This window comes from Crinia signifera, chromosome 4, assembly GCF_055691185.1.
Source record: "Crinia signifera chromosome 4, ASM5569118v1, whole genome shotgun sequence".
NCBI classification, from domain to species: domain Eukaryota; kingdom Metazoa; phylum Chordata; class Amphibia; order Anura; family Myobatrachidae; genus Crinia; species Crinia signifera.
The window spans coordinates 221,950,701-222,239,058 of NC_139220.1; the positions used below are offsets into that span (position 1 = coordinate 221,950,701).

Genomic DNA, 288,358 nt, shown 5'->3' on the forward strand with positions numbered 1-288,358 from the left:
TTAGGTATTCCAGAGAATTCTGGCACTGTAGTACAAACAGCAGAAACATAGAGGCTTTATTTATGAAGATCTTCATGGTGGGTTGGATGCGAAATGTATAGCATGCCAGGCTGTTTTTAATATTCACTTCCAACCAACCAGGAAGTGGTGGCTTGCTTCATAAATACAGCCCATAGGCTCTGATGAGCAAAAGAGGCATGTTACTTCTTTGCATCTGGACAAACCACATTGCAATACATTGGGGGTATATACATTTATTGTATTTGCATGTAGGCTAAATATCGGTACAGTGTATAGTCAAATTCTAGACATTAAGAATTAGGACACTGTATTGGCAGATGGTTTTGAATGCTGACATTTAGAATGATGACAACTTTATTCATAATAATAATAATAATAACATGGTGGTAATGTCGACATTCAACATGTTGATGTATTTAAAAGGGGCACCTTATAGATACCTTAACCATCCAAAGCATTTCTAAGAGAGCACAGCACAACTATAACGTGTGGTCATGCCATTACATAGACTTGCCTACACTCCCAAAGTCCATTTGATGTTCTTTGGACAAACCAAATGATTCCATCAGCTATATGTGGGCAGTCAGTTTACTTTAAATGTGACACAGGTATTAAGCCTATTTTCAAAAGACCTAGGGACTGAATCAGATTTATACGCAATGCCAATGGTCAAGCAGCTTAACATTTATCGCCTGCAATGAGCAGCAAATCGATATTTATTATTTATTTATTACCAGTTTCTTATATAGCGCACACAGATTCCGCAGCGCTTTACAGAGAATATTTGAACATTCACATCAGTCCATGCCCCAGTGGAGCTTACAATCTATATACCCTACCACATGTACGCGCACACACACACACATTCTAGGGTTAATTATGTTGGGAGCCAATTAGCCTACCAGTATATTTTTGGATTGTGGGAGGATACCGGAGTACCCGGAGGAAACCCACGCAAGTACGGTGAGAATATACAAACTCTGCACACTTAGGACCATGGTGGGAATCGAACCCATGACCTCAGTGCTGTGAAGCAGTAATGCTAACCATTACACCATCCGTACTGACATTACACAATCCTTACTGAAAAATATATAGTCCTGTGGATTTTTAGAGGAGGCTCCCAAACTGGTATCTTGCCTAGGGCCCCATGAGGTCTTTATCTACCTCTGATTTGAATGCACCTCTTTCAAAAGAGTTGGACTGGCACACAGGTGCAGAGGGGAATGCATGGTGGGCTTCACTGCCTGAGACACTCAGCCTCTGAGGTTCAGGTGCATGGTGTCTGTAAATACACTGTTGTATCACTGTCTCTCTTTGTAAAGTGCAATGGAATATGCTGCGCTGTATAAGAAACTGTTAATAAATAAATCAATTATACATTTCTACATTACCCACTTGATTACTCAAAAATAAAGAAAGGGATAATAAAATGGGGTAAGAATTTCCCACAGAGGAATTGATGAATAACGTAGTGCCTGCAATAGGCATGTAGTGGGTTAAACATCCCAGGCTGTGTGTTTACCATGGAAAGCATGTGACTCGGGGATCCAATTAGGAATAAGGGAATGGCAAGGTTAGCTGGGGATATAGTGACAGGAAAGGGAGGAGTCTTTCTCTTTTTCCTGTGGAATTTCCCACCCTCCCTCCCCTTGGGTAGTGATTGTTGGGTGGGTGTTTAAGCGCGTTGGATGATAGGGGAGGGGAAAGAACGGCAGGTTAATGGATTTATTCCTTCTTGGAATGATCATGCAACGTAGATGGTTTGTTGTCGGTGCGTTCGCCTCTCATTGACTTAGGCCTTCGCTGGAACACCTGCTCGGGGACAGTGACCCCCACCCGGAGGGCTGGGGTAGTTGATGTAGTAGGTTGGACAGATACCGCTTGACAGGGTAGGATTTATTACGTATGCAGCTGGTGGGTGGAGCCTAGCTAAGTAGCCGTTCTTTCTTGGCCACCATTAATTAATTAATATTAATCAAATAATCTAGCTTAACCTTTTAAATAAATCAGCTAACAATTTTTGCCAAACCTATGTCTCCGAGTCGTTATTTCAGGTTTATTATATAAGTAAGAAATGTGAATTTATGCATGTTAGAGGTCACACGTAAGATGCTAGGATGTTTAAGACAATTGAGAAGTTATTAAAAACTCTGGAATAAACAGTTAGAATTTTTCCAGCAATAACTTACACAGAAATGTTTTATAACATATTCCACCAGACATACTTAGCACCTAAAAGAAGGTTTAACATGGAAGCGTCAAGTGAACACAAATGTTTAAAATGTTACAAGCCAATGGCAAATCTGTTTCACTGCATGTGGCAGTGCGCTTATATAAAGAAGTTTTGGGTGGAAGTATGGCATTATGCAATTAACTCACTAGTCAATCCTTTCCTAATAACTCCAGAATGGGCTATTTTGGGGATGTTGCCAGAAGACGTTATAGGAAAAATATTTTATATATTTTGGATGGAATGGGTCGAGACAATGCTGCAGAAAGAAAAGTGAGTAAAAAAGCTTTTCGAAACATGGGAAAGCTTTCTTGAATCCAACCCATAACAACCAAAATACAACTCAGAAAGTGTTTTCAAACAACAAAATGGTACAAAACTAAAGTTAATGCTACAAGAGGTATTTGAATAGTAAGGGGTAGTGATTTAGGGTATTCGACCACACATGCAAACACGCAAATAAGAATAACAATAAGACTGAATGGGTGAGATTTAATAGGATGAGAGATTCAAAAAGTGAGAGATTTGGGAAGAAATCTCCAGTTTTTATAAAGTGGCAATCATTTACACTGCAAAATCAAACTGGTTTTGCCGTGTAAATGATTGCCGCTTTAAAAAAAATGGAGATTTCTTCCCAAATCTCTCACTTTCTGATTCTCTCATCCTATTAAATCTCACCCTAAATGTCAACTGTATTAGGGATGAAAATTACACTATGTACAATGGAAATGTATTTTATGTCATGTACAATAGATAAAAGAATGAAACACATCTAAAATAAATTGCTTCTAAATGGAAAATAAAGATATGAGAAAAAAAAAGAGTGTGAGATCTGTGCCATCCCATAGGGCAGAGAGCCCTGTGGGCAGCACCATGGCAGATCCTCAGCCACTGCATCTTGTTAGCAGGGTGCCTAGAATGTCACAATGTAGATTGTTGCTACAGTCAGTACCTTATTACTCCATTAATGGTGAGGCCACCCACCCCCAGGGCATCATTTTTCGAATAGATACTGTATCCAAGCACAGGGCACACTGAAGCCAGGCAGAGCCAGATTAAGGTCTAAATGGGCCTGGAACTGAAAATGATCAAGGGCCTATTATGCGCAATAATAGGGGTTGCGGCCAGCACCTAATAATGTGGGTGGCGTGACCAGTGTTCTGTTTGGGTGGTCTGCTCATGGGTGTGTCTCTATTTGTGTAAATACTTTCAACTAATTATATATGCCTGGAAAAGGCAGGGGGATGGCATAAGAAAAATGCAGGGAGATATATTGGCGGGTGCACTCCAAAGGTGCACCCGCAGGACGCCGATGTCCTAAGATACTTGCGGGGTGAGGCGGCACTCCAGTCATAAAAAAAATACTGAAAATCGAAACTTGGTAGACAATATGTCAGCACCTTTTATGTGGTCACCTAAGTTTACCACACCATATACCCCTTATACAAATCATGCAACACAATAGTAACCCCTTATACTGTACTTGCTTCTTACACATTATGCCACATGGAATGAGACAAAATTCACACCAATTGAGCAAAAATTCACACTATGGCACACAGATTGAGTCAAAATTCACGTTATGCCACACAGATTAAGGCAAAATTCACATTTTGCCACATGGATTGAGCCAAAATACACACTATACCAGGCATGTCCAAAAAGTGGCCCTCCAGCTGTTGTGAAACTACACGTCCCAGCAAGCCTTGACATAGTTTTAGCATTCCCTAATGGCAAAACTGTGGCAATGCATGATGGGACTTGTAGTTTCACAGCTGGAGGGCCATAGTTTGGACATGCCTGCACTATACCAAACAGAATGAGCAATAATGCACAATATGCTTCATAAATAGGGGCATTGCGCGCCAAAGGCACACATTAAAAATGTACATTATAATGCCCATTACATGTTAAGCCTCACACCATAATCTCCATTACATATTATGCCAAACACCATAATGCCTATTAAAAATTATGCTACATAAGTGTTGCTTAACTGCATGTTCATTGCCAGGGGTTCCATGTTCATTGCCAGGGGTTCCATGCTCGTTGCCATGTGGGATTACATGCTCATTGCCAAGGGGGAATACATGCTCGCGGTAACTGGGGGACAGTCGCCACCGGGCAGAAATGACAGCCATTAACAGCTGGGCAGAGAGCAGGGGGCTGCCCGGCTGCATGTCCCGGCTATTTGAAATAATACCCCATTCATACCAGAAAATGCAGGGAATATGGTCCCAGGATCATGCAGGGACATTCTCGGACTGGCCCCTTTTACACCAGCCTTGTCCCTGCATTTTCTGGTGTGAGGGGGAGAGAAAACCACCCCCGCCCCCATTTAAACAACCAGCTATATCTTCAGAACCAACTGACCCATTTACATGTAGCCTTCAAATGATTTTGGTCCCGTGAAACTGGGCCGTTTGGTTCCAGAGAAATCTGTCCTCAAACAACTTGAACAGCCATGAAATTACATTTCAGAAATGAAAAAAAAAAAAAATAGTTTTACCTGCAATATCTCTAGAACCAATGAACCCATATGGACCAGGTATCAGATTGAAGGCCCAGCGATTTGGGTTCGACTGAGATCAACCTCGAGTTTCTGTGATGCTGTAGGGGAACTGGCAGCCGTTGGAACCGGGTGGAGGTTGGAATTAGCGGGTCCCATGTTATCCTATGGGGAAAACGTTCCAGGTTTGCCTGGCAGTATCTCCGGTTCCCGGGGGGCTAGCGACGCAGGGCTGGTCTCATTGGAAAGCCCTGACCCTCAACTACAAAATGGGCCTATTTGGAGAGTGGGCCTGGAGCTATAGCTCCATCAGGCCCATTGTTAATCCGGCTCTGAAGCCAGGTCATAGGGCTGCTATTTTCCCAATTTTATAATTGTATAAATAATATGTCAGTAATGAAATGTTGACTGCCAGTACTCTTCTATAAAAAATAATAAAATAATAATAATAATAATAATAATAATAATAATAATAATAATAATAATAATAATACACTGGCTATTGATATGTTGTAGTGCCTGCAATGGCATCTGAAAGCATCTTTTTGGTTTCTTTAGAATATCATATCTCAGGATTAGAAGGAAAGCCACTAAATTCCAGTGGACAAGTAACAAATTGTGTATCTTTTCAACAGGCCAGAACCTGACATGGTGTGGTTGGCTGTCAGCCACATGTTAATAGCCAGCTACAAAATCCTTAAACCGTAACACCATAGTATTCTGGGACCTCCAAGATTATATGTCCATGTGGTTATACATAGGAAGGCCCCAATTTAATATAACAAAAGTTAACTAAAAAAGTTAACAACATAGAGTACTCATTTAATGTGGATAGTAGAGCCAAGTTCTTTTTTTTTCTTCTTCACTTCTAACGTGCCTACATCAGTAAAATCTCAAATTGATGTTATAAGGGAGCTGTGGGTTATTGGCTGGCAACCATTAAATAGTAACTCATTAGGTGCCAGAAAGAACCTTCTAAATGTAACAAAATAATTGATAACAAGTGTCTAAGAAGCAGATCTTTTTCCTATTTTTCTTCCAAACTAAAAAGTTTTAGATATTTTTTTTATATGAAAAAAAAAAATTGGCGATGTTTTTTCTAACATCAACTTGATAACTTTTTGTCTCATTTGCAACAAGGACAAAAGGAGTGTCACCTCACACAGAGCATTCATTTTGCTGCCCTTTTTGTGACTCACACAAATCCTAATTCAATAATTCATACACAGTTTAATTAAATATCTCCTTTTGTTCTGCTGAATGGGTTAATGCCAACATGAGGTAGTGTAATTGATGTTGCCAATACACAAAACAAAAGGCCTTCTTTCCAACCATAGCCTCCCAAAACCACAATTACCGCACAAAGTATATCTTAAGTAATGCATCTTAAAATTTGCAGGCAATGTTATAAACACAGCTGTGCAAAGGTTAGCGTATAAAAAAAGAATTCTATCCAATTAGCACGCTCCTAGCTGTTTAAAAGCCCCTTTGGCACTTTTACTGTTGTTTTGGTCAGGAACGTTTAAATGTTTTTTTTATTTCTTTTCTGTTTTAAATTTTATGCTTTTATGAAAAATGAATTTTCCGTAACATGAATGGGTTTCATTTCCATTTCAATTGACATTTTACTATTTTTCCACTCAAATGCCCAAGATGTTCTTACATAATTATATTTCACGTGAGCGATTGCCACAGGTGCCAAATGAAATACTGTAAATAATTAGTATCATGGTTATGACTGTTGCTGCTAGTAGAAAGAGCCCTGGTAAACACTACAAAGTAATTTACCATCCAGAATGTCTTATAGCAACCTATTTCACTTGGTGCAAAAAGCTCTGCTCCTGTTTTTTCGACTTATTTTGCAATTAATTAATTAACAGTAACATCTACATAATGGTAATCATTAAGGTCAGCTAAGCACTTTGCACAAAAGTAAAATAAGTAGGAAAAGCAGATGCAACTTAAAAATAAGTCACATTAGAAGGATTGTTAATTTTTATGGCATTACCTATCGATATAAAACTATGGGCGGGATGATTGATGCATTGCGCCACACAGGGTCGGCGCTATCCACTCAGCAGCTCCTGCGGTGCAGGGAGGCGCCGGGCTGAAGAGCTCCCTGCACTACCATTCACTCTGCTTCTGCCGGGTGCCTCCTGTACTGTGCCTGTCATCAGGGGTGCCGAGAGAGGGGGGGAGCAGGTACAGTTTACCCGGGCCCGGGCCTGTTAGGGGGGCCCTGGTCTGGACACAGTTTTTTTTCTTTTTATTTGGTGGCGAGTGCGCCGGGTCTGAGTGCGCTGGAGTCAGCTGTTCAGCAGCGGCATTGGGAGTGTGGATGTGGGCGGACGTGGGGGCAGCAGCATCACAGAGGTCCTTCTGAGTATCGTTCCATTCTCCAACTCCAGGGCATAACTCGGGTGTTTACCGTGGCTCGGCGACAGGAGGATACTTAGGGTAGGTAGTTCCTGGGTGCCGGGAGGAACTGGGTCAGAGATAGGCCACCTCCCGCGGGAGTACCACCGACTGTGCAGAATCCAGCCCACCCCACTCACCACATTCCCATCCCAGCCGCCATCAGCAGCAGCAGGTGCCATATCTCCAGCCCAGCAGGCCCAGACCTGGTTCCCCACCCATGGCCAGGTCACAGTGTTCCAAGGTGGAAGGTCGGTGGCTGGTTGCTCTGTGTCTGCTGCCTCCCTGAATGCTGCTGGGGCTGAGATCCAACTCTGGAAGTCAGCATCTAACCCCTGGCAGAGCATGTACTGTATCTCCATGAATACGAGCAGGTTAACCCCTGGTAAAACATGTAACTCATGTCAGAGCATGTAAATCCATGGCAACGAGCATGTTAACCCCTGGCAAAGCATGTAACTCCTGGCAGAGCATGTTAATCCCATGGCAATGAGCATGTTAATCCACTAATTTGCAATAAGCATTACGGTTCGTGGAATAACGTGTAATCAGAGCCGGCCCTAGCCTAAATGACGCCCTAGGCAAGATTTTGGCTGGTGCCCCCTAGCACCGCCACTAGTTCCGCCTCTGACTCTGCTCCCCTTTCCCAGCACCACCAACCCTCATCATAGCAGTCATCATTTTGGTGCTCCTACCCGCAAAATATTTTAAATAGAAACAGCGCACACATTCGGTGCGCAGCACAAACAGGGGTGTGTTCTTGCTGGGAAGGTGCATGGCCACACAATAGTACCCCCAATTCAAATTATGCCACACAGTAGTACAACTTTATTCACATTATATCATGCGATGGTGTCCCTTATTCACGTTACATCACACAGTAGTACCACTTTACCTTATGTACATTACTCCTCACATTATTCACATTATACCCTTAGGAAAAAATCCTGAGAAAATATTGTATTTTAAGCAGCTCTATGGCCACACTGCAACCCAGCACAAAGCAGTGTGTGCAAGGCAGAGGAGAAGAGCTGCAGCTGCTGCTGTCACTTAAGGGGAGGGGGACCGGGGCCCCCACTGGGCCCTTCCATCAGACTTTGGCCTGGGTAATTTGTACCCCCTACCAATGTTCCCTCTAATTTTATGAAGGCTGTGTGCGGCAAAAGATTTTGGCTGTGCAACTTTGGAAGGAAATTTATATTTTTGTGCGTCACTTATATATAACTGGAAAATGACGTTCAGCATTTGTGTTAACTTTACTTCAAAAGGATATTAAACATTCAAAACATTTAAACATTCAAAACACAGCACATGATGTAGTTAATGGGTGAAACACACGTTAATTGAGTCCACAACTGCAAAAAGTTGACCACTGCTGCTTTGTGCGCTCTGTTGTAATGTCTGTGCGCATGCTCGGCGAGTTGTGTGCACGCGCACACGCGCACAGCTTAGAGGGAACACTGCCCCCTACCCCTTTCTCTCGGCACCCCTGATAATATCACACAGTATTGCCCCTTACACATGACACACATTATTAATGTCCTTATAACCATAATGCCCTACACATTATGCCAACCTTTATTAATGCCCTTCATACATATAATGACACACATAATGCCCCTTACACATATGCCAAACACTATCGCACAACCAACCCACCCGCAGACCGCACTCGCACAGCCACTAACACTGTGACCTCTGCCTCGGCTTGGATACAGATGTTTCCACATACATCTTGCCTCAATAGGCCATGCAGCTCCTGGCCAGTTCTGCTAACGTTGGGTGCCTTTTTTGCTGAAAATTCATCTTCTTTGCATTGTTATGTGACCAGGACACACAAGGAGCTTCCATGATTAAAATGATATGTGGCATGGTTATATTCTGTGCGCGACTGTGGCTGGTACAGGAATGCTATGTTACAGTGATTTCCATGAATACACTATTTCATATGCAGATACAGCCTCATTCACACACAGAATATAGGCATGTTGCATATCATTTTAATCAGCAGAAGCTGCTGGTGCCCCTAGGCATTCCAAATGCCCTAGGCAACTGCCTAGTTTGCCTATGCCTAAGGCCGGCTCTGCGTGTAATGGGCATTATGGCATGTGGTAAAATATGTAGTAGGTATTATGGTGTATGGCGTTATGTGTACTTCCCACTACGATGTGTGGCATAATATGTAATGAGCATTATGGCATGGGGTATAATAAGTAATGGGTGCAGTGGCGTAACGGGTGCCGGACGGGCTCCCGACAGTCATTTACCCGACATCGGGATCCCTACTGTCAAAATGCCGACAGCCGGGTGCCCGACGCCCACCCGCTATTTTCCCTCGTGGGGGTCCACGACCCCTATAGAGGGAGTATAGAATAGGTTGCTCGCGTAGCGAGCCACCGTGCCCGCAGCTTGGCGAGCGCAGCGAGCCCGCAAGGGGCTTTTTTGCGCTCGACATGCTGTCTGACTCCGGCCAGTCGGGATCATGTCGGAGTCACATACCACACCCTGGCGTAACAATGGGTCCGCAGAGTGTGCGGGGAGCTAGGTCCGTGGGGGCCCCAGGAAGTTGTTGTACCGGGGCCCAGGATTTCTCTTGGCGGCCCTGCCTGTCATACAGACAGCAATGCCGGAAGTAACAATGCAGAGCTGACTCTACCGCATCGGCTATTGCTTAATCAAGTCTTCCCCATCGCGACTCTGTCCAGTTTTCAGGATTGTCAGCAATAGCCTGGACACTGCTGGGGCAGCTGCGTTGTTGCTGTGCTTTGTGCTGCCTATGTGACATGCACAGCAAACACCTGGAGCTGCAGCAACAGCATGGACCAGCCCTGCTTTCTCTTCACTGCCTAAGGTAGGTGTACTGGGCTCGCTGCCACCAACCCCAAAACTGCTGGGAAAGGGGGGAGGGGGAGGCTGTGTGGTAATAAACACTTGCTGAGTGCTTTCACCCTAGACCACCAAGGAAAGCAATAGATAAACTGCTTATTTTAAAAGCAATTGAATATGTTTATCTAAAGCCACACAAATTAAATGTAATGAAACCCCTAGCAAGGAGCATGTAACCCCTGTATTTGAGCAATAAACCCCTGGCAACAAGCAGGTAACTCATGGCAATGAGCACATAGGTAAGCGCCACTTATGTGGCATAATATGTAATAGGCATTACGGTTATGGCATAATGTGTAATAGGCATTACAGTGGGTTATAACATGTAATAGGAATTATGGTGTGTGACAATCTTTTATGGGCACTACGGTGTGTGCCATAATGTGTAATAGGCTTTACGGTGTAAATTTTGCCACACGCTGGTTTTGGTATGTATGTGTGTGTATGGGAGGGGGATGTGGGGAACATGGGCACCAATTTCTTTTCTGGCACAGAGCACCAAAATGTCTAGATATGGTATTGCTGCTACTAAGCATATTATGTGTTTTTTTCATAGTGCGCCTTCAGCAAGCAATGAGGGTGCAAATTTTTAGTTAGCAGGGGGGCGCCAAACACCCTAGCACCAGCCCTGGCGCCACATATCGCAAGCAGAGTGGTTAGTGCTGGGGCAGCAGATGATGCGGGTGAAGAGGAGGCAGAAAACTGGCTTTGCTGTTTTATATATGATGTGCGCCAGCAGCAAAAGCTAGCATTACCCTCCTCGCCAAAGCCCAGCATTGTTGGGCTTAGTACATACAGATGTGTCCTCTTGTTTTGTTGCCATCAATGAGTTTGCATCTCAAGCTATATAACGTGGTGTGGCATACTTGTGGGAGTTCGGTGCTTTCGGGACTGTAGGCTGGCAAAGGAAGTGGGAGTGTCACTCCTGCTTAGGGATAGCTATCGGTGCAGTCACCATTGATGGTTGCCATTGATGGCGATTCTGCAACCAGCCATCGATAGTCATAAACTATTTGATGGATAACCATCAATAGAATTAGCTATCGATGGTTATCCATTAACTTTGACTGAATGGCCGTGGGCCAATCAGAATGTGGGAGCGGGGTTTTTTTAGGTGTCAGAGGTGGAGTTATACTCCATGTCCCAGCACCTTGAAAAAAAGGAGACAATGGTTCTCCTTTTCCGTCGATGCAAGGAAAACATCTGCTTCTCCCACATCGATGACAAAAGTATTCAACATTGACCATAAACTATCAATGATTTCAAATCATCGATGGTTGATGGCCATCCCTACTCCTGCTTTTGTCACACACACACCAGCGAAACCTAGAAAGGTATAGTACATGGGTAGAGGGACACTATCTGAATCTGACTCTGAATTGATAAAGCTGCCCTGAGCACAGCGAAATGCGTTTTTTGAGGACTCCAAAAACACAGCTGCCTGATGGGTAACCCGTGGGACATACCTGCTGAATGGTAACCCCAAGCCTGAATGATAATAAACAATGGGTCCGGTACAGAAGGTGCAGACGGTGCCCACATTCTCAGCCGCCCCATCTGACCATCGGCTGTATGTGCTGCACTTATAAGTCACAGCCGCCTTTCACTGCCTGCTGCTGAACTAACCCATCTCCATCCCATCCCGCTGGATGGACTGTAGTCTGAAGTTTGGATACGCCGCATGAACGGTCAGCGGCATCAGTAGTGGACATACAACCAGCCACCCCTGTTAGCAGGTTTTTCCAATTGTCGGTACCTGCAACTAGTGGCCAGACTGCTGGCTAGCCCCGCCAGCAGATAACTGTCACCAACGGTTCAACCACTGGCCAGCAAGGATCAATCTACCTGCAGATATTGGAATACATACTGCGTGCTCTTGCCCTTATTCTACTCTGGAGACGGATGTGTAAGTAATACTAAATGCTTACATAAAGGCATTACCATCTCTATATTAGTGAGAGGACGAGCATAAACAACTTCCCAATTTATTCCATATTGGAACCTGCATTTAAACCGTTTGATTAACAGGGTCCTTTGAGTGATCAAGTCTATGGGGGAGATTCTGGGGGAGATTCTGCAAAGCAGAAATGCGGTAAAAACCCCGTTTTCGGGGATTTTCCCGCATTTCTATATGCTATATGCCCCCTCCATATTCATATTCCTCTGTATTTGATCCCCCTGTAACCCACTACCTCCTGTATATGACATTGTGTACCCTCCTACCCCTGTGTGAATGTTTTTGTGACACCTTTTATCCCCACTTTATACAGAGGGGCACTTTTCAAATGTTGCTCTGGGGCCCAGAGAGTTCTAGTTACGCCCCTGATCATAGCCCTTCTATTGGTCAGTGTACCGCTCACCTCTGCAGCTTTTACAGCATCAGCATCACACTACACAGTTTGATCTTGTATTCTATGAATCCATATTATCCATAAAGTGATACTAAGTTTAATTTTGTTGAAGCGGTGATATTTCTCCAGAAGAGATAACACCAAGGACTGGCAATTAAAGAGAGAATACATGTCACCCATGCCCTGCTTACAATAAATTAGGGAGAGTAAGGGGGAAATGTAATAGGATGAGAGATTCAGAAAGTGAGACATTTGGTAAGAAATCTCCAATTTTTTTAAAGTGGCAATCATTTACACTACAAAACCAGTTTGATTTTGCAGTGTAAATGATTGCCGCTTTAAAAAACTGGAGATTTCTTACCAAATCTCTCACTTTCGGAATCTCTCATACTATTATATTTCCCCCCAAGGACCTAACGGATTTCCAGAACTTTACCACATTTTGTAGGCGTCGCTTCATATATTGAAAAAACATGTTTCTGCAGAGAGCCATTCCTGTTAAGGAGAGGCTAGTGACAACTTTACGCTTCCTGGCTACTGGACAGTCATTGACCTAACACCCCAAGCTCTTACTGGAGACATGTACAGCCATTATACATGTGCTTGAAGATCAATACTGTACTTGAAGATACTGTAAGCACCGCATATGTAAGTGTCAACTATAGCAATATCCTTATATTATAAGGGGAGCCTGCGACGTACCCAATCCAAAGTAAACTTTATAAACCAGTGTTTGTCGAATTTGTTAAGAACCAGATGTACCGTAACACCCACTGGGGTAAATGCCAAGTAATGGCGTAAAACTTGCGGCCTACTCTGAACCGACCAGAGCACCCGATGTAATTATGGACAGGTAAAGAAGCTAACAAACTGACCAGTAATCTGCCAGCCAAAATATAAAGAAGAAACACCCGGGTACCACAATGGAGCACTTACGGCTTACCAGAACAAGAACCAGGCGTGTGGCAGGAGTCCAGGAATGGATGAATATCCAGCTCGAAGCAGAGGGTGACTGCAGGGAAGGCTGGAATGAAACAGCCAGGGAAACAATAATGGAGCAGGGAGAAAGGCAGGTGCCTGCTGAGACAGGAAGTAACGGGAGGGCAGGTGACTACCACAAAGGTAGAACTGAAGCTAGTAACAGTATGTCAGGCAGCTAGAAATGATTAGCTGGAAGATAGCATCTGGGAACTGAAACTATCACCGACATCAGGGTCTGCGTCCGAAGTCCCTATTACAGGAGCAAGCACCAATGAACACTGTTGCAGAGGCACAGGCCTCCAGAAGCACAAATGACTGCAGCTGAGACCAAAGATAACAAGCTTATTAAGGGGGTTATTCTAGTTCATTCTTTCTGACAAAATCCTTCTTAGATGGAAAAAACCATGTGCACTGCGGGTGGGGCAGATATAACTTGTGCAGAGAGAATTAGATTTGGGTGGGGTTTTTCTTCAAAGTGAGATCTATATTGCAGTGTAAAAATAAAGCAGTCAGTATTTTCCCTGCACAGAAACAAAATAACTCACCCAAATCTAATTCTCTCTGCACATGTTACATCTGCCCCCCCCTGCAGTGCACATGGTTTTGTCCATCTAAGAAGGATTTTGTCAGAAAGAATGAACTAGAATAAGGCCCAAAGTGACAGACTTGTGCACAGAGCAACACATTGAATTTAGATGCAAAGGCACAGACTCACCACCGGAAGCCACCAGAGAGTCCACTACCAGAAACAGACTCTTGGAAAGCTCACAGAAACTGACAAGTATGAATCAAAGGAGGCATGAGCCACCATGGTGGCTCATGACAAATATTTCTATATTTACGATTTCCTTCAATAATGAAGAATGTCACAACATTGTGAGGTCCACTGGAATTGTCCCATATGTGGTGGTGCGATGAGTGGGAAGCATGTCTACATTTAACACAGCAGACCATATTTCTATCACTATAATAGCTTTTTTAGCATGGGCGAGTCTCACGGTTTTTTTTGGACAAAAAGAATTCCAGTTTATAGTAAACTGATTAATAATACAATCTACTAGTGAAACCAAACCTGGTGTATACTTTGTGTTTGTTATTGATGAGGTTTGTTATTGATGTAGTATTTTCCACTACAGGCTTCCCAGGTGCAAGTTTTGTTGTCATCAGCAAAAGGTTCCACATCTTCCACACAGTCATTCATCTACACAGTGACAAAATAGATTTCATGGTCATAAAAGTATGACTGCTCAACAACAAGGCTCACCAGATTTGGAGAATACTGTATAGAGTGATTTAGAAGTTGCTACATGGACACGGGTACTAGACTGTAACCTTGCCACATGTTCTCAAACTCGGTCCTCAGGACCCCACACAGTGCATGTATTGCAGGTCTCCTCGCAGAATCACAAGTGAAATAATTAGCTTCACCTGTGGAACTTTTAAAATGTGTCAATGAGTAATGAGTGCACCTGTCGGGTGACCTGGAAAACATGAACTGTGTGGAGTCCAGAGGATCAAGTTTGAGAACCCCTGGTCTACAGTAGGCCACTGAGAACACTTCTGAATGGGCTAAACAGATCAAGGAAGGTTTTATTGGTGTGTGTGTGTGAGTGTGTGTGTGTGTGTGTGTGTGTGTGTGTGTGTGTGTGTGTGTGTGTGTGTGTGTGTGTGCGTGTGTCGTTCCATGCCAAATAATAGTGTGAAATAGAAATTATACCAAATTACAAACTTTCTGTAATCACGTCAGCAGTGTTGTAAAATTTTACTTACTACGGTATTGTTCCAATAATCATCACTATCAATGGTTATTGATGATCTCTGGGTATTCTGCCCAATTGTAAAAGTCAGTAGATCATAGCATAGTACGTGTTTAAAAACTATTTGAATAAATCCAACAATAATTTCATATACTGTAGGTATGCTGTATTATTTAGAAATACACAAATATTTTAGTAAAATACCTTTAATATATACTGTATGCAATTACATTACATTCACAAAACCAGAAGGGGTAGCTAATGTTTGGTTAACAGTGGAAAATAAAGACAAGTCCTAGGAAGGGCATATTAATATGCGTGAAAGCAATGAAACTGAAGACACGACCATGCTTTCAGCCAAGAGACTGTCATAAAATCCTAAACAAATGAATAAGAATTACAAGAAATTACATTTATGAGACTAATATTGAAACATTCTACAGAGTTGGCTGATAAATCGGGCCTGCACCAGCACCTGATCTCTGGGAGGACTGGTCCTTAGTGTACACTTTCCTGAAAACAGAGGTGAACTTCTTTATCTTCTTCTGCACCCAAGTATGTATCCTGTTGGTAATGACCGGACCTACTGTATATAGCTACACATAGAGAGGAGAGGTACCAAACCTTGAAGAATGATAAAGTGTAAAGTCATAAAATACCAGCCATTCAGCTTCTTACTGCCATGTTACAGGTTGTGTTAAAAAATGAAAAGAGATGATGGCTTGTAGTTTATCTCTCTCCACTGTGTCACTCTCCAAGGCTAGTTACATCCGCACCCCATAGGAAAATATGTAATGGGTGCAGTGTGAGTGGTGTGCACGGGTCCCGGGGTCCAGAAGGGCCCATATCATACACCATGCATCAATGTTCAATTACTCCTTAAGTGCCACATCAGTGCTACTACTACAACAGAATTCACTCATAAAATAGCATGGTGTCCATTTTCCTGGGGAGTCACGCATGGGTAGTAGAGATTTGTCATCAGGAACATCGTGGGCACCATGCTTCAGGAGACCTGTGTATGCACTATAGAGATTAGTCACCAGAAACATGGCAGGCTCCATGTTTCCAAAGAGCGGTGCATACGCAAAGTCTACGGTGTTGCAGAGAGGAGGAAGACCACACGGATTGTGTGCAAATGCTCCCTCCTCCCTTAAACTGCACCTGCTGCAACCGTCTGTATACTATAAAACAAAATAAAAGTAGACAATTTTTCATAATAAATTGATGCTGCTCAAGTACAATGCAAGATTAGAATGCCACCATATGCATAAATCTTTTAGCCGGTTGCCCAAAGGCAAGATAAATATTGGTGCCTCCCAAATAGCTCAATCAGTAAGGTGTCTGTCTCCAGTAAGACAGATCATGGGTTCTAATCAGTGGTGCAAGTAAAAAAAATGACATAGTGGTACAGTGCTGCGCACCTTCGGCGTGCACCGAAAATGGGTGTGGTCATGGCGTGGTCAGGGGCATGGTCATATGACACTAGGGGGAGTGATTACATGACAAAACTTTAGAACACATAATAACATCCTAGAATGCAGCATCAGATCATCTGGGATACCATCGGGCCAGCTGCATGACCCATGTGGTTGTGCAAGCTGGTTACTGCGGATTCTACAAAGAGGCGCATCCCCCGATGGAGATCCTGGCCCTGTCCATCTCCAACAGTGTCAGAAACAGAGGCTATCCCCACCCTAAAAGGCATCAGACTGTCTGGACACAAAAGATAAAAATTGGATAAGGCGCTCCCACTTGGGGTATAAAGAATATGATGATGTAAATATCCCTTTTTCCTTAATGTCGGAGGATCCTTCAGGGGTTCAAGTACCTAAAAAAAACCACACAAGACAAATGCACTTCTCATAGTGTAGATAGTCTAATAAAGGATGTACAATATCTTTCCCTTTAGTTTAAAGAACTTAAAAAAAGATATTGTTGTACTGCATATGCACAGTATGGGTCTGGTGCTTGCCCAATCAGATCTGAATAAGGTCCACCATGCGACTATATGACCCAGCAATGCAGCAATGATATGTAACCCTGTACAACCATTTAATGTATTGCTACATGCTGCATCAAACAACACCATGCTGGCAGAAGAATCATCCCACTGAACATACAGAACATCAGGACGATTTACTGAATGACGGTCAGATATGATAAGTATACATAATACGATCCAATCAGCGCGGAATGATATATCACATGGGGTGTACATTATCAGATAGACAGTGTCTAGATAAACAGTCAGTAAGTCAACATCAAATGGTTGACATGCAATAGGTCGACAGGGTCAAAAGGTGGACAAGATCAAAAGGTCAACATGGAAAAAGTCGACATGGAAACATATCCACATAGTCAAAAGATCGACATGAAAAAGGTAGACACGTGAAAAAGTTGACATGAGTTTTTCACATTTTGGGGTGTCAATGTTGACACTTGTCGACATGGACCCCCAACTAGTGTAATGTGTACCCTCGCTTCAGGTCTGCAGTTTACAGTTCCCAATTGTAGTCCACATGGTTGATAGTATTTTTTTAAACTCATGTTGACCTTTACATCTTTTTATGTCGGCCTTTTGACCATGTCAAACTATTGTATGCCGACTATTTGACCATGTCAACCTATTGCATGTCGTTGTGTCGAGCTATTGGCTGTCTATCTAGACACAATGGGGGAAATTTAGTAAGATGTGTATTCTACTTCACAAGTGATGTTGCTATGGGCAACCAATCAGATCCTGTCTACAATCCTAGAGGGTGCTAAATAAACAAGTAGATTTTGATTGGTTGCCTATAGCAACATCACATGTGAAGTAGAATACACATCTTAGTAAATTTCCCCCAGTAGATCTATCAACCGGAACTATAGCACATGATGGATATATCTTATAGTGTGTTCCCAGCTTAAGACAATAATATTGTATGTACTAATACGGCAATATTATTAACAATGTGCAGTTTTGTAATATTCTGTCCTTTCTACAAAATATGACATGATTTAGGATTAAATACTATTGCTTTGTTGTTTAAAAAACAGGTGGTGCTGTATTATTTTAGGTTATTTTAGGCTGCAGAACATTCCCAGTCTGATAGCAAGAACATTGAGTAAGAAATAAGCCTGCAAGGTGTATGATACTATAACGTCACCAATATGCTTTTATTCTCCATTTATTTGGGAAATAGCTTGAAAGTCTGCAAAGATATCTGTGCAGTTTGTAAGAGCTGATTCCAAAGATTAGGTCCAGGTTGGGCTTCTCCCAAAAGAGAAAAGCTTATTGGAAAAGTACGTTCGTTTGTCAGCCCAAATACCAATGTGAAGCAATATTTATAAGAAAACACTTCCAGAAATATATTGTCTATGTAAAGTGCATGGGGGAGGAAGATGCAATATTAAGACCAGATGTGTGAGATATGAAGACATGCCTTTACTCAGACCAGACGTGGTGGGTAAGGTCTGTCCCTGGACTGTGAACGCTGCTCCCACTGGACTGTGCCTATTGATTTGATTGATTTAAGCTTAAAGATACAATCTCAGTGTTTATAATAGAGATTGTGCCTTGCATTGCCAAGTAATGCCATTTGACATTCCTTTGAGATGTGCTTTTTAACCTTACGGCTACATTATACCATGTATTAGACAGGGTGTGATTAACAGAATAAAATGTTATATAAAATATTTATGAAGTATGCAGACTATCTGGTGAGCGCCATAATTCATAGAAATGAAGAGAAAGATAGCAATTGGCAAGATCCTCTCTATATCTACTAAATGTTTAAGGCATTGCGTTCTGCTAGTGCCGTAGCAGGCTATTAATGAGCCCCGGGTCAGCCTCCCAATCCCTTGTGATATCATGATGACATGAAATAGTGGGGAACCAGGAATCTGAGCATTATAAGGACATGCTGGTGGTTCTTCAGACATCAGTGTGCCATTATTGTCACTCTATAGGCCAAATACAGATGAAACCAGGGCTGGGATGGGATCATCTCATAAGTTTTGAACCCTTAGTGGTAATACTGGTTGCACATCACTGGTTATGGCCCTGGATATTGTTATACATACTAACATAGTAACACATCTGACTTCTCGTGGGTTACGCAGAAATGAAGAATGAGAACTAAGGTTGTTCGCAGTGAAATTACTTGGCATGGCACCAGGTCAGATGGCCCACAACCTATTTGTCTGTCATCAATGAGGAAGTGCACAGGTGATATATTTAGAAGATTTACCCTCCCTAATCTCTAAAGGTGTACAAATAGGACCCCAGCTGTGTGGAGATGACAAAAATAATTACTTAGCCCCTCCAGCTTTCCCCCTCTTTCTCTCAGCACACTGCACAGGCTGCATGGTAGCAGTGAGAATGTGGAGACCTCACATTACTCTGATTGGTCCAGCCCCATGCACCAATCAATGTGCTACTGGATCGGACAATGTCATTCTCAAAAACTCTGTTGTGGGGCCTATACACATAGAGATTTTGCTGAGTGATCTGAGCCATGCTAGATTGCTCAGCAAGATCGCTCAGCGCAGCGACGTGTCAGCGATGTGTGTTGAGCAATCTGCCAGGGCAAGTGTTCTACGGTGAAACCACTGGTCCTGACTGGCGATCTGACTAGATCTATCCAGCATGCTAGAACTTAATCGCCAGGTGATATCGACGTGCAAGGCCGCGCATCGCTATGGCCCCTACATACAGAGCAATTTAGGGGTATTTTCTAAGCGATCTAGTCAAATTAAGTTAGCTAGCTTAGAAAATGCCCTGAAATTGCCCCATGTGTGGGCCCCATAATGGCAACATGACTGTCAGCTGCAGGTATATAGTATTTAGTGTGTGAGTACTGGTGACCAGCCAACCTCAAAACATTAACATAGAACCTGCTGTCAGACAGATGATCCCCCATCCCAAGTCCAGCCTAGTCCAGCTAGAGAGTTGAATTATCACCACAACTAGTGGCGTTTTTTTTACCTATGGGCTGCAGGGCTGGTAAAATCCGCCACTGTAGTGAAGCCAGATGCAGTCTGTGAGACTGCTCTGGCTTCACTGTGACTGGCAGTGACTTCCTATTGGAAGTCCGACCTGCCAGTCACCAAGGCAGTCCCATTTGGATGTGTTCCCTCCCTATGGGGCACCTCTCTATGGGCTGCCAAGTGCCAGTCCATAAAATCTAGGGATTGCACATGCACAGTACCCACTCCGGTCCTGGTGCCTGTCATCTGTATTATACAGGTGCCGGTACCGTGATTTCCCTTCTATGGGCTGTTGCCGAAGCAGCCCATAGAATCTGGCCACATGCGCAGTACAGAGGTTTGTACTGTGCATGCACCAGTCCCGGCGCCTTTACTATTATGACACGCACTGGGCCTGTGTGTTGCGGGGACCAGGAGGAGTGGCGGGGGGGGTGACTGTATCGCAGTCAACGGCAGCCCCCCTCCTGCCAAAAGGTACAAGCCGCCACTGACCACAACCACCCCGGACTTGTACATCAAGGAGCACAGAGATAGCAGAACTACAGACATGAACTTTGAAAGGGGCACAGGCAAAAACCATGAGGTAGAGAGTTGGACATAAACCAAATCTAGGGAACAGATTTCCTAAAGCGTTTAAAAATAAAAATAAAACTGTGTTGTTGCCTATAGGAACCTAGCAATCATATTTTAGCTATTATTTCTCTATTGCATCCTAGAAAATGACAGATGTAATCTATTGGTTGATATCGGCAACACCACTACATTTTATTTTCAGAAGCTTCAATAAATCCATACCGTCCAAAATAATTCATACAAATATAGGAGTAACACCAATAGCAATTGAGTCCCGGACGGCTTTGTTTAAATTAACAGTGTTTTGGTTGGTAGTTAGTGTGGCTCCCCTAACTGAATCTTGGCCTATGCTGCAGCCCACCTCTGCAACTGCCATTAGCAAAGAAATCCAATAACAGAGTATATGTACCTAAAGGAATGGCCCATGTTGGAGTATAGTGCAAATCTACCACTAGGACTAGAAGACAACTAAAACAAAGTACTAGAAGACAACGAAAACAAGACAAAGGAGAAGAACAAAATCAAACACACGGAAGAGAAGAACAAAGATAAGACACAATTTAGGAACTACAGACAAGACCAATGTTCAGAGAAAAACTCACAGTTTGGCCAAAAGGCAGCAAAGACTTCACAACATGAAGATGCCACTTCTTAGTTACCTTTATGATTTGGGCCATCTGCCTGTCACATTTTTTTCAAATGTGAAGAATCTATGATAGCCAATGAGAGGTAGAGGTAACAAGCCCAGCCACCCCAAACACTCCGATTCATACTACATAGAAGTGTGGATTTCTTTGTTACAGTATTGACCTAGACAGCTTTGCTTCTATGGACTCTCTGACCATGGGAAACAAAATTCTGTGGTCTGATGAGAAAAAGATTGAACTCTTTGGGGTCGATCCTATTAACCCCGAAGGGTGCGAGTTGCCGTTCAGGTGCCGTTTTTCACTGAAAGTGGCACCCGAATTAACCCTAACTCACACTCTTCACAGGACGGAATTCACTGAAATCTGCTTGCACCCCTATGGAGGTGGAGAGCGCTCTTGACCTCATACTGGGGCAAAGGTTTATCTTTCAGCAGGACAATGACCCTAAGCACACAGCCAAGATATCAAAGTAGTGGCTTCAGGACAACTCTGTGAATGTCCTTGAGTGGCCAAGCCAGAGCCCAGACTTGAATCCAAACGAAAATGGCTGTTAACCAAGGCTTCCCATCCAACCTGATGGAGCTTTAGAGGTGCTGCATAGAGAAATGGGCAAAACTGGCAAAAGATAGGTGTGCCAAGCTTATGCCATCATATTCAAAAACACATGAGGCTGTAATTGTTGCCAAATGCATTCCTCCCAACTTTTTGACGGTGGGGATCGGGACTCCCCCAAAAAGGGGACATGGCTTTCAAAAAGGGGCGTCCTCTGGCCTCATCCCCATTTTTCGACGCTCTGCGGAGCTGAATAGATGCTGTGCGCATGCTGGGGGGACTCTTCCCCCCCCCCCTCATGACTTGCATTACCAATCCAGCCTTGTAGCCTTTTGTCGAAGTTTAAAACCAGTTAGTAACGAGGTATCTCATGCTCCAACTGACATACATTTGAATTCAATATTTCCCACCATGGCCCTAGCTGTGCGGAGTTTGTATATTTTCCTTGGTTGTGTGGCTTTCCTTGGCGTACTCCAGTTTCCTCCCACAATCCAAAAATATGCTGGCAGGTTAATTGGCTCCCAACAAATAAATAATAGTAATTAACCCTAGAATGGATCTGAGTGTGTGTGCATGTGGCAGGGAATATAGATTGTAAGCTTCAAAGGGGCAGGTACTGATGTGAATGTTCAAATATTTTCTGTAAAGTGATGCGGAATATGCGTGCGCTATGTAAATAACTGGTAATAATAATTTAATTTAAAAGTCAGATAAGTTTATACAATGATTTTAAGTGTCTCTCGTTTACTATATTCAAGGTTGTGTTATGTTGTGCATAATTCGATTTACTACTATTATGGTATGTTTCGACAAACAATGTATATATTTATTGTTGTATATAAATATATGAATTTATTTATTTATTTACAGTTTCCTATAAAGTGCAGCAGATTCCGTTGCGCTTTACAAATGTTGACAACACTGAAAGAACAAACTAGGTAAAACAGACAAACATAGAGGTTGGAGGTCCCTGCTGCAAGCTTACAATCTATAGGAAATCATTCAAATAAAATAATATTAGCACTATACTGTATATGGGGAACAGTCTTACATAAAACCATTATCTCAATGACTGCATTTAGTTATTGCTTACTGCATATTTCAATAGATTTGCAAAAACAAATCTACTTTATATTGTACAGTATATCTATTGCTTATGTAAATATCCCTTAAGGTTGAAGAAAGCAGTAGACAAGCTGTAGAAACCAGCACTAAAATAAAAAAGAAAAGGTAACACTGCCACCATGTGGCATAAAAATAAATACAGTGTTAAGCATAAACCAGTGGTTCCCAGATTATGTGCATTGGCACCTTGCAGGAGTGCCTTGGGTTGGTGATCCAGGACCAAATCAAATTATTTATGATCAAAGTGCTAGGCAAAACCAGTGCTAGTGGCAGCCAATCATAAAATATGTGGACATTCAGAAGTACAGTGTACACCACCACATAATTGAACCTAAGGTTGACAACAATTTTACTTAATGTACAGGTTGAGAATCCCTTATCCAAAATGATAGGGACCAGAAGAACTTTGGATAACGGATTATTCTGTATAATGGAATATTTTAAATTTTTGAATGAGGTATCTTGAGGCAGTGGCGTAACAAGAGAGGGTGCAGGGGATGCAATTGCTATGGGGCCCAGGGCTTGGGGGGGGGGGCAGCCCCAAGGTCCTGCAAGCATTTCCCTGCACCCCCATAATTTTTTTCTAAAAGGGCAAGGCAACGCAGGCAGAGTCTCCTTCAGCAGCTGTTACACGCCTTTCAAAATGTTGGTATTGGGCCTGCAAAGTTCTAGTTATGCCGTGTCTTGAGATATCTTGTATTTATTTGAACGAATGAGTATCACCAGGGATACAAACGGGGGTCGGTCCTCACTATCAGCGCTCGTACAGATAAAATTCAACCACACCTCCCTTAAGGTTTTGTGGTGATCCTCTTCTCCAAATAACAGATAACAAGAGTTATGGACCATGGACCATTTTCATACTCCAGATCCGCATACACTCAATTCACCATGGATGTCCCACATAGGAAGAGAGGAGAGGAACAATTGCGCAATACCACTTTTTATTTATGTACACACAATAAAAACAAATCAATGATAAAAAATTGCACAGATCCAAAGGAGAAAAGGAGAAGGGGTGGAGTTTACCATTAAGGATGGAGAACCAGGTGAAAGGCTCTCTGAATGGGCATAGACGGTGACAGATGTTCAAAACCCGGGTGGCCACAGCGTCAGTCCACAGAGAGGGCACTCCTTCTCCGAATCTCCTGGTCCGTAGGTGCAGCCTGCTCCAACGCGTTTCGGGCACCAATGTGTCCTTTTTCAAGGAGTATGGCTGCAGTAGGAATAGTCACCTTATTTATAGGGGAACTGTCTGTGAAGAAACCAATCACAATCCGCAATTGCAGTGTTTACTTCTGGTATCGTCATACAACTTCCGGTCGCGGTGTTCTGAGGGAGCAAACATGCCCCACTTCCGGATCGGACACTCACTTCCGGTAGCGGCGTCACCTTGTTCATGCCACACTTCCGGATTTCGTGCTTCAAGCCGCAACTACACAGGAATACGCGGCTGGTGATCACGGAGGAAGTTTGTTTGTGTCTCCATGGTAACCTGTCTTTTCTGGTTTATCATGGAGATCTATCAGGGATGCCTTCGCATACATTGTTTCCATGTCGGATAGGATGAAGTCCATTATAAGAAACACTATAAATATAAGGTGCATATGTTAGAATATGAAATTAGTTAAAAAGATACGTTTTATAAAACTTTTAAAAAATATAAAAATACGTCACAGAAATATAGTCATAGTAAAATACAGGAAAAATGATGACAATAAATAACTAAAAGAATTTATAAGAACCATTTGACTTCAAAGTCGGCATTAAGACCATTAGGTTTGAGATTAACTATTTATTAATAGTTTCTTTGTTTGGTTTGCGCAGAACCATTGTGTTCCAGTTGAACTTTTTTGTCTTTACACTATCTTGTATTTATGTTGTTTAAAAACATCAAACACATGAAATACACACACATATATTTTATTTATGCATGAAACAAAATTTCAAAACATGAAACAAAGTTTGTATCCAATCTCAGGCATTGAATTTGAATGCCAATCAATCATTTTCTTGCACATTGTGCAAGTTACATATCATGTCCCCAGTAGTGCCAGTGACAGATGTCCCAATAGTGCTTTTAGCAAAAAAATAATAATTTAATTCTGGAATGTATGTGTAAGGGATATTTTGGATAAAGGATACTCAACCAGTAATACTTTTTCCACAAACGTATCCATAAAAAATGTTTTATTCTAGGGGTGTCCTGATAAAAAATGCTGATGCACGCCATGATTCAAGAACATTTGGGAACCACTATCAAACAATTGACACAAATGGGATAGTTTGTGGCTATAATACAATTGACAGACAGCATGGTGCTATTGTTTCTTGGTGCTATTGTTTCTTTCTCCATCCAAAATCAGCTTTTCAGTTTTATATGAAATCAAAAAATTCTATGACATTTTGTACAAACATTGTTTATTCTTAAAATAATATGCTTTACATGTTACTATTTGCAATAATGTTCATAATAATGTTAAAATTCTTATGCTATATATACCTTGTATATTACCACTAATGAGTAAGTGACTAATCAAGTGTGGACTACACTCATTGAAGAACGTGTTATGATTTAAAAGAGCACAAATGGGTTACAAATTAAATCTATGTTATAATATATACTATTAAACACAGTATAAGTAATAAACTAGATCACTGACATAAGTTATGTAGATCAGTGGTTCTCAACCTCGGCCCGCAAGGACCCCAACAGTGCACGTTTTCCAGGTCACCCGGCAGGTGCACTCATTATTCACTGACACATTTTAAATGATCACGGGTGGAGCTAATTACTTCTTGTGATTCTGTGTGGAGACCTGGAAAGGTGCACTGTTGGGGGTCACTGAGGACCGAGGTTGAGAACCACTGATGTAGATAACTGAGGCACTAGATCTGGAACTAGAAACAGCGTATTCAATACAAGGAGTCAGACAGGATTCAGGTTCTCAGAAGTAACAAGCCTGGACTAAGGACAAGGATACTCGAAGGGATGCTTAAATATGAAGAGGACTAGAATCATTAGCAGTGAATGTCGGACTGAATCTGGATAATTCAATAAAACAAATCGAACTTGGTTGAACTGTCAATTTTGGTATTCCATCTGATACGAAGGCCCAGATAATTGGATAGACCAAAAGGCAGGTATTAATACGTAACCTGAACTTCCTCCCCAGCCAGCCATGCTGCAGCTGTTAGAGCACGTGCAATAAAGGATTTTTTTTTGCGCATTAACAAATAAAATTAATTTTCTTTTATTGAATTCTAGTGATGCTATGGTCAGTTACCATTGCATCAAAATATTAGATGGTGGAAGCCCAGACATCATTTGATGGTGGGTTTATGATGTCAATCCCTACTGTACTTCATTTAGCCAACTAAAAAAAAATAGTGAGAACCTCTTTTTACATTAAAAAAAGCTACAAAATGATTATACTGTGCGCTCATAGGCCCTTATTCAGATCTGATCGCAGTACAAATTTGTTTTCAAAATGGGCAAAAGCATGTGCACTGCAGGTGGGGCAGATGTAACATGTATAGAGAGAGTTAAATTTGGGTGTGGTGTGTTGAAAGTGAAATCTAAATTGCAGTGTAAAAATAGTGCAGCCAGTATTTACCCTGCACAGAAACAAAATAACTCATACAAATCTAACTCTCTATGTTACATCTGTTACATCTGCCCCACCTGCAGTGCACATGGTTTTGCCCATTTTGAGAACAAATTAGTACTGCAATCAGATCTGAATAAGGGCCATAGAGGGGAAGCAGTCCACCTATGTTTTTTAATTTAGCACTATAGTACTGTAGATGACAAACTTTCTTTACTTGAGTTTCAATTTGCACACTCATTATGAAGAGTGATCCCCCATTTGTTACATACGGAGAAAAGTAAAATGTCAGGGGGGAGAATCTGGGGTAACTGGAGATGTATGATACTGTTATTTTAATCATCACACCTACTTTATTGCAAAAGTGGATGGGGTAATGGAGGGATGGGCCATTATACTAGGAGACCACCCCAAACTTAAGGAGAGCAGGCATGTATGATATCGACACTGAAGTCTTTAATGGTCATAAACTATTTTTAAATTCCATTTTTTTTTTTTATAAAACAGTTCCCTTAAATAAGAACATATTCCCTTCTTGCAAGATCAGTTGATACCTATTGCTGTGCAACAGTGTTCATAATTCTCACAATGGGGGTTATTCTAGTTCACTCTTTCTGACAAAATCCTTCTTAGATGGACAAAACCATGTGCACTGCAGGTGGGGCAGATGTTACTTGTGCCGAGAGAAGTAGATTTGGGTGGGGTTTTACTTTAAAGTGAGATCTATATTGCAGTGTAAAAATGAAGCAGCCTGTATTTACCCTGCACAGAAACAAAATAACTCACCCAAATCTAAATCTCTCTGCACATTTTACATCTGCCCCCCTGCAGTGCACATGGTTTTGTCCATCTAAGAAAGATTTTGTCAGAAAGAGTGAACTAGAATAACCCCCAATGTTCTATACTTACAGGAGCATAACAATGTAAGAAGTGACGTATTGACATACTGTACAAAGAGGATAGCTATTCTGGATATCTTGTTTTTCAATATGGAAAATGATGGGTTAATGAATGATAACAATTTATTGTCTACAAACCCTCATTATGTTTACTTCACTAATGAATGTGGTCTATTTATTTTCTTTAAATAAAACATTAATCCCACTTCTCAGTCAAAAAAAGATTTAGAAGCCTTCTCAGTTCACAATCGATAACAATCAATTTTAATGTATTTAATAAAACTACTGGAAATTCACCTCTTGACAGGAATCCAATTTTATTGCTCACTATAACAGTCAGTTTGGCGGAGATGTTCTGAGTGTCTGAGTGCAGTGCTAGTATCCACTTAAGTTCTTAATGTGCCCAATTCAGTAATAGTAAGTCTTTTGCCAAGCACCTCTACTAAAGGGATATATATATAATTTGGACAGCATACAGTGAAACCACTGTTATTCCTGTATGTATGTATATATATATATATATATAAATATATATATATATATATATATATATATATATATATATATATATATATATATGGGAAAAAAGGGGGGTTTTCCAGAGGGCGCTAGCCAATGTTAGACAAAGAAATACCGGTTTTTACCGTTTATTATAAAAATGAACAGAATCCCTTAATAGGGTATCACAAAAGAAATTTTGATGAAACCCTGATGCTGGCTACTTCCTGTGGATCTCTATGCATTGGTCTAAAACTTGATTCACCAGCACTGAAAAACACCCTTTGAATTTCTTTTGCTGAGAAAACATTATGGGCTGCTGCAATACATGCTTGTAGCACTAAGCTAACATCCACCCTGGTGTAACTCTACCATTAGCCACCTCCCGTGGCTCTCTATACCCTGATCAGATCCAAAATTACCTGATTTACCGGTTGTGAGACCTATCAGTTGAATCACCTGCTGTGAACATTCATTTAAATTTGCTTGCTGTGATACGTTAAAAATTTTACATCTATTGTGATTCCGAGTGTTGAAATTTCAACGGACCATTATATGAAATTATACCTTCAGACTCTATTGGTATAGAACTCTTATAGTGTCTGCTGGCTATGTTATCTGCCCCTGATGAAGTCAGGTTCTGACAAAACGCGTTGGGCTATTCTCCACAGATTTGAATATTACTTCATGTGAAATTGTCAACTTCATTTATCATTATCTGTATCAAGCAGTATTTTACTATTGTTTTTTATGTATATGATCTTTATGCATTTGTGATACCCTATTAAGGGATTCTGTTCATTTTTATAATAAACGGTAAAAAACGGTATTTCTTTGTCTAACATTGGCTAGCGCCCTCTGGAAAACCCCCCTTTTTTCCCATTTCTATTCTGGGTCTTGTCTAACAGAGGACCCCCCAGAGGTGCTGCTGCCACTCTCTCGAGCGCAGAAAGGGTTCCCCCATTTGCTATATATATATATATATATATATATATATAAAATGACCCCATGGCTATAAGTTTTTTATTTGCGAATGCATTTGAACACTTTCTATTTGTACATGAGAACTCAGTTTATACTCTATGTAGTGCATGATTCACTTTTCAACATAGTCCCCATCCCTTTCCACGCATGTGCGCCAACGCTTGACAAGTCGGGCATCATGGATGGTTTAATGGTTAGCATTACTGCCTCACAGCACTGAGGTCATGGGTTAGATTCCCACCATGGCCATAACTGTGCGGAGTTTGTATATTCTCCCAGTGCTTGCGTGGGTTTCCTTTGGGTACTCCGGTTTCCTCCCACAATCCAAAAATATACTGCTAGGCTAATTGGCTCCCAACAAAATTAACCCTAGAATGTCTGTGTGTGTGTATACATGTGGTAGGGAATATAGATTGTAAGCTCCACTGGGGCAGGGACTGATGTGAATGTTCAACTATACTCTGTAAAGCGCTGCGTAATATGTGTGCACTATATAAGAAACTGTTAATAAATAAATAAGTAAATAACCCATCCGAGAAGTAAGCTGGTGGCTGTTGTTGACACTAGGACCGAGCGGCAGCTTTCATCTCATTGTCAGAGTTGACCCTTAAGGTGCCCTTGGTATCACAAAAGATTATTTTTCGAAAGCCTGTGGAGTGCCGCTGTCTGTGTTCACACTGCTGTCTATAAATATATACTCACCTGCATCCAGGTACTCTGGGAGGGCTGCCGGTCACCTGACAGATACATCACATATGAGTTATGTGAAGAAGGTATGGACATAAGACATTAATTACTTGCAATCTCCCACTGGAATGACCTTATGTGTCTCTATCTTATTTCTGCTTGTTGCCTATGGCGGTGCGGCAGTAATCATCTACTGTTATGACCAGATCACAAGTATTTAAATATGTCCCATAGGAGTTCTGCTCATTAGCTTACAATCTTAAGGGAGAGGAATAGCAGACACAGGAAGATCAGGTATAGTATAACCCTCCGACAGCCAATTTTCCGACAGTCATTTCTCCAACATCGGAATCCCAACCGACAGGGGCGTGAGCACATTCAACCCTTTGCGGGCTTGGTGGCTTGCTGCGCTCACCACCTTTTCTATGCTCCCTGTATGGGGGTCATGGACCCCCACGAGGATAAGTAGCCCATGTAAGTCGGGCTGAAGCTGAAATTCCTGGCCCATCCTTTGTTAGCTCTTCCCCCTTACACACGTAGGATCTGCAACTGATGAAAATGAGGGTCCAGGTCACAAGACCATGCCCCCTACCCCAGGAGGCCACACCCATAGCTCAGAGGTCCAATGGTGCAACCGATGGTGTGATCAATGGTGAGTCTTTGACCACAAGCCTCAGAACAAAGGTGCCATTAGTGGGCTTCATTAAAAAATCCCCATGGCTGCATCATTAGAATATTTTTTGGACAGTTGTGAATGCAACCATGTCCTTTTTATGGTACAGGCCCAATGTGGGTAGGTGTGCCCAATTTTTGGAATTATTTAAATATCTTGTCCAAAAATATATGTGTGTACATTGTTTTAAAATGTTGTAACCCCATCATTGCTTATACAGTATGTCCTTCTGCATCTTATCTGTCAGCTCTTTCTCAAAACGGCATTTTGGGATAGGAACTCCTGTTTCTGCACTTTCCTGAGTGAATCTTAATAACTAATACCCCTTTTCCACTAGCAGAAATAACCCGGTAATCTCCGCGAGAACGAGTATCTACCCAGGTTTTTCTGCTAGTGGAAATGCTCCCTGTCAAATAACCCGGTTTGGATTCCCCGGCAATCCTACCCAGGTAATGATCAGGGTAGCACGCGGTTAGCACCCGGATTCAAGGGTAGTGGAAACGCTCCCTAAGTAGGGTATTTGACTGGCAATGTTAAAATCAGTGATTGGTGCTGCTGAGGCGCTGGTGAGTGATGTCATCACTCAGAGCCCTGCAGACAACGCACATGGTATGGAGGACAGCATTCTGTGCACATGTGCTGCATGTCTGTCCTGCTGACTTTCCCCTGCTGCATCAGAGGCTGCTTCAGCAGCCACCTTCCACTCTGTCTACAGCACCACAGGCTTCCCCAGCAGACACTGCTGTTCATCCTGCAGCACAACATCAATATGGCTGCTAGCAATTGGTCTGATGCTGAAGTCAAGGAGCTGATGCTCATTAGGGCAGAGCAGGAAATCAAGCGCCAGGTGACTGGTACCGTAAAAGACGCGGTTGTGTACCGAAATATCGCCCAGATGCTGGAGTGGATACACCGCTCTCACCAGCAAGTGCTTAACAAATTAAAATCACTGAAGAGGCAGTTCACCAAGTTCTCTGACCAGAACAGGAAAAAAAATGGTGCCGCACGTGAGTCCATTACGATCTATGCTGCAGTGCATTTGGCAACAGAGTTCTGAGTAATCCTGTGACACTGTAATCTTCGTTGGCCTGCCAGATGGAGAGTAGCCAGGAGCCACCTGACACACAGTTCACCATGGCAATGTCGCTGTTCTGCCCAACTGATCCGCTCCTCATTTCGGAAGATGGTGATGAAGAGTGCAGTGGACTTGATAGGTCTGTCTTGTTCGACACCACACAGGCCATGGTGGAGGAAGGGGGGGGGTCCGAGACAACAACGGAGCAGCCGACTCAAAGACAAACACCACAACTGCGGTCAAATAGTAAGTAAAAAATAAAAAATGCTACATTTTTTCCAGTAATCAACGGTATATGTTGCAGAGTGCCACAAGTGTGCAGGTGGGATAGGGCTGCAAGCACAGGCCTGCAAACACCTCTGCTATTTTATGTTTATAGTGTTTTTTTGTTTGTCCCACTTGCAGCTTACAATGTGCCGCCAAAGAAGAAAAAGCAAAACCATCCCAAACAAGCAGCGAGAGATTTCTCATCCACTGTGCTAGAACAGCTGCGGGAAATGGACTCCGACATGCAGGCCAAAGAGGATGCTCGTGTGGAGAAGTTCTTAGCAAATGAAAGACAGCTGCAGCACTCTTTCTTGGATCAATTAAAGGACATGCAGGACAGACAATTGGCCTTCTTGGAATGGATACTTACTCGTGGGTATACGCCTCATCTGAATTATCCACAGTATCTGCCACATGCTCTGCAGGCCCCAGCATACCCAGCACACCATGAGTATGCATATGGCCAATTAAGTAGAGGGCCAATCCTCCGCCCCTAGCACTTCGTCTAAGCACCAGCCACATCAAGAGCCTCCACAATATAGAGGACCCAGTAGCCACACCCCCAGCACAGCAACTAGCTACCACCCTACCACTGGTGTTAGCTACGCCCCCAACACTTCCACTAGCTATGCCTCCAGCACTGCTACCAGGGCCCCACTAAACCCAGAGTATAGTGAGGCAAACACCAGTAGCCGTGACAACACGTCTACTACACTGCTGCCAAACCAAAACTCCCCTGAATTTACTGTATATCGTAATTTGTCATAAGAAATACCTGTTTTTTCTTTGGTATCCTTTTTCTTATTGCATTATTGCAATAAGAATGCTGAATGCATCTATTGCATTCAGTCGCCTTGTGGGCACAGTTTGGTTAAACCCTACACCTTGCACTTTTTTTCAATTTTATGGGCACTTGTTTTTTAACATGTTTACGTGCACTTTTTTCATTTTTATGTACACCAAAATTTTACCTAAACATGTCTTTTCTTGTCTTGTGTGAAGACACTTTTGAAAGTTTCAAAGATTTAAGTTTTGGGAGTAAAATAAAATAAAAAAAACTATGTTTTTTTTCAAAGAAATTAGTGTGGTCTCTTCTTCTAATATGGTAATCTTTTTAATGGTGGCCCTTTTGGTGTAATGGTGGCCCTGTTTTGTGACCACCAAAGGAAAAAACAGGCCTTAAGTGTAAAAGGGGCTAATCAGGCAATTTACCGGGTAGCACTGTAGTGGAAATGTGTATTTTACCCATGTCCAAACCGGGTTCGAACCGGGTACAATTTACCGGGTCTGACCCAGGTTGCTAGTGGAAAAGGGTTATAAGTGTACACTCTTATAGTGTGTACACATGGTAAGATTTGGCTTCCAATGTTCCTGATATAGGGAACATCGGAAGCCAACTTGTATGCAAATCGCATGCTTTTTTAGGGGTTGTGAGCCCGATGCGCGCTGCCGTGTGAGCGCATATCGGAAGCCAGATAGAGAGGGCAGGCAAGACTATATAGTGCAGATCTACACTATATAGTCTAAATTGTGCCTCTCTAGCATGCCGTGAGATGCGGATCCCGATGCGATCTGATCGCTTTGGGACTCGCATCTCACGGCAGGAACTGCCGTGTGTACACACCATTACTCATACAGGACCTCATTCAGACCTGCTTGCTAAGCAGCATTCTTTTGCTGCTTAGCGAGCTGGTAAACGCTGCCCGCTGCCCCACCGAACCATCAAATGATTTCTGTCCCCTTCGGAAAAAAAAGTCAGTAAAAATAAAACGGGGCGGGCCCTGGCGTTATGTGACATCAGCTGTCTGCCCCGAGCAGCTATTGGCCCATCTATTTTCCAAGGGGTGCGCCCAGTGCTTTCTTGGGGACGCCCATAAAATTCTGGTCGTTCCTCTGCTCCAGCCCAGTATTTGCCCGCACCCGGCCCCTCTGCACATGCACAAATACAGCCCCATCCAGTCAAAGCTCAACCGCCCCCACAATTTCAGCTTCTATATTTTGCTGACATTTACTAGAGCTTCTAAAAATGAAAAGAGGTTATTTTGCCCATACCAACCAATCAGATTCCGTCTATCATTTCTCTATTACATCCTAAAAAATGATAGTCAGAATCGGATTGGTTATTTGAAAGAGAGAAACTGGTAGTCGCACAGGAAGAATAAATCGAATCAGTGGGTGGCCCCTCAATAAGTGTATAGTAATATAGGTTTACATATTGGATGAGGGTGTGCTACCACGGGACATCAGTTTATTGCATTAATGGTTTTGGACAGGAAGAATGAATCGGATTGGTTTCTATGGGCAACATCACCTTTTCTCATATTTAGAAGTTTTGTAAATTTACTCCTCAGGAAGAGTTTTTGCACATTTTGCAAACATTATTCTTTGTGTAATTATAAAGATGTTTATCGCCCCATGCTGATCTTTCCGGTGTACAGTCCTAATTGGCAACAGCAACAGTGTTTGTTTCATTTTCCCAAATTCCTCTGTAACAGGAGTGGCCAACCATTAACAAATGATAAAGTGTATTTCTGCAGAGAAAATACATGGAGAAAGAAATATGTTAATAATTATACATTTATAACTAGCAAATAAATTATTTGAAAAAGGACACAGCCGTGCTTCGTTAAAATGATAAATTGTTCTGCCAGATGATAATTTATGAGGTGAAGAGAAGAGAGAGGGAAAATATCATTATATCATGGGGCCTACTCTCTAGATTGACATAGTAGATTTAAATATCGCATCCTGCATTTATCAAAACCTGGTTCTAGAAGGAAGGGATGCAAATGAAGTGATCCCTTGCAGCAAACATGTTATTTTAAATGTACCTTTCATAGGGCCAGATGTATCAAGCTTTAAAAAGTAATACAATAGGAATTGATAAACAGCCAGCCAAGCAGCTCCTAACTGCCATCTTACAGGCTGGGTTTGAAAATGACAGGTAGGAGCTGATTGGCTGGGTGTTTATGTTTGAAGCTTGATACATCTGGCCCTTTGGTTGCTTATCACTCTCTACTTTATCACTTTTTGAAGCTTGATACATCTGGCCCAATCAGCTTCTACCTGTCATTTTTCAAAACCAGCCTATAACATGACAGTTACGAACTGATTGGCTAGCTGTTTATCAGTTTTTGAAGCTTGGTACAGCTGGCCCATAGTGTTTTCCTTCTACTCAGTCCACACCAGGTGCCCAGAGGTTAAACCAGCAGTAGCCCCCCGGTACTTGTGTAGTTTCACGGCGCCACCGCGCGCACAGTGAAACTTTGAAACTTGGCAGTCTGCCAGACTCTGTGTTTACTGTGTGCGTGCCGCTCTAGCTGTTCTCAGCGCAGCGCGTGGCTGCTTTTCTTATGTAAGCTACGTTATCAGCATAGCGCTGGGCAGCAGCAGTGCACCCAGCGCTGACAGGTCACTGTGGTACTTGTAGTTCCACAGTGAAATAGGCAGTCCTGCGCACCGCTGACAACCCGGCAATTTAGACTCCTCCGGCAATTTAGAAGTCCAGATTTAGACGTCTAAATCCAGACTCCCTGCAAACCGCTAAGATGGGGCATCTAAAATTAGACGGTAAAGCATCTAAATTAAATAGGGTCTAGGGGTACACTATTAAACCTGTTCACAATGACACTAGTCGACGTAACAGCTGTCGGCCTTGTTAATTCCACTATCCACGCCAACCCGAAGCGTGGCGAGCGCAGCAAGCCCGCGAGGGGCAGCGGTACGCGTCCTACGACCTTTTCATACCCCCACTATCCACGTCGGCGTGGAGTTGATTTTATAAAGTGTGGCGAGCGCAGCGAGCGGACGCAGATACCTTCACAGGTATCCGCGTCCCCTTGCGGGCTTCACAGGTATCCGCGTCCCCTCGCGGGCTTCACAGGTATCCGTGGCCCCTCGCGGGCTTCACAGGTATCCGCTACGCTCGCCACGCTTCGGGCTCGGTAGCTCGCTGCGCTCGCCACACTTTATAAAATCAACTCCACGCCGACATGGATAGTGGGGGTATGAAAAGGTTGTAGGACGTGTACCGCCGCACCTCGCCACACTTCGGGTTGGCGTGGATAGTGGAATTAACAAGGTCGACAGCTGTTACGTCGACTAGTGTCATTGTGAACAGGTTTAATAGTGTACCCCTAGACCCTACTAAATTTAAACGCTTTACCGTCTAAATTTAGATGCCCCCATCTTAGCGGTTTGCAGGGAGTCTGGATTTAGACGTCTAAATCTAGACTTCTAAATTGCCGGAGGAGTCTAAATTGCCGGGTTGTCAGCAGTGCGCAGGACTGCCTATTTCACTGTGGAACTACAAGTACCACCGTGACCTGTCAGCGCTGGGTGCACTGCTGCTGTCCAGCGCTATGCTGATAACGTAGCTTACATAAGGAAAGCAGCTAGAGCGGCACGCGCACAGCAAACACAGTCTGGCAGACTGCCAAGTTTCAAAGTTTCACTGTGCGCGCGGTGGCGCCGTGAAACTACACAAGTACCATCCTTTGAATCCACCTAAACTACCGGTATGCACTATGGGACCTTTCATTGTGTGTCCACTTTGGTACATTTGCATAGACCTCCAAACTACACAAGGGTTCCAGCAGGCTGCAAATTTCCCGCTAACCATTATGATAACTAGCGATCAGATCCCTCTGGCCACTATCAGATATTCTTCATTTACAGGATCCATCAGCTCTTTTAGGGCCTGATTTTCTCCCATATAATGGGTCATCATTTCTTCTATGACTTTCTCTGTAATAACGCCACTTTATTATCAACTGGATATGCTTCCTGTACTTCCATATACTGTGCACCTCCTACACATTTTTAAGAGAGTCCTCAAGGATGTTATCTTCAGACAACTACACTCATTATGAACTCCTTCTTCATCTAGATCAGTGGTTCCCAACCCTGGTCCTCAAGTACCCCCAACAGTGCATGTTTTGCAGGTCTCCACACAGAATCACAAGTGCTATTATTAGCTCTACCTGTGGATCTTTTCAAATGTGCCTGAATAATGAGTGCACCTGCTGGGTGACCTGGAAAACGTGCACTGTTGGGGGTACTTGAGGACCAGGGTTGGGAACCACTGATCTAGATCTCCATCCTGTAATTTACTCAGTTGGTCCACCATAATCTAAATAGTAGATTCCTCTATGATGTCTTCAGAAGAGTCTATTTTAACCTGCTTATCGTGTGACAAGTACAGTAAGAGATACCTAACAGTCCTGTGAGCCTGCAGAAAGACAGAGGACTGTACAGTGGGCCATCTTCAGATGTGGTTGGAGTGGCTATCACTGCTGTTTCCTTGTGTCTTATCCCACCCGTTGTAACCTATGCTGTGTGGCCAGGACATCTTGTCCGCATGGGGGAGCAATGTTTTGCTTGTTTTCCGTCCCCTTCACACCTAGCAGTGCAGGTGGGGGGTGTGGGGTTTCAGTGATGGGCTGCACCCATGGGAACGCCCAGCATTTCATGGGTGTTCCCATTAATATGCTGGGCATTCCCATGGAAATGGGCTGATTACGCAGTTGCGGGGGTGGGCAGCTGACATCAGCGCAGAGCGCTCATAAATGTGAGACACCAGAGAGGTGTCGTGCATCTGCGAGTGCTAGAGAAATCATTTGATGGTCGGCAACCATCACATGATTTCCTCCCCACATGCAAGCTGCGAATGGATGTTTATGCAAAACATCCATTCACATGAGTACAGGGAAACTCGGCATGCGAGGGGGAGCGGGCGGCTGTGCTGGCGGCATTTGGAGGACTCGCAAAGCTGCAGCTCAGTCAACCAGAATGAGGTCCACAGTGCACAAATATATCAATGGATTACCATCATTAAATAAGTAGAAATATTAGACAATGGGTGAAGTACTGTATGGACATTTGTTTAGCTAATAAGAGGGACAAGTAGAGCGTAATATCACATGTGTGTCTATATGTGATGTTCTTCTCTCACATGCAGAATGGTGTATCCCCAGCTAATGTATACAGTAGGTGTAACAATTATGCACTGAGTTAATAATTAACATTTATTTATATCTCTCTCACATATTCTGCAGAACTTTACAGTGAATATTTATATTTCAGTCACTTACATCAGTCCCTGATTCCAACGTGTGATTACTTGGATACACACTAGGGGCCCGATTAAGACCCATTCGACCTGGTCCGAATTCGGACGCTGGTCAATAGTTGTGCTACTTAATATGCATGTCGGCCTCAATACGCATACGTGATGCCCGGCTGTGAGCGGCTTCTGCACATTTTTCTGTTTGCAAGCCGCTCACAGCCTGATTAACAGGGAGCGGGCATGTGGGGGTGGATCACGGGCATTTCATTGGCGCGCCCAACAAAACGCTGGGAGTGTCCGACCAAGTGCAGGCGTATTTATGAGACTGTTTTGCTCTCAGCCAGCCGCCGCGTTGAGTACTGGACTATGTGGCAGCTGCGAGCACCAGGGACAAGAGGAAAATCGTTCGATGATAAGTGAAAATCAAATGATTTTTCATCTAGCCGCCCACATGCAAACGGGTGTGTACCTGTACTCATCCATTCGCATCCCCTGCAAACCCATTAGTAAGGCAGGACTTCGCAACAGCTATTTACTGGGCTCCGAACACTTGCAGCCCAGCGAGCAGGTCGGAATCAGGCCCTAGGTTCTCTTATTTGTAAGAAGCCAATATCCCTAACTATATGTTTTTGGATTGTGGTAGGAAACTGGAGCACATAGAGGAATCCCACACAAACATGAGGAAAAAATGGGGCATATGTTATTGAGTTCAAGTTTACCATATGCATGTATGGTACGGGATATTAGCCAATCTCAGACTTTTTTAATGCAGCAATCATTTACACAGTAAAGGTTTAGCCTTATAAATGTTTGCCGCTGTTAGGACTCTGGGGGGGGGGGAGGGGGGGCGTCTTTGCATAGCGCAGTGCTATGCAAAGCCATCCTCAAAGCCGATCATCTGCTGGTAATACCAGCAGATGAATTGGCTTTCCAAGCGATGATGCAGGAGCGTGCAGCAGCTCTCACCGCTCATCACTGGGGCATACACACTGGTGCCTTTGAGCTGAAAGGCGCTCAAACTTGCAGTTTTGAGCGGCAATCAGCTCAAAGTCGCCCAGTGTGTATGGGCCTTAAGTCATATCCTACAACCATCTTTTCCAAGTGTGTAAGAAAATATCATTTACTGGAATAGGAAAACTTGACCTGGAATGTAGTTGCTTCATATATAAATCTGCATAATATTGTCCAATATCACATTAAAACACACTTTTAAACGAAAAAACCCCCAGCAGTTTAAAAATGTTATGATATGAGGAGAATAAATCGCAACAAAACTTGCAAAACAGTACTTTTTCTAAATCAGCATGTTATACTGCCAAGAGGATCCCCTTATTACAAATAGAAAATGAAGTCATTCAAACAGGACTATGTAACAAAAAATCTAAATCTCTTCAAAAGAAAATCTTGGCGACTATGATTAACCATGCTGTATTTTTAAAACTCAAATAATTGAAAACAGGAATTGAGATCAGTTAATTTAGATTGTGCTGAAATATTTATTATTGCAAGTCCTGAGGATTTGTCTGGTGTTTCTCAATGAGAATGTCTAAACGCAGTGTCCAGATGTTTGTTTAAATTGCCCCCACATAGTTCCAGTATCAATTAACAAAGGTTATCAGGGAGCATCACAGTTGTATCTTCCTTGGATGATATTCTGATTACCTCTGAATCTTTGAAGATGTTTCCCATTAAAATGTGAAGCCAAGAGTCACAAAGTATTAGTGTTCAGCTAATATAAATGTGTTGCGAAAATAGTAAAGAGTGCTTATCGTAAAAGCTAATTGCCTTGTTTTAGAATAAAGATATATTGTTGTTTTTCAGTGAATGTGGAGTGTAAATTATGGAACAACACATAATGAAGTAAAATTTAAAAAAACATTCTAATAAAGCAAATAAAATTTATTTTAATAAAATAAAGCCTCAATTTACATAATCAATATAAAAATAAAAATACTTTAATAAAGATACAAAATGAACAAAAATTTCAAATTAAACGGTCCAAAGTGGTGTTTCCACTTGTTTTATTCTTTGAATAAAATTATGTACAATAGGAGTAATCAGGGAGCAATGAAGGAAGGAGCAACTTCAATATCTCAAAAAGACTTGAGCAACCCATACAATTGTTGCAATTTTCATTTAACTATTCTTTGAATAAACCTAGGTAGAAATATTTTGCTAGTTCTTTTATTGGCAATACACAAAAAGGTGAAGAAATGCAGCGCCCCACTGTTGGTGAAATATAGTCAAGGGTAAATATTTTAACAAGAACAGTCTTACATATGACAATACCCAGTTCTCGAGGTCCAAAGATTTTCTCAATGGCGTGCTTACCCTCAAAGTAGATTAATAAAATAAAGGGAAGAAAAGACACAAATATGGTGTAGTATGTCCAATAAAATCCTACAATTATATTTAGCAGTCTTTGGATGTACAATGAAGGGAGGTGTATGAAGGTAGAGGGTTCCCTGTGCAAAATAAAATAAAAAAAGACACTGCACCAATGTGTATCGATCTCAAGATGGTCTTTGTCAAGTGGACCATTTGGTGGTCTACCTTCACACAACACCGTTGAGTCACCCGAGTTTATTTGCATCTACTCGCTGTAGGCCCATGTATTCATTTTTATATTTAATTTTTTTTGTATTTTACCTTCATTGTACATCAAAAAAAGTTTATTGGATTTTAATGATATAATTTGAAGGATTTCTCTAAAAGGTAACTCAATGTGAGGATACCTATATTTTTCATGTAAACATACAAGCAAGCATTTGAAGGTATTATTCCAACACAAGTTGTTCGGGGGTACAGGTCTCACCTCTCAAAGAAACTATTATATTCCACTTTATGTAAGCTGAAAAGTAATCTAGTACGTATATTTTTACCACACGAGGTGACCCGATAGTGGATTGAACCATTGATACACGTTACAAGTGGAGGATAGAAGAGCTTCTTAAAGAAGTAACAGATCTGCGAGAGCCAGAAATCTTGCTGGTTGGTAGGTGTCCAAATATTTTTTTTCCACAAGAATATACAAATAAATTGTTTCAAAATCATATAAATGTTATTTCCTATTCCCCTATCCCCCCCCCCCCCCCCTGTACCTATGATGGAAATTACAGAGCTCTCATCTTTCTAAGTGGGTCAACTTGCACAATTGGTGGCTGCCCAAATACTTTTTTTCCCCACTATATGTCTCCTGTGAAGGAAAGCACGCCTTCAACGACATCTTTAGACCCGGAGAACTGGATATTGCCATATGTAAGACTGATCTTGTTAAAATCTTTACCCTTACATATATTCCACCAACAGTGGGGTGCTTCCTTTCTTCAAATATTTGTGTATATTTGGTTATTTTCTAGGTTATTGTGATATTGTCATTGCTTTTATTGACAATGTTCCATCTTTAGGTCTCTTTTTGTCTTTAATGAAATTAGAAGGTTAAATAAATTGTGGGGGAACATTCCTCCTATCTTTATAGTGCTTTACCTCCAACGTAAAATAGTACACAGAAAAATTTTGCTAAAACCATGCATTACCCATTGAGGTATGGGTCATAGGGTCGACACATGAAGGCCAACATACATTAGGTTGACAGGGCTTAGGTCGACATATGAAATAGGTCAACTTGGCTAAAGTCAACAGGGTGGGCCAGTTTCCTGTTTTGTTGTCCTGAATATTGACATAAGTTGACATGGACACCATATCAGTGTACCACGTTCCCTCTCATGGCTCGCTGCAATCGCCATGTTTCTGGGCGTCCCCAAAAAATGCTGAGTGTTCCCCCCGTGGGAAAGCAGGCATTTTGATGCCTGCGTGGGGTGGGTGGCTGAAGTCACATGACGTCAGAGCCCGTCCTGTATTCGGCCATCTCTTCCGGAAATAAAAGTCAGTCTAGACTGAATTATTTGCGAACGGGTAAAAAAAAAAATTAAAAAAAGAAAATCACTCGATGCCCGGCGACCATCAAATGATTTTTCACTCAAACGACCGCATGCGAATATGGGGATTTGCACGGTGTGGTGGGGATGGCCATTTGGTTGGGCGTCGTTTACCTGAACCAACATATGCAGCCTAGCAAACTGGTCTGAATCAGGCTCAAAAACAATTGGCTCCCAATAAAATTAACCCTAGTGTGAGTGTGTGTGTGTACAATACCTAGCATTCAACGGGGCTTATTCAGTAAGGATCTCAAATGCAAAACGTTTTCCAATGGGCAAAACCATGCAGCACTGCAGGTGGGGCAAATGTCACATGTGCAGAGAGAGTAAGACTTGGGTGAGGTGTGTGCAAATTGAAATCTAAATTGCAGAGTAAAAAGAAAACAGCCAGTATTTACTCTGCACAGAAACAAAATAACTTCCCCAAATCTAACTCTCTCTGTACATTACACTTGCCCCACCTGCAGTCCAGCATGGTTTTGCCCATTAGATAAATATTTTGCTTTTGAGATCCTTACTGAATAACCCTCAATATTCGCCATAAAACTCTAAAACCAATTCATTGAAAAGATATTTCAGTCTAGGTACTAAAGAAAAGAAATCATATTTAGTAGCAAAGAACAGGTTTTCTGATATTACAAAGAATGGCAACATATAACTAAGTTTATTATTAGCATAGCAAGCTGACCATGCATGATTTCATAGAAGCACATGCTGCCCAGGTACACCCAGCTTACACTTTATTTTCAGACCTACAGTATAAAAAGGAATGAAATCTCTGTTATGTAGATCTGATCCTTCCTGCGATAGTGGGACACACTGTTGTAGTTAAGTGTCTGACAGCAACTTTATTATTTTATGTCAACCAAATAAGTGAAAAGGTGTCTCCAGGGACATGAAGGGGATTTTTAGCTTTTTGCATGTGGTAGTATAAATAGAAATATATATTTTGTCATTAGAAATAAAAATAATATAATAAACATTCTAAAAGGTTAATCTATAGTTTGTCAGTCTCATGACAAGTCTTCTAGAACAAATTTAGGAGGTATTAACATTGTTCGAATTGCTTTAGTATTGGGTATCAAACAGCACTTTTTATTGTAGAATAAGAACACTGAGACTTGTTTCCTTCTTGGGACCTTTCTATTAGAACTTATTGATATTTAGCAAACGACTATACATAACACATAAGATGCACATTAAGATCCATACACACTGGGCGACTATGCCCAGCGTGTATGGACAGCGATGATAGCGTTCATCGCTGGGGGAAAGCTGCTCAGTGCATACACACTGAGCGGCTTTCCCCCTGCTCTGCACCATTAGCGAGGAGAGGACGGCTTTGCAGCGCTATGCAAAGTAGTCCTCAAAGCCACTCATCTGCTGGTAATACCAGCAGATGAACGGCTTTCCCAGCGATAATGTGGGAGCACGCAGTGCCGCTCATCGCCAGGGCATACACATTGGGCGGCTTTTGAGCTCCTCAAACATGCTGTTTTGAGCGGCTTTCAGCTCAAAGTTGCCCAGTGTGTATGGGCCTTTAGGCCTATACAGCTTATAGATATACAGAGAAAACGCAGTGGACTGCAAGCAAAAAGCTGCCACCCAGGAAGAAAATAAGTGGCCATTGCAAAATTATGAATGTATCACTAATTGGCGTACGTTTCGCAGATCCATTGCCCCATATCAGAACATCGTAGAGTACTTGCCGTCTCAGCACAAAGGAAGTGCTGATGTGTGGGAATACTGGTATTTATATTCAATTGATGATAAGAATGTTTGTTTTTTGGCAGATTCCGAATGGGTATTTACTATGTGGTGGGTTTAGAACCTGTTGCAAAGCCAATGGTAAACTAGCCCAAATAACAGACCTTGGTTTGGTTGTATTAAAAAATCTTAAAAAGTATAAATGAAACCAAAAACGCCACAGACATACAGTAGCGTAGCCTGTGCTCCTGCAATTTTATACAGCTCTTACTTTATTTTCACTTTAACACTTTCAGTGCCAACGTTGCTGTGAGAGACCTATCCACTATAAATGCAAGTGCCGGGCACAGAGACTATTCTTTTTTGGGTGCTCTAACTCAACTTCTATTTATTGACTTGGCTGTATTTGCATTTATTTATACTAAAAGAACAGCCGCTGTGAGCGGCCCTGGCATTTTTAGATGATAATATTTTGAGGATCTCCCACAGCAATGTTGGCACTCAAAGGGTTAATATTGTTGTATGGGTTTTTCATGAAAAAATATCTTCATAAAGGCTCATCAGGCAAAAATTATCAATCCCATTAGTCCAGTTTGATTATTATAATCTGGCAGTGTGTGGGAGCTAACAATAATCACAATTTTTTTCCCAAATTAATCATTCTAGTGGAAAGGGAACGGTCCCCCCCAAACTGAAGGATAAGCAGGCAGACACTCTGACCACCAGTGTCCACCTACTCCACCACTGGGATCCGTTATTGTCAGCAGTTTTCATGAGTATCACCAACTCCCATTCACTATTACAGGACTTTCCTCGGGCTGCTCCCACCCTATGGAATGCCCTTCCAAGCACAATAAGACTCTCTATTAGCCTCCAAACTTTCAAGCGTTCCTTGAAAACTCACCTCTTCAGGCAAGCCTATCATATTTAAGTTCTACACGCATAACCCTCTGAGGTACTTATGTATTATATAGCTTCCCTTCTGGACTTGTAACTCTGTGGGACTGCTATGCTATTACTGGTGCCTGTCCTCGTGTTTCCCTCCTATGTCCCTATAGATTGTAAGCTTGCAGCAGGGCTCTGCTACCTCCAAGTCTGTCTGTTGTTACCCAGTTTGTTTTATCACTGTCTACCATTGTAAAGTGCAACGGATTCTGCTGCATTATATAAGAAACTGTAAATAAATAAATGGTACTTGTTTCCTAGCACGGCGCCCACAATATTAAGTTGTATGGCATCACATCGCATGCCATATGCCCGCATGCGATGCGATGCGATTTTAAAATGTATAAGCTCCTAAACGATTTTTAATTGTATAAGCACCCTAATGGGTGCTTACAATGTTAAATGCACCCCCACTATCAACTCCAACCCGAAGTGTGGCGAGCGTACTCCGACCTTTTCATACCCCCACTATCCACGTCGGCGTGGAGTTGATTTTATATAGTGTGGCAAGCGCAGCGAGCCACCGAGCCCAAAGCATGGCGAGTGCAGCGAGCCCCGCGAGGGGACACGTATTACTTTACATGTATTCCGCGTCACCTCGCTGCGCTCGCCACACTATCTTATATCAACTTCACACCGATGTGGATAGTGGGGGGGTATGAAAAGGTTGGAGGCTGCGTATCGCCGCCCCTCGCGCGCTCCCCACGCTTTGGGTTGACGTTGATAGTGGGGGTTGCGTGGGGTGCTTTTAACATTGTAAGCACCCATTACGGTGCTTATAAAATTAATTATTTTATAGGAGGCACTTTTAACATTGAAAACACCCATTAGGGTGCTTATACAATTTTAAATCGTATACCATTGTATATGGCATACAATGCGATTGTTATACAATTTAAAATTGTATAACATCGGCTGCCATTGCGTAACATTGCATTGCATACCATCGTATGCCTTATGGTATGCAATGCAATGGGCGCCGTGCTGGGAAACAAGAACCAAATAAATAAATAAATGAGGATAGGATCAGTGCTGTTATCAGGACCCGCAGCAGCACCCTAAATGCACCCTGTGAGTTGTCTACTTCATCTGCCTGTGGACTGTTACTGAAATACAGGGATTGTCCTTTCTGGATTCCCACTCCTCCTATGCCACCACCACCACTCGGGGATGTTCAGCGTTTACCTGGTCACTAGGCTGTTAATAATTTGATGCTGCTTGTTCACATGCACAATAGGCAAGATGCAACTCACGTGGACAAAAGCCAAACAGATCAGTACTGCGATATAGAGTTGAGAGTCTTTGACTTACCTAGATGCACTCTTTGTGTACAGTGATGGCATAATCATGGGTAATGAGTTACAAATACAATCAAAGGCAGATCGATACGTTCATTATCAGTGGAAGCACAATGATGGGATAATATATTTGCCATGTTGTATTTTCGTTGTGGATGTAGGTATTACACAATGCTTTAAGCAGAATGACAACATACATTTAAACCTTTGGCACATTAGCGCAAAATAAAAGGAATTCTGGCATTTTAAGCATAAAAAGTTGTAACAAATATATTATGCACTTAATATAGAAAATATATTTTATTGAAATGCACAACTTTAAAAATGTATTTTCCAAACCTGGTGTAGAAAATGAACACACACCATTAAAATCCTAGTCAACACAAAAAACAAATATCACAAGTGTATTGTGCACGGAACTGATGTACTATTGACCTAGTTACATCTGGAGATTTGGAATCACATGGATTAATTTGGTAGATTGAAATTCGGCAATAAATAGTCCATACTTTGTTCAATTGACAAGAGGACAAAGTATATAAAATATTATGAGGATATCTGCAATTGCCATATGATATATTTCTTGTTTAACGTTTATCCTAGGCCCGATTTAGTGCCAACAAAAATTAATTTTTACTGTTCTGACCTACAATTCCCATCACAGTCTTCCATCAAAACAGAATATTAATGCCTATTTTTCCCCATGCCTTTGTCAGATAAACTTTTAAACAACAGTTCCCCTAGTGGTCCCATTATGAAGGTAATGAGAAAACTTACAGATTTAACTTTTTAAAAATAACTTTAACCCTTTGGGGTATATTCAATGGTACCGGCAAGCAGCGGCGAGGGTGTTTGTACGGCGAGGATGGAAAAGCCATCCTCGCCATCCAACCCCCTCGCCGGATGCAATGTTCCAGGGAAATCCGATCCCCATAACGGCAAGGTTCGCCGCAAATGTAGCATATAGCAGCGAGTCTCGCCATTTCCACCTCACTAAAAAGAACCAGCGAGGTGGAGAAGGGGGGGGGGGGGGGGGGGTGTCAGTTGAACACATCTCTATTTGGCAAAAAAAATAACAAGTAACCTAGAACAATGTAAAACTTTTGCATCGTAAAACAGCTTGCAGTGCATGAGACAGAGATGCAAATTTGCAGCTAGTTGTGAAACAAACATTACAGAATCTCCACTGCAGGCCTCAATCCAGCCGCCGTTTACTCTTCAGCTTCACTTTTCTGATCCATGTATTTCATGTAGGAATCTCCCTCAGGATTGAATGCTCCCTCTTTAAGGTTAAGCTTCTTAAATAGATTTTGTGCTGCAAGTTTAGCTTGAATTTCCTGAAGGAAAAAAAAAAAAAGAAAGATTATTATTTAAGAACAAAGCAAGGAAGTTGTTCCTGCACTCATCTGACAGACAATGGCCCCGATTCATGTTTGTACAGCTTCGAAAAGGCAAGTACTCGCTTTTTTGGGGGGCACTCTTATTATAGATAATCTAGAATTTCTATTCCAAATTGAATAGGTCTTAATATTGCTGTAGTATGTTGGGTTTGTACAGAGATATCAAGAGTTTCCCAAAATTGGTAAGGGAAGGTCTAGAGCTCAAATAGATAGACCCCATTAGACAATAATAATAATTATTGGACCCCAGCAAGTTGCTACAAAAGATCATCACATCACATGTGTAGTCAGCAGACAGCCCATACATGGCAGCATTGTGGAGGCACAAACTGATGGGAGGAGTCTAAAATAACAGACAATTCAACAGATTTTTCAGACTCCTTGAATCATTGACTGAGATTAGAAAAGTCATCAGCCTGATGGTCAGCAACATGGAGTCGGGACCCCGTGCTGAGAAGGTTGGGACCCACTTTGGGGTCAGGACCCACAGTTTGAGAACCGCTGGCCTAGGGCAATGAGGCTCAAGGAGGAATGGGGGATGGAATCAATACAAAGCTGGGGTCAAAAGATAAATTGGTCTAATTCTTAAAATGTAACTTTTATTGATACTGTAAATATATATATATATATATATATATATATATATATATATATATATATATATAAAAAAACATACAGACAGGAAAAAACGATAATTGTATTGCAAGCCTAGATAATGAAAGGAGAATTGCCCATCCCTGCGCGTCGCTGTCAATGGCCGAGATTGATGGTCAGTGACCATCACTCTCACTGATTCCCAGTGTTCTCCACCGGAGAACACTGATGCTATCAGCACGCTCAGCACACAGCGCTGTCAGCTTGCGCTGTGTGTGGTCTGTCAGTGATGTGTGCTGAGCGACAGCATTGCAGCAGAGGCCGACCTAGCATAGCTAAGAAGCCCTACACACATTGCTATGTGTGTAGGGTCCAGAGGATTGTCTGTAATGGTTACAAGGTAACAGATGATAACTACGTTGCAAATCCACAGTAACCATCTGCAGAATGAGACACTCTTATTCCCAGACAAAACATCAAAGGGCATGTATTGGCCCTCCTATAATGATACAGTAACAAATTTTAATCATTCATTGCTTGGTAGCAAAAAGAGGGTAGTTAACAGCATCGGTATAGTGCTGCCATTCATTCAGCAGTGATGCTGTAAATAAGATCCCTTATTGTCTATAACAAATATTGCAGCTCACAGATCCCTGTGAGGAAAAAAGAAGTGTCTCACTGTTGCATTTTGTAGCCCGATAGGGTAGATAACAGTATTGGTATTACACTGGGATTGATTTGACAGTAAAGCTGGCCATACATCTACAGATTGATTGTCAGATTGGGCTGGTTGGAACAAGAACCTGGTAATGGATGAGAGCAAATGACAGTTGACCATTTACTTTGAAATGCTGGAAAACTGCCAAAAACGGTCATTCAGATATTGTCAGGTTTTTGTTCCAACCAGCCCAATCTGACAATCAATCTGTAGGTGTATGGCCAGCTTTACACTGTAGATCATATCTCTTGTTGCCTGCAATAAATAGAGCAGGTTGCGAGTTCCGTATATCACTTCATAGCATATAATAACAGTGTTCAATTTGACAGCATACGGAATGCCATATGACACCATGGCAATGTAGTTCCCTGGTTCAGCGCAATTCACTTTAATGTTTAATAATGCAGACAGCCGGCAAAAATAGAGAAGGATTTATTACCCAAATCAGTGGTGTCAATATGCACCTATATCAATGTCCCGCAGCACTGTAACAGAAACCTGCCATTGCAAACTGTATGAATCGCATGTAACCATGTTAGCAGGTCGTTATTTTAGTTTAAGATTGGCATATAATCTCGGTCAGAGTCCCCTTTCAAAGATTACGTAAGGTGGGGTCATAAAGAAAGTCTCCCCAAAACTGCTACTGCCTGCTTTATATATGTTAGGGGTAGTTAGTGGTGTCTGGTATTCCAAGGTTGTCTCTCATCTCCATTTACTAACCAGGGCTGCTATAACCAGTTGCCAAGTTTTAAGGGTTTGGACATTTTAAGTATGGCAGGTGAGCAAGTCCTGTGATATGGAGACATGCAGGGATATAGGGATATAAATACAGATGTACTGTATCTGCTGTCTCCATATCCTCACGGGAAAAACCCTGGATAGAGATTACCAGTACCGGGTAGTCTCCAGAGGCCAAGAAGAGTACCAGATACATTAAGAAGGAAATGAGAGGAGTACAACTTATTTTGCTTTCATAATGCTGCTTCTCCCTATATGCACAGATAGTGTATTGATGGAGAGTGGGCGCTATATGTCAGCGGGCAGGGTGTTCCTATTAGATGTTGTGATAAGAGGCATAGAGTGTTACCGCTATTGCATAGTGTTTTCAGCGGGGAGATGTGCCTGCAGAGAGGGGGATGTGGGGAGAGCCACTGAGTCCACCAGACACCACCCGCCGCGATCCCCTGCACGACTGCAAATGGATGCTTTGCATAAACATCTATTTGCAGTCTTGGGTGCGGGGGGAAAAATCATTCGATGGTCGGCCCCCATCAATTGATTTCTCGAGTGCTTGCAGAGCTGAGACACCTCTGTGTTGTCTCAGATCTGCAGGCGCCCTGTGTGGGCAGCTGACGTGACATCTGCGCATGTGACCCCGGTCCCCGATGCTGGAAGGGGATCAGAGTCAGAGGTCATACTTGCAGGCAGGTCCGTCCTCAGACTCCAATGCACACAGGACCGTGCATTGGATCAGATGTCAAACACATGCGATTTAGGCAGATTTCTCGGCAGGATCTGTTGGAATCGGCACAAATCGCATAGGTGTATGGGGGCCTTAAGAAAGGCTAATATTTAAACATGAAAAAAATTATCCTGATGAACCAGTTTGAGATTTATTATTGTATGTATTTTTTCCTCAAGAAATCTTGGGGTAGCTAACCCCAAGTGAGTAGGAATTTACTAGTCCAAATTCTAGTCAGTCATAGCTTAAGCTGCTCTAACAAGTAATCTGCTCTAACAGTAGCACCAATTTATTGTAAGGCTCTATTTAAAAGGTGGTCCATGAATACAATGTATGTGTGCTCATTATAAAAGGCATTCCTTACTTCATAACTTTGCTGCTGTGCCTTCTGAAGGCTTAGAGATTCCTCAAGTGGTAGTAACTGTGCAGGTAAATGATGCAGTGGTGGAAGTGTAGCTGCAGTGATGTCATCCAGATGTTTCTTTTCTTGAATCCTTCGCTCCTCCACAGACAATCTAAGAGCACTCTCTCCTGGTGACTGACTTGAGGATGAGCAGTCGGAATGTGGTGTCAATCTGAAAATAAAATGATCTAAGTAACGAATATGCCAAAACGGTCTGTAGCGAGAACTCAATTCTTTTTTGCAATGTATTTTTTAGAATTTTTTTTGCAAGCTCTTTCTGTTAATTAAAACAAGCTCTGACTTCCAGTTGACAATAGTTTTGGGCAGACAAATCTTAGGCTATGCTTTGATTGTTAGCTATTATGATGGGTTGGGTACTGAAGGGTTAATCAGCCATCTTGTCTTAATGTACTTCTAAGTTTCGTTTCTCCTGTACATTCTTAATGTGTTTCTGAGTTTCGTTTCTCCTGCACATTCTGTAAGTTTCTTTTCCTGCATGTCACGTGTTGCTACTTCCCCATTCTGTTTCAGTTTACTCTGTGTGGTGCACTTTCCAGATAACTGTATGTTTTGTGATTTGTTCGAAACTGCTGTATGCTACATTATGCCCCTATATGGTAACTTGTACTCACCCCTCCCTAGACACTGTACCCACCTACCTAAATGCCAGCCTATTAGCTTGTCGAACCTACATCCTATGTAATGTTATAAATATGTTATACGCCCCCCATTAAAGGCAGAGCTGTACCTTGCATACTTGGTCTCCGATTATTGATCATTTCATACAGGGTCCCTCTCTCACGGAATTCTAAGGAGTCATCACATTGAGGTCTATCAGGTAAAGGAGAGATAACAATATATCTCCCAACAGGTACAATATCTCAGCAGTCCGAATCCTGGCAGTCAAGAGACCAACATTTGGATCCCGCTGACCAGAATTCCCATGCATCCCAATACTTAGTCCTACCCCTGACCCAGCCGTCCCATAGCCTATTCCTAATCTTGTATCCTACACAGAAGCATCCCCTCTCGCAGCTTAATACGAACCTCTTCCACCCTGCAGCCTAACCCGGATCATTCCCCACCCCTGCAGCCTAACCCTGACCCTCCCTGCGGTGATGGAAAAATCATGAAGTTGGTCATGGAATTGTAATTGGGAGAATATTTATTAAAATCTTTAGATGTGACAATGAGGACTAAGAAATTAGGGGGTGGGGGGGGGGGGGGGGTTATAGGGAGCCAGTGGAGGGAACTGCAGATATGGAATCACAGTAGCAAGGGTGATTTTATCAGCAGAGAGAATAAGAGGTTGATGTAGGGTGACCTTTGAAGGAGGAAGAACCAACAGATGTGGTCTTGACCTTGTTAAGTTTCGGAAAGTGTTGTGACGCAAAAGAAAGGATGGAGGGATGGGTTTAGTGTGAAGATACATTGCATAGATAGCATTGAGGCCTACAGAGCTGATGAAATTACAAAAGCAAATGTTGCAGATGGAAAACAGAAGACAAGGAAAGAGAGTTTCCCTTTGGTTTGGTAGTGAGGTCATTAGGGACAATGATGTAGGTAGTCTACAGAAGAAATGACTGGCTACCGCTGATCAATGTGTATTGATGTAATCAGCAGCCCTACTTTCTGTAATAGAAATGAATTAGGTGGAATTTTCAATCATATAGTCACAAATTGACTAATATTGTAAAACACTTTTGCATTTTAAAATTAAATGTATACCTGTTAGTCCTGAATTTTTCATTCTTACGAACTGGATTTCTTTCCCTTCTCTCAATAACGTCAACGTAATGGGATTTCGGGAACAACGAGGCACCCAGGCTGGAACTGTTTATTTTCATTTCATCAGAAGTCCCTGATGTGTCTTTCTTTATCGCTTCCTCAGAGTCTTTAACAGTAATCTTTTTTAAGTCATTTACCAAAGCATTTACTGTCTTCTCAGCTGAATCAGAGTCATGTTTGGGGGTCTCCAGAATTACATTGACAGGTATGGTGGAATGTGTTATTTCCAGATTTGGTGTATCGGTGGTGTTGGCATCAGTGCTCAAGTTTTCCGTGAGCAGAGTTAAAGCTGGAGGTGCGTTACCCTGAGGCACGGATGAATTAGGTCTGTTCTCTTTTGTATTAAGCTTATCTTGAAATTCTAAAACAAATTCTGATAAGAGATCTGTTGTCTTCTTCAGTCTTTTATGCTCTTCAATAGCAAAGCTCACTTTATCGCGGTAATCCAAAATCTTTCTTCCTCGGTCTGGCAACTTGGAAATAAACTTTCTACCGAAAAAGAAAAATACATACATAAATGCAAATGATTTTGCAAGTGTATTTATAATACACAAGTAAAGTAAATATACAGATGTAGCCACACTCATCTATGACGCGATGAGAATACAAATCATGGCATGCCGTACTGTTTGCTCCATAGAAGTCCAAGGAGTGCACGCATCATAGATGTTGGTATACTAGTTCTTTCCACCCCCACAGTGGTCAGTCACTGGAATGTGACCACAGTTTATAGCCACAAACATTATCAAAAATTGCATTCTTTGTGACCCGCAACCCCACGTCCCCGCTTGCGCACAGTATCTCTTTAGGGATCACCAGCTGCTCTGCACAGCAGTGATCTCAGGCTTCCTCCAACTGCCCCTACACTCGTGGAACATTGCCACCCACAGGAGGGACAGCAGGACAGTTGCCAAACAGCAGGACAATCCAGCAGTAATCGGGACAGTTGGGAGGTATGGATATAGTACCAGCCAATCAGCTCCAAACTGGGACTAAGCAAAAAAAACAAAAACACAACAACCGGAATTGACCACAGAACGCCGGATAGACTCCATTCATCAAACTCTGTAGTGTCCTGTCTAGGGGGTGCCTGTGACAGCTGTCACTGGGGAGATGGGGAGATGGGGGAAGGAGAGATTACAGCCTCCCCGTTACGGTTTTTACTACCCTGGCCCATACAAGTAAGCCATACCTCCCAACATGACCCATTCAAGGAGGGACACAATGCTCTGTTCCTGCACTTCCTAAAGTAGGATTACCATCACCTGTTTTAAATGGGTTAATGGATAAGAAAGGTATTTAACCACAGGTGATGGTAATCATATGTTAAGAGGGAAGTCCAGGAAAAGAGCATTCTGTCCCTCCTGGAGAGGATCATGTTGAGAGGTATGGGTAGGCTCAGCACACTAGGCTGTAATTACTCCCTCCTCGTCTACCTGGTGACAGGTGTCACAAGCATCCCTCCCCTCTGTTCCGGTTTTTAAACATCTCCCCCCGAACTGTCCTATAACATGGAAGATTGGCTGGTACTTCATCTCTCTGTGAACTTTGATAAATCACCCTTTTAGTTATTTCGATTACTGTACATGACCCAATAAGTACTGTATATAAACATTATAGAAGGGATACAACATGGACTATGAGCCAGCAAACTAGGAGAGGAAGCGTCTAGCCCTGGCTACGTCCCCTGGGGCTGCTACACATACAGTACACATGACAAGTGACAAGCCGCTACTGTATCAGCGCATCTTACGTATTACTCAGCAGCTTCTCCTGTCTCTCCAGGATCTCCTTCAGCTCCCCGATGGTCTTCCCGCGGAGATCGCCCACGGAGTCCGTTTTGCCGCGATCTGCCGGGGCAGACATGATGACTATGTTGCTGGCATTGCTACCGGAGTGACACCCTGTGCGCCGCCATGATGGCGCGTCATATTCAGCACAGCCGAACTTTATTGAGAGTAAAACAAACTAACAGAACTTGCCCGATAACTGTAATGACTCCCCCTGGACACTGGCAGTAATGTAGGGTGTGCGCGCAGTAAAGCGCACGGCACATTGGTATGTCCGTGCACTGATAGGCAGCAGCTTTTGTCGGTTGGCGTAAACTACTGCACTGGTTCCCGGGCGCTGGGGAATGGATGATACTAAGGATGGACGGTCATCGACCATCGACGCTGTCCCAATCATCGATGTTTATGCTTGCTTTCGAATGGTTTGCCATCGATATGAGAACCCCTGTAATTGGCCCGCGGGACATTTACTGTAAGTTAGAACAGGGATAATCATAACCTTCACAGGACAAAACCATAGATGGTATACCATAGCATAGGTGACCATTGGATTTTTTTTCCAATAATGTTACCATTCGATTGGTAACCACTGATTGCCATCCATAGATGACACTACTGAGTCGTAGGGGTCAATCCTATTTGCACCGTTCGGGTGCCGTTTAAACGCAGAAAATGGCACCTGAATTAAGCCGATCCCGCACCCTTTGCTGGGCCGAAATGGCTTAAAATTGCTCGCACCCCTACGGAGGTAGCTATTGCTACGTGCGTATGGAAGGCAACCAGGTCCAGAATGACTGACAATGTTTAATTTAGAAATTTTTGCCAAAATAAAATAAGCCATGAGCTGTACAGTAAATTTACTAAGAATCAGTTTTGCCAGCTATTGATACCTATTGAACATCGTATCGGCACAGAACCATCTTACAGCTGACGCTATAGTAGGGTACACGTAGGACCTTATTCTAATTGACTCGCAAGGCTGCGAAATTCTTAGCCTTGCAAGTCTATCAGACACCGCCCACAGTGATGTCCACCCCCCCCCCCCTCTCGCACGCGCGACCCCCCGCACGCCTGCAAATGGATGATTTACATAATCATCCATTCGCAGCCGGGGAGAAATCCTTCCATTGTTGGCGACCATCAAATGATATCTCCAGCGCTCGCAGTTCAGAGACTATGGTATCTCTAACCCGCAGGGGCCTTGTGCGAGGACATTAGTAACAATGGGGCAGATGTATTAAGCCTTAACAAGAGATAAATGCAAGGGTGATAAAGAGAGATGAACGTCCAGCCAATCAGCTGCCAACTGTCATGTTACAGCCTGTGTTTGAAAAAAGTCAGTAAGGAGCTGATTGGCTGGACGTTTATCTCTCCTTATCACCCTTGCATTTGACTCTTGTTAAGGCTTAATACATCTGCCCCAATATATTTGGGGAAGTTTTGCAAGTATTTATATTAGCATTGCTGTCTGCTGTGTTTCTTGTTTGCAACTATATACGAGCCATGATATTTTGTTTCTTCCCACTCAGCACAATGGGCCTAATTCAGACATAATCACAAGAAAAATTTGTTCTCAAAATGGGAAAAACTATCTGCACTGCAGGTCGGGCAGATGTAACATGTGCAGAAACAGTTATACCAGGACAGGTTTGTCCTGCCCCAGCAAAAACCGGCCACAGAGCTGTGCCCCCCCCCCCCCCCCCCCCCCCTACGTCTCTCCCCACCTCCTGTCGCTCCCCCTCATCTCTTCTCCTGCGATTATACGCCAAAGCCCCAGCGGCCAATCATAATAGGTGGCAGGCTCGAAGATGTTCAGGGCAGCTCGAGAGGACTTGGGCGCTCAAAATCCCGAGTCCCTCTGAGCCGCCCCCAACATACCTGAGCCTGCCACCTGCTTATTACTAGAACTAATGGCGGCAGGGTCTTCTGGGGGGGGGGTTTACTGTTTAATCTTGACCCTCCCCCTCATCCTGACTCCTCCCATTGCAACTCCTCCCCTTCCCAGTCCTGACTCCTCCCCTTCCCAGTGACTCCTCTATCACAAAAATAAATATATTGTAAAAACTGATGCTAATTGAATCCTCTGTCCCTTTAGGTTACTGGGGATTTCTCCCCTTCTTTCCCAGTTATTTATTGGAAGAAAATCCTATTACTCAAAAAATCCCACTTTTACTTTACTTTCAAAACAGTGATTATCCATACTATTTCCCTGCCCATGGAATCCAGTGTAAACACTGCATTGCAGACTCCTACTGACCACTGCTTCTACAGCTTATCTGTATATCTATGTCAAAGACACAACACTCAAGCAGCCTGCCCTCTACCCATCAGTTCAAAATATGCAGGAGAATGTTTTATATTCAATTCAGATTCCATACCTTTTTTCAATGGTAAAAATGTCAAAAGCATTAATTGCACAGGAGAATATTGAAGCAGTTTTAGTGTTATGCAAAGTATTGTTACCGTGCTGGCAAAATTCCTGAGTTCCTGGACCTCCTCTTATCAGCACTGTGGACTGGAGACTCTGAAAAGATGAAAGCAGTGTCAATCAACAAATTATGTTGATTAATTGCAGTAGAGGCATCTAATGTGACCTGCGTCTGGGAGCTCACTCCACTGACAAAAGCTAGCAGCCGGCCAGGGAGAGGGAGGGTGGAGGTAGCGTAGCAGGACTTCAGAGAGTGTTTGTTTGTCCTGGCTGACAGTAGGTGTTTTATAGCCTAGGGGGGGGGCGGTTGCCCCATTCGCCCCCCTCTGTATCCTTGCCTGAATGGCGGCATGGGCAGGGGAGCTCCGGCGTACCGGAGCTGAGAGGTGAGGGGGAGTGATGGGAGGGGAGAGCAGAGCTGCCACTGGGGGGGGGGGGGTGCCTGGACAGGTGATGTGTCAGTGGTGCACAGCTGCATGCACCACTGGCGCACACCTTCATTTTAGTTTTATGCCGGAAATTTTCCAGGACAGCCCGCAGCGGCAGTGCAGCTGAGCCCAGAAAACTTCCGGGCATACCACTCAAGTTGTTAAACGCAAAAACAATCATCTTCCATCCTAATGCAGGAGATTTCTCTTTGAAAAGAGATCTTAATATCATAAACCGGTCCCATTCTAGAACAGTCCTAATATCAGATCTCAACCCCTCCCCCCGCTCTTTTCACAAAGGCTGTAATCAAGGAGAAACATGTTCTCCCAACAGTTCTTGTGTTCACTGATTAGCACAGATGTGTCTGCGGGAGTAGAAGAGCAGTGCAAGAGATGGATCAGTGTGGGCCATTACTGAGGGGAAGAGCCTGCCACCCAAAGTATATGAGTATTGGCTAGTCCCTGTTTTTAGATTGGGCAACAAGCTGGGATCAAGCAGCTAATTCCAATACTTTTACTGACAACCATATTACCTCAGTCTGGGTTCCCCAAATAATTTGGGCATCTTAGCCATAGCACTCCTTGCCCATGTCTGCTTGGTGTTTATTATCCTAAAATGAATGTGTCTAGGGCAGGGCTGGGCAATTGCGGCCCTCCAGATGTTGAGGAACTACACATCCCAGCATGCCTTGCATCAGTTTCAGCATGGCCACATAGCAAAACTAATGCAAAGCATCCTGGGATGTGTAGTTCCTCAACATCTGGAGGGCCGCAATTGCCCAGCCCTGGTCTAGGGTCTATTTAAGATGGTTTTTTTGGCCAAGCAGCATGATCTACCATTGTGGTATATGTGCTAAGCCAGTGGTTCCCAAACTGTGTGCCGTGGCTCCCTGGGGTGCCTCAGGACACTTGCAGGGGTGCCCTGGGTTGGTGGTCCAGGACCAACTAAAAATATTAATGGTTAATTATTTATGAGAAAAACCAGTGATGGTGGCAGCCAATCATAAAATGTGTACAAACAGAAGCAAACCCTGCCATTAACCACATAACTGACACAAAGAATCGCATATATAAACACAATGTAATTAAAAAAAATTTAGCCTAGGGGTGCCGTGAAAAAATTCTGATACTCTAGGGGTGCCTTGATTAAAAAAAGATTGGGAACCCCTGTGCTAAGCAATGGGTTTTTCAAAACCCACAATACTTGCCGATTTTGCTTGCCCAATTAAAACAGCAATTGGCCTGATTCAGGGGTGGATGCAATACTGATGTTTTTCACCAGAGCCTTAACTAGACAGTTTGTGGCAACATTTTTTGCTGAATATGCATCTTAGTTACATTGCAAGGTAACTAGGAAGTACCAACAGTGTCACGGGTATTGTTATTTGTGGAACCGAACGAGACTAGAGAACGGGGGCCTGACTTGATCAGGCAATAAATGTAGCAGGTTTAATAAAAGGTTTATTCATACATCAGTATGAATATTACAAGATAATCTTAAATGGCAATGGAAATGTAAACAGTTGTGTGTGGGAAAATGCCATCCATTCACACTATCGCTAGTACTACTGGTGGTGAGCTGGGAGAATGCAAACCACCTGGGTGGAAACACAGTTCTGAAAGAATGCAGGCCAAGCACACTGTGGCAGAGTTGCACCTTGACTGGAGTCTAGTGGTGAGCTGGGAGAATGCAGGTCAGCATACGGATCAGAACAATACAGGTACAGGAAGTTGGGATGGTCCAATGAGCAGGTGCAGGTAAAGTGATTGAACCGAAGTGCAAACAACAGTGCAGGTTACCAAGCTGTAGCAATGAGCAGAGCACAGCAGGTGTAGGTACCAGGAATGAACCAAAGTGCAGACAGCAGTGCAGGTTACCAAGATGTACCAATGAGCAAAGCAGGCGCAGGTACCAGGAATGAACCAAATTGCAGACAGCAGTGCATATTACCAAGTTGTAACGATGAGCAGAGCACAGCAGATGCATGTACCGGGATTGAACCGAAGTGCAGACAGCACTGCAGGTTACCAATATGTACTGATGAGCAAAGCACAGCAGATGCAGGTTACCAGGATTGAACTGGATGAGCAGATCACAGCAGGTGCCGGAACCAGGATTGACTAAAGTGCAGCCGTTACCAGGATTGAACTCGATGAGCAGACCATGGCAGTTGCAAGTACTGGGATTAAATAATGAGCAACAGCAGTGTACTGGTAAACCATGCTTCCCAACATGACCCTCTCCAGGAGGGACACAATGCTCAATTACTGGACTTCCCCCCTTTTATTGTATGATTACCATCACCTGTGTTGAGACACCTTTGTTATCAATTAACCTGTTTAATACTGGTGATGGCAATCAAAAATTAAGAAGGAAGTCCAGAAACAGAGCATTGTGTCCCTCCTGGAATGGGTCATGTTGGGAGGTATGGGGAAACACCGGAGTAGAACCGATGAGAACAGCGGTGCAGCTACTTAGGACAGCTATAGAGCAAACCAGGGCTATGGATGGAGACGCACAGGAGTTCTTTGAACAACCAGGAGCAGAAGAGCAGACTGCATACACAGGTAAGTACAACAAAGCACTGGCAACAACCCCAGTGCTGGAGTACAGACTTATACTCCTGGCAGGAAGGTGATTGGCCATGACATTTAGCTGACTGGAGTGTGTGAGGTCACTGGGCACAGAGTAGACAGCATATCAGACTGTCATGGCCACGCCTGGAGGGAAACTCCTGTATAGCAGTACCACACGGAGACTGTAATGGTTGTAGAGGCAGCAGAGGTTGTAAATATGCTGGGATACATGTATATAGCTGGCAAGGGCTGGCACATGGAGCTGATGTATATGACTTGCGCCTCTGTGCGTGGCACAGACAGGTGAGTGCCCAGCAGGGCAGCTCTGCCAAACCATGCTTTGTGACAATGGGGCAGATGTATTAAGCTTTAACAAGAGATAAATGCAAGGGTGATAAGGAGAGATAAACGTCCAGCCAATCAGCTCCTTACTGACTTTTTTCAACACCAATCAGCTCCTTACTGACTTTTTTCAAACACCGGCTGTAACATGGCAGTTAGCAGGTGATTGGCTGGACGTTTATCTCTCCTTATCACCCTTGGATTTATCTCTTGTTAAAGCTTAATACACCTGCCCCACTGATACTGTGCTGGTTTCATGTGCGACACATATATTGTGTGTGACTGAGTCTGTATATGGAATACAATGGAACTTGTATCAGAAAAAAGCACTTTGTATGCTGATTCAAAGACTCAGTCACACACAGATACAGGGACAAATTAAATCTTCCTGCTCTCCTGACTATTCCTGGCTTCTCCCTTCCAGTGGATCAGAGTTGACGCTAGGACCCAGCCAACTACAAAGCAACAGCAATGGGTTCAGTACTGCTTACCATTGTGGAGAATCAGCGCTAATCCCAGTGGGGGCCAGCCAACGACCTTTCATGGATGGGGGCCTGAAATTAATATACAGATGGTCTTCCAGCAATCAGCACAGTAGCAGTGGGTGTAGCAATGCTTTCTACAGTACAGACCAAGACAAAGAGGAGGCAGGGGTGAAAATGTAGAGGAGGCAGGACGAGATAAATGATTAACTCCATCGGGAGACTTTGGTGGTAACCCTATAGCTGCTATCAGCTGATCAGTCTCAGTGGAAGCTCTGTGTACACTGGCGCTGCCCCTGCCCTCAACAACTGAGATACAGCTGCACAGTTGTGTTGGAATAGTCCTGCACCAGTACATAGTAAGTTTTCCTTGTAAGATCCCCATCTCCTCAATATGGATTATTGCAAATGGGATTGAAATGCCACTAATGTGTTCCTTTTGGAATGTGCTACCCACTTCTTATATGAAACTGAGGAAGCCGCCGATAAGCACACAAGGCGGAGAAATGCGTGTTTGAGCTCTATTAGACACCAGTCCTTCCTAGGCAACACCGGCTGGGTCACCGCTACAGTGGACAGCATATTTCCAGTCACATAACTGGTAAAGGAGGAGAAAAACGTGCCACCTACAGAATTTGCACCTGTACAAGGAGGCTCATCCACCTACAATCACTGTTGGAGACCATTGACTGTGATAAGGACTGGTAACTATAATGGATTACAAATTGCCACTAAGGAACTAACAGTATGCCATATCAATTCCAAGCCTGCTAAATTTGCCTCAAATCCATAGCCAGCACTATATGTTCTATGTTGTTTGTCCTGTATGTGTTTTTATTCATTATTGATAAGTGCACTTCATCCATTTATATGTACAACCTTTTTAAATAAATACATTAAAGTATTCAATTATCACTTGTGTGTAATGTTGTTAACCCCGGCAAGACTGCACTTCTTAAAGCGACAGCGTCCCATACTGGGACAAAGTCACTTCTTGTTTTTTCCTTATATGAGACCTATAGCACCGATGCAGAAACAAATAAGAAGTTGCATGGGTGCACTGAAGACATTATTAATTATCCAAATATAAACTAATAATTAGGTCTTCAGTGCAGTGGGAGGGGAGTTGACAGAGGGGGCCCAGGGGTTTTCACAACTTGTGTCCCCCTAATCGGCTCTGCACAGATATAAATGTATTGGAAATCAAATCAGCACAGTCTCCTGGTGCATTGTAGCCACATTTGGGGGGAATTCAAAGGTTTACTTTTGGGTGTAATTTATTCCCACCTTTTAGATACGCGCACCTGATGTCTTTTGAAGTGATGTCTAATCTGTTGTAGTTGGTTTTAATTATCACGCCCATTTAATACCTTTTTTAATCTAATTTTATTCCTCTTTTTTTATTCCCTATTTTGTTCCACTTTGTTTAACTCCACCCATAATGCTTAGCCCCACCTATCCCCACCCTGCTAGTCTATTGAGCTGCAGCGCTGCATTTTGTGGGAGAGGACATGTAGAGCGTTGGGGAGTTGTGGCCTGCATGAAAAGTGGTGCCCCTGTTGAAAAGAGGTTTACAAGGTTTTCCAATCCATAAGAGGAGGTAACAGAGAGAAGAAGCTATTGCAGAGGACAGTGCGCTGGATCAATTACTTGAATACCGTTACAACTAATGATTTAGAATAAATGACAACAATTTTTCACTAACAGGCTCCTTATGAATAATTGAAAACTGAACATCTTTATATAACATCTAATTTACATTTTTATTATATAATGAGTTTAAGTATTTGATGTGTTGCCTTATAATACAGTAGTTTTTAGCCCACCTTGTGCTATTGTATCGCCTTTAGATGTTACCCGGCATCTGATGTCATTTCTTCCTGTCTTGGGTGCATTAGAGGAATTTTGGGTACAAGTAGCATAATGTGTGCGCCGTCTGTGGGTAGTAACTGGTACTGTATATAAGGTAAGATTGTACTTTTTATTTTTCTTGTTCCTGACCAAAAATTTTGTATTTAGAATGTTAATTTTAGTTTACACCGAGTGATGTTCATTTTTGCTATCTATCTAATTGTATTTACTTTTCTTTTTTCAAATGTAATGTATTACATACAGGGTTTGTGAATACTATACAGAGCAGTCGGATGCATTACTGTAGGAGCTTTTTTATGATGTCTTTCTCAAAATAAACACGAGGGGGAGCTGTAACTCCACAGAATTCTAGGGCTCTGGAATATAAACATTAATTCACATACATTAATGTTAACTGCATCATATGTATTTAAAAACAAAATCAGTGTACATTGTCTGCATTATCTTTTTGTAAAATTGCTTGCTTTTATAATAAAAGGATAAAAAAAAAAAGAAAGAAAACACAATATGTTACATTGTCTTAGTAATGGTTTCAGCTTGATAGATCTACAGTGTCTAGATAGCCAGTCAATAGGTTGATGTCACATGACATCAGGGCCCACTCCCTTTTCGGCAAACTGGCAGAAGTAAAAAGTCAGTTTTCACTGGGGGTAGAGAAATCATTCAATGGTCGGCGACCATTCGATTATCAAATTATTTATCTTCCATTCGGCCCATATGCGAGGGAATGTGTTCTCCAAAAGCGGCTGCGTTCAACGAGTGGACTTAGTGTCTTCATTCGATGACATCATAGTGTACAAAGAAAAATGACAACACTGCAGTAAGTCAGTGTCATTGCGTTGCACACGTGGTAGCTGAATAAAACTGTCTATTTCCCATTCACTCTCAGTGCACCTCATACAAGGGGATGATTCAGTAACAAGTATGATGAAGGTAAACCCTTGCAGCTGATTGTTTCTAGAGTTCATGTGTACGTTGTTATACGTTGTTAGTGATCATCCAAGTGTATAGCAGTAAATGCGTTGGCTCCCTGGGATACACAAAACCTGGCCTAAACTTGCAGTTTGATAAAGCAGTTTCCCAATCTTCTAGAAACTGTAAAACTTAATTTCCTTTCCAGGGAAATGCTGTGAGCACCACTAGTTTAATGCCCCCAGGGAGCCTCCTGCATGGTAGACAAGCTTCATAGCATTATCAATGGTCCTTAAAAGATGTCTCCCTAGTGGCACGACACACTTCGCTAGTAACTAAGCCTTAGAGAGAGAGGGGGGGGGGGGGGGGGCTGTTGTAAGGACAAACGCTGCATTTTGGTTTTCATCTGTACATTCATATAGTTTGTCAGTTTCTTAAATGTCAATTTTTTTCCTTAAAACTTTCCCACACAACTTTCAAAATCAAGTACATTCACATTAATATGTTTATCAACAAAGCATAGTATGTAACATTGTGGTCCAAAAAGTAATGTTGTATTAATTAGACCTGTACACAAGCATTCACTTTGCTTCTTTGGTGTGAAAATACTTCTCAAAGCACTGTAGAATACGTCAACATTGGTGACATTGTGGTGTTGACGTTATGAACATCAACATTGTTATGGTCTATCCACAATGGACGATGTATGCACTGAACGACATTGGTAACGGATTTCCCTTGAACTTCACCAGTGTCTTGGACAAAAGATGTGATGCATACACAGTGAACGATGTGAAAAACGACGAACGATCTAGCTAGACTCTCTATAGGCTTTTTTGAATGATATCTGAAATTGAGCTGCCTGCACAGTTGACAAACAACCTTGACGAACAACCAGCAGGTACGAGCATCATCATTCATCGCATACACACTGAAAGATTTTTTCACCAATATTGTTAAGAAGGGCCAAAAAGAGTGTGTATGCACCATTGCCTATCTCCAGGAATGGCTGGGAGGCTCCTGAAAATCATATGATGCTAGTGGCCTGCCCATAAAAGTGGGCAACTCCCCACACCCCTAACCAGCCGCTCGCACTCCCTGCCAGCCACCTCACACCACACAAAGGATCCGATTTATGAAATTTGTGCTAAATCTATTTATTGTAGCCCCCCATACAGTGCCTGTTTTCATGGCACTGTTTTCATGGCACTATGGCACTATGTAGAGCTGCAATCATGCCCACACAAAGCCTTGAGGCCATCAAACCCCCAATGCGCTATCATCATGTATGCATTGTTATTGTCAACATTTTCACCACCTACAGTATGCTCCAGTGAGCTTTATTTTTCATTGATTGTGTCTACATGACCAACCTGTTTCCAGAATGCTCTCTTGCCAAAATCTAATCACAATAATTACAAAAGACTGAAATACAATATGCTGTAAATAGTTGTTTCTGTACAGCAAGTCAAAGACAAGTTTATTTTATATATGGCTTGCAGTAATTTCCAATACAAATCAAATACTGTACATTTGTATTTCACTTACCAAAATATTTTTAATTTGTATATTACAGCTGAAAGGAATAAAATATCTCTAAAGCACTTTTAACCAAATGTTTATTGCAAATACAGTATGTTTTAAATACTTGGAACATTTTAAGGCACATGGCAGTATGTTTTTATTCACTATGATTTATCTAAGTATTCAGTATTCATCTTTGGGGCCAGATGTACTAAGCTTCAAAAGTGATAAACTGGATAATGATAAACAGACAGCCAATCAGCACTTACCTGCCATGGCACCGGCTTGGTTTGAAAAATGTCAGGTAGGAGCTGATTGGTTTGTTGTTTATCACTCTCCATTTTTCACTTTTGAAGCTTAGTGCATCTGGCCCTTGGTGAGAATTGTTACATACATGTTTATACCAAGCAAAGAAAACCATATTTTAATAGTGTTATAAATAAATAAAGAACATTAAAGGCACAGTTAAAGCATTTGGATAGCTGCTGAATAATTAAATGATCATTAAACATATAATACACGATTGCTCATATAAAAGATCTACTGATAACATTCTTATATTACAGTCCTTTAGATAGTAAGTTCTTACTAGACGTTAGTCTCCATAACTCCCCTGGTCTTCTGTCGTCCTTTGCAGCACTTGTCCTGTTTTCTTAGCTCCAGGGCACATGGTCAGCCTGCCCTGTTACCCCCTCACTTCTCCTGATTGTTGGTATGAGATGCTCTGCCCTGCATTACCTTTTATTATATTACTGTATTTTATTGTATAATGTTCTGTATTGTCATTTAATGTTCTATTCTGATTTACAGATGTGTCCACTTACATCTATCTAGCCTTCCTGCATATTAAACAGCCCTTCTAGTTACACCATGCGGTGGCATGACTTGGTAGCGCCAAGTATATTTTCATGCAATTTTTTCAATTAAAATGTGTTTCATTTGCAAAATGATGTAAATAGAATGCACACGCTTATACTGATTCAAATGATATAGGGCATGCCTATATTCTTTGTGCAACCACAGCTGTATCTGCATACCACAACTGCATCTGCTACAATGTTTTCCTTGAAACACTGTAACGTAGCATTTCGCATTGAGATACAAGAGCTATCACACAGAGAATACTGGCAGGCCGCATATCATTTAAGGCCGGTATTCAATTATCCCCTAGATGCGGTGTGAAAAATTTACATTTTTCACAATTTTTCTAGAAATTTCTCCATTATTTAGGCTATCCATTCGGACATGTAAAAAAAAAAATTATAATTTTTTTTACCAAAAATCCACAGGTTCAGGAAAGCCTATGTGTTTTCCCTAGAAACAGCCTCGTTTTTGTTCAAAATTGTTTTGGAGGATGTTGCTAATCCACAATAAACCCTGTTTCACGCCAGCAACTGCCTGTGGTCTAAATACTCCAATGTTAACAAGATGTTTCCTAAAAGGGAACACAATGATCACAAAGTACAGAAACTTCCAACAACATTCATATTCATCCTCGATAACATACAGTAAATGATCAGGCTAGTGATACCATTAAGGGCTATACAAATAGTAGAATTAATCCCTCATAGCCTTTATACAGGAAGATGACTGGCAATAAAAATCCCATATAATAAGAATCACAATAAAGCACAAATTATTCTGCCATGGCAATGGCATTCATAAACATTTTACTGGTAGTGTCTGCACCACATAAACAGCATTGATGCTCATAAAGTCTACAGCAATAGACATGTTATGACATATTTTGTGCTTAGAGCCTCCTGCATGATCTCTCCTCTAACATGAATGTCAATCAGCTTGTATAACACAGCTCATACTTTTGGTGAGGCTGTATACTAGCACAAACAGACAAGTTCCTTCTTAATATGTGGTATCACTTAATGAATGTGGACTGACAAGACTAATTTGGCCATTATGTTGAATTAAGGCCCCCATCCACTTGTGCGACTTGGGCATCGAGCTGAGGAATCGGATGAAAAGGCCCCAAATTGCATGTGTTTTGCTATCCGATCCGATGCAAGGCCCTGTACACATCCGATGTATCGTATGTGATCCTGCCGTCCGGGAGCTTCTGGATGAGATAGCAGGTTATCGCGTAAGTGGATGGGGGCCTTTAGTCTTCTATGGCTCAAAATTCATTCAAAATCAGAGCTTTACCTGTCTTCATTGCTTACTGTCATTATCACCTTTACAACGTAGCCTCATCATTACACTTTATACTATAACAAATACAATTCCTGCATAACAGTAAGTAATGGCTCTACTCATTGTACAATTGGAGTATTGCTGGCATAATGCACAGTGGAAATGGCCATTTTGTTTGCCAAGCCAGAATTCACAATGATGTAGTCTACAAATACCCTAGGCCAGTGTTTCCCAAACTGTGCACCTAGGCACCCTGGGGTGCCTCAGAGCCCTTGTAGGGGTGTCTCAGGTTGGTGGTCCAGAACTAATTCAAATTAATTATGGCCAGTGAAATAGGCAAAATCAGTGCTTGCGGCTTCCAATTATAAAATATGTGGGTAAACAGAAGTGAATCATGTTCCTCACCACATAACTGGACCTAAGGATAACATTTAATCACAATTTTTTAATTTAAAAAAAATTCAGAAATTCTCAGTAACAAACTTTTGGACTTGGGGCGCCGTGACAAATATTCTAATACTTTAGGGTGCCGTTATTCAAAAAGTTTGGGAACCACTGCCCCAGGCAATGGTCAAATCCCTGAGGAATGAGGCACTTTGTGGACATTGTGGACATAAACTGCATTAAATTCACCCATTGTTTGTTTAACTATTATTGTAAAAATATAGTGGCAGATTCAATTACCAGCGTTGTCTGCAGCATGATTAAAGCTCCCGGGTTAGCACCTGCAGATATTAATTATTTCTGTAATTTCCCACGTAGTAACTCATAGATATAGTGACAGATTCTATAGATTTCCCTGCACACAAAGACCAAGAGGGTGTCTTTTCCTTGCAGCGCCTGAAGCTTCTAGGAGAAATCTGCATTAACCCCTTCAGTGGTGGGTTTTTTAGGTAGCACTACCCCACTGGGTGAGTTTTTTTGGGGAGCACTACCTAAATACCCCCCCCCCCCCCATCTCTCCAGCATGTGCTATCGCTCCTTCTATCGCACCATTAGTATGCTGCACCTGGCGGCTGATGCACACTCCCTCGGTTCGTTTACGAACCTCTACATCATCATTATTTATTTACAGTCTCTTATATAGTGCAGCATATTCCTTTGTGCTTTACAATTGAAAACAGTGATAAAAGAACTTGGTTGTAACTGACCAACATAGAGGTAGGAGAGCCCTGCTGGCAAGCTTACAATCTATAGGCATAATAGGAGGGATGCATAGGATTCCATAGCATTGCAGTCCCATCAGATTGCAAGACAGTCTCAATGGGATGCAACTAGATATGAATCCTACTGGGGGTTATTTGGGGGTTCTGGGGTGCACAGCGATGGAGCAGATTGTTAAGGAGGGCCATGCAGAATGCAGTATGGCCCCCTGGTGCCACTGCACAATACCTGCCGGAATCAGCAAGAATGTATGCACTTGCCGATGCCGGAATCCCGCCGGGTCCCCACGGCTGCCCATATCAATGGCTGCAGGGATCGCAGGTGTGTATGCACCTTAACTCTTTGGAGCTGTAATTTTGTATAGACAGCTGTATACCAATTCCTCATTATGTACATTATACACATTAGCAGTCAGTATGTAATGGTAGAGGAGGGGTGTGTGTATTTTTAAGGCATAGATAACACAGTGTTGTAGTTTGTACACAATCTTAATTGGAAACTGAAATAGCAGAGCTCACAATGCAAGCTAGGTCACCGGCAACCGTTTATACCACACAAACACATGTGCATGTATGCTGGACATCACAGGGCCCAGTGGAAAATCTACTACCCTACCACCTGTATAGCCAGTCATTCACTTGCACTGACTGATTGGTTAAGTGCACCACATACACCAGCTGTAAATCAAGTTTCCTTGAATATTGGTTATATCAATTTGGAGAATCATAAAACTGCTTGTTATCGTTGGACACATTTGAGATGTTGTCCTATTGAGAAAAGTGATGCTGCCCAGTGATCTTGCCAAGCTCAAGTCATTTTTCTCTTGTAGGTGGTGACCAATATTCTACTCACATGGAATCCACAGTTCTATTTGTCTTGCATTATAAAACAGAATTAGGGGTCTATTCATGAAGCAGTGAAAAGAATTGATAAATGAGTCGGCGGAGAAGTTACCCATGGCAACAAATCAGCTGCTATGTAAAATATTTTATAATGCAGCTGATAAATGTTACCTCAAACTGCTTGGTTGCCATGGGCAAATTGTCCACTGGCCCACTGCTCCGCCCATTTCACTGCTTCATGAATCGGTCGCTTAGACATCTATGTAGTCAGTGACTCTTTCATACATTAAGGTATGTTATGTTGCCTATTGGAACATTTCAGGCAGCACACATTAGCACTGGGAGCATGTCAGAGGGTTCTGTATAGACAGGAATTATTCTCTTAGCATAATCTCACACTACATCATTAACACGTCAGCATTGATAAGGCACATCTGTCATTTCAGTGACACTAAGCATTCACACAACTGATCAGTAGAGCTAAATATTCAAACTGTTCTAGACATGTATGTACATATATCTTTCAGTGAATCACTAATGTACTAATGTACAATTCCATACAACATTGCATAGGTTCTCGTTTCACACAGAGAGGAAGACCTGGAACTTCCTATTGATTTCAGTAGAATATAGAAAACAGTTGTAGTGCAGTAATAGATAAAGCATCTCCTATAATGGTGCGTTTTAGTTACTCAGGAGATTAATACAGTGCTGGTGGGTCTATCTTGTAAAATGTGGCAAAACACTGTTCCATGGCTGTTATTATCTTTATAGGCAGATTACAAACCAAAAGCTAGTAAGCCTCAGCTCTGAACAATGTTTCAATGTTTTCTGTGTAGATTTGGCACCATGATGCAGCCAAATACAGGCTTTCATACAGCAGACTTGACAGCCTTTTTCCTGCTGGAAGAGTCTGCACCAGCCATAGACCTGAATTATTTCTTGTGTCCTATATAACAGTACTTTTTGAAAGAAGAGAAGTGATTTGCAGAGTAATGTTTTGTCATTTGCAGTGGTCTTCAGTTTAGGACACCTTGTTCTTCATACTTTGTTCTAGGACTCTCATGAAAGGTGTGTATGATCTGTGAGAAGCTCCTCTGGTGTCAGTTTCTGTGATGTTCTGTCGGAAATCTATAGTACTATTAAAAAAGAGAAAGCAGTCAGTCACTATTCATTTACCATCTACCACAGTGGTTCCCAAACTGTGTGCAGTAGTTTTGGGACACTTGCAGGGGGGTCCTGGGTTGGTGGTCCAGGACAATTCAAATTATTTATGGACAATGTAATATGCAAAACCAATGCTTCCAATCATATAACATATGGGGACAAACAAAGTGAATTCTGTGCCTCACAACATAATTGAACCTATGGATAACATTTGTGATTCCAAAATGTTTGGGAACCACAAATCTACCAACAAACATAACATTTACAAATCCCCATTAAAATCATAGGAACACATTTTTTTTATTTGCAAAAATATATTTCCACACAGCAAATTCATACCAAATTCTATCTGTATTTAGATTTGTGCATGTCGTATACCTCGGTCATGCTAGAGCTGGAAGAAGATGTCATAAAGGGGTATACACACATAGATATGTGTCCTAAGCTATTTTTTTAAGCTCTTTAGGGTAGGCGATTTCCCTGTGTCCAGATCTCCCAAGGAGAGCACATACACATGCAGTGATGTGTGCTATGCGAATTTGCATAAGCAAAAAAAGGCCGGGTAGTGGTGGTTCAGAATGAGAGATCTCGATCACTATCGCTCATTCTGTACACACAGAGAGATTTGCAGTCACTAGCTAAGCAATTTGACTAGATTTTGACTGCATGCACATTATAACAAAAAATTCAACTTTTTTATTGGTAACTGTCAAGACTATTCTCTTTTGTGTATGTGACACTTCACTCTATTAGATTGTGTACAAATAGGATAATGCCACTATTGTCTTTAAAACAAATGTGTCTTCATGCAGCTAGCCTCAATACACCATGTGATGCCATACACCCGGCGTGAGTGAGAAACCAGGTCCCATGCAACTGTACTCATCTTTTTTTTTTTAATGCAAATATGCAAAGTCACTAGAATGCACCAGGAGTCTGTGCTGATTCATTTGACATGTGACACTTTTATAACTGTGTGTGACTTAGGGGGGTATTCAATGTTGGAGGCCCGACAGCCATGACCCCGTACCATTCTCGGCCTGCTCAACCGAGAATTTGCCTATGTCCCATCTGCCGCGGGTCGAGAAGGGGGCATGGCCACGAGAAGTGGCCGGGAATCGGCGAGCTGCGGCCGGGAGCTCGTCAATTCCCGGCCGTTCTCGGCAGAACGAGCCCAACTGCTTCTGAAGTTGGGTTCATTCTGCCGAGATCCCTTGCTCAATGCTGTCGGGGAAGACAGCATTGAATAGGGCCACACAGCCATCTCCCCTATCGGGAATGGCTGTGGGAGATTAAATATCCCCCTTAGTGCAGCATCCTATTAGCTGTGGTAAATTGCTAATGGAAACCACAAGGTGTAAACTGGCACTTATCAGGGATTCTGAGGCACACATAGCAGATTCCCAGACATGAAGCTCCAGGAGACCAGTTCCTCAGCCAATAACACATGGGTCTGGGAACTTATCCTTTTTTCTGTGTGGTAAATTAGTCAATACTAATTTCCATAAAGGCACCACGAGACAAGTAAATGCACAGTATATTTAACGTTGACCACTAAGCGAACAGCAATGAACACATTCGTCTTGTAATGTGGGTTAGTGCCCAGCTGGTAACATGCCAGATTTTTAGCAATTTTGCAAATTCTACTTATTTACATTTCTCAAAATGAACTTACTTTGAGGTGGCTGGACTTGTGTGTGTAACAGATGGCTCACTGGGAAGAGAGAGTTGTGGACATTAAAAGACACCCAATACTTCTATACATGTAGACTGAATAGTTATTGACTATGGCAAAGATAAATATATACTTTATTGGTAGCAAAATTGGTGTAAATTAAAATATGAAAAAATGTACAGAATGTATTGGACTTTACCAATATGAAAGACCCTATACCATTGTATCTCTACGGTCATAATAGCGGATGTGCAATTGTAGCCCATAGGCATGTGCAGTGTGCAAATAGCAAAATCCACCATGTTACCTGGCTTATAGTCCGCTCTGCAGCCAGTAACCCCAGTGTTTTACACTTCATGTCATTTAAATGTATTTGGATAAAGAAGCACTGTAGCAATTAAAGGGATCTTTATGTGTGATATATACACCAAAGTACCTGTAGTAGTGTCTTACCGGGCTGTCAGCCATTATATGCTATCTAAACCATAAAACACATGAAAAGTACTTATGGGGGACGATCTATTATCTATTAGTGCCGAAGGGGAAAGCTGATAACGGCACCTGAATTAAGCCGATCTCTCACCCTTTGATGGGCCAAATTCACTTAAAATTGCTCGCACCCCTTTGGAAGTGAGAGCACTTTTAAGTGAATTCAGTCCGGTGTAAAGTGCACCCGGTGCCGTGATGATTTGCGAGTATGAATCATCCGCACCTAATAGGATCGACCCCTTAGTCGTTAACCCTATGAAATGTTTCCTACTAGAGTGATGTGGATTGGCTCTTGTTCTCACTGTATAACACCCGGAGATCCTAAAACCAAGAGAGCAGATGCATGGGTTGGACATACTGTACAGCAGGGGTAGCCAACTCCAGTCCTCGAGAGCTACCAACAGGTTATGTTTTCCAGGTCACCTAGCAGGCGCACTCTTTACTCACTGGCAAATTACAAAAGATCCACAGGTAGAGATAAATACCTAACTTGTGATTCTGTGAGGAGACCTGGAAAATGTTACCTGTTGGTAGCTCTCGAGGACTGGAGTTGGCTACCCCTGCTGTACAGTAATCGTACTGAGGAGAGTCGCAATGTTATGGTTTTATGTACCCCCAGGATGAACTGAATCCTGTGTTCTTTAGACTGTAACCAACCAAAACAGTAATGTATATACCAGTACCGCTGATCCTATTTACCAACAAAATCCATGGTAACAAATAACACTGAGGATAAATGTAATAATAAATAGTGTTATATACTCAGTGCAGATAGCCATGCATGAATTATCATCACATCTATGGTATTGCTGAACTAATGCAATATATACTATATTAGTTATAGCCGCTCCCATGCAGCTAGTGTAGGGCATTTTGCGGAGTCATCCTTACCTGCCTACATCAGAACTGAAGTTATACAGTCTCTTACTGCTCTGAGTACTTGCCAGTAAAATCCATGGTTGTTGGGGATGGACATTTTCCCTGGACATTAAGGGAGCAAGAGGTTTAAATCAGTAACATTTATGGCACAAGGTTAAACACCGGCAAATTGAGTTGCAGGTTATTAATAAGTTACAGTAGTGGCCTATAAGAATTCTTTCATCAAAGCATAGCACAGATTGGGTAGATCCAGAAGAAAATAACAGGGGAGGGGGGCACTACTATCAAAGAATGAATGTGCATTCTCTCTGGAATGGGGCATTCCCTCAATACAAGGGAAATGACCACACAGGTTATGCAGTCTCCATGGGTAACACCCCATGTTATTTATTTTATTTATTATTTATTTATTAACAGTTTCTTATATAGCGTATATATATTCTGAAGCGCTTTACAGAGTATAGTTGAACACTCACATCAGTCCCTGCCCCAGTGGAGCTTACAATCTATATTCCCTACCACATATACACGCACACAGACATTATAGGGTTAATTTGTTGGGAGCCAATTAGCCTACCAGTATATTTTTGGATTGTGAGAGGAAACCGGAGTACTCGGAGAAAACCCACGCAAGTACAGAGAGAATATACAAACTCTGCACAGTTATGGCCATGGTGGGAATCGAACTCATGCCCTCAGCACTGTGAGGCAGTAATGCTAACCATTACACCATCCGTACATTATTGTCACGCTGAGGGCATGATGTACATACAATAAACAAGGCCAAGAACCTTACCTGCATGCCATGCCTTGGTTCGGCTCCTGGTTGGAGACAGGATCCTCCCGGTGACTGTTCCAAGCTTCCTCGGATGGCTGGCTCCTCTCTGAAGTCTGCGTGCCTTGGCTGAAGCACATGGGTTATACCATTAGTTGTTAAAATAAAGCAGGGACAGTGCAGTGATATATTGGTACCGGATGGAGACAAAATCCCGGCGGTCGGAATCCCGGCAGACAAATTCAGACGTCGGAATCCCGACCGCCGTAATGCTGGCAATTTCTCCCTCTATGGGTGTCCACGACACCCATAGAGGGAGAATCAAATAGTGTTGCGAGCGCAGCGCGGCACTGGGCCTGCTGCATTTCGAGCCCACAGAAAGGCAGCGCTGGGTTCCCATTGCTGGCAATGGGGACCATACCGCTCTCTCACCACTTATAGATGGCAAGAGTGGAACAGGGGGAAACAACAGTAATCTTAGTTTACTTTGCTTTGTTGAATGCAGAAATGCTGATATAGGGCCTGATTCAGATATGATCGCATGTCTGCTAATTTCATTGCCCTGCGATCAGGTAAACACCACCCTGTCAGAGTGCAATGCCGCCCTGTGCAAGCCTGCAAACTGCTGGTCATGGCTTGCGAACATATTGCAGGCCTGTGATTAACTGCAAATCCATTCGTTGCCCATCTCATGTCAACCTTTTCCATGTTGGCCTAAAGCTTGTGTCGACCTAATGACCATGTCAATCTATTTCATTTGTTGACCTAGTGACTGTTAACTTATAGTGGTCGATATAATGACTGTTGACCTAAGTTATGTGAACCCTATGACCCGTACCAGAATAATTCACACATTGTCAGTGAAAAAGACTTTGTGCAGCGGAGTCACCCGGGGCCTGGCACACAGACGGCGGCTATTTGGCACAACTAAAGACACAGGGGTACATTTAATAAGAGAATTCCCATCTTAGTAAATGTACCCCTGTGTCTTTAGTTGCTCCAAATAGCCGCCGTCTGTGTGCCAGGCCCCGGGTGACTCCGCTGCACAAAGTAATTTTCACTGACAATGTGTGAATTATTCTGGTACGGGTCATAGGGTTCACATAACTTAGGTCGACAGTCCTTATATCAACCACTGTAAGTTGACAGTCACTAGGTCAAAATCCCATCCTCAATAGAGCTCATATCTTAATACATTTACACCACAGTATTCAAAATTAATATGTGGAAATCAAGTCACTTACCACTGAGGAAGTTCATATGATGTGGCAACATCTTTGGTTTCTACGCTGTCTTTTGGTAAATTTGCCATCAAGTATTCCATCTTGTCTTGTAATTCTGTATTCTGAAAACGGATTGTTAAATATTATCATCTATATATATCTCTGGTGTCTGTGTGTCACCGAAACACTTCTCTCTCACACATTAGCTACCTTACTAGCTTTGGAAGCATTTGCTTTGAGCAGGTTTAATAGTATGAAATAAGTATGGCTGGAATGTTCCTAGTTGTTTGTATAAATCAGAGGCAGAACTATGGGAGGCAATGGAGTAATCTGCCTCCGGGCTCCTGCTCCCAAGGGAGCACCTCTCCTCCCTACAAGTTTAAATCTATTAATTGAAAGCCATTGATATCACTTCTATGGCTGAATTTAGAAATATATATGTGTCTCTCTCTCTCTATATATACTTTTTATATTTTATACAGGTTGAGTATCCCGTATCCGAATATCCGTTATCCGAATTATTCCGAAAACCATACTTTCCAGAAAGTGGGAAAAAAAAATTGTTTAGCTAAAAACTCACTGGGGACATCTGTAACAGCACTACTGAGGACATGATATGTAACTGGCACGATATATGTACAAGAAAATGATTGCTTGGCAATCAAATTCAATATCTGAGATAGTACACAAATTTTGTTTCATGTTTTGAAACCTTGTTTTTTGAACAAATAAAATATATTTGTGTGTATGTTATGTGGTAATAAAATATATTTGTGTTTATTTTATGTGTTTATACAGCATAAATGCAAGATACTTCAAAATACATCATTGAAATATTAAAATATTCCAAAATATGGAATAATCCGTTATCCAAAATTCTCCTGGTCCCGAGCATTTTGGATACGGGATAGTAGTAGTACGTTTATTTATAAGGCGCCGCAAAGTGTCCGCAGCGCCTGTATAAGGTTGTGTGTCTGTGTGTGGGGGGGAGTATACATCTTGCCTCTAGGCAGCTGGGACGAACTTACGCCACTGGTATAAATGTATTAAAAACTAGTGTCTACTGGCGTCTTCACCGGCTGCTATTTCATATTCAATGCAGTTTGCAAAGCTACTGTAGAGCCTCCCTGTATACAATATTTGTTGTTTTAGCTGTAATGCTTTGAGTGCAAATATAAAAATCTCTGTGTGTACTGAGTGGAGAACAGGCTACATAAAAATGACCATGCAATTCCAATACATTTTGTTTTATGTTATTGCTCAGCTATAACTTGATGGATCAGATTTCTAGGAGTTTCCACTACAGAATGATGCAGTGCATTATTTATTTTATTTATTTATTTACAGTTTCTTATATAACGCAGCAGATTCTGTTGCGCTTTACAATTGTAAACAGTGATAAAACAAACTGGGTAACAACAGACAGACTTGGAGGTAAGAGGGCCCTGCTGCAAGCTTACAACCTATAGGGACATGAATATATAGATTCAGTAGTTTTTGTACCAACTTGGAACAAACAAATGAACCCAATGTTCTTATAATAATATACCTCCCAACATTGGTGGCATTAGAGGAGGGACAGTTGTACACGCCTTCCAAAAATAGAGGGGTGTGGTCTCAGTCTGGCGGCACCACTCCCCTGTTTTTGCCGCTTATTTCTAATAAATTAGCAAAAATCTACGAAAAATGTTCACGTTTTCATTATGGGGTATTGTGTGTATAGAATGTTGAGGGAGAAAAGTAATTTTTGGAATAAGGCTGTAACATAACAAAATGTGGAAAACACATTAGGCAAAGTCATGCTTTGCCTAATGCTGGGTACACACATATTCGATTCCTGGCTGCAGTGTGTTTTATGACCAGCTGTCACCCCCCTGTTTTGAAAAAAAATTTTATTACAAATGTCTGTTTATTTCAGTGAAATTAAAGAACTCTCTCTTTTTTGGGGCACAATTTGTAAATTTTATAGTTTAAAAAAAAATTACTTTTATTATGATATTTACTAAAATATGGAGGAACCAACTGTTATGGTGTGTACACACAGGGACGATATGCTGTGCTATGCGAGTCCTGATCAGATCGCATCGGGACTCGCACCACATTCATGGAGGGGCACAATTTAGACTATATAGTGCAGATCTGCACTATGTAGTCTTGCCTGCCCACTCTATTTGGCTGCCGATTTGCGCTCACATGGGAGTGAGCATCGGCAGCGCATCGGGCTCGCAAGCCCTAGAAAAGCATGCGATCTGCATGCGATATGGCTTCCGTTGTTCACTATATCGGTAACATCGGAAGCCATATCTTACTGTGTGTACACACCATTAGGACATATACATTTCTACAAACATAAAACATGCAACAGTTGTCAAAGATAGACAAACCCTGTATGAGGGAGAGCATGAAGCAGAGTAATACTGTTATATAGGATACACAGTATAGGTGAATCTAGTGTAAAAGCACCTAATTAGGCAGAGCCTGTCACTCGCAAATCCCTGTATAAGGGACAGTGTTAAACCACTAGTATATATCAGGTTTATACCTGTTTACCAGAAAAAGTTTTAATAGTGTGGAAATGAGCCCGGGAGCAGCCGGTAACTAATCTATTCTGTGCAGTAGGCCGGGAGGTAGTCTGGCGGTAGAGTTGAAGCGGCTGCTGCCCGTGTCCCGTCTGTAGTATTATAGTGAGCGGAGATCCGCGTCACTTCTTCCAGCGGGTCAGGGCTTCGGACTAGATGTTGTTGCCATGGAAACCTGACGCCGGGTCACAGATACCGGCCAGGCGCTGGAAGAGCACCGCTCGCTCTCTCTCTCCTCCCGCAGCCGGAGCAGCATGCAGCTGCTTCTGGCAGCAAGAGAGCAATGTGATTGGGGTGGGCAATCGGTAGTGTATGGGACTATAGGGCCAGCCAGTGCGGGCTCACCTGAACCCGGCTGGAGGCTGCAGAGGTAAAGTAGGGGGTCCCTGCTGGTCAGTGTCCGCCTACTTATCGGGCAGTTGGGGGAACTTTCCCGACACATCAGGACGATCAGCTGGGAAAAATCCAACAGGTTTTATTTTTCCCAGCTAGTTGGAACGCTGTTCATCAGCGTTTTTGTCCGTGTGGGAGCAACCAGCTGATAATCTTTTGCTCACACACACTAGAGAGATTATCATTCCAACCAGCCAAATGTTGGCTGGTTGGAACGATATTGTTCTGATGTGTGGCCGGCATAAGACCACACCAGCTGTCACAGCAGCCTTGGCTAAGATTGCATATAATACATCATATGCAAAAAAACTACATATTGTGTATTGTATGCAGTCCTGCGGCCTGGGAGGGTCTCAAGGGACAATCGCTGGCGACTTCTCCACATGAAAAGTCACCCGAGTGTACGGGGGACTTTAGAGACAGCTGGCCAATGTGTCTGTGTTACAGTATGCACAATACGGATTGCATTTGTACCCCTTGCAGTGAACCATAATTTGCTTACCCAAATTTGTGCAGACATAGGAAAGTATGCAACTTTATATGTAAAATCTAGAAATGTCTGGAAAAACTGCAATAATACTTTGTGATTATAAGCAGAAATGTAAGAACATGTGTCTATAAAAAAAAAAAAAAGGATCCTAATCAGCTCTCCAGAGCAATTTAATATCCTGCTGTGCAGCTCCCGAGACCTAATAGAGGTAATGCATCCTTGCAATGTCTCACTATTAACCCCTTCCTGACATAGCTAGTTTTTGCGTTCCTGACAGAGCCATTTTTTTCAAATCTGACATGTCTCACTTAAGTGGGGATAACTTTTTTTTGCTTTTACTTATCCCAGTGATTTTGAGATTGTTTTTTCGTGACACATTGTACTTCAAATTAGTGGTAAATTTGGGTCGATACAGTCTGTGTTTTTTTGTGAAAAATACCAAAATGTCGTGAAAAAATGGAAAATTTAGCGATTTGCAAAATGTTAAATTTTCTGCTTGTGAGACAAATAATCATACCACTCAAAATAGTTAATAACTAACATAGACCATATGTCTACTTTATGTTTCCATCATTATTTCAACTTCCTTTTAATTTTTTTGGACACTAGGAGGCTTACAATATGAATAGCAAATTCTCAAATTTTCAAGAAAATTTCAAACACTGATTTTTTTAGGGACCAGTTCAGTTCTGATATGACTTTGAGAGACTTGTATGTGAGACACCCCCATAAATGATGCCATTTCAAAAACTGCACCCCTCACAGTATTCAAAACAGCATTTTGGAAGTTTGTTAACCCTTTAGGTGTTTCACAGGAATTAAAACAAAGTGTAGGTGAAATTTCAAAATTTCATTTTTTTTGCAGATTTGCAATTTTAATACATTTTTCTAAGGAACACAGTACATTTTACTAGAGAAATGTGACTAAAAATTGATTCCCCCAATTCTTTTGTTTTCAAAAATATCCTATATGTGGCCCTAGTGTGCACGTTGACCAAACCACAGGCTTCATAATAGAAGGAGCACCTACTTGATTTTGGAGCCTCCTTTTTATGAGATTATTTTTTAGGCACCATGTAGGTTTCTAGGCACCATAAGATGCTAAAATTTAGGAACCCCCCCACAAGTTACCCCATTTTGCAAACTACACCCCTCAGGGAATTCATCTAGGGGTATAGTGTACATTTCAAACCCCCAGGGGTTTCACCAATTGTGGTACAACTGGGCAGTGAAAATTAAAAATTACATTTTTTACACAAAAATGCAGTTCTGGCTCAAAATTTTTCATTTTCACAAGGAATGAAGGAGACAAAGCACCCCAAAATCTGTGCCCCAATTTCTCCCGAGTACCGCAATGCCTCACATGTGACCAAAAAATACCAGTTGGGTGCATGGCAGGACTCAGAAGGGAAGGAGTGATTTTTGGATTTTGCAGCTCAGATTCTGGTGGAATTTTGGTGGGTGCTATGTCGCATTAGCAAGACCCCCCAAGCACCAATACAGTGGAACCCCCCCACAAGTGACCCCATTTTGCAAACTACACCCCTCAGGGAATTCATCTAGGGGTATAGTGTACATTTCAAACCCCCAGGGGTTTCACCAATTTTGATACAAGTGGGCAGTGAAAATGAAAAATTACATTTTTTTACACAAAAATGCAGTTCTGGCTCAAAATTTTTCATTTTCAGAAGGTATGAAGGAGAAAAAGCACCCCAAAATCTGTGCCCCAATTTCTCCCGAGTACGGCAATGCCTCACATGTGAACAAAAAATACCAGTTGGGTGCATGGCAGGACTCAGAAGGGAAGGAGTGATTTTTGGATTTTGCAGCTCAGATTCTGGTGGAATTTTGGTGGGTGCTATGTCGCATTAGCAAGACCCCCCAAGCACCAATACAGTGGAACCGCCCCACAAGTGACCCCATTTTGCAAACTACACCCCTCAGGGAATTCATCTAGGGGTATAATGTACATTTCAAACCCCCAGGGGTTTCACCAATTTTGATACAAGTGGGCAGTGAAAATGAAAAATTACATTTTTTTACACAAAAATGCAGTTCTGGCTCAAAATTTTTCATTTTCAGAAGGTATGAAGGAGAAAAAGCACCCCAAAATCTGTGCCCCAATTTCTCCCGAGTACGGCAATGCCTCACATGTGAACAAAAAATACCAGTTGGGTGCATGGCAGGACTCAGAAGGGAAGGAGTGATTTTTGGATTTTGCAGCACAGATTTTGGTGGAATGAATGGTGGGTGCTATGTTGCACCAATACAGTGGAACCCCCCCACAAGTCACCCCATTTTGCAAAGTACACCCCTCAGGGAATTCATCTAGGGGTATAGTGTACATTTCAAACCCCCAGGGGTTTCACCAATTTTGATACAAGTGGGCAGTGAAAATGAAAAATTACATTTTTTTACACAAAAATGCAGTTCTGGCTCAAAATTTTTCATTTTCAGAAGGTATGAAGGAGAAAAAGCACCCCAAAATCTGTGCCCCAATTTCTCCCGAGTACGGCAATGCCTCACATGTGAACAAAAAATACCAGTTGGGTGCATGGCAGGACTCAGAAGGGAAGGAGTGATTTTTGGATTTTGCAGCTCAGATTCTGGTGGAATTTTGGTGGGTGCTATGTCGCATTAGCAAGACCCCCCCAAGCACCAATACAGTGGAACCCCCCCACAAGTGACCCCATTTTGCAAACTACACCCCTCAGGGAATTCATCTAGGGGTATAGTGTACATTTCAAACCCCCAGGGGTTTCACCAATTTTGATACAAGTGGGCAGTGAAAATGAAAAATTACATTTTTTTACACAAAAATGCAGTTCTGGCTCAAAATTTTTCATTTTCAGAAGGTATGAAGGAGAAAAAGCACCCCAAAATCTGTGCCCCAATTTCTCCCGAGTACGGCAATGCCTCACATGTGAACAAAAAATACCAGTTGGGTGCATGGCAGGACTCAGAAGGGAAGGAGTGATTTTTGGATTTTGCAGCACAGATTTTGGTGGAATGAATGGTGGGTGCTATGTTGCACCAATACAGTGGAACCCCCCCACAAGTCACCCCATTTTGCAAAGTACACCCCTCAGGGAATTCATCTAGGGGTATAGTGTACATTTCAAACCCCCAGGGGTTTCACCAATTTTGATACAAGTGGGCAGTGAAAATGAAAAATTACATTTTTTTACACAAAAATGCAGTTCTGGCTCAAAATTTTTCATTTTCAGAAGGTATGAAGGAGAAAAAGCACCCCAAAATCTGTGCCCCAATTTCTCCCGAGTACGGCAATGCCTCACATGTGACCAAAAAATACCAGTTGGGTGCATGGCAGGACTCAGAAGGGAAGGAGAGATTTTTGGATTTTGCAGCTCAGATTCTGGTGGAATTTTGGTGGGTGCTATGTCGCATTAGCAAGACCCCCCAAGCACCAAGACAGTGGAACCCCCCCACAAGTGACCCCATTTTGCAAACTACACCCCTCAGGGAATTCATCTAGGGGTATAGTGTACATTTCAAACCCCCAGGGGTTTCACCAATTTTGATACAAGTGGGCAGTGAACATGAAAAATTACATTTTTTTACACAAAAATGCAGTTCTGGCTCAAAATTTTTCATTTTCAGAAGGTATGAAGGAGAAAAAGCACCCCAAAATCTGTGCCCCAATTTCTCCCGAGTACGGCAATGCCTCACATGTGACCAAAAAATACCAGTTGGGTGCATGGCAGGACTCAGAAGGGAAGGAGTGATTTTTGGATTTTGCAGCTCAGATTCTGGTGGAATTTTGGTGGGTGCTATGTTGCACCAATACAGTGGAACCCCCCCACAAGTCACCCCATTTTGCAAAGTACACCCCTCAGGGAATTCATCTAGGGGTATAGTGTACATTTCAAACCCCCAGGGGTTTCACCAATTTTGATACAAGTGGGCAGTGAAAATGAAAAATTACATTTTTTTACACAAAAATGCAGTTCTGGCTCAAAATTTTTCATTTTCAGAAGGAATGAAGGAGACAAAGCACCCCAAAATCTGTGCCCCAATTTCTCCCGAGTACGGCAATGCCTCATGTGTGACCAAAAAGTGGCAGGACTCAGAAGGGAAGGAGTGATATTTGGAGTTTGCAGCACAAATTCTGGTGGAATGATGGTGGGTGCTATGTCGCATTAGCAAGACCCCCAAAGCACCAATACAGTGGAACCCCCCCACAAGTGACCCCATTTTGCAAACTACACCCCTCAGGGAATTCATCTAGGGGTATAGTGTACATTTCAAACCCCCAGGGGTTTCACCAATTTTGATAAAACTGGGCAGTAAACATGAAAAATTACATTTTTTTACACAAAAATGCAGTTCTGGCTCAAAATTTTTCATTTTCACAAGGAATGAAGGAGAAAAAGCACCCCAAAATCTGTGCCCCAATATCTCCCAAGTACGGCAATGCCTCACATGTGACCAAAAAATACCAGTTGGGTGCATGACAGGACTCAGAAGGGAAGGAGTGATTTTTGGATTTTGCGGCTCAGATTCTGGTGGAATGAATGGTGGGTGCTATGTGGCATTAGCAAGACCCCCGAAGCACGGTGAAATTATGAACCTAATATTCCATAGATGTGTGGTATATTTTAAAACACTCCTTTATACATAGGCCGGGTTTGTCGGGGCAAGTGTCACACTGGAAAATAGTTTGCTTTCTTATTCCCTTTTTATAGCAAACTTTGCACCTTTTTTGTGTCCTGCCCTTTTTTCCAGTGGAGGGGATTTCATCAGGAAAATGCTGCCCTGGTACAATACGGGGGCCAGTACTAGAAGTACTGGGGCCCTCTGCCTGCTGGTTCCCAAATATTAGGCCCTTTATGACTTCCTCTTGAAAGTGCATAAATGTCCCCCTCTGGCCGGTAGAACGGAATAGCACGTAAGCGTTATACAGTGCCATCTGGATGATATACACGGCCACCTTCTTGTACCAGATTTTTGTTTTCCGCAGGGCACTGTACGGCTTCAGTACCTGATCTGAAAGATCCACTCCGCCCATGTACCTATTGTAATCCAGGATACAATTAGGTTTGGAGGTGTGGGTACTGGTACCTCGTACAGGGACGGAGGTGGTACTGTCTCCGTGAATTGTTGTCAGTATAAGGACATCCCTCTTGTCCTTATATTTGACCAACAACATATTTTCGTTGCATATTCCCCTGCTTTCACCCCTTCTCATTACTTGGGCAATGTGCGTTTTTGGGAGGCCTCTTTGGTTCTTGCGCACAGTACCGCAAGCTGCTGTACCTCTTGAACCAAGGGCCTTAAACAGGGGGATGCTAGTGTAAAAGTTATCCACATAGAGGTGATAACCTTTATCCAGGAAGGGGTGCACTAAATCCCAGACAATTTTCCCACTAACACCTACGAGGGAGGGGGGGCATTCTGGCGGTTCAATTCTTGAATCCTTCCCTTCATAAACCCTAAACCTGTGGGTGTACCCTGAGGTGCTTTCACACAGTTTATACATTTTTATGCCATACCTTGCCCTCTTACTGGGAAGGTACTGGCGGAATTTAACCCTTCCTTTAAAATGTATAAGGGACTCGTCGATACAAATAAATTTTTCAGGGATGTACACCTCTTCAAATTTGGCACTGAAATGATCAATGACTGGCCTGACTTTGAATAGCCGGTCAAAGGTGGGATCATCTCTGGGTGGGCACTGTGCATTATCGGTGTAATGTATAAATTTAAGAATTGTCTCAAATCGAGTCCGGGTCATGGCCATACGGTAAAATGGAGTACTGTACAGAACATCTGTACTCCAATATTGCCTAATTTCTGGCTTTTTTACTATGCCCATATGAAACACCAGACCCCAAAACGTCATCATCTCTACTGCATCTACAGGGGTCCACCTAGCAAATGATGACGTGGGGTTTTGAGCAATAAACTGCTGGGCATATAAATTAGTTTGGTCCACCATTAAATTTATAAAATCATCAGAGAAAAATAATTTGAAAAAGTCAATTTCTCTGAGACCTGTGGAATCAAATTGGATTCCTGGCATGGCCAAAAACTCAGGAACCTGGGGCTCAAAATTGTCTGGTGGTGGGGTCCATACGAGATCAATTGTTGGGGGGGGGGGTCTCAGCTGCTCTACGGGGGCGTCTTTGAGGGGGTCCCTCATCACCAGAGGAGGAAGAGGAGCTTAAGACGAATCCTTCAAATTCCCCGCTTGCATCACTGGCTGTGTCTGAGTCAGAGGCAAGCATGGCATATGCCTCCTCCACTGAATACATTCTCCTGGATGACTGGGAGGACATTTGGGAGGACATTTGGGAGGACATTTGGGATGCCATTTTTGTGTTACTGGTAGTGAAATGTTTCAACACGTGTATAGTGTAGGGGGGGGGTACAAACTTTATTTCAACCCGGGGGGTATGTAGTGTGTAGTGTGTATGTAGTGCAGAAAAAAAAAAAATACTTTATACCAATAAAAAAAAAAAAAAATGAAGGGGTTAAAAATAAAAAATTGAAGGGGTTAAAAAAAAAAAAAAAAAGGTCCTGCGCCAAAAATTGAGCACAGATGTTGGTCAGTAACGTCTGTCACTGAACAGCGCTCAAAGGCAACAGGAATTTGATCAAAAAAAAAAAAAAAATAGATCAACCCTGTGCCGAAAAAGATGATCAGTGATGTACGTCACTGATCAGCGCACAGCGGCCACAGGACACCCACAAAATCACAGTGTGTGTAAAAAAAAAATTAAAAAAAGACCCCACAGCACACACACAAAAAAAAAAGGTGATCAGTGATGCGACACTGATTACCAGTGAGGTGCAGCAGGTGCACAACCTTTGGTGCAACTGACAGGTATATATAAAAAAAAAAAAAAACCTCTGTACCCCCAAAAAAGTTGCTGATCACCTCAGATATAGTGATCAGCACAAAAGGCGGGGGCAGCAGACACAAAATTTAGCACTCTCTATCACTCTCTGTCACTATCTCTCTCTATCTCTCTATCTCTCACTATCTATCACTCTATGACACTGCAGCAGCAGCACTGACAGGTATATCTATATATAAAAAAAAACCTGCGCCCCCAAAAAGTTGCTGATCAGTTAATTTATACTGATCAGCACAAAAGGAGGGGGCAGCAGTTATATAAAAAATATATAGCACAATCTGTCACTATCTCTCTCTATCTCTCTCTCTCTATCTCTCTCTATCTCTCTATAACTATCACACTGCAGCAGCACAAAATATAGCACTCTGTCACTAGGCCTCTCTATCTATCTCTCTCTCTCTATCTCTCTCTATCTCTCTCTCTCTATCTATAACTATATCACACTGCAGCAGCACAAAATATAGCACTCTCTGACACTATCTCTCTCTCTATCTCTCTCTATCTCTCTCTATCTATCTCTCTATCTAGCTATTACACTGCAGCAGCACAATTTCACAGCACAGGAAGGCACAAGTAGCAACAGGATCCAGGAAGCATCCAGCACAGATCAAGCAGTGATCAAGCAGTGATGAAGCAGCGATCAGGTAAGTATGGAGCAAGGTTCTGGTCAGTATATGGCGGCAGGTGGGCACGGTGACCGCACTGCACGCTATTCCAGACCGGAATGGCGTCTGCAGTGCAGTCACCGTTAGTTTAAATCCCCCTTCCTTGGCTGTGATTGGTCCGTCGGTCCGACGGACCAATCACGGCATTTGTGGGCGGGCGGGGTGAGGTGGGGTGACACCAGTGTCACCCTTACACCCCGCGGTGATTGGTGCTGTACTTTACAGCACCAATCACCTCTGATCCCGTGTCACCGGCGAACGTTATTCGCCGGTGACACAGGAAAACGCTGTGAATGGCTGTTCACACTGAACAGCCAATCACAGCGATCGCCGACGGGGGGGCGGCATCGCAGCCCCCCCTGGGCATGCACGGACATGTCTGCTGTCAGGGACAGCAGACATGTTGAAACTGTCACCGCGTCTATAGACGCGGTGACAGTTTAAATCCATGACGTACATTTACGCCATGTGTCGGGAAGTGCTTCCCGACCATGACGTAAATGTACGTCAAATGTCGGGAAGGGGTTAATTGGATACTTAAAGCATATGCTTGAGTGAAGAATTGAGAAGTCTGCATGATGAATAATACATCAACTATAGCGTATGTAAGGTACAATGCATGTTGGAATATAAACATACTGTAGGACTGTCAATGCAGATAAATTTTGTATATTCAGTTTATAATGGCTTCATATTTTTATAAAAACACATTGCATTATATAGCAAAGATACTGGTGGTCCTGGGCATCCATCTTTGTACGACTAAAACAATTATCTAAAGGAGACATGAAAAGAATGTCTTCTGTGACACCTGGCCCTAGTCACCAATGTAAGTAGCCACTCTCTTTGTAACATGTGTTGCAGCACAGGTCATGGTGTACTGTATGTGGCTATTTCATTTTAACTGAATACCAGCAAATTCCTGATAAGAAATACTAAGATCGGTCATTACTATGATCCTGGTTCACTTCAGTATCTGTATTATCGTGTACATCAGGGGTGGTCAAACCTGTCCTCAAGATCTACCAACAGTTCATGTGTGTCAGGCAACCTGTGGAGCTATAGTAAGGCCCCCATACATGCTGCGTTAGCAGCGTGCAATGCGTCGCGATGCGATGCGCGCTCCCGCTGGCATCACATCACACAATACAAAAAGTATGTGCTGTACATACTGTTTGCACTGCCCGCGATCCACCCGATAATGCATCGCATTGCACGCTCCTATCACAGCGTGTATGGGGACCTGTAGGAATGAATGTAGCATGTTTGAAAATGTGACAGTTAGTAATGACTACAGCTGTGCACCAGCTAGGTAACCTGGAAAACATGGACCGTAGTTAGATCTCGAAAATAGGTTTGGGGATCCCTGGTGTACAGGGAAAAAGAAGCTACTTAGAATGCACATATCTATCATCACTTGGTTTTCGAACAATCTCACTGCACACAGCATCTATTCACAGGTGACAAAGGGGCTGGAGGAATGGCCAACAGCTCTCAAATTGCTATTCCCCCATAGTGATGAATACAGGAAGTGACTCTTGATAGTATCAGCCACATGAAGCCATGCCCCCTTTTCATGCTACCAGGCCCCTTTTTGGGTGCATGAGTGGCTACGCCATGCCGGTGTCCCATTTGTAACATGCTCAATGTTAGGAGGTATGATAGATTGATAGACTGGATATGCTGAAATAAAACATTCTGCATGTTTTATTTCCTAGAGCTGAGCATTGCTTGCCCTTTGAAAGAGGAAGTGAATCAATTTTCCAAACCGGGGATATAACAGCTGGTTCCTTCACCTAGCCTTGCCAGATAGGTTGATGCAGCACCTTCAGGCCTAATGTTTTAATGCAGATGTTCCCAAATGTGTTCCTCAAGGCGCCCTAATGGACCAGTCCAGGTTTTAAAGATATCCATGGCTCAGCACAGATAGTTAAATCATATTAACCAAGGTACTAATTAAGTCACCTGTGACCAGGCATCTATATACTGTACTTAAAACATGGACTATTTGGGTGCCTTGAGCATAAATGTTCTAAGATTTAACATTATGACTACAACAAATATTTTACAGCAAAAATGAAAAAAAAAAAAAAGGGTTACATAAAGTACCTCATACAGATTTATAATCATATAGCCTCTTTTGTATCAACATAATAAGCCAGTTAGGAAAAAAAATATATAGGGGCAATCTAATTAGATACAGCATTCAGTATCAGTTGCAGTTTGCTAAATGGTACTTGTGTATTATTACGGCGCCCATCGCATCGCATACCATAAGGCATACGATGGTATGCGATGCAATGCGATATCGCACGATATTGTACAATGTCATACAATTTTAAAATTGTATGACATTGTATATGGCATACAATGCCATACAATGTGATGTGATGCGATTAAAAATTGTATAAGCACCCTAATGGGTGCTTACAATGTTAAATGCACCCTAATGGGTGCTTACAATGTTAAATGCACCCCCACGCCACCCAGCACTATAAACATGAACCTGAAGCGTGGGGCGGCGGTACGCGTCCTACGACCTTTTCATACCCCCACTATCCACGTCGGCGTGGAGTTGATATAATATAGTGTGGCGAGTGCAGCGAGCCCCCGAGCCCGAAGCGTGGTGAGCGCAGCGAGCCCCGGAAGGGGACGCGCATAACTTCACAGGTATACGCGTCCCCTTGCGGGGCTCGGTGCGCTCGCCACGCTTCGGGCTCGGTGGCTCGCTGCGCTCGCCACACTATATAAAATCCACTCCACGCCGACGTGGATAGTGGGGGTATGAAAAGGTCGTAGGACGCGTACCGCCGGCGCTCGCCATGCTTCGTGTTCACGTTTATAGTGGGGGGGGAGGTGTGGGTGTGCATTTAACATTGTAAGCACCCATTAGGGTGCTTATACAATGTTTAATCGAATAGGGGTCTAAAATCGCATCGCATGCCATCGGATGTATGGCATACCATGCAATGTGATAAAAACATTGCGCGATCAATATCGGGGGGCGCCGTAATATAAGTACCGTTAAATTAACAAAACTGCAGCTGCTTACTATCGCATGTTGTAGGCTGCCCAGCACAGGCAAGGCCACCCAACATGCAAAGTGCCACCCAGCAATGCGATCACATTGCAGAACCAGGCTATAAGGGTATCTCGCATTTTTTTTTCATGCTTAATATCCCCGATCTACTGACAGATCAATGGTCATCATCGGACCAGGGGGATTGGGAGATCGCGCACGCAGATGAATGGGCACCTTTATACTGCTTTCAGGCCGAAATGCAGGGTCGCACGGGGACTTTGAAATGGTTCAGTCCCAGTGCGACCCTGCATGTGCAGTCTGTTTAGTTCACATAAGTGAACCGGCAATATTGCTGATGTCAACTGGGGGGGGGGGGGGTGCGGCACAGCATCGGAGCGTCATCGGGGGCGGAGGCAGCACTTAGAGCTGGCCCTGCTCCAAGCACTGCCTCCATAGTGTGAACGGAGAACGGGTCGCTCAACCTGTTTAACCTATTCACACTGCACCAGCAATATGGCAACGAAACGGTAAGAACCCTTCTTGGTTCGTATTGACGTGTTCCTACCTGTTACCCCTCACTCCTTTCACATTGCACAAAGTACTGGGTCAAACCGGCAAGAAACTGGCATGAACCCGGTAATTTTGTGCGATGTGAAAGGGGTATAAGGTTTGTTGACAGGGACCAGACCAAAGATTTAACTAACACACAATATATTAGGAATTTAAAACAAATCAATCTAGAACTATATAATGGAATCAAACAAGACACAAATAAAAAAAACATAATTTTAAATAAGAATAGGAATACTGTAACAATTTGTTTTCAAGTTAAGCAAATAAAACTGGGCTGGTGAAGTCATGTTGTGGAAAGTGAAGAAAAGGATTTGTGTGCATTGTTGTAGTTTTGTACGGTCATATCTACAGTACAATGTCATATCTACAATGTAAATAGCCCTTTTCCACACTGATAACATTGATCGCTCAGTACTTCCAAGGCTAAATTTCAGCACAGGGAAATCAGAGGAGGTGTGATGGAGCTCACACAAGGCCACCTGTCTTTTCTAATATGCAGTATAAATAATTACTGAGGGTAGCATTACCCTGTAGACACAGAGTTCGTAACTTTATATATGCATGTTGGTTTTTCAGTCACTTGATTAGATGCAACAACTTAGGGATATGCATGATAAAAATGCACCATGCACTGCATTCACCAATGGACTAGTTTGTACCCTTCACTATATACTGTAGCAGGGACAGGTTGGTATTGATATCCAAGCCGTTAACAATTCTGAGGCAGCCCGGGGGGGGGGGGGGGGGGGGTGTGTTATTGAACGGGCTTCAGGTTCCTCAGGGTCCACGCTGCAGTCCACTTGCGGGTGACGTCACCCACCAGCGACCGCATAGGAAGACACCAGCACCGGCCCTGGTAGCACGGTCGGCGGCCCAGCCAGGTGGAAAATCTGGCTGTGCCCATCCGCCCCTGTACTGTAGTACGATACAACTAGTAGTACGATATTCAGAACAGAGATACTAGCAACAACTCTGCTTACTTGCTTTTATTACTTAAGTCCCGTATACACCGGGGCGACTTTCATGTGAATGCCGCTCAGTTTTCTCATTCTCATCCGCCCAGTGTGTATGGGGCAGCGACGAGCACTCCTGCACACTCCCGCATCAATGCTGCCAGCCACCGCTCATCTACTGGTATTACCAGCAGATGAGGGATGGAGAGGTCGGCTTTCCATAGTGTTCTGCTAGGGAAAGCCATCCACCCCCAGGAAAAATGGCTGGGCAAGAGAAAAACACTCTGTGTGTATGCACTGAGCGTTTTTCAGCCCAGCTATTATCCCCATCATCATGCACCATACACACTGGGCTTACTCGCCAAGTGTGTATGGACCTTTAATGTATTTGTAGATTAAACTATATAAAAATGTAATTATAATAAAATTTGCCTAACAGTATGAAGAATAACTTGAGTGTCTTGTACATATTTAGCATACACTTGATATCCCATTGTATTCAGGTATTGCCATATTGCATATAAAAGCTTACCTCTCCCTCCAGAATGGCTATCCTCTCCAGCAGCTGCTGAATAAGCAAGTCCTTGTAGTGGACCTTTTTCTTTAAAAGCTCAATCTAAGATAAGAGATGAATACTGTCAATAGCACTGATCAGCGGTCAATGTCATTAATACAATGCCTGTAGATGTACATTTAGCATGTTACATTTTGTGGTATAAAATGTGACTGCAATATCAGCCTGGTCAAAAGAAGGAATGTGCATACTGCAACACCTTGGACTTGCTAGCCATAGCAGCTCTTCACATTTGTTCACATTTTTATGAGCCAGAACCATCAGTGATACAGATTTTGCCATTTGGGGATGGACTGATACTGTACTTATGTTACAAACAGCAGCAGCTATGGGGGGTGGGGGGTGGTGGAGAAAGAGCCAATTGGGACATATTAACCTACAAATTGTGATGTATGTAAAATATGTGGAGCATATGTGGTGTGTATTAAGCAAAACATGTGACACGGCATAAGGCTTCACCTTCTCCTTCTAAGTAGCCTCCAGACACCTGTGAAAACGAGCCAATGGGAGTCAAAGGCGGGCTTAGAAGGAGAGTGAAGCTGAATGCTGAGTCGCAGGTGCAGTGCAACAGCTTAATACCCAGGTTCCCCAGGATGCAAAGCTAAGGGCACCTCTACCTGCACGATAGAGGTCTGAGCTGCAGCCGGGAGGCAGCAGCCACTGCTGGTTACAAACATCTAATACAGTTCTCTTGCGTTGAGTCCATTTGGAGAAGATAGTTATATAAATAAACATAATTGTTCTTATGATCAACTTTTAACTTATTACAATGATGGATTTAGTGGGATTTGAGGGACAAAAATGAAATTGTCACATCATTAACATTACATAATGTGAGCTGATCTTTGCCATGTAAATCTGTATTCCGTGTTATTGCAGTCTCTGGGCGTGATTCATATTTGTAAGTATAGCAAAAAAGCAAGCACCAGCGTAACACTCCACAGCCGTGGACCTCAAACATTATGCTGACAGTGGGGATTGTTCTTAATTTTAGTGTGTGCCTACTCCTCTGCCGGAGCAGATAAACCTGGCAGTATAGGATATCTATTATCCATTTTAAAAATAATCTTTTATACAGATGGCACATGAAGGAAATGAGGCAATGTGTGAAACATTCAAACTACCTTATTGTTTCTAATTTAGGAAGCTCCTCTGGCATACCTCCCAACATTCAGCTCCAGCGTCGCGGGACAGCGGCATGGCCTGTACTCGTGGTGCTGCCGCAAGGCCACGCCCCATTTTCACTGCTGTGAGGGCATGCCCAGCAGCTCCGTGAGCTGCTGGCTATGCCCCCAGACCCTCTGAATGCAATGAATAGACACTGTACGCATGCGCACAGTGTCTATTCACGGACGACAGGGGGGACTTCCAACTGCCCCCCCCCCCCCACCCTCAAGGGACGTCGCGATAAGCGGGACTGTTGGGAGGTATGCTCTGGGCATGACCAATACGTAAGTTCTATATATACCTGAGAATTTAAAGCATTGTAATCAACTCAAATGCTTGCAGAAAACATGGAAAAGCTTGGGCAGCACTCTAGTCAGCAACAACCAAATGTGTCACTATGCCTCCCTCTTGTATCTCTCACCTCTTCTATCATATGCTTCACTTTCTTCTGCTGGCAGTGTACCATATCATCTAGGTGCTTAATGCGCTCTCGTAAACTGACTGCAGCCTCCTCTAAATTCTGGGTCCTGAAAAAGAAAAATATAAAACAAAAGAATTACAGAAACGAGAAACTGACTATTCCCTTAGTTATATATTTATGTAGGGGCTTTGTGTTTTTTACGTGATTATTGTCTGCTTATAATAATGACATGTTTTATTTAGAGCACTGATCAGCACAAGATAAAGGTAAGAGGTCATTTTAGACTGGCAGCCTTAGAAGCTGTCTCCAACTCTAGTACACTAACTAATAGGTAGAGAAATGTCTAATAGAATAATAGGTTCTTTGGCCCCGTTCCGATGGTGGAGGGTCTACGCATGGGCCTATTTGCACATGTGCAGAACCCCTGTGTGAATGCCTTCGGTGAGTATCACACTTGCCGAGGTCTATGTATGGGTAGAGGAGAGAAGGGGTGACATGACGTCAGCGTCCGCCCCCTCTTCGGTGGACTCAGACGGAAATAAAAGTAAGTTTAGACTGACTTTTATTACAGAAGGGGAGAGAAATCATTTGATGGTCAGCAACCATCAAATGATTTCTCTCCCCTGCGGCCTATTGCAAGGGGATGTGTTTGAGACATCCCCACTTACGGTACCGAGCAGGATTTGGCGGCAGGAGGGTGGTGGACATTCTGACAGGCAGCATTTATGCGCTCGCTAGGCAGCGAATGCACTCTGCTTAGCGGGCCTTGCTGAATCAGGCCCAAGGTGCAGTTGATTCTTAGTAAAACTGGATCTCAGACTGATATATGCTCCTTGGTTTAGTCATCAGTATAAATAGTGTTCAAAGAGGAAAGCATACAATCTTAGGGGTAAATTTACTAAAGCTTCCAAAAATGAAAAGAGGTGATGTTACCCCTAGCAACCAATTCTGTCTATCATTTCTCTATTACATGCTAGAAAATTATATACAGAATGTGGTTGCTATGGGTAACATCCCCTTTTTTCCTACTTCTTATTATTTATTACCAGTTATTTACATAGCGCACACATATTCCGCAGCGCTTTAGAGAATATTTGACCATTCACATCAGTCCCTGCCCCAGTGGCACTTACAATTTATATTCCCTACCAACAGGTACTAATAAACATGCACACACATTAATTAGTACCAGTGTATTTTTGGATTGTGGGAGGAACGGAGTACCCAGAGGAAACCCACGCAAGTACGGGGGGAATACGGTATACAAATATATATATACACAAACTAGGCACAGTTAGGTGGGAATCGAACCCTTGACCTCAGTGCTGTGAGGCAGTAATACTGCTTTCACATTGCAAAAACCTGCTTTCAACCCGATTTTCTAAACGTGTCTTAAAACTGGTCAAAAGCCAGTTAAACCCCTTTCATATTGCATGATGTAAAGGTATATTGCAGTTTAAATACCGTTTTGTACCTTTCATATTCAACCCGTTTCACCCATAGAAAGCCATACAATATCATTTTAAATGTTTTTTTCCTGCTTGTGGGCGGGGATCAAGTGTGGTTATCATTTATAGCAAATACCGTTTCTGAGCTGTTCAGACTGCAGGGAAAACGGCTCAGAAACGTGTAGGATCCTGCTTTTAACACGTGTCAAAATACCGGTTTTCTGTAACCGGTAAATTGACAATGTAGCTTTCACATTGCAGCTGGAACCGTTTTAAAGCACTAAAAAAACGGCAATATACTGTGTTACAGCTGCAATGTGAAAGGGGTATAATGCTAACCCAGGCTTTCCCAACCACGGTCCTCAAGGCACACCAACAGTGCAGGTTTTGTAGATATCCAGGCTTGAGCACAGGTGAATTAATTAGTACCTGAGTGATTCTGATTAAACCATCTGTGCTGAAGCCTAGATATCACTAAAACCTGCACTGTTGGTGTGCCTTGAGGACCGCGGTTGGGAAAGCCTGTCTAACCATTACACCCTTCATACAAGCTTTATTACATTTACCCCAAAGTGTTAAAATGAAAAATTAACTGGTGTGCAAATAAAGTAAGGAATTATATTGCTGAAAACATACTGTATGCTGACATTAATGAACTGTAAATAACACCAAACAAACAAAATATAGGGGTATACAATTATGTTCTGCTATTAGGTTTAATTGCATTCAACCTATTCAATTAAAGTGGACAGTTTTCAGCTTGTTGAAAATCCGGCATGGTTGAAAAAGCTGGACTTAATTGAATAGCCCCCTAAGGCTAGTATCCCATTAGCTGCAGTAAATTACTGCAGCTAATGGATTCGTCAGGGGCTATCCAATTAGCTCTGTAAGCAGCACTTCTGGGGGATTATGCTTCCGGTGCCTCAGGTCAATATGCGATAAGCAGCCTTCGGAGCCAGGATAACACATCAGGAATCGCGAATCCCATATGTTATTGCACAAAAACAGGACAGTTTTCTCCCAAATAATAATGTCAGAAATCGCACTATAGCATGGATATTTGGGAGGAAACTTAACCAGGCTAATTGGATACCGCCCTATATGCCAGTATTGATTCAGAAATATTTACCTTGCCCTCTCTGATGAGGTTATCTCCATCTTTGCATCAAGTCTTTGAATTCGCTCTTCATGACTTGTTAGTTGTACTTGAAGATGTTCTCGTTCCTGCAAACAATATCATATAGTGTAACAATTGTTTGCACATTCCTCCTAATTGTCCCAATTTACATTCTGTGAAAGGACGGAGTTTTGTACCAAAAGTAGGGTATATGGGCATATAAATGGGTACTTGTTTCCTAGCACGGCCACAACGATCATAATCGCGGTCATCGGGGGTAAAATCGGGGCCATCGCGGGCATCGCATGCGCAAAAAAATCGGGTGCGATGGGCCACACGCGATGCCCGCGATTTCCCCATAGAGAACAATGTTAAATGCCTCAATTTACCCGCGATGACCACGATTTCCCATAGGAAACAATGTGAAATGGCTCAATTTACCCAAATTATCATAGGAACAATGGTAAATGGGCCAAAAACACCCCTGAACATTGAAATGTCCCCCCAAAAGTAGTTGACGCCACCACGTGATCAACGTGAACCCGAAGCGTGGCGAGCGCAGCGAGCCCGCGAGGGGCGGCGGTACGCGTCCTCCGACCTTTTCATACCCCTACTATCCACTAGGGCGTGGAGTGAGAATAGAATAGTGTGGCGAGCGCAGCAAGCCACCGAGCCCGAAGCGTGGCGAGCGGACGCGGATACCTGTGAAGCCCGCGAAGGGACGCGTTTACCTGTGAAGGTATCCGCGTCCCCTCGCGGGGCTCGCCACGCTTCGGGCTCGGTGGCTCGCTACGCTCGCCACACTATTCTATTCTCACTCCACGCCCTAGTGGATAGTGGGGGTATGAAAAGGTCGGAGGACGCGTACCGCCGCCCCTCGCGGACTCGCTGCGCTCGCCACGCTTCGGGTTCACGTTCATCGCGGGGTGGCGTGAACTACTTTTGGGGGGACATTTCACTGGTCAGGGGGGTTTTTTGGGCTTTCTGGCCCATTTACCATTCTTCCCTATGATGATTTGGGTAAATTGACCCATTTAACATTGTTTCCTATGGGAAATCGGGGTCATCGCGGGTAAATTGAGTCATTTAACATTGTTCCCTATGGGGAAATCGCGGCCATCGCGGGTGGACCATTTAAGCATTTTTAGGCGCACACGACGCGACCGACCCGATTTTTCACTCTTTTCAATGCATTTCAATGGAAAAATCGGGGGCATCGCGTCGGTCGCGTCGCAGGCCACTAAAATTACCCCCGATGGGCAAGATTTGTGGCCGTGCTAGGAAACAAGTACCTATAAATGTAACAGTTGGCCATATCAGACCAAAGCTTGGACAGATTGGGTGCATAGTTTATTTTGGGCCTAATTCTGGTTCTTTTGCAAAAGCAAATTCTCTCTCTAATGGATAAAACTATGTGCAGGTGGGGCAGATGTAACATGTGCAGAGAGAGTTAGATTTGGGTGGGGTTTGTACTTCAAACTGATATCTATATTGCAGTGTAAAAATAAAACAGTCAGTATTTACCCAGCACAGAAGCAATATAACTCAAAACCCAACCCAAATCTAACTCTCTCTGCACATGTTACATCTGCCCTCCCTGTAGTGGACATGGTTTTTAACTGTACATTATTATATTACTTACGTCTCTGGTTACAAAACATATCAAACACACAATAGTGAAATATATGCAGTCTTTTCCAGAGTCTAGGAATATTAATGCTGGTACCTGTTGCATTCGCTGGACCAGATTGTCAAGTTCTACTATCTTTGCATCTCGTTCTTCTATCTTAGCTTCTGCTAGTCGGACCTTCTCACTTGCATCTTCAATAGCTTTCAGGTACTGTTTTGTTTGTCCCTTTAAATAAATACAATTTTTTTTAATTGGTGATGCTAGAGATAGGTGTGTATTAATGGTCTATTAAATATGATAATCATTCATTTACATATCTCAAAGGTTCTCAAAGTTGGTCCTCAAGGTGCCCATACACGTTGTGATTTTGTGTGCTGTGTGTTTTGTACTGTGCAATGGTGCTGTGCGATTTTGCCTCTTCTATGCGATGTGATGTTTAATTTGTACTGTGCGATGCGATGCGATATTTGCATTTTTTTTAAGTATAAAGTCATCTAATGGACACTAGGTACATCGCATCATATCGCACTGTACTACAAAAGTAATGTGATGCGATGTGATGCATTTTGAACTTTAAAAGTTTGCAACGTGTATGGGCACCTTTAGTTCCCAACACAGTGCATGTTTTGCAGGTCTCCTCACAGAATCAAGTGAAATAATTAGCTCCACCTGTGGATCTTTTAAAATGCATCAGTGATTAATGAGTGTACCTGTCAGGTGACCTGGAAAACGTGAACAGTGTAGGGTCCTGAGGACCGAGTTTGAGAACCACTGACATAGCTAATATTTGATGGTTTTCGAGATGATTCAAAATAGTGTTCAAAGATTTTGATGAACTTATTATAATGGAGAACATTTACAGAATGGAAACACAAAAGTGAGGAGTTTTCGTATATTCAATAGACCGAAGTATGAATAGGCCACACTAGCTCAACCTCAGTCTATATATTTATTTATGTAATGTCAGTCTTCACTTTCAGTTGTTTTCTATATTGCTACGTTTGTATTGCTTTTTGACAAACCTAAAATCTGTAATATTGAGTGGGGCGGAAAAAAAATCCCCTTTTCCACTGCTCCTTTTCCAGCTCATGCAGATCTACTTTCTACAATCCCATTAATTGTCTTCCAGTCTATGGCTGAAACATGCCATGGGGTCTGTGGCATTATATGGATCATCGCGCTACCACACCCCTCTGTAGCAATTTAGATGAGTGATAAAGATTGGTGGAGTTCCACACTATAGGAACAGGAACAATTGTTTTTGCCTGCACGTACTGTGACATCATTTCTAAACTAATATACAATATAGAGATTGTGGAATGATCTTGTGTAAGCAAGGAGAAAGAGCATGTTGCACTGCGAATATCATCCAGCATTACAGACATTTTATACAGATCTAATCCATTCACGAAGATCTACCCTAAACTGCAAAGCTATTCATGTATTTGGTTTAAGCCCATAAAAACCCCAGTTTCATAATTATTATATATGTGGACTTTAATACATCTTATTTATCTCCAATAAAATTCAAATAAAAACAGTTGAGGTAATAAAAAAAAGCAAACATAGGTCCTGATTCTGGTTCACTCGCAAAAGCAAATTCTCTCTCTAATGGACAAAACCATGTGCACTGCAGGTAGGGCAGATGTAACATGTGCTGAGAGAGTTATATTTCGGTGGGGTTTACAGTAAAATCTATATTGCAGTGTAAAAATAAAGCAGCCAGTATTTACTCTGCACAGAAACAAAATAACACCCAAATCTAACTCTCTCTCCACACGTTACATCTGCCCTCCCTGCAGTGCATATGGTTTTGTCCATTAGAGAGAGAATTTGCTTTTGCGAGTGAACCAGAATCAGGCTCATGATATAGGGTAGGCTACAAATGTATCAATAGCCTAAACAATTAATCAAAGATCTAAAGCCCTATCTTTTGGTCATTCAAATGTGTGCTTTATCCTATAATGAGGTCACTTCTTCACTATGTACAGTATTACAGTGTGCTCAAACTGCCACAATGGGATGTAGTCAATATTATGTGGCTCAGCCTGCCCACGGTCAGAGTCCCAGCAGTGGAATCCCAAGGATAAGTATTGGAGTTAGTTGTAGGGTTGGGCTGCATGAGGGGATGTCTAAGACTTGGTTGTAGAAGGGGTGGGTTACAGGTTAGGATTAGGGTTACAATACTTACCAAAATCCATCAGGATTTTGAACGTTTGGATTCTGCTGCTGGGATTCTGACCACCGGGATATTTTACCCAAAAAGCCACAATACCTGTACTGTTCTGCAGCAAATAGTATTGTATGATTTGTAATAAACCGTCTTTATAGTGTGAACTAGTTTCCTATTGATGATCAGGAAATAAGTGATGTCACTGAAGAAATATGTAAATAAATACAGTCATGTTTAATTGCTCAACAAGAAACATACAATAAGAACTTCTTTTTCTGCTGTGTATTTAACTTCCTCTTCTCGTATTTTGTCTTCATACTGGCTGTATAGTTTTCGTGTCATCTCTCTCATGACGTTAGCATTGGCCTCTTGAGAAGACTCTATCTGTAGATGAAATGAATGGAAAAAGGAAAACATTAGGATCACTTATACATTTTTAGGCTACAGTCAATCCCTTGGATGCTGTAAACCTCGGTAAAGTAAAGGCCTTTAGGGGAACCTGCTTAATGAAGAATCTTCCAAAAACTTAGAGTAGCTAATTTGGCTAAAGCATTTACCCCAAAGTAAAGGGTCCCACACATTTGCAATTAAGTAGGCAACTATGGGATTAATGCCAGTGCCCAATTACTGCTTTAATGGGTGTCAATAGATTTTCATTATCTCTTCTCAACTGCAGTGTCTTCTGTATTGCTAACTAACATATATGTACAGGTTTCTAGATTTCAATATAGGAAGGCATCTAAAAGGAAGGCACATTTACTTATTTGTAAAGGATTGTGGTGTAGGTATGGGTGAAAATGTGTGCTAAATGTCACTGGTGTGCCTGGGAGAAACCAGGGAAATGTTTTTTAGAAGATGTTGCTAATGAGATATTGGCTGACTTACTGTATTCATATGCCGAATTAGCCTTATGTAGAACACTTCCTGTGTATGTTCCCATGCCTGACAATGGGAATCATGCTCTAACCTGTCTTTTTAACAAAGGTGTTTTTGAACTGTACAAGATGACCCCAGGCTTCAATATAATAAGTCAGATCTTGGTACCGTTCCTTACATTCAGTTACAGTGTATGTAATAACAGCTGCAGACAGGAGCATACGCTACAAGGTTTTTAATTGGACAGCTGTAACCACAGGAATAATGCACACATTTATTATAGACGTGCTTTCCATGTAGCATGAGAACCAGTTTCTTCCCAACCATAACAGATCTCTTTGTATCAAGTAGGTTTAAGCAAATTGTACATTACTATTAAAAAGATGTACCAGCTAGAGTAGTGCTGGTGCAATCAAGTTCCATAAATCACTATGACTTATATTTATATATACTCACATATGCTTTCAATTACATGGTATGCTGAAATGCGCAGGCCTGGAAAATATACGGAAACTTCCCAGTAATGAAAGTAATCATATATTACACTGCAGATAAGTGTATTTACCTTCACTTTTAACAACTGGTTTTCTACTTGTGCAGCTTCCAACAAATGCTGTTTTTCTTTCAATTTATCTAAGGACTCGTTATAGGAGTTCTGCAGATTCTTCACCTCATCCCTAATGTTGCAGTTTTCCAGGGTCATATCCACTAGCGATTTCTGCAATAGAGATGAAGACAGGCAATAATGCTGCTCAATACTAGCAGGGCACTCAGTACTAATCATGCTACTAACCTTTTTTGACATTATTTCCCAACTAAGGGGTTTATTTACCAAGATGTGAGTTTTATTTCAGATGGGATGTTGCTATTGGCAACCAATCAAAATTAACTTCTTATTTATTTTGCACCTTTTAGAAAATAGATAGTATCTGATTGGTTGCCCATAGCAACATCCCATCTGAAAAAGAACTCCCATCTTAGTAAAAACCTAATAAATAATCATAATTTGTCTTTTGTGAAAAAACAATTGAAACCAATGTTAAAATATTACCATAAATAAAAAATATAATAGTCTAGTTATTTGATTTACCAGTGCACCAGGTCCCATGTGACTTATCTATAGATAAGAGCGATGTTCTTGCCCTGTGAGTAAGTATATATCGGCTATATCATACTTGCCTACCCTCCCGGAATGGCCGGGAGGGTCCCGCAAATCGGGTCCCCCTCCCGGTCCCCCGGGAAGGGGGGCAAGTCTCCCGCATTTCCCTACAGCCCCGGCTCCCCCTCTCCCCGCAGTCTAAAAACTATAACTATCACCCGTGCCCCGCCCCCAAAACGAAGCTTCTACCCGCCCCCTTTCACTCCTCTCCGGGCTTCTCCCGGAAAGGAGTATGCCAAAGTCGGCAAGTATGGGCTATATTCCACTTGATCGGCAGATTTTTGATTGCTGATCCATGGAACGATGCAGGGGGGTATTTAATCACCCGCAGCCATCTCCCGACGGGGGAGATGGCTGCCGGGCCCTATTCAATGCTGTCTTCCCCGACAGCATTGAACAGGGGATCTCGTTCTGCCGAGAACGGGCTCGTTCTGCCGAGAACGGTCGGGAAGTGACGAGCTCCAGCCTGCAGCTCGTCTCTTCCCAGCCGCAGCTCGCGGCCACGCCCCCGATACAGGCGGTACATTGAATCCCGCCTGCGACTTTTGGTCGAGCAGACCGAGAACGAGACAGGGTCATGGCTATCGAGCCAGCTCGACAGTCGTGACCCCACATTGAATACCCCCCTAAGGCTTGAGGGGGGCTTGGGCACCTTAAAACAGTGTGGCACGGGCTAAGTGTATATCAGATTGTGTATTTTTTTTCAACATGACCCATTCCAGGAGGGACAAAATGCTCCTTACCTGGAGTGGACTTCCATCTAAATATATAATAAGGGTCACGTGTTTAACTTTTTCAATTATGATAAAGGAATTTCAACACAGGTTATTGTAATCATACATTAAGAGGAAAGTCCGTAAGACAGGATTCTTCCAGAATGAGAAATGTTGGGAGGTATGGATTGTGTATATTACATTTAAACCACTGAAGTCTATTAGATGTAAACTAATAGTTTAATAATGTCTGGATACTGATTATAGCTCCACCTAATTGAGAGACAACTATTTATAACGTTTTCTTGTAGTGTAACACATACAACTTAAACAACAACAACCTTAAAATACACATAGAAGCCTCTGTGCTACTTACACACTGGGACAAGAATTAGCTAATAATGCCATTGTGCTCTGACCCCCCAGTCTGGCCCCCCCCCCCCCTGATAGAGAGGGACCTGAGGAACAGTATGCCTTGTGTTGCATGTCCCCCCCCCCCCGTCCCCCCCCCTTATTCAGGCTATGGAGCAGTGTACAAAAATCAGCAAGTATGCAGTGAGGTTTAACTATGAGAGAGGCAAGTTTTTGGCAAGTTTTTCTACTGTTGCCACAATTTATACATTATGCAGTTGCAACTCACCACTTTGCCACTAACTGACCCCATTATGTTCTCCCATAGAGATGTTCAAATAGTTTGAAATGAGCCTAAACCAGTTTTTTCAGGGCATGCAGTATACCTACTGATAAATACCCAGGCCGCTGCAGAGTTGCACCCAAGTTGCCAGTGACTGCATTTTGTTCACAGAAGTAAATGTGTATGCTGACCCATATATACTGTAGAGTTGTAATGTAAGCATCTGCCATAGCCATATGCTTAGTGTGAACGTTTTCCTCATCAGCTGGGCACACGTGCACTACACTATACTTGTTCTAAATGATATGTTTACAACCAACTCTGTATAGCCCTGCAATTCTATCGAATACCCCTTCACTGAACTTTAACTACTTCAGAGCCTGTAACAGATCCAGTAACAGCCCAATTGTTCCCTTCATTTGAAATGCCTGTAACTCTGGATTGTTGTAATGGGATAGCTTTGTTACTACGCAGAGGTCTGCATTCAAGTCTAATAGGAGCTTTATTGTGGATAAGCACAGCAAAACACAACACAGCACACAGGAACAGGATTGTATTAGCGCATACAGTATAAAAACATATAGCTTCTTTAGTGCGGAGAAAACGGTGGCACTATCTTCTGAATCATATAAGAACTTACATGGGTAGAACATACTGTCTTATGCTTGGATTCCCCAGTCAGCTCAACCTGCCATACGTTTTTCAAAGATCTAGGGTGGAAATGTATCAGGCAGAATCAAGCTGATCAAAGAGCTTGTCCACCTGAGGCAAAGGATGTGCAACGTTGTCACTGCAGTTACCTTGTGTATATTTACACAAAAGTGGGTGCTTTATTAGACTTATGGTGTGTACACATGGTGCAATTTACCTTTCAATTTTGACTATATAGTCAAAATCAAATCGGTATCGCATAGACATCGAATGGAGATAGAATATGTTTTTAAGCTTTCTATCCCGATTCTATGCCAATGTGCGTTCCTGTTCAGCTGAAATCAAAAAGCCAAATATCAGCAATGACTATATAGTGCAGATTCAATGTAGATAGTATGAATTGTATGCAAATAGTAGTAGTAGTAGTTTGTTTATTTATAAGGCGCCACAAACTGTCCACAGCGCCGTACACAGTAAACAAAAAACAAATTACAAGGTAACGTACAGGGTGTGTTGATATAATACAGCATAAATAGGGGTATAGCTGGTAGAACTGGAATCAGCATCAGTTCTGAAGTAGGTGTCGAAATTGTCGAGGAGACTGAAGATGAAGTAGAGGAAGGGAAGAACAGGGCAGGAGCACTGGTGAGGTAAAGAGGTAGGGTGAGTACGCGAGGAAGAAGGGCCCTACTCATAAGAGTTAACAGACTAAAAGGAGGTGGGTGGACAAACAAAAAACAATAGGATAAGTAGGAACGGATGGAGGGGTAGGGTAGGCAGGATAGGAGGAGCGAAAGAGGTTAGGAGGAGGGATAGGCTAGTCGGAAGAAGTGGGTTTTGAGGGAGCGCATGAAGGAGGTAAGGGAATCAGAAAGCACAGGAGTTAGCAAAAATTGCATAGCAATTGAATCTTATGGTGTGTACACATGGCACAATTCAGCATACAATTTTGAATATATAATCAAAATCGCATCAGGATCGCATGCAGATTGCACAGGTTTTTTAACCTTGCGATCCCGATGAGCGCTCCCGCACAGAACAAATTGAAGCCAGATAGACAGGGCTGCATTGATTATATAGTAGGTCTGTACTATATAGTCAAAACTGCAATCATGTCTCATGGCTTCCAATTGCATCGAGATCGAATAGCATGGCCGCCAACCATGTGTACACACCATAAGTCGAATAGCAAAGGAATCACACAGTCCAATAAGAGTTTAAATGTGGAAAAGATGGCATATCAGAGATTGCAAGCACAAGAGTGTAGGAATATATACAAGATTACAGATAATAGTGTCTCTTTGGTACAAAGGTTTGGCTTATACTGTAATAACCTCTCCAAAAACTAGCCAACACGGTACTGAGCTCAAGGCTTTAAGCAGACCTAAACTCTGCCCCATGAGGAAAAAGTGGATTTTTTTTCTGGATCCCAGGCGGTTAGCGCATGAGCAGTCAAATGCCAGGCAGTGCCTGAGTGCTCCTTCAGATGCTGACTGGCTGTTCCCTTCCTGTCTGTGTGGCTCTGCGCAGTGTGATGCAGTCAGAGGTCACGCTGCACAGTCCGATGGCTGCACCACCACTCTCCTCTTCCAGCCCCACCGCTGATTCCCAGACCCTCTATTGGATGTACCGCTGCTCCCAGCCGCCCTGCTCATGGACACACCACCCGTGGAAGTAAATGTTCAGGGTGGGCGGTTTAGGGAGGCCAGAGCGTTTTTTATTTTTTTTATTTTTCTGTTCGTTTTATTAGGGCGTCCAATCTCGGATTGAGCATTTTTCAATCCTGAATCCCAGGATTGAAAAAAATTGCCATGGCGGTTAAAGGACTCAGACTCACCATTAATTTCCAAGATGACAAGTGTATTATTCTGAATGGAAAAAAAAATAACAAAGGCCAGAGTGGATGAACACCTGTATTGTCTCAATATGAGGTGTGGTTATTGAAGCTAAGCCACAATAGCAACAATTATTCAATTATATAAGGGCAGCAACTCAAGACAACTTGATCTCAAACATAGTGATGTGTAGCACTTTTAAATAACCCACGAGAAAACAAAAACATTACTTTTACAGGTTATAATAAGATATGCAATTATTACCTAGTGAAGGACAAAGATTAAGTATTCTGTGTAAGAGCAACATTAACTTTAAGGGAAACCCACTCAAAATACAGTGACAATGGAATTAAATAAAATATAACGTCTTAAGACAATGCAACAAAGAGCAACATGTACTACATATGGGGTACGTAAAACAGAACCATGACCGGAATAATCAGATGTACTATATACTAAAATGTATACTGGGCCGAAGCATCAAACCCAGCCATTGACGTGCAAAACAGATTATTCTCCAGAACGGTGGATACAGATGTGTTGTCATACATCATTTCTTCAGGTGCGGCTAACAGCCCCTTTCAGTAAGTCCCAAGAGACTCTGCTAGCGCAGAGTATTTTTTCTGCTACATGTCTTATACGGCCTACACACATGCCGATATTAAGGCATTTTCTAAGCGATTTTGCTTGGTTTGGCAAAGTCGCTTAGCAAATGCCCTCACATCGGTGTATGTGTGGGGGCTATATCGGCATCGGTGCGCGTCCCCGCGCGTCTTTATCGCTGGCCGAGATTGATGGACAGTGTCCATCAATCTCGGCATCGGCAGTGTTCTCCCACCGGAGAACATTGGCGCTGCCTGCTCGCTTAGCACACAGAGCTGACAGCTCGCTCTGTGTGTGGGCTGTCAGCTCTGTGTGCTAGGCGATAGCGGCGCAGCACAGCCCGACCTAGCATAGCTAGGTAGCCCTGCACACATCGCAATGTGTGTAGGGCCCATTAGTCTCAATGCGATGTGAGGCATTTTGCACTTGGTATAGACATATGAGTACACATCTGTAACCCTCCACATGAATTGTTTTATGGTGAGAATGCTACAGAATTTGTGGGTACAAAGAATTTGCTTATAACAAAGCAAGGTACAAAACTGAGTATTAGAAGGGATTATTGTTGGATGCAGTACTAGCATCAAAGGATACAAAACACCTAAGTCCAAGAACAGATAAAGGTAACAAAAAAGGGTCCTGGCCTCTTTAAAAAGGTGAGTAGCTTTATGTAAATGATGCTCTCATTGGCCACACCCCTGTTTTCATCACTGTGTGCATGGCTCGTTGAGCTGCTGGCCATGCCCCCATTTCCATTGTCTCCATGAATAGGCGCTGTGTGCACATCATCTATTCACCACTGCTCTGCTAAGCAAAGTGGGCTCTCCCAACTGCCCCTCCATCCCCTCTGCAGGACACTGCTGCCCACAGGTGAGATACAGGACAGTCACAAACAACTGATAATGTTATTTCCAGCCTGCCTCTCATGTACTTGCATCCAACAGAATGTGCAAGCCCTGAAACACCACATTCAATTCCCACAGATGGTATAAATCCACCAGCAACTATAAATACTTCACCATTGGCGCATCATCATTCTCACCATTGATATCTGCACATGTATATGACAGGTGCAGTGTCTCCTTTTCGACCAAATATGGCCTCTGTGATTGTTGTACTATGTCTGAGAATGCAATATTGTGCATTAATATGCGAGTGACACTATCAGAGCACACCCCTGACGTGGCCTTTTTCTGTGTGAACTGCAGAGCACCTCTCAGTCACCACCCGGGAATGCTAGTGGTTTTGCCTAGCTATCCCTAATTCCAGTGATCCAGCATGCAACAGCATACGGTCAGGGAAACGTGTAGGCCCTGGGGTGTTTTCAGGGTGCACAGTAGCTAAATATGTTCTCTTTCAGAAAAGCATTGTCTGATAGGAAGAAGCAGTCACAGAGGAAATCAACTGCACACACTGCAACCAAACCTGGATACTCACTGATCTGCCACCGGGGAGACAGGGCATAGTCTGCAAATGGATAGAACACAAATGGCAAGGGTGATTGCTACAAAGTTTCTGCCTGGGGACCCACATCACAAGCTACTAAGGAAGATGAGCTTAAGGACGTAAATGGCCGATTCAGACCCGTTCGTACAGGGCTGAATCTGGCCCCGTGTCCGATGGTGGGGTTGCGCGTGTGTATGCTCGAATATGCGCATACATAACCCCCGGGAGCGAACGGCTTTGGCGAGTTACACACTTGTAGAGCCGTTCTCTCCAGGATGGGAGGAATTTGGGGTGGGCAGGGAGTGGCAGCAGGGGTACACCCAGCGTTTTATGGGCGTCCCCATGAAAACATTGGGCGTTCCCCTGTAAACACAGGCGGGTAAATGCCTGCTTGGGGCGGGCTGCTGATGTTACATGATGTCAGCACCTGCCCCCATTTTGGCGATCTGCGGTGGAAATAAAAGTCACTTTAGACTGATTTTTATTACGGAAGGTGAGAGAAAACATTTGATGGTTGGCGACCATCGAATGAATTCTCTCCCCTTCGGCCGCATGAGAAGGATGCTTTCTCCAACACACCGCAATGCATGCTAGCGAGGGGAAGCGGGCAGCGCGGGAGGCATTCAGTGGGCGGCTCTGACCTGTTCACTGGGCTGCGAGTATCCGAAGCCTATCAAACAGATCTGAATCAGGCCCTATGTCACTACTGATAAGAAGGGGTGTATGGAGTATAAAGACAGCTACAGAATAAGTATATATTCCTTACTGGAGGGACTAGAAGCTCTTACATGTACTTACCATATTAATCTTTCCTACTGTGATTAATGCATGAACTGAGATACATATGGTGCCGGGTTCACTGACTGATTATGTGACTATTTTAATAGATTTACACCTCTAACGAATATGACATTTGAGTCATCTGTGTATATTGACTGTGCCAGTGCTCACCAATGACACATCCAAGCACCATCCCTGACCCTGCCAGATACGTCCCAAAACCGGAATGCCTACTCTCCAAAGAAAATAGGCCAATGGAAACAGAACATTTGTTAGCTATGCTTATCTGGCACACATTAATAGGGAAGACAAATGTAGCATTTCTATAAAATGGTTAGAAAACACATTTTTATAGAAGTTATGTTTGTCGTGAAATTTGGTAAGTTAAATTAAATTGAAATAAGTGTCCATGGACGTAACTAGGGGATTGAAAGAGGTACTGCCACTGCTCATCCACAGCTCCTGCATCTGTTTAGTGGGGTGTACTGCAATGCCAGCCAGAACATACTTTGGACGCTTCAGACAAGTGCAAACCTCATACAGCAAACCTCAGCTGTTTTACACTGTTGGTAATGTACATTGCTCCTTCCAAGAAAACAGTTGTACTACAACCTACATTAGAATTGCCTACTGTACCTGTATTTCTATTGACGAAGCATTTAAAGAGCTATTAATTGCTCCAAAACTGTCCAAGGCTGAAGCTTGTGCCTGGGTGTGATTCTCCAAATATTCTTGTTGTGCAGTTGAAACCTGAAACAGGGAAAAAAGGCATTTTATGAAGTTTCTTGTTGTTGTCCATGTGTTAAGGCTTATGGTAGTCCTTTAGATGCAGAGATATAAGAAAACGACTATGTAAACCCTGCTGATAACAGGTGACCTGAATACTACTGAGATATAGCTTAGAATTAGTGGTTTGCGGTCACAAAAGTTATACTTTATTTTAATAAAATGCAACACTACTGTAGAACACAAGCTCCTTGACATCTAAGGGCTGGTGCAGGGCTGAACGTATGTCAACTTGTCGATAAAAAGTTCATTAGCTGTTTAAGGCGTGGTGATTGCAACTCATGTATATCTTGTGTTTGGAAATATCTTTATTTTAGGGATATATGCTCATTTTCTTTCCAAACCTGCATTAGTCTCTCTCAAGGAAGCAATTTTACTTTGACTAATTAATATACAACATGCTAATTTCTAAAAAAAAAAAATTGAAAATAAAATACTTGCTTTCATTTCTTGTGTTAGATGTTTAATTTTCTCTTTCATGTCATCATATTCTCCAAACATTCTCTCCCTTATTTTTTCCAATGTTACTCTTACCTGTAGTATAAAAAAATATATGAACATTAAGTTATCAGTGCTATACCTAAAGATTGGTAATTCTAAACGTTTTATTCATTAATTATTGAGTACTATTTATTCTCAACACCTAGGAGACATCAAATGGGGGAATTTACTAAGATTGGAGTTCCATTTCACATTTTACTGCGGGCAGCCAATCAGAATCGACTTATCTATTTAGCACATTCTAGAAGCTAATAGACAGTATCTGATTGGTTGCCCACAGCAACAGCCCATGTAAAAAAGACCTCCCATCTTAGTACATTTCCTGCAAGGTCTCTTGCCCAAGCTACAGTATTATATACACATTTAATTGGGGGTTTTGCCTTAAAAATAAAATACTATACAGTACATGAAATTCACACCGAATGCAGACAGAGACTATTAGGCTATACATTTGCCATATGTTTAGACCAGTGTTTCTCATCCTTGGTCTTCAAGGCACACTAACACTGTGGGGGATGTTGTTAGGGCCCTGTCGCTGAATGCAGCATGGCCCCCAGCATTGCTCCATCGATGCCCGCATTGGCAAGTGGCTACGCACTTGCTGATGCAGGCCCCCCTACCCCCACCCCTCTAACCCCCCCTTCTGTGTCCAGCTTTGCCTTAAGGACCACGTTGGGAAACAATGGTTTAAGACAGTGGATCTGCTTTTTGGTCTTCCCCTCTGGTATATCCAGAAGGAGGTCCATGGGATAATTGTGCAGAGCATGATGAAGCAATTTGCGTTTTTATTGGACTGCACAATTAGCAGTCAGGGTACGATTAGGGAGAGACATTAAATTTAATCACAAAATTCAGGAGTGTTGCGGACATTGCAGTATAGTAGGCAAGAGTGCCAGAAAGACTGAGCATTTGTTAAATGAAGAGTACAGAATATAGATTCAACCATTAGTAAGTAACTTACATCTTTAATATAATTCATCTCTTCTTTCAGCTGATGAGATGACCATTCATAGACAACAACCTCATTTTTATTATTGGTTTCAGCCCTTTGTACAACCCCATACACCAGTCCATGGGAACCCACTCCTGGTGGTGGATTGCCTTTGGGTACAGAATAGAGATGCTGTGAAAAAAAAAATATAAGATACATTAGAGTCCAACACAAAGGAATGCTTTGCACACCTTCCAATTATACCATTTCTTTTACCTACACTTTTTTAAATCATAATGTTCTTGTGAGTCACTGACGGTGTAATGGTTAGCATTACTGCCTCACAGCAACCCAGGTCATGGGCTTCGATTCCCACCGTGGACCTAACTGTGTGGATTTTGTATATTCTCCCCATACTTGCATGGGTTTCCTTCGGGTACTATGGTTTCCTCCCACAATCCAAAAATATACTGGTAGGTTAATTGGCTTCCAACAAATTAACCCTAGAATGTCTGTTTGTGTGTATATGTGGTATAGATTGTAAGCTCCACTGGGGCAGGGACTGATGTGAATGTTCAAATATTCTCTGTAAATTGCTGTGGAATATGTGTGTGCACTATATAAATAACTGGTAATAATAAATAATAGTGCATATAATACTTTAATAGCAATCCTCTTCTTAGTACATAAAATTTATACCAGATAATGTCATAACCCATTGGCTGATCTTTTCTATACAGTACATCAATTTCTTATTATCATATGAGTAAGAGATTAGAGCTCCACTTTATAGTAATAATTAGGAGTAAAAAGTTTTAGAGGAAGAGGCAAAAGAGTATACAAGTGACTGTACTATAGGTTAGTTTAAGAAATGGAGGAATTCCATCACCATAAAAAATGTCTGTCATTCATTCCTAAATGTCAATTGTACTATAAATTCCATGAAATTATTTATTGATTTAAATAGCTAAATACATATATTAACATTAAAGATGCATGTTCTAGGTCCAGCGGTTTTATCAAAGAAAGTTTTTCACAAAAGAGACAAAGGATGGCTTTGTAGAGGTGTTTTATAAGATAGTTAATAAAAAATGTTACAACCTGTAATGAAACAATAAATTAAACGCTAAACTAATTAATCATTTAAATAGAAACACTAAAATAATAAATTTTATAATCTAAATTAGCAGGGTTGTTTTACAATCACATCCGATAAAGAAAAATATCTCAATGAGAAAAAATTCTTATGAAAATGTAAATGTGGATCCTAAAAAAACTTTTACACACTTTGGAAATACTTATTAAACTTAACTGTCTAATATTAACCCTAGAATATCAAATTTTCATCCTTTCCCAAAACATTTATAAGGACCCTAAAAATCCACCAAGGAGACCAATTACTTTAAAAGAAAACTTACAGCAAGGGAAATATGCGATATTTGTTTTAAGAAAAATTATTTTACATTTCCAATCCTAGACCAAATATTCTTACAGGTTTTACAATTTTAGGTTTTATGGTGAACAATTTATGAGCAATCCTTTTCAATTATTTTATAGTTCTTTGGCATATGAAAAAAAAAAAAAAAAACATTTTTATGCATGGGTGAATTTCATCTTTGCTAACTGTTACACATAACAAACTTTTCCTTGCACACATAACGCTGCATCACTTTCATTTAATTGCATACTTTCCACTTGTCTTATTTATTCACACTAAGGTTTGTTTCTTTTCACAACACCCGCTACTAATTTTAATGCCCTCCATTAGGAGGCTTTGGCGATATGCTGATTTACCAAATCTGTTGAATATACAGGTGGCCACCTTATTGTAATGGTCCACTACCAGAGTTTAATACTGTGATATCCCTATTTGAACTATTTACTTTGTTTCAACTTTGGGCTAAATAGTGGATATGGGTTGTACTCCTGAATATTTGTCCAACATTATTTTAAATGCATTAATTGTGTCCGCCAACAGCAGAGCAGCCTGGTCCTGAAGAAGCTGTCCACTTAGGGGAGAGGCATTCCTCGTCTCCACCATCTGAACGTTTCCCCCTATGTCATGGGCATGCTGTGATTGGCTTAATCAGAGTCATTATTTGTACTGAAAATGTCTGCAGCTGCTGACCCTTTCATTGCTGCAGCCCCCGGGTGCAATGCACTGGCTGCACTGCCAGTAGTTTCACCATTGCACTCTGTTTGTTGTTTATATAACCCTTCTGTTGTGGGGATTAATCCTGTTCATTCTGGAAATGATTGGCATCGTTCATGACATCACAGAGGAGGTAAGATCACCTCGCCCAGAAAGAGGAGCTGTACTGCATCAGTTCTACCGGCTGCAGGGTACCGTTGCAGACATCCTTCATGCTAAATGCAGGTGCCATTGTGCAGCAACTGGGTTTCAGTACAACTTGTACTCCCCTAGTTACGGCTCTGCGAGGATTATTAAGATTGAATTTGAATTATGTCTGCCTTATAACATAAGTACATTAGGACTTTGGTTTAAAACCTTTGTTCTTTTCAAAACTCCACTAATAAGATTATGTCGGTCCCTCAGATCACAAAATAAAGAAGTGCATGTTTTAGTTTGCAATGTATGTCAGAACTATACTGTTCTATGCTGATTGGTCCAGTAGAATACACCCATTTTTACTATAATTGGTGCTTCAGGGAATTTATGTTAATGTTCTTAGTTATGGTGTATTGAGTTTCATAGTAGATTCATCAAAGGTATATTATTTAAGAAATTTTTTTGGTTAAATAATTCAGGCAAGAAAAGTCCTTACCAGATACTTAAGAGACCTTATGCAGGGCCGCCGACAGGGGGGTGCTGTGGGTACAGCTGTCCCGGGCCCCGGCCTCTGGAGGGGCCGGGCAGCTGCCCACAGTGACAGGGGCACGGTGCCACATCCCCCCTCCCACCCCCACGGCCGCTCCCCGCCTCCCCCACCCGGCGGCCCCCCAACCAGGCACACACAATACACAGTGCAACCTGCAGAGCGCCGACCCTAGGACACAGAGGGGCTCGGCGGTCTGCAGGCTGCACTGTGTAGTGTGCGCTCCCTAGGAGATGCGCCATCGAGGAAATGCACCACCGCTGCTAAGTAAGTAATGGTACTCGGGGGGGGGGCACAGGGGGCAGCCGTAATGGTACTGGGGGGAGGCTATAATGGTACATAGTACTGGGGGGGGGGGCGTAATGGTACGGGGGGCGGACTTAAGGTCAGTCCCGGGCCCCACGATTCCTAGTGGTGGCCCTGTCTGTATGAGAGATCAGCAACTGGCAGGGGTCCTTCTATTGCTATTTTAGAAGATGTGTGGGTACCTACTGGTAAAAAAAAAAAATGTAAACATGGATATGTGATCGAGTATATGAACTCTCAAGATATATGTGCACATATGTGTAACATAATATCAGCTTTTATACTGCTTAGCAGCGGTGTGCTGGAGGAATTCTACATCGCCACACCCTTCCTAGCACCTGCTGTGACCTTATACATTCAGTGTGCAACTTCCATTTCTGTTCTATACAAATAGATGCATTGTTAATAAAGTCTTTCCTGCACTTTCTTCCTTCTCATAGATTTCTAATCCATGGAGACTGAGTAATAGAAATGGAATACATTTGCATAATAAGTTGTTAAGTAAAATTAGTAGACAAAAAAATATGGCAGTGTGTAGTATTAAATGGAAACCATATATGAATGGGAGGGCCAACCCTAGGTCTATTAATACCTGGGGGGAGATTCTCTAAGCTAAAAATGCGGTAAAAACCCCGTAATTGCCCCCCCCCCCCCCCCCCTCACCTGTGTCCGGGCAGCACAGAGCTGTGCTGCCCGAACCTGTGACCTCCTCCTCCCCCTGCACTGATCCTCTTCCGGGTGCAGGGAGGAGGAGAGCCAGCCCCCCCGCAGCAGCCAGCAGCCAGGTAAGGGAGGGAGGGGGAGCCGCTGACTCACCGCAAAGGACAGCTCTTAACGCAAAAGCTGTCCTTTGCCATAATTATCGCATATGTTAGTGCATATGCGATAATTATGAATGCGATGGACGTCGATAGGGGGTGGAGCTGGGGTGCGGATGTTATAACATCCCCCCCCCCCCGGTGTGGAGCACTCTCATAACAAAATATTTTGCATTGACCCCATATTAAAAAATAATAATAATTTTGGTCCCCACAGGAGAAAACACATACACATATTGCCCCCATAGAGAAAAAAAACTACAGAGTAAATTTACGAAGAATGAAAATTTACTAAGATGGGATATTGCCCATAGCAACCAATCAGATTCTACATTCTATTGATTTAGCAACTTCTAGAAGATAATTGATAGAATCTGATTGGTTGCTATGGGCAACATTCCATCTTCAATAGAACTCCCATCTTAGTAAATTAACCCCTACAACCTTGACCACTCCACATTCTGCAATACATTCCTGTCCTCTCTATACACTGCATTACATGTCTGAAGATACCATGTTCTGCATTACACACTGATACCTGCACTACATCTCTGCATTGCCACACTGACACCTCTATAAACTGCATTACAGCTAGAAATGCAAAAGGAAGGATATAATGTTATACTAGGCAATGCCCCACTGAGTCCAAGCTCCACAAAGTATTGCATTCAGGGGCTTAAACCCTTATTCAGATCTGATTGCAGTACAAATTTGTTCTCAAAATGGGCAAAACCATGTGCACTGCAGGTGGGGAAGATGTAACTTGTGCAGAGAGAGTGAGTTCGATTTGTGTGAGTTGTTTTGGTGCAGAGTAAATACTGGCTGCATTATTTTTACACTGAAATTTAGATTTCTGTTTCAATACACCCCACCTAAATCTAACTCTCTCTGCACATATTACATTTGCCCCACCTGCAGTGCACATGGTTTCGCCCATTTTGAGAACAAATTTGTACTGTGATCAGATCTGAATAAGTGCCTTAGTATGTATGGAAATGCACTCAAAACTGCAGGTTTTGGATTTTGCCCGCATTTTCCTTTAGTACATAACACCTCTAGGACCCTGATTCCTGGATCTCCATTGTTTCCAGCCTTCTGTATTAGTTCTTTCCAGCTGTTTGTTCTAGTTTTGCTTCCTAGTATTGTGTTCCACCTTCTCAGCAATCGAGCATATCCTGAAATCCTGCAATTGCCTAACACTCCATCTAACAGACAAATTCTGCAAACCTGAATAATTTCCCAGCTGACAACTGCAACTTCCTAGTATGGGCTATCCTGCAGGCCTGCACCCTGCCTCTCTACTGTCCCTTGGCCTGCCCCTCTTATGCTGCTTTCACACTGCAAAACTTGCTTAGACCCGGTATTTAAAACGATTGTTAAAACAGGTCAAAGCAAGTTTAACACCTTTCACAACGCGTGTAAATACCAGGTCTATAGCAGGTTTGCGGTGTGAAAGTGGCAGATGAACTCAACTGTACAGGGAATGCAGGACTATGCAATGGGTGATTCAATGGGTGTCACGCATGGCTGTTAAATAATCAGCCAGTGTCTAGGGTAGGAGGTCTGAGCATCAGCTGGTCCCTTTCTAAGCGGACCAGCGCAGTGCAAATTTAACAAGTGGGACCGCTCATTAGATATGCACATATGTAATGAGCGGTCCCACTCATTAAATATGCACTGCGCTGGTTCCAGTGGGACCAATAATGCTCACTGCTGCCTGGGTACCGTTTCAGACCCGTTCAGACGGCAAAAAAAAACGGGTCTGAAATGGGTTGGACCCTTCTTTTTTACCGTTTTAAAATTCCAGTTATTAAAACGGTAAATTCACTATGGACCTTTCAGACTGCACAGTTTTCCATTTTAAAATGGTTAAAAATTGTCAAAATACCGTTTTTTTAGAGTGGTCTGAAAGGGGCATTACTCTCTCATTTTTTTAGTGCGGTTTTGAAAGGGGCATTACTCTCTGGCAGCAGATTCCTCTCTGTGGTATCTTATTCCCCCTATTGCCATCTGTGGTCCATATAAAGAGTAACCAGGGCCATCCTAGCACACAGCCCAAGCCTTCCAAGTTCCACCCTATGGCCATCGGAAAGCTCCCCCCCCTCAATCTGCGGTCCTGTTCACATCGGACTCAGCCTCCCACGCCCACCCTGCACTGCGTCGCTGGAACCCACAGAGCATTACTGGGATTGAGGCAGGTCCGTCAGACAGTACTAACCAATTGTTGCAACAGGAGGTGCTGCACTCAGCTGTCCTGTCTCTTCGGCGGCAGTGTCCTCCATTTCCTGGCTCCTGTCAGTGCACAAGTCTACTGACAGGCTGTGTGACTCCAGCAGTGCCCACAGCAACGTAAGGACCTTAATAAGTATAAGCACTTACCCCCCACACTCGGTGAAGAATCCAGACCGGCACTCAGCAATGGTTTGAAGAAAGAGGATTTTATTCCATAGTGTGCAGCTGCTGTTTGTATTTACTGCACACTATGGAATAAAATCCTCTTTCTTCAAACCATTGCTGAGTGCCAGTCTGGATTCTTCACCGAGTGTGGGGGGTAAGTGCTTATAGATATATATATATATATATATATATATATATATATATCTATTAGATAGGGGCCTCACTGCTCTGCTTTGCCCATAATGCTCTTAAGATGGCCCTGAGAGTAACATACAGTAATATGGCCATCCAACTTTACTCACACTCTAGTACATTTATCTAGCCCGCAGGTTCCTGACCTGAATCTCAGTCCTTCTAGTGCCACAATACAATACATACATTTTGCAGACCCTTCAAATATGTTTTGTTTATAGGGAAAAGGGGTATGGGGGGGACAAGTGCACTGGCGTAGGAAATCTAGAAGTAGGTAATTAATCAATTAGGAATCCACTGATGCTAGTTATACAATGATAGAAATATCAGATAATTAATAAAAGTGGAGGTGCTCCCTAGAGGGTAAACTAACAATGGAAGAAAAAGAAAGAAAGAAAGAAAGAAAGAAAGAAAGAAAGAAAGAAAGAAAGAAAGAAAGAAAGAAAGAAAGAAAGAAAGAAAGAAAGAAAGAAAGAAAGAAAGAAAGAAAAGGACTCTCTTTTTGTTGGGGCACTCTTATTAGACAATATGATTGTTATGATGGCGTCAGTCAATTAGAGGGTTGTATAAGTCCTAGGAAACTGAGTGGTGATATAGTGTTTATTGGGGTGTAGTAGGGGGAATTCCCCTGTGGATTTTTAATTAAAACTAATTGACTGAACTCCATCATAACAATCATATTGTCTAACAAAAGTGCCCCAACAAAAAGAGTATTTTTCTTTCTTCCTTCAAATATGTTGTTTGAGTATAGGCATGTCTTGGTCACCATCACTTTCTCAGCATTGATTATTTAGTTTCAATAAAATGGAAATTTGGCAGCAGCGTACCAACATCCCCAAAGAAATTAATTTAATAATAATCTCCTTTCACATGTAGCCAAGTCTCCTTCATCCCCTGGCTACCGACATCCTAGTCTTGTCTTTTCGGTTATCTTCTCCTGGAAGTTCAACAGTTCCCTGAAATTCAGCCTTTTATATTTGCCAGCCACCAAAATCTGTTGCACTGTTACGATCCAGTCCCCAGCATAAGGCAAAGCTGGTCTGCCTAGAATTCACTCGATTCAATGGGTGAGATTTAATAGGATGAGAAGTTCAGAAAGTGAGAGATTTAGTGAGATATCTCCAGTTTTTTTAAAGCGGCCTCACTCACTTTCTCTCACTTTCTGAATCTCTCATCCTATTAAACCTCACCCATTATGTCCTTACACTATTAATGCTAGGTAAGTAGGACAAATATGTCACAGTTCACTACATACTGTATCAGGAATTCCCCAAAACTGTGCCACGCTGCATTTGTGTATCTGAATACCAAACTGGATTTATCACACAAAGTTATGATTAAAAGATTAAAAAGAGGAAAACTTTGAAATGATGTTTAAGCTTAATTGAACAAAAACCCTTTTGTGTGTGAGAGTATGGAAAGTATATGACCACCACAGAATTCTGCATAAGGATGTAAAATTTATTTCAGGAGTAATCTAGAACCAGAAAAATCTTACAAGAGTAGGGGGATCTGATGTTGCTTTCTCAGGGATAAATCCATTTCTTTTTCTTCTCCTTTCGGCTGTATTCTTGATATCAACCTTAAGAATCAGAGAATAAAAAAAGCTTTATTAAAAGATGTAGGGATCAATATGATTGGGTGGCAAAAGTGATTTACTAAAACAATGAGCTTTCGTTAGTGCAATGTCGTTTCAACAGGCAGATATGTGATTTGTTGTCATGTGTTACAGTATAATTGCAGTTGGTTAATAACTACTGTATTCATAGAGATCAGACAGAGTAACCAATGGGTGAACACTCAAGTTATACACTATAAGAGAAGACACAGAATCTCTGGGTGTCTGGTGGATGAGTTGGCATACAGTGACCTATCCGATAATCCACCCTGTGCATCCATAACCAGTGGAAAACTACCCCAAGCTTAACCAGCTCCAGGTCCTGTTTTCAGAAATATGGGGTACAAAAATAATAAGGTCCACCTGCATTTCAAAAACCAGCACTGGGCCCTTGGACCGGTCCTGGTTACAAAAGTACCACGAGACAAAAAAAAGTAGGGGTCCCTCCAATGTTCCCTCTAATTTTACAAAGGCTGTGTGCAGCAAAAACTATTGGCTGTGCAACTTTGGTAGGAAATTTATATTTTTGTGCGTCACATATATAGAACTGGAAAATGACGTTCAGCATTTGTGTCAACTTTACTTCAAAATGATATTAAACATTCAAACACAGCAGACAATTTAGTAATGGGCGAAACACACATTGAGTCCACAACTGCAAAAAGGGGACCATTGCTGCTTTGTGCGCTCTGTTGTAATGTCTGTGCACGCACTGTTCGAGTTGTCTGCGCGCGCACACGCGCACAGCTTAGAGTGAACACTGGGTCCCTCATATTTATGTAACCAGCACCAGAAAAGGACAGAGCCAAATAGGAATAAGCAGGACACATGCTAAGCCAGGAGATATTATGAGGGGTATTTAATGTGGTGTCACGGTTGTCGAGCTGGCTCGACAGCCATGACCCTGTCCCGTTCTCGGTCTCCTCAACCAAGAAATCGCAGGCGGGATTCAATGAGAAGGGAGCGTGGCAATGAGCTGCGCCCAGGAAGAGGCAAGCTGCAGCCGGCAGCTCGTCACTTCCCGGCCATTCTCGGCAGAACAAGCCCGACTGCTTGTGAAGTCGGGCTCGTTCAGTGAGATCCCCTGTTCAATGCTGTCGAGGAAGACAGCATTGAATAGGGCCCTGCAGACATCTCCCCTGTCGGGAGATGGATGCGGGTGATTGAATACCCCCTATATCCTTGATGTACCTCTGAATGCCATATTTGAAAGCTCATGATTTTAAATTGATTTTATTACTCATTTAATAAAGTCCAGTGTATTTTTCCAATTGCTTCAATGTGTAAAGCATGTATTTTTAGCCCTACTCTTTACCTTTGTTTTTCTTTAGGATCATTACCCTTTGTGTGGATGTGTGTGTATAGTTAAAAACATTTTTTCATCAGTATAATCTATAGATCTGTGCAATGATTAACCAGCATTGATTTAAAAAAGTAATGACAAATGCATAGCCAAAATTGATGATAGGAAGTTCTGTTTGGAGATGTGAGTGTGATCTTTAAGTTCATTTATGATTGTGTTATGTTTTCCTCCAGAAAACACTGACACTTCACATAAGAATTGAGAGCTTTCAGACTAACTGAACACACAATGGGTGTGTGACTAGCTGAAGCTTGTCAATTCACTTCATCATTTCTGGTGCATCCTGTGGAACGTGACAATAACATTGGCAATAATAGCCATGAACACCTATTCTATTCTTTACAAAGGGATACACTTAACTAGAACTATTTAGCGTTTCTCAATAACCTCCAAAATGAATGTTTTTAACAGCCCACAGAGACATAAATGCTGTATGGTACAATGACTGAAAATACAGCTAAATACTCATTCGTGTTGACATAAAATAGTGCTGAGCACAGAATAGTGAAGGAGTGTCTGTGTTTTGATATTCAACAATTTATAAAATGCTTAATTGTCTAAAGAGATAAAGGAATGGTTTTATTCAGTGTAGTGCTCCCAACAAAAGCATTATTTTATATCTGGGAAAACATTGTCTCTCAGTTTGCCCTGTACATGATCACTTATCTCTTTTAGAATACACCTCATTTCAGGAGGTTAAATAAATAGTACAGTATTTATATTACACATAAGGCTGAATGCAATGAAAAGTATTTATTATAGTATACAGTATACATGTGATTTGGTTTTCCCACAAGTCATGTTTATAACATGCATGGTAATTTGTAAATAATTTTCTTTCCTTAGTTCCTTTTAAAGAGAAATGAATCATGTTTAAATTAAAAAAAAAAAAGGCAAATATAAAGTTTATCATTCAGGTAAATGGTAGAGGCAATAATCATCCTGGCTCCTAACTGCCATGTTACAGTGTTTGAAAAAATGACAGTTGTGGTCTGGTTGGCTGGTACTTTATCACTCTCCATTTTATTATTTTTCAAGGCTTAGTACATCTCACCCATTATGCCATATGCTGTACTCTTTTATAATAGGCTTGCTTTATAAATTAATCAAGTTCCAAGGAGCCTTACTTGCTATATATTTCTGTACATGATAATACAACACACCTACCGTTAGGTTTGTTAGATAGGACAGGTTATTATGATAAAACAAACCCATATCTTGACTTAAATGACAGGGAGATAAAATAAAGCCGATATGCCATTTTGTAACAACATATTTGATTTCTGCAAAAAAAAATCAGCGAGTGGGAGGTAAAGTGGTCATCTAGAATTGCATACGACCCATAGCGTAATCAACTTTAAATAAAACTGAATAAATCAAAAGGAGCCAACCAATTGTGGAACCACAGAGGAAATCTTTTAGATGGAAAATAATCAAGCAGAATCCTCATATAATTATAGTAAATAGTATAACCATATCTGGAGTCTCCTTGGCTGGCTGAGGATGGCCATAGAAAGCTGAGAGTATGATCATTTCTGCAGTGATTTGGTGTATTTCACTTGTGGCTGCTGCTTTGTTCAAGATATGTAATCATTAAGCAGATGAGTTTTGCTAATAACTCCCCCTTCCTAAGGTAGCATCTGCCACAGATTACATAGGGCGACAATGATGCATGCCCCATAGTGGGGTCTGGTCTGGGTGCAAGGTTTGCAATACTGAGCTCCACCTACTTGATTACATTTTTTCTCTTCTAAATTTATTAATAAGGAACTTATGGCCTAGGCCCGGGGCTGCCCTGAAAAATATTCTGATACTCTAAGGTGCCGTAATTTAAAAAAGATTGGGAACCACTGTAATAACAATAAAGATTATTCAATTGCCCAGCTTAAAGAATCACTTGAAGTTCTTCTTCCGTGACATGAAAGTGGCAGTCTCCTCTCTCCTGGCTACCAGGACCCGTATCAGAGTAACCTCTGACTGTTGTTCGGCTATGCATGGTTGCTTTTGTCACTCAACTTCAGCTCCATCTTCTATAGCCATGGGAGCCTTCACAGAGAGATGGCCATTTATACACAGAAGAGAGCCTGCATATTCCATTGCGTCATCACCGCTATATATGAGTGTATACTCCACTGCCACCACTATTTGTGCATGTACAGGTGTGTACACCACCGGCATTACCCTATTTATTTCTAGATAGACCTGTTGGCTGACAGATGGCATCCAGATGGCTGACAGACAGTGTCTAGATTGACCACCAAAGGTTGACATTGACAAAATGTTGACACAAGCAAAAAAGTTAACATGGAAAAGGGCGACACACGAAAAGGTCAACATGAGATTTTCACAATTTGACTTTTTCATACTTTATCATCCACTCCTATTGCAAACGGTAATGTGGCCCAAAGAATGGTGACCGAAGCAAGCCATGTGAGGAGACGCATTACATTAATTGGCTCAACATTGACACCAAAATCCTTGAAAATCTCATGTCAACCTTCTGCTGTAGGTCCAAGGACTGTTAAACTAGACATTGTCTGTGAGCTACACCATACCCACCTGTACATGCCAATATTAACCATGTGCAGTCCTGCAACATATTCTGCCAGGATAATATGCCAAAGACCTGGTTAAGTCATTGTGTAAACTGACACTGCTAGCACCTTTATCAACACCTACAAGATGTGCCAATAGTACTATTACATTTATATTATGTCATTAGGTGATATCAGCAGCTTTAATTCAGGGAATTGTATAACTGCACTCAACCTGTGGACATTGCAATCTGTGGTCATTTCTACATTTCTTGTAATGTACAGTAGCTGCTAATGGTCCCTAATATTTACAAAAAGTACAGTTCCAAGTTTAAAAGACTGTTCCTGTAAATGTCGGTTCCTTGTTGTATGTCTAGTTTCCAGTATTAACAACCTGTACAATAAAATTCCTACTTTTCTATGCATATTACAGATGTGTGCTCGTACATCATTGCTGTAGTTGTGCCAAACAGTCGCTCTTGGTGAGATTCGGGCATCGGGATTCTCTTACGCTTCATTTTTTTATCTAAAGTCCCCCATATACTAGACTGAATTGTCCTAATTTGCCCTTGAGCTCCCCCTCCTGCTCCCTGGGAGACTCACTTGCCAATTTTACATGCAATAATCGCAAGTGATTTATTGTATGTAATACCTGGTGAGCTGCTGCAGCAGTGGTGGGGGGGGGGGGGGCAACGGGGTGCGGGCCATAGGATCTGGGCAGCTGGTAGCTGTGGGGAGCTGGGAGCTGCTGATGCCGGGCTCCAAGGCACGAAGCGGCTGCTGAATTTAAAAAACATATTTTCAAAAGACTGGCTGGCCGTGGTCGCATGCAGTGTCGTCAGGTCAAACCTAGTGATATCTACAGCAATTTGGTGCCCATCGCACAGTATGTATGGCAAACTGGAAGACAAATGTTATGTCAGACTGAATGGATTGTCATGAAGGTTGTTCTATAGTGTGCAGGAGCAATGATAAATAGCATTTGACCAAATGACGTGGGAGCATGCATCGTTAATATGCAATATCGCTCATAAAGCCCTGTGTATTGCCTTCTTAGAAACAGTACACCAACTCAACAGCAAAGCGCGCCTGGAAAATATTTGAAAATGTTGGCATATATATTTATCTGACACATTGATGACCTCAGTTATACAATCATCACTGAGACACAGTGCAGATATGAAATTCAACACAAAAAAAAATGTGTTCACATTAACCAGCCAAGATGTATCATAACAATACCCTAAGACACAAAGCCAGCCCAGGCTACATGATATTCACAGGTGGAATCTGCTGCTATTTTTTGGCATGACATTTAACCACTTAACTAATAGTTGTTCCAAAAATTGTCATGTTTTTATATCAAATTATGTAAGTAATAGCTAATTAAACTGTATTCAGTATAGTTTTACAACCACATATGCAAATTTGTTAATAACACGTATAAGAATTCAGGATTAAATAGTTATTATTTACATGGTTTGATAATTTATTTATTTACAGTTTCTTATATAGCGCAGCAGATTCCGTTGCGCTTTACAATAGTAGACAGTGATAAGACAAACTGGGTAACAACAGACAGACTTGGAGGTAGGAGGGCCCTGCTGCAAGCTTACAATCTATAGGGATATAGGGGGGAAACATAAGGACAGGCACCAGTAATAGCATAGCAGTTACAAGTCCAGAAGGGAAGCTATATAATACATAAGTGCCTCGGAGGGTTATGCATGTAGTACTTAAATATGATAGGCTTGCCTGAAGAGGTGAGTTTTCAGGGAACGCTTGAAAGTTTGGAGACTGGTGGAGAGTCTTAATGTGCGTGGAAGGGCATTCCATAGGATGGGAGCAGCCCGATAAAAGTCCTGTAATAATGAATGGAGCTAGTGATCCGTGCAGAAGAGAGACGCAGATCTTGTGTAGAGCGTAGTGGTCGAGATGGGAGATATTTTGTGATAAGTGCAGAGATATATGCTGGTGCAGTATGGTTAACAGCTTTATAAGCAAGTTGAAGTGTTTTATATTGAATACGGTAATATACAGGCAACCAATGGAGGGACTGGCAGAGCGGATCAGCAGACGATGAGCGTCTTGCAAGGAAGATCAGCCTAGCAGCAGCATTTAAAATTGATTGCAGTGGTGAGAGTCTGTTCTTGGGAAGACCAGTTAGGAGACTATTGCAATAATCAATGCGGGATATAATGAGTGCATGGATAAGAGATTTGGTAGTGTCTTGTGTGAGATAGGGTCGTATTTTGGATATGTTTTTTAGATGCATGTAACATGATTTGGAGACAGATTGAATGTGGGGAAGAAAGGACAGTTCAGAGTCGAGGATGACCCCTAAGCAACGAGCTTGTGGGGTAGGGTAGATTATCGAGTTGTCAACAGCGATGGAGATGTCAGGATGGTAACTGTTCTTAGTTGGCGGGAATATAAGTAATTCCGTTTTGGAAATATTGAGTTTGAGTTGGCGACAAGACATCCAAGATGAGATGGCAGAGAGACAATCAGAAACTTGACCCAAAACCACTGGTGACAACTCTGGGGTTGATAGATAGATTTGAGTATCATCAGCATACAAGTGATACTGAAATCCGAAAGAGCTGATTAGTTTGCCAAGAGAGGAGGTATAGATTGAGAAGAGCAGAGGACCTAAAACTGAACCTTGCGGAACTCCAACTGACAGAGGTAATGAAGAGGAAGTAGAGTTAGAGAAGCGAACCCTGAAAGAGCGATCAGATAGGTAAGATGTGAACCAGGAAAGGGCTGTATCATTAAGACCTAGGGAGTGTAGTGTTTGTAAGAGAAGAGAGTGATCGACGGTGTCAAATGCAGCAGAAAGATCAAGAAGAATAAGTAGTGAGTAATGGCCTTTAGACTTAGCCGTTACCAGATCATTCACCACTTTAGTCAGTGCTGTCTCAGTGGAGTGTTGAGAGCGAAAACCTGACTGAAGTGGGTCTAATAGGGTGTTAGAGTTAAGAAAGTTTGTGAGGCGAGAGTAAACAAGTCTCTCCAGTAGCTTGGAGAGGCATAGGAGCTGAGATATAGGACTATAGTTAGAGAGAGAGAGTTAGGGTCAGAATTCTGTTTTTTTAGAATAGGAGTTATCACTGCATGTTTGAGCAGAGAAGGAAAAGTACCAGTAGTAAGAGAGAGATTGCAGATTTTAGTTAAGGTTGGAATAATCACAGGAGATAGATTTTTAATGACTTGCGCAGGTATAGGATCGAGAGGAGAGGTAGTAGAGTAAGAGGATAAGAAGAGTGCTGATACTTCCTTTTCATTTGTGGGCTCAAATGAAGAGAAAGTGCCAGAGGGTTCAGGTGGGAAAGAAAGAGGGTTAGAGGTTGTGGAAGAGCATACCATTTCATCTCGGATGTTATCAATCTTGTCCTTAAAGTAGGAGGCAAGATCTTGTGCACTGATGGTAGCCGGTGGGGGAGGAGGGGGAGGGTACAGAAGAGACTTAAAGGTGTTAAAAAGTCGCTTAGGGTTGGTGGCATGAGAAAAGATGAGAGATTGGTAGTATGTTTGTTTGGCAGTGTCCAAAGCATTGCTGTAGGAGTAGTAGCTAGTTTTATATGCAAGGAAATCAGTCGTACTACGAGATTTGCGCCATTGGCGTTCTACTTTACATGACTGATTTCGTAGTTGTCTTGTTGTTTTGGTGTGCCACGGTTGGCATCTAAGCCTACGTGGGGTGTAATGGGTAGCTGGAGCCACGTCATCAAGGGCTGTTTCAAGAGTCTGGTAGAAGTGGGAAACAGCAGAGTCAGGAGAGGTAAATGTAGAAATTAGTGAGAGCTGTTGTTGCAGGGAGGTGGTAAGTTGTGGAAAATTAATAGCATTAGTATTTCTGCGGGTTAGAGTAGGCTTGCATGATTTCAGCGTCAGTGAGCTTGGGGTAATGGAAGAGAGTGAGAGGGTAATGAGATTGTGATCAGAGAGAGGGAAGGGAGTGTTAGTAAAATCAGAGACTGAGCACAGCCTGGTGAAAACAAGGTCAAGGCAGTGGCCTTCCTCATGAGTAGAGGAGTCAGACCACTGGGAGAGGCCGAGAGAGGAGGTTAGAGAGAGGAGTTTGGAAGCATGCAAAGATGGTGGACTGTCAATAGCAATATTGAAGTCACCCAGGATGACAGTGGAGATGTCAGAGGATAAAAAATGGGGGAGCCAGGCAGAGAAATCTTCTAGAAATTGAGTTTTGGGAAGCCCAGGTGGGCGATAGATAGCGAAAAGAGATATCCGCTAGGAATAATCAAGCGCTATGACAATGAGCTGGTTCTATAATGTGAGCTGCTGCCTTGGTGTGGGGGTAGTCACTCCCCACTGATAGAAAAAGAGAAAGTACTTGCACAAGACAAGCTAGGCAGCGCTTGTTTCAATGAATAAACCAATTGATATATAAAGATATAAATTTTACTGTTTAAAATAGCATATAAGTACAGTATACATTTACAGATAAAAAACAATGAATAACATAACTCAATAAAAATGGAAGGTGGGGAAGTAAAAGTAGATAGCGATAGATAGCAGCAACACGCAGAGAGAAAGGGGAAAAAACCCTAATAGAGTGAACTTCAAATGATGTAAATGTGAGTGAAGGAGCAGATGGTAGAACTGAGTATGTGAAGTCTTGTGACAGTAATATACCAACCCCACCTCCTTTACAGTTACCAGGCCTGGGGGTGTGAGTGAAGTGGAAACCACCATGTGACAGTGCTGCAGGCGAGGCCGTGTCTGATTGTGTGAGCCAGGTTTCTGTAACTGCCAGCAGGTTGAATTTGTGAGAGATAAAGAGGTCATATAATATAATGATAATAAAAATGTACTCTATAAAACCATAAAATCTAAATAAGCTGACACAGGATAGTGGTTTTTTTAACTGTATAAAACATTCTCCCTCCCCAGTTACACTTTTCACAGGATTCCACAGGACTGAAAGATGAGCAGCCAGTAGAGGTTGGGTCAGTGCTCCTGAGGATCACATACTGTACAGTATCACTGCTGCCTGGGTAGAGCATGGGGGGAGGCACAACTGCACTCACTGTGGCCGCAGGGAGTGGCGGGGAGTCCATCAGAGTTCAGATTGCAGGAAGAAGAAATAAAAAAAAAATTGTATGACATATTTTCCATGTTGATTAAATATTTCCATAGACCAGGATTTATATTACTAGTATTAAACTATTTCATTCAACATATTCTGCAGATGTCTGACCACATTATTAGAACTGTGCCTCCTCTCTTATTACACTCCTTTCTTCAAAGTACTTTTACACTTACATGGACAGCTTGGGGGAGGATGTACACAAACAGCCCCAACTACAGTAACATGGAAGAGACCACATACATTTTAATGTACTTTTTCACATAGTACGGCTGTGCCCTGAAATCCAGTTGGAAGTGGCTGGATCCTGTTCTGCAGGATCTGGCCACACCACTACTTTGAGTGACCTCCCCCCTTTCCTCCTTGTGGACAAGCAGGTCCCACAGAACGGGACCTGCTTGGCCGCGATGTGTAGCCCAAGTAGTGTTTAAACAAAGTCGCTGCCTGGGCTGGATTCCCGGGTCAGCTGACCCAATATTTTTGGTGGGAGACCCTTTCACACTGAGCTGCGACAATAATTTATTCCGACAAATATTATGTTTTGAAGTGGCAGTGTGAAAGGGGTATTAGAGAGGTACAGTGACTTGCTGCAATAAGACCAGCGCAAGAATGCCGACATAGATGGGGATGACAACATCTGAATCCCAACTATATATGTGGTGTGTGTTTGTGTTAGGCCTGAGGAAGGGTTAGGGTTTAGGCACTAGTGGGGGATTCAGTGCTAGACTGTGGAAGGGTGTGAGGGCCAGGCTGCAGGGAAGAAGGGTTTAAGCTGCATGGTATGAAGGTTAGGGTTAGGCACTAACAGGGAGATTTAAGGACAGGCTGCAGGGGAGGTATGGTTAGGCTTATAAGTGGGTGAACAGGTAATTCTTGGTATTGGGATGGCTGCATCAGTATTCTGACTACCGGCATCACATCTGCTGTTCATCCATATGTATTCCATCCATCAGTGGCGTAACTAAAAATTTTGCTCCCCCCAGCCAAAATGTCGTCTGGCGCCCCCCCCTCCCCCTGAATTGCATATATATATATATATATATATATATATATATATAGGCTGTGGTGTGCGGTCCGGCACTCTCCCCTCCCGACAGCAGCCCCGGTGCCTTCCAGGCATAAACGATATCGACACACAAGAAATAGGCGGCACTCCGAGGTCTTCTTAAAATAATTTTGTATTAAGTCATATATATATATATATATATACACACACACACACACACACACACACACAAGGAGACTGTCACTGCTGGGGCCAGACTGTCTCTTCTGGGGCCAGAGCAGACAGGGAAAGTATGAGGGGAGGAAAATACGAGATGGGGCGGAGCCACGTGTACCTGGGTGTTGTAGTAGGGGCTGGGGTGGCTGTCATATGGCCATTGCTGAGCAGACAGCAGCACTCTCCCCCTGCCCAGCCCAACTCACGCCGTCGCCACTCGCCGCTTCTGCGGTGCTACTGCTAGCCCCTCCGGCGGTCGTTTGAAATATGGCTCCAGTTCGTGAGCCAATCGGAGCTCACGTCCCTTCAGCCAATCACTGCGGCTGCAGGAACATGAGTTCTGATTGGCTGGCGGCCGGAGTTACATTTCTATTAGCCGCAGGCGCTGTCTAGGCTGCACTGAGAAGTCTGTAAACTAAGGCGGTCTGTGCGGCAGCGGCAGGCGGCGCGGCAGCGGGCGCACGCAGCAGAATGTAAGTTTAAAAAAAACACCCTCGTTCGCTCGTTTTGACACATAGTGCGCCGGCCGGGAGCCGGCGCCCATGCAGCCCCCGCTCCCCCAAGCAGTGGCGGGGGCTGCCTTACACAAGCTACGCCCCTGCCATCCATTCTATATTAGAAAAACAGCTGTTTGCATTGCTTACCGCTGTTATGTCTGTACAGTTTTCATCATCGGTATATGCTGTTACCGGTCCAGATCTCATTGCTGACAATAAAGCAAAAGACTATCCATCTTCAGATAAAGCCTTTCAGGTGTGTTGACGGCTAAGAAGCAATCTCAGCAGACTACATTTATTTATTATTTATTAACAGTTTCTTATATAGTGCATACATATTCCGCAGCGCTTTACAGAGTATAGTTGAACATTCACATCAGTCCCTGCCCTAGTGGAGCTTACAATCTATATTCCCTAGCACATGTACACGCGCACACAGATATTCTAGGGTTAATTTTGTTGGAAGCCAATTCACCTACCAGTATATTTTTGGATTGTGGGAGGAAACCGGAGTACCCAGAGTAAACCCACGCAAACACGGGGAGAATATACAAACTCCACACAGTTAGGGCCATGGTGGGTATTGAACCCATGACCTCAGCGCTGTGAGGCAGTAATGCTAACCATTACACCGTCCGTGATGCCCCACTGGTCATCAATTGACTACATCAATGAGGTTGGAGAAACTGCTGGCCCTTGCTGAATAGGTAAGTAACGGTAAATTCTGGCAGGTTATTCATATCACTGTGATACTAAATGAATTATGCCCCTCAGCTGCTGTATATAACACTTGGGGAGTGCCCAAAAAATGCAGATATGCCCAGATGTTTTATGGGAGGTTGTGTGAAGTTAGCGCTGGCCTCGAACAGCCTGTCTCTGTTGCAGAGTTGCACTTTCAATTGCACAGACTCAGAAAATCATTTGATAGTGCGGGAATTGCATATGAATATCCGTCAGTATATACATAAATAAATAAATAAATAATACTCTGCTTTAGACCCTTTGAATCTCTTTTGTACTGTAACAATAATGTTGAAAAAATTCAATTTTGTGTACCATTTTTATTGCTGTACCGGTTAAGTTTACGGTTCACAGATTAGTACTATATGTCACTGTACTATGCATTCACAGTAACATAATACACTCTGCTTTAGCATGTCTACATAATCCTGGTGTGTTATGGACCCTACACACGTAGCGACCCACTGAGTATTCTGAGCGGAATGCTCAGCATGATCACTCAGCACACATCAAATGTGTGCTGAGTGATCTGTCAGGGCCAGTGTTCTCCACTGAGAACACTGGCCTTGACCATTAATAACCCTCATGATGGTTATGAATTGGTGCCAGATTCAGACCCGTGGGGCATCGCATTTAAATCGCTTTGTACCCTACACACACAGCGATATTCAGGCACTTTCTCGGTTATTCAGTGAATCTACGTAAAATCGCTCAGAAAATGCCTGAAAAATGCCTATCTCTCTATGTGTAGGGCCTAAAACCAGCAGATGGACCACCCATCGATGGCGATGATGCGGGAGCGTGCATCATCGCTAGTTGGTGATCGCTGGCCCATACACACTATGGGCCTTATTCTGGTTCACTCTTAGAGGCAAATTCCTTCTCAAATGGACAAAACCATGTGCACTGCAGGTGGGGCAGATGTAACATGTGCAAACAGAATTAGATTTGGGTGGGATTTTTCTTCAAAGTGAGATCTATATTGCAGTGTAGATTTAAAACAGTCAGTATTTTCCCTGCACAGAAACAAAATAACTCACCCAAATAAAATTCTCTATGCACATGTTACATCTGCCCCCCTGCAGTGCACATGGTTTTGTCCATTTGAGAAGGAATTTGCCTCCGAGAGTGAACCAGAATAAGGCCCTAATCGATTTTCAGCTAAAAGTGGTCAGGTGAGTCTGTAGCTACTATGACTCGCCTCATTAATATAGCTCTGTCGTGTCACAGCACCATGCTGGATTACACACAGGGATCATACTGTGACACAATGCTCAAGCTGTGTTTTCACAGAAACAGAATGAGTCAACACGTATTTAAAGAAAAATTAAAATATAATAATGCAACATAAGTGACAATGATAATTACCACTCAGTCATTTCATTGTTTCAGAATCTCAGCTGAGTACACTGTTACATCATGGTACATAAATGCTACACAGAAATAGCAAAAATAATAATAAATAAAAGCACAACCTATAACAAAACAAATATAACTTCATTTAATGGATTGGATAATATTATGTAATACAAATTAAAGTAGTCTGCATACTATTTATACACATAGTTCCAGACTTGCCTCTCAATGAAACAACCTAAAGACCAATCCAAGTGCATGCGCTGATTATACATCTATTATTAGTAATGGTGTAATATACTGGATCAGTGGATAATCCTTATAGAATCCCTCCTCTTCCACCTTCATTGTGAAGTGTTATTTAACATTACACAAAGGGTTTCAGGCAGTGACACAGTTTCTAGCACTCTGCTCAATTATCTCTACTTTACAGGTCTATTAAACCTGTAATCCCTTGTACCTTTTATGTTTATACTCTATTATTTTTATCTGATATTTATTAAATGGAGAAATTCACTATATTGGAAAAGATTATGGCCAGATTTGCATGCGGAAACCTTTTTATGTAGTTTTCTTTTCAACACAGGATAGAAAAAAAACAATACTTTAATTTTAATGTCAGCAAATTAATTTTTATTTTTCAAGATTCATCAGCCCACTTCCTACCACTGCCAGCCAGTATATATAGGCTCTGTCACTATTTTAATTATAAATTGTGGTGGTGATAATAATAATTCGATATAATAATAGTAATTATAGCAGTAGCGCACACAGGGGGGTATCTGAGTACCCAGAAACCCCACCGATGGGCCAGATGGTGGTTAGCTGATTACAGGTCACGGTCATAGCTCTGCCCACTTTCTGGTTTATGCTCCGCCCACATGATCCGTTTATGCTCTACCCGTGATTATTAGCAGGGCTGTTGGTACCAAAGAGGGTGGAACTGTAAATAAACTGAGGAGAGCCACAGGCAGTCAGAAGCAGCTGGTATATATGTATCCGCCACTCATCAAGTGGGGAATGTCAGGCACTCGCCTTTATAACAAATAACAATCCTTGTTATAAAATCCAAACCGGGTTTTTATTTAATCCAATACTGGTCAATTGATTGTGCAGGTGATCGTACAACAGATGGTCAGGTTTTATGCAGGAGGGTCGGAAGAGGTCAGCTTAGTGTCTGATATTTTAAGTCTAAAAAAGCGCTGGGTCATCCAAGAGTAGAGAGCAGAGAGACAGTTGGAGATATGTGTTAGGATGGAAGGAGAGCGATCAGGAAACGAGGGGTAGATTTTAGTATTATCAGCATAGTGGAAGTCGAGTGAACAAATAAGTTCACCCAGAGAGGACATGTAGAGATAGAGAAGAGGGCCAAGAATAAAATAATCAGGGACACCTACTCTCAATGGAACAGCAAGAGAGGTAAAGTCATTAGAGGTACAGCTGGGCATTTTCAAAACTGACAGTGCAAGTACAAGCATAAAGAGTGATAGTATTCAAAAAGTTTTAGCAGATGGAGAAATGGTGATATCACAGCTGAATAGGCAGATTAAGCAGCCAGGAGTAGTATGATGTGAGAATGAAGTGAGCTCACTCAAAGCAGTATATACAGTATATATCATATATACAGTATACATGGGGTATCTCCTAGATAGAGAGTGGTCTGCACACCAGTTTTGAGACAAAACATTTTTATGTCACATAAAAAAGTATAGCACATGGCATTGCATTGGAATCATAAAAGCAAAAAAATACGGTGCAGGTTACTTATCCAAGCCCATCACAGCAGTGTAGTGTTACAGGGGAACCTGTCACCAGCTCCAAAGCATCAATACCCGACAGCCTGTTTCGGTGGTGCGACCACCTTCCTCAAGGGTATATATATATATATCCCCCATTTACAAATCCTGCATTTGCCCTGCATATTTATATAGCACTTTTATTCTAAAAGGACTCAAATTGATTTACATTTGTCTTTAAGCACAAAATTGAGAACAGGCTGAATATTAATAAAAAGCTTGAGAAAATACTGACGGAAATGGAGCCTACCCAAGGATTCTCACTAGATCGCTTAGAAAATGCCCTAAATTGATCCGTATGTAGGGGCCATAGCGTTATCGATGCATGGCCCCACATTTCACTATCACCCGGCGATTAATATCCAGCATGCTGGATAAATCTATAACGGGAGAACACTGGCCCTGAAAGATCACTGAGCACACATCGCTGACACGCTGCATGTTGAGCGATCTTGATGAGCAATTTTCACTCACAGCTCTCCTAAATATTTAAAAATTGTATGGCATTGTACAATATCGCGCAATATCGCGGGCGCCTCCAAGTCCCGCCGCCCGCCTCCGCCTCCAAGTCCCCTGCTCCCCGTCCGCAATGAACAGGCACAGGTGCCCGGCCGGCAGCTGAGCTTCCACAACGCCGCCTCCAAGTCCCGCCGCCGCCCGCCTCCGCCTCCAAGTCCCCCGCTCCCATCCGCAATGAACAGGCACAGGTGAGCCCCAGGGGAGGGGAGCGCAACGCGCGTATCTCCTTCCCCTCGCTCACTGTGTCATTGGGCTGGCAGCCAATCAGAGGACCTCGCGGGCTGGCAGCCAATCAGGAGCCAGCCCGCTCGGTATGAATGGCTGACGGCTCAGGGACACATGAGTGAAAGCAAAGCACCAGCAGCAGCATGCAGCGGCGGGGGACTGGAGGGGGAGACCTAGAGAGATAGTGAGTTGTGCTGCTGGCACTTTGGGGGAATGTTATTGGCAGAGTGTCTATAAATACGTGCAGTGTGGTTGTTAGACGACACACTTAGAAGATATAACCAACTTGAGGTTTATTCAAGTGACAGGCTTGCAAAGCATAACAGTACTTTGGTAGTTAACTTCAGGCAGTATACAACTGATTGCATAGGAATCACAGTCTCGGGTGTTACTTAGCTGTAGCGTTTAGCTTGTGCAGGGTTAATGGCAATTAACTGATTTACGCTGCGGTATCTCTCCCAGTCGTCGCTGCTGCCAATGATGATGGATCTCCCTGTGCAAAAGGTCACGCTTGTAACGGGATTACAGCGGGGCTTTGTCTTGTGCGCTCCGGTGCACGTGGAGCTACAAACAGCATGGAGGATGTCACACACGCTCTGAGGCACACACTATCACGCGGGGACTTCCTTACAGGAAAGGAAACGCTGCCAGCAGGGTCAGGGGTCTCTGCCCTGCTATTCGCTTAAACGAGCTGTCACTCAGGGTGACGTCTAGCTACAGTGGCCAGAAGGGGACAAGGCAGTCTGTTTGGCTGCACACTAAACAGTGTATGGAGACAGGCGCCGGGCGCTGCATTCTAACACTCCCCCTCGCTCAAGGCTGTCTTCGGCTACATAAAAGAACTCAATACAATACTTTGTCCTTTTGTAATACCTGTAACCGAAAATATGGTTAGAGAGAAAAGACATTCAGAACATCAAAAACTTCAAATCAACATTTTGAACTTAGACAAGTCCACAGTCCTTCACGAACTTAATAAGCAAGTTTGTCGACAGTCCTTTTGTAAGCATGTCAGCGACATTCTGTTCACTTGCAATGTATTTAACATCAATGGACTTGTTCTCCACTAGTTCCCTGATGAAGTGGTGTCTTATCGCGATGTGTTTCGACCTTCCATGGTGCTTGGTAGTACAGGAAAGATCTATTGCTCCCCTGTTATCACATGCGATGCTGATAGTCTCTTCTTCAAAAAGTAGGCCTAACTCACACAAAGTCTCTTTGATCCAGAGTGCTTCTTTTGATGTCTCTGTAAGAGCCATGTATTCGGCCTCAGTTGTCGAAAGAGCAACGGTTGGTTGTTTTCTACTCGCCCAACTAACTGCTGCTCCGGCCAGTGTGAACAGGTAACCGGTGTGGGAACGACGATCATCTTCATCTGCTCCCCAGTCGGCATCGCAGAAGACTTCCAAATTTGAATTGCTTGTCTTGGCGAATTTTAATTTCAAGGAACTTGTACCTTTTAGGTATCTCAGAATCCTCTTCACTGCGATCCAGTGTTTTCTTTCAGGATTTATTGCAAATTGGCTCACCCGACTGACTGCATGAGTGATGTCTGGACGGGTTCCAATACTTGCATACATAAGACTTCCAACCACATTCTTGTAAGGAACATCTTGCATTTCCTCTGCTTCTTCTCGTGTGGTTGGTGACATACCTTTTGTAATCTTGATGCTTTTGTCAATTGGTGTATTTACTGACTTGGAGTCCGCCATCCCATACTTCAAGATTGTTGCCTCGATGTACATTTGTTGGTCGACCGTGACTGTTCCCTTTTGCAAGTTTTGAACAATTCTCATTCCCAACAAATGATTGGCTGGACCTAAGTCTTTCAACTTGAATCTCTGTTTTAGTTGATCTCTCACACTTGTGATGTGATCTTCGTGACCTGCTATGAGTATATCATCCACATAGACTGCTATGATGAACAAATTTTCTCCCAGAGTTTTGTGATAAAGGCAGTGGTCAGTCTCTGATCTAATAAAATTCATTTCAAGTAGTACTGTGTCCAATTTTATGTACCAGCAACGACCACTCTGCTTTAGGCCGTATATGGATTTCTTCAGAAGACACACCTTCTCTGTCTGAAGTTCATCCTCATCATAGTGATCTGGTGATTCCATATAGATTTCTTCAAGTAACTCTCCATTTAGGAATGCTGAGTCGAAGTCTAGTTGATATAGCAGTAAGTCTTGTAAGGTGGCGACTGCAATTACTAATCTTAGAGTGTTGTACCTCGCAACAGGTGAGTATATCTCCCCATAGTCAATTCCGGATCTCTGTGTGTATCCCTTAGCAACAAGACGGGCTTTGTAACGGGCAACTTCTCCGTCTGAATTTAACTTCTTGCAGAAGACCCACTTGTTCTTGACTGTCTTGCGGTTGCTTGGCCTATCTACTATGGTCCAAGTATCATTCTCTTTCAGTGCTGATAGCTCTGTATCTATTGCAGATTTCCATTTCGCCCAATCACTGCACGCTTTCGCTTCTCGAATACTCTGAGGTTCACTGAAGGCAATATTCGCATATTCTTCCTCATATCTTCTGGCTGGTATGCCCTTGTTACTTCTTATGGAAGCTCTGTTCGTTGGTTTGCTTCCCTGTTCAGTATTTTCTGTTTCAGGTATGCTTTCTATTTCACACACCTCTACTAGTGCTTGCTTTTCTTGCTCTTTTGCTTTTGTGGGTGATGCTGTTTCTTGAAATATCACATCTCTTGATTTTAGAAGACGTCTGTTCTCTGCATCCCAGAGCCTGTACCCTTTGCTCTCCTCACAATAGCCTAGCAATATGCACTGTCTTGATTTCGGGTCAAGTTTCTTCCTTTTCTCCTTTGGTATATGCGCATAAGCTCTGCTCCCAAAGACACGGAGATGACTGATGTCTGGCTTCTTCCCAGACCAGGCCTCTAAGGGGGTTTTTCCCTTCACGGCCACTGTGGGTGTTCTGTTTTTCAGGTATACTGTGGTAGATACAGCTTCTGCCCAAAAACTCTTTTCCAGGCCAGCATCGTTCACCATCGCTCGTGCTCTTTCAACGATTGTTCGGTTCGCCCTTTCACTTACGCCATTCTGTTCAGGCGTGTAGGCCATCGTCAGCTGATGCTTTATGCCATGCCTTTTGAGAAAGTCGGTTAGTGCTTCATTTTCGTACTCTCCCCCATTGTCGGATCTCAGGACCTTTAGCTTTAGGCCCGTCTGAGTTTCCACTAGGTTCTTGTACTCCACAATTTTCTTGACCACCTCACTTTTCTTCCTTATGAAGTATACGTGTGTCATTCTTGTGGCGTCATCAATGAGAGTCATGAAGTACTTGTAACCACTGGTTGACTCCTCTTCCATTGGTCCGCACACATCTGTGTGCACCAGAGCTAACTGTGATTCTGCTCTGCTCGCTGACTTGGGAAATGGGCTGCGGGTCTGCTTTACCTTTTATGCAACTCTCGCACACAGGTCTTCCGGTGTCTTTCACTGTGATTCCTGTTGCCATCCCATCAGCTAATTTCTGGACATTATCATATCCTAAGTGTCCCAAATGCCTGTGCCAGAGTTCCATCGACTCATTTTCAGCAGAGGCTGCCAAAGCTACACATTCATCTGTGTCTAGGACGTATAGTTGGTTGCATCGGGTTGCTGAAGCAATTACAGTCCCCTTTTCATTATGCACCATACACCTGCCCTTTGCAAACTGGACTCTGTAGCCTTTTGCCTCAAGTACGCTGATAGCGATGAGGTTACTTCCCAATTCTGGTACATATAGGACGTCTTGGATATCTGTGACTACTGTCTGTCCCTCAATTCTTAGTCTCACTGTGATTGTCCCAACATTTGATGCAGTAAGGACCTTTTCACCAATCCCGGTAACTGTTGTGGGTGTACACTGTGTTAAAGAATTGAACCACTCCTTGTTGCAGCTGAAGTGTCTAGAGGCTCCCGAGTCCATGTACCAGAGATCCCTCCTTGGCTTGTCTGTTACATTCAGTGCTGACTCGTTCTTCTTGTCATGCCGCTTGTGCATGCCACTAGTGTTCTTCATCCTGCATTCTGAAGCCTTGTGCCCTACTTTGTGGCACACATAACATTTGAATGTGCATTTCTTGGGTTTTGCACCCTTTGCTACTAAGGCAGAACCCTCAGCTATGGCATCCTTGTGGATTCTCTCTTGGAACTGTAGTAGCTTGGCTCTCACAACTTCAGTTGTAAGCTTGGTTTCATTTGACTCTAGTGCGACAACTAGGAAGTCAAATTCTTCTGTCAAGTTCTGCAGCATTACCATCGCCACTTCTTCCTCATCCACTTTTGCTCCTACACATGCCAATTGCTGAGCTATCGATAGTATCTTGTAATCGTTCATGTCCTTGCATGCATTCAACTTTGTTCCATACAGTGTGCGTCTCAGACTTATTCTTCTCATTAAGCCTTTATTTTCATAAGCACCTTGTAGAGTTGTCCACATGTCCTTAGCGGACTCCTTCCCACAGATAGTAGAATAAACATGCTGCTCCACAGCCAGGCCTATTGTGCCAATGGCCTTGTCTACCTCTTCTGGGTTTGGGCTATCTCCTGGGGCTATTGTGACTTTCCATAGCTTCTCCCTTTTAAGCTGCATTTCCATAGCGAACTTCCATGTAGTATAATTCTCTGAGCCTTTGAGTTTTGGAAAGTTCATGCTATGCCCTGTACTGTGCATTCTCGTTAACTCTTCCACAAATGACAATTTTGGAATATTTCTTTGTGTTCTTTTATGTACTGCGCTAGCACTTGGTCTTTAGGGGGTTAATCTTCGCGCACGTGACGTGCTGGGCCCATAACCTATTGGCAGAGTGTCTATAAATACAAGCAGTGTGGTTGTTAGACGACACACTTAGAAGATATAACCAACTTGAGGTTTATTCAAGTGACAGGCTTGCAAAGCATAACAGTACTTTGGTAGTTAACTTCAGGCAGTATACAACTGATTGCATAGGAATCACAGTCTCGGGTGTTACTTAGCTGTAGCGTTTAGCTTGTGCAGGGTTAATGGCAATTAACTGATTTACGCTGCGGTATCTCTCCAAGTCGTCGCTGCTGCCAATGATGATGGATCTCCCTGTGCAAAAGGTCACGCTTGTAACGGGATTACAGCGGGGCTTTGTCTTGTGCGCTCCGGTGCACGTGGAGCTACAAACAGCATGGAGGATGTCACACACGCTCTGAGGCACACACTATCACGCGGGGACTTCCTTACAGGAAAGGAAACGCTGCCAGCAGGGTCAGGGGTCTCTGCCCTGCTATTCGCTTAAACGAGCTGTCACTCAGGGTGACGTCTAGCTACAGTGGCCAGAAGGGGACAAGGCAGTCTGTTTGGCTGCACACTAAACAGTGTATGGAGACAGGCGCCGGGCGCTGCATTCTAACAAATGTGTGGCACTGTGGGGGCATATTTGGCACTGTGGGGGCATATATGTGGCACTTTGGGGGCATATCTGTGGCACTGGGGACATATCTATGGCACTAGGGGCATATTTGGCACTGTGGGGGCATATATATGTGGCATTGTGGGGGCATATATATGTGGCATTGTGGGGGCATATCTGGCACTGTATGGGCATATGTGTGTCACTGTGGGGGCATATGTGTGTCACTGTGGGGGCATATCTGGCACTGGGGACATATCTGTGGCACTGTGGGGGCATATATATGTGGCACTGTGGAGGCATAGCTGTCACTGTGGGGCATATGTGTGGCACTGTGGGGACATATCTGGCACTGGGGACATATCTGTGGCACTATGGGGGCATATATATGTGGCACTGTGGGGGCATATATATATGTGGCACTGTGGGGGCATATATGTATGTGGCACTGTGGGGGCATATCTGGCACTGGGGACATATCTGTGGCACTGTGGGGGCATATATATATGTGGCACTGTGGGGGCATAGCTGTCACTGTGGGGGCATATATGTGTGGCACTGTGGGGGCATATGTGTGGCACTGTGGGGGCATATTAGTAAACGGCATGAGTTGTGCGGCAGCGGCGTGTGGGGCATAATGTGTAATAGGCATTACGGTGTGTAGAGTATTGTGTAATTGCCATCACAGTGTGGGGTGTAACGGGCATCATAATGTGTAATTGTCATCATGGTGTGCGGCGTAATGTGTAATTGTCATCACGGTGTGCGACATAATGTGTAATTATCATCAAGGTGTGCGACAATGTGTAATTGTCATCACTGTGTGCGGCGTCATGTGTAATTGCCATCACGGATAAATAGTGTATAATGATTCAAGTAGCCTGTCGTTGTTTGGCCTTGATCTGTGAGGCGTACTAGGTCACTGTGTGGGCCTTTATATTTTTATAAAGAAAAAACAAATACAGTAAACTGTATAGAGCGCTTATCAAGGCTGTTCACTCAACATGAGCTGCTGCAGTAGGGATTAGTCAGATCCCGTGGAAAATAGAACAAGATAGGGGGGTATGCAGGGGCTGGCTGGCAACTTTCAGCCTGGGGGACAACACAAGCAAGTGGCCCACCGCCATCGATTCACTACCCTACCCTCTCCCTTCTCCCCTCTAGTATGCAGCAAGGATTAAACAATCCTTCCCCCACACACACATACACCAGAAATGGGGACCGTGTGCGCCAAAGGCGCGTTGCACAATTTTACCATGTAATGCCCATTACACATAATGCCACACACTGTAATGCCCATTACACATAAAGCCAACACCATAATGCCCATCAAACATAATGCCACACACTGTAATGCCCATTAAACATAATGCCACACACCGTAATGCCCATCAAACATAATGCCACACCTTAATGCCCATTACACATGCCAAACCGTAATACCCATTACACATAATGCCAACACCGTAATGCCCATTACACATAATGCCACTCACCGTAATGCCCATTACACATAAAGCCAACACCATAATGCCCATTAAACATAATGCCAACACCGTAATGCCCATTACACATAGTACCAACATCGTAATGCCCATTACACATAAAGCCAACACCATAATGCCCATTAAACATAATGCCAGACAACGTAATGCCCATTACACATAATGCCAACACCGTAATGCCCATTACACATAATACCAACAATGTAATGCCCAATAAACATAATGCCACACACTGTAATGTCCATTACACATAATGCCACACACCGAAATGCCCAATAAACATAATAATGCCTATTATATATTATAACACATAACTGCTGCTTACCTACATGCTCACTGTCAGAGGTATATTGCTCGATGCCAGGGGTTACATACTCATTTCTAGGGTAAATTACATGCTTGTTGCTATGGCAGGGTTGCCGACTTTATTATTCTCCTCTCCTTGCTCAGTTTCTCCTATTCATCAGCGACCAGAGATGGTCGCTGATGAGACGGAACCTCTGCCGGGTGAGCTGCAGAGGTAATCAGCTGGTCGCAGGAGCAAGCTCCTGCGACCAGCGATTAGAACGGGGCTAAAAACGGGAGCGCGCACCCGGCGATTTATCGCTGGGGCACACTCCAATCACTGGCAATATGGTCGCCAACGACCATATTTTCAGCGATTTCAGCCCCTATGGCCCCGGTGTGTACACAGCTTTACTCTTAATGTTTTCCATAATTGCATATACTCAGCTAATGTGGACACAATTGGGTGTCTGCGATGGCTCCTGTGGCCGTATCTTTACAATCCTGGGCGGCAGATTCACTTGTAAATGTTAGCAGCTCAACGACCCAGAGAATCAGAATTACTATTGTATTTGCCGGGATCCTGGTTGGTGAGTGTGTGGTGCTAGCTAGCAAGCACCCTGGAATGGGGGGGGGAGGTTGGTTAATGAAACCCTGGGGCGACGTAGGGTTAGGTTGTGGTAATGGGAAGGTTTAAGGTTATGCTGTGGGGGGGTTAGGTTTGGGCACATACAATGGGGGGGTTAGGTGGTGGGGTGCGGGGGTTAGGCACTAGTCGGTAGGGTAAGGAACAGGCTGTTTGGGGGTTAAGTTTAGGCAGTGAGGGTTAGGCTAGGGGTTAGGTTATGTCCTGTTCAAGGGGGGGGGGGTTAGGGCTAGGCTGCAAGCTGTGAGGGTGAGGTGTAGGCGGTGGGGTGCGGGGGTTAGGCACTAGTCGGTAGGGTTAGGAAGAGGCTGTTTGGGGGTTAAGTTTAGGCAGTGAGGGTTAGGCACTAGTGGTTAGGGTATGTCCTGTGCAGGCTGCAAGCTGTGAGGGTGGGGTGTGGGCGGTGGGGTGTTGGGCTAGGCACTAGTGGGTAGGGCTAGGGTCCAACTGCAGGGGTGGTTAGGGTTGGAGTTAGGTTGCAGGATGCAGAGGATTTAGGCATCATGGTGTGGGGGTTATGGTTAGGCAGTAGTGGGTAAGCTTAGGGTCTGAGTTAAGCTTTAGAATGAAGGGTTAGGGGGGTGGAGGAGCGGGTTAGGCTGTCATTGGAGCCCCTGTCAGGATGCAGGGTCGGTATTATGACCTCTGGCATCCTGACCATTATAATACTGTATGTATCCAAGCATACACTATGCAGAAATTAAGAAAAATAATTATAGTAAAAAAAAAAACTGACACAAGATGTACTAATTACACACACTCCTACAGTGGCACTACAAGTACCAGCACAGTATGGTGGGACTTCTAGTTTAATTAATGCTGGACAGATGCAATATAGGTGTGTGTATATATGTATATATATATATATGTATATATATATATATATATATATATATATATATATATATATATATATATATATATATATATACATACACAGGACACCTAGACACCCTCCAGACATTTAGAGACCTCAAACTGCTCACCTCTGCATTTCAGCTTCAGGGGCAGCACTGGGTTGCACATGCCATGGATTTGTGTCAGGTCAGCCTCAACTTTGAGCCCTGGCCGCTGGGCTGGGGTCTCTGACTGTCTGCTGCTGCAATCTGAAGATCCTCAATTGATGATCATCATGCAGCTCCCCAGCTCAGACCAGCTCCATGTCTTCCCCGGAGGCGGAGCTTCTCTGTGTCTGGCTGAGGGGGAGAGGCAGCAGTGCACTGAAGCTGCATGTGCACACTGACATCTCTCTCTGGCTGTGTGGTGACCACACTAGAGACTGGGGACTGCACTGCAGACAGAGGGCTGGTAAGTCACATAGCATGGCCACCGAAGGATGTCTTTTTTAGAGACATCCTTCATTCTTGTGCTAAGGGAACGTAGCAGCGCCCCCTAGTGGCCAGCACTTATAGGCAGCTGCTTAAACGTAGCTCCGACCCTGCAGACACTAGAGGTATGGCAGTACCTCTAGTGTCTGTCTCCTCCAGGGCAGCGGCCATTTTGTGAGGGGCCGTCGCCTTACAGAAGGCTGTCTGCTCTGCGCTGCGGCTGGACCCGGAGGAGGAGGCAGCGGCTGCGGCAAGATGAGCACACAGCCAGCCCAGCCCCAGCCAGCAGATACCGGCCCGGGGGGCATGTGGCACCCTGCCCCCCGCGCAGCCCGCCCCTGGGGGTATGCTGCGCTCTTTTAATGATCACACTAATAAAATGTACAATACATATTTATTTGAAAAAATGTTAAAGATAAAAGGCAATAAAAAACTGGTTTATAACCATTGAGTTGCAATAAAAACAATATAACCTGCCAATGTAGTGATATATGACCTGCTCTGGAAACTTGAAAGTCCCGGCACAATTGGAGAGAGATATGAGGAGGAACTCCAAGATACTTGGTATGCTGCTGGAGGTGTCCCGATCCTTTATGGGGATGGAAGGTATTTATAGGGATCCTCTCTAAAGTGCGGCTGTGCTTGTCTTGGAAAAATGGCTCCAATCTACAATCTCCAGGTGGATTTGGAGGTGTCCCAGTCCATAGAATAAGTAAGTGGGGGGGATCCTCTCTAAAGTGCGTCTGTGCCTTGGAAATGAGTCCCAATTGGGAAAGATAAATTGCAAGTCCAGAAGAATCAGCAGGATGGATTGGCAGGTAAAGGAAGGCTCCTGGGTAAACACCAACGCGTTTCACTGTACTAGGACAGCTTTTTCAAGGTGCTTTATATTTTTATGTCACTGTGTGGCCTTCAGCCCGCCAACTAAAGTGCGGGAGTACAATGACAATTCCTGCGGTAACCAATGTTTGGACATGCAGGTTGCAAAGGTGAGATGTAAGGTAATTGTTTTCCTGCTAGACCACGCCCTTGTATTAAGCCACACCCCTTCTAATAATAAACCACGCCCCTATTTCGGCGCACGCGCCGCCGGCGCGTGCAATTTCTTCTATGTCATGTTAACTTTTTTTTTGGGGGGGGGGGGGGGGCGCGCAATTTTATTCCTTTGCCCTGGGAGCTAAATTGTCTAGAAACGGCCCTGGTATCATATATTCTTCTGGTCGAGGCTCCCATCCACCGGAGCCTCCATCCCCGGCCCTCGGCTCCCTGTGAACGGAGGAGGATGGAGAGGGGGGAGGGAGGAACAGGGAGGACAGGCACTGGCAGCACGGCAACCACCAACCCCCCCGGCCAGGACGGGTGCACTGACACGGCTCCGGCATGACAACAACCCACGTGCGGGAGATGCACGGAACACGCGGCACTGGACCCGGCTGCTGGTGCGACTCCAGCGGCACACAGCTCAGTCCCCAGGGGTGGCACCAGAGGCTCAGGACCCGGAGATGGCCCCAGAGTCTCAGCTCTGTCATGATGACCCCCTGAGGTGGCGGCGACCCCCATCGGCACCCGGAGGCGACCCCCATCGGCACCCGGCTGCGGCAGAGGAAGATCATGCCCGCAGGCCCCAACCACTGTCCCTCCAGCATCAGCAGACGCGGGAGCCCTCTATGCTGTGGCGGCGCCCCCCCACCCCCAAGGGAGGAGGTATGATTAGACTATAGGGGGCAGCGGTGTGGAACTCAGCCCAGGGAGGGCCCAACTCCAGCCCCAGGCCTCACTGACTCTTCCCAGGCCTCACTGACTCATCCCCCCCCCCCCCCACACCACCCATGCTTGTTCTCCTACAGGAAGTTGGCACTGCAAATGGCTGCCTAGGATCTGTGCACTCAGCTATATGTGTTCCCTGTGTGATACTGTACTGTCCCTGCTTATATTGTTATCTACCTGGCTGCTGCAGCGACCAGTGGCGCCGCTGACAGCTGCCTAGGCGCTGTGCAGCTCTGTGGGTATGTGTTCCCTGTGTGATACTATACTGTCCCTGACTATATTGTTACCTACCTGGCTGTTGCAGCGACCAGTGGCACCGCTGACGGCTGCCTAGGCGCTGTGCTGCTCGGCAGGCATGTGTTCCCCACATGTAGTGTATCAATGTAATGTAGCAATGCATGTAATGCCCCCCACCCCCCTCATCCCTGCTTGATGCTGCACTGAAAATCCACAAAAAATTCCTTGTGTGCGCAAGCATACATGGCCAATAAAGTTGATTCTGATTCTGAGGTCATGGAAATGTGTCTGCACACTCACAATTTTGGGGTTCAGATGTGTAGATGTCACTCACGCTGTGCAGGAATATCCCCTGGAGCTTTAGTCAGCAGAGCAGACCACATGTCTATGTATCTGTGGACCAATGTATTTGCCTCCTTTGATAAAGTCACATTCCTGAGGTCTGGTTAAGGCTTACAAAGTGATGCTGCAGAGTTCAATAATTGCAGGAGATGAGAGGCAAACACCCAACATGTTTTACTGGTGTACAATATCAAAGGTGATTGTTTTGGGCGCTGAAGTGGGTTTTTATACAGTAAACAATGTGGTAGACTAATTTGCTCACCTAAGGTGATATAACCTCATATAAATACTTTCAAAAAAACATGTAAAACCATCTATAAATAGGAGGCAGACTTTGAACTCTTAATTTACATCCAAATGTAACTCAATAGTACGTTGTCTGAATTTTACATGTTTTATTTTAATATCTACTAGGAAATAAATATATGCAATTCATTTTTTTTAATTAGATTTCAATAATTTATTAATATCTTCCTCAAAGAAACACGGTTCCTATTTTATTTCTGCTTGCTACCAGAGCTGAAATGCTGTTTTGCTTCATCCGTCTTCTATAGACTGGGTACTTTCACACTGCACAATATCCTGGGTTTCTGCATGTTCCCAGGATATTACAGGCAGTGTGAAAGAGTATTACTTACCCAACTCCTAATGTACCCCAAAGGCTGATGAGAGATATGAGCATGTTACCTTACACTGTCAAAGTGTGGCAGTGTAAGGTAACATTGTGGCAATTAACAAAAACAAGTCTGTCTCCTTGGTATGAGAGGTATGTTACGCGTGTATTAAAGTTTAACAAGAATGTTTTTCTGGCAGATTTACTGGATTGTTAACTACAGTGGAAAGTGTACTGCTCATAAGACAATGCTCCCATACACAGTCTGGTACCTACACCAGAGAAACACAGATATGTTGAGCCTTCCAGCATTTCAACAAAGATGCAAATTGCTCCGCTGTGTCATCCTACTGAAGGAAATTGTGGATTTAGACAATATACCGTCCGAAAAAAATGGGGGGGGGGGTGCAATGTGAGGAGACAGATGTCACCACAGATTACACTGTGTTTCTGGCGCTGTTTTTATGACAATAATTGGTAAAGTAAAAAATGGTATAGAAATATTTTAATGGTAGTAAATTCAAAGATCTACTGCTGCTGGATTTTTTAAAACCACCTTGCGCTGCTAGTAAATCAATTTTGTACTTATAATAATACCACTGGACAGAATAACACTGGACACACTGCTGGAAATATAGAAAATTTTATATATAAGACAAAAAATAGATAAAACAATTCATACATAAAAATCAGTAACAATAATTGATACAATATAATAAAAATACCTAAATGGCCATATATGAGGTTACGTTTGCAAACTGTATAGGAGCTCCGTGACAGGTTAAAGATTGAATAGTATGGTTAGTTGTAGTCACTGGGGATAGCCAGGATGAATGAGGGAGGGGGAGGGGAAATGAGGCAGATGAATTAGCAGCACAGTTAGTAGATGATTGGGAAGCACATGCAGGGTTAATATGACGGATGGTACAATGCCCAGAATAAGGCACTAGAGGCAATTTGCAATATCTCACCCTCCGTTGGTATAGTGGTAGGAGGCGTCGGGGAGCTTATGTTGGTGTCAGCTCGTACCCAATTGGATGGTGTTGCAGGCGGGGAGCTGGATGTTGGATAGCTCTACCCGTTTGATTGCTGGGTCTTGATGTAATTTGACCGGCTGTAAGTGCTGGTGTAGGTGTCCAGAAATAACAACGGCTGGAATGATCGCCAGAAAGCGGGAGTGGACCTCGACCGCTGGGTTTTACGTGCAGGAGCTGCTGCCCAGATGACGTGGCTCGTTAGCTGGAGACCGCGACAGACCAGCTGGATGCTGTGGACTGGTAAGTGAAGGAGTCACGGAGGTTTGCAGACGCAACAGGAAGTGACGTCGACGCGTTTCGTCTCTATGGCATCAGAGACTTTTTCAAGACTCTAGTGCCTTATTCTGGGCATTGTACCATCCGTCATATTAACCCTGCATGTGCTTCCCAATCATCTACTAACTGTGCTGCTAATTCATCTGCCTCATTTACCCTCCCCCTCCCTCATTCATCCTGGCTATCCCCAGTGACTACAACTAACCATACTATTCAATCTTTAACCTGTCACGGAGCTCCTATACAGTTTGCAAACGTAACCTCATATATGGCCATTTAGGTATTTTTATTATATTGTATCAATTATTGTTACTGATTTTTATGTATGAATTGTTTTATCTATTTTTTGTCTTATATATAAAATTTTCTATATTTCCAGCAGTGTGTCCAGTGTTATTCTGTCCAGTGGTATTATTATAAGTACAAAATTGATTTACTAATATACCGTCCGTAGACAAGAAAGTTTAAAACATCTGGCCTCTCCCTGGAATGTTTATAGGAAATTATTTATTTAACAGTTACTTACAGGTGTATATACAGTAGCTATTGCATATTATGTTGCACTTTACAATAGGAATATTTATGGTAGAAACCACCTAACTTATAAGAGGGGGAACAAAAAACAAGAATATGAGGAAGACACCCATGTTTTTCTCAGCTTAGAATCTTTCATGACAAAAGTGCAGGTACAGTAAAACAATATAAGCTTGCATACATTTGCCAGGGATACCTTTAAAGGATAAAATGACAGTGTTACAGTAATACAATATTTATAGATGATAAACTCAAGGACAGAATATTTTAATGGTAAATTGCTCACCTATTTTTATAATTCCACAACCTGTTTTACCAGTCCATGCAGTACTTCTCTATAAAAAGGTTTAGCATTATTCTGCTGTGTGCAGTGAGTTAACATGATTTATTAATTCAATAACAATTAAATATATCTGTCATGGCGTGGCTTGGCCGGCAACGTGAGCGGGTGCGGGGAGTGAGAGCTCCGACTAAATCCTCTATATACATCCTGCCCCGGGACCCCTGGACGCCGTATATTTACCCCCACTGGCTCCGGATCTGCTCCTGTGTCCCCGGCATCACCTGTGACCCTCTTGTGCTGCGCACGGGGAGCCGTCCGACTGCCTGCTAAGGTCTGTGTGTCTTCTCCGTGTGCGCCATCTTGGATCCCCGGCGGCTCTGGCTGGGCTCCGGTGCTTCTGAGGTGCAGCCTCCTGACCTGACTGCGCTGGTGCCCCCGGCGGGTGTCTCGGCGGGTGGGGGCGCCTGGTGACCCTCCGGAAGTTTGGCGATGGAGTGCAGGAGACGTCTCTGCTGAGGCGCGCTGCTTGGCCGCACGGAGACGCCGGTGCCATCTTGCCCGTCTGGCTCCTGGCCCGCGGCGCCTGTGCTGAACTACTCCTGCGTACGCTGGGTTCCAAGGGTGCCTCTGATTTATTTGGGGCTTGCGAGGTGGGTTCTATCTTTTGGTGAGGTGCTGTCTTTTACCGCAGTCGCTGGTCACTTGCTGGACTATATACTTGTGTAGTGCCTATCCGGTGCTACCTGCAACCTGGAGGACTCCTGTCAGTGGCTCTTACTTAAATTATCCTGCTTCAGTTAATGACATTTGTCGGTGCACTCTGATATAGAGGCGGTGTGTGGTGTGCTAGCCATCACTACCTTGCCTCTACTACTTCTGTGTGTTGGACATAGTGGCTTGGCGATGTCTGACCCTCTGCACCAGATCCTGGAGGCCATCAATGCTTCCACACGGAGGATCCTTGCTGCTTCTACTGTAGAAAATACTACCCTTTCACACCCTGAGCCTAAACTTCAAGTGCCCTCTACAAAGACACCATTGCTGAATTTACCTTGCCAAATGGAGCCCTCCTATGATACCTCTACTACAGTTCCAGTGTCTGCTTTGAATTTCGTGAAACCCCATCCTGCACCCCTAACGGATGTATTATTGTTGGAGGAACCCTCCCCTGCATGTTCATCTTTATGTCCTTGGCTGGATAGGACATTTCTGAAATTTTTATCCTTACACTGTTTTCGACTGTTTTCTGTGTGCTTTTGGATACACGATGGCGGGACTGCATTAAATGTGGACTTACATGGGAAGCAGGCCTGACTAGTATCCTCTGATTTCTATGCTTGCCGCTTTCAGTGTATCCCCAGGGTCCATGATGTTGTGAACCTCTCTCTTGAAAAATGAGCCTTTTTTCCTTTAACCCCTTCCTGACACAGCCAGTTTTTGCCTTCCTGACAGAGCCCTTTTTTTCAAATCTGACATGTATCACTTAAGTGGGGATAACTTTTTTTTGCTTTTACTTATCCCAGTGATTTTGAGATTGTTTTCTCGTGACACATTGTACTTCAAATTAGTGGTAAATTTGGGTCGATACAGTCTGTGTTTTTTGTGAAAAATACCAAAATGTCGTAAAAAAATGGAAAATTTAGCAATTTGCAAAATGTTAAATTTTCTGCTTGTGAGACAAATAATCATACCACTCAAAATAGTTAATAACTAAGATAAACCATATGTCTACTTTATGTTGCCATCATTATTTCAACCTCCTTTTAATTTTTTTGGACACTAGGAGGCTTAAAATATGAATAGCAAATTCTCAAATTTTCAAGAAAATTTCAAACACTGATTTTTTTAGGGACCAGTTCAGTTCTGATGAGACTTTGAGGGACTTGTATGTGAGACACCCCCATAAATGATGCCATTTCAAAATCTGCACCCCTCACAGTATTCAAAACAGCATTTTGGAAGTTTGTTAACCCTTTAGGTGTTTCACAGGAATTAAAACAAAGTGTAGGTGAAATTTCAAAATTTATTTTTTTTTGCAGATTTTCAATTTTAATAAATTTTTCTAAGGAACACAGTATATTTTACTAGAGAAATGTGACTAAAAATTGATTCCCCCAATTCTTTTGTTTTCATAAATATCCTATATGTGGCCCTAGTGTGCACGTTGACCAAACCACAGGCTTCATAATAGAAGGAGCACCTACTTGATTTTGGAGCCTCCTTTTTATGAGATTATATTTTAGGCACCATGTAGGTTTCTAGGCACCATAAGATGCTAAAAGTTAGGAACCTCCCCCACAAGTGACCTCATTTTGCAAACTACACCCTTCAGGGAATTCATTTAGGGGTATAGTGTACATTTCAAACCCCCAGGGGTTTCACCAATTTTGATACAACTGGGCTGTGAAAATGAAAAAATTTAATTTTTCATTTTCACAGCTCAGTTGTATCAAAATTGGTGAAACCCCTGGGGGTTTGAAATGTACACTATACCCCCTGATGAATTCCCTGAAGGGTGTAGTTTGCAAAATGGGGTCACTTGTGGAGAGGTTCCACTGTATGGGTGCTTCAGGGGTCATTCAACCAGAATCTGTGCTGCAAAATCCAAATATCACTCCTTCCCTTCTGAGTCCTGCCATGCACCCAACTGGTATTTTTTGGTCACATGTGAGGCATTGCCATACTCGGGAGAAATTGGGGCTCAGATTTTGGGGTGCTTTGTCTCCTTCATTCCTTGCGAAAATGAAAAATTTTGAGCCAGAACTGCATTTTTGTGTAAAAAAATGTAATTTTTTACACAAAAATGCAGTTCTGGCTCAAAATTTTTCATTTTTGCAAGGAATGAAGGAGACAAAGCACCCCAAAATCTGTGCCCCAATTTCTCCCGAGTACGGCAATGCCTCATATGTGACCAAAAAATACCAGTTGGGTGCATGGCAGGACTCAGAAGGGAAGGAGTGATATTTGGTGGTGGAATGAATGGTGGGTGCTATGTCGCATTAGCAAGACCCCCGAAGCACCAATACAGTGGAACCCCCCCACATGTGACCCCATTTTGCTCACCAGCTTTGGGAGGGGGGCTGGCGCTGCGGCTGGTGGGGGGGTGGGAGGGGTGCTGGCGCTGCGGCAGCCGGGTGGGTGGGAGGGGGGCTGCCGGGTGGGAGGGGGGGGGGGCTGGCGATCGGTGGTGATCGGTGCTGTACTTAACAGCACCGATCACTGTATATATATATATATATATGTGTGTGTGTATATATATATATATGTGTGTATATATATATATATATATATATATATATACACACACATATATATATATATATATATATATATATATAGTTCATTTTATCCCATATACTGTAATTTCAATTACATAAACTTTCCTGCTACTGTGCTGCGGCTGGCGGGGGGAGGGAGGGGGGCTAGCGCTGCGGCTGCTGGCTGGGTGGGAGGGAGGCTGCCGGGTGGGAGAGAGGCTGCCGGGTGGGTGGGAGGGTGGGCTGCCGATCGGTGGTGATCGGTGCTGTACTTAACAGCACCGATCACCACCGATCTCTGTGTTACCGAGCGGCTTAGCCGCCGGTAACACAGAAAACGCTGCAATTGGCTGTTCACTTTTGAACAGCCAATCGCAGCGATCGCCGACCGGGGGGGGCATCCCTGCCCCCCCTGGGCGGCGAGGGGGGATGTCTGCTGTCAGGGACAGCAGACATCTCCAAACTGTCACCGCGTCTATAGACGCGGTGACAGTTTAAAGCCATGACGTATATATACGTCATGTGTCGGGAAGTACATCCCGGCCATGACGTATATATACGTCAAATGTCGGGAAGGGGTTAATATACGCGTAGCTGTATATCCTGTTTTCTTTTTATCTATATCCGTCTTTTACTATTTTTTTAATTTTTTTTAGACTTCCACATTTTTGAAAAAATATCTGTATAGATTTGCGATTTACTGAGTCGTTTCATCCTTAACCCCTTCCCGACAATTGACGTACATTTACGTCATGGTCGGGAAGTACTTCCCGACACATGGCGTAAATGTACGTCATGGCTTGTAACTGTCACCGCGTCTATAGACGCGGTGACAGTTTCAACATGTCTGCTGTCCCTGACAGCAGACATGTCCGTGCATGCCCAGGGGGGGCTGCGATGCCGCCCCTCCGTCGGCGATCGCTGTGATTGGCTGTTCAGTGTGAACAGCCATTCACAGCGTTTTCCTGTGTCACCGGCGAATAACGTTCGCTGGTGACACGGGATCGGAGGTGATTGGTGCTGTAAAGTACAGCACCAATCACCGCGGGGTGTAAGGGTGACACTGGTGTCACCCCACCTCACCCCGCCCGCCCCCAAAGGCCGTGATTGGTTCGTCGGGCCGACGGACCAATCACAGCCAAGGAGGGGGATTTAAACTAACGGTGACTGCACTGCAGACGCCATTCCGGTCTGGAATAGCGTGCAGTGCGGTCACCGTGCCCAGCTGTCGCCATTTACTGACCAGAACTTTGCCAAATACTTACCTGATCCTTGCAAATACCTTGCCTGATCACTGCTTCATCACTTGTAGTGCGCTGGATGCTTCCTGGATCCTGTTACTTGTGACTTCCTGTGTTGTGAACTTGTGCTGCTGCAGTGTAATAGCGTTAGATAGAGAGAGATAGAGAGAGAGAGAGATAGAGAGATAGAGAGAGATAGTGTCAGAGAGTGCTATATTTTGTGCTGCTGCAGTGTGATATAGTTATAGATAGAAAGATAGAGAGAGAGAGATAGAGAGAGATAGAGAGAGAGAGATAGAGAGAGATAGAGAGGCCTAGTGACAGAGAGTGCTATATTTTGTGCTGCTGCAGTGTGATAGTTATAGATAGAGAGATAGAGAGAGATAGAGAGAGAGAGATAGAGATAGTGACAGATTGTGCTATATATTTTTTATATAACTGACTGCTGCCCCCCCTTTTGTGCTGATCAGTATAAATTAACTGATCAGCAACTTTTTGGGGGCGCAGGTTTTTTTTTATATATATATATACCTGTCACTGCTGCTGCTGCAGTGTCATAGAGTGATAGATAGTGAGAGATAGAGAGATAGAGAGAGATAGTGACAGAGAGTGATAGTGAGTGCTAAATTTTGTGTCTGCTGCCCCCGCCTTTTGTGCTGATCACTATATCTGAGGTGATCAGCAACTTTTTGGGGGTGCAGAGGTTTTTTTTTTTTATATATACCTGTCAGTTGCTGCCAGTTGCACTGTCAGTTGCACCAAAGGTTGTGCACCTGCTGCCCCTCACTGGTAATCAGTGTCGCATCAGTGATCACCTTTTTTTTTTTTGTGGGTGCTGTGGGGTCTTTTTTTAATTTTTTTTTTACACACACTGTGATTTTGTGGGTGTCCTGTGGCCACTGTGCGCTGATCAGTGACGTACATCACTGATCAGCTTTTTCGGCACAGGGTTGATCTTTTTTTTTTTTTTTTTGATCAAATTCCTGTTGCCTTTGAGCGCTGTTCAGTGACGGACGTTACTGACCAACATCTGTGCTCAATTTTTGGAGCAGGACCTTTTTTTTTTTTTTTAACCCCTTTAATTTTTTTTTTGTTTTTAACCCCTTCAATTTTTTTTTTTTAACCCCTTCAATTTTTTTTTTTTTTAACCCCTTCAATTTTTTTTTTCTGCACTACATACACACTACACACTACATACCCCCCGGGTTGAAATAAAGTTTGTACCCCCCCCCTACACTATACACGTGTTGAAACATTTCACTACCAGTAACACAAAAATAAAAATGGCATCCCAAATGTCATCCCAAATGTCATCCCAGTCATCCAGAAGAATGTATTCAGTGGAGGAGGCATATGCCATGCTTGCCTCTGACTCTGACACAGCCAGTGAGGCAAGCGGGGAATTTGAAGGATTCGTCTTAAGCTCCTCTTCCTCCTCTGGTGATGAGGGACCCCCTCAAAGACGCCCCCGTAGAGCAGCTGAGACCCCCCCCCCAATAATTGATCTCGTATGGACCCCACCACCAGACAATTTTGAGCCCCAGGTTCCTGAGTTTTTGGCCATGCCAGGAATCCAATTTGATTCCACAGGTCTCAGAGAAATTGACTTTTTCAAATTATTTTTCTCTGATGATTTTATAAATTTAATGGTGGACCAAACTAATTTATATGTCCAGCAGTTTATTGCTCAAAACCCCACGTCATCATTTGCTAGGTGGACCCCTGTAGATGCAGTAGAGATGATAACGTTTTGGGGTCTGGTGTTTCATATGGGCATAGTAAAAAAGCCAGAAATTAGGCAATATTGGAGTACAGATGTTCTGTACAGCACCCCATTTTACCGTATGGCCATGCCCCGGGCTCGATTTGAGACGATCCTTAAATTATTGCATTACAACGATAATGCACAGTGCCCACCCAGAGATGATCCCACCTTTGACCGGCTATTCAAAGTCAGGCCGGTCATTGATCATTTCAGTGCCAAATTTGAAGACATGTACATCCCAGATAAATTCATTTGCATAGACGAGTCCCTTATACATTTTAAAGGAAGGGTTAAATTCCGCCAGTACCTTCCCAGTAAGAGGGCAAGGTATTGCATAAAAATGTATAAGCTGTGTGAAAGCACCTCAGGGTACACTCACAGGTTTAGGGTATATGAAGGGAAGGATTCAAGAATTGAACCGCCAGAATGCCCCCCCTCCCTCGTAGGTGTTAGTGGAAAAATTGTCTGGGATTTAGTGCACCCCTTCCTGGATAAAGGTTATCACCTCTATGTGGATAACTTTTACACTAGCATCCCCCTGTTTAAGGCCCTTGGTTCAAGAGGTACAGCAGCTTGCGGTACTGTGCGCAAGAACCAAAGAGGCCTCCCAAAAACGCACATTGCCCAAGTAATGAGAAGGGGTGAAAGCAGGGGAATATGCACCGAAAATATGTTGTTGGTCAAATATAAGGACAAGAGGGATGTCCTTATACTGACAACAATTCACGGAGACAGTACCACCTCCGTCCCTGTACGAGGTACCAGTACCCACACCTCAAAACCTAATTGTATCCTGGATTACAATAGGTACATGGGCGGAGTGGATCTTTCAGATCAGGTACTGAAGCCGTACAGTGCCCTGCGGAAAACAAAAATCTGGTACAAGAAGCTGGCCGTGTATATCATCCAGATGGCACTGTATAACGCTTACGTGCTATTCCGTTCTACCGGCCAGAGGGGGACATTTATGCACTTTCAAGAGGAAGTCATAAAGGGCCTAATATTTGGGAACCAGCAGGCAGAGGGCCCCAGTACTTCTAGTACTGGCCCCCGTATTGTACCAGGGCAGCATTTTCCTGATGAAATCCCCTCCACTGGAAAAAAGGGCAGGACACAAAAAAGGTGCAAAGTTTGCTATAAAAAGGGAATAAGAAAGCAAACTATTTTCCAGTGTGACACTTGCCCCGACAAACCCGGCCTATGTATAAAGGAGTGTTTTAAAATATACCACACATCTATGGATTATTAGGTTCATAATTTCACCGTGCTTCGGGGGTCTTGCTAATGCCACATAGCACCCACTATTCATTCCACCAGAATCTGAGCCGCAAAATCCAAAAATCACTCCTTCCCTTCTGAGTCCTGCCATGCACCCAACTGTTATTTTTTGGTCACATGTGAGGCATTGCCGTACTCGGGAGAAATTGGGGCACAGATTTTGGGGTGCTTTTTCTCCTTCATACCTTCTGAAAATGAAAAATTTTGAGCCAGAACTGCATTTTTGTGTAAAAAAAATGTAATTTTTCATTTTCACTGCCCACTTGTATCAAAATTGGTGAAACCCCTGGGGGTTTGAAATGTACACTATACCCCTAGATGAATTCCCTGAGGGGTGTACTTTGCAAAATGGGGTGACTTGTGGGGGGGTTCCACTGTATTGGTGCAACATAGCACCCACCATTCATTCCACCAAAATCTGAGCTGCAAAATCCAAAAATCACTCCTTCCCTTCTGAGTCCTGCCATGCACCCAACTGGTATTTTTTGGTCACATGTGAGGCATTGCCGTACTCGGGAGAAATTGGGGCACAGATTTTGGGGTGCTTTTTCTCCTTCATACCTTCTGAAAATGAAAAATTTTGAGCCAGAACTGCATTTTTGTGTAAAAAAAATGTAATTTTTCATTTTCACTGCCCACTTGTATCAAAATTGGTGAAACCCCTGGGGGTTTGAAATGTACACTATACCCCTAGATGAATTCCCTGAGGGGTGTAGTTTGCAAAATGGGGTCACTTGTGGGGGGGTTCCACTGTATTGGTGCTTGGGGGGTCTTGCTAATGCGACATAGCACCCACCATTCATTCCACCAGAATGTGTGCTGCAAAATCCAAATATCACTTCTTCCCTTCTGAGTCCTGCCATGCACCCAACTGGTATTTTTTGGTCACATGTGAGGCATTGCCGTACTCGGGAGAAATTGGGGCACAGATTTTGGGGTGCTTTTTCTCCTTCATACCTTCTGAAAATGAAAAATTTTGAGCCAGAACTGCATTTTTGTGTAAAAAAATGTAATTTTTCATTTTCACTGCCCACTTGTATCAAAATTGGTGAAACCCCTGGGGGTTTGAAATGTACACTATACCCCTAGATGAATTCCCTGAGGGGTGTACTTTGCAAAATGGGGTCACTTGTGGGGGGGTTCCACTGTATTGGTGCTTGGGGGGTCTTGCTAATGCGACATAGCACCAACCAAAATTCCACCAGAATCTGAGCTGCAAAATCCAAAAATCACTCCTTCCCTTCTGAGTCCTGCCATGCACCCAACTGGTATTTTTTGGTCACATGTGAGGCATTGCCGTACTCGGGAGAAATTGGGGCACAGATTTTGGGGTGCTTTTTCTCCTTCATACCTTCTGAAAATGAAAAATTTTGAGCCAGAACTGCATTTTTGTGTAAAAAAATGTAATTTTTTATTTTCACTGCCCAGTTGTATCAAAATTGGTGAAACCCCTGGGGGTTTGAAATGTACACTATACCCCTAGATGAATTCCCTGAGGGGTGTAGTTTGCAAAATGGGGTCACTTGTGGGGGGGTTCCACTGTATTGGTGCTTGGGGGGTCTTGCTAATGCAACATAGCACCCACCAACATTCCACCAGAATCTGAGCTGCAAAATCCAAAAATCACTCCTTCCCTTCTGAGTCCTGCCATGCACCCAAATGGTATTTTTTGGTCACATGTGAGGCATTGCCGTACTCGGGAGAAATTGGGGCACAGATTTTGGGGTGCTTTTTCTCCTTCATACCTTCTGAAAATGAAAAATTTTGAGCCAGAACTGCATTTTTGTGTAAAAAAATGTAATTTTTCATTTTCACTGCCCACTTGTATCAAAATTGGTGAAACCCCTGGGGGTTTGAAATGTACACTATACCCCTAGATGAATTCCCTGAGGGGTGTAGTTTGCAAAATGGGGTCACTTGTGGGGGGGTTCCACTGTATTGGTGCTTTGGGGGTCTTGCTAATGCGACATAGCACCCACCATCATTCCACCAGAATTTGTGCTGCAAAATCCAAATATCACTCCTTCCCTTCTGAGTCCTGACACTTTTTGGTCACACATGAGGCATTGCCGTACTCGGGAGAAATTGGGGCACAGATTTTGGGGTGCTTTGTCTCCTTCATACCTTCTGAAAATGAAAAATTTTGAGCCAGAACTGCATTTTTGTGTAAAAAAATGTAATTTTTCATTTTCACTGCCCACTTGTATCAAAATTGGTGAAACCCCTGGGGGTTTGAAATGTACACTATACCCCTAGATGAATTCCCTGAGGGGTGTACTTTGCAAAATGGGGTGACTTGTGGGGGGGTTCCACTGTATTGGTGCAACATAGCACCCACCATTCATTCCACCAAAATCTGAGCTGCAAAATCCAAAAATCACTCCTTCCCTTCTGAGTCCTGCCATGCACCCAACTGGTATTTTTTGGTCACATGTGAGGCATTGCCGTACTCGGGAGAAATTGGGGCACAGATTTTGGGGTGCTTTTTCTCCTTCATACCTTCTGAAAATGAAAAATTTTGAGCCAGAACTGCATTTTTGTGTAAAAAAAATGTAATTTTTCATTTTCACTGCCCACTTGTATCAAAATTGGTGAAACCCCTGGGGGTTTGAAATGTACACTATACCCCTAGATGAATTCCCTGAGGGGTGTAGTTTGCAAAATGGGGTCACTTGTGGGGGGGTTCCACTGTATTGGTGCTTGGGGGGTCTTGCTAATGCGACATAGCACCCACCATTCATTCCACCAGAATGTGTGCTGCAAAATCCAAATATCACTTCTTCCCTTCTGAGTCCTGCCATGCACCCAACTGGTATTTTTTGGTCACATGTGAGGCATTGCCGTACTCGGGAGAAATTGGGGCACAGATTTTGGGGTGCTTTTTCTCCTTCATACCTTCTGAAAATGAAAAATTTTGAGCCAGAACTGCATTTTTGTGTAAAAAAATGTAATTTTTCATTTTCACTGCCCACTTGTATCAAAATTGGTGAAACCCCTGGGGGTTTGAAATGTACACTATACCCCTAGATGAATTCCCTGAGGGGTGTACTTTGCAAAATGGGGTCACTTGTGGGGGGGTTCCACTGTATTGGTGCTTGGGGGGTCTTGCTAATGCGACATAGCACCAACCAAAATTCCACCAGAATCTGAGCTGCAAAATCCAAAAATCACTCCTTCCCTTCTGAGTCCTGCCATGCACCCAACTGGTATTTTTTGGTCACATGTGAGGCATTGCCGTACTCGGGAGAAATTGGGGCACAGATTTTGGGGTGCTTTTTCTCCTTCATACCTTCTGAAAATGAAAAATTTTGAGCCAGAACTGCATTTTTGTGTAAAAAAATGTAATTTTTCATTTTCACTGCCCACTTGTATCAAAATTGGTGAAACCCCTGGGGGTTTGAAATGTACACTATACCCCTAGATGAATTCCCTGAGGGGTGTAGTTTGCAAAATGGGGTCACTTGTGGGGGGGTTCCACTGTATTGGTGCTTGGGGGGTCTTGCTAATGCGACATAGCACCCACCAAAATTCCACCAGAATCTGAGCTGCAAAATCCAAAAATCACTCCTTCCCTTCTGAGTCCTGCCATGCACCCAACTGGTATTTTTTGGTCACATGTGAGGCATTGCCGTACTCGGGAGAAATTGGGGCACAGATTTTGGGGTGCTTTTTCTCCTTCATACCTTCTGAAAATGAAAAATTTTGAGCCAGAACTGCATTTTTGTGTAAAAAAATGTAATTTTTTATTTTCACTGCCCAGTTGTATCAAAATTGGTGAAACCCCTGGGGGTTTGAAATGTACACTATACCCCTAGATGAATTCCCTGAGGGGTGTAGTTTGCAAAATGGGGTCACTTGTGGGGGGGTTCCACTGTATTGGTGCTTGGGGGGTCTTGCTAATGCAACATAGCACCCACCAACATTCCACCAGAATCTGAGCTGCAAAATCCAAAAATCACTCCTTCCCTTCTGAGTCCTGCCATGCACCCAAATGGTATTTTTTGGTCACATGTGAGGCATTGCCGTACTCGGGAGAAATTGGGGCACAGATTTTGGGGTGCTTTTTCTCCTTCATACCTTCTGAAAATGAAAAATTTTGAGCCAGAACTGCATTTTTGTGTAAAAAAATGTAATTTTTCATTTTCACTGCCCAGTTGTATCAAAATTGGTGAAACCCCTGGGGGTTTGAAATGTACACTATACCCCTAGATGAATTCCCTGAGGGGTGTAGTTTGCAAAATGGGGTCACTTGTGGGGGGGTTCCACTGTATTGGTGCTTTGGGGGTCTTGCTAATGCGACATAGCACCCACCAACATTCCACCACCAAAAATCACTCCTTCCCTTCTGAGTCCTGCCATGCACCCAAATGGTATTTTTTGGTCACATATGAGGCATTGCCATACTCGGGAGAAATTGGGACACAGATTTTGGGGTGCTTTTTCTCCTTCATACCTTATGAAAATGAAAAATTTTGAGCCAGAACTGCATTTTTGTGTACAAAAATGTAATTTTTCATTTTCACTGCCCAGTTGTATCAAAATTGGTGAAACCCCTGGGGGTTTGAAATGTACACTATACCCCTAGATGAATTCCCTGAGGGGTGTAGTTTGCAAAATGGGGTCACTTGTGGGGGGGTTCCACTGTATTGGTGCTTGGGGGGTCTTGCTAATGCAACATAGCACCCACCAACATTCCACCAGAATCTGAGCTGCAAAATCCAAAAATCACTCCTTCCCTTCTGAGTCCTGCCATGCACCCAAATGGTATTTTTTGGTCACATGTGAGGCATTGCCGTACTCGGGAGAAATTGGGGCACAGATTTTGGGGTGCTTTTTCTCCTTCATTCCTTGTGAAAATGAAAAATTTGGAGCCAGAACTGCATTTTTGTGTAAAAAAAATTAATTTTTCATTTTCACTGCCCAGTTGTACCACAATTGGTGAAACCCCTGGGGGTTTGAAATGTACACTATACCCCTAGATGAATTCCCTGAGGGGTGTAGTTTGCAAAATGGGGTCACTTGTGGGGGGGTTCCTAAATTTTAGCATCTTATGGTGCCTAGAAACCTACATGGTGCCTAAAAAATAATCTCATAAAAAGGAGGCTCCAAAATCAAGTAGGTGCTCCTTCTATTATGAAGCCTGTGGTTTGGTCAACGTGCACACTAGGGCCACATATAGGATATTTATGAAAACAAAAGAATTGGGGGAATCAATTTTTAGTCACATTTCTTTAGTAAAATGTACTGTGTTCCTTAGAAAAATGTATTAAAATTGCAAATCTGCAAAAAAAATGAAATTTTGAAATTTCACCTACACTTTGTTTTAATTCCTGTGAAACACCTAAAGGGTTAACAAACTTCCAAAATGCTGTTTTGAATACTGTGAGGGGTGCAGTTTTTGAAATGGTATCATTTATGGGGGTGTCTCACATACAAGTCCCTCAAAGTCACATCAGAACTGAACTGGTCCCTAAAAAAATCAGTGTTTGAAATTTTCTTGAAAATTTGAGAATTTGCTATTCATATTGTAAGCCTCCTAGTGTCCAAAAAAATGAAAAGGAAGTTGAAATAATGATGGAAACATAAAGTAGACATATGGTCTATGTTAGTTATTAACTATTTTGAGTGGTATGATTATTTGTCTCACAAGCAGAAAATTTAACATTTTGCAAATTGCTAAATTTTCCATTTTTTTACGACATTTTGGTATTTTTCACAAAAAAACACAGACTGTATCGACCCAAATTTACCACTAATTTGAAGTACAATGTGTCACGAGAAAACAATCTCAAAATCACTGGGATAAGTAAAAGCAAAAAAAAGTTATCCCCACTTAAGTGATACCTGTCAGATTTGAAAAAAAGGGCTCTGTCAGGAACGCAAAAACTGGCTCTGTCAGGAAGGGGTTAAATATCCTCACTGCCACACGTGGTATATCATTATATTTAGGGGGATGTGCTGTTCTATTATAGCTGGGGTTAGCGCAATATGTTTATAGCCCTCGATGCATCCTTTGCTTCCATAATATCCTGTGTTTAGCAATTTAGGGTGGGGGGTGGGGGGAGGGGGGAGAGTTAGTTTTTATAAGGGTAGCCACGAGTAGATTTAGATAATGTAGTTAGCGGGTTAGTGGGACGGGCTCCAGGTATGCCTAAGTTGGGGGTAGGTTATACAGGGTGGGGGGTTAAGGGCGGGTTATTTTGGGGTTCTTTTGGGAATTATTTTTGTTAGACTTTGGTAGGTTTATTTGGGATTTAGTATGGAGTCTCTGGCAGACGGTAACTTATTGCTAGCTCATTTTGAACTATGCAGTTGCTGAGTAATTTAATTATTTTTTCTTTTATTCTTTAATTTGTCGCTGCACAAATGTGCTCCTATATATCCTGTTTATTGGTTGCTTGGATGGCGCCTTCGGGCAACCATGCTGTATTTATAAATATATATGTGAAGGAAGACAGAACTCTTCCACGTCTGGTAAATCCGATGTAACTCTAATATTACGTTTATGTACAAATCACTGTTTGCGCTAATTTGTTATGTGCTTACCGTGCCTCTGTCAGGGCTTCAATGTTAATTTGTGGGGCTTTTTTTTCTATGTTTGAAAAACCAATAAAAAATACTCAATTTAAAAAAAATATATATCTGTCATTCTGAGGCACATTTGTCATGCATATAAGGATGTTCCGGCTACTTTTGACAACAATTACATTTATATTAAACCCAAAATATGTTACTTACAAAACTCTGTCTCTGCAAATTACATCTGCCCCCCTGCAGTGCACATGGTTCTGTCCATTTGAGAGAGAATTTGCTTTTACGAGTGAACCAGAATCAGGCCCATGGTCTGCACCAATAGCATCCAATGTGTGTCCAGTGTACATCAGTCATATCCCCTATGTTTTAACTGTTTTCCTTGCAGTAAAAAGCTTATGGCATTAGTGGTAACCCCAAGAGAATTATTGGTACTTGTGTAGTTTCACAAGTGATGTAGTCAGCGTAGTGTCCCTGTCAGTATCAGTGTAGTGTTCCCGTGGCCAGCATAGTTAGCGTAGTCAGCATCAGCGTTGTGTTCCCGAAGCCAGCGTAGTCAGCTTGTGTCTGCGAATGTGTGTACGTTTGCGCCATGCTTCTGGCTCATTTTATGCATCCGCTCGCCACACTTTGGGCTCGGTGGCTCGCTGTGCTCGCCACACTTTATAAAACCAACTCCACGCCAACGGGAAGAGTGGGAGTATAAACAGGTCAGGAGGACGCGTACTTCTTCCCTTCGAGGGGCTCGCTGCGCTCACCACACTTCGGGCTGACGTGGATAATGGGGGATTGAAATGGACGCATTTCAGTATGCAACATGGAGTACTGGTGGCAAATGTGTCCTTTTTTTTGAGCATGAGATTCAATTGCGTGTGCACCCCCCCCCCCCCTTTGTGCACGAGATGCATGCTCTACTGAACCCCTGACCGTCTCCCTGAAGCGGACACGGGCAGGGTTGCCATACCCTGCCGCAAGAATTAATGAGACGCACAAGCGTATGAGATGCTTGTGCATCTCCGGTAGATGGATTGCCTCTCCAACGGCGCCCGCATGATCGCCTCTCTGGCATACGCCAGCGCAGGGGATCTGGCGGTTACCGGCGCTGTGTGAGATCCGCTCACTAGGCTTGCCAGGGACACCAGGGACAGAGCTGCAGCACGCGGGGACAGTACGGTGACTATGCTGCCTGACGGGGACACTATGCTGACTACGAAGAGCTGCTGCTGGGACACTACGCTAACTACGCTAGGCTGCCGTTGGGCTACGCCGACAGCATAGCGTTAGGTGGAGCCGTGAAACTACACAAGTACCATATTATTTATTTTATTTATTAACAGTATCTTATACTCACACTCACAGCAAAATCTGTTGTGCTTTGCAATGAAAAACAGTGATACAACAAACTGGGTATCGCAAGCTTACAATCTATAGCCAGTGTACAGACACAGAGGGATCAGACACCTGACCATACTTGCCTACTTTTGAAAACTAGTTTCATGAAGATTATAGTTGGTAGTAGAATTTTGCACAGTGCTCCATTGAGGGGGCATGTCATGCTCCACCCAAAGTGTGCGTCTAGTTCCATATATGGAGAGATTGTGAAAAATAGATTGTGAACGTGGCACCTAGAAGTGTGGGTGTGTACTGCTACATCCGAGAGGAATATTTTTAAATTAATTATATCCAAATGTAGATGAGCCCCAAAGCAGTTTGTAAGAGTTACTATACTTGCTAAATTGCTGGGAAATGGTGCTGATAATTCAATGTAAATGTATCTCTCATTCCTTTTTTACCCAAAACCGTGTAATGTGGGCTAGGTGAATTGAGGGAGATTGCTAGACTAATGAGGGAGAGAGGGAGATTGCTGCTATTTCAGGGAGTCTCCTGCAGAATGCAGGAGGGTAGGTAACTATGCTCCTGACCACACACTACTCAGCTACTCCTTAATATAAGAATGTGCATAAGGATTGTGGCTATTTCAAATTGAGAGGAGGGGATACTCATAAATGAAAAGCCTAATCAAGGGGTACAGAATAGAAAAAGGTTGGGAACTGTTGCTCTAATACAACAAGTACATCTCTCCATAACGTGCACAGCAAAATTAATAATTGCAAAAATTAATAGTAATAAAAAAACTATTTGTGTGTGTGAGTGTGAGAGAGAGTGTGTGTGTGTGTGTGTGTGAGTGAGAGAGAGTGCGTGTGTGTGAGAGAGAGAGTGCGTGTGTGTGAGTGAGTGTGTGTGTGTGTGTGTGAGTGTGCGTGAGTGAGTGTGTGAGTGAGAGAGAGAGAGAAAGATAGTGTGTGTGTGTGTGTGTGTGTGTGTGTGTGTGTGTATGTTGCTAAAACCCTTCCACACTCATAATAAAACATGTTTACTATGCAACCAAGAGCTATAAGGTCATGATCACAACTGTCATCAGCAGCAGCATCAGCAACAGCCTGTATTTGCATCAATACTCCTGAACTCACAATGATACAGACATAACAGGAGTGTATGTGACTCTGGGTCATTTGGCAAATATGCAAACACTGTACTCAGCCTACATTAGCATGTCCCTTCCTTCTTAAGTGTCAGATTCCTGCAGATATGAATACATACATATGGGTGTGTCTGTTTTATGGGCATGCACAGTGCAAATTCCATAGTTATTCTGCCCAAACTGGAGAAAGTCCTACGCAGAAATATCCCTACAGGGAGATACTGTAAGTTTGGAAAAAACAAGGACATTTTTATTTGTCTGAGAAATTGCATTATTTATAAAGCAGCAATCCCATGCAGAGGCCTTTTTTTTAAAATACCTAATTGTATTATTTTTATTGATTACCCTAGGCACATGCCTCACATGCCTAATGGGGAATTCGGCTCTGATTGTAGCATGCACCTGGTAATTTTTCTTAGCTATCTTTCTAAAAATCACAATGTTATTTCAAAATGTCTGTGTAGGAAAAATATAGATCCATACACACAAAGAGATTTTGCCCAGTGTGTATGGAAAATGATGGGGAAAATCGATTGGTTGAAAATCGCTCAGTGCCTTCACAGTGAGCAATTTTTGCCCATCTAGCCAACCACCCCATTGATCATCTGCTGGTCATACCAGCAAATGAGCAGCAGCCGTCAGCAGGGCTATTTTTGTGCAGGCTCTAGCAGGAACTGTGGCCCTTATTCTAGTTCACTCTTTCTGACAAAATATTTCTAAAGGTGCCCATACACGTTACTATTATAGTATCCAATATTGGATACAATATCGCATCTCATCGCATCTCGGTTTTGCGATGAGATCAGATGAGATGAGATCTAGTACAAAAAGTATGTGCTGCACATACTTTTTGTACTAGATCTCATCTCATCTCATCTTATCGCAAAACTAATGGTGCCCACACACGCACCGATTTCAGTGCTATGCGTTTTTGGCTGTACAATGGTTCTTTACAATTTTTCTGCCAGAATTAAGCATGACCCGATGTGATGGTTATTTTGCTGTCTGCGATGCGATACTGTGCGATTTAAGCACATTTTTTCACTGGCTTTTTCTGACCTTTATTTTGTTCGAGTTCACATGTTTTAAACCTGCAATAAAGTTGTTGATAACAATTTGTATGTAATTATTTCCCCAAAAAAAACCGTCGTATAGCATCGGCTCGTATGCCTGTATAATGCTGAGCCCGATGCTATGCGATAATGTCCAAAAAAGTACCTGCTGCACATACTTTTTTGGACATCTAAAATCGGCCCCCGGGAACGCGCATAGCACAGCATCGCGTCGCACACGCCGCACTAATACACCCCGATAATTGTACGCACGATGCGTTTTGTACTTTAAAAGTACAAAACGCATTCTAAAATCGATGCGTGTGTGGGCTGCATGAGATGCGATATTGTATCCAATATTGGATACTATAATAGTAACGTGTATGGGCACCTTTAGATGGACAAAACCATGTGCACTGCAGGTGAGGCAGGTGTTACTTGTGCAGAGATAATTAGATTTGGGTGGGGTTTTACACCTGCCTCACCTGCAGTGCAAATGGTTTTGTCCATTTAAGAAATATTTTGTCAGAAAGAGTGAACTAGAATAAGGGCCACAGTTCCTGCTGGAGCCTGCACAAAAATAGCCCTGGCCGTCAGCAATGATGCAAGAGCATGCATCAGCATTCACAGTTAATGGCTGGACCATACACACTGTGGGGTAGATTTATTAAACTTCGATCAGGGGAATATGCGCTATCCCCATGCGTTATGGCAGGGGATAGCGCTTCCCCTGACCTATGACACCCGCGATACGGGTGTTTAACAGGCGGCGGTGCAGGGCAGGAGGGATAGCGCAGCGACGTTATTTTAAAAAGAGCGCCTGCGCCTTACCTTATGTATGATCCGGCGATGTGGGGCTTCGTTCTTTATGGAGCCCCGTCCCGGATCGCCATCTTTTTCTGACAATGTGGGTCAGTCAGCGCCGCTTGCTGGTCTCCGGCGTCTTCAAATTCAAACTGCGCATGCGCCGGGTACACAGCATCCCCGGCAAATTTTACCCGGCACACGCGCAGTAGTATTTTGAAGACGCCGGAGACCAGCAAGCGGCGCTGGCCATGGAAAACTGCGCATGCGCCGGTGACATAGCGTGTGTCAGGGAATCCGGCGCATGCGCAGAACAAATAGCCGGGGAGGAGCGCACACATGTTATGGGAGAATGCGTATCCCCGTCAGCAGGGGATAACGCACTCCCATAACGAAGATTAAATGATTGATACATCAGGGCGAACTGCGGGGCCACTTCACCACGAAAAAGTGGTGCAGCGAAAGTAATTACATAAAGAACGTTAGGGACAGGTTATTAAATCTACCGCTGAGTGGCTTTTGAGCTAAAAGCAGCTCAAATTACAAAACTGAGCTGCTTTCAGCTCAAAATCACCCAGTGTGTATGGGCATGCCATTAACTGTGAATGCTGATGCATGCGCTCGCATCATTGGGCCTTTAATATGGCAGCTATTCACAGCCGGTTTTCTACACAGAGCTCTCGAAATTTAGTGGGATGGCAGGGGGAAAGCAGTTTAAGAAGTGCCTGAAAGTGCAAATAGATCTCAGAGGGGTGTTCTAAAGCCTCTCTGATCACTACATCATATGCCTTGCAGTCCATGCACTCTGCAGAATTATAAGTCATTAATAGCAGCCTGAATAAATGATCATCATATTAATAATAATAATAAAAACAAGGACGTATTTAGAATCTTCTTTTTCCACGGCAATTGGGATTGCAGCTCCAAGAGCAAAAAACTAGTGCTTCTTTAAATCTCACCGTTTTATTGATACATGGCCAAGAGCAGGGTGGACTCCACTACTTTACTGTATTGCTGCATAATAGGGAACTTATTTGTTTGCTCAATGATAAGATATGAAAGGACAAACCAGCCATTGGTAAACAGAAAATCTTCATTTAACCTGTATTGGGTAGGTGCAAACCTTTTTCAAACTGTATTTAAAACTTGTGCAATACCGCATTTTAGAGAACTAGCCCTAGTGACATTATATTTAAGTTGGAAACTTTATTATTGTTTTCTGCTTTGTTTGCTTTTTTAGTCACTTCATGAATGGACGGTTCCACTCCACCCTCAACCGCTATCACCAACATAAACAGACCAAGGTTCACATTATTCCACAGGGAATAGGTCTTTGTTGCTTATTCCACCTTTGGCAATTTTATAAAAGGGTTGCTTATTAAGACAAATTTTGTTTCCTTTCAATTCACGTAGTGAAACCCAACATAAAGGGAAAAACCAGCAAAAAAAAAAAATAGTTTTTCACAATTTTTTCCAAGCTGCATCTCAAAAATGTGTTAACAAAATCTACTGACTTATCCTTTTATCACTGTTTTCTTGGACTCTATAAGACATTTTCACTTTATATTGTCATCTTATCAGCATCAGGCCCATAAATCAGGGTATTTTATGCAAAAATACAAAAGAATCATAACTTGTATGGTTCGGTAATATTTCCATTTCTGGTTTAGCTTGATCCTGGAATTGTGTCAGCTACCCTGAATTAGCCAAAGCACGTTACATTTAAAAGTGTCTACAATATTGGCTACAGATGTGTCCACATACATCTATCCTCTGTACACTACGGGTGTGATATGGGATCCCGACAGTCATTATCCCGACGTCGGGATCCCGACTGGCCAGAGTCAGACAGCATGGCGAGTGCAAAAAAGCCCCTTGCGGGCTCGCTGCGCTCGCCACGCTGCGGGCACGGTGGCTCGCTACGCGAGCCATCTATTCTATTCTCCCTCTATGGGGGTCGTGGACCCCCATGAGGGAAAATAGCGGGTGGCCGTCGGGCATCCGGCTGTCGGCGTTTTGACAGTCGGGATCCCGACATCGGGTAAATGATTGTCGGGATCCCGACTGTCGGGAACCCGTCCGGCACCCGTACACTACAAGTCGCACTGTGTGACTAAGTAGCGTTGAGCTTTTTGTGTCTGTGTGTGACTGCTGGTGCATCTGCACAGAGCCGGCCCTAACCAATTTGATGTCTGAGCAAGATTTTGGCAGGCGCCCCCTAACAATGTTGCTATTTCCCCCTCTGCATCAGCACTTCTCTCCCAGCACAACAGACATCAACTGGCAGCACAAATCACAGAAGCAGCCATCACCCCTAATCCATAGCAATCCTCATAATGGTGCCATGCGCCAGCAAGAGAAATGACACCCCCATACTTGAAATTGAAACAGTGCAAACCAAAAGGGGGTTTCTTCTTGTTGGGATAATACCCCCCCCCCCCCAATTCAAATTAATTCACATCACATAAAAGTGTCCCTTATTTATGTTACATTACACAGTAGTATCCATGGTGCAGGATATGCCTCACAGTATTACCCACAGTATTATAGCAGTGCTCCTTCCTTATTATGCCACACATTTGTAATGCTCTTATAAACATAATGCCACACAGTAAGGACCCTTTTACATTATTCCACACATTAGTAATACATGTATACACATAATACCACATACAGTAATGTCCCTTACTCATGTATCATACTGTACATAATTACACCCCTACTTTCCCCATCCCCTTCTAAGCATTCATTCTGCAGATATTGAAACCTGGGCTGGCTGCAGAGACTCCATTACTCAGTGCAGGCTTAGCTTGCTGGACTCCACTAAGGAACATGGGAAGTGGAGCTGCTGTGGGATGCACAGTATCCCTCTACCAAGACCAGTGGCCATTTTTGTTACTGACTTCCACTACCCCCCACTCCCATTACTGCCAACTAAGCTATATGAACTGCCGCCTGCATACCTCCCAATATTTTCTTTTCTAAAGGACTGTCCTGTGAAAATTTGGACAGTTGGGAGGTGTGATCTGATCAGAGCCGAGCTGCGGGCTCAGGTACTGTGTGTTCTCCCCACCACTGCATGGTGTTGCTCTCAGTTCCCTCCTTGTTTGTCCATCCTCCTGCTGCATTTACAAGTGCCACTGAGGAACAGATCGAGGGGAGAAGTATCCCGATAGCAGCAGAATGCAGCAACTAACAAATCGCAGTTCAATGCATGCCCAATCAGCATCCCGAATTGTCATCTGTGGTTCAGCATCGAGAAGGAATCTTCCATTACGTGTGTGAAGCAGATGCATTAAATCTAAACTTAATAAAGGCTCAACATCACCAATCATAGAAATCTGTGCATAAAAGCATGCTGGAAGAACTGCGAACTGTGTTTGTAAATCCTAAACAAATTAGATAAGGTAAATGATAGCATTGATAGTGGCATATAGTGGGGGATATAAAGTGAAAAAAAAAGATAATATAAAGAAAAACGACTCATGGAAACATGATTTACAGATGATCAAATACAGATTTTATTTCTAAAAAATATATATATGCTTGTCGCAGCTGGCATTGGCAACTGTATATGCACTTGCTAATGCGGCATCACTGTTGGGCCCCGTTGCCCCCAATGTTGTACTGGGAACACTACACATTGGGGGTGATTCTGGGTGGTTTGCAAAAGCAAACTCTTTCTTTAATGGACAAAACCATGTGCACTGCAGGTGGAGCTGATGTAACATGTATAGGGCGAGATGTATTAAAATACATCGCTGCCCTTCGCGGCCCCCCCGCCGCGATGCCAGCGCATATGTACTAACAGGAAGGATGTCCGGCTGCTTCAATAGGGGGAGGAGGGGTTTACCTTCTGGGGTCCAGGAGGACCCTTCAGGAAGGTAAGCCAGAAGGGGGGGTCGGCGAGGCGGCGGTTTTGCGTCGGCGGGCGGCGAAAAGAAACCCATAGGCTTCTATAGGGTATTGCCACCCAAAGGTGGCGATACCCTTCAATGCGGTATCATTTTTGATACATTGGAAAATGCGGTAAAACCGGGGTTTTACCGCATTTTCCGTTTGAAACATCTCGCCCATAGAGAAAGTTACATTTGGGTGAGTTGTGTTCAAACTGAAATCTAAATTGCCAAACAACAGATATCCCCTAGGGCAGGGGTGGCCAAACCTGTCCTCAAGATCTATAGTAGGAATGCATGTTTGAAAATGTGGCAGTTAATAATGACTACAGCTGTGCAGCAGCTAGAGGATTTGGAAAACGTGGACCGTTGGTAGATCTTGAAGACTGGTTTGGCCACCCCTGCCCTAGGGGAACACAGGAGCTGATATGGGTGATCTTCCAAGCTGCTGTGAAGAATGGGAGAGTTAGTCCGACTAAAGAAATAGTCACTTGCTAGAGGCTTATTGGAATCAATGAGTTCTTAGAGTGGAGACTTCTTTGAAAAAGAGGAAGATCTTGAAGCCCATAGGAGAGGGTGAATCAGAGGATCCTGTTTGGTATATTATTCGTAGGTCTGGTCCGGGATGGGTGGCTGAAACATTGTGCAATATTTAAAAAAATGTATGAATGAGGATGGTGAGTAAGTGGTATATTTACTAAAGGTCGATATCAAATTAATCATTTAATTTATCAAAATTGATCAATCTCAATTGTTAACTTCCAGGGTTAGAACACACATTTACTAACATTGAAAAATGAATACAACATTTCAACTTTCAGTAAATGTGTGTTTTAGCCCTGACCAAAATCGACCTTTCGAAAATATACCTCATAGGGGAATATTCAATCCTGAATCCGACTGTTTGGACATTCCGATTGTATTCACTGTTCCGACTGTCGAGCAGGGGCGTAGGTAGGGCGCAGAGAGATCAAAGGGTGCTGGAGCCGTGCAGTCCACCCCCCCACCCCCCCCCCCCCTGCTCTGCCCGGCTGAGCTCAGCTGCCCTGTCCACCGTGATTAAGTCTCCTGCTGGACTGCTAGTCAATAGGTGCTTGCGGTTCAGCAGCCAATTAGAAGCCGCATTGATGGCTGCTGGACCGAAACGCCTATTGGCTAGAGGTCCAGCGGGAGACATTGAAAATAGTGGCGGACAGGGCAGCTCAGCCAGGCAGAGCAGGGAGTGGGCGGGGAGTTAAATAGTATGTAATGGGCATTACAGTTTGTTATATAGTATGGCAAGCAGGAGGAGAAGTTTGCAGGTGCACACTAAATATATATGCTAGACCTTTTAATATCTTGCTATATTGCATTTAAGGTTATTAGCATAGTAATGGCCATGCAATGCGATTTGATCCGTGCTAGTACAGCACGGAACGCACGCTGACAAAGCAGCGTGTATGGGCAGCATAAGAACTAATTTAAGATTTGAAGATTTTGAAAATTTAAGCTAATGTACAATACATCAGTACTCACCTACATAGTACTAACTTACATAGTACTCACCTACATAGTACTAACCTACATAGTACATCAATACTTACTGGCAAATTGCAAGTGCCACCACATTTTTGGGGGGGATTGCTGAGGCCAGCATTTGTGCCTCCTGATGCAGATTTCCTAGCCCCGGGGAGCAGTTCCGGCAGCCAATATGAGCAAATGTATTATTTATGTATTAACATTATCTTATATAGCGCAGCATATTCCGTTGCACTTTACAAAGGAGACAGTGATACAACAAACAAGAGTATTTACAGACAGTCAAAGGTATGAGGGCCCTGCTCGCAAGCTTACCATCTATAGGCAAGCTTAAACTCTATAGATTGTTACAAATTTGATTGATTCTGTCAATATTGCAACCAATGGTTACCATGGTGATCCAATGCTGCTTTTATTGCTGGCAGGAAGCGTCTTTTTCCATTTGCACATTGCTACTGCTTCCAAAGGCAGAGCTATTCTGCGTCCATCTCTGAATAAGGCCCAAAGTCTGGAAGGCTCATTCAGCAGTCTGGATTGTGTATGATATAGCTGTTAGCAACCTAATGCTAAACCCCCACATCTGAACATATGGAAAGAACTATGCCTCTTTTTGGAGATGTTTATTTTGAGCTTGTGCAATAGGAATTTCATCCTTTCTTGTAAGTGACTGTACAAGCCTGTGTAGGATTATAATAGTGAAGTGGATTTTGCATGCCAGCAAAAAAAAAAAAAAAGTTTTTTCACGTGGGAATTACTCTACGTCTGGGGAGCAGGAGAGGGTGTCTGTCAGCATTGTAGATAGCAACTAGGGACAACTGTTCTCTCTTTCCCCTTTACTAATTAATGCTCTTATCGGCAGGAAAAGAAAGGACAGCGTCGAGGCAGGATAAAGAAATAAAATGAAAAACGTGTCACTGAGGATCAGAAGTAATGTAATTCAATGTATATATACAGGTAGGGCTTTATGAAGTAGTGGGGTTTGTAGGTGAAATTGTAAAACGGCGCCCATAGGGGCAAATGTACTAAGATGGCAGTTCTATTTCAGATGGGACCTTCTAGTAGAAAATAGATAGAATCTGATTGGTTGGCCATAGCAACATCCCGTCTGAGATATAACTCCCATCTTAGCTTTATTTCTTCTTCTTTATTTTTGTACTTTTTGGAACTACTTCTCTTTTTATCCCCTACAGATTGTTATTTCTTTCGGCCTGTGGACTGTGCAAGCATACCTCTTACTTTCTGAATCCCCCATAATGGGGTGGGTAAGTTGAGTGGCCCTGGAAGAGTGGACAAGTCTCACCAGCCACCACACCTGGACACAAGTCTCCCACAGCTGCGGAATAATTAGTTATTGTTAATCATACTAACAACACAGTAAGCAGGACTGTCACACATCAGTCCCTGCTCCAATTTTGGTGTGGGAAGAAATTGGAAGAACTGGAGTACAGTAGGTGCTCATATGGTGAAAATGAATAATTATAAAACAGATACCGGTAATAAAAATGATGGAATAAGGGAGCATAGTGCATTTCTCACAGTGATAAATGCAAGTTATTTCCACTAACCCCTCCAGACTCTGTGGTGGGTTGGAGACACTGGGTGCCTGGTGGGCGCTGGGGTGCGGTGGCTATTGCTTAGACTGCCTGGACTTATTTGAGGTCCTGTCACGCCTATCCCCCTTCAGAATTACCCTCCCAAAATGTCTGCCACCTTATAAGAGACCATTATTATGGATGCTAGTGCATACCCTCCAACAGTACCAAATTTGCCGGTACAGTACCGTTTTTTTAACGGTCTGTACCGGCAAATTCAACCTGTACCGAATGTACCGGTTTTCTTAAAGAATTGACAGCCGGGCAGAGAGCGCTGTCTGTGCGCGCTGCCCGGCTGGATCTAGTCTCTCTACCGTTAAGTGAAAACATCAGCAGCAGCCTGGTGGTGACCCTGCCCTGCTCCCCTCCGTCGGTAATATTATCAATTCCCCTTGTCTGGACGGCCGCGAGCCAATAGGAGCTTGCGGTCCGACAGCCAATCAGGAGAGGCTGCCGGATTACAAGCTCCTATTGGCTTGTGGACGTCCAGCGGTGGGAGAGTTGAAAATACAGACGGACCGGGCTGCTGCTCCTGCTGCTAGGACCTGCCGCAAGGAGGACAAACGCCCCTTTTGTGAGTGCATTACATACTGTAACTGTTTTTGTTTGTGTACAGAGTACACAAATGCCATGCTTTAGAATAATCACTTTAAAGGGGGGTTGGAATGAAAGACAGCATAATATATTGTCGTGCACCTGTGTCTGTATACAGTATACCCTATATATATATATGCATCAGCCCTGCAATAGTACACTCTATATAAATGCATCAGTCCTGCAATAGTACACTCTATATAAATGCATCAGTCCTGCAATAGTACACTCTATATAAATGCATCAGTCCTGCAACAATATATGTCCCCCGACTTTGTACTGTATACAAGTGTTGTCATGTAGGACAATGGAATTACCTGCAAATTAGATGCTGCTAGCGGTGCTTGTCAGCATTATGGCTGTGTTTGTATGAATTTTTTTGTATTCCACTCAGTGTCTATTCTTTGCATAACATGAGCATGTAGGTAAGCAGCATGTAGTTGTCAAGTATGTAATGGGCATTATGGTGTGTGGCACATTGTTTAATGGGCATTACGGTGTGTGGCCTTATGTGTAATTGGCATTACAGTGTTTACTAAAATGTGTAATGGGCATTACAATGTGTGTTACAGTGTGTAATACCACACCCCTTTTGTGATGCCACGCCTCCTTTCCATCAGGCCATGCCCCCTTTCTGAATTTGTACCAATTTTTGCCCTTCAAATGTTGGAGGGTATGCTAGTGCAGTAGTCATTTTGAAAGGGACATTTTTAATAGGACAGACACGACAGACCCCAGCGGCAGCAAGAGACCAGAAGAATCCTCGGGTAATGCGCAGGTGCCATGTGGGTGGTGGTAGTGGTGGGGCAAGTGGGGCACATGTTATTTTTTATAGCAGGGGACACTATTTACAGTTGCACTCACTAAATAACCAGTATAGGACAAGATCAAATTGTGTTAATATTTTAATACAGATACATTATACTATACCAAATATATCTGCCATGCTCCTGCAATGTATGGCAATACACTGTGTGCACACAGAGGCTGCTAATAGCTTGTATTGTGGAGACACAACTATACATGTGGCTGAGGCGCAAAACAAGGTCTGTAGTAGTAGAATACATTAAAAGTCATTCCAAGCGTTATAAAACATCATTGATATATAAGAAAGTATATTGGGACCAGCATCTCATCAATTTTGTGGCTTGGATATAATAAACAACTTTTTATCTTTGCTTTGTGCTAGCAATTCTATAGAGCAAATAATGGGGCAGATGTATTAAGCCTGGTGAAGAGATAAAGTGGAGATAAAAATGGAAGGTGATAACGCATCAACCAATCAACTCTCAACTTTAATTTTTCAAGCATAGCTGATTGGCTCGTGCATTATCCCCTTACAGTTGTCATGATAGCGATTTAACCCTTTGATTGCCAAGTGAATTTGTCAAATAGGTGTGAAACTTGCCAAGCAAACATTTGACCTGTAATGTTTACAATATGTAGGAAATATAATCTTTTTTAACACATTATTTATATGAATGTATATAACAAATGTGAGGGACGCTGGTATTTTTAGTGGATATTTTGCACTCAAAGGGTTACTAATTATTCCAGCCAAATCCACATTTCCTGATAATAACCCCAATGTTGGAATCGTTTATGGGGTGGATAGAATCCAAATTAGGACACACTTTAGTACTCTGTATGAACCACATTCTAGGGACACTGGGGCAGATGTATTAAGCTTTAACAAGAGATAAATGCAAGGGTGATAAGAGATAAACGTTCAGCCAATCGCCTGCTAACTGCCATGTTACAGGCTGTGTTTGAAAAAAGTCAGTAAGGAGCTGATTGGCTGGACATTTATCTCTCCTTATCACACTTGCATTTATCTCTTGTTAAGGCTTAATACATCTGCCCCAATATACTTTTAAGATGCAGCCATACCTCCCAACCTCGGCAGTTCAGAAGGCGGGACGCTGCTGCTGCGCGGCAAAATTTTCGGGGGGCGCGGCCTATACTTGCGGCTCTTCCGCAAGGCCACGCCCCCATTTTGACACTATGGGGGCATGACCCAGAGGCTCTGTGAGCCTCTAGCCATGCCCCCAGCCCCCTGGCTGCGGGAATAGACGCTGTGCGCATGCGCACAGCGTTTATTCCCCGCTGCTTAGCAGCTGACAGGGGGGACTCCCAACAGCCCCCCCACACCGCGGTACACAGCCGCCCGCGGGTGGGACAGCCGGACAGGCCCTGACAATCGGGACTGTCCCGATAAAATCGGGACTGTTGGGAGGTATGGATGCAGCACATTCAGTGGTAAACAAACAGAAAATGAAATAAGGGCATATCCTTTTAAAACACATTCTCTATACCACTACGGTTATACTTTAGGAGTTTTCTAGCTTGGGAGCACCGTGCAATAATAGAATATCACAGCACTTTGTGACATGCAGTGCACCGAACACGTAAATAATCTGACCTGCTGCCAAGAATAACCTGCTTCTCTGTGCAGCATGGCTGGAGCACTACTGCTTTCAGGAAATGACAGCTGTTGGGGTAATATAACTATTGTGTATTTTCCTTTCACATCATTCCATGGCCAAATCAGTTTCCATCCTGGAAAGATCCAGATCTTTCACTTTTCTGATACATAATTTATGCTGCATTTCTTTGAGCGTTTTTATTTCTTGATTTAAATATGTTGATAAGGGTCTGTAATCAATAGTAGTGAGTGACACAAAATACCTCTACTGCAGTTCAGATGGCGCAAAATATACAGCGTGGGTTACTGATTATCACTCAGACAGAGGAACTATTGGTGCAGCAGGTGCCTTGCACTGGGGCAGGGCTGCCATGAGGAATTTTGAGGCCGGGGACAGATATCCGGGACAGTAGCAGCCATGCTGGGCACCGTGGAGTTGCCCAAGCCCCCTCCACTTACTGCCCGACTCAGCGCAAGATGCCAGCAGCCAATTAAAAAGCAGCACCGGCTGGTGAGTCCATTAGAGCTTGTGTACCGGCAGCCGATCTGATTGGCTAACAGTACACAAGCTCTGATTGGCTCAAAAGCCGGAGCAGCTTTTAAATTGGCTGCCGGCATCCTGCATTGAAGAAGCGTGTGCTTCGGGACCTGCTGAGGACCAAACACAGCTCAGGCAGCACACAGGGGAGGGTTGCTGTGGGCAAAATAAACTGCCTGGGCCCTTACAGAGGCTGGGGCCCGGGACAGCTGTACCCACAGCACCCCACCTGTCGGCGGCCCTGCACTGGGGCCCCTGTGGACTAAGGGGCCCACTGCTGGGTGGCATATTGTGAATTTGGGTTGGAGTGAAGAAGGGGGGCCCAGATTATAATTTTGCACCTGGAACAACCACTGCACTCTGACATCAGTTCAGTCTCTTCTATCTCAGTGGCAAAGGCGCTATGAAAATGTATTAAGCACATATGCATTACAGTTATACGTTGTATCACATATTACATAGGCAGTTTAGGTATTATATATGTTGCATGCTATTTCTATAGTATGTTCTGCTAATTTCATAAACTGCTATGCTCTACCTAATGAAATCTACAGGGAAATCTGTGCTTGTCCTATTCTCTTTATAATAATGTATCAACATAATAAATGCCAGTAATATAGTAATCACAACCAACACTGCAAGGCCACGCAACAATTTTACAGGAAGAAAACGGTGTAGGAAAACAAACATTTAGCATTGTGCCAAAAATGAAACAAAGAGCTATTTGTATGCAGCCTCTTTCACACAATAAACTTCTATGTTACACAATGCCAATCCAATAATATTAAAAACAAATAATATTTAGAGACTATTTCTTATATCATACAAGCAAAACATATATATAAGCTCTAGTAATGCCAACTGGTATGTCTACAAATATAAATATGGGTGTGAAAAAAAAGCGGATATGTAAAACAAAAAGTGAAATACTAACATAAAATTTTATCTGAACCAAAAAGGGAGGACAAAGGTTATCATTATAACTGAGAACATTCAGTCACACACTACCAGGGAGGTCATTTGATCATAGCAGAAGCAAAGCAGAAGATTTTAAACTTGAAAATTGTTTTAATAAAGTTATGTAATAAAAAAAATAACCATATAGAGTATTTTTAAAGAAATTTGTCAGGGTTTATTACCGTATATACTCGTGTATAAGTCAACCCGAATATAAGCCGAGGCACCTAATTTTACAACAAAAAACTGGGAAAACTTATTGACTCAAGTGGGACCCTCACTCGAGTATAAGCCGAGGGGGGCCTTTTCAGCATAAAAAATGTTCTGAAAAAGTAGGCTTATACTCGAGTATATATGGTAATTGGTTTCCCTATTTGCATTTTATAAATTATATTATTTGTAGAAACAGCAATACATATATGAATCTATTTTATATACAAATGTTGGTTTCAATAATAGAACTGACAAAGTAACAAACAAATGTGTTTAAAGGTTGTAATTATTTTATATGCTGACACACATTGAAGAGCTGTGTAATCAGAGCAAGCCCAAACAGCATGTTTTATGTTTTAGCACTATATTTTGTTGCTGAGTTTCACCTTGTTGTTTAGCTTCTTAAACCACAAATTAAGAGTACTTGTTTGTGAGGATCCTTATTATACCCTAACACTAATACCTACACCCTTACCCTGAAGCACTTTGAATCCTATTCATGAAAGTGCACTATATAAATAAAACAATTATTATCCCAAACACTAACACTCTATCATCAATTCACTACCACTCACCTTTCATTTTAAACACTAATCAGTGGTGGCCCGTACCTGTTATGGGGAGGGGGGCTGCCTCTGACCGCGATGCAGGCACCATCTTCCCCCCATCGCCACCGCCGGTCCCTGAAGAGAGAGTTCCCGGCGCCTGTGCTCTGATGACAGGCGCCGGGACTGGCACATGCGCAGTACAATTCTCTGTACTGCGCATGCAGCCAGCTTCTATGGGCTGCTTCGTCAACAGCCCATAGAAGTAATCATGGTCACGGCTCCTGTTCTATACAAATGACAGGCACCGGGACCAGTGTGTGTGCGCAGTACCAATATAGGAACACCTCCCAATGGGACTATCTTGGCAACTGGAAGGTTGGACTTCCAATGGGAAGTCACTGCCAGTCATAGTGAAGCCAGTGCAGCCTCACAGACTGCATCTGGCTTCACAACAGTGGCGGATTTTACCTGGGGGGGGGGGGGGGGGGGGGGAGGGATGCTGCAGCCCTGCAGTCCATAGGTAAAAACCACCACTGACACTAATATCTTTGCAATTAATCCTACTACACTAACATTAACACCCAAACCCTTACTCCAAACCATGACCCTATCCCTAATACTTTAACACTAATACCCTAAACAAAACCCTAATTAACTTTAACCCTTATCGCTAATTACCGCACCCTAAATGGGCAGACTAGATGGGCCAAATGGTTCTTATCTGCAGGCAAATTCTATGTTTCTATGTAACACTCAACAGTGAGTTATTTCATTTATTCACTTACATTAATTGTTTTTTCATTCTTGATGTCTTTCTGCTCTGGACGTGAGGCCCGGTCTGCAGGCAAAGTGAGTCGCAAACGGCAAATGTTACCCTGTAAATCATGGATATAAAAGAAAATACATACATTATCACACCATACTGTACATCATCATGGGTAAAACTGAAGTTGTTTATGACAAATATTGCTAATGAGTGTGTTTGTAAATACTTTGACATCAAGGGTTCACGTGCATGATCAATGAGATTTATACATGAATGTATACCAAAACAATAGAAGCATAAGAACATCAATATCTAAAATCTTTTTTTATCTACCACTACATCCTTCACTTTTGACACCAAGGTGGGCCTGTGTGATATAAATGCCAGAGCCTCCATGATAACTGTCATCATGTCTATATTGTGTGTGTGACTGCAGTTGTATCCGCATACGAAATGCTGGGTTACAGTGTTTGCCACATATGATTTTCTATAATCTGTGCATGCGTGCACGCCAGAAATGCAGCCACAATGGTCAGCAAGGGCAAGTTGTTATGCAGCGTCATCAGGGCTATTCAATTGATTCGCCATATTTTCCTGTTAATTCACTTGTACCTTTCTTCTTATAAAGTAGAAATCGACAGGAACACTTCACATCACAGGGAAGAAAAGCTATGCAGTAAAAAAGACCCATTCAACCAAATTTAGCAATATGGGAAAGAAGCTGCCCACCGTGCAGGACATGGCCACATCCTTATAGGGATGAGCTTACACCTCCCGTACATTCCCGGTCCCCAGTGAGGCACAGTTACTTTGTCATCCTACTTCAAGAGTAGCACAATACAAATGAAAGATTAAAAAAATATATATTTACATTATGGTGGAGGTTTTGGGCAAAGCGTGCAAAAAGAAAAGGAACAAAAATTTGCATTGTAGTGTCAACATTATAACTAAATCGGCAACACTATACCTTGGATTTAGTTATAATTTCAGCATATATATATATATATACACCAAAAGAAGCACAGCATGATCTGCCAAAAGTCATCAGACCACTACCACTGAACCCAATGTAGCTCACCATGGCGCGGTGGCCATCTTTCCAGGGATTCCGGCAGCGCTGCTGCCCTCATCACGGGACTCATTGCCTCCTAATCATGTTGATGTATCACTGGCACCAGTGAATGTTGGTTTGGTCGGTGTCGACTTTCCTCATGTCAACAGTACAACCACGTCAACAGATGAAAATATGCCCCCTTCCCAATATTAAATTGAGCTTTAAACTAAAATACAGAAATGTGGATAAAGTGATTGAGAAAATTGTTAGCAACCGGCGCTTCTCTGCTTCATCCTCATCTCTGTTTCAGGCCATACAGCTATCAACACTATGTGAAAGCAGGCTGCATTCCTGTCCTGTGCTGATCCATGACTGCCTGTCAGAGTTCATGGCACAGCGGTAACAGCATCATCAGCCAATCAGTTGGACCAAGCAGTAGGGAATGGATTCCTGCTCATCAGCACATCCGATAAATATTTAGCATTTGGCATCAATATAGCATAGTACAATATCCTTGGCAAATATAGCTCTGTTTATCTTGGCATGGCTTGTAAACGATCTACTGAACCAATATGTAAGGCAATAAGGGAAACAGGAGCTAGATCATTAAGCAAAATAACGTATCGGTACAGTAGATCAAGCAATTCATGTGCTCCAGGGTCTCAGTGTGCTGTGGTGTATCCTCATTTTACACTTCTCATAGCATCCTTATAGCCCACGATGGCTTACGGAGCCCTCGCAGGCAGAGTAATGCAAGGCTGCAGCATGCGCTTATGCAGTTACTGCACAACTCACAGAGTCTCATTGACACTGGGGCACTTTTAACTGTAAAAGTGCAGTAAAATTTGGTGTAATACAGATGCAGTTCTGTGGACCCGCTGAACGAATGGGGTGACAATTACTCAGCCCCATAAATACATATATTTTTTTATAAAATGTCTTTATTGAAGCTTTAACATGTGGTTATATAAATATAAATACAATGAGTAACAAAATTAGTATTGTATTCATCGTCAGCAAGATATTATGGGGGTGAATCACGTTGACTCGGTAAGCAGCGTACATTCACTGCATACCACGCGGTTAGACACTGCAAACTCACGCCCCTCCCTTCCCAGAGCGAATGGCTGCATTTGCATATGGATAGATGTGTACGCTCACACACACATGTGAGTGTACGGGGAAAAAATTATTTGATGGTCGCTACCATTGAATGATTGTTCCACCCGTTCGCAAATAAAATACTTTTAAGGACAAGCGCCTGGACGAACATGGGGCAGAGTTTTCATGTGGAAGCCCATACAATGCTGGGTGTTCCCCACAGGTTTTGCCTAGATGGGAGAATAAGAACCTGCGCTCTAGTACCTGTCTGTGCGAAGGGGCTGCTCAGCTGAGTTGTCCAGACTCTAAATCAAGTGGTAGATATATTTATAGCTAAACGGTCACCTTCTATTTTTGTGCAATTCTGTCCTTAATGCAAAACCCAGGTAGTGCGACACAGTCTGGGGTCTTTAAATGTATGTATATAGAGTAATTTGTGAAGTGCAAACAATGGGGCAGATTTATTAAGCTCGGTGAAGTGATAAATTGTCTGGTTTTTATCACCGGCCAATCAGCTCCAACCTGTGAAGTTACACGCTTGGTTTGAAAAATGACAGGTAGGAGCTGATTGGCTGGTGATAAAAACCAGACAATTTATCACTTCACCGAGCTTAATAAACCATATATCAATCGAGATGGACAGGTAATTTAAGCAGTAGGTGGTGCTCTTTATTGGTCACAATGCCAATCTTCCAACTGTATTTAAACGGTGCAAAAACAATGGGGTGGGGTGGGGGGTGGATGGGTGGGAGGGAAGAGGGCTTTCCTGCAGCCAAGTCACAGTTCTGGTGCAGGAATGAAATAGTTAATACGCAGTAAATTGGTGCGGGGGGCTGGTGTCCCGTACCTCCCGCAGTGCCACCTGTGCCTGCGATACCTTAGTAGGTCTGTCACTCGACCTTGCTGATGCTGCAGACTGCTGTAGGTAGATGGTGTCAGCGCTCAATGGGGAACCTACATGCACAATTGCCCTGATGATCTAACCAGAATTCACCACTTATACCCCTTTCACACATAAATGTAAATCCCAGGTTTTGCATGTCGCTAGCAAATTCCCAAGTCACATGTCTCAGAGCTGAAATAATGTTCTTTTGATTGCTCTTTAGTTAAGTTCATGCAGCAATTTTAAATAATTAGTACATAATGTTTTTATAAATGTTCTCACTTGATAGGAAAATCATTTGCAATTGTTATTCTGCCTTGAGGATATAAGCACATTACAATACCTTTGTTTTTACATATTTACTGGAGAAAAAGCATCAGAATGAATAAGGTAATCTCACATTTTTGCCTCCCAAAATGTGAATGTGCAGATGTAGTAGTAGTAGTAGTACGTTTATTTATATGTGTCGTCATCCATCTCTGCTCAGTACATCAGAGCAAGCAGGCAGGTCAGGCACAGCTCGGTTGCTCGAACAGACTCGGTTGCTCGAAGACATACAAGTATCATATATTACACACAGTCTTCCGTGCATCCTTGTTGCATTGAGAATAAGATGAATTTTCAGCTAGAACATTCTTATGGGACATGGCCTGCCAGGGTTTCCGGACCCTAGGTCATTAGGTTGACACCCTATTGTTGACAGTCAGTAGGTCGACACCACTGAATGGTCGACATACTCATGGATGACAGGACTAAAGGTTGACACAAGCTTTAGTTCAACAATGGGATGGTCGACAGTCAAAAGGATGACACAAGTTTTTCACATTTTTTGGTCCGACATGTGCCGGCAAGTGGTACGTCATGCCCTAACATACACTACTGCATGGTGGGAGAAAAAAAACAGTGTGCCAGGAGTAGCGAGGCACCATACCCAAAGCATGGCGAGCGTAGCAGTGCACTTTTGTAGTGTCCATGTCGACTGTGTTGACATTCGGGACAAAACAACAACACGTCGACATTTTGACTGTCGACATTCCCATTGTCAACATAACGCTTCTGTCGACCTTTAGAACCTGTTGACCTACTGACTGTCGACCATAGGGTGTCGACCTAATGAATGTCGACCTAGACATAGTCGATTACCATAACCCATGCCACGAGGGGCTGTTTAGTGTGATATATAAGGGCACATCTAATTGAAAACCAATTTCACCAGATCCAGTTTAATAAAGTTTATACGATAATTTGTTGAAAGGTAAATTATATAGAAATGTGTACTTTATAAATATTCCTCAATTTTAATATTATTATTTAAATTCTTTAGGATGGGGTAAACATATGGTAAAGGATAACTGGTTACTTTAGTGTACGGCATATGGACAATGTAGGGGGGGAATCTGTTATATAGAGAGACATACAGTGTATGGGAATCTTAGCTCTGGGTCATTCACCTAGTACAGGGCTGGGCAAAACCGGCCCTCCAGATGTTAATGAACTACATTAATTAATTTTGCTATGTGGCCATGCTGAAACTGATGCAAGGCATGCTGGGATGTGTAGTTCATCAACATCTGGAGGGCCGGTGTTGCCCAGCCCTGACCTAGTAGGTGCTGAAATATTTCACAACCAACCTCATGCAACATACACGGACCAGAGACTTCTACAATAAGATTTTTTATATATATATATATATATATACACGAGTTTAGAGCTTTCATCCGCTACCACTTAAACGCGGATTACCATATTCTCAGTTGTTAAGAGTTGTGAGGATCACTTCTGATACTGGCAAATTACCCCAAGAGCTCAGAAAAATGGGGAACGAGTTCCTACAAAGGGGCTATAACCAAGAAGAGGTGGAACAATCGATTCAAAGGTGCCTTCAACTGGACAGAATGACCCTTTTGGAGAAGGAGAAGAGAGATAAGACCGCTAGTCGGATGATCTTACCCACCACCTTTTCTATTGCGCCTCCCAAATTAAGAGAAGTAGTCTTGAAACACTGGCACATATTGCAGACTGATCCAGTCATGGGTCAGTTTTGTCAAGAGAATCCTCTCTTCGCATACAAGCGGAGTAGAATCTTGAAGGATGAAATCACTTACTCGGACAGCAGTTATACTCCTGATAACATCAATTGGTTGAGTACGAAGAACGGAGCCTACAAATGTAGTGGGTGTGTAAATTGCCAACATCTGATCATGGGGGAAAGCTTTAAGCATCCAACGACGAGGTACAAATATAAATTGCAGCATCGTATGACCTGCGAGAGCAAATATATCGTATATGTTATAGTTTGCCCTTGCCCGTACTTGTACGTTGGTAAAATGATTAGAATGCTTAAAGAGAGGATCGGCATGCACCGATCTTCAATCAAGAAAGCTATGACAGTTCGGAATCAGACTACACCACCTGTCGCTAGACATTTCTATGATGCCGGGCATACCATGAAGGATTTTAAATTCATGCCATTATATCATGTAAAGAACCCGAAAAGGGGTGGTGACCGTCACCTGACCCTTCTACGCAAGGAGAGTGAATTTATATATGATCTAAATTCACTTAATCCCTATGGCCTGAATGAGGAACTCAATCTAAATATATTTCTCTAGTGGGAGTACTTGCATGGGTACCTCTTCTCATCTTGTATATATTGTAAATATTGTCATTTTTTTCGTCTTAATGGACCATCCCTGTTCGATACTATACCTTTGTCGCTTGCTTGATATTGCGCTATAGCGGATGTCAGTTTATATATATAATAACTTCTTTTGTCATTGGTTATTTTTTTTTAATATCAGTCTGGTGGTGGCTGGTTTTTCACTATAATTGTTCAAAGTCATGGACCGGAGGTCTGTCATATCAGATGCGATAGTTGTTCTCTACCATGTGGAGTGGACCGCATAACCTATGTGTTGAATTAGTTTATTTATTCCCTGCATTGTGTGCCAATGTGGCCAATAAATGTACAGACGCTGTTAAGCCGGACACCACGTGACTCACAGTGAGGATGGTTTTTGGTTGATGAGGGCAAGATGGCTGTGTGTTCCACGGCTAGTTGCCTTGCGTTCCAAATACCGATCACTGTTAATACGTTGTTGGAACAGATTGAGCACAGTGGGTGGGCTACTTGATGTGGTCCTCGCTCTGGGGCTCTCTGTCCTAAATGTAAAGGGTTGTACCGTGCTGTAAACGGCAGTCGGAGACACATTATGAGAAGCACACAGGAAGCAGAAGTGCGTGTGTGTCACTCGCCGCGGTGTGCGTTCCACTGCATGGACATGGAGAAAAGGTGTATAGAGGTTAAAGTCCATGGAGCGGTGACCACAGGTGAGATATATTGCTCTGATTTTGGCGGACCTCTGAGCCCTATTTATCCTATTTATATGGTGACTGCTCAGTTATGTTTGTGCTCTTGAAAAAGGTGGTTACCCACCGAAACAGGCTGTCGAGCAGATTGGTTATGGGACCAGCGTGGAGTTCCACGGGCACTATGGTGATGGCCCGTCATGGTTAAGTGACCCACAGCTATTTTTTCCTAATTGCAATGTGTTGCCATGTGTTTTAAGATTTGTCTATAATGGACTTACAAGTATATTCTTAAAATCGCTTGAACTTTTTGGTGTGCAGATGTCGTTTCAGTGGAGGAAATATTTCATATATATATAAATATATATATATATATATATAATGAAAAACAGGGGTCCGGCACTCGACTCTACCATGTACACAACAACCAGGGTGCCATCCACACGAAATGTATAAGTCCAGGTATAAGTCCAGGTGTACCAGACCTTGAAAACGATATTAAATTATCGAAACGTCGCACCTTAACTGTGGAGTGGTCTGCAGTTTCTTATTGCTTTTTGCGAAAATCCATTGAGTGCCGCCCGTGTACCGTCTGGTACACCTGGACTTATATATATATATACATACAAAAAAATAGTCTTCCCGGTCCTCCACCCTCCATTGGCTCCCTTTAACTCTGGGCATAGGATCACTGAGTACTGAACTAATTTCCCACAATGCTTGCCCTTCCCATACCACAGTTATCTGCCCTGCCCAGTTGGTGGTTATAATATTAATATTTGTTTTTTATGCTATTTTATTATGCTATGGCATACTAGTTGTGTATTGTAACTTAACTACACTACTGCTAAATGTTTTATATGTGTACAGTTGTATGCTGCAGCGTACATCTTGTGGTGCCTTATACATAAAGTTAATCATCATCATGGCAATTTGTGATTACATTAACATTCATCAACTGGGGGGGATAAAAAGTTTCAATTACATTCAAACATAAGAAAAATATGGGCTGAATAGCCATTAAAAATAAAACAGCAACTCAGAACACCACATTTGGTGCATCATTCATAAGTCATGCTTTAACTGTACTACATATGGCTGACCATTGTATTCTTATATTTTGTTTTCATTATCTATAGACCTCACACAATGTAATAGGATATTTCCTGCACAGTTGAATATGGCAAGTCGTCAAAGTCCAACATTGCAAAACTGATATCCATCTAGCAAGTCCAAGGTGTATCCCTCCTACTCTACCAGCCAACCTATATAATAAAATTGGGTGTTCCCCACAAGGGAGGCGAGGAAGGTGGCACTGTGACTTGAGCTTGATCACTAGCAGCTGCTAAAAATTGTCAGGCTAGTCAGGCCTGAACTGTACAATACCAAGGGAAAAAGAGAAAGAAAGCAGCGCTGAATAAGTAAAATCAAATATAAAACTAAAATAAAAAATTGGACTGATTGTACAGTAAAATCAATACATTTTATTCAATACAGTGAATGACCGTTGGGGAAGACTTCTGTGTGAAAGTATTGCACAAAGAATCACATTACTGTATGTAAACAAAAACTTTGTATAGTTACATACTGTATTATGCTCTCTTCTATTACATATATTCTACCGATATGAAGGAACATTATAGTGCTATAGACGGATACTTACCAACACAGTCCACATAGTAAATACTGAAGCAAATATAAATGTTAACAAACAAGTATATTCACCTTATTTTGGAACTGGGTATTAATGATTAGCATCTCATATAACCACAATTCTTACAATACAATCCTAATGTTAGACCAGCGGTTCTCAAACTGTGGGTCCTGACCCCAAAGTGGGTCCTGACCTTCTCGGCACGGGGTCGCAACTCCATGTTGCTCACCATCAGGCTGATGACTTTTCTAATCTCAATCAGTGATTCAAAGAGTCTTAAAGATCTGTTGAATTGTCTGTTACTTCAGACTCCTTACATCATTTTGTGCCTCCACAATGCTGTCAGGTATGTGCCTCCAGACCAAGGACACCACTTGTGGACCATTCACTGTTGTGGATCAGTGTTCCCGTTACCACTACCAGGATCCTCAATTCTCCATTATTGGCGGACACCGAGCATAGTACTCCCAGGTGACCAAACACCATCTGTCGCCTGACCCAGTGGGTTGAGAACCTTGCTTGGAAGCCTTTCTATTACCAACTCATTGTCATCTCATTGGTGGACACTGCTCCAAGGTGATTTCTATTATTACCATTCACCCCAATAAGAGGACCTATCATCTGGTGAGCGGAAGCCTCTATCATCCTCCAGCGGTTGCTGCCTGCACCGCACCAATTGCGAGGACATAATATTTATACCATCAGAAAGAAGGATCCAGTAATGTGCACTTACCCTGAATATTCAAGTGGTAACCCCCCCACATTCTTTCCACACTAAAATACCCTCCACAGTGGTCTGGAACTTGTTGTGTTTTTACACAATTTTCTTTTCATTAATTTTTTATTGTATTGTATTTTATTATTGTGTCATCAGGTTTAAATTTATATCAGTAAAGGATAACATATAAACTCCAATCATCTGGTATTATTGTTTTTTTTATAATAGCGCTGCTCCACTTGCCTTGTGCTTGTATTTTCCATGTGCTGTCTGATGACTACACATGTGATGTGATGACCTTCTGCAGTAATTTGCTGGAGTCCAGAAATTATTTTTATTGTCTAATGGGGTCCTAGAGAAAAATAGTTTGAGGACCCCTGTGTTAGACTATAATGCTAATGTCAATTTCACTGGTGATAACTTGAAAAAAATCTTTGCAAACAGCTTGGAAATAGCCGAAGACAATATTTATCAAAAGAAAAAATGTGCCTGCCACAAATATTATGTAACGGTGACATTCCAGGGAGTGAATTCAGTTCCAAGAGTAGCATGCCACAGATGATTAATACAGATTACAACAGGTCTGGTAAGGTATGTTTAAATAAATAAAATGCATACTCAGGAATGTGCTCTACTCAAGGCCGCAACAAACGAGTTTGTCAACTATTAAAATTGATGTGAATAAAATGTACGTCAATGTCACAATTTATCAGGACTTTATTTTGACATGACACACACACTATATATATCTATATATATCTATATATAGATATATATATAGTGAGACAAATCCCCGGCACTGCATAAATCACGACCTTGCTCCGGTGCCTTCCTATGTGGAAGAATGAAACTGCCACTTAAACAGACTTTTGAAAAAACTTTTAGTGAACCGACAGGTGTATCAACGTTTTGGGGTCTGATACCCCATCATCAGGATGTCACTTTGCATATCTGCATTGTACACATCTGCACTTTAGCCATACATTCTGAAGAATAGGCTGTTGGGCCTTGAACGTCGACAAATTACTATGGCGTAAGAAATTTCTGATGCACTATTAATACAATTTGCTATATCTGAAAATTCTAAGGAGTGCCGCCTTATTTGTCTATCTCTTCATATGTGGATGGAGGATAAGGTTTCTATATGCTATGACAGGAAGGCACCATGGTTGATGGATAAATGTTCATACTGAGTGCCATATAAGAAGTCACTATGTATGTGTTTGCATGTATATATATATATATATATATATATATATATATATATATGCTGCCACTCTTTAAATAAATGTAATTCTGTTTCCTCTTTTGAATAGGCTGTACTTTTGTAGCATAGAAAATCACTTGTTGTTGTTGTTGTTGTTCAATGTCTAACAAGACAGAGGAATTTGGTCTATACCAAAATGACACCTTATTTTTTTTTTTTGGGGGGGGGGGGGGTGTCAATCTAATTAGGAGCAAATTTTTTATGCCAAACTCACATTGCTTTTAGGGGGGAAATGCACTTTTTTGTGCACCCAACCAGAATAAGTAAAAATATAAGGAAATTGTTTACTTCATGGTAAAAATGTCAAGACACAGTGCAGAGTCTCTGGTGTTCCCCTCCCAATGAATAACTATGCGCTTGGAGGGTTTTAAATAGCATAACTTGGCCAATTAAGACATGTCAGTTTTCTGGTGATTTTCTTATAGGTATATGACAGGTATGAGAGTGCATTTTTTTTTTTTTTACTTGAACATGTTGGAATCAACATTGTTTAAAATGTTGATTCCAACATTTTAATCAATGGTATTAAAACACGGAAAAAAATCACTTTATATACATTTGTACCACAAAATGATAGAAAAGTGCAATGATCAACCTTTGATACTTTCTTATGGCCACTAACAGCAAACTATATGGTCCTGCTACCTCAGTTGGCAATGTTTTTGGTTCCAGGATGGTTACGCCCCTTCTTAATACACTTTTCCCTAGTCGTTTCTAATAGACAAGATAGACAGCCTCACTTCAACTACCGCAAAATTGGCATTTCTCTGGGGCACACATTGGGCCTTATTCTGGTTGGTGCGGCCGGGCCGTACGCGTACGTTCCGGGGTTTTTCATGATCTGCGCATGCGTACATTCGCTAATGCGCAGGCGCGAACACTCAACAACGCTTACGGACGGGTCTCTCCGTGACAAAAAACCTGTACGCGAGAGTACGGGCATTGGGGGCGGCATAGGGGCGTGTTGAGGGGAGCGGCCGAAATAATGAGGGAAAATGGGCGTAAATATGGGCGTACACGGGGGTGTGCACAAAAAATGAGCGGTGCTACTACCGCACGATCGCCTAAAGCACCGTTCATTTCGGACACAAAACAGGCGGCCGCCAACCGCCAGCTCAGACCACCCCTACAGATACCGCATGCCAGCTTGCGCCTGGGTTTGCTAATTAACGCTGATTACTACTCAAACACATACACCTGAATGTAATAAGCAATGCTGCAGTCTATTAAGTCCAAACCATGATTTCACTACCTGCAAGCCACACACAGCACTCAAACACATTGGAAGCTTATCTTTCTATACTTCTCGACATTTAAAGGTTTGTTTAATTTAAGGTAAGAATCTTTTTAAGACCTGCTTATATATGCTAAGGTAGGTATTTGTTAAACAGTTAGACACATTCACTACGTGCTTTTATAGACTTTACACAGTAGCACACTCAATCTACACAAGTCGACAGGTGTCAACGTGTTCACTCTAATACAAACATAGGTTTTGTATTTATGATACAATAACATAAACCACATCTAACACCTACAAAGGATGTTTCAGCAATGTTTTAAGCCCATGCCCACTATTTTGCACACAATCTTTGTATAGTACCCAAAATACAGAACTGTACCACTATCTGATCTGCTATGAATTGGATTTTACTACACTCTGGATGTAAGATGCCACCAATCACATTATTGCACTCACATCTCTCTAACAAAGGATTCCTACATCTGCTTATGACACTGTAAAATCATATATATTTAAAAAGTTATACATGTTTGTTCACAAGCAATTTTCTCATGTTTGGCCGATTCACACATCTTTTTTTAGGGAGGACACATATGCATTCCTACACAAATGTACCTTTTGACCCTTGTTTGTCTGCCTCACCCACTCCATGAGGAAAGCATTGTTCTGGACCTGCTTTTACCTACTACTGTAGGAGCTACCTCACCTGCACACAAACTGCTTTCTCACCTATTAAGTTGCTCTGCACATGTGCTGACACAAACTAATTAGCAGGGAAAAGTTGAATAGGAACATGGGAATGGCCATGGAGAGGGTTACACATGGGAAACTTCTACCACACTTCAACAAATGTTCAAAAATACCCTGGTCAGTAAGTACACATAAATGTAGTATTTGTTTCACACAAGAAATTACACATACAACAATTTTGTTTTAATTGGTAAAATAAATTTATTTGCTGTTCAGCATCACAGCTTATTTGACACTTTAATGTCAGAAATCAAATAAACAAAGAAAATAGACACAAAAATAAAAAAACAGCCAGAACAAGAGGTTGCATATCTCCAAACATGTGTTACCCTGCAAATGCAATGGTGAAAGAAATGGGGACACCAGAATACGTACTGCAACAACCAGGGTGAATACTAAGCAAGATACACACCACCAAAAATTTATCCTGCATTTGTAGAGGTCAAAATAAGAACTTTAATGCCCATGGCACGAAAATGGATCGATGGCCAACTCAGGAAGTGGATGTCCAGTGCAATTTAAACATTTGGGGTCCAACCACAGAGGAAGTGAACCAGGTCTCATTATTTGGGCCCTTTTTTCCCCCTTTTAGATGGGGCCTTGGGGACAGGGGCCTTTGGCTCAGATGGCTTGCGGCGTCTTCCCCTAGTGGACACAGGAGGGTCAGCAGAGGTGGAAGGTTGGGGAGCAGCTTGGGGTGGGCCAGCAGATGGGGGATTGTCCCTTAGGGACCTGGCGGTGGTCAGCAGCTCCGCAAGAATTTCATTCTGGCGGCTGAGGTGTTGGCCAATGCTTTGCATGCCAGCCGCCAGAGTGTCATTCATGCGGTTGAAGGCCTCACACTGCTGCCTGTTTGTGGCCTTCCAATCCGCCAGAAATTCCCCAACCTGCTGCTGACGGATCGCAGCATCCACCCCTTGCTGCTCGATCCTCTCCAGCATCACCATCACGCTCTCATCCCATGTCTCCTGTGGCTGGGGGTGTCGTCTTGGTGGAGGCTGGACCACTCGCTCCACCTGTGGCTCTGCAGAGGAAGATGCTGCCGGTTCATCCTGGGTTTCTGCTTCTTCTAGGATAATAATTGAAAACAATGTCACCATCACATACGCACAAAAAATATCTTTCAAAATACAATGCATTACTCTGACTTACCATCAAAAGCAGCAGCAAATACCTCCGCCGGGAGCTCACTATCCATATTGGATATCCCCCTGACCTCAGCCACATCAATGACGTCCAAGGCGTCCTGCTCCAGGGGGGTATACTCCAAATTATCTGGCATAGGCCCTCTCCCGGTGGACATGCTGTGGTTGTACCGGTCAGTCATCTTCCTCTTCAGTGTCGTTTTGAAGTCTGTCCACCTACAAGTTTAAAAATACAAATATCACCATGAGATATGTGCACCACTGTGCTACGTGACATTTCCTAGTGTGGGTGATCTTATGTTTTTTAGCCATATGTGTCCCACACACACATTAATGTCTCCATTAGGAGGCATTTCAGTGTCTCATCTCATTCATTAGGCCACTAAATGCACATACATAGATCACTATGCAGAAATGACATCATCCATGGCCAAATTATGCACCTCCACCTGTTGTGAAACTACACATTCCACCATAGCTTGACAGTGTGGTTATTATGGAGTAATTTAACTATGGGATGGCATACTGGGATGTGTAGTTTCTCACCAGCTACATGTGCACAGTTTGGTCATTCTTGTTTCAGTAGCATCATATGGAACATGTTACAACAACTCTTTCAAAAACACACTTTCTCTTGTCCCATCACATACTTCACATACTTCACATGAGCAGAACTGTGCCCATAACCTCACATCACACCAATGGTGCATGTTTCATATATCAATGTGGGTTATTAGACATGGTTGTGTTCACATGTGACATTGAAGTGTAGCACTATCTACAAACACACCTTTCTATTATTCTCAAAACATACATGTAACATATGTACACACATATGACATTATCAGGGGGACAAACACACTTGCCTTTTCTTCACCGCTAGCCAATCTCTGACCACTGGTGACACCTGGTTCACTTCCTCTGTGATCTTGTCCCAAAGGTTTCTCCTTGCACTGGCACTCGGCTTCCTGGTTGCCAATTCTATCCATTCGCGTGCCCTGGGCACTAAAATTCTTAATTCTGCCTCTACAAATGCAGTGTTTCTCTTTTTGGTGGTGGTATCCTGCTCAGTCCTCACCCTAGATGTTGCAGCTCGTTTTCTGGTGGCCCCAGTTCTCTCACCATGCACCTGCTGGGTCACACCTGTTTGGAGAGATGCAACCTCTTGTTCTGGCTGGTTGCTTGGCCCTTGTGGAGCTGGTGGAGGTTGAACAGGGCCTGTTAGTGAGGGGCCCGCTTGGTCTTGCAGGCTACTTCTCTCTTGAGCCCTCCTTCTCCGCTCCTGTTCCCTCTTCTGCAAAGCTTCAAGCAGGGATTCTGCTGTAGCTCTCTGTAGAGCGTCCTCAGCTGCGGAATCGTCTGAGCTAGACATGTTTGCAGCAATTCTGGCCTGCATCTGACTGAATATTTATATGTTAATCTCCCGCCATGAACAAGGGGGCGTATATTTTTCCCCGCAATGTAGTTGCTCATTTACGCCGATATTTCCCGCCGATAATTGCCGCTTAAATTACGCAGGTCTCAACGCACCTGATCAATCACCTGTATATGCACATACACAGGTTGTGGAGCATTGTGTGCTACATCGTGAAATGTGTGCACCTGTCATTCCAATGATGAGTGTTGTCAGCTGGTATCTGTTGGAGTTCGTGTATGCTTTGTGAGTCACATTTCAAAACATCACGTTATAATGCTTTCCTTACATATGTAATGAGTATGAAATTGTCATACACCAACATGTTGCATTGTGCCCCTTTTAGCAGCGTATTTATTAGTAGACGGTTGCGTGTATTCTTTTCCGCACACTGTATATACAGTACGTCTCTCCATGGAAATCGGTGTATTGTGCCCCTTTTAGCAGCGTATTTATTAGTAGACGGTTGCGTGTATTCTTTTACGCACACTGTATATACAGTTCCTCTCTATACATTGAATGCATGCTGTTGGTTATGGTGTGTGTATATCGGAACGGTCCTCGTAAGTTTCTATTCGCATCCAGTTTGTTAATGTAAGAAGGATTAATAAAGTTAATACTAAACAAACAATTTTTTACACCAATCAGAAAGCACCAAAAGTGATATATGTACCTGCAATTATTAACTGCGCCATTGCCACTATGACTTCAACCAGGGCTAGGGCGTTTTCGACACAGGAGCTGTTGGCCTTGGTTGAGGTCATGGACCGTCACCTGGGGCCCAGGGGCCCATATGTGTCCAACATGGACAAGCGGCGGGCGTATAATGCTGCCCGCCGCCTAATATACACCCGGACCGGCGTCCGCAGAAGCCTGGGCCAAGTCGAGCGGCGCTGGTCTGACATGCGCCGGCGGCAGCCAGTGTTGCTTTCTACACTTCGCCGCCATATTGCCCGATGTAAGTTTTTATTACTAGTATGTCTGCGTTTTTTTGCAAATGATTTCTGTACTTTTTATAAATATGTTCCTGAGTATGTGGGTGTATATGGGTGTATAGGGGGTGTATATGGGGTGTATATGGGGTGTATAGGGGGTGTATAGGGGTGTATAGGGGGTGTATAGGGGGTGTATAGGGGGTGTATAGGGGGGGTTTAAGTAGTTGCTCAGTTTTTGGGTGTAGCATATCAATTAGTTTGCATGATAAATGTCTGAAATATAACATCAATGATAATTTGGAAGGTTATGAGCATGACTAATGTGAATTTTTCTTTCCCCCTTTTTTATGAAACCCAATCTTCGATTTCTATGCCATCAACATGAACATTTCAGCACGGGCAAGGGCACGCATAGAAGCCCGGGAGCAGGCAGCACGGGAGCAGGCAGCCCAGGAGCAGCCGGAAGAGGAGGAGGAAGAGGAGGAGGAAGAGGAGGAGGAGGAAGAGGAGGAGACAATGGGTCCAGCTGGGGCCCACCAAATTTCGACATCCCCTTCCACCAGCCACTCCCCAACCCCCACCCCCTCCCCAACCCCCACCCACACCCCTACCCCCACTTCCTCCCCCTCCCCAACCCCCACCCCCTCCCCAACCCCCACCCACACCCCTACCCCCACCCACACCCCCACCCCCTCCCCCTCCCCAACCCCCACCCCCTCCCCAACCCCAACCCCCTCCCCCTTTTTGTACGTCTGGAGGCCCTCATGTAATTTTTTTTTTATCCCCCCCCCCCCTTATTATGTTTGTTCTAAATAAAAGTTTTTGGAAAGTTAGAAGTTGCCTGTGTTTTTAATCATAAATATGTGAGAGGGTTTGTAAGGGCAGGTACATACAGATGTGTCATGTAAGTTATATTGGTAATTTGAGGTGAGGGGTAATGAATGATGTGTGAATGTGTGTGTTTTGGGGTGAAATAACACATAGTGAAAAGGCATGATTTTTTATTGTTGTTAGATGAAAACATCACATCATGGGTAGGTATACATGTTAAAAAAATCAGATCAAACTAATTAGGGACATAATTTAGTACATACACACAAACACCAACATAAATTTATTTACAAGTAAAAGCAATGTGGGGACACATAGATAGTGATTAAAATGCCACATTAGAACATAACAAATATACATGTAATGAGGGTTAAAATGTTGTTTTATTAGGGTCTTTATTAAGGTAGACAATTGAGTTAATAGAAAACAATAATTGAATAACAATTAGAATAATTGGTACTTGTTTCCTAGCACGGCCACAATCGTATGGATCGTGTACCTTTAAGTTAAGGTACACGATCCATACGATGGACCCGATTTCCTTTGAAATCAGGTCCATTTGGCCGGCTAGGACAAAATATCGGGGGCATCGCGTCGGTCGGGACCGTTAACAATGGTCCCGACGCGACCGACGCGATGCCCCCGATTTCCCCATAGACTTCAATGTTAAAAAATATTTTAACATTGAAATCGTGTCGGGAAAGGTAAAATATCGGGGGCATCACGTCAGTCGGGACCATTAACAATGGTCCCGACGCGATGCCCCCGATTTTTCCATAGGCTTCAATGATAAAATATTTTTTAACATTGAAATAGTGAAAAAATGTGAAAAATGTGAAATGGGCCAATATGACCCATTTCACATTACAGATGTCCCCGTCGTCACCCCACGATAGACGCCAACCCGAAGCGTGGCGAGCGCAGCGAGCCAGCGAGTGGCGGCGGTGCGCGTCCTCCGACCTTTTCATTCCCCTACTATCCACGTCGGCGTGGAGTTGAGAATAGAATAGTGTGGAGAGCGCAGCGAGCCACCGAGCCCGAAGCGTGGCGAGCACAGCGAGCCCCGCGAGGGGACGCGTATAACTTCACAGGTATACGCGTCCCCTCGCGGGGCTCGCTGCGCTCGCCACGCTTCGGGCTCGGTGGCTCGCTGCGCTCGCCACACTATTCTATTCTCAACTCCACGCCGACGTGGATAGTAGGGGAATGAAAAGGTCGGAGGACGCGCACCGCTGCGCTCGCCACGCTTCGGGTTGGCGTCTATCGTGGGACGCGCACCGCTGCGCTCGCCACGCTTCGGGTTGGCGTCTATCGTGGGGTGGGTTGTACGCCGTTAAATTGGGGGGGGGGGGTTGGGAATATTTTACATTGAATCCAATGTAAAATCGGGTCCCAGGGACCCGATTTACATTTCATAAAAAAAAAATCGGGTCCAAAATCGGTCGGTCGCGTCGATCGCATCGCATGCGACCAAATCGCATGCGATGCGATCGACCCGATTTTTCCGACACGACCACCCCGATGTAAATCAGTGTGGCCGTGCTAGGAAACAAGTACCGAATAATTAATTAATTGTCAGAAGTGTAGTTGAAAGGCAAGATTTGCAGGTCCATATATGTGAAGGGTATGCCAGCGTGCACGGACGTACGCTCACTCTCACGAGCGGTGACATAAGCTGAGTTTTCTATTGAAAACAATAGGGACCCGTCCGTACAAGCTGGCGTACGCTCAGATAGCCGCAAGAAGTCGGCGGGAAGACGGACGAGAGACGTCCGTAAACGGTGGCGTACGCTCTGTTGTACGCCAGTTGTCGGAGTCTAAGGGCTGGTCCGTCCGTGTACGTTGGCGTACGCTCAATTGTACGCCACTCCCCTTCGACGTTGTTTCTGCCCGTACGTATGCGGCTGATTTGTGGGTGGACTTAACCCCAACGGCCGCGTACGGATAGCGTACGTTAATAGTGAACGTACGCACGTTTGGCCGCTACGATCAGAATAACCTCCAATGCCACAATATATGTGAGTTTCATTATACAAACTTTCTAGCAATTCTACACCTGATTGGATTTACCACTAAGGTTGCAAAGTACATTCAGAAATACAGATGGAAACTTTCCAATAAATATCATGCTGCAGATATTGTTTTCCGTGCTAGCAGTTTATCTTTTGATTGCACATAGAAGACTTACAGGTCAGCTTACTGCATTTTATCCAGAACCTGGCCTATAACTGAGAACACAAGTTTGCATATAACTGCAGGGCAAATGTAGAGAGAATGTAGATTATTTCAAGTTCTTTCAAGCTATGGGAGCTCTTACATATGTGTGAATGATATTAGTAGCTGTGAGTTACCCTTTAAACCTGTAATCAGCACAAACATAATTGTAGTCATTGTTTTGAACTTTCAGAGGGTCATGAGAATGTATTTCCTGTCGAACAAGATTCATATTCTGAAAGGGGAACTGCCATCCCAAACTATAAAACAAATATACAATTATGTTCCAAATTACAATGGTCATTCATACCATTCTTTTTCTAGAGATACATGTTTTCATTTGTGAATATGAAACTGTTCACAAAACTTGAATTACAAAGGATTTCTAATATTTTTAAAACCATACCTGGAAAACAGGCATAAACATCTCTTTTGAGTTTTACAAAAACAACAAGTTTGATATAAAGTTTTATTTAGAGGTGCACTTTTATGCTGTGTGCACTGTCCTGGCCACATCTATCGCTGACCAAAAGCACATAATTTCCTCCACAGGATCAGAACTCTTGGATTCAATATATAGGGCAGTATTCAATGCTGCCGGTGAGGGAGTTTGTATGGCGAGGATGGCTTGTTTTCGTCGAGGATTGCCGAAAACAAGCCATCCTCACCATCAAATCCTCTCGCTGGGCACTCTCCGTACTCAATGTTTTGACCAAATCCTTCACTGCGGCTAAGTTTGCCGCAAATGCAGCAAGTCTGCTGCATTTTGTAGGGAGCCTCAGCATTTTAATGGCCACACTTTTCCACCTCGCCTCAGCTGATTCGGCATTTCTCGCTGTCATAGCTAGCCGTCAGGGCATTGAATATGCCTCATACTCTATGCTACTTAATACATTATACTTTACTAGTTAAAAGCCCATCAAAATGACGAATCCTGCAAGGTACTTTTACATTGAACTGTGACAGTTTTTACTTTCACTATGAGTTGTAACAGTTTTTAGCCCACAAACTCTACACCATACCCCAGTCCCTATCTGCTCCTACCTCCAATCTCTGGCTTCAAAACTCCACATCTCCATATTAAGCAAGTTTAAAACAGATCAGTGTCCCTGCAAAAATTGCTTTCACTTTCTGTTATGATGTATTTTTATCACACAAAGGAGTTATTTGGTCTGTCGAGTGGCCTTTAGTGGTCAATGGCGGTACTTCCCCTCATAGAGGTGAGGACTAGTTAGCCTTATATATATTATTTTAATAGTTGCCTACTCTCCTAGACACTAGGCAAGTATGAAATAAAAGTTAAAACTGTAATACGGTTTATAAAAATGTTTGGCTTCCTATCCACACTCTGGAACAGATTTAAAAAAGAGACAATATTGTTTGTTCTCTCTACCTCTTACTGTACATTCTAAGGCAATGGTTCTCAAACTGAGGTGTACGAGGTCACGAGGGAGAATAGCGGCTGCCAGTCTGTCTGGGTTTTAACAGTCGGGATTCCGACATCTGTCAGAATCCCGACCACCGGTCAGTCATCCGGCACCCGAAGTGATGAAGTGGAAGGTGATAACACAGCAGCCAATAAGCTCCTAACTGCCATTTTCAAACCCAGCCTGTAACATCACAGTTAGGAGCTGATTGGCTGGGGCGTTATCACCTTACACTTTATCACTCCATCAGGCTTAATATATCTGCTCCTCAGTCCTCCAGACCCCAAAAAGTTCACATTTTCCAGGTCTCCCAGCATGTGTACAGGTGTGGGATATTTTACTAGGGATTCTCTGAGGAGACCTGAAAACATGAACTGTGTGGGGTCCTGAGGACAGAGTTTGAGATGTTTTCACTGACATGGATAATGTATAACCCAACCAATACTTTAATGACCACAGTGCCTGTTTTGTTGACGCAAAGAGACCACTGAAAAAATTAAATATTTTTCTTTTGGCAACACATTTGCCTGGAAGAATTTGGCCTTAAATATACGGTCCAAGACCAGCCCTATCACATAACAGAATTAACTTTCTGCTGTCCAGGGCCAGATTAACATTGGGGAGGAAGGAGCTCCAGGCCTCAACATAAAAAAAGGCCTATCATCATGGCAACATGATAATCACCAGACAGAATTTATGGCCAACCATGCGGCCAGCTAGTGTCTAAGTATTAAAATCGGATTCCTATTTATGTAATTTTTGTACTTTTCTATATTTAGGAAGACACTGGGGCTTATACTGTATTGGTTCTACATGACTACAAGGCATAGTCCTCATCTCCTCCACTTCTCATAAGAGGATCTGGAAAATTTTCAGCTCCAGGCCCATTTGGCTCTTAATACGGCCCTGCTGCAGTCGCACCAGTTCTACTTGCAGGAAAAACTACAAAATGTGAATTCACTAAATTAGTGCCGGATGACATTATAGGCAGGGATGAAATAAAAGACGGGGGCGAAGATTCTATCACTGGAGATTCTGCACTAGGACAAAAATGGTGCCTTCTTCAGCAAAACTCATTTATGAGAAATGGCATTTATCTGCAGTTTCCACATTGCAATGATTCTCTGTGTTTACCTATGATGTTAGATGGACTATACTGTGCAAGAGGGCATGAGTGTGTACAGGGCTCATTTAGCTAACAAGCATGATGCAGAATCTACTGTACATCAACAACGGTAGATGTGCCTTCTGTTCATAAAAATATAGAACAGAGAATAAAGCAATCCACAGTTACAATATTTCATGTATGATTAGTGCGTGACTAACACCCAGGACCCATGTAGCTGTAATCTCCACTACCCTTGATCTACCAGCTGAGACTCACAGTTATAGTAACCAGGATTTATGACTTATTGTATGAGAATTGGAAATAAAAAATAGCACCTTTGTCTTACAAGTGAAACACAGTATGCTTGTGTATTTGGCTGACTGAAGATTTTCTATTTTTCTAGTCTACTGAATCATTACAGGATGCTCATCTATTCCAGATCGCAAGTGGAAAGTTATTGAAACAGTGCACTTTGTCCAAGTACAGAAAGGGTAGTCTCACTAAGCCACAGGATCAGAGACAAAGCACATTTTCTACAGAAAGGGCATCGTAGTTGTACATTCCTTTAAAAGTGTTCCAATTTTTCTAATTGTTTGGAGGCAAATAAACATGGAAACAGCATCTTTTGGAGAACAAGTTCTATAATGGCATTATAAAATCTTTGAAGTGATTTTCTAAAACATATAAAAAAAAAATTGAATGATCAGTGAATCTGAAGAAACACATTATCCATAGTTCTAAATGAAACAAGAAAGTCTAATAATCTAACACTGTTACTACTGCCACTACTACGATATAATTACTCCTGTTCCCATAGTAGAGACAATCCTACCACTACCACTGTACTGTAGAACCATTCCTACTACTACTACCACCGCCACCACCATTAATTATTATTATATTTTTATTTATAAAGGCACCACAATTGGTACGCAGCGCCATACATATAGAACACATTAGAACAGTACAAAGGTATACAGAACTAGACATAACAGCGACAAAAATAACAAAAACAGAGCACAATTAACAGCACAAATCTTAGTACACAATACAGTTGAGATATAGGGAAGTGTAAGGTAGATGTATAAAGCAGTGATAAGGGAGGAGAAGTGACAAAGTGCCTGGTACTCTATCACTCTATCTATTGAACCATGCCTACCACTTCCGAACCACTCCAAGTATTTGCATATTTATCTACCACTACAGAACCACTCCTTACCCTAGTTCTTTAGAACTACTCCTTACACTTTCTGTAGAACCACTGCCAACACTTACACTGTAGAGCCTGAATACCAAAACAACCAATGCAGAAACACTCCTCCTTCCACTGTAGAACCATGCATTCCACTACCACTGTAAAATGATGCCTATCAGTACCTCTGTAGAACCATGGTCAACTACTAGTACTGAAAAACATATCTACCACTACTAATGTATACTCACTCATTTCCAGAAATAACATTTTTTTTTAGTTTGTCTTCCCAGATACAACTCAGTCTCATGGCTTCAAATTAACTAAGAGAGTATCAGGGCATAGGTCTGCCGGGTGTGGTATATTTCACGACAGTCGGGATTCCGACAGTCATTACTCAGACGTCGGAATCCCGACTGCCCAGCGGGGGGAGCGCAATGAAGCCCCTTGCGGGCACGGTGGCGAGCTGTGCTCGCCACCTATTTTATTGTCCCTCTATGGGGGTCGTGGACCCCAACGAGGGAGCAGTCGGGATTCCGACGTCAGAGTAATGACTGTCGGAATCCCGACTGTCGGGGAGCCGTCCGGCACCCGGTCTGCCTTTATTATTACATTATGTAAATTTTCAGCATTTTTTTTTTTTAAATGTGCTTTTCTTCAGGAGTGGGACTGGATGGTGTGGAAAATGTCTCCCTTTTGAAGAATAGACACAAAATCATCTTCAGTGGCTGTGATTTTTTTTTGTTTTTCTGAGGCGTAGTATTGGCTACACTGTACAGCAAGGAATGGCAATCAAAGTACAACATAAACCACTTTAATGTCTCCAAAAATAAATATATTTTATTACAGTTTTCAACATAACTAGGTAAACTAGTGCACCTAGCGCCTGGGTCAGAGATGGGCGCCATGTCTATTTTGTACCCGGTGGAGTGAAATTGTCTTAGACTTATTCATATTGCACATGTGCAGATTTGGTCAAGTGATTATGATTGCAGTCAGGATTTATTTGCAAAGTGAATGCCAGGAAGAGAGATATAGAACGGGGGTACTTGTTTCCTAGCACAGCGCCTGTCGGGTCCCATCGCATACCATAACTTAAGGTACGCGATGGGACCCGATCGACCCGATTTTAAACCTTCAAAGACGTTTCCCGTACAATTAACCCCTTCATGACAGAGCCAGTTTGTGCCTTCATGACAGAGCCCTTTTTTTCAAATCTGACATGTCTCACTTAAGTGGGGATAACTTTTTTTTGCTTTTACTTATCCCAGTGATTTTGAGATTGTTTTCTCGTGACACATTGTACTTCAAGTTAGTGGTAAATTTTCGTCGATACAGTCTGTGTTTTTTTGTGAAAAATACCAAAATATCGTGAAAAAATGGAAAATTTTGCAATTTGCAAAATGTTAAATTTTCTGCTTGTGAGACAAATAATCATACCACTCAAAATAGTTAATAACTAACATAGACCATATGTCTACTTTATGTTTCCATCATTATTTCAACTTCCTTTTAATTTTTTTGGACACTAGGAGGCTTACAATATGAATAGCAAATTCTCAAATTTTCATGAAAATTTCAAACACTGATTTTTTTAGGGACCAGTTCAGTTCTGATGTGACTTTGAGGGACTTGTATGTGAGACACCCCCATAAATGATGCCATTTCAAAAACTGCACCCCTCACAGTATTCAAAACAGCATTTTGGAAGTTTGTTAACCCTTTAGGTGTTTCACAGGAATTAAAACAAAGTGTAGGTGAAATTTCAAAATTTCTTTTTTTTGCAGAGTTTCAATTTTAATACATTTTTCTAACGAATACAGTAGATTTTACTAGAGAAATGTGACTAAAAATTGATTCCCCCAATTCTTTTGTTTTCAAAAATATCCTATATGTGGCCCTAGTGTGCACGTTGACCAAACCACAGGCTTCATAATAGAAGGAGCACCTACTTGATTTTGGAGCCTCCTTTTTATGAGATTTTTTTTTAGGCACCATGTAGGTTTCTAGGCACCATAAGTGCTAAAAGTTAGGAACCTCCCCCACAAGTCACCCCATTTTGCAATCTACACCCCTCAGGGAATTCATCTAGGGGTATAGTGTACATTTCAAACCCCCAGGGGTTTCACCAATTTTGGTACAACTGGGATGTGAAAATGAAAAATTACATTTTTTTACACAAACATGCAGTTCTGGCTCAAAATTTTTCATTTTCACAAGGAATGAAGGAGACAAAGCACCCCAAAATCTGTGCCCCAATTTCTCCCGAGTACGGCAATGCCTCACATGTGACCAAAAAATACCAGTTGGGTGCATGGCAGGACTCAGAAGGGAAGGAGTGATTTTTGGATTTTGCAGCACAGATTTTGGTGGAATGAATGGTGGGTGCTATGTTGCACCAATACAGTGGAACCCCCCCACAAGTCACCCCATTTTGCAAAGTACACCCCTCAGGGAATTCATCTAGGGGTATAGTGTACATTTCAAACCCCCAGGGGTTTCACCAATTTTGGTACAACTGGGATGTGAAAATGGAAAATTACATTTTTTTACACAAACATGCAGTTCTGGCTCAAAATTTTTCATTTTCACAAGGAATGAAGGAGACAAAGCACCCCAAAATCTGTGCCCCAATTTCTCCCGAGTACGGCAATGCCTCACATGTGACCAAAAAATACCAGTTGGGTGCATGGCAGGACTCAGAAGGGAAGGAGTGATTTTTGGATTTTGCAGCAAAGATTTCGGTGGAATGAATGGTGGGTGCTATGTTGCATTAGCAAGACTCCCAAAGCACCAATACAGTGGAACCCCCCCACAAGTCACCCCATTTTGCAAAGTACACCCCTCAGGGAATTCATCTAGGGGTATAGTGTACATTTCAAACCCCCAGGGGTTTCACCAATTTTGGTACAACTGGGATGTGAAAATGGAAAATTACATTTTTTTACACAAACATGCAGTTCTGGCTCAAAATTTTTCATTTTCACAAGGAATGAAGGAGACAATGCACCCCAAAATCTGTGCCCCAATTTCTCCAGAGTACGGCAATGCCTCACATGTGACCAAAAAATACCAGTTGGGTGCATGGCAGGACTTAGAAGGGAAGGAGTGATTTTTAGATTTTGCAGCTCAGATTCTGGTGGTTTTTTGGTGGGTGCTATGTCGCATTAGCAAGACCCCCCAAGCACCAATACAGTGGAACCCCCCCACAAGTCACCCCATTTTGCAAAGTACACCCCTCAGGGAATTCATCTAGGGGTATAGTGTACATTTCAAACCCCCAGGGGTTTCACCAATTTTGGTACAACTGGGATGTGAAAATGGAAAATTACATTTTTTTACACAAACATGCAGTTCTGGCTCAAAATTTTTCATTTTCACAAGGAATGAAGGAGACAATGCACCCCAAAATCTGTGCCCCAATTTCTCCCGAGTACGGCAATGCCTCACATGTGACCAAAAAATACCAGTTGGGTGCATGGCAGGACTCAGAAGGGAAGGAGTGATTTTTGGATTTTGCAGCAAAGATTTTGGTGGAATGAATGGTGGGTGCTATGTTGCATTAGCAAGACTCCCAAAGCACCAATACAGTGGAACCCCCCCACAAGTCACCCCATTTTGCAAAGTACACCCCTCAGGGAATTCATCTAGGGGTATAGTGTACATTTCAAACCCCCAGGGGTTTCACCAATTTTGGTACAACTGGGATGTGAAAATGGAAAATTACATTTTTTTACACAAACATGCAGTTCTGGCTCAAAATTTTTCATTTTCACAAGGAATGAAGGAGACAATGCACCCCAAAATCTGTGCCCCAATTTCTCCAGAGTACGGCAATGCCTCACATGTGACCAAAAAATACCAGTTGGGTGCATGGCAGGACTTAGAAGGGAAGGAGTGATTTTTAGATTTTGCAGCTCAGATTCTGGTGGTTTTTTGGTGGGTGCTATGTCGCATTAGCAAGACCCCCCAAGCACCAATACAGTGGAACCCCCCCACAAGTCACCCCATTTTGCAAAGTACACCCCTCAGGGAATTCATCTAGGGGTATAGTGTACATTTCAAACCCCCAGGGGTTTCACCAATTTTGGTACAACTGGGATGTGAAAATGGAAAATTACATTTTTTTACACAAACATGCAGTTCTGGCTCAAAATTTTTCATTTTCACAAGGAATGAAGGAGACAATGCACCCCAAAATCTGTGCCCCAATTTCTCCCGAGTACGGCAATGCCTCACATGTGACCAAAAAATACCAGTTGGGTGCATGGCAGGACTTAGAAGGGAAGGAGTGATTTTTAGATTTTGCAGCTCAGATTCTGGTGTTTTTTTGGTGGGTGCTATGTCGCATTAGCAAGACCCCCCAAGCACCAATACAGTGGAACCCCCCCACAAGTGACCCCATTTTGCAAACTACACCCCTCAGGGAATTCATCTAGGGGTATAGTGTACATTTCAAACCCCCAGGGGTTTCACCAATTTTGGTACAACTGGGATGTGAAAATGGAAAATTACATTTTTTTACACAAACATGCAGTTCTGGCTCAAAATTTTTCATTTTCACAAGGAATGAAGGAGACAAAGCACCCCAAAATCTGTGCCCCAATTTCTCCCGAGTACGGCAATGCCTCACATGTGACCAAAAAATACCAGTTGGGTGCATGGCAGGACTTAGAAGGGAAGGAGTGATTTTTGGATTTTGCAGCTCAGATTCTGGTGGAATTTTGGTGGGTGCTATGTCGCATTAGCAAGACCCCCCAAGCACCAATACAGTGGAACCCCCCCACAAGTGACCCCATTTTGCAAACTACACCCCTCAGGGAATTCATCTAGGGGTATAGTGTACATTTCAAACCCCCAGGGGTTTCACCAATTTTGGTATAACTGGGATGTGAAAATGGAAAATTACATTTTTTTACACAAACATGCAGTTCTGGCTCAAAATTTATCATTTTCACAAGGAATGAAGGAGACAAAGCACCCCAAAATCTGTGCACCAATTTCTCCCGAGTACGGCAATGCCTCACATGTGACCAAAAAATACCAGTTGGGTGCATGGCAGGACTCAGAAGGGAAGGAGTGATTTTTGGATTTTGGAGCACAGATTTTGGTGGAATGAATGGTGGGTGCTATGTTGCATTACCAATACAGTGGAACCCCCCCACAAGTCACCCCATTTTGCAAACTACACCCCTCAGGGAATTCATCTAGGGGTATAGTGTACATTTCAAACCCCCAGGGGTTTCATCAATTTTGGTACAACTGGGCAGTGAAAATGAAAAAAATACATTTTTTTACACAAAAATGTACTTCTGGCTCAAAATTTTTCATTTTCACAAGGAATGAAGGAGACAAAGCACCCCAAAATCTGTGCCCCCATTTCTCCAGAGTACGGCAATGCCTCACATGTGACCAAAAAATTCCAGTTGGGTGCATGGCAGGACTCAGAAGGGAAGGAGTGATTTTTGGATTTTGCAGCAAAGATTTTGGTGGAATGAATGGTGGGTGCTATGTTGCATTACCAATACAGTGGAACCCCCCCACAAGTCACCCCATTTTGCAAACTACACCCCTCAGGGAATTCATCTAGGGGTATAGTGTACATTTCAAACCCCCAGGGGTTTCATCAATTTTGGTACAACTGGGCAGTGAAAATGAAAAAAATACATTTTTTTACACAAAAATGTACTTCTGGCTCAAAATTTTTCATTTTCACAAGGAATGAAGGAGACAAAGCACCCCAAAATCTGTGCCCCCATTTCTCCAGAGTACGGCAATGCCTCACATGTGACCAAAAAATTCCAGTTGGGTGCATGGCAGGACTCAGAAGGGAAGGAGTGATTTTTGGATTTTGCAGCAAAGATTTTGGTGGAATGAATGGTGGGTGCTATGTTGCATTACCAATACAGTGGAACCCCCCCACAAGTCACCCCATTTTGCAAACTACACCCCTCAGGGAATTCATCTAGGGGTATAGTGTACATTTCAAACCCCCAGGGGTTTCATCAATTTTGGTACAACTGGGCAGTGAAAATGAAAAAAATACATTTTTTTACACAAAAATGTACTTCTGGCTCAAAATTTTTCATTTTCACAAGGAATGAAGGAGACAAAGCACCCCAAAATCTGTGCCCCCATTTCTCCAGAGTACGGCAATGCCTCACATGTGACCAAAAAATACCAGTTGGGTGCATGGCAGGACTCAGAAGGGAAGGAGTGATTTTTGGATTTTGCAGCTCAGATTCTGGTGGAATGAATGGTGGGTGCTATGTGGCATTAGCAAGACCCCCGAAGCACGGTGAAATGATGAACCTAATAATCCATAGATGTGTGGTATATTTTAAAGCACTCCTTTATACATAGGCCGGGTTTGTCGGGGCAAGTTTCACAGTGGAAAATAGTTTCCTTTCTTATTCCCTTTTTATAACAAACTTTGCACCTTTTTTGTGTCCTGCCCTTTCTTGCAGTGGAGGGGATTTCGTTGGGAAAATGCTGCCCTGGTACAATACGGGGGCCAGTACTAGAAGTACTGGGGCCCTCTGCCTGCTGATTCCCAAATGTTAGGCTCTTTATGACTTCCTCTTGAAAGTGCATAAATGTCCCCCTCTGGCCGGTAGAACGGAATAGCACGTAAGCGTTATACAGTGCCATCTGGATGATATACACGGCCAGCTTCTTGTACCAGATATTTGTTTTCCGCAGGGCACTGTACGGCTTTAGTACCTGATCTGAAAGATCCACTCCGCCCATGTACTTATTGTAATCTAGGATACAATTTGGTTTGGAGGTGTGGGTACTGGTACCTCGTACAGGGATGGAGGTGGTACTGTCTCCATGAATTGTTGTCAGTATAAGGACATCCCTCTTGTCCTTATATTTGACCAACAACATATTTTCGGTGCATATTCCCCTGCTTTCACCCCTTCTCATTACTTGGGCAATGTGCGTTTTGGGGAGGCCTCTTTGGTTCTTGCGCACAGTACCGCAAGCTGCTGTACCTCTTGAACCAAGGGCCTTAAACAGGGGGATGCTGGTGTAAAAGTTATCCACATAGAGGTGATAACCCTTATCCAGGAAGGGGTGCATTAAATCCCAGACAATTTTTCCACTAACACCTACGAGGGAGGGGGGGCATTCTGGTGGTTCAATTCTTGAATCCTTCCCTTCATATACCCTAAACTTGTGGGTGTACCCTGTGGTGCTTTCACACAGCTTATACATTTTTATGCCATACCTTGCCCTCTTACTGGGAAGGTACTGGCGGAATTTAACCCTTCCTTTAAAATGTATAAGGGACTCGTCGATACTAATACATTTATCAGGGATGTATAGCTCTGCAAATTTGGCACTGAAATGATCAATGACCGGCCTGACTTTGAATAGCCTGTCAAAGGTGGGATCATCTCTGGGTGGGCACTGTGCATTATCGGTGTAATGTATAAATTTATGGATTGCCTCAAAACGAGCCCGGGGCATGGCCATACGGTGAAATGGGGTGCTGTACAGAACATCTGTACTCCAATATTGCCTAATTTGTGGCTTTTTTACTATGCCCATATGTAACACCAGACCCCAAAACGTCATCATCTCTACTGCATCTACAGGGGTCCACCTAGCAAATGATGACGTGGGGTTTTGAGCAATAAACTGCTGGGCATATAAATTAGTTTGGTCCACCATTAAATTTATAAAATCATCAGAGAAAAATAATTTGAAAAAGTCAATTTCTCTGAGACCTGTTGAATCAAATTGGATTCCTGGGATGGCCAAAAACTCAGGAACCTGGGGCTCAAAATTGTCTGGTGGTGGGGTCCATACGAGATCAATTATTGGGGGGGGGGTCTCAGCTGCTCTACGGGGGCGTCTTTGAGGGGGTCCCTCATCATCAGAGGAGGAAGAGGAGCTTAAGACAAATCCTTCAAATTCCCCGCTTGCCTCACTGGCTGTGTCAGAGTCAGATGCAAGCATGGCATATGCCTCCTCCACCGAATACATTCTCCTGGATGACTGGGACGACATTTGGGATGACATTTGGGATGCCATTTATATTTTTGTGTTACTGGTAGTGAAATGTTTCAACACGTGTATAGTGTAGGGGGGGGTACAAACTTTATTTCAACCCAGGGGGTATGTAGTGTGTATTGTGTATGTAGTGCAGAAAAAAAAAATACAAAAAAAAAAAAATTGAAGGGTTCAAAAAAAAAAAAATGGAAGGGGTTAAAAAAAAAAAAAATGGAAGGGGTTAAAAAAAAAAAAAATGGAAGGGGTTAAAAAAAAAAAAAAAGGTCCTGCGCCAAAAATTGAGCACAGATGTTGGTCAGTAACGTCCGTCACTGAACAGCGCTCAAAGGCAACAGGAATTTGATCAAAAAAAAAAAAAAATAGATCAACCCTGTGCCGAAAAAGCTGATCAGTGATGTACGTCACTGATCAGTGCACAGTGGCCACAGGACACACACAAAATCACAGTGTGTGTAAAAAAAAAATGTAAAAAAGACCCCACAGCACTCACAAAAAATAAAAAAAGGTGATCAGTGATGCGACACTGATTACCAGTGAGGGGCAGCAGGTGCACAACCTTTGGTGGTACTGACAGGTATATATAAAAAAAAAAAACCTCTGTACCCCCAAAAAGTTGCTGATCACCTCAGATATAGTGATCAGCACAAAAAGGCGGGGGCAGCCGACACAAAATTTAGCACTCTATCACTATCTCTCTCTATCTCTCACTATCTATCACTCTATGACACTGCAGCAGTTATATAAAAAATATATAGCACAATCTGTCACTATCTCTCTATCTCTCTCTCTCTATCTCTCTCTATCTATCTATAGCTCTATCACACTGCAGCAGCACAAAATATAGCACTAGGCCTCTCTATCTCTCTCTATCTCTTTCAGTTATATAAAAAATATATAGCACAATCTGTCACTATCTCTCTCTCTATCTCTCTCTCTCTATCTCTCTCTATCACACTGCAGCAGCACAAAATATAGCACTAGGCCTCTATCTCTCTCTATCTCTCTCTATCTCTTTCAGTTATATAAAAAATATATAGCACAATCTGTCACTATCTCTCTCTCTATCTCTCTCTCTCTATCTCTCTCTATCTCTCTATCTATAGCTCTATCACACTGCAGCAGCACAAAATATAGCACTAGGCCTCTCTATCTCTCTCTATCTCTCTCTCTCTAACTCTCTCTAACTCTCTATCTATCTAATAAATCGCAGCAGCACAAGATGCAGCACAAGATGCAGCACAGGATGTCACAAAATGTCACAATATCAATGATCAATGATCAGGTAAGGGTTCTGGTCAGTATAGGCGGCAGGTGGGGCACGGTGACCGCACTGCACGCTTTTCCAGACCGGAATGGCGTCTGCAGTGCAGTCACCGTTAGTTTAAACCCCCCTCCACGGCTGTGATTGGTCCGTCGGTCCGACGGACCAATCACGGCCTTTGGGGGCGGGCGGGGTGAGGTGGGGTGACACCAGTGTCACCCTTACACCCCGCGGTGATTGGTGCTGTACTTTACAGCACCAATCACCTCCGATCCCGTGTCACCGGCGAACGTTATTCGCCGGTGACACAGGAAAACGCTGTGAATGGCTGTTCACACTGAACAGCCAATCACAGCGATCGGCGACGGGGGGGCGGCATCGCAGCCCCCCCTGGGCATGCAGGGACATGTCTGCTGTCAGGGACAGCAGACATCGTCCCTCTGTCACTGCGTCTCTAGACGCAGTGACAGTTTTAAGCCATGACGTATATATACGTCAACGGTCGGGAAGTACTTCCCGGCCATGACGTATATATACGTCAATTGTCGTGAAGGGGTTAAAAAATCGGTCGCATTGCATGCCTTTATAATGGCATGCGATGCAATGCGACGCGACCGACCCGATTTTGCCATTGGACCCAATGTTAAATTGTACCTCAGACCCGATTTCACATTGGATCCAATGTTAAATGCCCCCCAGACCCGATTTTTATTATGTTATTATGTTATTATTATGTCAAATGCCCCCCCATTGTTAATGCCACGCCACGTTCAACGTCAACCCGAAGCGTGGCGAGCGCAGCGAGGGTATGGGTCCTCCGACCTTTTCATACCCTCACTATCCACGTCGGCGTGGAGTTGATTTTATATAGTGAGGCGAGCGCAGCGAGCCCCCGAGAGTGGCGAGCGGACGCGTAATACGTGTGAAGTAATGCACGCCACCTCACGGGGCTCGCTGCGCTCGCCACGCTTTGGGCTCGGTGGCTCGCTGCACTCGCCACACTATATAAAATCAACTCCACGCCAACGTGGATAGTGGGGGGATGAAAAGGTCAGAGGACACGTACCGCCGCTCCTCGCGGGCTCGCTTCGGGTTGGTGTTGATTGTGGTGTGGCGTTAACAATGGGGGGGCATTTGACCCATCAGGGTGGGTCAGCGGCGTAACTAGATTTTCTGCGCCCCCCTGCTGACAATGCAGGAGGCGCCCCCGGTTAAAAAAACGGATCGGAGGGGAGCCGGGGTATGGCGGGGAGGGGGGGGGTGTTGTGTTTGTGTGTGTTTGTATGTATGTGTGACATGTTTGTGTGTATGTGTGTATGTGTGTGTTACCTCTGGCCGGCGTGGCCGCATCCGTCTGCGCCGGGTCCCGGGCGGCTCTCACGTTACTGCTGCTAATGAAAAAGTGACACTTGGAAAATGGCTGCCCCCATACTGCAGACGAAAAACTGTCTGCGGTATGGGGGCAGCCATTTTCCAAGTGTCACCTTTTTGTATTAGAAGCGCTGCGGCTGCCGGGACTCGGGAGAGCTGGGACCCTAAAACCACCGGCGGCAGAAGGCAGCCAGTGAGTAACTATCGTCCCGCAGCCCACCCGGCGCCCACATACCCTCAGCGCCTCCCCGCCACCGCGGGGGCTGCGGGACGATAGTTACGCCACTGGGGTGGGTAAACAATTAAAAATGGGGTCTGGGGGGCATTTAACATTGGGTCCAATGTAAAATCGGGTCTCAGAGACCATTTAACATTGGGTCCAATGTAAAAATCAGGTCGGTCGCGTCGCATCGCATGAGATGCGATCGATTTTTCAGACCCGATGTCATACAATTGAAATTGAGGGCGCCGTGCTAGGAAACAAGTTCCGATCTGGGATTTGTGTCGTGACCAATTCTGTGGCATATCACAGCTTGCTACTGCAATCCCATACCAAGTTAAAAAAGGGTTATTCAGCCTATTATTAATCACTTTGCATCTCCATACACAAGCAGCTGAGCTCAGGTACCTCCAATGGGCGGCTGGCATGTTTGCATATTTTCGCACACAGCTGCTTACATCTCTGAATCAGGCCTCGAGTCTGTACTCAGCAGTAGAGAACTACATTCCACCAAACATCCTCCATCATCTTGTGCAAACTACTGCTCCACTGAATACACTGTCCGGCTATGTTACCCACCCTGCGACAGAAATATAGGCAGCTCTAAAGAAGGATTTTTCCTGCACCTTGGTTGTTTCTCAGCTTTGTAAATGACCTCCCCAGGCAGGTTGGCGGGAAAGGGCCTATGTCTAGAAATAACACCAGCTGACTAGCAGCAGTGATTTTTCTCTTTAATTTGTGATTAATGATCAAGCCATTCCTCTCTCTCAGTTATCACTGAATGATTTACTTGTGTTACATTAAATAGTTCTCCTGCCCTGGTAAGCTGACCCAGGTCATACACTTTGACTTGCAAATCTTTAAGCTAAAACATACAGAACATTAGTTGAATGTTCATACACAACTGAATCTTTCAAGCAGAATCGTGATGGTCAGCATGTTCCCCATATACTAAGATCTGGTTTAGGAGGGTGTTTAAATAAAGTGAAGTCACTCCACATATATAATTAGGTTTTCCCTTAAATCATGAAATAAACCTGCAATCTATATATAGTCTCATACATACTGTACAGTAGGAATGATTTCATGCACAACTGCACATCTTCCCAATAACAAACAGATAATACACACTTGGCAATTAATGGCTGCTTTATTTTTATCATGCAATTTAGATTTAAGTTTGAACACACCTACCTAAATCTAAATCTCCTTGCACATGTGACATTTGCCCCACTTGCTTTGTACATGGTTTTGTCCATTTAAAAAAAAAAAAAAAAGGACCTTATTCTGGTTGACTCGCACGCCATGATCCCCCACAGGCATGCAAATGAATGTTTTGCATAAACATCTATTCGCAGCTTGCATGTGGTGTGGAAATTATGATTTCGATAGTACTCACAAACCTAAGACCTCTTTTTGTGTCTTAGATCTGCAGACGCCCTGTGCGGAAAGCGGACATGCAGCTAAAATCCGCTGATCTCAGCACCATCGTCGAATGTTTATGGGAACACCCATGAAACACTGGGTGTTCCCATGGGCACGACTGCTCACCAGCCCCCCATGCCCCCAGCCGGCAGTGCTGTGTGCGAGCAGCCGGTGAATGATCAATTCACCGTGGCCGCTTGCACCAGGCGGCAGCACATGCACATAACAGTTTATGCGCATGCGCAGTCGCGCACCATCGCTCCCCTGTGTGAACACACAGGGGAGCAAATGGACCAGAATAACGCCCAAAATGTTTCTGGCGGTAAGGTCTGAATTAGGCCCATAGTACTACTGTAGACATCATTACTACTTCTAGCTTATTAATGACCATAGTTGTTGTGTTATTGCTGAGAACTCTATTTACATAGCATAGTTGCATTAATAATACTGATGGTTACGACTGTTACAACTGACTTGTTTACTAAGCTTTTCTGCTCCGAATATATTATCGGTTAGTAATAGTACTTATTAATGACATTACTCTTTACGTACAGTTGTCTTTTACTACTACGGACAGCGACTGTTAATATATTACTAAGTTTTACTTCTCACATTGATACATTGTATTGCTGATGCTGTTGGTAGTTGCCAGCACCGTAGTCAGTTTCTCAGCAATGGTGGGTTACACTAGTAGAGATCAAGTAATTGTAGGTAACATTTCTATTATAAATAATGTTATTTAGTAGTTCTATGAATTTGTTTTTAAGCAACAGTTGAAAAAAGCCTAATATGGCATAGTATAGGAGTAATGCATTCTCTACAGAGAGTAAATACCATATAAGGGGTACAGGCCAGGGTGGTACCTCTTCCAGCTGTGTGTCTAGTAAAGCTACTTAGGCATTTATCGGTATGGGTACAGTACAACTTACTGCTACTTGTTGGTGGACAGTCATATTACCGGTTGGCTACTGTAGCCCTATATGACTTTTATGCTCATTAACAATTTGTGGTATAAGTGCCATCCAAATGTCCACATTGAGCTCTAGGCAAATCGGGATTGCAAAATAGCATCTTCTGTTCCTATAAATGTTTTTGTCTAGCCATAAACATAAACTTATCTTAACAAAACCACTGAGCCCTACCTTAGCGCACAAATCCCCTCACTTTGATCCTTCTGCTGTTTATTCACAGGAAATCCCGATGCCTGCTTCCCTTGTACACTTTCATGAGGACAGTACACATTCATCATAGTTATGCAACCTAGTAACAGATATGTGCTGGATGCCCAGTGCCACACCTGCCACCAATACATACATAGGCACAATTGCCCTGTGCTCCTGGACCAGGGAGTGCAGGAGTTCACTGCAATTTACATCTTCTATTTACATGTTTACAGTCTGCAAACAGGGACCTGAGTCAGGGATGCAGACAATTGTGAATACATATGGATTCTGTAATTTATAGCCGACGACTGTGCTTGCACTAAGGGCTGCATATGCAACTTAAAGCAAGTACAAACGATTGTTAGTTGGCCACATTTCATATAGGGGCAGATGTATTTAGATAAGGGAGGAGCAGTGATCCAATGGAGAAGTTGCCCATCATAACCAATTAGCTGCGCTACAGTATATAATTTTATAGTATGCAAATTATAGGTAATACTTCAGTCCTGATTGGTTGCCATGGGCAGCCTCTCCACTGGCACACTTCTCCCTGATCACTGCTTCATAGGTCTGCCCATGCGTTTTTAAATGCAGGTGAATGGGTATTACTGTGTGGTATTTGGGGTCAGGCCACACCTAGTCAACACCTTATTGTGCCCCCCCCCCTCTCTTCACAACTGTCCCCAGCCTCTGTAGTCACTGGCAGTTGAGTGTAGCTGCAGCGGGGCCCAGCAGCATTGACAGGCAGCTCTGCATAGACAATATGACAGTGCCACTGCCAGCTCAGTTTCTGCCCTATTCATGACATGCTGGGCTGGATATACCTAAAGCTGAAGCCTTCTGGCAAACCTCAATTACACAGTAAGACCCAACCTGTGCTGTACACAAATTGCCATCCCTGACCACTCTCCTCCATTAGAGCAACATGTGAAAGGGATTGGGGTCTCTGTTGTTGTAGGTAGGGGGGTTGTCACAGAGCAGATGGAACCCCTAAGCACATGCCTCCATGCCTAGTAGGACATTTGTCACTGGTCGTTTTCCCATGTAGAAGAAGCTCTTGTGTATGCAAAAGTAGAAATATTAAAACATTTCTAATGGCTCTCCTGCACCAAGAATGGAGTTGGAGTAATTGCAGATAACACATATGCCTGCTACTCTCTCAAGACGAGGGCTGTGGGCGATTCAACTGCATAGAATACAAGCGGATATTCCCATGGGGTTTGTGTTTCTGGTAGCAGAAGGAACCCATGTTAGGTATGGCTCTGGCCTACAGTATCCTCTAATAAATCCACCCCTGTTTTTCTTTAGTTGTGCGACAAAGCATTCAGCATACACACCCACAGTAGCCTTTTAGTGTCTGTTGTGTAAGTGGAGGAAGAGAAATCACTATTAGCCCTCATCCATTGATCACAAGGCAAAGTCCAGCCAATATATGTACACAGGAGCACTGATGAGTGGGTTGTCAGCAGTGTCTATGATGTGTGCAAAGGTAGACACTAATAACATGAATAATGTCTCTCTCATCTCACACAGCAGGTGGATGTGACTGTTTAATCGCTGTCTTGGCACATACACGTAAGCATGCAGGATTGTGAATTGGTTTCCTGTTACATGATACGTGTGTGGAACTACATGTTCCAGCTGGAGTTTTTGAGTTTTCACCCGCCATGTGGTCCCAGGCTATCCTCATAAGATTCTGCTGCTCAACTGTAGGCGCCAGCCAAGGTCAAATGGGTTCTATCCCAACATTTCCCAACCCCTCTTTACTCATCAGTCATTAACCCCTTTCACCATAATATTTCCTGACTATTGCCTGACTGTGCTGAACTAGTTAATTGATGAGAAGGGTGTTTCATCACAGGTGATGGCAATTATACATTACTAGAGAAGTCCAGGAACAGAGCATTTTGTACCAATGTGATGGGTCATGTAAGAGGGTATTCAATAGCATTACAATTATTTATGTCTGTTTAGATTGCAGTGTACAACTTATCTGAAATACATACATATTACATGTTCATTTTATGTACAAGTTACACAATACAACAACTTAAATACATGCTATAGAGCAGGGTTGCCTACCTGACCCTCTCCTTCAGGGAGAAAATGCTCTGTTCCTGGACTTCCGTTCCCTGGTAATGTAGGATTGCCAGCACATGTGGTGAATCACCTTTCTCATCAATTACCTAGCTCCCCACAGGTGCTGGCAATCCTACATTACCAGGGAAGCCCAGGAACAGAGCATTTTCTCCCTGAAGGACAGGGTCAGGTAGGCAACCCTGCTATAGAGTACTCTTCTTTGTATATAAAGAAATGTAACGTTCTACAGCCTAACATGACTGACTGAATGTTTATTGGGTACTCTTTACCTAGAACGGCGCCCGCGATTGGCATCGCGGGCGTCGGGGGTAAAAAATCACGGGCATCGCGGGCACATAAAAAACGGGTGCGACGCGATGCCCGCGATTTTCCCATAGGGATCAATGTTAAAACTGTGATTGGACGCGATTTTACAGTTAAATGCCTCAATGCCCGCGATTTGGCCATAGGAAACAATGTTAAATGGGCCACAGAGCCCTAATAGTGCCCTTGAACTGTGAAATGGCCCCCACAATTGTTAACGCCAACCCACGATCAACGTCAACCGACCTTTTCATACCCCCACTATCCACGTCGGCGTGGAGTTGAGAATAGAATAGTGTGGCGAGCGCAGCGAGCCACCGAGCCCGAAGCGTGGCGAGCGCAGTGAGCCCCGCGAGGGGACGCGGATACCTTCACAGGTAAACGCGTCCCTTTGCGGGCTTCACAGGTGTCCGCGTCGCCATGGACACCTGGGAAGCCCGCGAGGGGACGCGTATAACTGTGAAGGTAACCGCGTCCCCTCGCCACGCTTCGGGCTCGGTGGCTCGCTGCACTATTCTATTCTCAACTCCACGCCGACGTGGATAGTGGGGGTATGAAAAGGTCGGAGGACGCTTACCGCCGCCGCTCGCCACGCTTCGGGTTGACGTTGATCGTGGGGTGGCGTTAACAATTGTGGGGGCCATTTCACACTTGATGGTGACTATTTGGGCTCTGTGGCCCATTTAACATTGTTTCCTATGTAAATATCGCGGGCATTGAGGCATTGAACACTAAAATCGCGTCCAATCTCACTTTTAACATTGATCCCTATGGGAAATCGCGGCCATCGCATCGCACCCGTTTTTTAGTGCATTCGATGGTCGCGATGGGCGCCGTTCTAGGTAAAGAGTACCGTTTATTGTTACCTACACAGCAGGCACATTATCTAACTACAGTATGTCAGCTCAACTACATAACATGACAAGCTTCAAACAGGAATAATAAACCATTGCTTGATGCTACAGTGCCCTAATTTTTTTATAGCTGTTTTATTTGTGACGAAAATTAAATCTTGTGATGAAAATGACATTATTTCAGTAACGATTAACAAATTACAGACAATTGAGGTACAGTACTCATGACATTTCACCGAGCCTCTTGTCTAGCTAACAAGAAATCATGGTTCAAATAGGCAAAGTACTGTACTGTACAGACCAAGTGATCACAGCAGCTGACAGAAATCATTTGATTAATGATAACAAGTCTTGTTCTGTTGTCTCAACACTTGTGGTTTGATATTTTGTAAGTTCAAAAAACATTTCAATTTCCAAAGGTTTGCAAGTAATCTGAGAAAATGAATCAAGTTTAAGTATCTGTAATTGGTGCCTTTTGAAGCTTCATTTTACTGAGAACCATGGTTTGTAAAGAAGTCAGTAGTTATTGTAAACAAGATAATGTTCAGTTCTAGGCATAGCTGGGAACCGGCTACACAAAATGACCCAGATAGGCTTAATAGTATGAAGCATGTAATATGCTGTATTCAGCATTTACGCTAGTTGTTCGCATTTGCCAGCGTAAATAACATGCATGTTAGCACAGTGATCAATTACCCTTTTTAGCTACTGTACTTTTTCTCTAGCTAACTTCTATGTGTAACAAAATAAGTATAATCACATGAACCATCCATAACCACAGAAAAACAAGTAAGATACTCTTGACTGCGTGAGATTAAAAATTGTACTGCTATCCCAAGAATTAACTAACAACAAAATCCAGACTGTCGCTAAGATTTAGCCTTGGCATTTAAATCACACAGGACCACCTGTTTATTCATTTGTGCCTGCCTTATATAATAAATGCAATTAATTTGTGCATATTATATATATATATATATATATATATATATATATATATATATATATATATATTAGGGTTACCACCTTTCCCCTTTAATTCCGGACACATATTAATTACACAGGTTCTGTGGAAGTTTAAAATCAGGTGAAATGGAGTCTTGAAGTCAGCCAGCCACAGAAGCTGTGTAATTAATATGTGTCCAGAATTAAAGGGGAAAGGTGGTAACCCTAATATATATATATATATATATATATATATATATATATATATATATATATATATATATATATATATCAGGGTTGCCTACCTGACCCTCTCCTTCAGGGAGAAAATGCTCTGTTCCTGGACTTCCCTGGTAATGTAGGATTGCCATCACCTGTAGGGAGCTAGGTAATTGATAAGAAAGGTGTTTTACCACAGGTGCTGGCAATCATACATTACCAGGGAAGCCCAGGAACAGAGCATTTTCTCCCTGAAGGAGAGGGTCAGGTAGGCAACTATGATGTATAATTGCCATCACCTGTGGTGATGTCTTACATTAAGTCATACATTAAAAGGGAAGTCCAGGAATAGAGCATTGTGGGGCAGATGTACTAACCAGCATTAAGTGCATTTCTGCACTTAACGCTGGTTAACTGGGGGGGGGGATTACGTTTTCCCCAATGTATTACTAAGTGACAGCCTGCCGAGTTATGCTCGGCCGGGGGAGCCGATAAGGAGAGCCGCTAACGCTGGGCATAACGGCTCTCCTTATCGGTTTGGAGGGGGGTAATACATCTGCCCATAATGGGTGCCCGCTTCTCCCCGTTATGCTAGAGAAGCAGGACCTGTTATTTTTAAAATGAAAACAGCAGGTTAACTTAATACATCTCCCCCTGTGTCCCTTACCACACTGTTTAGGCCCAGGAATAGAGCATTGAGACCCTCCTGGAGAGGGTCATGTTGGGAGGTATGGTTACAGTGGCTGCCAATCATAATGTGGACACATTTGGACAATCAGAAGCACAACTGAGAACCACTACAAACCTGAATCCAAGGATGACAGGTATGCACAATTTACTTACTTTAACAACTTACATTTTTTTGTTATCAAGAACAAACTATTATCATATGGGTGCTGTAAACAAAATGCTGATACTCCCCCTCCCCCAAACCTTTCCTCAAGATCTACCAACAGTTCATGTTTTCAGGCAACCTGTGGATCTATAGGAGGAATGAATGCAGCAGGTTTGAAAATGTGCCAGTTAGTAATGACTACAGCTGTGCACAAGCTAGGGGATTTGGAAAACGTGGACTGTTGGTAGATCTCGAGGACCAGTTTGTTATAATCACAGTCCACACCAGGACTTTACATGTAATACTTATTTTTACCATACCTTAAGGAATAGTCCTTATACATGAACTGTTTAGAACAAGCACATGACATCCTTTTGGGGATGTACTAAATTATTTTTATTAGGATTAATGAAAGTAAAAAAATATATATTTATAGTGCCCCACAAAAAAAATCTTCTTTCCTCTGCTTTTTTTTTTCCATCAGGTCTTATGTACACAAACAATTATGACTTACAAATCATACTGACACTGTGTTGTATTCAAAATGTTTCAAACAGCTACACTACAGTAATGATTACATGGAGTCAATGCATGGCAACTTCACACGTACAATGTGTTAAACTGTTTCCATTTCCCAAATGTATATAATTACTACTGATAGTGCTTCAAGTTGTGCTGGAGCTTTGGTTAGGTGGATTGCCATGTCTAACTATTAGTAATTAGCACATAGCTATAACACGTCACACCTATATGATTGTTGCTAATTCTAGGAACTGTCATAATCTACCATACATGTGATGGGGAATATAGATTGTACGCTCCACTGGGGCAGGGACTGATGTGCATTTAAAGCACTACAGAATATGTGCTCGCTATATAAATAACCGGTGGGAAGAATAATAATAAAGGTCAAACAGAAGCGATTTCTATGTAGACACAAAAATAAGGTTCCAGAACTGTGGATAAGCATTAGAGAGGGTTACAGGGCCCTTTTGCTTGATCCTGTTATTTAATCATTCTCTGGACAGGTAACTGTTTCTGATTAGATAGAGGTATCACACCAGAGAGGTGGAGACACTATTCAGTGTAATCATTCGGAACTACTATATTATGTTGAGTACACACGGTATAATTTAATATTCGATTTTGACTATATAGTCAAAGTCGAATTGGGGTTGCATATACAACATATGGAGATAGAACATGTTTTTAAGCTTTCTATCCCCATTCGACGCCGGTGCGCCCTCCCGTTCAGCTGAAATCGAAAAGCCAAATAGACAGTGCAGCAATGACTATATAGTGCAAATTGAATGTAGATAGCATTAATTGTATGTAAATAGTACAGTTAGCAAAGATTGCATAGCAATCAAATCTTAAGTCGAAAAGCAAGGCAATCCCACCGTGTGTACACATCATTACAGTGAAAGTTCTAAAGGTGCGTACACACAGATCAATTCCGTTTTCTATTCGATTTCTATTAGATATAGACTATTCAACCTGCTCTGAAGTTTTTTCTACTCCTTTCTGATTTCCCCTATTTTCTATTCGATTTTTCAATCAATGTGCATTCGATTTGCTATTAGAACAAAGGCGCATACACATGTACAGATTTTCTGTCTGATCTATCTGGTGGGAACAAAAACCTGGAAATGTATGGGAGCATATGACAATCAAAAAATTGTTCCCAAACACTTGAAAACAGACAGTGATCAATCAGACAAATTGATTAAATCATTCTGATACAGTATAACAAATTTATTCAAAACATATTTTTTTTCCTGCATTTGGGTGGAAATTTTTGATTGTCATATGCTCCCATACATTTCCAGGTTTTTGTTCCCACCAGATAGATCAGACAGAAAATCTGTACATGTGTACGCACCTCAGCACTGGCTTCAGGTAAGAGATGGACATTGAATCGAATGCTGCAGTGAACACATTCGATTTGTAGTATGTACTATTAGATTTCCACTATATAGTCTGTAGTCTGTAGCAGCTGTACGATGAGCTGCAATATTTTCGTAAGTCATTCATAGAATGCACTGGGCGGAATTACACTCTGGCAGGGGCAGTCACTATTGGATTTCCCACATCATACACATACATGTCATACATCAGCTACCAGGCCAAACCACAATGTGCAGTATCTCTGTAACTAGGCTGTGCCGGCTACACTCACTGCAGCAAGGGAGTGCTGCAGTACGCCTGTAAGCTAAGAAGATTATATTATATGTTTATTGCTGTTTATATGAAAAGAAAGATGATAAGATGGGGAAAGAGGCAGAACCATACCTCCCAACTGTCCTGCTAAATGCGGGAACGTCCTGGTTTTTGGAGACATTACCGCGTTCCTCCCGCGGCCGGCCGTGTCCCGCCGTGGGGGGGGGCAGTTGGGAGTCCCCCCCAATCTGACAGAATGGCTGCTGTGCGCATGCATACAGCGTCTATTCAGCAGCTGAAAACGGGGCGAGGGCTGATTTGCATAAGCCACACCCTCATTTGCATACACCACGCCCCTTCGCGGGCACTCGCACGGGAGTGTCCCTATTCTTTAATTTAAAAAGTTTGGAGGTATGCAGAACACACACACACACACTAGCTAGCGCCCCGGTGAATATCGTGCCCAAAATACTGTAAATTTCATATGTGGATATTGCTTTCTATTTTCCTGATATTTTGACAACAAAAAACTCAACTGTTTTGCATTTTGTTGCATTAGCAAATGCAAAGTTACATACTGTAAGTAAACTTTACAATATGAACACTTTACTATAAAAACACACTGAGTGCAGATCACGTACACCAAATAACATAAAAAATACCTACAGTATCTTGTACAAATATGCAAGCCTGCATGTAGCACCTTCAGTCTCGCACGTCAGATGACTTCCTTATGACTGTACAACTTTATTACTACACACACAGCTCCTACTACATATTATCTGTTAGAGAAAAGCTTCTGTGTATCAGTTTTGCCCCTTTCCTGTGTTGCTTAATTTACCTTATTCACGGGGGGGGGGGGGGGGGGGGGTCATCCCCACCTGCCTGAATAGAGACTGTATGCATGTGCACAGCATCTATTCAGCAGACAGAGGAAACAGGGGGATGGCCAGCAGCTTGCAGGTCATGCCCCCACAGTCGCAAAATGTGTTGTGACTTCGCGACCACGGACATTCTGTGAAACCATGCTCATTTCCCTGAGGCCATGCCTCTATCTACAGAGCTGGAATGGGAGAGTGAGATCATATATCCATATTATGCAGTATACTATATGCTACATGGAAATTTTAAAAAGATTATTTAGCTAATTTATGCCTTAGGTAGTATACTCGAAGTTTAATACCAGATTGTTTTACACCCACAATGTGTTGGCGGCCACTAACTACATTCAGTATAAAGGGCAGAATGGTGCATGCCTAGTGGCAGCAGATTTTCGCTGCTTGTGTCTGTGTATCTGAGTGCTCAATCATTGCACCCAAGAGAGAGAGAATGTGGTAACTGGCTTAGCATGATCATTGGGTCTTTATATGTCCACTGTAGCTAGTTACATGCTTCTTATGCATGAGTCATGGACTGGTGAAAACCTGGCTATAAAATCACATATTTGAAAACCCCCTAGAAATCCTGCGTTTGCTCCTGCAGCTGCCCTTTTGGCATTCATGATTTGAGTCTAAACAAATTACATGGAAGTCTTTCTATATTTGGAGCTACCAACAGTTCACATTTTCCAGACAACCTAGCTGCTGCAAAGGTGCACTCATTACTAGCTGAAACATTTTAAAAGATCCACAGGTGTAATTACTTCACTTGAGATTCTGTGAGGAGATCTGGAAAACATTAACTGTTGGTAGCTCTCGAGGACTGGAGTTGGCTACCTCCGGTATATGACAACTACCATCTTATAAAGAGAATTACAAATCATGCACTGTTGGCGAGGCCTTCATAAAAGATGTGAGAACCACTATGCAGTTGTGCTCATAAGTTTACATACCCTAGCAGAATTTGAAATTTTCTGGCTATTTGGTTAGTTTCTGTTGTCATTATGATTTAAAGAGTTGTTTGACAATAAATGGCTTCACCAAACCACTAACCATGAGTGATAGAAAAGTTTGTGAGTTATCATTCATATTCTCTGACAAATGGCCAGAAAAATCACAAATTCTGCTAGGGTATGTACACTTATCAGCACAACTGTACTAAAGTGCTCCCAAATATTAATGGAACCCTGCAACTGTAAGTTATTGAAATAGAAGACTCCGCAGCACTTATCTCAAGATCAAGTTACATTTATAGAACTGTTTGTTGGAAGGTACCAACCTCTACCCTTCATCTATTTGAGGGACATCCTTAGATCTCTCCTCATTTGAGGGACATACAGTACAATCAGCTTCTTACTGTCATGTTACAGGCTGTAAGGTCTATGGCTTAGTATATCTCCCCATTTATACAGACACACTTAGAACTCTCACATTGTTTGAAGGACAAACTTAGAACTCTCCCCCTTTCTTAAATACATACTTACAACTCTACTGCTATTTGAGGGACATACTGTAGCTAGGACTCTCTCAATCTATGTTTGATGGTCATACTCTATATAGGACTCTCTGTTTCAGAACCATATGTAGGACACTCTTTTTCTCTCTCTCTCTCTCTCTCTCTCTCTCTCTCTCTCTCTCCCTCTCTCTCTGTTTCATAGGTATACTGTATGTAGGACTCTCCCTGCTTGAGGGACATACATAGGTCTCTCTCTCCCCCCTCTCTCTCTCTATGTTTGATACTAAGACTCAAATACTCTTGTTCTATTTTGATTCAACATCATTTTCAACATACGGTAAATGTTCCATATTTTTGGTTAAACTTTTTAACTCAGTAGATCTGGTGGTAGGTCAATATTGTATTTTATACTACATTTTTGAGGCCCAAGTTTGTGTGTCACAATTAACTTATCCTGATCACATTAACCGATTTACGAGCCATATGACAACAAGAACAGACAATAGCTATGATATTTACAGTAAAGGCCTATGATTTATTATTTGTAAAACACATTAAAGTTGACGTGTTCACCTTTAGTTGCTAATATGTTAGTTTATTTGTCAATAAAATGAATCATGTTAGAGTAAATTTCATAGCACTATATTTGAGTCCGCAAGGTTTAGATATTTGCAATGAGGCTGATGCAGAGTCGAACACAAGTGAGACATATAGTAACTGGAATGAAATGAGTACTGTATATTTGGCCATATGCATAAGTGTACATATAAGTGTACGCATCTCGACCACTCCTATCTGTACAGTTGCTGTCATAATCGTAATCCTACAATCCAAGTCCTACAATAGGTGCAAAAGATCTACCTGAAAACAGGGTGTATGTATATGTACACCTGTGCCTATGTGAGACTAACACAATACATCCCAGTTACACCCCTTAATTTGAACGTGGAGATGTATTTGGTTTACTCATGACTCTGCAATCCCCATACAACCATGTAAGTATAACTATACACAAGGATATATTAACCTATAGGCACACTGGGCAGCTTTTGAGGGCCCTAGAATTTTAGGGGCCTTTGAACAGGGGTGGGAGGTAGTCACACAATCAGAGTGGCAAGGCAACATTCTCTACATGCCTCCCAGTCAGCTGTAAGCATGCTGATTGGAGGATGGCTAGAGCTATCCCCCAATCAGAGAGCTCAGCTGGCAGCCGTTCACCATATGAAAGCAGATGGTGCGGGACTACAGGAGGCCTACTGTATGTTATTTTTCTTATTGGTTCCAGGGAATTGGTGTGTAGTGGCCTCTGTGCACTGCTTTGCCCAGGGCCAGCAATGTTGTTAAGACGGAGCTGAATAGTCATCCATAAGACGCCCAAGAGTCGGCTCTTCCTTGTGACTGCAGCATTGCTTCCCAGAAATGCCCATTTCTTCCAAAGAGAGAACTGACTAGAGATACATAAAAATGTGTAAATTCACTTCTTCATATGCTGAGCTAAAATCTGCTGTTTGTAACTGTATAACATGCTGCGTCTTAATCCGAATCAGATCGTCAGACAGCTGTGAAAGGGAGGAATGGTACAGGAGCTGTCACACAGACCAACAGATAAATGGGAGATTAACTGCAGACATTTAAAAGTGATCATAGATTTTACAAGGACCAGTCCAATAACCAACAGCAAAGCAACGACTCTGCTGAAGCATTTCAGAGACGTGAGAGTATTATTTACTTAGGGAAAAAAAATTGCAACATTTGTATGGTTTTAAAATAATATACTAATAATTTACCCTTTTTTGAAGCAATGCATTCACATACCACACCGAAAATAATGTATACACCCTAAACCAGTGGTTCCCAAACTTTTTTGCATCACGGCACACAAGAATATCAGAATATTTGTCAAGGCAAAGTTTGCTACCGAGAATTTCAGAAAACAATATTAAATTAAATAAGTTGTGCTTATATGTCATCCTTAGGTCCAGTTATGTGGTGAGGGACAGGATTCACTTCTGTTTATCCACATATTTAAAAACTGGAAGCCACAAGCACTGATTTTGCCTATTACATTGACCATAAATAATTTGAATCGGTTCTAGACAACCAAACCGAGGCACCCCTGCAAGTGCTCAGAGTCACCCCAGGGAGCCTAGGCGCACAGTTTGGGAACCACTGCCCTAAACACATGAGTGTTAACAAAGATAATGGTATGTGCTATGCTGATATGTTGATGTAGGCTATAATAAGCTAAGTACATTCTTTTACAATTATTAAAACTACAAACCTAAATTGGCTGATTAACCTGCTAATTATATAATGTAGGAGTGTTGACTAATAAACTTAAATGCACAAACAGTCAGATCGGGGGGTCGCGTACATCAATTGGGTGAACCCGGTTTATCTGATGGCCAATCCAATTCCCCAACAGGAGCTCTGATTCGCTGATTAAATTTCAACAAAATATAACATATTAAAAGTCCCCGCCATTTACAATAATTCTTGGGTCGGAATCAGCAAAACAAGGATTTCCAATTTGTTGGATTTTATTGCATTATTTTATCTTGGCACAACACATTATTTTGCTGATTGATTGTTAATATAAGGGCAGCTTTATAACCAGGTTAATATTTTAGATGCCTGAGATACTGATTCATTGAAGAATGTACACACTGATGTACAGATAGGTCAGTGTGTATAGGGTACAGTGCGTACACACTATATCTCTCATGGTGCGTACACACTATACAATATGGTTAATGATTCTGCCCTTGCACCTGGACAAACGATATAGGGGCAGATGTATTAAGGCTGGTAAAGTGATAAAGCAGTAATTAAGTGGAAGATTATAACATGCCAGACAATCAATTCCTAATGGCTGATTGGCTGGTGCATTATCACCTACCACTTTATCACGTTACCAGATTTAATACATCTTCCCCATAGTGCATACACACTCAACGATCAGCGACGACATCAGGAAGCATGCTGTAGCTGACAATATAGTAAAAGTTTACTGCATGTACAGATGACGACCAGTGGGAGCATGCATTGTTAATTATATAGTGCGCACACACTAGTCGATATTCACGATAATATCATAAATGATGTCATAAAGTTAGAAAAGTTGTGCAGTGTGTACGCACTTTCATAGCATATACATATTATCTACCACGGTGTAGAGGTATTAATTCAAAAAGTAGTGTGTGTGTGTGTGTGTGTGTGTGTGTGTGTGTGTGTGTGTGTGTGTGTGTGTGTGTGTGTGTGTGTGTGTGTGTGTGTGTGTATGCACAGTGAGATCACATACAATCTGCAATATTTATCCATAAAACAGAATGTACAGCTTCTGGCCATAACGGGTTTCCTGCATCCTAATATAGTAAATGATATAATACAGTAAACCTTAGTACATGTGATGTAGGACAGAGCAGCTGTGCTGGGAGTGGGAAGAGTACTGTACCATACTCACAGCTTTCGGGGAAGGTGCAGTTTCTGCGCTGGTAACAGTCGATCCTGTTGTGAATCTCATCATCTTGCCGGCTAGGCAGCAGCCACACAGTTACACCACAGTCTGCTCCTGCTGTGTAATAAACTGCTGTGTAAAAACAGCACTTTATACAGTCTCTGGCAGTGAAGTGTTCTTCAGACAACAGGAGCCAACATTGGTAAACATGTCCTAGAGATCCCCAGTCAGTCTGAGAAAGAGCTTTAGCACTGATCTGTGGAAGTCCTGCTAATTCTCCTTCCCCACCCCTTTCCTGCTGCTTCAGATGTCCTCGTAATCCTCAGTACACAAGTGTCTGCCCTCTAGCCCACACACTGTAGTGCTGCTGCTGACACACGGTTCCTGCTGTGAGTGCAGCACAGGACAACTACTACCTGCACTGGCCGCACAGGTGCTGCTGCTGCTGAGGAAGCTCTCTCTCTCTCTCTGCCTGGTCTGTCCCACAGGTCACCTCACGTGTGTAGATCCCTCCCCGACCTGTCAGGCAGCATTCATAGGATATGTTGTCTCTGCTTACCTGCAGAAACGACAAGCAGAAGTCGGACTACACCCTCCCAGTATGAGGGTGGGACTCTGCCATGTCGATATTTTATATTTATTAACTCATTCTGTACCATTTACTGTATGCGTGAGTTTAGCCAAACTTCTGTGGCTCTGCAGCTGCAGTAAAATATTGTTCCAGCAAGATATGGGGATCTACACGTGGTATACTGTACCTGGGCTGCTTTACTTTAGTTTCAATATATCTGGGTGGCAGAATACTACAATGTAGCATTATTTTATGCTTTAAAGTCTAAAGGTACCCATACACAGGGGATGCAGTCAAAATCCCGACAGGGTCAAAATCCCGAATGGGTCATAATACCGACAAGGACAAAATCCCGACAAGGACAAAATCCCGACATTTAAAATCCCGACAAGGACAAAATCCTGACATTTAAAATCCCGACAGGGTCAAAATACCGACATATAGAATGTACAGGTGAAACAGTCAACATGACTTTCCGTCGACAGGTTGCAAGGTTTACATGGGTTTTTTCACTGTTTTTTGACCCGACATGTGCCGATAGGTGGTATTTCATGCATTACCATCCACTAGGGCGTGGTGGGAGAATAAAATAGTGTGCCGAGCACAGCAATGCACCGTGCCCGAAGCATTGCGAACGAAGCGAGCGAAGCGAAGGGCTGCGGTTCACCTTCAACTGTGTCCATGTCAACTGTGTCGACATTTGGGTAAAAAAAAAAGTGAAAAAACCCATGTCGACCTCGCGACCTGTCAACGGAAAGTCATGTTGACTGTTTCACCTGTACATTCTATATGTCGGTATTTTGACCCTGTCGGGATTTTAAATGTCAAGATTTTGTCCTTGTCGGGATTTTAAATGTCGGGATTTTGTCCTTGTTGGGATTTTGTCCTTGCCGGTATTATGACCCATTCGGGATTTTGACCCTGTCGGGATTTTAACCGTCGGGATTTCATACCGAATCCATACACAGGTCCTATATTGCCCTTTTTTACACCCGATTCGGACAGATCTGTTCGAAGGATCTGGTGAAAAGTGGCCAAATCTCACAGGTGTTGACATCCAATCTGATGCCTGTTCCGTGCGGATCACAGCTAGAACTCATACGTGCCGCATGTATGATCTCCAACTTGACCATCCCCCTGCAGCGGGAAACAGGGTTCACATGCAATGTATCGCATGTGATCTTGCCACCCAGGAAGGTCCTGGGCATCCGATCAAGGGGATCGGATGCCAATATACTGCTTTGAGAAGTCGAAGCAGTGTTGGCCACCTTTAACCCCTTGAGTGGTGGGATTTATGGGGCAGGACATACCTACCAGGGCAGGTTTTTCCTGCTCCAGAAATACCCACCATAGACGGGGCAGACCACTCCCCCTGCCCATCACTCCTTTTATTTCCCCCCGCCCCTCTGCTCCGATGATCGTACGCCGGAGTTCCCCTGCCGCTGCCCCCGCAGCCATTCACAGAAGTGACCAGGCGGCAGGCTCGGGGATGTTTGGGGAGATTCGAGCAGCCCCGAAATTTCCAGAGCAGGGCCTGCCGACGGCGCTTGCTCAATGCAGCTAATGGCGGGGGAAGCAACAGGGCAGCTCTGGCATATGATCCAGGGCCGGTGAAAGGCACCAGAGTGCCCCAGGCGAGTCGGGGGAGGGGCGCCCCGGTGCCGGGGTACCTGTTGCGCCGTCTTGGGAGCGGGCAGGGGGGTCCAGGCTGGCGTCTGACAGGAGCCAGCCCTGCAGTGGTACCTCCTGCGGCGCTGAGTATAAAGCTGGCGGCGGTGGGGGGGTCCCTTCAGTGAATAAGAAATAACTAACGCTATGCGGCGGCGCGGGAAACGCTTCTGTTTTGAAAACACTGGCCGCACGGCGCACGCTGATTGGCTGAGATTCAGCCAATCAGCATGCGGCCAGTGTTTTCAAACAGAAGTGCTTCCCGCGTCGCCGCATAGCGCTAGTTATTTCTTATTCACTGAAGGGACCCCCCACCGCCGCCAGCTTAAGCTTTATACTCAGCGCCGCAGGAGGTAACCGTGCGGCAAGGACACCACTGCAGGCTTATGTCAGAAGCCGGCATGGACCCCCTTTGCACGGGGGGTGAGGGACGAATGCCTAGACCTGCCTAGTGGTGGCGCCGGCCCTGATATGATCGCCAGAGTGGAGGGGCAGGGGGGAGCAACTACGGGGGAAGGGGGGGGGGGAGGTGCCCCGAGAGTTGATGCACACCTGCATATTGGTAGTGTGCCTGGAAATTTTCCAGGACATCCCGCTGCGGCAGCGCAGATGAGCCGGGAAAACTTACGGGCATACCACTGAAAAGGTTGAGCTGGGTACACTCTACATAATGTATGTACCATTGTTTCTATAATGGGCATAGCCAATCTTTCCTTTAAGCACATGCCTAGGGGCAGCATATGTTTGGGGGCAGCACTTGGAGGCGTTTGATAGTGCCTGAAATGTACAAGTTAATTTGCTGCTAAATATCCTTTGTACTGTACCATATTCTATCTTGAATAGAATATAAATGGATAGGGCATGCAGATACTGCCCCTGTAAACTGTCTTATTTAGTAAATATGTATACATAATAAAAAATAAATAAAAAAATTCAGTTAATGGTTTTTTTATTAATCCATTAACATGGCTATTATCATATAAGGGATTATAGGTAATCAATAAATATAATTAGGTGGGGGAGTTATTTTTGTGCCTAGGGGCGCACAGGCCTGCCGAAAGGGGGGGGGGTGGGTACTAATTACCCATGCTCGGGCTTGCTGGAGGGGTCCGGCGGGGGCCATGTATCCGACCCCCACCCCCCCTCCCTCCTGGAGAGCAGCTGCAGCACACACCTCTACAGCATGTGCTGTGCTGACAGCAGGCTCAGCATGAGCGTCTCACTAACAGTGCGTGCAGTAGGTGTGTGCTGCTGCTGCTGAGGGGGGGCAATAACAACCCCCCCCCCCTCGACTTTAGAGTGTTTTTTCACCCCCTCTAAACACGTTAGGGGTGTAACCTAATCGCGGGAGTTGGCCAAGCCTCCCTTGATTAGGTCAAGCCCCCAAATTGTACCGGGCCCGGCATACCTCTTGGCGGCCCTAGGGGCGCACTCACCTGGACTCAGTGTTTAATTCTTAACAACTACAACAAATATAATAAGTATATAGCAAATAGATAGATAGATAGATAGATAGATAGAAGACAACTTTTTTAATGATTGACTGGAAAGTGACAAGCATGCACATGAATAGTGGCAGCTAATAGGCACCAGGTTAAACATACACACCTTTTATAGAAGTTGTTGACATAGGATACTAAGCATGCATGCAGCACTAAAGAGCAAGCACACAATACACAGTGACAGCTGATAGCGCTGCCAGCTCCTGTTACTGAGCCCTTCCTATCCACACAGGGCGGAGTGTTCATCCTAGCTGACACACACAGGGAAGCCTAATCTGGCAGAAACAAGAGCATTGTATAGTTTCTGTCATTGCTATTTAATAGTTGAATTCCTGTCATAATTAGAAATGTATTTTACAATAAGAGATGTTTCATTAACGGAACAGAGCACTTATTGTGATGATGACATTCATTATACAACACTCTGACAGTGACAAATTCAATAAGTGACATAATGCAGTGTGCTCTGTCATGTGGTTTGCTGAATACCAGAGAAGGCGCAGAATAAACCATTTTATAGTTTGTCTTGCTTTGCTGACATATTATAGCATACATTTCCCATCACGGACAGTAGCAACACATCAGTTGTTGTTGTTGTTATTGTTATTATTATTATCATCATCATCATTACAGTATGTTGTGTTTGTGTGAGACACAGGATTAATAGGTTTTTCATGTTTTTGTCACACTAAGGCAGTTAAACAGGGATACAGCTCAGGAATGAACTCTTCCAAGATGATGAGTTGCACCTATGATCTGCCTTTAAATCGGTTCTGTACACCAGTCCAAGGCTAATGATGGTGGACTGGCAGCCCAGGGGATAAACTGGAGGGGTGGGCTATGTAAGGGGTCATTAGAAGAAGTTTGTGAACTGTGCTGCTGATTACCTGTATGCTGTTTTTATCCTTTAGAGCAGGGGTGTCCAAACTTTTTGCAAAAAGGGCACGATATTTTGACGAGAAAATGTGTGGGAGCCGACCATTCAGCCTGAACCATTAATCACATCAGAATGGTCCCCCCACTCTGCCCCCATTCACTGTATGTCCCCCAGCATGCCCCCATTCACTGTTTATCCCCCAGCGTGCCCCTTCACTGTATATTCCCCGCTTGACCCCCATCTCCGTATTTCCCCAACTCTGCCCCCATTCACTGTATGCCCCCACTCTGCCCCCATTCACTGTATGCCCCCCAGCATGCCCCCCATTCACTCTATGTCCCCCACTCTGCCCCTTTCACTGTATATTCCCATAAACTGCCCCTCCTTCGCTGTATGTACCCCATTCACTGTATGCCCCCCACTCTGCCCACATTTACTATGTCCCCCAGCCTGCCCACCCTTCTCTGAATGTACCACATACTGCCTCCCTTCACTGTATATTCCCCTGCAGGAGACAGATGCTTGGGCTCCCGCCGTTGCCCTTCTCTGCTCCGCATATTACGGGAGAAAGCTTTCCCTTTGCTACTCCCCCCTCCCTGCACACTGCTGTCACTGTGATTGCGGTGGAGGGTGATATATAATTGCAGCATTAGGAGTTGGACACATACTCATCTGAAAGATGGCAAACACATCTCACAGTGGCAGCTGCCACCCCCTCACCCCACCCTCACTGCCTCCAGCTGCCCGCTTCTGGCTGGAGGCTGCGGGCCGCTTGAAGTGACATCACAGGCCGCAATTGGCCCCCGGGCCGGACTTTGGACATGCCTGCTTTAGAGTAACCTGACAGGTGTAGAGAAATGTGTTGTACTTTTACCCAGCCTGTGATCCTTGTCATATTTGGTGCCTGAATAGGGACCACATTTGCTGAACACATGGCAAAGGACCCGAAACCGCTGGTTATGTAAGTGGCAGCCAGCCTTAAAGGGCAACTGTATCTAGTAAGACTGTTTGCTTCTGTTTGTCTAAGTGACCAGTGAGACAGAAATGTGTGAAACTAATCTGATTTGTGAATCTGACACATTTTATTAAGGGCCAGATGTACTAAGCTTGAAAAGTGATAAAATGGAGAGTGATAAACAGCCAGCCAATCAGCTCCTACCTGTCATCTCACAGGCTGTGTTTGAAAAATGTCAGGTGGTAGCTGATTGACTGGTTGTTTATCACTCTCCATTTTATCACTTTTCAAACTTAGTACATCTCGCCCTAAGTCTGAAAAATGTCTCCCCAAAGTGGAAATGCAGAGTACTGATAAGGTATGCTGAACTAGCAGCTGGGAAGGATACTCAGATTCAGATGCTGCATGCAGGACAGCAGCATCTTGCTGATAAACAGCTCCATGTTTAACAGGGGAGACACAGAGGGCATACGTCGATTTGCCAGTGACTGAGTCCAGCTTATATCCTCTAGTGAAAAAAGCTATACTCAGCAGGGTTGGGACGATGCTCCTCAGTAAAGCCCAGTAGTTCTATGATTGGTGGTCTAACCCAGTAGAGTCATGGCAGGGTGACATGATATAATCAACTGTCTTTACTCTGTGCTACCTTCACATTTATTTCATATCCTACCTGATTTTGTAGATGATTCCCTCTTGCTTGAACAATGTCCAATGTTGGCAGTTTTCGCTCTCACCCTGTCAGGATTTGTGTCAAGGTAGAAAGGCAGGCTGACCTTGACCATATATTCCAGCTCTACAGCCCTCTTACATAGTTACATTGTAGTTTAGGCTGATGTACGTCCATCAAGTTCAACCGTTGGTTAGACGGTGTGGTCTGTTTGTTATATCCCTATATATGAATGGTGTATTTTGATTTAATTCTAAACAAATTATGATTATTGGGTGTATCCCTGGATGCTTTTAACCAATAAATGTTCGGAAGGGAGTTCCACAATTGAATTGCCATGACCGTAAAAAAGTTTTTCCTTCTAAGAGTCTAAATCTTTTTATCCTCTAGTCTAAACGCATGCCCATGTGTCCTGAACTCCTTCTTTAAAGTAAAAAGGGTGCCTGACTCCTTGTTATATTGGCCCCTGACATATTTGTACAGGATAAGCATGTCTCACCTTAAGGGCAATAAGAGCTTGAAAAGTGATGAAATATAGTGTTAAACAACCAGCCAATAAGATCCTACCTGCCATGTCACATGCTGTGTTTGATAAATGACAGGTAGGAGCTGATTGGTTGGTTCTTTATCACTCTCCAGTTTAACACTTTTCAAGGCTTAATACATCTCGGGCTGAACGTCTCTTATCCAGAGTGAACAATCCCAATTTGTCCAATCTGTCTTCATAGCTTAGATTCTCCAACCCTTTATTAGCTGAATGCTCTTCTCTGGAATTTTTACAGTTCTGCAATGTAATTTTTGTACTGCAGAGCCCAAATTCTAGATGTGGTCTAGATGTGGTCTAACCAATGCCTTGTAGAGTGGCATTGAATTGAATTCTGATTTACCCAATGCCACCTCTCTTAGATTATAACTAGGACAATGGTTAAGTCTCCCAAGATGCATAACCATGCATTTATCAACACTGAACCTCCTTTTCCAATAGGTCATCTATTTTATTAAGATCACTCCGAAGACACCCTTGCTGTTCTAATCCCCCTGCACAGTTTTGTTTCATCCGCAAAGATGGCAAGTTTGCTGAGTAATCCCAACCCTATATCATTATTGAATATGTTAAAAAAGAGGCCCTAACACCTGTGGTACTTCACTTAGTACTGGTATCCAACCATTCACAACCACTCTCTTATTTTTATCCTGCAGCCAATTCCTTACCCATCTACAAATATTTACCCCATGCCCCAATTTTACCATTTTATTGACCAAGCTCTTATGTGGCACAGTATCAAAAACCTTCGAAAAATCCAGGAAGACCACATCTACAGCATTTCCATCATCTAGGTTCTTGCCCTCTTATGTCTATTGGAATAATATCTGGATTTGGTATTACAGAGAAATTTCAAAGATCTGTAGGCATCGATGAATTCCATCATGAATTCTACATTCTTTTCTGACATTTTTGTAATTCTGGAGGAAAAAAATATATTACCATTAATTAACAAATGAAAAGTTATAGGTACAACTGACTAAACCAGTGGTTTCCAAACTGTGTGCCGTGGCACACAGGGGTGCCTTGGAACAATAGCAAGGGTGCCTCAGGTTGGTGGTCCAGGACCCATTCATATTTGTCCAGGACCAATGGACATACTTACCTACTTTCTGGCTGCCTTTTCCGGGAGAGGGCAGCCACCTCAGGGGACAGCGCAATTCACGTCATTTAACCCACGGCCCCCCATCAAGGGAGGGGGGGTCACGGGAGCCGGTGCGGCATTCCAGGAGGGTTGTCTCTCTTTCCGGGGGGACTGGGAGGGGGACCCAATTTCAGGGACCCTCCCAGCTATTCCGGGAGGGTAGGCAACCCTGCCAATGGAATACTCAAAACCAGTGGTGGTAACTGACCATAATAGCATAAGTTGGCAAACAAAAGCAAATCGGATCCCTCTCCACAAATATTTAACCTAAGGATAACATATAAACACAATTTTCTTAATTTAATATTTATTTCTAAATTTCTCAACAAGCAACTTTTGGCCTAGGGGCCAAAAATATTCTGACACTCTAGGGTGCCTTGACTCAAAAAAGTTTGGGAACCACTGGACTAAACCATTAAAATAAAACACTAACACTAAAGTTCGATAGTCATCAACATTGCATTTAACAGTTGGATGCTTATACAGTATAAAAGGAAACCTGCGTGCCAGATGCGTTCCAGAACAAGAGGACGTCAACCCTCCAATGTCCTCACATGACAATCAGGAAGCACCGCCATCCAGCTACATGGACAGAGCCTCCTGAATGAAAATGCCACACACGCATGCCCAGTAGCAGGAGACTGATGGCGGATGTGGGGCGGAAGTGACATCTCGCCCCACAGTGCCGCTGTTACAGTACCAATTACATAAATTTGGCATTATGTGGACATTTCCCCTATCCATTTTAATGATCTTAGCCATGGTTTTCCTTTAGTACATCCGATTTATCCTATTTTTATAAAGATTCTGCCTGATTCCCAGTCTGGATTTATATAAGTTCTGATTGATTTGATTGATTGATTGATTAAGTAGCAGGAAGTGAGGTAATCCTGCCTTCCTGATAAATAGGAGCCTTTGCCAGTTTGTCCCCACCCCCTGAGAAAGTCAGATGTGACGAAACATGTTGGGCAGCTTCTGATTCCTACCTCACTTTCCACTGAAAATCTAAGCATTCTTTCTTCTATTTCTTCTTTTTTAGTCCATGTATGAAATCTAGTCATATGTATTTCATTGTGATTTTTAAAAAAATGCATCTACTACCCCTTTCTTATGTATTTATTGTATTTGTAAGTGTAGTCTTCGTTAAATCTTTATACTTTTTTATATATTTATATTTATAGTTTTATTATTCGTAAAACTTAAAACACAGGCAGGGCCGCCGACAGGGGGGTGCCCTGGGTACAGCTGTCCCAGGCCCCGGCCTCTGGAGGGGCCCGGGCAGCTGCCCACAGACCTCCCCCCCCCACAGCCTCCCCCCCGCACCCGCACACAGCCTCCCCCCACGCCGGCACAGGCGCCAGGCATGCACAATAGACAGGGCAGCCTGCAGAACACTGAGCCTAAAAAACAGAGGGGCTAGGCGCTCTGCAGGCTGCACTGTGCAGTGGAGGCTGAAGGAGCCGGAGGACGTTGCCGCGGGTGATGGTAATTAATCGTACTGGGGACAGGGGAGGAAGGGTGCTGGCAGGCGGGGGCAGGCGTGGGGGGGGGCGGTGCGGCGGAGATATGGTGTTGTGCTGCTGGAGGCCCGGACTGTAGGTCAGTCCCGGCCTCAACATTTCTAGTGGCGGCCCTGAACACAGGTCGCCAAAACTATTTTTACCATTTACCTCCCTGTGCACAGACGGTCCATTTAATTGGACTCGTGCTAACACCCCATAATTGAGGGAGTGTTTATTTTATTGAATTTCTTATATAACTACCCTTTGTCCCACTGTTTTTCATATCTTGGCGCTGAATCCCTTTTCTTTTGTATCCACTTTTTTATATATATATATATATATATATAGAGAGAGAGAGAGAGAGAGTTGCTGGGGGTATGGCGGCACTTGCATAAATAACAGACCAGACTGTGGCTGCTTTGAACACCAAGGTTTCTGAGCCTGTTGGCTCCTTTATCAAGGCGCAGGAAGAACAATTTTACATTTACAACATACATACATATATACCTGACTCTGCCGTCCGTGCCGCCCGCTGTCCCGCCCGCCGGAAGATGACGTCATACTGCTGGGAGTTACTGCGAGTAACACGGAGGGCTCCCGTGCGTTGCCGTAGCTAGGAAACCAGAAGCAACTACTGCACGGCTTCCCATAGTACGGATTAGCTACCTGTGAATATGGTAAACATACAAAGAATTCAAATAGTACAAAAAGAAGAAAATTACAAAAAAAACACCACAGGTGATACATAAACAATCTGAATAAAACCGTCATTTCCTGTAATGCACAATAGATTACCCGATGTTAACACATTATTGATTGAAACTATCTATGTTTCTTCCTGAGATGTGTCAATCAAGGTTTGCACAAATAAAGAATGTTGCAGCCTGATCCCTGTATTTTAGGGAGCTGAATAGAGGGACTAATTGTACTATGCGGGCTTGCTGTAAACAAGAAGATGGACACTATTTATTTTATAAGAAACAAGAAAGGCCTAAATTTTCATTAAGACCCGAGGACTTAAGGTATCCAGGCGAAATATCCATCGGCTCTCCAATTGTAACAAACCGAGTGACCGATCGCCCCCTCTTCTCAGTGGGGGTACATGGTCAATAATCCAATAGCGGAGGGTGGACAGATTATGTTGTGCCTCGGCAAAATGCCAAGCGACAGGTTGTTCGCTTTGCCCTGATGCAATGGCTGCTTTAATAGATGAACGATGTCCCGTAGACTTTTACCTTTGGTATATGAGCTCATAAGTGATTTACGGTTCAGAGATGGTAATGAAGGGTCTGTGGCGACAATTGGCCAGTGTTTTTTAGCTATCTTTTTGATGTCTGGACCCACAGGATGATAAGAGTTAACCCACATTTTTTTGGGGTCAATGGTATTAGAGGACGATTTTTTGGGAACCAAAGCTTCCTCTCTCATTAGGGCCATGACTTTGGTGTTGAGCAGGGCAGGCATGTCATAGCCTCGTGACTGGACCTTCTGAACCACCCCTGTCAGGGCTGTATCCAGTTCACCCACATTGCTGGTAATCTGTCGTGCCCTAAGCATTTGAGAAAATGGAAGGCCTTTTTTCAAGGGGGTGGGGTGGAAGCTGGAATACAGTAGAATGTTATTCCTGTCCGTGGGTTTGGTATATAATGATGTTTCAATGTGACCGTCAACAATTTTGATATTTACATCTAAATAATGGATGGACTCAAGATCCATCTCGAATGTAAATTTAATTGGAGAACTGGTGGAATTGTGTGTCTCAATTAGTTCCTTGAGAGCTTCACTCCTCCCAGTCAAGAACACCAGGAGGTCGTCTATATAGTGTGTATACAGTAATAACGACCCCTGGGTACTGGGTTTTGTGTGAATAGAGCTCTTTCAACAATGAACATATACAAGTTTGTGAATGAAGGGGCCACAGAGGACCCCATCGCGCATCCCCGTAGTTGGGCGTAGAAGGTGTTATTAAACATAAAATAATTACGCTTTAGAGTTAGTCCCAAAACACATAAAAACAGTTCAACATCTGGACCCTGATACAAGGGGTTTTCAGAAATAAGGGAGCGTATGGCGTCCAAGCCTGCCACATGTGGAATACGTGTGTACAGGCTTGTAACGTCGACTGTACTTAAAATGCAATTGGTGGGAACTTCTTTTAAACCAATTAACTTGTCAAGAAGAATTGGTGTCTTTAAGATAAGACACATCTCCCTGCCCACATGGCTGTAAAAAGAAATCGAGGTAGATGGAAATGGTCTGATATAGTGACCCCCGGGCAGAAATGATGGGTCTGCCAGGGGGTTTCTGCAGGCTTTTATGAATTTTAGTAATGGCGTACATTACAGGGACAATGGGATGTTTAACTGTTAGGGTCTCCATGGTATACTTGTCAATTGAATCATTAAGTACTGCCTGACTGAGGATATCGTCCAATTCTCTTTTCTACACACTGGTAGGGTCCTTAGGCAATTTCATATAAGTCTCAGTGTCCAATAGTTGGGTGTCAATTTCTTGGACACATCTGAAGTGTTCAACACCACGATTCCTCCGCCTTTATCGGCTGCTCTGATGGTTATGGACTCATCGTTACTCAGTTTCTTTAAGGCTTGCCATTCTTCTTTTGAAAAATTTGGAGGGGAGGAGCCGAGCGAGGGCTGCTGTAGTATAGTGTCCCTATAGTGTTCAACCATCCTGGCAAATGTTTTTATTGCCGGATTAAATGTAGGTGGGTCGAACTTTGAGCGTTTCTTAATGGCTTTAGGAAAATTGGCAAAATGTGATGCCGTAGCATTGCTCTGTTCTTTATGTTAACATCGGGTAATCTATTGTGCATTACAGCAAATTACGGTTTTATTCAGATTGTTTATGTATCACCTGTGGTGTTTTTTTTTTGTAATTTTCTTCTTTTTGTACTATTTTGTATGTTTACCATATTCACAGATAGCTGATCCGTACTATGGGAAGCCCTGCAGTAGTTGCTTCTGGTTTCCTAGCAATGGCAACGCACGGGAGCCCTCCGTGCTTCTCGCAGTAACTCCCAGCAGTATGACGTCATCTTCCGGCGCAGGCGGGCGGGACAGTGGGCGGCACGGACGGCCGAGTCAGGTATATATGTTTATATGTTTTTAAGTGTAAAATTGTTCTTCCTGCGCCTTGATAAAGGAGCCAACAGGCTCAGAAACGTTGGTGTTAAAAGCAGCCACAGTCTGGTCTATTATTTATGCAAGTGCCGCCATCCCCCCAGCAACTCTACATTCAGCAATTTCTCCACTGCAATTGGAGGGCACCGCGTTCAACCAGTTTATTTGTCATTCCCTTATGGGTCATATTCACCGGAGTGCCACTGACTACAATACAGTATATATATATATATATATATATATATATATATATATATATATATATATGAGTGGCACTACAAGACTCTGTGGTTAAAGTGGTAGAAAAAAAGACTAGTGTAGCAACGTTTCAGTACCCACACGGTATTGTCATCAGGTTTCAGAGACATACAGATGCTAGACATATATTTAGATCATATACACTACCGTTCAAATGAATATTTCCTTATGTTTTGCGGGTACCATTTAAGTATTGTGTGAGAGGTTACACATTGGACTCTTACCAGGGGGTTTCTCACAAGTTTTTAAACGCTTTATAATTATCACCTGGCAGAGAATCATCCAAAGCTCACATTAAATCACATGCATATTTGTTGCACATTATTATTATTATTATTATTATAATTTTATTTATAAGGCGCCACAAGTGTTTTGCAGCGCCGTACAAAGGAACAATACAGGGAAACAAAACTTGGCATAACATTGAATAAATAACAAAAATACAGTACAAATAAAGAGCGCCACAGATCAATACACATTACAGCTTGGATATAAGTAGTGAGGACTCAATCAACATACAACTAGAGGCTTGAGGCCAATGATGGAGAGGAGTATGCAGACGAAGATGGTCACTGAGTGTTGGAGTAAAGGAGAGCTGTGAGTGAAATGTGAAGAGAAGTGGGCTTTGACAACAGGAGGGAAGAGGGCCCTACTCGGAGGAGCTTACAATCTAGTAGGAAGGGGAGACAGACAGATTACAAGAGGTGCAAGCGAGGGGGTGGTGGTTAGATAGCAGGATGTAAACAGGAAACAGGCAAGGGGTCGGAGAACCAGCTGGTTTATGCAGTGGAAGGGTACGCTTTGATGAATAGGTGAGTTTTCAGTGCCCGTTTGAAGCTTTGCAAGGTCGGGGAGAGTCTAATGGAGCGAGGGAGTGCGTTCCACTGAAGGGGTGCAGCACGGGCAAAGTCCTGTACTCTAGCATGGGAAGCAGTGATCAGGGTGGAGGAGAGACGACAGTCGTCAGCTGACCGTAGAGGGCGGGAGGGTGTATGAATGGAGATGAGGTTAGAGATATATGGAGCAATGGAATTAGAGATGGCCCTGTATGTGAGTGTGAGGTGTTTGAAGAGGATTCTGTAGGGGAATGGAAGCCAGTGCAGATTTTGTTACATGTTACACATGTTACAGATCCCTGTAAAAAACACTGTCCAAACAGATTAAAGGCCCCCATACACTAGGGTGACTTGTCCTTAGGACAAGTCGCCCCCGACTTCCCCCTGAGCTTCCCCGGCTGCTCCCCGGGGGAGCTTGATTAGATTGGCACTTGATGTGCCATTTTTTACATGTGATAAATCGTCTCGATTTATCACATGTAAAAAACCCGGGGAGCAGGGAGGGGGGGCTGCTGGTGGGAGCAGGGGGGCTGGGGACGCTGCGGGGACACAGACGCTGCGGGGGACACAGACGCTGCGGGGGACACAGGCGGCATAGAGCCGGGCAGAGGGAGCCGGGAGCTGTCAGTGCTAGAAAAAAAAGCCTACTGTATACAATGAATGGGCAGCCTGTGATTGGCTGAGCGCTCTCTCAGCCAATTGCTGACTGGCTGAGAGAGCGCTCAGCCAATCACAGGCCGCCCATTCATTGTATGGGCTTTTTTTTTTTATTCAGTGCTGACAGCTCCCGGCTCCCCCCGCCCGGCTCTATGCCGCCTGTGTCCCTCGCAGCGTCCCCAGCCCCCCCTGCTCCCTCCACCGCCGCACCGCCCCACTAGGTCCCAAGTCGGGTGGTCGGACGTGCAGCAGGTCCGACCATCCGACGCAGATCCGATGCGCACAGGACCGCGCATCGGATCTGAGGGGACATCAAAACTAGCCGATTTTGGTCCGATTTAGGCCAGATCCGACTGATCTGGCCTAAATCTGACCAAAATCGGCTAGTGTATGGGGGCCTTTAAGCATTTGATCCTGATATCTACTGTGCCGCGAAAAATATAGGCAAAAATTCAACATTGAAAAGCACAATTATGAATACAGATAAATAGGGATCCAATTGCTGTATACCACTATTTAAGGGTCCAATCAAGAGTTTCAGTGTGTTTTATTTGTTTGTTGTCTGTGTGCCTTTTATTTATTTTTGTCCAAGAAACCACTTGCCAATATCGGCCTAAATTATTTTGGACTATATTTTAATGCATATTTATTAAAATCTATGTCTTAATTGAATGACCAATACTTACAACACAATGTTAACATATTCAACACTCTGCCCCCAACACAAGTCTTCTTTTCCTTGGTATTATTTTGGGTACCATTCAATGAAGTGGCCAGTTGAGGACCTGCGAGGCATCTATTTCTCAAACTAGAGATTCTAATGTACTTGTCTTCTCGCTCAGTTGTACACTGGGGCCTCCCACTTCTCTTTCTACTCTAATAAGAGCCTATTTGTGCTATTCTCTGAAGGGAGTAGTACACATTGTTGTAAGAAATGTTCAGTTTCTTGGCAATTGATCGCATTGGAATAGCCTTCATTTCTAAGGACAAGAATAGACTCTCGAGTTCCTATGATGGAAACTGGAATTTTTGCCTGATCACAAACTGCAGACAGTTTTTGAGGATGCTAGAGGAGGCAGCATGAACATCAGCATTGCGTACAGATTGTGTGCACCGGTCTGCTCTTGATGTCTTCTCTTGCATATGTTAAAGTTTCTATTTTCATTTGGTTTGCTGTCGAGTGTAGGGCTTCCTAATAAAAAGTGCTGCCAGTCATAATAAGGGGCAGCCATATTCCATCTCAGTAGGCTAGATCAGGGGTCCTCAAACTATTTTGCTCTGGGACCCCATCAGACAATACAAATAATTACAGGACCCCAGCAAGTTACTGCAGAAGGTCATCACATCACATGTGTGGTCAGCAGACAGCTCATACATGGCAGTATTGTGGAGGCACAAAATGATCTGAGGAGTCTAAAATAACAGACAATTCAACAGATTTTTCAGACTCCTTGAATCACTGACTGAGGTTAGAAAAGTCCTCAGCCTGATGGTCAGCAACATGGAGTCGCGACCCCATGCTGAAAGATCGGGACCCACTGCTGGGTCAGGACCCACATTTTGAGATCCGCTGGGCTAGATGCAGGAAATGTTTCTCTCTACATACCCCTGAAACTAACTTTTTATCTAAATTGAACATTACCATTACATTTAGGTTCTTTCAAGTATCTAATACAGATCTGATAATATTAACAATAATAATATTTTCAAAATGATTAGAGTGCCCATACAGTAATAATGTTGATTAAAAAGGGCGTTTTATTATTTAAGACTATGCAATTATTCTTGTAAAAAGAATGATGAGTAGTTTTTCCCTTTGAAGTAACTCACTAGTTTGATTGGCCAACAACTTATCGTGTACATAAATGTTTATAGAGGTCACAATTAAGTTGATTCTGTTTCTGTAGTTATCATCTTCTTTGTTTGTTTTACTACCATTGAAAAAATGTTGAACATTTCATGTTTCCTCAAGCTCTGAAAATGTGTACGTGTGGTCTACCTTCGATGAATGGATGTGTGTGCTTGTAGCGCTGTCAACTATTTACTTGGTATACCTATTCAAACATAACATATTTATTTTTGTATCCAGTTACAGTCTGGCATGCATTAATTATGGTCTAGTGTAATCTAAACAGTATGCATTGCAAATTAAGCTCTAGACATAATAGGGACTTACTCAATTATTAATTTTAATGCCAAGATAAATTTGTAGTAATGTTTAATCTAAAGACAGGCGGTCTGTAGAGCTGACCTCTAATGGGGATGAAGGCTGCAATAAATTCCCATTGGTGTCATGTTAGTGTTAACCGGGGCGCCACACATTTTATTATCAGTTCTTTTTTCTTTATATTTCATATGATGTGATTTTTCATTTAGAGAAGTTCACTTTGCTTTCTTTTTAACCATTATTTTATATGAAACGTGTAAGCATCATAATAATTGCAATTCCAACTACAAAATTAACTAAGGAATAGTATTAAACTAAATTATATAGAAACTTTTTGAGGGCCACAAGTTTAATTAAAAAATATGTTAAGGTCTATAATGGTGATTAAGTATATTGATATGCATTCTCTATGTTATTGTTTATATTTTTACGCCACATTGTATTTCCTTGTATGTTATTTCTATGTTCAATGGTGTGGTGCCGCGTTGCTATAGTAATGATAGGTTGTACCCGAAAGTCTCTGCTAGAACGCACACCGGGACTCCTGCCATATGGCACTGAGTTCATAATCTTTACATATGTATATAAGGTGAGCACTGTGTATGTGTATGTTTTATGTCTATTGCTGCCTGATGAAGGGCCTAATAAAGCCCGAAAGCTTGTGAAACTTCACGCTGATGGAGTGATTTATTGCGGTTGGAAAATCCGTGGGTGCTCGCCATTGGACTTGCTTATAATATTATTTGGCTGTAGCACCACGGTGGTCGTACAAAGCTGCAGGAAGGTGCCTGTCATTCTGGATATATCTACAGTATATGCATGGGATTGATATATGGATATTCCTCCACGGTCTCATATTAATGGTATGCACCTCCATTGAACATTTTATACTATGCTAAAGATGTTCTATTTGTGGCTGGTTTTTTAACTGAGTGGCAATTATCCAGTTTCTACTTTCCATATCGTCGATTGTTAGAAGGAATTGATTGGAAATACAGTGCTGGTAAAGGCATTCTAAAATGGATGAAGCTTTTGGATTCAATTGGACCCAGGTTCCACTCTGTGAAACACTCAGTCTATTAGCGAGACAGAAGCCATTCTCTTCACAGAAAAATTCTGCATGGGATCACCCTCTCCGACTATGTAAAATAGAAGAAAATTCCCAGGGGTTTTCATGTTTCTAATGCACCCACTATAGGGAGACACAATTGCAAATGGATCGTGGTGCTGAATAAATGCTCCCTTGATTTAATGATATTTGTGGTAGAAGAATCTTCCAGAGAATTAAATCTAATACGTGATAATACGTGCAGCAGCAACCATCTAGAGCTCAACCCCCTCAAAACTGTTGCGATGTCAGTGGACTCTTGGTGTTCCTCTGCTAACAATTGCTGACTGTCTAGTGTCGCTAGTGGACTCCTTCAAGTTTCTAGGAACCACAATCTCCCGGGCAGGGCCGTTTCTAGACAATTTAGCTCCCAGGGCGAAAAAAAAAAATGCGCCCCCCCCAAATACATAACATGGCATAGAAGAAATTGAGCGCGCCGGAGGCGCTCGCCGAAATAGGGGTGTGGCTTAATTTAAAAGGGGTGTGGCTTAATATAAGGGCGTGGCCTAGCCGGAAAACAATTACCTTACATCACACTTTTGCGACCTGCGTGACCAGACATTGGTTACCGCAGGAGTTGTCATTGTCCTCCTGCACTTAAGTTGGCGGGCTGAAGGCCACACAGTGACATAAAAAACATAAAGGCCCACACAGTTACCTAGTACACCTCACAGATCAAGGCCAAACAATGACAGGCTACTTAAATCATTATACACTATTTATCTATGATGCCAATTACACATGACGCCGCACACCGTGATGACAATTACACATGACGCCGCACACCGTGATGACAATTACACATTACGTCACACACTGTGATGACAATTACATATTACGCCGCACACCGTGATAAAAATGACACATTTTTGTTGCACACCGTGATGCCCATTACACCCCACACTGGGATGGCAATTACGAAATACTCCCCACACCGTAATGCCCATTACACATTATGCCCCACGAGCCGCTGCCGCACAACTGATGCCATTTACTAATATGCCCCCACAGTGCCAGATATGCCCCCACAGTGCCACACATATATGCCCCCACAGTGACACACATATGCCCCGACAGTGCCAAATATGCCCCCACAGATATGTCCCCACAGATATGCCCCCACAGTGCCAAATATGCCCCCACAGTGCCACACATATGCCCCCACAGTGCCACACATATGCCCCCACAGTGCCACACATATGCCCCCCACAGCGCCACACATATATGCCCCCACAGTGACAGCTATTCCCTCAAAGGCCACACATATGCCCCCACAGCGCCACACATATATGCCCCCACAGAGACAGATATGCCCCAACAGTGCCAAATATGCCCCACAGTGCCACAGATATATGCCCCCACAGTGCCACAGATATATGCCCCCACAGTGCTGGATATGCCCCCCACAGCGCCACACATATATGCCCCCACAGTGACAGCTATTCCCACACAGTGCCACACATATGCCCCCACAGCGCCACACATATATGCCCCCAGTGACAGCTATACCCCAACAGTGCCAAATATGCCCCACAGTGCCACAGATATATGCCCCCACAGTGCCAAATATGCCCCCACAGTGCCACAGATATATGCCCCCACTTTGCCACAGATATATGCCCCCACAGTGCCAAATATGCCCCCCACAGTGCCACAGATATATGCCCCCACAGTGCCACAGATATATGCCCCCACAGTGCCAAATATGCCCCACAATGCCACAGATATATGCCCCCACAGTGCCACAGATATATGCCCCCACAGTGCCAAATATGCCCCCCACAGTGTCACAGATATATGCCCCCACAGTGCCACAGATATATGCCCCCACAGTGCCAAATATGCCCCACAGTGCCAATATGCCCCACAGTGCTGGAAGCAGCATATACAGTAACTCACTGTGCCTCCCCCTGCTGCCATCGCCTCTGCTGCTGCCTCTTCTTCATCTTCCTTGGGGAGGGGAGCACATCGCATGTCTCTCCTTCCCCTTCACTGAGCTGTCAGCCATCCATACATCGCGGGCTGTCTCCTGATTGGCTGACAGCCCAGTGACACAGTGAGATAGGGGAAGGAGAGACGCACGATGCGCTCCCTCCCCTCCCCATGAAAATTAATCAGCGGCGCCGGCGGTGGACGGTGAGCGCTGAGAGGCGGAGAGGGGGAGGAAGGGAGGCAACGCTGGGGGGAGCTGCTGCCGGGCGCCCCGGCTGTTTATTAGAGGCGGACAAGCCGTGCGGCGCCCCGGGCTGCTGCACGGCTTGTCCGCCTCTAGAAACGGCCCTGCTCCCGGGACCTTAAATGGGGGCCCAACACTGATACTATTGTCGGAAAAGCGCAGCAGAGGCTATTCTTATTTAGGCAACTGAGGAAGTTCAACATTTCACAGAAGCTTCTGCTCCTCTTCTACTCCGCAATTGTGGAGTCTCTACTGTGCTCCTTGATACTGGTCTGGTATGGCTTCACCAGCGAGAGATACAAATGCAGACTCCAAAAGGTAGTCAGAACTGCGGAGAAGATCATCGGGACGGACCTTCCCTCTGTCCATGACCTGTACCTGTCCAGAGCAAAAAAGCAGACAATGAAGATAGTCAAGGACCAACTACATCCTGGCCATGGCTTGTTTAATCTGCTGCCATCAGGCAGACGCTGCAGGACTATTCCCACCAGGTCCACCAGAAGCCTAAAATGTTTCTTTCCTCAACGGGTTCATGAACTCATGAACACCTCACTGTCTAGTCGCACCTTAACCCTTTGCACATAATCTAACACGGTGTCCCCTCGGAATAACTTTCTATATGACTGTACATGTTCCCTCACCTGTTTATATTGTTTATTGTTGAATGCAAGATAAATCCATCGATTTGCTAGAAAAATTAAATATGCAAATCAGCATATATAAACGTGATCTGATACTGTACCTTTCAAGAAAAGAAAGCTTGAGACGGTCAACAGAGACTATATTGAACATCAAGTCTATCGCTAGCTGTCAGGTAAACCTGACAACAGATTTAGGAACCGTTTCTCTAAACAACGACGATCACGTCCTAACGATATGATTGATTCTAGTGAAGGACCATCTTCAGGTGACGATTCAAACAGGTCCAAATCTGGTGTTAAACCCCCTTTAGGGGTAGTAACTCGAAGCGGCAGATGTAGTCCACCAAATGACCCAGACGAGGAGGTAAGTGGCACTGCCAAACAAAGGAAAAACAAAGCACAAAACAAATAAATCATGTATTCAATTTGTCCAGTAGAATTCTAACTGAAGCTGAATTGACTGTCCTTATCAAAGGATTAAGTTATGTGTCAACTAATGCATTTAATTCTTTAAACTGGAAAATTGACTTACAATACCTGAATCTTCAACTCAAATTGAGAGAGTTCTCTGGAACTAAAGTGTCTACCCAAAATACACACTCTGTGTTGACTACAACTGACCTGATGATTAAAAATTCCTCAGCAAGTCTACCTTCGAACCTTTTTCTCACAATACAGCCATTGCGGGCTATATTAAAGCTTTGGATGCCAAGGTGTTAGCTGCCCAGAAGGAATCTTCTATTAGAAATAATCTTAATAAAGCTGAGTGGCAAGCACTTAAAGATCTTAATGGCTATAGAGATATAGTCATTAGATCAGCAGATAAGGGGGTGGTGTGGTATTACAGGATGTTGAAGAATACTGCAAGGAGATTGACATGCAACTTGCTGATTCTGATGTGTATTTGAGGCTTGTACATGATCCCACTGACGCCTATAAAAAGGAAACTTTTAGTGTTATTGATCAAGCTGTAAATAATCATGTTGTTACAAAAGAGGTGGGTGATTTTTTGAAGGTTACACAACCTAGAGTACCCATCCAGTACTTCCTCCAAAAATACATAAATGGCTTAAAGATCCCCTTGAGCGTCCGATTATATCCGCCAGGGGGTCATTATTCAGTAATATTGCAGAATATCTTGATGCATTTTTACAGCCATGTGTACAGGATGGGGATACTTACCTCAAGGACACAACGGATCTCTTATTGGAACTTGACAAGCTGGGTGATGTACCTACTGGCACTTGATTGTGCACAATGGACATCACCAGCTTGTACACCAATATCCCCCATGATGGAGGGTTAATTGCTGTTAGAAAATTATTGCATGACAACCCCTTGTTTACTGGCCCTGACCTTGATTTCTTTCTCACAATTTTGCGGGTAAGCGGGTGTGCCATGGGATCTCCCGTGATCGATGATGTCCTCTTGTTGTGGCAGGGACATGCTGGGGACTTCATAGATTTGATGAACGTCATCAATGGTCAGGACTGTCCTATCAAATTTACTTTTCAAATGAGTTTTTAGAGGAGATTCCCTATCTCGATGTCAAAATTTTATTATGTGATAATCACATTTCGACGATGTTGTATACTAAAAGTACTGATAGGAACAGTGTTCTTCATGCTGAAAGTTACCACCCGCTGGCCACGATTCGTGCCATACCGTATTCACAGTACATGCGTGCCAAGCGCATTACCAGTAATCCTGAAGTTTCAAATACCACTTTAGATGCTATCACAGAAAAATTCAAGCAAAGAGGTTATTCTGATCAGACATTAGAATTATGCCCAGCTTTAAAAGAGGAAAAAGAATACATAACTGGCTTGTCCATACTGACATTAGTGACCATACTAGTAATGATTCAAGAATCTGTAAGAGAAAGCCAGGCTGCTTCAAATGTGTCGGCTGTGAGACATGCCGACACATGATAGTGACCAAGTACTTTTTTCACCCCCATACTGGGAAAAGGTATTTGATTAGGCATGCATTAACGTGCAGCACTCCTTACGTTGTTTACATGGTCAAATGCCCATGTGGGCTATGTTACATCGGCAAAACCATTTGCCCCTTTAAGGAGCGAATGGCAATGCACCGCACTTCTATTAGAGCAGTAGTATCGGATAAGCCATCCGATCAACCACTAGCTAGGCATTTTGCTGAGATGAAGCATAGTCTAGCAAATGTTAAACATACTATAATAGACCACATCCCTGAGAGCAAGAGGAGAGGTGACAGACATACTGTAACAGTCTGTTGAAATTAGAATCTAAATGGATCCACATTTTGGATACCGTTAGACCAAAAGGTTTAAATGACCATCTCAACCTTAAAGTATTTTTGAATAAAACTTCTGTGGTACTCTTTACCTAGAACGGCGCCCATCGGGGTGATCGCGGGATCGCGGGCAGTACATAAACGGCCGCGACGCGATGCCCGCGATCACCGCGATTTTCCCATAGGGAACAATGTTAAAAAGCCAGATTGACCGCGATTTTGCATTCAATGCCTCAATGCCCGCGATTTTACCATAGGAATCAATGTTAAATGGGCTACAGAGCCCAAATAGGCTCAATTAACCCTTAAATGTCACCCCAATTTTTTGACGCCACCCCACGATCCACGCGTCCTCCGACCTTTTCATGCCCTACTATCCACGTCGGCGTGGAGTTGAGAATAGAATAGTGTGGCGAGCGCAGCGAGCCACCGAGCCCGAAGCGTGGCGAGGGGACGCGGATACCTTCACAGTTATACGCGTCCCCTCGCGGACTTCACAGGTGTATGTGGCGACGCCGACACCTGTGAAGCCCGCGAAGGGACGCGTTTACCTGTGAAGGTATCCGCGTCCCCTCGCGGGGCTCGCTGCGCTCGCCACGCTTCGGGCTCGGTGGCTCGCTGCGCTCGCCACACTATTCTATTCTCAACTCCACGCCGACGTGGATAGTAGGGCATGAAAAGGTCGGAGGACGCGTACCGCCGCCCCTCGCGGGCTCGCTGCGCTCGCCACGCTTCGGGTTGGCGTGGATCGTGGGGTGGCGTAAAAAAATTGGGGTGACATTTAAGGGTTAATTGGGTCTATTTGGGCTCTGTAGCCCATTTAACATTGATTCCTATGGGAAAATCGCGGGCATTGAGGCATTTTACATTAAAATCGCGGTCAATTAGGCTTTTTAACATTGTTCCCTATGGGAAAATCGCGGTCATCGCGGGTACACGATTTTGATGTACCCGCGATTTACCCGCGATGCCCGCGATTTTTTACCCCCGACGCCCGCGATTCTGATCGCGGGCGCCGTTCTAGGTAAAGAGTACCACTTCTGTTTTATGGTCTCCAACTGCTCTGAACTTGAGATAGTCGTGGTATTGTTTTGAAGCTGACCCCATAATCCTGTCCTACCTATAATGGTGATTAAATATATTGATATGCATCCTCTATGTTATTGTTTATATTTTAGGCAACATTGTATTTCCTTGTATGTTATTTCTATGTTCAATGGTGTGGTGCCGCGTTGCTATAGTAACGTTAGAGCATTCTGGGAAGGTTGTACACGGAAGTCTCTGCTGGAACGCACGCCGGGACTCCCGCCGCGCGGCACTGATTTCAGCACTCACTCCTGTTGAGAGGTACTTGCTGAGGTGCCTTCTGTGCGCTTAGTTAGGTGACGAGAAATCAGCGGCACTCAGAGACTTGGTAGTGTGCAAACAAACTTTTATCCAATAAACATGGTGCACAATAGATAACCAACATTTGGGGGTGCTTAGCCCCCGTTTTCAAGGTGCAGGACTAGTTCTGCACCTTGAAAACATACCTATACAAATAAAAACCCACATATTTTGTACAATATTGTACCATTTATAGTGGGTCTTGGTCCCACTGGCTGCTGGAAATATGTACTGTCTAACAGAAATTGGGACTCTTGATGGGTTTGTCCTGGTAAATCGACCCATTATCTTGCATCTAGACTGCAGACAAAGCTATATGTTTTGTAACACTGTATAAATGACTTTTTCAGCATTAGCAAATGAAAACATTCCAAGGACAAGCTTGAAAATTAGGTTTTAGATTATAGTTAAATATTTTCTTTAAACACCAGACAGAAGCTGCCATGGTAGCTTCTCATTTAAAACATTGAACTAAACAGATGCAATGATAGGATGGTGGAGCTAGGTTCTCCCACATTTTATGCAGTAACACTTTTTTAATTAACTTTTTCTAAAACAACATACATATATCAAGAATATCAATTCCTGGAGACCTGATCCCTGGTTGGCTTTAATTGCCCATCAATGAGTAATCAGTAATGCTGGTAGAAGGTTAGTTTTTCTTTTTACATTGAGACCTTCTAATGTATATGTTGATGACAAGCCAAACTCACCATCTAAAGTAACCAAATTCAAATAACCATCTAATTAAAAGTATTATCTTGATGAAATTTTTTGGTGGAATTTATCATCCTCTGGGGTAGATTTATTAATAGACGATCAGGGGAATCTGCGCTATCCCTGTGCGTTATAGCAGGGGATAGCGCTTCCCCTGATCTATCACACCCGCCGAGCGTTTACTCTAACGCCGGCGGTGTGGGGCAGGAGGCATAGCGCAGGGGCGATGTTTTGCACTGCGCCCCTGCCTCCTGCCAGATTTATGAACGGTCAGCATCGCTGACCGTTCCGCCGCCTGCAGCTGTCGGCTTCGCCAGCTGCAGACGGCGATGCCTATACCTAACAACAGGGACAGCGCTGTCCCTGCTGCTGGGGCTGAGCTGCGCTGGGATCTCACGAGACTAGCGAGATCCCGCGCATGCGCAGTAAGCCGGCCGGGGGGAAGGAGACGGCGCATCAGTATTAACTGATGCGCTGTCTCCAGGAGGGACATCGCCGGAGGGGGGAGTTAGCGCTCCCCCACTCCGGCGGCAAGATCTTAATAGATCTTGTCGGTGTCCCCTCCTGCTTCGCCTCGCTAATGAGGCGAAGCAGGAACTGTTATAGCAGCGCGATAGGCGCCGCTATAATAAATCTACCCCTCTATTACCTATTAAGAAAGGAAATACTTACATAGTTCCTATAGTCTGCATGACTGAAACATGGAGGAATGATATGGAAAGCTCTTAAATTTGATTGAGAGCCTAAAATTGACAATTAGATCAGTAAGCGGGCACTGTTTATGCGGATATGACAGAGGAAGTCTCCCTAAGTTTGAATAAAAACACTACTGAACAGCCATTTTGCATCTGACGTAATATATTTCAATGTCCATGTAATTTTGTGAGTAGAAACCAAAAATGCCACAAGAAATGTAATGTTTTGTGACATTTAAAAAAAAATTAATTGAAATGTAATTGTTTAATCACACAAAGTGCTCGGCAAGACTTCCTTTGCATGCTCTATGGGGTATACATTCTGCCCAGACTCCCCATCTTCTATGTAATCAGAACCTCATCCTCATTCTCCTCTATGTTCTGGTCCTGGAGCAGAACCCACATCTATGCTCTAGATGCCATGTTGCTTGCTGGCTCCTATCCCAGCTAATGTATGGTTTGCAGAGTGGGAAGAAAGCAGGAAGCTCCCATTACTGTAGCATGAATGTCAGTAACCAGGGGTTGTTCATACAGTGGTCTGTTTTGCGACAGATCCTCAGTCTCTCTGCACATTTTACATCTGCCCCCCTGCAGTGCACATGGTTTTGTCCATCTAAGAAGGATTTTGTCAGAAAGAGGGAACTAGAATAAGGCCCTATGTCCCAGAGCACTGGCTGATGGTTAGTAACCATAAGGAAATATGTGGGCCTTTCTCCACTGGCTGTGACCAGTGCAAGAAGTGATTTTACCTTTTTTGTAGGAAGTGAGTCATAATTAGAATATTACATTTTGCCATCTCTGGGAGGCAGAAGCCAGACTGATGATATGGGCACACAATGACATAATTACCTGCACTGTGGAGCCTAAAGGGAGCCATGATGAACAAAACATGTCACTGGACCCCCAAAAGTACATTTTAGTAAGAAACTTGTTTAGTCCCAGTTTAAACACACTGAGCATTGTTGAGGTACGTAAGTTTTTCAAGATCAAATTCTCCAGTTTGCTAAGAATTGCGTATGACAGAATTGTGTTTTCCAATGGTCTATGCAATCATGTTTAGTCCTGTTTATTAGTGTGCAAATTCTATAGACCTGCCTGTCAACAATGTGTTTGGAGAAGACTGCATAGTTAAGTGCACATCAGTGGGCTGGCCATTGTTTGGCTAAGAGATACACCACTCACAGCCAATCAGCAGCCTGTTCTGTGGTAACGACCACTGATTGGCTGCCACAGATAGAAGTGAAAGAACTCATGTGGGTTTCTTCCCATTTGGGACCAGTGCTATATGTACAGTATGTACATATAGAGCTACTATGTCTGGTGGATCAGTATGCCCTTTTTTTATTTTCTCTTTTACCGATTATCATTTCCATGGTAAGCATTTTTGGTATTCAGCAACTCGATGGAATTTTTTTACTTCAAATATTTACTATATCAACTGTCAAAGGTATTTGATAATTATTACGCTGTCAAACACACCAGTATGAGACTGCTTAAAGAAGCATGCTATTAAAAGTTTTCAAATCAGCAAGAACAGCACACCACATTTACATGAATTAATTACAGGAACCAGCTGTTTGTTTCATTTGTGCACAATGGGCTTTCAGATAATGTCCATTCTTATAACCACGGAATGCTGCATTAATAATCACATCGTAGTTTCTGATTTGGAAACAATTATTCAAAGCAGTGCTTTGGAAATCAGATACTAGCTCTGATTAGTTTGATTCACTAAAGTACAAAACTGTTAAAGACATACATATATTAAACTGTCACATTAATACTTTGATTTATAAGCGTTATGTTGTCATGTTCATATCATTTGAACATTTTGTGGATTTTAAACAGATATGTTAACTAATTGCCAATTTGAGACTCAATTCATCTATATAAAGTACTATGGGGAGGGACTCTCTATTCACTTACCTTAGAAGGCAGGTGCAACTCTATAGCACGTTGCATATTAGTACATGGAGTTGTGGAACAGGACTTTTGTATATCCTGGATTTAAAAACCTTTTGATAAACTGTTTTCTATGCTATAATTCCAATAAAACTTCCATAAGTGCAATATTTTCTATAAGGTATTAAATTTAATGTCATGCCATTTATGTCTATTTTTGAATAATACTCTTTTTTGCATGAACAACAAAACCTTTATTTCTCCTTTTGATTTTTCAAAGTCAGCATTTTACCTATTCAAGGTAATTTATTTTGATCCTACAGCCAACATTGTGTTATGCCCAGTGTACATTATTGGGTATTTTTTTGTGTTTTTGTGTGTTCACATATTTAGGTTCAGACATCCTGATCACCCATATCACAATAAGAAATTAATGGTCCAAAGCATGCTTTTCACCTACACAAGGTGAGTGCACCTGAAATATATTTATGCATAGGATAACATAAGCACATAGTTGTCTACCCTCCCGCTTTTAGCGGGACTCTCCCGCATTTTGAACCTTTCTCCCAGTCCCCCGGAAAGCCCCACAATCCTCCCGGTTTTTCAGCCTTCTTGCTGAAAAATTGGACTGCGCATGCGCAAGTCCCAAAGTGCTGAGGGGTGCGGGTGCTAGTTACCAGCGTGACCAAAGACTCCGCCCCCTTTTGTGCTATACCCACCGGCCCCACCCCCTACTTGCTGCAGCTGGCTGCCAACCCTGCATAAGCAATGTTCATTTTTTTTAAATGTTGTTAATGAAGTTCTACTTTCTAGGAGAATTATTGAGGGCAAAAACTTCAGTGTGCTTAAGCTGAGGTAGTAGTCGATTGCTGAGAAGAATGATCATCTGGAGCCAGTGAATCAAAGGGGGTGACTACAGCCATATATGGACTAGAGCAGGCATGTCCCAACTGTGGCCCTCCAGCTGTTGTGAAACTACAGGTCCCAGCATGCCTTGCCATAATTTTAGCATTCCCTAATAGCAAAACTGTGGCAATGCATGATGGGACGTGTAATTTCGCAACAGCTGGAAGGCCATAGTTTGGACATGCCTGGACTAGAGGATATTTAGAGATGAAGATACTGAGGGGGAAATTTACTAAGCTAAAATAAAATCGTATTTGTATAGTAAAATACAAATTTTTTTAGGAGTATATGTATTTTTCAGGATTTACTATCCTGAAAATATGTAAATTCGTATTCGTATTTATGGCACATTTGTATTTGTATTTACAAGATACGAATGCATATGCCATCGGAAAATACGAATAGAAATCACCATTCAAAAGAATGGTGATTCCTAATTTACTAAAATACTGCCGCTAATTAGCGATAAACGGACATGGAGGAGACGCAGGGTGACTTTGTTTACATCCAGCGGCTCCTCCCCTCGAATAGCGCTATTGGCCACCTATCAGCCAATCAGGAGCTGCTAGGTGGGCAATAGCGCTATTCGGGGGGAGGAGCCGCATTATGTAAACAAAGTCACCCTGCGTCTCCTTCATGTCTGTGCTGGCTAACGTACTGGCGTTTTTTTTATTTAGCCAAGTACTGTACGTGGATGCCTACTTTGGAACGAAGAGGACCTGATCTACGTCAAGGAGTATGTAAGTATGGTTGCCTCCACAGGTACCCTTAATGTAAGTCTACTGGACAAGGGGACCGATCTGCAATCAACATAGGTAAATATGTATGAATGGGCTCTGTATGAAATAAAGTTTTATTTTTCATGTGTCAGTGTGCTCTTATTTAACTATTGGTTTTGTGGAACTATGAGTCCCAGCAAGCCCATTAATGGGCCGCGTGCTGGGACTTGTGGTTCTCCAAGTCCCAGTATGCGTTCCAGGCTTGCTGGGACTCATATTTCCACAGCAAAACCCAAGGGTGTATTCTATTTTTTACACTTCAATCAGACTGTTACCCACAGCCCAAGGGTACCGGGGACATCACCAGGCTTCAGCCTGGGCAGGTAAGTTCTCGAGGGGGGGGGACCCCTTCATTGGGGGGGGTTCCCACTCCCCCAGGACCCCTGCCCAGGCTGACTGGTCGGTAGGGAAGAATGCTTTGGCCTGGGAGACTTGTATAAAAAGTCTCCCCCTGGCTGTGGCATTACCCTGCTGGCTGGTTGGGCCTATGCCTGGTTTTCAAAATACGGGGGACCCCTTCTCCTGTTGTCCCCCGTATTTTGGGAACAAGGACCGGCCCTGGGGTCTGGTGCTTGTTGTAAATAATCAGTAAATAATCAATGACACTACCCTGGACAACAGGAATCACTGGCAGGATGACACTACCCTGGACAACCTTCCCCATGTCGACCTAATGACCCTGTCGACCTAACCCATGTTGACCTTTAGTCATTTCGACCATTCTGCATGTTGACCTTCAGTCATGTCGATCTTCATGTATGTCGACCTAGTGATGTCGACCTAATGCTGTCTATACAATGATCCATACCCCATAGTAGTTTAAGTTGTTTTAACATTGACTAAATATTGATTATTACTGTACTTGTACCCCTGAATGTTTTTTTCCAATAAATGTTTATCTAACCTTATTTTAAATGTGTTCTATGTGTCTGGCATCACCACCACTTCTGGGAGAGAGTTCCGGAGACCCCCACTGCGCTGACAATATAAAAAGCCTTTTCTTTTAAGGGTACAAGATCTGCTCTCCTGTAGTGTGAAGGCATGCCCACATGTCCTATTCTCTGAACTCAATAGTTCATTATATTGTCCCCTGATTTAGTTGTACATGTTAAGCATGTCTCCTCTTAATAGTCTATTTTCCAGCGTAAACATTTCTAATTCTATCCTTGTAGCTTTTAAATACTCCATCCCTTTTATTAACTTGATTGCCATTCTTTTGCCCTTTGCTGAACTTTTCCAGTTCTGCCATGTCCTTTTTGTAGTGTGGAGCCCCGAATTGCAATTAAAATTCCAGATGCAGTCTAACCAGTGCCTTGTAGAGTGGAGTGAATACATTTTTGTTACTAGTTTCTACACCCTTTTTTATACATGCTAGTATTTTGTTTGCCTTCCTTGACGCTCCATGACATTGTGTACTGCACCCCAGATTCTCATTAATTAGGTACTCGTAGGTCCTTTTCCAATTCTGATTTCCCTAATTCTTCCCCATTTAGGTTATACTGTAGCTTGCCCCCAGGTTCTGCATAACCTTACATTTATTTATACCGCACCTCATTTTCCATTTGTCTGTCCACTTTTCTAAGTATTTTAAATGTATCTGTAACATGGAGACATCCTATACCTTTCTAATCACTCTACACAGTTTTGTGTCATCCGCAAAGATGGATACTGTGCTTAGTATGCGAAACAAAAGAGACCCTAGCACCAAGCCCTGTGGTGCCCCACTTACTACTGGTATCCAGCTTGAAAATGCACCATTTACAACCACTCTCTGTTCTGTATCCTGCAGCCAATTTCTTACCCCCAGCTACAAATGTTATTCCCAAGTCCCAATTCCTCCATTTTATTAAACAGTCTCTTATGTGACACAGTGTCAAACACCTTAGCAAAATCCAGATACACCATGTCTACAGCATTGCCTGGATATGATGCTGACCAGGACAACAGGAACCACTGGTAGGATGACACTACCCTGGACAACAGGAATCACTGATAGGATGATGCTGACCAGGACAACAGGAGTCACTGGTAGGATGATGCTGACCAGGGCAACAGGAAACGCTAGTATGATGACGCTAACCAGGACAACAGGAATCACTGGTAGGATGACACTACCCTGGACAACAGGAATCACTGGCAGGATGACACTACCCTGGACAACAGGAATCACTGGCAGGATGACACTACCCTGGACAACAGGAATCACTGTTAGAATGATGCTGACTCGGACAACAGGAGTCACTGGTAGGATGATGCTGACCAGGACAACAGGAATCACTGGTAGGATGACACTACCCTGGACAACAGGAATCACTGGCAGGATGACACTACCCTGGACAACAGGAATCACTGGCAGGATGACACTACCCTGGACAACAGGAATCACTGGTAGGATGATGCTGACCATGGCAACAGGAATCGCTAGTATGATGACGCTAACCAGGACTTTATAGGTCATTGGTACGGCCTCATCTGGAATACTGTGTCCAGTTCTGGAGACCATATCTTCAGAAGGATATAAATACATTGGAGAGTGTACAAAGAAGGGCAACTAAAATGGTGCATGGCCTACATCACAAAACTTACCTGGAAAGACTAAAAGATCTTAACATGTATAGTTTGGAGCAGAGAAGGGAAAGGGGGGACATGATAGAAATCTTCAAATATATCAAGGGTTTTAACAAGGTACAGGAGGGAAATTAAGTAAGAAAAGAAGTAATAAAACACGGGGACATGCACTGAAGCTAGAGGGAGGTAGGTTCAGGGGAAATGTTAGATGAAATTACTTCACAGAAAGGGTAGTGGATAAGTGGAATAGCCTCCCATCAGAGGTGGTAGAGGCTAAGACAGTAGAACAATTTAAACATGCTTGGGATAGGCATATGAATATCCTTACAAAGAAATAAGGATTAAAAAGGGTTAAGATTACCTGAAGGATAAAAAAGGGGCAGACTAGATGGGCCAAATGGTTCTTATCTGCCGTCAAATTCTATGTAACAGGAGTCACTGGTAGGATGATGCTGACCAAGGCAACAGGAATCGCTAGTAGGATGACTCTGACCATGACAACAGAAATCCATCATGTAGACAGGATACAAGAACAAGATCCAGAGCAAGGAACACTCTGCCAAACAGAAGTTATAACAGGCGGGGCATGGCTGGGCTGACTGCTTAATAGAGGAGGAGATAACCAATGGAAAGGCCACCACAGCCACATGGAGGTGTGCTGATGTCACGGTCTCTTCGCAATGGCCTTGTCTGAGCTGTAACAGAAGTAGGGAAGTAAAGTTGAAAAGAGGGAATCACAAATTGCTTGGTGGCCAGCATTACTGCCATACGGCCCTGATGTATACAGTTTGTATGTTGTCTCCATGTTTTTGTAGGTTTCTTCTAGGAACTCAGATTCTTTCCCACACTAAACATACTGGGTTTAATATTTCATCTGACAAAAAATTCTCCCTGGTGTATATGTGCCCATGTGATAAAGATTTTAATAGCTTGTAATCTCCACTAGGACAGGAGATGATGTGAATGACTGTAATGTTTTTTGTGAAGTGATGCATTATATGTGTGTGCTTTACAGGGATGTGCATTGGACACTTTTTGTGTTTTGGTTTTGGATCTGGATCTTTCTTCATGTTTTGGATCTGGATTTTTTTTTGCCAAAACCAGCCTTCTGAGTTTTGTGTTTTGGATCTGTATGTTTTTGTAAAAAACATAAAAATCGCAGATTTTTTTTTCTCCTACGCTATTATTATCCTCAATAACATTAATTTCCACTCATTCCCAGTCTATTCTGAACACCTCACAATTTTTTTTTTAGGCCATTAGGTTGCACCATGGTAGCTGGATGACTATGCAAAGCAACACAAGTGAGCGCCACAAACACTGGAATAATACAGTACACTTAGCAGCACTCCTTGAATTATATGGTACACTTGGATCGCCCCATGAATTATACATGACATATGGCAGCACCCCTGGAATTATATGGCACACATGGGGAACCCCTGGAATTTTACTCAACATATGGCAGCACCCCTGGAATAATATACAACACCTGGCAGCACCCCTGGAGTTTTAGGGCACACACGTGGGCACCCCTGGAATTATATATGACACATGGCAGCACCCCTGGAATTACATACAACACATGGCAGCACACCTGGACTTATACAGCACACATGGGGCACCCCTGGAATTATACATGACACATGGCAGTACCCCTGGAATTACATACAACACATGGCAGCACACCTGAAATTATACATGACACATGGCAGCACCCCTGACATTATACGGCACACATGGGGCACCCCTGGACTTATATACAACAAATTGGGGACCCCTGGAAGTATACACATGGGGCACCCCTAGACTGCTACGGCACACTGGGCAGCACAGGAGTATAAATTATTTTTATTTTATTTTTTTCAAATACATAGCAATCCCCATATAGTAGCCCCCAGCCCCCATAATAGTACCCTTTTAGTAATACCTCTTTAGCAGTTTCCTCCTTAGTAGTTGTCCCCCATAGTAGTTTCACCCCTAGTATCTGTCCCCTTAGTAGCTGTCCCCCATAGTAGTTTCCCCCTTGATAGTTGTCCCCATAGTAGTTTCCCCCTCAGTAGTTGTCCCCCATAGTAGTTTCCTCTATAATTGTTTCCCACACAGTAGTTCCCCCCTTAGTAGTTGTCCCCATAGTAGTTTTCTCCATAATTGTTTCCCACACAGTAGTTCCCCCCCTTAGTAGTTGTCCCCATAGTAGTTTCCTCCATAATAGGTTTCCACAAAGTAGCTTCCCCAATAGTAGTTGTCCCCCTTAGATCTCCACATTGTAGCACCTCCCTCAGCCTCCATAACAACCCCATGTAGCAGACAGCATGGGACACATACATGCTGTCTGCAATCAAGTACATGATTCTTACGAGAATCCAATAGCAGGAAGATGGCATCCGGCCTCATTTTTGATGGGGAGCAGCTGTTAACTTTCAACTCTTTCAAATCCCTGCTCCCCTCTCCTCCCTAACCATTTTTCCCCTCCTCTCTCCCTGTCCCACTTCCTCTCTCTCCCCCTCTTCCCTCATCTCTCCCACTTCCCTCATCTCTCCCTGATGCATTTTCACCCGCTCTCTCTCACTGACACTCTCTCCCGCTTTCTCTCTCTCCTGGCACTCTTTACCCCACTCTCTCTCTCTCAGCAGCTCTCTCTAACACTTTCTCCTGCTCTCCCTATCCTTGCACTCTCTCTCTCTACTTCTCTTCCTCCATTACACTTCCTATCTCTGAAAATCTCTCCCTGACTACGTTTCTCACTCTATCTGCCTGATACTACCTCTCCATTAATGAGGGGGTCCTTTCAAGATTTCACTTTGGAGCCCAAGTTGTAGTTATTACCCTGGCTGCAGGACTTTAAACCTAATGTTGTTGCAAACAACCTCATGAGGGTGTATAACGCCGGTACCCACTGTGCAATGTAGGCAACATGGTAGTATTACTCAGTGTTGTATGCAGCTTAACCTGGTTGCCGGGACACACAATATATGAAAAGTGTTTTGCTCAGACATTTAAATATATAACTCTCCAAATGATATTCTTTGAAGCAACAGGTTTAGTGGAAACTGATGGTATCTTTCCTTCTCTGTTCAAGCATGCACTTATTACTCCCATTCCAAAAAAACACAGTTCTGATCCAAACTGTCTCTCTAACTACCGTCCTATCTCTCAGCTCCCATGCCTCTCCAAGCTACTTGAGAGACTTGCCTACACTTGCCTCACACACTTTCTTAACTCCTACAACTTATTGGACCCACTTCAGTCAGGCTTTCGCTCTCAACGCTCCACAGAGACAGCACTGTCTAAAGTAGTCAATGATCTGGCCATTTCTCACTTATTGTTCTTCTAGATCTCTCAGCTGCCTTTGACATTGTTGACCACTCTCTTCTCATACAAACAAAACAATCCCTAGGTCTTTAGAACACAGACCTTTCTTGGTTCTCTTCCTACCTATCTAATCGCTCTTTCAGTGTTCGCTTCTCTTATTCTACCTCTGTCTGTTGGAGTACCACAAGGCTCAGTCTTAGGTCCTCTACTTTTCTTAATCTATACCACCTCACTTGGGAACTAATCAACTCTTTTGGATTTCAGTATCATCTGTACGCTGATGATACTCACATCTATCTTTCCTCCCTGGAATTGTCACCATCAGTATTGCTCCGCGTCTCTGAATGTCTTTCTGCCATTTCATCTTGGATGTCATCTCGCCACCTCAAACTCAACATTTCTAAAACAGAATGAATTATATTCCCACCAGCCAAGAGTATTAACCAACTGGTATCTCTATCACTGTTGAGAACACAACAATTAATCCTACTCCACAAGCTCACTGCCTAGGGGTCATCCTTGATTCTGAATTGTCTTTCATGCCTCACATTCAATCTTTCTCTAAAGCATGTTACATGCATCTAAAAAATATATCCAAAATTCATCCGTTCCTTACACAAGACACTGCAAAAACTCTAAACCATGCACTCATTATATCACGCATACTATTGCAATAGCCTCCTTACCAGTATTCATAAGAAAAGTGTCTAACCGCTACAATCCATTTTGAATGCAGCTGTGAGGCTGATCTTCCTGGCTAGACGTTCATCGTCTGCTGATCTGCTCTTTCAGTCCCTCCATTGGTTGCCTGTATTTTACCGCATTCAATATAAAATACTTCTACTTACATACAAAGCCATTACTCTGACTACACCGACTTAAATCTCTTTGCTTATCTCAAAATATATCCCCACTGACCTCTTTGCTCTTAACAATATCTGCGTCTCTGAATCCACACTCATTACTTGCTCCCACTTACACTTGCAGGATTTTTGTCGGGCAGCACCCACCCTATGGAATGCCCTTCCACGCACACTAAGACTCTCCTCTAGCCTCCAAACATTCAAGCGTTCCCTGAAAACTCACCTCTTCAGGCAAGCTTATCATGTTCAGGAACACCCACACAACCTCCAGTAGCATTCATATCTAATTGCATCCCATCAGGACTGTCTTGTAATCTGATGGGACTGCCATGCTATGGGATTCTATCCTTATGTATCCCTCCTATTATCCCTATAGAATAGATTGTAAGCTTGCGAGTAGGGCCCTCCTAATTCCATGTCGGTTTGTATCTACCAAGTTTGTTTAATCACTGTTGTTTCCAATTGTAAAGCGCAACGGAATATGCTGCGCTATATAAGAAAAATAAATAAAATAAATAAATAAACATACATGTATGGAACATTTTCATGGTTGTGTCTAACATTAAGTAGGATCACTAATGCCACTTCCCAATGAGAATGAGATTTTCCTTCAAATTTACTTCACTGAAGATGGGAACCAGGAAGCAAAAAGACACTGTGAAAATATCCCTGGCATCAGGTCCAGATTAATGATGAGGAGGATGGAGCTGCAGCTCCAGTTTTTATTATATGCTCATGAAAGTTTCAGGTCCAGGCCGATTAGGCCCTTACTCCGCTCCTGCCTGTCATTGATTTCCACATAGAATCCTTCAAAAACAGATTAAAGACTTTCCTGTTTACTCAAGCATTTCCAGAATTCCCTAAAGTATTGTTTATGAAAAACTTTTTTGTACTATATTGTATTTCATTCATTCTATCTGTTAAGTGCCCTGAATACTGTTGGAGAAAGAGCGCTATATAAATACAATTATTATGATTATTATTATTATTATTATTATTAGTCTTTCAGTAGCAGGAAATGTTGCATACTACCAGTAGCTAAGTCAAGAGCTTTATAAGTGCAGTTTGGTCCTTTTCCGGACCAATGGAATTTGGTTATAGGTGAGGACAATGTAAAAAACTGAAGGCTGCAAATGTCCATACTTCAACACGGTCATGGCCCGCATCCCAGCTGTATAATATTTCTCTAAAGGCCTTTGAACCTGTACTGAAGAACACAGATTGGTGTTTCAGGCCAAAACATAAGAAATCTTTCCATCCTTGTTGCTTCTCTGAACTCAAGGATTCTGGTCTTAATATGAAATACATATTGCACTGTATTTTTTTATTTGATGTAAGGTTTTCAAGAAGGTTTAATTTTAGGTTGAGAAGTTGAAGGTAGAACCAACACAGGTTCAATACAATGGATAACTTATTTCTTGAATAATTTTGGACTGGGCTTGAACATGAGCCCGGAGTTATTTGCAAACCCAATGGTTTGTGTTCAACTCTGATGGGGAGTAGACTGCGCATGGGCATAACCCATTTTGCACAAGTGCAGAGCGCGTTGTGCACATGTGCAAAGTGTGTCCTGTGCCATTGCATGCACAAGCTGCAGCCTACCTGACAGGCTGCTTTCATTTGATCAGGAAAACCAGGTATATATTCTACTAGAGAATATATAAAGGGCGCCCTTAATATGAGTGGTCTCTCTTTGCAGCTGCTTGGTAACAGGGGTAGTCACTCCCTGTTTAAACTGTCACTAGGACAGATGGTACATAGAGAAAAAGAAAAGGGAAGCAGCGCTGGTACTACAATGAAGGATTACACACACCTGATTTTGGTTATGATAGCTTTATATATAAAAACATTCAAGATATACAATTACATGAAAATGACATAAAATAAACTGGAAATAAAAGGGGGGAAGGGGAAATAAAATTCTCACTCTCAGGATGGACGTAGATTTTTGAATCCAATGGCAGGTAAGTGCACTTGGCCCAATGGCTGGTACTCTGTTGGTAACTCCTCTAATTGTGGGGGGAAAGGGTTGAGATCACAGATCGCGGATTCTGTATTTTTCTGCAGCTGGAGGGGTCTGTGACTATAGATTGATGAATGTCTGATTGGTCCTCTCTAGTTGAAACGAGGATTCCAACCACCGCTGGAGGAATAAGCACTCTGTATTACATCAATTGGATACAATACAGATTGCTTATTCCTCCAGCGGTGGTTGGAATCCCCGTTTCAACTAGAGAGGACCAATCAGACATCCATCAATCTATATTCACAGACCCCTCCAGCGGCAGAAAAATCCAGAATCTGCGTCATAGTGAGGATCTGTGATCTCAACCCTTTTCCCCCACAATTAGAGGAGTTACCAACAGAGTACCAGCCATTGGGCCAAGTGCACTTACCTGCCATTGGATTCAAAAATCTACGTCCATCCTGAGAGTGAGAATATTATTTCCCCTTCCCCCCTTTTATTTCCAGTTTATTTTATGTCATTTTCATGTAATTGTATATCTGGAATGTTTTTATATACAGTATAAAGCTATCATAACCAAAATCAGGTGTGTGTAATCCTTCATTGTAGTACCAGCGCTGCTTCCCTTTTCTTTTGCTTTCATTTGATGGCAGGAAGCGGGTGGCTTTGGGCAGCATTACTCAAAACCGGGATTGTGAAGCCCCCATTTAATATCACTGTCTCCATTTTCCAATACATGATTAGTGAGAAATATGTGCCAGGCAGGGTTAAATTACAAGAAAACAGGGGGTTCGACAGGAAATTGTCTGCGCCCGGCATTGCTGCTGAGTGTATGTTCTGTGGGTCACTACACACCCACTCCTACAGTCCACCAAACAAAAATGTGAAAATACACTCTAGCGCTATCCCCTACTCCAATTTTAGTTAAACACAAAAAGGTCTTTAGTGTTGCTTGTAGCCAATTGGATATTATATGCTCTCCAAACAAATCTCCAAGGTGTAAAATTGGAGTAGGGGATAGCGCTAGAGTGTATTTTCAAATTTTTGTTTGGAGGGTTAAATTACATTTCGATGTAGTGGCCTCCTTTCTCATAAAACTTAATGTATTCATTGGTACCTATTTGGAGCAGCAGTAGATCTTCATGTGGATAATACAAAATTAATCATTATTTTGAATAAATTATTAAACTCCTTTTGGCATATTTAAAATAGGTGCAGTGTGTGCAATGCATAAAGGCCCCTGAATCCAGGTGCTCCATACCGTACATGCTGAACTCATTCTTTTAATACTTAACCCTACAGAGTCCCATGACGGTGGCAGCAGCACTGTGAAAATCAAATGCAAAATGGCCGCCGTGACATTTTTTCAGAGATATTCGAATTAGAATATGAGCCCCTTAGCGCTCAGACTATATATGGCAGTGCTGCGTGGCTGACAGCAGAGTAGAGACTGCACACCTCCTCTCTTAAAATGCCCCTGACCACAATATACAGGTTGAGTATCCCGTATCCAAAATGCTCGGGACCAGGAGAATTTTGGATAACGGATTATTCCGTATTTCGGAATATTTTAATATTTCAATGATGTATTTTGAAGTATCTTGCATGTATGCTGTATAAACACATAAAATACACACAAATATATTTTATTACCACATAAAATACACACAAATATATTTTATTTGTTCAAAAAACAAGGTTTCAAAACATAAAACAAAAATTGTGTACTATCTCAGATATTCAACCTGTATTGTAGTAATAATTAAATGTTTACGATATTAATGATCAAGATGGAGTCAAATTACTATTTCTGAATAGGGAATCTAAAGCACAGACAGTCTAAAGTTTATGCTATGGTCAGTGTAAACTATTGTTATGATGTTATTGAGTTATGTGTCTGCAGCAAACCAATCCGATGTGCAGTTTCATGGGATATTTGCTCTGAGGAAGGTGAGTTTATATATTGAAACTGCTCAGGAGTTGGGCACGTGACAAACAGATGTAGCGCCTTTCAGCCAGCTCAGGGAATCGAGATTCCCTGAGCTGGCGAGCGCTGGCGGAGAGGCGCTGCATCTGACAGGGATGCCCGAGCGTCTCACACGAATGCGCATCCTCTTCACACGGTGGTGGGGAGCCGAATCCTTGCCCGACTCCAGTTCAGGGAGTCGGGCAGGGTTGGGGGGAGGGGGGGCAGCTACGGGGATCGGCGGGGCGGGCTTCATCAGCATGGGGCACGCAAGCATCTCGTGCAAGCTCACCCCCTTCTGGCAGATGGCGAGCAGCGGCGATTGGTGATAGAATCACCAGAATCTGTAGCTAATAGAACGGTGGTTGCAAAGAATTCTAAAAGGGAGTGTTATGGACAATACAGAGGCCTGTGGACTGGAATTCAGTGCCTCGAACTGCAAAAGATACTGGGACTATCGGAAAGGTATCAGGGAGCACTGACAATACAATCTCACCACAATTCTGGCTGTGCGTGCCTGAATGGAGCAACATTGCTACATTGGGTACCACCTACTGGCCACCGGCATGTACAGTAAAACACTTGAAGTCCCCCATAGAAATGAAAAGCTGCTTTAGACTTTTATTATATAGGATGGTTACATTTTACTTGTTTTCCAATAAGTTATAAACTGTGTATACTGTATATAAACCAAGAAACGTTTTATTCAGTTTTGAAATCATTTATTTTAATTCAACAGTACATGGCTAGTCCTGAGGTTCTCTTGTTACCTTCTGTACATCTAATTAGATGTAATTTTACTTCACAGTTTCAGTTAAAAATAACAACAGTAACAGGTAAAATATCTTATGTATATGGACTATAAGGATAAAACATTAATCAAAAATAAAAGATTCATTTAACTCATCAATTGGGCTGAAGATATCCCAAAGGGGCAAAATAAGAAATATAGGCAAGTATTCATTATTAAATTACATTTTCATTATATTATTTATTTATTTTTCAGTTGAAAAAAGTTTTTATCAATTTTTTGTGTTTGTTTTTTACTTGTCACTGTTACTATCACTGATTCAGAATCGGCTGCAGTGTCAATGGAGGACTGAAGCAAACAATATTTTAAGTCTGTAGGTGAATCTGAGTCATGCTGTGCATGCCTCCAGATGGTTACCACTGGTGAATGCAGAATGAATTTGGATACAGAGACAAACAATTCCAGTTGGAGGTAACAGGGTGGTTAACAGGAGTGTTATGACCAATGATAGCGCCTTTTCCACAGGTACTCCCCAGAGCACTGATCACTGGTCCCTGTGCAGGCGAGTTTGATTTTTTTATTTACACAACAATTAGCCAAACACCCCCCCCCCCCCCCATCCAAACCTAATTGATTTAAGGGTTTCGATCTCCTGCGCCATTTTCCAGATCCATAACGAGACCGAATGTTATCATCTCCCGGTCAGATTTGCGCGAGTCTCTGACTCTATATAAGTCCCTGTGATCTGCACCATCTTCGGTCCACTTGTGAATTCTGTCTACTGTGGGTCACTAAAGGGGAACTACCAAATGGCTGTGGTAGACTACTGAATGGCTGTGGCGGAACTACTGAATGACTGTGTGGGACTACTAAGGGGCTGTTTGGGGCTACTAAGTGAGAACTAATAAAGGGGGACTGCTGTGGGGGAGTACTCAGGGGGGACCTATTAAGAGGCTGCTTTATTTAAAGAATTAAAAAAAAATAACAGGAAAAAAAGTATTGCCCCCTCCCTAACTAAAGGGCTGCCCTGTGTGCCATATCAGTCCAAGGGTGCTGCTCGGTGTGCCATATCAGTCCAGGGGTGCTGCCAATTGTTCTGCTTCAGTTAAAGGGTGCTGCTAAGTGTGCCATATCAGTCCAGGGGTGCTGCTCTGTGTGCCGTATCATTCCAGGGGTGCTGCCATGTGTGTCATATAATTCCAGGGGTGCTGCTAACTGTGCTTTATTAGTCCAGGGGTGCTGCCAAGTGGGCCATATAATTCCAGGGGTGCTGCTTTGTCTGCTGTATAATTCCAGGGATGTTGCCATGTGTGCCGTATCAGTTCAGGGGTGCTGCTAAGTGTGCCAGATCAATCATGGAGTGCTTTTAAATCTGTCATATCAGTCCAGGGGTGCTACTAAGTCTGCTATTTTATTGAGGTTTATAATACTGTAGGAACAAACAAAACCCCAGATTCTTTACCGTTTTTATGATTTAAAAACGTCACTGTGCGTACAATATCATTCACCTGGGTTTACTGTAGGGGTGTGCACCTGTGTATTTTTTAGGTTTTACCAAAAAAAATACCCTTAAGGGTGGTTTTGTCAAAACCAATCCGATCCAAAACATGGTATTGAGCTTTAGTGGGCAGTAGGGCAGCACAGATGGTGTAATGGTTAGCATTGCTGTCTCACAGCGCTGAAGTCATGTGTTCAATCCCAACATGGCCCTAACTGTGCAGAGTTTGTATATTCTCCCTGTGCTTGCGTGGGTTTACTCTGGGTACTCCGGTTTCCTCCCACAATCCAAAAATATACTGGCAGGTTAATTGGCTTCCAACAAAAATTAACCTTAGAATGTCTGTGTGTGCGTGTCCATGTGGTAGTTAATATAGATTGTAAGCTCCAAGGGTGGGGTACAGGGGTCCGACAGTCATTAGCCCGACGTCGAGATCCTGACTGGCCGGATTCAGACAGTTTGCCACGATGCGGGCACGGTGGCTTGCTGCGCTTGCCACCTATTCTATTCTTCCTCTACATTCTCCCTCTATGGAGGTCGTTGACCACCACGAGGGAAAATAGCAGGTGGCCGTCGGGAACCCAGCTGTCTGTGTTTTGACAGTCGGGATCCCGACGTCGGGTAAATGCCTGTCGGGATCCCGACTGTTGGGACCCCATCCGGCACCCATCTCCACTGGGGGAGGGACTGATGTGAATGTTCAAATATTCTCTGTAAAGCGCTGCGGAATATGTGTGCGCTATATAAGAAACTGTTAATAAATAATAGTGTCTCAGGTAGGCTTGTACATAAAGCAATAGGCCTTGTAGTAAAACCATATGCATACTGTATGTACGTGACACTACACTACACTACAAAACAGTGTGGGATAGAAAATGTATTGTTTGCTTTCCTTGGACTGTGACTCATTTAATTATTTAGTGACCAGACCAATCTGATAGCATGAGACTTATCACAAGGTTTTGAATTCACGCAGGATCCAGAGCTGTGTGGGTTTCGCACAATAGACTCGCCGCTAGGAAGCATTGGACAGCTGTGCCTGTAACTGATAGAACTGGGAGCTAATTTGTTATTTTTACAGAAAGTGTCAGGAAGTATAGATCAAAATAACCAGGAGGAAAACATACCAGAGGAGAGTTAAGGGAATTCACAGGATAGCGAGACCATTACAGATTTGTGGATAATTTCCAAGGTTATAATGAACTGTGGGTCTCATTCAGAGATAAACTTAAACCCAATGCATTACTGCAAATGCACAGAATCTGCACTGCTCATATGTATATCTGAGTCTGTGATGTCATTATCGGTGTCCCAAAAGCTGCAGCAAGATTGAGATGTTACTGACGTTTGACGTATTTCTGTGCTTGCACCGATCTCTAAGTGTGCTAAAGCCAGTGGCCGCATCCTCAGAGGCATCTTCACTGAATTTCCCACCCATCCTGAGTAACTTAAGTGTTACTTAGAGGACCAGTGGTCATACAGATGATCTAATGATCTTCGAACACCACAGCAGATCACAAAAGCCTGCAGTGGGCGTCTTTCTACTAGACATTTTTTGCTGCTTTTACATATTCTATATACATAGTCAAGTAAGGGAATATGACGTGGTACGGCCAATGGTCAGCATGGCTGGTAGCAACATATTCCAAGCAGAGTCCACCCTGTTTCGGTAGAGCTACTGCAGTCACTGAAGAAACAGACAGAGGCCCAGTAGAACCTGTTGATGAGAAAGTATCCTTGCAGGACTTTGGGCGAGACCAACAAGATGATAGATATCTGGTTCATGCCTTTGAAACAGTGAAAGTTGTTTATGGCACGGTGGTCGATTCTTTGTCAACAGAGGTTGTAACATATTTTGTTTTGAAAAATTATTTACATTATGTTGTGTAACCACTTTACAGGGGAAAAAAGTAGACCATTTGTTAGTGCCCAGAAAATTCAAGCAGTTGTGGGATGGCCATTTAGGGGAGGAGAAACTCTCCAATGCATACAGGATATATCAATAGATATGGAGATGGTGCTCCGCAGTGTACCACTGTGCCAGCTAGTTGCTATCACAGTTTTTGGGGCTAGTAACTCCCCCAGTCAAATACAAATGAACAAGGTTCTTTTAGCCAGGTATCTATGCGGCAGTCAAGAGGTATTGTCAGGAATGTCCAGTGTGTCAGAAGACTGTACCACAGCCAGAGATTACAGCTCCCCTGGTTCCCCTACCTACAGCAATGCCAAAAAATGCAAAATCGTGCACTTGGGTCTCAAAAATCCAAAGACTAAATATAGTATAAATGGCACTATAATGGAAACTACTGAGGAGAAGAGGGATCAACGTGTCACTATTTCAGGGGACTTAAAGGCAGGTAGGCAATGTAACAAAGCAATGAAGAAGGCAAGTCAGATGCTTGCTTGCATAGGTAGAGGTATCAGCAGTAGAAAGAAAGAAGTAATAATGCCACTGTATAGATCATTGGTACGACCTCATCTAGAGTACTGTGTTCAGTTCTGGAGGCCATATCTCATAAATACATTAGAGACTGTACAAAGAAGAGCAACTAAAATGGTGCATGGCCTACATCACAAAACGTACCAGGAAAGACTAAAAGATCTTAATATGTATACTTTGGAGCAGAGAAGAGAAAGGGGGGACATGATAGAAACTTTCAAATATATCAAGGGCTTTAACAAGGTGCAGGTGGGAGACATTCTTCACAGGAAGAGGAGCAGCAGAACAAGAGGACATGCACTGAAACTAGAGGGAGGAAGATTCAGGGGAAATTTGAGGAAGAATTACTTCACAGAAAGAGTAGAAGATAAGTGGAATAGCCTCCCATCAGAGGTGGTTGAGGACAATACAGTTGAACAATTTAAACATGCTTGGGATAGGCATATTGATATCCTTACAAAAAAATAAGGATCAAATATGCTTTGAAGTAACATGTTTACAAAAAGGGGCAGATTAGATAGGCCAAGTGGTTCTTATCTGCAGTCAAATTCTATGTTTCTATTATTTGCATGGCTTTTAATATTTATTTATTATTATTTATTTCCAGTTTCTTATATAGCGCAGCAGATTCCGTTGCGCTTTACAATAGTAGACAGTGATAAGACAAACTGGGTAACAACAGACAGACTTGGAGGTAGGAGGGCCCTGCTGCAAGCTTACAATCTATAGGGATATAGGGGGGGAAACATAAGGACAGGCACCAGTAATAGCATAGCAGTTACAAGTCCAGAAGGGAAGCTATATAATATATAAGTGCCTCAGAGGGTTATGCGTGTAGAACTTAAATATGATAGGCTTGCCTGAAGAGGTGTGTTTTCAGGGAACGCTTGAAAGTTTGGAGACTGGTGGAGAGTCTTAATGTGCGTGGAAGGGCATTACATAGGGTGGGAGCAGCCCGATAAAAGTCCTGTAATAGTGAATGGGAGCTAGTGATCCGTGCAGAAGAGAGACGCAGATCTTGTGTAGAGCGTAGTGGTCGAGATGCGAGATATTTTGTGATAAGTGCAGAAATATATGCTGGTGCAGTATGGTTAATAGCTTTATAAGCAAGTAGAAGTGTTTTATATTGAATACGGTAATATACAGGCAACCAATGGAGGGTTGATAATAGGATTGGTATGGATCTGATAGGGCCAGTGAAAAAATCTGCTCGGAGCCATCCAAAGGCGTAACTACCATAGGTGCAGGGGGTACAGCTGCTATGGGGCCCTGAGCTGAAGGGGGCCCATCTTTACTGTCAAAGTAATATGTTTTACATACATTTATCACCATCTGTTGATAAATAGGGGGCCCTTACAAACTTTTGCTATGGGGCCTACAAATATCTAGTTACGCCTCTGGAGCCATCAATACATACTGGTCATAGTGGATTATGCCACCAAATACCCAGAGGCTATACCGCTACGTTATATGTTACCAGATGTTACCAGAGTTACTACTTGTGTGGGATTCCGAAGAAGGTTTCAACAGACCCTTTTGTCTCTAAACATAATCTCACCATTAAACAAATGATATAGAGGGTGGTGTCTCAAGAAGAACGAGACTGGGATTTACTACTACCTTATTTATTGTTCACCGTTAGAGAGGTACCAAAATTCTCTACAGGGTTTAGTTTCTTTAAACTCCTCTATGGGAGACAACCCAGGGAAATTTTGGATCTGTTAAAAGAAGAATTGGAAAAACAACCATGTCAGGAACCTATCGTTCAGTTTGTGTCTCAATTGTATGACCGTCTAAGGCAGATTTCGCCACTCCTGAACAAACACATGGAAAGAGCTCAACAGCGTAAAACAAAAAAGGTATGAATTTACAGCAGTCATCCGGTCTGGGAGAGAAGGTGCTAATGCTTGTACCCACTACTGAAAGCAAGATGTGTGATCAATGGCGGGGTCCTTATGAGATGTTAGAAGCAGCTGGACCAATCGATTACAAGGTTTGGTAGAAGGGTAGAAGGAAAAAGGTACAAATCTACTATACAAGTCTGGTGAAACCTTCTTTGGTGGCAAAAAAGGTCCCAGAAAGTACCCATTGATTTCACTGCTATTACGAGTCAGAAACATGAAGTGCTGAAGTTGGTGGCACAGTACCAAGATGTGTTTTCTGCCATTCCAGGAAAGACACAGATAATCCACCATGATGTTGTGACTCCACCCAGGGTGGTAATTAAACCAAGATCATATCACATACCCGAGGTGAAACAGGCAATAGCAAAGCAAGGGGTGGAGGAGATGCTACACTTATGGGGTCATAGAGGAGTCAACCATTGTCTTGGTACCTAAGCCTTCGGGTGCTTTAAGATTCTGCAATGATTTTCGTAATTTAAATTAAGTTTCTTGCCCCATGCCCTGGGTTGATGAGCTGGTGGAAAATATAGCAAAGAGCCAGTATCTTATCACTCTTGATTTAACAAAAGGGTATTGGCAGATTCCTTTGACAAACTGTTAAAGCAAAAATGGCCTTTTCTACCCCAGAGGGCTTATTCCAGTACAAAATGCTGCCATTTGGTTTACACGGTGCCCCTGCAACCTTTCAGAGAGCTATGAACTAGGGATGTGCACCGGCCACTTTTCGCGTTTTGGGTTCTGATTACCTTCAGGTTTTGGGTTCTACTGGGTTTTGCCAAAACACCCCCTCAACGTTTTGGTTTTTGGGCTTTGGGTTTTGGGTTCTGATTTAAAAAAAAAGCATATATTGTTTTTAGGCCAAAAGGTTGCACAGAAGTAGTTGGATAACTATGATAAGCGACACAAGTGGGCGGCACAAACACTAGACTGATACGGCACACTTAATAGCATGCCTGGACTGATATGGCACACTTAACATCACCTCTGGACTGATATGGCACACTTAGCATCACCCCATGACTGATATGGCACACTTAGCATCACCCCTGGACTAATACAGCACACTTGGCAGCACCCCATGAGTTATACGGCAGACTTGGCTCAGCCCAGGAATTATTTGGCAGACTTGGCTCACCCCTGGACTGATATGGCACACTTAGCATCACCCCATGACTGATATGGCACACTTAGCATCACCTCTGGACTAATACAGCACACTTGGCAGCACCCCATGAGTTATACGGCAGACTTGGCTCAGCCCAGGAATTATTTGGCAGACTTGGCTCACCCCTGGACTGATATGGCACACTTAGCATCACCCCTGGACTGATACGGCACACTTACATCACCCCTGGACTAATACAGCACACTTGTCAGCACCCCATGAATTATACGGCAGACTTAGCTTACCCCAGGAATTATACAGCAGAGATGGTGGCAACCCTGACCTGATACAGCACACATGATGGCACACATGGTATTATACGGCACAGATGGCGGAACCCCTGGACTGACACACTCCTGCAGTAAAAAGAGTTATTCTTTTAATAAAAAAAATGGCAGCACCCCTGGATTGATACAGCAGACTTAGCAGCACCCCATAAATTATACAGCACAATTGGCTCACCCCTGGACTGATACGGCACACTTAGCAGCACCCCATGAATTATACAGCAGACTTTGCAGCAATCCATGAATTATATGACACACTTGGCTCACCCCAGGAATTATGCGTCACACATGCGGGCATCCCTGACCTGATACAGCACACATGGAATTATACGGCACAGATGGCAGCACCCCTGGACTGATACAGCACACATGGCGGAAGGCTTGGAATTATACGGCAGACAATTATCAATTAGACAATTATCCTGCAGTAAAAATAAAAATTTGTATTTTTTTAATTATAAAAAAGAGCAGCACACCTGGAATTTTACGGAAGATTTAGCAACACCCCAGCAATTATACAGCACTCTTATTTTTTTTTCATTAAAAAAAGGGCAGCTCCCCTGGTCTGATACGGGACACATGGGGGCACCCCTGGAATTATACGGCACACATGCAGGCACCCCAGGACTGATACAGGACAGATGGGGGCACCCCTGGACAAATACAGCACACATGTGGGCACCCCTGAACTGATACAGCACACATGTGGGCACCCCTGGACAAATACAGCACACAAGTGGGCACCCCTGGATGGATACAGTACACATGCGGGCACCCCTGGACTGATACAGCACACATGTGAGCAGCCCTGGACAAATACAGCACACATGTGGGAACCCCTGGATGGATACAGTACACATGCGGGCACCCCTGGACTGATACCGCACACATGTGGGCACCCCTGGACTGATACCGCACACATGTGGGCATCTCTGGACAAATACAGCACATATGTGGGCACCCCTTGATGGATTCAGTACACATGCGGGCAACCCTGGACTGAAACAGCACATATGTGGGCACCCCTGGACAAATGCAGCACACATGTGGGCACCCCTGGATGGTTACAGTACACATGCGGGCACCCCTGGACTGATACAGCACACATGCGGGCACCCCTGGACAAATACAGCACATATGTGGGCACCCCTGGATGGATTCAGTACACATGCGGGCACCCCTGGACTGATGCAGCACACATGTGGGCACCCTGGACAAATACAGCACACATGTGGGCACCCCTGGATGGATACAGTACACATGCGGGCACCCCTGGACTGAGGCAGCACACATGCACCCTGGACTTATACTGGGCACTGGCAGCAGTAATTTAGAAAAACATTTTTTTTTTTTGCTTTGAATTTATTTATTAAATTAAAATAACGCAGCCCCCTCTGTAGCACTAGCAGCCCCCTCTATGCAATAATCCCCCCCCCCCCCCAGCAGGTTTCCCCCTCACCCCCCTCAGCAGACAGCACGGACACATCCGTGCTGTTTGAAATCAACAGCCTGTTTCAAAATGGCGCCGACCGCCGGGAACTATATCCCCAGTTCTCGCGAGAATCCGACAGCGGAAGATGACGTCCGCCCTCGTTTTGGACTCGGAAAAATGGCGGCGACCATCGAACTCCACGGATCAGGTAAGTTCGGGGAGGTTCAGCTCTCTAGGATCCGAACCCGCTCCTCTCTACTTTGAACCAATATTTATTCAATATTTATTTTATTTCATTGGCGTTACAGTTATACTGGGTGATGAATGGAATAAAGGCTTCATTCTTCCCTTGATATTCCTGTTTCCCCTTTTATCCTCATTGTAGGAGAGTATTTCTGTTCAGACGATATGCTTTTTCTTTTGATCTCTCAAATAGAGCTGGAGGATAGTGTTTTTCTAAGAATCTATCCTTATATATGTCAGCTTGTTCATTGAATTTATTTGTACCAATACAGTTTCTGCGAATCCTGATAAATTGAGAGTATGGTATGTCATTAAGCAATTTCTTATGATGGCAGCTACTGTAATTGATGTAACTGTTGCTATTTACTGATTTTATATGCGTATAGGAGTCAATGGTGTTAGTTATGCACAACTGGCTGGTATCCAAAAATCAGATCTAAAAATTCATTTTTGGATGGATCATTTTTGACGTGAACTTTAAATGAAAGTAATTAATATTAATAGCAGAAATAAATTCACTGATCAATTCTTGACTACCATGCCACACCATTACAATATGGTCTATATACCTTTTAAATAGATTTATATTGTTTTTAAACTTCACATTAATATCAGTGTTGGTTGGTTCCCATAAACCTAGATATAAATTCACCAAACTTGGGGCATATGGGGTCCCCATCGCGACCCCACATAGTTGCAGGAAAAACTCACTTTGAAATGTAAAATTATTTTTTTTAAGGACTAAATCTATACATGCTTAAATAAATGTAAATAAAGGTGTTCATTTAGGGCTTCATCTTTGTCTAAAAAATGCATAACTGATCTTAAACCATTCCCATGGGGAATTGATACAACGCTTCCACTTCGATAGTACACCAGAAAAATTCTGGTTCCCACCTAAAATCTTTTAACGTTTGTTAGACTTGAGTCTTTGATATATGAATCTAACGAAATTACATATTTTTTAATGAAAATATGTACAAATTCTGATATAAATGATATGGATGAACCAATTCCAGCAATTATCAGGCAGCCTGGTGGCTTTTCTAACCATTTATGAATTTTTGGATTAAAATAAAAAAAATGGCAATGGACAGAGTAGGACTAAACATATAGTTATATTCATCTCTGTTTATACACTAATTTCTAAAACCTTCATCTAATAGTATTCTTGAATACTAAATTGGTTGGATCTCTTTCTAGTGTGCGGTACTGGGTTTTATCAGTGAGCAATCCATAGACTTCAAACAAATAATCAGATCTATTTAAGAATACCAGTCCTCCGCCTTTATCCGCCATTTTTACTTCTATATTACGGTTCTTTTCTAGTTTGCATGTAGACTATTCCCTATATTCTCTATATGTTTTGTCGGTACTTGTTTAGTTTCACGGCGGCAGTTACATACTTAGCGTAGCATCCCTTTCAGAATTGGCCATGTGTTCCCGCGACCAGCGCAACCAGCCTAGTCAGGGTAGTCAGTCAGAAGTAGCGTAGTGTAGTCAGCATAGGCAGTACGTAGTCAGCATAGTAGGCAGTACGTAGTCAGCATAAGCGTCCCCCAAAATTGGCATAGTGTTCCCGCGACTAGTGTAGTCATCCTAGCGTCCCTGTCAGAAACAGCGTCTATTTCTAGCGTAGTCATCGTAGTTAGTCAGAGGTAGCGTCCCTGTCAGAAACAGCATCTTGTTCTCACGGCGTAGTCAGTCAGCTGGTAGATTGAGCGGTATGCAGTTAGCGTAGTCATTCAGCTGTTAGATTCTGTGAGAGTCAGACCCATTTCAGTCATGACTGTTGAAAAGCTCACTCTTTTCAACCTGCCCGAGACTGAGGAGTAGTCGGTGTCATTTCTGCAGAGCCACAAATTCCTGCCTGACACCGAGACCTGCCCCAATGGGCACCCTATGAGGCTCAGTATCAGGGAGCGAATGTGGCACTGCCATATCCGCAGCTGTGGCAAGAATGTCAGTGTCAGGGCTGTGCAGTTGTTCAGAGGGTGCCATCTGACCTTTGTCACCCTGATCCGGTTCGTGTTCTGTTGGGCAGAGGAGCTGACCAGCATCTGCTTCTGTCAGCGACATCTGTCCATCTCCCAGGCAACCACTGTCCTCTATAACAACTTAATGTGGGAGGCCTGCACCGTCGACCTCCTGTCGCAGCCTCACTGGTGAATTGGCGGCCCAGGCACCATCGTGGAAGTCGACGAAAGCCTGTTTATAAAACGGAAGAACCACATTGGCCGCATGCTGCCCAAACAGTGGATCTTTGGGGGCATCTCCAGGGAGACCGGAGAGTGCTTCGTTACGGTAGTCGACATGATGCCAGCACCCCCATGGCTGCCATCGAGAGGCACGTGCAACCGGGGACCACCACGCCAGGGTGAACCACCAGTACCACTTCATGGATCCAAAAAGTGGGGTTCACACCCAGAACAGTGGAAGGCTGTGGGGTTCCTGCCCAATATATATTTTATAACCCCCTCCTTTTCTTAACTGTGCAGCATGCCCCTCCCCTAGTAGTTACCTGCTCTCCTCCCGGCAGCCAGCTCCTCCTCCCTTCTTCTGTGTGTCTGTAGCAGCAGCACTCAGCGGCAACAACAGCTTCCGACTCCTCCTGTCTCCACAGTCACTTCAGCCATGGGCCTGGCTCCTCGCTGTGAGAACAGCATCATGGCGAGAGATAGGTGATGCTGCCTGTTCAGAGCCGCCGCTGTGCTCCATTTGCGGTGTGCAGAGCCAGCAACCCTTCCCCTCTCCCTCTTGAAATGCCTGTAACTCACCCGACCATCTCAAAATACCTAGTTGTTACCGGCCCTGTCAATCCCCCAAAGCTTCTCCCCAACGCATTTGACACCCACCTTGCTCCTGCAGGAGGGGTGTAGACCCACGCTCACTCAGCCTGAGAGGTGCTGCATGCCGTTCTGTCGCTGAAGCTCCCTCTACAGGCGGCAGCCAGCAGCCAGCAGCCACAGCCAGTTTCTCACTAGCAGTGAGGGAGCTGCAGCGTTACTGGTGGAGAACTGTACCGTTACATTCGTCAGTGTCGTCGATGGATGGGCTGGCATCGCTGATGGGTGGGCTAAGTACTCAGAAACCCCCCTGCGTGTGCGCCTGACATCCATTTACAGGGTAGTGTACAGGGCTGAAATAATTCGATTTTTACCGTTTGCAAATCTAAGTCAGTCTGGACTGACCTAGGCTTGCGGCATTCGAGAATGAGGTGGGTGGCTGACACCTTGTGACATCAGCTGCCCGCCCCTGGAAGGCAGGTGCCCACCTATGTTCGCATGGGCGAATCCACCATTTTTGTGAATGCGAACGCCCTTCCATCCCGCTCCCCTGTGGGAATGCCACAGCCACTATGCAAGTCGCCAAAGGTGCCTGCACAGAAGATCTGCACATGCGCATATGTGCATCTGCAGTGCGTAAACATCAGTCCCCATTGCAAATTCGCCAAGGACTGAAGCAACCAGAATGAGGGCCTATGTTTATTGGGCACTACTCTGGGCATTATATGTGTTGAGCACTACTGTTGGCATTATATGTATTGGGCACTACTCTGGCCATTATATGTGTTGAGCATTACTGTTGGCCTTATATGTATTGGGCACTACTCTGGCCATTATGTTTAATCAGCACTAATCTGGGGAATATGTGTATTGGACATTACTCTGGGCATTATGTGTAAGCACCACTACTCTGGGCATTATGTTAAAGCGCCACTACTCTCTGCATTATGTATACAGTATGTGGCATTATTGTTGGCATTATTTGTTAGCAGCATCACTGTGGGTATTATGTTTAAAAGGCACTACTAGTGTTGACATTATGGGGGAAATTTAGTAATATGTGTATTCTAACTCACATGTGATGTTGCTATGGGCAACCAATCAGAATTTATTTAGCACCCTCTAGAACAGGCATGTCCAAACTATGGCCCTCAGCTGTTGTGAAACTACAAGTCCTAACATGCCGTGTCACAGTTTTGCTATTAGGGAATGCTAAAACTATGACAAGGCATGCTGGGATGTGTAATTTCACAACAGCTGGAGGGACAGAGTTTGGACAGGCCTGCTCTAGAAGAAAGTAGGCAGGATCTGATTGGTTGCACATAGCAACATCACATGTGAAGCAGAATACACATCTTAGTAAATTTCCCCCTATGTATATAAGGGGAAATACTGTGTGGCGTAATGTTTATAAGGGGTATAACTGTACAAAGTAACATAAATAATAGGTTCTACTATGTGTCGTAATGTGAATAAAGGACACTAGTGTGTGGTGTAATGTGATTAAATTATGCTACTGTGTGTGAGTACACACTCCTTGTGAGAGTACACACCTTTTTTGTGCAGCATGCCTCTGGCTTGGGCTGTTTCTTTTATAAGGTATTTTTCATAGGGCGCAAATTTATAGTTTAGAAGAGCACAAATTTATAGTTTGCAGGGTATGCAATCTATGGCACTTCATGTTTTAAACTTACTTTTCCTTTAGAGAAGCTTTAATGCTAATGTTAGTTTAATGCCTATTATTTCAATGTCTGTATCTTAATATCCAGTCTGTATTCCCAAATGTAGCGTGCTGTAAAGTATGCCAGGTTTATATACAAATATGTAAATAATATAATTGTATCACTTGTGTAAATGTGATATTCAATTTTGTATGCTGTTTGTTGCCACCAGATGGCAGTACATTCCCACAGTACTGTATATAGACTTGTTAGATGGCAACATTAGTTGTGTGGGCTCCTTACAGCTTATCTCATATATATTATTTGTAAGTAGTGTCCTTCCAAATTCAAGGTGTGCTAAAAACTCACCTTGAGGTGTCCTGCCATATTTCTTTAAAATATATGCGGTATGTATGATGTCAAAATATTGATTGTAGATTTGCAACAACCTTGTTAAATTCAGCAGATACGTAACAATTATAAATCATGTTGAATAGATCAATAATTTGCTGCTCCAACCTTACCCTTGTCTGACCCTCAAATCTTCCATTCTGGGGATTAGGTGTTGACGTATGACTGTAGGATGAAGCCCTGTACACATGGGCCCTTATTCAGATTTGATTGCAGTACAAATTTGTTGTCAAAAAGGGCAAAACCATATGCACTGCAGGTGGGGCAGATGTAACATGTATAGAGAGAGAGTAAAGTCCCGTACACACGGGGGAGATATATTGCTCAGCCATATATTGCTAGCAATGTATGGCTGACCTGTGTCTCCTGTTCATCAGCGACCAGAGATGGTCGCTGATGAAAAAGAAACTGCCGGGGGAGCCCGGCAGTGGAAATCAGCTGGTCGCAGGAGCATGTTCCTGCGACCAGCGGACACTACAGGGGTAAAAATGGGAGCGCGCACCCGGCACACTTCTATCGCGGGCAATATGGTCGCTCAGCGACCATATTTCCCGCAATATTACACAAAATCGCCCCCGTGTGTACGCACCTTTAGATTTGTGTGTTTTTTTGTTTCTGTGCAGGGTAAATACTGGCTGCATTATTATTTACACTGCAATTTAGATTTCAGTTTCAACACACCACACCCAATTTTAACTCTCTCTGCACATGTTACATCTGCCCCACCTGCAGTGCACATGGTTTTGCCCATTTTGAGAACAAATTTGTACTGCGATCAGATCTGAATAAGGGCCATGACGCAATTCATTTTCTATTCAATGAATCAGGATCGAATCGCAGGGCGCAATGTACACATTGGATTTAGTATAGATCTGTACTACAGTATATAGTCTTAAAGAGCCTGCACAGTCTACTGTATATTTCTATTTGATTTCGATGCTGCGGGGCCATGCAGGGGGTTGCAGATGAAAACCGATCAATTTCAGTTCGATTTCGATGCTGCGGGGCCATGCAGGGGGTTGCAGCTGAAAACCAATCAATTTCAGTTTGATTTCGCTAGTAGAAAAGAAAACAGCTGTAAATATATTAGTTCCTTCACATAATTTTATTAGTTTCATTCTTATTTTGTTTTATTTAATTTAATGTATTTATTTAACTGTTTATTTAATTTTATTTTCATCTCATATTAAGTTATTTTCATCATATTCATCTCATGTTAATTCACTGATTTATAGCACTCTTCTAATCCTATTTCAGTTCTATTTTGACTATAAAAGCAAAATCAAATAGAAAAATAGTCAAAATGTAACCGTGGGCCTGATTCTGGTTTACTCACAAAAGCAAATTCTCTAATGGACAAAAACCATGTGCACTGCAGGAGGGCAGATGTAACATGTGCACATGTTACATCTGCCCCACCTGCAGTCAGCATGGTTTTCTACATTAGAGAGAGAACTTGCTTTTGTGAGTGAACCAGAACCAGGCCCTGTGTGTACGAGGCATTAGAAAGACTACAGTTTAGACTTTACACAGACAAGATAATTAGAAATGATTGTCTCCATTATTATATTCAGGCTAGTACAATGAATAATTAAACATGGCAAGAATAATAGAAGTATTTCAGAATACTTGGAACAATGCAAATACTTGGATGGATTATGCAGCAATAAAAGAGTATTGATTAAATACCAAAAATGTGCTCAGCCTATGGTTTTATATTTTTTAATTATATGATAAATACATTTTTAAAGTGAGTTATTAAATAAGCTTTATAAAATGAGTTTATAACATCCATCCAGTCACCTGAAATTACCAAAATGGGGCAATACTGATAAGTGTAAAATGGGCTATACAGAAAAGGGGACAGGGCTTCGACTGCACACCCTAGCTTTAAATATAATGAGAGGTGCTAACATGCTGAAACGTAGTTCCACACAGAAAAGCACAAAAAATGCAGGTGCACACTCTAAATGCCAAACACTCCTTATCAGAATAATTATAATAAACTTGTCTGCAATATAACATAGAGTCAAGCTGTGTACACACGCTTCGATTTTTCATGTTTTCGATTCTATTTTACTTATAGAAGCAAAATCAAATCGAAACTAATCGAAATCGAATGGTTTTTAGGGTACTTTCGACTGCCATCCGATTCAATGCGCGCTCCCGTTTTCTCTATATCGAAATAAAAAATAGACTGTGCAGCCAAGGACATATCGAATACAATCCAGTCAATCGAATGTGTACACTGTGAAATTGATATTGAATCGAATGTAAAAGTACAGATCTAATGCCAGATCTAATGGAAAGATCTAATGTCCGATCTAATAGAAAATCAAATCTAACATCAAATCTAAAGCAAATCAAAGTGTGTGTACACAGCTTCAATCTGAGGCGCTTAGCATAAAAAAGGTGCTTGCTAACATTGGAACATGTGCATGTTGCTTGTTGGAATTCCGACATGTTTCCATAAAAACACTGCTCAAAGCAAATTGCCACAAGCATGACAGGACATCGCATTCACAGGCGTGGTATATTATGGCACCATACAGAATATCAACAGAATATTGTTGTCATGGTCTGCATGGAAACATTTAATGTGTCTACATTCACAATATCGACACTGACACAATTGTGATATTGCCAGAATGCTGCCAACAGTGCAGGATTTGGGCTACTGCTATATTTTCTGCACACTTTAACTGCTCAATATAATGGACACCTGGAAAATATCTTGCTCTGTGTCTAGAAGCCTTAAAATGACTTCAGTACTGGCTCCCTCCAAATCCAGCCCCTAGATCCAATCTGCCTTTCCAAATCCAGCCCCTAGATCCAATCTGCCTTTCCAAATCCCTATCCCTGTTCCTACTGCTACACATAGAAACACACACACATGATGATGATGATGATGATGATGATATTATGACAGAAAAATACAGACCAGTTCAGGTCTTCTGCATAGTGGAGACACTAGAGAGGGCGGCTTTGCCATTCTCTACAAGTCATTGTGCAATAAGTCTGCTATTCTCTTTGTTGATAAGTCGTCCTCCATCTGTCCTGAAATCCCAGCAGTCAAATCAGGGTCAGAGTTTCAAGCTTGCAAATTTGGGACCCCTGGCTTATTGAAGTAGGTTCCCTTTGAATGTAGAAGACATTATTGAAATTATCCTAATTTTATTTTAGTCCTTTTCAGAATGACTACAGACCAGTATTAGAAAAACTTCCATCTCTAGGTAAAGGTATTGAGAAAATGGCTGTAACCCAACTTGAATCCCATATGTCACACCTGATATTTATGATATAGTACGATCAAGATTCCAGAGATGACATATTACTGATAAAACCATGGCACATGTGCTTATTAAGCTGTGAATGGCAACCGTTAAGAGCCGCTACACCACCATACAGCTACAGAAAGTCTTGGCTGATGGTCCAGACAGTTGGTAGGCAACCAGGTCTCTCCTGCAGGTGGCACTGACTGTTGGTCTTGGCTTCTACATGTGCTAAGCAGCTGGGATGATTTTGATGTATGTGAAGCAGCTCAACTGCAATGTTATTTATTACAGGCTGGGGGCTACTTTTTTATGTGCCTTGCTGATTGACCCGAGCAGACTTACTCTAGCTTCCTGGAACTTGTCTGTGGTTCCTGGACCTTTCTGTCTGCATTGAGCCCCAGCCCAGGGCTTGTCTGGATACTCTGATCACTTTAGTCTTTACTTTATCATTCTACCTTCCTGACTTGATACTGGTCTCATCTATTGCTTTGTCTAGTTGCTTATATATTACCAACTGGCTCTAATTATTTCAGCCTGTTCCCACTCCAGCTCATTGCTGGTGCTTGTCTGGTCTCTGCATTAACTCGTTCATTCCGGTGTGTAAATCTTGGCAGACTCCAAGTACTGTTTAGAACTTACTTCTGTTGGGAACAGCGGCTGTTAACAATTGTTTGATACTAATCCTTCCATTGTTCTCTGACACATTTGATGCTGTGAACCATGACACCTGAAATAGGTGGCACTGGTCTTATCTAGCTGAAATGGTTTCTCAATGGAAAGTGACAGATCTTGTCTGCAGTAGTGTATACATCAGCAAAAATTCCTCTGTCGTGCAGCACCCTACTGGGTACTTTTCTTTCTCCCATGCTATTTGCATCACTGGGGTTAGCATCAGATTTGATGACTTGGACTACCACTGCTATGCAATAGAAACTCCTCTGAATACATACAATTACTAGTAAGCCGCTCGAAGCAAATGCTTCAAAAGCTAGTCTGCTACCCTGTGATCACCTCTGTGTTTGTGCATGTGTGAGAGAGAAAGAGATGTAGGGTGACATTTATTGAGATGCGAAAATTTGATTTTTGCGATATTTTGGCAAAAAACGGCCGAAATTGCAGGTTTTCCCCAAATCACATATTTAATGAGATGCAAAAAATGGCAAAAGACACAGATTTTGCTGCAAAATCGCACATTCCTCAAGGTACTTTATCACACACACCTCAATTTTACACCAATATACTTACCGACCCAGGGTCCAGGGCTGACTCCCTCCTCCAGAGCCACCTCACCCCATACTGACAGCGGGGTGAGCCGGCTTTCTCCGGCACGGATCACAGCTTCTATAGCGCTGTCCCAGCACTATAGAGGCTGCTAGCGTGGTTGGTCGATGCGTCTAGCTCAGCCCTGATTGGCTGAGCTATGCATCTCGACGCATCAGGAAAGGACGCTAGGAGTCTCTGAAAAGTGACTAAAACTCTCATCCTATTAAATGTCACCCAAAGTTTCACTCTCTGTCAACACCGGACACTAGATTATATATACAGTTGTTGCGTATTCTTTTTGCATTGATAAATCTCCGAGTGACATCCGTTCTGGACAGTGTATATATATATATATATATATATATATATATATATATATATATATATAAAAACAAATACTATAATTATCAAATGAGTTTATTATATACACTTCACTCTACCACATAATCTCTATAAAAAAAGTTCTGGGTTTCATTGGTGTCCTGGTAAAATCATACTGGTATTATATTGGTGGAACTGGATGCCTTCCTGTGATAACACCTCACTGAATTTTTCTTACTCCAAGTATAAAAAGAGTATTACACACTTATTCGCTATGTGTAATATGCAGAGTGCATGATCCAGATGTGGTTGGAGTTACTATCACTGCTGCCTAGATGGAAGCAGCAGTGATATCACTAAAATAGTAATGCAGCTGGAGGTGTCACACAGTGCTGCATTACTGATCCGAGCTACATTGTAGATCAGTGGTTCTCAACCTTGGTCCTCAAGTACCCCCCAACAGTTCACATTTTCCAGGTCATCCTGCAGGTGCACTCATTCACGGACACATTTTAAAAGTTCCACAGGTGGATATAATTACTTCACTTGTGATTTTGTGTGGAGACCTGGAAAACGTGAACTGTTGTGAGTCCTTGAGGACCGAAGTTGAGAACCACTGTTGTAGATCAGCGCATCGGATCAACTGCAATACCATTGGCTGGCTGCATGACCATTAAGGTCACACAAGATCCGGACAAGAGGCTAGGAAATCTCTGTCAGAGGGATGCTGTCCTGCGTCCGTCACCAAAGATCCAATCCGAATCAGGCCTAGTGCTTAGTAAATTTATTAAGAGTTGTGTTTGATCGAGTTTGAATCTGCATGCAAAATTCACCCCAAATTGCAACACCGAGTTAGATGGCTATAAATCTTTGGACACTACATGGACAGGAATACATGTTATGGTTTTCTTAGTGTGTCTTTTCCTGCTATGGCATAATCTCCTGGCTACGGTACATTCAGCCAGGTGCTGGTTACTGGAAATACAGGGGAGACCCAAAGCAGATTTTCCAAAAAACTTGAAACTGAGAAGGGGCCAAAACAACTGAACCCGCAGACACAATAGAATATGATCTAAATCAGGCATGTCCAACGTTGGCCCTCCAGATGTTGTGAAACTACACAGTTTTGCTATTAGAGAATGCTAAAACTATTGCAAAGCATGCTGGGATGTGTGGTTTCAAAACATCTGGAGGGCCAACGTTGGACATGCCTGATCTAAATAGACAGTCAAATAGTAAATTTGTCTAACGATGCCCAGTGTGGTTTT

The 288,358-nt window shown here is 43.1% G+C and overlaps 2 protein-coding genes across 4 annotated transcripts; both read right to left on the minus strand.

Moving 5' to 3' along the window:
* Positions 1-45,951: 45,951 nt before the first annotated feature.
* Positions 45,952-54,176, minus strand: POLR2M (RNA polymerase II subunit M). The gene is made up of 4 exons (XM_083183829.1): positions 53,789-54,176; positions 51,976-52,524; positions 50,209-50,419; positions 45,952-47,007 (listed from the first exon to the last, which is right to left on the minus strand). The coding sequence occupies exons 1-4, from the start codon at positions 53,899-53,901 to the stop codon at positions 46,882-46,884; spliced, it is 999 nt and encodes a 332-aa protein (XP_083039955.1). The 5' UTR covers positions 53,902-54,176; the 3' UTR covers positions 45,952-46,881.
* Positions 54,177-64,297: 10,121 nt separating this feature from the next.
* On the minus strand, positions 64,298-228,415 carry MYZAP (myocardial zonula adherens protein). 3 transcript variants are annotated; one of them, XM_083183826.1, is made up of 17 exons: positions 227,907-228,415; positions 179,006-179,095; positions 117,802-117,885; positions 109,784-109,945; positions 108,763-108,855; positions 108,172-108,285; positions 100,280-100,432; positions 99,097-99,222; positions 96,762-96,890; positions 95,048-95,142; positions 92,471-92,576; positions 90,841-90,924; positions 74,774-74,874; positions 73,551-73,658; positions 72,767-72,856; positions 71,387-71,425; positions 64,298-69,683 (listed from the first exon to the last, which is right to left on the minus strand). In XM_083183826.1, the coding sequence occupies exons 1-17, from the start codon at positions 227,967-227,969 to the stop codon at positions 69,569-69,571; spliced, it is 1,752 nt and encodes a 583-aa protein (XP_083039952.1). In that variant the 5' UTR covers positions 227,970-228,415; the 3' UTR covers positions 64,298-69,568. The 3 variants fall into 3 exon arrangements, with proteins under 3 accessions (XP_083039952.1, XP_083039953.1, XP_083039954.1); XM_083183828.1 differs by having other exon boundaries at positions 69,591-69,683; positions 72,775-72,856; XM_083183827.1 differs by lacking the exon at positions 72,767-72,856.
* Between the last annotated feature and the right edge of the window lie 59,943 nt (positions 228,416-288,358).

What these genes read in the sequence shown, in the direction of transcription:
- POLR2M (XM_083183829.1), bottom strand. Translation starts at nt 53,901, where the DNA reads ATGTCTGCCCCGGCAGATCGCGGCAAAACGGACTCCGTGGGCGATCTC. An exon ending in GAGAAGCTGCTGAGTAATAC is followed by an intron (nt 52,525 to 53,788) that starts GTAAGATGCGCT and finishes CTTTTTCGGTAG; the next exon opens with AAAGTTTATTTCCAAGTTGC. An exon ending in GAAAAATTCAGGACTAACAG is followed by an intron (nt 50,420 to 51,975) that starts GTATACATTTAA and finishes TTTTATTTTCAG; the next exon opens with ATTGACACCACATTCCGACT.
- MYZAP (XM_083183826.1), bottom strand. Translation starts at nt 227,969, where the DNA reads ATGATGAGATTCACAACAGGATCGACTGTTACCAGCGCAGAAACTGCA. An exon ending in CATCAGATCCCCCTACTCTT is followed by an intron (nt 109,946 to 117,801) that starts GTAAGATTTTTC and finishes TTTTTTTCACAG; the next exon opens with CATCTCTATTCTGTACCCAA. An exon ending in ACAAGTCCAGCCACCTCAAA is followed by an intron (nt 69,684 to 71,386) that starts GTAAGTTCATTT and finishes CTTTTTTAATAG; the next exon opens with TACTATAGATTTCCGACAGA.